Source organism: Rhinolophus sinicus, linkage group LG02, assembly GCF_036562045.2.
Source record: "Rhinolophus sinicus isolate RSC01 linkage group LG02, ASM3656204v1, whole genome shotgun sequence".
In the NCBI taxonomy this organism is placed as follows: domain Eukaryota; kingdom Metazoa; phylum Chordata; class Mammalia; order Chiroptera; family Rhinolophidae; genus Rhinolophus; species Rhinolophus sinicus.
This window is the reverse complement of record NC_133752.1, coordinates 172,924,965-173,213,322: the sequence shown is the minus strand read 5'-3', so window position 1 is coordinate 173,213,322 and position 288,358 is coordinate 172,924,965. Positions and strand designations below refer to the sequence as shown.

The window sequence follows — 288,358 nt, the reverse complement described above, 5'->3', positions numbered from 1 at the left end:
AGATTAGAAGTGGGAAGGTGTTTAGCAGACAGAGGAGAGATATGGGAAGGGTATGGAATTAGTGAGTGTGGGGAGGGGGGCAGGAGACCCAGGACTGAGAGTGCCCCTTCCCAGCTCATTCTAGACTAGAGTAGCCTTGCCTGCTAGAAGCCCTTAAAATTATAGGTGAGCTGGAACCCAACAAATAAGGTAAAGTCCCTGACTAACACCAGCTAAAGATACAGCCATTTGATAGTTCTGTTATGCATCTTAGAATGTGTAGAAATACAATAATAGCACCAAATATGAATCATGGAAAATAAGCTGTGAATGGAGATATTTGCTAAGAGATGCCAGCCTGGCCCCAGGAAAGTCAATTTGTCAGCTCTTTTCACTTGGGACAGATAAATTAAGGGAGGAGCTGCAGCCCCTGCCAAACCTAAATGTCTAAAAAGCAGACTGTTAAAGGCTGCAGGGCAAAACCAGCTGCAAATGAGCTCAGCAGGGTGAGGCTGGCAGAGAAGCCACACAGAGCTCTCCAGGGGAAACATGGCACAGAGCATGGCCCCTAGTACCCCTGCAACGTCAGCCACATGCTAGGCCAAGGGGGCCAAGGGATACAGGGGAAGAATGGCCTGACTCTAGAGTTGGGCCCTGGGCTGTGTGGGCCCTGTACCACTTCCTGAAAGTGGAACAATGTGCAGGCCACTTGCCCCTCTGAGCTTCAGTTTCTCATCTGTAAAATGAGGATAACATTTGCTTTGAAGAGTTTTTATAAAGGTTGAGAATGAGACAAAGCACAAGTGCTGTGGAAACTGTAAAAGCTCTGGATGTCAGTTGTCGTTATCATGAAAAATAACTAAACTTGTTGTATTAGTCGGCTGGCCTGCCATAACAAAATACCATAGACTGGGCAGCTCAAACAACTGAAATTTATTTTCTCACAGTTCTGGAGACTGGAAATCTGAGATCAGGGTGCCAGCAGCTAGTTTCATTCTGAGGTCTCCCCTCTTGGCTGACAGGTGACAACCATCTTGCTGGGGGCTCAAGTGCCCCCTTTTTTGTGCACAGAGAGAGAGAGAGAGTGAGCTCTATGGTATCTCCTCTTATAAGGGCCCTGATCCCTTTGTGGGGGCTCTACTTTCCTGACCTCATCTAACCCTCATTACGTCCCTAAGACCCCATCTCCAAATGTCACATTTGAGAGTTAGGGCTTCAACAGATGAATTTGGAGGGGATATAAACATCCGGTCCATAACATTGGTTAAAAAGAAACTGTTGCTTTTTTATGAATATTCCATGATATATTTTAGTGAGAGAAAAACCCTTGGTAATAAGCAAATAGGCTTTAAATAAAATGCCAGAATAGGGAAGTGCTCATCCCCTCGGCCGATCCTGCATTTCTCAGCCAGGCCTCTTTGTTGGTCTGTCAGTGCTGTATCCTTGCGGTCAACTGTAAAGGCATGCTTTTAAAAACCGAGAGCCAGGGAAAGCCTGATCTATACTGGCAAGTACAATATAAAGAGATATAGGTAAATAGTGGTGCTAACCTCTATTCCTCCATGGATACCTTTGAGAATGTGATAAAGCTATGGACATTTTCTCAAGGAAAATGCACACACATTTCTCCCATCCAAGTACTATATAACTGGGCCTGATCCTGCTCAGCTTCTGAGATCTGGTGAGCTCAGGGTAGTAGACAAAATGCACACACATTTCTGACAATGGAGAGGGGCTCGCAAATGGAAATGCATCTTTGGATCCCTAGGGTGTGTGTATGGTCCCCGGACCTCAGGTTAGGAAGCCCTGCACTACAGAAAATAGGGAACGTTGCTGGTCCTTGAGAATATCAAGAAGAGTTTCTTCCACTTTTTGTGGGTGGGAGTAAAAATGCAAGATGTGAAAGATTTTGCTATCTAAATTATTATCCTTAAAGAAGTCTTGAAGTGGGAATTCGGGTGATATAACAGCTGGATGCCTGCAACAGGAGTCTGGAGACCTGGGTTCTAGTCTTGAATCCCCAGTTAACTAGATTTGGGACCTAAGACACATCCCTTGGTCTCTCTGAATTTCAGTCCTCTTGTTGATCAGGCTTATTCCCACCTAGAGGTACTATTTACTGATACTCTGTCATGGGCCAGACACACTATTCTAAGTGTTCCGCTCACCCCCAAATATTGTTAACTAATAGTTCAACATTGTAAACATATATATGTTCATGTATATCTATATCTCTCTCTCACACACAGAGTATTGTTATTATTGTATGGGAAGAGAGCCATAATTCTTTACAATGGGAAACCAAAATTTCCGTAGGTCTCAATTCAGATGTTCTTTCTCAGGGGATTTACCGTGTTTCCTTGAAAATAAGACCTAACCTGACCAACAGCTCTAATGCATCTTTTGGAACAAAAATTAACATAAGACCCAGTCTTATTTTACTATAATATAAGACTGGGTATAATGTCATATAGTATAGTATAGGAAAAATATAATATAAAATAATATAATATAATATACCAGGTCTTACATTAATTTTTGCTCCAAAAGACGCATTAGAGCTGATTGTCCGGCTAGGTCTTATTTTCGGGGAAACATGGTAGGACATGCCTTGGTTATGGGGAACTGAGTAGTCATACCCAGAAATATCTGGGTCCTTCATCTTTAGTAAGATGAAGGCAGCTCGGTCTTCTCGCACTTTCCCTTAAAATAGTCTTCTTTTCTCAATACTCACCTTTGTCAGTGCCTATTTACACTGTTCCCTCCCAAGGTCACACCCATCAGTTTCTTGAAAAGCTGTTTCAAGCAGTAGTGGTTTGGGGTAGTACAAGAGAAATAAGGAAATGACTGGCAGGCAAGTGGCAGGCCCAATAGCACCCTTGTTCTGCTCTCCACCTGCCGCAGGCGAGGGTGGTTTAGAAGCTGCCATGTCTGTGTGTCCCTGCTGATTGGGGCCCCAGGGTGTTTCCTGAGTGCCAGCCCACAGTCTTTCCACAGGAGTTTCACTCTGGTTTGGGCTTGTGATTTCCTTGAATTAGCCAGTTAATCAGTTTCCTGTGTCCACTGCTGCCATTGGTCCATCTCTGGGATGAGGCCAGAACCAGACTCAGATGTGGCCTGGGGACCTCTCTCATTCCACCCCCTGTGGGGTACTAGCCTTTGGCCCATCACCACATTGAATAAACTTAGCAATTAAAGGAAGACAACACAAAGTAATAATCTGCTGATTTTCCAACCCAAGAGAGGAGACGAAAGACATTTTGATGCAAAGGTGATGCATTAATTTGGATGAAGTCCTTTTATTGATTCGGGTTCATCTGAAATGCTACATACACCTGGCACATAATAGGTATTTTGTATAAGTTTGTTGAGAGAATACATGGAGAGTTGTCTTTAATCCTATTACGTAAAAACGAGAGCTGGCACAAAGTAGACCTTCAATCAATATTTGGTTCCTACTTCTTTCTTCCTTCAGGTGCTTCATTCTTACTTCTCCTGACAACTCAGGAAATTATTATTAAGGCTCTATTAAAGAATATATATACATTTAAAAACCTCAGGCCAATCTGTATTGGAAAGCCAAATATTTCCCCTGCACTCAGGAGAATTGATTTAATTTAGTGCCCTTCTTATCTTGGTAGAATATTTTTCTGGCTTCCACTGTCTCATCAAATAAATTTCGGACAGGTCATCATCTTCTACGGGTCTCAGCCAAGCATACCACTTAGGGTCATAGAGCGATCCGGGCATTTCGTTTTATTTGAAAACACTTCACTTCACTTTAGAAGTGCAACTCTTCCGCGTCTTCCTAAGTTGAAACTCTGAAGTGCCCCCAATCACTGTGAATAGAAGTGTTTTCATTCCTCTCATTTTATTTGCTGGGAGATAAAAGTTGTGGATTGAAGGCAGTGGAAGGAATTCATGGTACTATGCTGGGAATCTAAATGAATCATCACTGTGAATAACTGTGGAAAAAAAGAAAAAAACATTCCAATGACTAAACTTGTGGAAGGAAGATGGAACCATAGAGGATAAAAACAAGGCAGAAAAAGTTATCCGTTATGCTTCTGTGATATTTTCCCCCTTTGACTAAATGAGCACTGACTTATTCTAAATCACCATAGGGACTGACAAACTTCATGTTAATTTCTAAATATTAATATTTGATAGTGTCACCAAACTCCTGCTTCACCATGAAATTATTCCAATCCTTCCAAGTCATCCACGTTGGTGCAAGTGACTTGAGCATGAAATAATTTGCAATTTCATGATCCTTTTGAGAACCAATGAGAAAGCATTTCTATAATTCTGTTGGGAAATGTTGGTGGTTATAACATTTCATGGAATCACCCCAGTTTCAAATCTTCTCCCCAGCACCGATTCCATAAACCTTTAAAATGTCTCAGAAATTTCAATATTTAGGTCTTTATATTTTTGAAACTGCCTCTTGCCCTTTGTGTGTGGCATCGAAACTGTTTGGTCGTCCACAGTGTTTCATTTTTATTTTGAAAATATGGCCATCTAATTTAAAGAAGAATTTAGTTACAAGGGCCCTAGTTGTTTCTTGACAATACCGATAACATAAAGATTTTCTTTTCAATTCTATCCAAAGCCTCAAACTTTGGAATCACCCTTGACTCCTTTTCTTTCTTTCATATCCCACATTTAATTCATTAAGTTCTGTTGGCTTTATCTTCTGAAAGCACGCAGAATCTGGTGCTTCCTACGACCCCCACTGCTGCGCCTGCTCCAACCTTCTCTGGCCATGGCCTCCCACTGGCCACCATTCGTCCAGACTTCACCAGCCCTGCCTTGAGGCCTCGTGTGCATTCTCTACACAAGGAGTGTGATCCTCGTAAACTGTAAGTCAGATCATGTCATTTCTCACAGGCCAGTGGCTTCCCGTGTCACTCAGAGTGAAAGCCAAAGACCTTACAAGAATTCACAAGGCCCTACTTGATTTGTGCCCTCTTCCTTCCCCACTTGCTCTCTGACCTCAGCTCCTTCCACTCTCTGCCTTCCTCCTCAGTCACTCAGACCTCCTTGCTCTTCCGGGAGCATGCCATGCCAAGCATGGGGCCCTGCCTGATGTTCCCTCTGCCTGGCATGCCTTTCCCAGATACCTGCGCAAGGCAGTCACTCCCTCACGACTTTCAGGTCTCTGCCTGAATGTCATTTTCTCACAGAGCGCTTCTTACATATTACCTCATGGAAAGCAGTACCTGTTCCCTCCAACCCTTCCCCCAACTCTGCTTGACAGAATATGTTTACTTAACTGTTTTCTTCCCTCCACTAACATATAAGCTCCATGAGGACAGAGGCTCTGTCTTGTTACTGGGGAATCGCTACCTGCTGGAAGAGTGCCTGGCATGCAGAGATATTCAATACCTATTTGTTGTATGATTCAATATTCTAGGCTCAAACCAGGGAGTGAAGAACACACAGGTAGGAATGTGGGTGATCACAGAGTTCTAAATATTCGGGTGTCTAAACCATATTTCCAAAATAGCTTCTTATTCTTGGAAAGGACACCAAATACTTTTGTCAGACCAGGAACTTCTTCTGAAATGCCCACCACAGCCTGACTGTCATCCTTCGTGTGTCCTTAAAATTCTATTCTTAGTGATTAATTTTTTTAGTGTTAAGCATCAACCTCTTAAATAGGCCCTTTTTTCCCTCTTTAAAAATCATCTTGATAAATGATAAAAATCATCTTCATACGTGTATGATTTATTTATAAATACACCCATGTGGTCGAGTTTTGATAAATCCATAAGCTGTGTAACAGCTACATGAAGATATGGACTATTTCTGTCACCTCAGAAATGGCCCTCGTGCCCCTTTGCAGGAAACTCTCAGCCCCCAGCCCTGGGCCTGCCCGATCACTGATCTGCTTTCTGTCATCATAGAGCAATACTGCTGCTCTAGAATGTTATATAACTGGGAGCCTGCAGTCTGTCCTCTTTTATTCTCCTGCTCAGCATAATGTTTTTGAGATTCATTCATGTCGTGGGGTGCATCAGTGATTCATTCCTTTTTATTGCTGAGTGGAATCAGTAGGCCTTTCTTTTAGTAGAAAACACTCCCAGAAAGGACAATCCTTACATTCCTTTATCAGTTTAGTCCAAATGATTTTTTTTTTTTTTTTTTTAGCAAGACATGAAAAGAATATGGGCATTTGGATAACTGAAAGTGAGAGAGAAGCCTGACAAAGGTAGATGCTGAAAGGGAACTTTGCTGGCTTCACTGCTGTCACTCATGCACAGACTCAGGAAGCTGCCTTACTGCCTCTGTGCCAGAAATCCAAGCGTGTGTGAATGAGTGTCACTGAGTATCTCCTCTGTGCCAGAGGTATTTCTATTTGATGCTCACGACAACACTGTGAATTAAATGTTATGAACTCCCTTCTTCCAGGTGAGGCAATAGACTCTGGAGCTGTTAGTAGGATTCAGGCCAAGTCTTCCTAACTCCAGCGTTGAATTTATTCAAGTTCATTCCAATATGAACCACTCTGGCCACCGACTCCTTGCCCTGGGCTGAGCAGAGAGAGAGAGGTAGGTCAGGACAGATCCACTGAGCTCCAGCTGCATTGGATTTCATGTCACGGAACCAGTCTGGGCACTTTATGGGACTCTAACCCAGCGTTGGGGTTACTGGCAGCGCTTCTCTGGTTTCAGCATGGAGGCTTCAGCTCGTAACTTTCCTCGGAATTAAGACTCTGAGTATGAGCACAATCTTAAAGTCAATTCCAGAAATGGTGGGGAAGTCTGAGCTGTACCACGGCATTTTGCATGGCCCAATACCAAGAGGCCTGAGCTAGGCGGAGCTGGTGGTTGGCCAGCGTGCTGACCGCAAGCTCTGGTTCCCTACAGACTACATTCCGGGGCTTCAAGTGTCATCTCACTTGAGCCACGCGTGTTTACCTTTTGCACACTCCACTTCTCTCCCTTCCACGTGGTGGAGGTGGGAAGATGAAACCAAGACCACTTCAAGAGTAAGCCCTTAAGACTCCTGCTGTGCTAGGCAGGCTCTTTTTAGTGTTTCACACAACACTCTGGCATATGCAAAATTGCCTCCATTTCAGAGGTGTATTAGTTTCCTAGGGCTGCCCTAACAAAGTGTCACAAACCGGGTGACTTAAAACAACAGAAGTTTATTCTTTCACAGTTCTCAAAGCTAGAAGTCTGAAATCAAGGAGGTGTTGGCAGGGCTGGTTCCTTCTGGAGCTCTGAGGGAGAAACTCTCCCATGCCTCTGCCTTAGCTTCTGGTGGTTGCCTTCAACCCGTGGTGTTCCTTGGTTTGTGGCAGCATAACTTCAGTCTCTGCCTCTGACTTCCATGGCCTTCTTTTCCGTGTCGCTGCCTCCTCTGTGTCTTTCCGTGTCCTCTTCTTACACACACACCAGTCACTGGATTTAGGGCCCCATACTGCTGTCAACCTCACACATCTCCTGTTCATCCCCTGCTTCATGCTTCCATGTTCTTCTGCTTCCAAGATGAGGCTGGGGCTCCGCACTCAATCTGGCCACTGACCACCTGTCCAGCTTTGTCTGCTGCTGCCCACACTTTGTGCTCACACTATATGAAGGGCAGGGCTGTGTCCACATCTCTGTGCCTTTGCAAATTCGGTCCCCTCTCCCTGGGATGCCCTCCCTTTTCCTCACCGCTCTTCCCTCTTCATCTGAAAAACTCTTACTCATCCTTTAAGCTTCTTGCCCCCAGTGAGGGCTACCCTGAATGCTGTGGGGTGTGTGGCCTTTTGTGCACAGGCGTGGTCCTTGTGTGTTCCTCTGGTGTAACATCTAATGCAACACATTGCTTCTGTTTCATTACTGTCCGTCTCTCCACCAGACTGAGCTCCTGAAAGGCAGTTTTCTTTTGTGTCCCCAGCACAGTTATACAGAAGGTCATCCACAGCTTCTAAATGGCTGAATAAACACGGAAATTCCCTTCATGAGATAGAGACGGAGTAGTATCTTTCTCATACTGGTAGTATATGTCCTACAATGTTTGGTGTGTATTTGGCTCTCAAAGAGTTCCTGTATGGTCTAGTGATTGAATGGGGAAACCACCATTAGCAGGAACCTGGAGGGAACTGTGTGTGGTTCACTGACACTAGCAGTTCCATTAGAGAAATGACCCGAGGAAATAAAATCCCTGTGCTTTTCTCCTACCAACTCCGCTGTTTCTTAAATAAGATTTAATTGAGGTCAAGGAGGGGAACAGGGGGTACCTTCCAGCTTGCGAGTGAAGAAATGGAGAGAAAGGGGGAGCCCCTGGTCTGAGGTTCTACAGCCCTGAATTCTGAGGTAAAGTTGGAAAAGGGACCAGGACGATATCGGTAGAGCTGTCTGTGTTTAGTCCATTCCTGCAATCAAGATTGGGGATCATGGTGGTATCGGTCGGTGGGGTTGGTAAGGGAGGTGTCGGCAGAGACCCCGTTCTGGAACTTCCAGACTGAGGCTGACCCAGGCCCATCCTCCTGGAAAATGACCCGCTTGCTGGCCTTGCAGCTGAATGAAGGTCCTCTCCAGACTCGTTTTTCAGAGATACAAGGCACCCTTATTGTGAGGCTCTCTCTCTCTCTCCTCATCTCCTTATTTCCAATCATGTGACCTCCTTTCTGCGTCCCTCAACAATGCCACCTGTCACTTGAAGCCAGGTAACACTCAAAGAGTGTTGGAGTCATACTTTGGTTTCCAGACTCCCTTTATCCTATTTTTTTCCCTTGATTACCAAGGGCCTTCAACCTTGTTCTCCAGAACATTTTAGTAGGACGAGAGACCCAGTAAAGTAATTATTCCATTGACTAGCCTCCTCTCTGTCCCCTTCAGGGGCATCTCAAAATTACTCAGCTCTTCCACCTCCCAGAGAGCCAGACTCCAGAGGGTTCTGGGGCAGAGCTGGGGCTGGGAGAGACAAGCAAGTGCCCAGGGCTCACAATATAAGGAGACATTCGATTTGAAGGCTAAGTGTTTCCTTAAATGTGCTCTGGTTGCTTCACCCCCGTCCTGGCTTGGTGCAGGGCTGGTGTATAAAAGGATGGGAGGAGAAAGTGAAGTTAAAAGGAAAGTAGAAGACCGTGCTAAGAGGACAAGGTGGGAAATCCAAAGTTAATGGCAAAGTGAGGAATAATGGATACTTGTGACGGAGAGCAGCACTTCAAAACAAGCATCCCCACAAAGCTCTCTCACACACAGCCCTGGACCTGTCAGCCAGACGCCAGACAGACATCACCCAGAGAACAAGGAGCAATAGGAAAAGTAAAACACACTCACCTTTTCACACCAGGTTTCCCAGACTTCCTTGTTCTGGGGATGGGGGAAATCCCCAAAGTCACAAACCCTCTGCTTTCACTCCCTCCTCTGACTTGACGTCTTTTTCTTGATGTCATGAACCTTGCCCTCTGTGTGGAACTTGAGATGGCCAGTCCTGCATGCGGCATCTACTAGCCACACGGGCTTTTGAGCGTTTGCAATGTGGCAGGTCCAAACTGCTGTACGTATAAAACACACACTGGACTTTTGAGGACATAGTGTGAAGTGAATGAATGTAAACTAGCTCATTAATATTTTTAAAAAGATTGATTACATGGTGCAATGGTAATGTTTGGGATCTATTGGGTTAAATAAAATATATTATTAAAATTAATTCCTCGGTTTCTTTTTACTTCCTTTCATGTGGCTGCTGGACATATGACATATATGGCTCACATATGTCATATAACATGACACATGTGGCTCACATTTGATTTGCATGACATATCGATTGGACAAGGATGGTCTAGTTCAACTTCCTTCTTTAGCAGAGGAGAACTGAGGTCCAGAGAGAAGACCTGACTTGGCAGATGGCACACACTAAACGGCACTGTCATTTCCAGTTCCAACCAATCTCTTAGTACCCCCTACACACACGCACGCGCACACACACACACACACACGCACGCATGCACGCACACGCCTGGGAAAGGAGCAGGTGGATTTACAGACCCCTGGGCTGCAGGCCTTAGGGGAAGTGTTCCAAGACTGGTTTCTTGGGAGTGAAAGAAATAAAGGCTTAACAAAGGTGTAGGCATTGTCTCCAAAAAGTCACATTTTAAAAAGCCTATTCGACTTGGGAAACTTGGGGTGTGAGAAGTGAGGAGAAAGATGGGGAATCTTGGACCTTGCCCATTAATTCATATGCATAGTAACACAGGTTACTTTGCCAGATGTGCTAATCCAGTACTTCAAAAGCACAGAGCTCCCCTCCTGCAAGTCAGTGGGGTAGAGCCTTGCCTGAGCCCTGACACTGAGGGGGCAAGCCACTTAAGGATTGTTTGACAAGTAAACAAAGACAAGCTTCAATAGGATTGGCTTGATAAAGGAAGGGGCGTGGGCAGCCAGTGAGGGGGAACCAGACACCAAAGGCAAATTCCTTTATTTCATAATTTTATCTGGCATTCCCGTTCTCCACCTGCATTGTGAGGCTTTAAGAGAGGTAGTTAGGAAAGTAGAGAGATAATGATCTCTCCGCCCCGGGGCAGCACTAATGGGGCTCAACTGAGGGCAGTTCTAACAGGTGGAGCCGCGCAGCTAATTCGGGACCCCTTCCCCAGCCCCCCCCCCCCGGAAGTTTTCCTTGGCCTCCACCTGGCTTGGGCTGGTGGGCCCTGAGAGGGGGGCCGCCCCGTCCTTTCGCGCGCCTGGTTTCCTATTCTGCTCTGGTGGGGTGAGAGCCGTGGAGAGACAGGGAAGGGCCCCTTGGGGGTTAGCTCCCTGTCCTAGTTACTCGAATAAACACGGTAAGTCTGTACCCCCCTTCACAGCGCACACAGGGACTGTGGGACCCAGGAATTAACAACGGCGCTACAACCTGGCTAGCCCTTGCCCTTCGGGGATAGAAGTGCCAGGCGGGAAGCGCGGGTGTGGCTCCCTCCCGGAGGTGACAGCCTTCAGGACTGATAAGGAGCGGTGCCTCTGGCCCCTTTCTTTTACCCGGTGCCGGGGGACCGGCCGGTCCGTGCGTTTGTCTCGGAGCGATCTGATGAGCTGGGCGGGGCCGAGGTGCCCTCCTCCCCATTTCAAGGGTGACTGTGCCGCTGACGTCAGTCGGCTTTTGGATCATTCCCTGGCGCGGGGACTTTATTTTCATAACAGCATGCAGTGCCGTGGAACTGGAATAGGCGTGTCCTTTCCCCCTGACCCTCTCCCGCCCTGTGTCCCTCTGCTCACCCCTCGCTTACTCCCTCCCTCCGGCGACAGCCGCCTTTATAACTGCTCGGCGCCGCGACGGCGGGATCGCTGTAACGGGCTCCCCAGCACCTAGGGGCTCGGTCCTGCCTCTAACGCGCGGGAAGCAGCGCGAGTTCACGCGCCAAAGCCAAGGCACAGGGTAAGTGAGGCTCACAGAGCCCGCGCGCGCCCCGCCTCCAGATGTAAATCCTGGGGAGAGTGGCGTGGGGAGGGGTGGAGTACGAGAGAGAAAGCATGGGAATGGACTACAGCTGGCTATGAGCAAAAACGAATCCCAAGAAAGAACTTGCGCTATTTTAATTCAGTATATACGGTATATATTTTTTCCTGGGCTTCCAGGCTAAGCCAGAGGCGGAGAGCAAAATGAACATCAGAATAGTAGTTTACGCTCAGATACATTGTAACACACTCTTAGTAGGTGGAATCCTGGCCAGGCAGCGTGCAGTTCTGGGATTGCTCTAGGGAAAGAGAAAAGAGGGCGAAAGATCTTAGAGGAAGGGAAGGGACTGGGATGGAGACTGAAGGATGGAGACGGGTCAGGAGGAGGGAGATCGTCACAACTGCTACTTTACCCAGTTACTGAAAAGTCCCTAATTATTTTGTCCTTCCACAAGAAGCGTGCCCTTCTGAATTTTGGGAAATAGATTCTAGAAGCCACCCTTTCCTTTGATGTGAGCGTGGGGCCTTCAGCTCCACAGCATTCCCTCCTCTGCTGTCCCTTGAGTTGCTCAGGCACTCCAGGCAGATGGAATTTGAATGTCCAGTAACAGCCCACCTTCCCCAACAACAAAATAGGACTGGAGAATGGCTCCATAGCTGTCCAAGATAGCCCCTAAAACAACTTGGGTGGGGAAGGAAGGGCTAACAAGTAGGGGAAGTCTGCTCAGGTTCAAGGAATTCGAAGGGCTTTTCATTCCTGACTTCTTTCCAGACTGATTTTCTCCTCTGAGGGTTTGTAAATGCCACACCTGTTGAGGGTTCAGCTGAATCATCCACTGCTGTGGGCTCATTCCTGAGGGGAATACTTGAACCACTTCAGACACAATGGCCTGGGGCCCACGGAGGGCTGAGGATGGAGTCTGAGCTCCACCCTCCAGCTGTGTGTTGCCTGCTACTTGGGGAGGGAAGGAATGAGGGGAGGAAGGGTCAGGAGAGTTGTTACCTGGGAGACAGAAAGGTTCCTCCAGGGTGTGGAGAGGTGTGTGCTTCAAGGGCAGATGGGAATGAGCAGAACTCAGAATGGGCAGAACATTCCTGGGAAGGGCTCTCGACCTGAGTCAGAAAGCCTGATTTCTCCTTTTGACTCTGTAGGGACCATGTAGCTATGAGAAGACAAGGGCCTGGGCCTTGAGTTTCTGCTGAGAGGTCTTTGGAAGCCCCACAGCTCCTTCCTAGGCTGAGATTCTAGCTCCTTTGCATCTGCGTATGTCCCCTGGGGGTCCTCTGTGGCGTCTGTTTCTTTATATTTCACTCCTTAGTGGAAACTGAGGATAATATTAGTGTGTGAGGAAGGATTTTTGACTGTGTGATCTTATTCTCATTCTGGGAGTTTGTCTTCAGATCTAGTGCTATTTAAAAATCCACAGACTGAGCTGAGGAAATAGGAAGGAAATGATGTGTTGGTACTACCATAATAGGCCCTTTAAAAACAGTGAATTGAATAGTATTTTACTTGAGGTGGTCTCAGATTTTCTGAGTAGTTTGATGTGTTTATTTCTGCTTTTATTCCTATTTTTATTGCCTTGTGGTTAGAATATGTAGTCTGTACATTTTTTCCTTTAGAATTTCAGGGTTTTTTTGGTGGTCTAAAATATGCTGGTTTTGTAAATGTTCCATGACCACTTCGATAAAAGCAAATCATACAGAGAAGGGGTCGGTAGATTAGATCCCTGGCCAAACACATCCCACAACCTCTTTTTGTAAATAAAGTTTTATTGGAAGACAGCCATGCTCATTTGTCTATGTATTACCTATTGGTTCTTTCAGCTACAAACATGGCTTGCAAAGCCTAAACTACTTATTATCTGGCCCTTTACAGAAAATATTTGCTGATTACAGATATAGAAGATCTAAATTATATGATTAATAATGGAGATTAATAAATTATGAAGATAGACAATGTTTTGATGAAAGTATTCATAGAGTGTTTATAAAAATTTACCATATTATTATTCATTTTGTCTATTTCATTTGCTGAGGATTGATGAGGAAGTATTGAGGTCTCCTGTACCTGTAGTATTTCTTTTGATTTCTCCTTGTGTTTCTGGTAGTTTTTGTTTTATGTGTTTTGGTGTTAGTTATTCAGTACATAAAAGTTTATGATGGTTGTGTGTTTAATGTGGCATATCACTCCCTATTATAATATAATACCTTTCTGCCTTGATTAAACTTTGTGTGATATTAATACCTTAACTTTTACTTAATTTTCCTTCCTCGAACAAGCTATTTAACTTTGCACCTGATACATAATACCTGCTAAATAAACATCTATTATTATTATTGCTTTTTTGCATTTATTTTCATTTGTTTTCTTCCTTTTGCTTTCAGCTTTTCGAATCCTGTTGTTTAAGGTGAGGTTCTTATAAGTATAGTATAGTTTAATCTAGTCTTTTTTCAAAATAAAAAAAGTTACCAGTTACATTTATTGTAATAATAGTTGCTTATGTTATCATCTAATTTTTCGCCGTGTGGTCTGCCTTCTCATTTTCTCATATTAGATAGTCTATGTTGTATTTTTAGATCTACTAGGCCACTGAGTGGATGAGCCATTCTCAGGGCTTAGCAATATAGGTTTGTAAGAAGATTGATAAGTTTAGCTTGGGGCTTGTTGGATCGAACATGAATGTTACCTTTATATATTGGAATAAAATACTTAAAAGAAGGTGTCGTTGAGAGCTTTGAGGTGGTATACCAGTAAATGACTTCACTTTATCCACCCACTTATTTTCTGGAAATTCCATTTCTTAAAATTCTGGGCCTAAGAGATTTGAAAGTTTCACTCAAAATCTTATTTTGTTTTAAATTCCAGTATTTTATTTCATATTCCAGTAATTTTACATTAATCTAAAGTCTACATGTTTTGTTTAGAATAGAGGAAGATGATAATATGTCCAGGGAATTACCCAAAAGTGAGGAGATTGAGACCAACACTGTTGTTATACTTGTTTAGATCTGCCTATGGTTGTATGATAGATTATTTTCTCCCAGTTACTACGTAGAAACTCAATTCAGTGATGTTATTCAGATGTTATTCATAAGCTGTTGCGATGATGCATCACTTTTATGTCATCAGAATTCTGATGGCTACGCAGAACATGGGATCCTGGAGATTTCCTGTAGACACTTTCCAGTTATAACTCATCCTTCATCGAGGGCAGAGAAATTTCTCTGGGACTCCACCCTTGCCTTAGAACTCAGCCTAGATAAAAATATGAGGATCAGCACATATTCATCTTCAAAAGTTCTTCCTCCCCATTACTCACACTTGCTAATAAATAACTTGCTTTGAGTAAATATTCGATGGTCAGTTTTACTTCAAAACATTTGCTCCGCAACCACTGTGCAGAGCACATAGTGACGGGGTACCAACAAATAGATTTGCTCTATTTCCTTAAGAAGCATGTTGTCTCACAGGCAAATGAGCACTGATATTAATGTATAGTACCATATAACATATATATGGAAAAACTTGAGTCCCAAGAGGTACTTAACTGTAAAATGTATCAAGAGACCTACAAATTTGAAATGAGATAAGACTAATAATTTTTTTAAAAAATCTCAAGTTAGAGGTCAGTTTGGGGCCAGGTTTCAAAGAAATCTGGTAAATGGATCGTGACTAGGAGGAACAGGGTCTTTTGGGCTAGGAGAATAATGTGTGTGCTGAAGCAAAGGGCGTGACTTTGTCGGAGAAGGCCTTACATGAGCCCCAATTCCCTACCAGGTAGAAAATACTCTGGAAAGATTTGCCTGCCTCACATAGAGGCAGAGAGGGGAGTTAGGAAGGCAGAAGATGAATGGGAGGACTAGTTGGAGAAAAGCCTTGAAGCTCAAACTGAGGCTGAATTGGCTACAACAGACAAATAGGAGTTAATAATATGCTTTTTAGCTGCTAAATCCCAAGCTCCTTCCCAGGCCTTCTGGGAAGCCATCTGGGCTTATTTCTTTTACTAACCTCCTGCAATTTCTTTTGAACATCCTTTGCTGATTCCTGCTTTGATGAGATGGTGTTCCCATGGTTCTTCCTTGGCCTTCTCGCTCCTGGTGTGTGCTCCCTGTGTGATCTGGCCTCCTCTCAAGGCGTCAGATGTCTCTGACAGGCCCAATCTGTGTGTCTAGCTCAAACTTCTCCAGAGCTTCAGACCCACATGTCCAAGTGTAGAGAGGGTCGGCTTAGCTTGGTGTCTAGGAGCCTGGCTTTTCAGAGCCATGTGATCGTGGGCAAATTATTTAATTTCACTATGTTTCAGTTTTCTCATCTGTAAAAAGGGGGCATAATAATAGGGTTGTTGTGGGGATTAAATGAAACACTGTGTGGCCCAGAGTAAAGTCGCAGAAGAACTAAACATTTGTTCTTCCTGGATCCGTCCAATCACATGTCCCATATTCATCTCAGATTCAACAAAGCTAAACTTAGCATCTCCCCTCCTAAGCCTGTGTTTCTAAGCCCCATTCAGTTGCCTAAGCTAGAAGTCAGGGAATTAACCTGGACTCCTTCATTTCCCAAGCCTTGTCTCTTTTACCTTCCTAAAAATCTCCCACCATTCCCTGCTGATCTTTCATGTCTCCTCTCCCTGGCTCCTCTCTAAAGCCTTTTTTTTCTTAACCCCATTAGGTAGAATGGGTCACTGTTTTTCATGTGCCCTCAGCATTTCCTGCACACTCTGTAACTCCTTATTTGCATGTCCGTATGACTGTTGGTCGTCCTAGGGGCAGCAGCCACACTTGTGCTCTGAGTGACTTGTACACTTAACACAGTACCGAGCACAAAGTAGGCACTTAAATGTTTGTTGATTGATGGGAAGATTGACTGAATACAGGATTGCTTGTTTTGGAGACTTGGAGATGATTAAGTAGAGAGAGGCTAGAGTCAGAGAGAAAGGCTTCAGAGATCATAACAGTGATTTAAGAGATGAAATGACAGATTACATTATGATAATAGGTATAAAAACATGTAAATGAGAGAATATATGTAAAAACATATAAACGCTCAGCCTGGCTCACAAGAGGACTTGGTATGTGGCTGTCGTCATTCTTTTTATTCATAATTATATTTTGACTAGTGTTATTACTACTGATTAAATGTGGCAATTCAAGAATAGAGAGGAAATTAAAATGCTAGAAAATAAAAAAATTTGCCTGGTGTGAAGGTTCAGCTTCAACAAACAGTAAAGTTATTTGATACCGTTTCCCAGGCAATCCTAAGAGGAAGGTATTGTTCTCCCTATTTTTAGATGACAGAAGAGATAAATCTCATAAGGAGGAGATAAGATCAGCTTTTGGCAAGGTTCAGGGCCCCAGGTAATTCACGCTCAGATACTCCAGAGGTTCCAGAGGTGGGCCGCAGAGACCTGTGCAATGCTGGCATTTGTCCTGCATACCAGTCAATGTTGTATGTTGGCCAAGGCCATGGGTGGGATCAGCACTGCTCCAGGAAGGACCCTATGGCTTTGTCCTGCAGGTGGCTGTTCCCCTGGTGTCCCTCTCCGTGGCCTGCACTTAGACCCTTCAACCTCACTTGTAGCTCTGGTTTGGGGTTTCATTAGAAGCTTGTGGTACATAATTTTTTAATGACAGGAGATGGGGCCAGAAGGAGGATGAGGTGGAAGGAGAAAGAGATTGGGACATTGTCTGCAAGGAGCTCCCCAGAGGGATTAACAGTCAACAGGGACCCTCCCTCATTTTCCAGAGGAAAGGACAGAGCTTCCAGGAGACAGTGTCCATACACACGAAGGCAGCTGAAACCCCTTATTCCTAAAGAGAGGGCTTGAAATTGAGCCCAGTAAGTGGCTCTCTCCTTCCCTGCCTCTTCCCTCCTCCCCTCCCTCTCTCGAGGCCTGTCTGCCTCTCCTCCTCCCCATCTCCTCCTCCTCTGCTTGTTGTTCTTTTTCTTTTTCCTTCCTCCATCTTTCTTTTTTTTCTTAACCTTTAGGTCGATGCCCTGACTCATTCTAGAAGGGTTTAAGGCAGTGCCAAGTGATTTCAGGGTCTCAGTTGCCAGTGTCATTGGATTATTGGACAGCGGGTGGTTAGCTGAATTAGTGAAGGGAGGGGTGCCTCACATTTAAGACTCAGTCATTTTTTCTTATGTCCCAGGCTGGAGGCTACACACACTAAGACCTTACCATCTTTCTCCAAAGTTCAGGATTTAGTCATCAGGGATTTGGGTCGGAGCATATGACTATATTCCAGTAAATTCCTCTCTGCTGAGAAAGCTTCTGGATTCATGGTTTCCTAGGAGACACCTGGAATCACTTAGCTAAGTTCCAGACATGGCCCAGAACTCCTAACTTCAGACCCAAAATGTGATTTTAGTAATTTTAGACAGTATGTGAGAAGGAAGATGGGAGCAAGGGGGCGGGGTTGGACTAAGGGATAGCAGACTGGGGCCTTCTGAGGAAACAAGGTGCACCCCTCCCCACACAATCCCATGAGCAGCCCCACCTTCCCCACCAGACTCCATTTCTGTTCATATATGCTCACTCACCCAATGTGGTTAGGCACTTACCACAAATCAGGTGCTAGGCTGGAGGTGGAAAGACATTTAATAGCTCAGTGCCCACCTCCACAGAGCCTTTATGTCTAGATGGAGACACAGACTTCCCAAAAGGCAAGGCAGAGCGGTGTGACAAGTGCTGTGGTAGGCAGTGAGGAGGCTCTCTCAGAATTCGAAAGACATGTCTCTTACTAGACTTGGGCGTCAAAGGAAGCACCTGGGAAGAAGGGGCCTCTAAGCGAAATGAAGGGAGTGGGGAAGTCACGAGACTGTTCCAAGCAGATGGGACAGCATGCCTGAAGTGAGATAGCAGGGCTTGTTTGAAGGAGTAACAAGAAGTCCACATATTGGGGACTGGGAGGAAAGTGTGGGGAGGCATGAGGCTGGAGAGATGGAGGGGCAGGAGAGCAGGCAGGGGCTGAGGATGCAAAGCATTATACTGTGTGTGCAGGTTTATGGCTCTCTTCCCTGGCCGCAAATAATGTGGCTCAGAGAGGGCAAGCCTGGAGACAGAGGTCGGGCTTTTGAAGTGGTCCAGGTAGAAATGATGATGGGCTGAGATATTCAAGAGACATTGAAGTGGAAGTGTGAGGACATGGATGGGTTTTCTAATGTGGGGTAGGCCATTTTTCTTAGGCTATTTCCCAACTCAGTGGTAGATCTCTCTCTCTCTCTCTCTCTCTCTCTCTCTCTCTCTCTTTCTTTTTTTTTTTTGCCAAGCAAGCGGTGGATTTATAAAAAGAAATGGGATAGTACACTCCCATGATGGTGGGAGTGGGCAGGACAGGAGAAGAGCGACTGTGCTGAAGAACAAAGAGGCTTAGGAATGTATTGTTTCTAAAAGGAGGGTGCGAAATATTCAAGTTTTAGGAGTGGCATTAGAGGAGTTCCAGGAATAGATCTTAACCTGGCTTTTAGCGCCATTGCCTTAGGTTCACAAACGGGGAGACCCCAGGATGCATCCTGCCCACCTTCTCATCTTCTCTCACAGGATCTCTTTTCCAGCACTGTCTGCTGCTGTAGAGCACACACAGCTGGTCTGCAAACAGTCATTTCTTTAATGTGTTGGAGGGTATGCGGAACTCTGAACAGTTGGAGCAGCTCACAAGGGTAGGCTGAGCTCCTCAGAGGATGAAACCCATGCTCAAAGCTAAAGCAGCACCCAGTGTTGACATTGTCACCCCATTGCTAACTGGTGGGTCCATCCTGGCTTTGATGTTCTTACCAGAGAAAGGGGCTGTATGCTGTTGTGTTAAGACCTGTGACGTTGGAGTTAGAATTCGGGTTTGAGTCCGGGTCCTTCTACTCATTTGCTCTGTGACTTTGGCGTCAGCTAACTTGTGCCTCAGTTGCTGCACTTGTAGGACAGCACTAATAATCATATAAGCTATATCCTAAGATGGTTGTGAGGGTTAAATTAGTCAAGTGCATAAAACTGGGCCTGGTCCCTGGTGTGAAGGAGTTACGAGGTCCTCCCTCCCCTTCAGGGCAGTCCCAGAGTAAATTGTTTCTCTCCGCCACCATTTGGTCTTTGTTGGAGCCAGTCCTTTCTTGGTTGGACCCTAGGTCTCTCTGCCCTTGAATCTGGTTGCAAACGATGTCTACATAACCACTAATCTCATTACATTTTTTCTTTTTTTGCTCCAGCCCTTATGTTCTTCAAGGCTGTTTCTCTGGCTAACTGGCAGTTTATAATCCCAAACGCTGATTGCTTCCCTTTTCCTCCTCAAACCCCGTTTTCTAGAAGTCCTTTTCAGCTCCCCAGAATCCTGTCCTCCTCCATCCACCTTCCCGGTGTCTTTTCCTCATCTGGTCCATTCCCTGAGCGACACAGCACCTTCTCAGTATAGACTTGCTTGTTAATGAGTCTGTTGAGTTTTATTTTCCTCTGACTAAACAGGAAGTACTTAGAACATTTTAGACCTCTTGTGCAATCCCTGTCATGCTTGGGAAGGGATGGAGGAGGCTAATAGAGATAAATTAAGAGGATAATTACTCCAAAAAAATTAGTCACTCGGATAAAAAATATTTACTGAGAAGTTTTTAAAAAGTCGTTTCTGAGATAGTTAGGAAATATAAACCCTAACTGGATATTTGATATTAAAGGGTTATTGTTAATTTTTTAAGTGTGGTTAAGTTAAAAAGGAGTTTTTGTCATGTATATATATGTATGCAAGTATTTATGGATAAAATGATCTGATGTCTGGGATTTGCTTAAAAATAATCTAGCGAGTCGGGTGGGGAATGTAGATGAAGCAAGATTGGCCAAATATTGATAATTTTTGAAACCGTGTGATGTGTCCATGGGTCTCCATTATATGATTTATTTTTGAGTATGCTTGAAAATTTCTATAATAAAAACGTACACATTTTAAAACAACCATTGTTAATGGATGGTTGCCAGATGGGAGGTGAGTTGGGGAGCTGGGTGAAAAAGGTGAAGGGATGTAGAAGTACAAATTGGCAGTTACAAAATAGTCACAGGGATATAAAGTACAGTATAGGGAATATAGTCAATAATGCAACAAATATGCATGGTGCCAGGTGGCTGGCTGCTAGACAAATTGGGGGATCACTGCCTAAATTATATAAATGTCTAACCACTATGCTGTACATTTGAGACTAATATAATACTGAATTCAGCTGTAATTGAAAAAAACAAGTAAAAAACCCCATTGTTTTAAAGGCGTTTTAGGGACTGGTTCTCCCCTGCATGATTGGCATGGGAGGTGGGCGTAAAACTGGGGGAATCGGTTTTCTCCCCTCTCCCCACCCACTGCCATTGTTCTTGTCCGACTCGCGCCTGTGGGTGCCGGGAGGTCCCGAGACAAAACCCCCTCTGCCTCACTGTCCTTCTGTCCAGCCCCAGAACTGTCCTCTAGGTGAGAACTTCACCGATCTCTGCCAAGATTTAGTCCTCAGGTTCAAAATCCTTCATAATTATCAGGAATTACGATAACAACCACTTGTCAATAAACAGCAGTACTTTGAGGGGTGGGGAAGGAACCGTTGGCAGGGAAGGGCAGGGAGGGTAAGAAAAGTACCTTTCCAGCCAGCCAGCCAGCCAGACACCACCCTTGTGATTAATCTGAGAGGGAGTAAGGTGGCAAGGTGGAGGTGAGGGAAGATGAAATCACAGGCCTGCCTGGGTCCCTTCCCTTGTGTGCTGCCCTTGGTTTAGACCCGCTTCTTCGTCTTCTGTGGTTGTGGCTTAGACAAGGGAGCGCCCTCCCCACCTCCCTTTCCTGTAGCACCACAGAGTGGACATTTGTAGGCAAAGCATAACAGACTTTGGGTATTTGCATTTCAGGGGTTGCCTGTATCTGAAGCTCGTTTGCCTTTCTTTTTCCTCCTCTTTCTCATTCTCTCTGCCCCGGAGAGGTGGAACCTAACCCCTTCTTTGCTCTGTGCTCTGCATGCAGTCTGGATGACTGGGGTATAATTTCTGTGGGGTGGAGTGGAGGTGACAAACCCACAGTAAGGGAAGGCCAAGGGAGGCCTGTGGCAGCAGTGGCAGATTATGTCTATTTATCTCCTGCTATGGCAGGGAACATGTCTGTTTTCCCCTTTATCATTGAGTACCTAGAAGAGTGATTGGCATATAGGGGTGCTCAGTAAATATTGGCTGAATGAATGACTATATAATACAAAGTTAAGCTTGGAGGGCCAATTTCATAAAAAAGTTAGGAAGATGGATTTAAGCTATAAAGGATTTATTTTTATTATTTATCTTATTTTATTCTAACATACCACACATATATTCTAATATTCATTCATTTATTCGTATATGAAAGTATATGTTATACTGTGTGTGTGTGTGTGTGTGTGTGTGTGTGTGTAATTAAGAGCTCATTATGACAGGGAAGAGTCCTTCCATTACTTTTTGGAATTAGTAGAACCATCCTACAAATCTTAAGGAGGGGGGAAACACCCTTCTAATATGTGACAACACAACTGAAGACGTAGATTCAGCAGCTAAGAAACGACTGTTTGGCCTTCCTTCTGTAGAGAAATCTACCATTCAGAGAATTCCTCTTATGCATGAGGGAATGGGACAAATAATGTCTGAAACAGGGCCAGAGATGGAAAAAACCTTGAGACTGATAAATTATCATTAAAGTTTTAACTTTAAGATTCGGTATTTCCATGTTCACTAATTCATATGGCAACACTAGCCCAAAATATCAGGAACGCTAACAAGTTATTTGTGACATAGTATTTGAAGTAAGATTCTGAAACCTCAACAGAGCACTAGGTCTGGCTTCAGGGTAAATATTAATATAGTTAAATTACAGGGAGGGAGGCAGGGGAAGAGATTTGCCCCTTCCTCAGCCTTTAGGATTTGCCACAAGAAGTGGAGAAAAATTAGTAGCTTTGTTTAATATAGAAAGTTTCTGGGTAAAACTCTAGTTGAATGTCCAGAATTTTCCCCTATCTTTTTTGGTCCTCTGTGCATGAGTTTGTTAGGAGATTCACCCCCACCCCCATTTTGCTTTGCCGCAGGACCAGAATGACCACCGCCCCTCCTGGTTGCCGCGAGAACCTGAACCCCAGGTACTATCGACTTTGCGATCAGAATGCAATTTGGGGCATCGTCCTGGAAGCATTGGCCGCCGTTGGCGCTGTCACCTCGGTGGCCTTCATGCTAGCTCTCCTGGTCCTCATCTGCAAGGTGCAGGACTCCAACAGGCGAAAGGTTCTGCCGGTCCAATTTCTCTTCCTCCTGGGTGTGCTGGGGGTCTTCGGCCTCACCTTTGCCTTCATCATCACCCTGGACAACAGTACGGGACCCACACGCTTCTTCCTCTTCGGCATTCTCTTCTCCCTCTGCTTTTCCTGCCTCCTGGCTCACGCTTTGAACTTGACGAAGCTGGTTCGCGGGAGGAAGCCCCTCTCCTTGCTTGTGATGTTGGGCCTGGCTGTGGGCCTCAGCCTCGTGCAGGACGTCATCGCTATTGAGTATGTCGTCCTCACCATGAACAGGACGAACGTGGCAATCTTCTCTGAGCTTCCTCCACCTCGGCGCAATGAAGACTTTGTCATGCTGCTCATCTATGTCCTCTTCTTGATGGTGCTGACCTTCCTCACATCCTGCTTCACCTTCTGTGGATCCTTCACTGGCTGGAAGAGACACGGGGCCCACATCTACCTCACCACGCTCCTCTCCATCGTCATCTGGGTGGCATGGATCACGCTGTTGCTCATCCCTACCCCTGGCCCCGAGTGGGATGATACCATCCTTAGCTCAGCCGTGGTGGCCAACGGCTGGGTCTTCCTGTTGGTTTATGTTGCACCTGAGTTTCAGCTGCTCACAAAGCAACAGAACCCCATGGATTATCCTGTGGAGGATGCTTTTTGTAAACCTCAATTCATGAAGCAGAGCTATGGTGTGGAGAACAGGGCCTACTCTCAAGAGGAAATCACTCAAGGTACAGAGCCTGGCTGGGTGGAGAGTCCTCTATAGAAAGATGGGGGAGAGGCATAGGGTATTATAACTGTCAGGAACATGCAAGATTATCCACATCACACCCCTGAAAGAACAGATAAGGTCTCCAAGGCTCAGCTCTTGCTTAAAATCATCCAGCTGGTTAATAACAAGTAGAACTAGAACCTGGCCTCTGGAGTCGTGATTTAGTACCTTCTACATAGTACCATGTAGGTTTCTCTGAATCAAAATAAGATGGAGCAAAGGAATGGAAAAGGAACGACTAGAAAAATTCTTAGCGACAAGTAGGTGAGATTGTATTCTTTATGAAAGATACCTAGGCATTCCTTCTAGAAATGTAGGACCTTTATATATTTGGGTGCATAAAGCTAAGCCATGATTTCCTGCAGTGATCACAGAGCTCAGAGCTGGTAGAAAGCCCTTTTATCATAAATCAGTGGAAATCTCCATAAAGTTACCACAGATTCCGATTTAGCCTGAAGAGCTACATTTTACTGTATGTCTCAGGGCACATGGGAGGGAAGAGATCATATCTGACATAAAAGAATGAACCTATTTTGCTCTTGCCTGGAGTTGTGAGTAGCCAGGTGTTCTGTTGTTGTTCTCATAACAAAAAGAGGCTAAACTGATAGCCAGACACTGCCCTTGCCCATAGAGAGCTATTTGTTGGTCTCCAGGGTTTACACTGATCTCTGGGCCTAACCAGGGGAGGGGGAATGGGTTTGGGACCAAAGTGAAGTGCCTTCAAGACCAGTTTCTTAGCTTCAGCTACCAATTGGTCTGCTCTTGAAGCCTGAGGTGCAAAGCTTCTCACTGCAGCTGGGGGCTCGGCTCCTGGGCACCTGTAAGCCTGAGGGGGTGGGAAAGTGCCAGAGGGGTATTTTACCCACCCATCCCCTCCTGTCAATCGCCTTCACTCTGTTACCTCACTGTTATCATTCCCTCACTAGTCTTTCTTCCTTTAATCCTTTTCATCCATTTTAGGGGCCCCTGTCACCTTGCTCTCTCTAAGATACCCCCCTGGCCACCACACTTACTGCTCACATACCTTACCGTCTCCCCAGTGCATTGATCAGATCCTGCGAGAGGCTTTTCACAGCCAGCACCCAACAACCACAGAAGCTGTGCTCTCAGTCCAAACCAACCACGTCACTGCATTTTCCTGCCTCTGCGTCAGGCTCAAGGCGTGTCTGTCCTCTTCTTGACAGTCTTTCTTCCTTATTCTTGCCCTTTTCCAGAGTCACCCATTCCCCAATCTCCATCAGTATTCACTCTGCCTGCACAGCTGTACAACTCAGATGTGCTCTTCGTCTCTCATTCCACGTTATTTATGTAGCTGTCATGTGTTCTTGAAGCTCTAGAGTCAGCCTCGGGGCAGGAATCATGTCGGTTAATCCTTGTAATCTTCATAATATCTTATATCTAGAAGGTGTTTAGGTATTTACTGAGTAACTGGAACAGGTAAATTTGAAATGGATTGCTTTAAATTGTATTCATGATGTTTGTATGTGTTTTCTCTTCTGGTTTCGAGTTTAAATCCCTCTGATTCCCTCCACATCCATTGAAAACAATTGCTCATAAATTCCGAGCCTTTTCAAAGAAAATGATAAAAATTTTTTTTTCTCTCTTTTCGGACAGTTAAAGAAGTGGGTAAATCCCCAATGAGATTCACTCTAGGTACACCTCTGGCCAGATCTGTATCTGAAAAGACTGGTTTCAAATGTGCTTTTGAAGTGATCTTAGGATGAGGTGGGCCGCTGGGGAGGTTTTGGAAAGGTGTTTCCATGGTGATCATGTGCTGCTAGTTATTCATTTATTCAACCAATATCGTCCTTATTCTGTGTCCGGTCCTGGGCTGGAGGATACAGTCCCTTCTCCCATGAAACATGTCGACCAGGGAGATAGACAAGTCAATGGATAATGCATCATGCTTTGGTACATGACTGAACAAGGGTGAGCGCAGGTGAGAACACAAAGGAGGGGACTCTAATGCTTTAATTAGTCTTCTCCCTTTGTTTCAGGTCGTGAAGAGCTAGGTGATACGCTCTATGCCCCTTATTCCACCCATTTTCAGCTGCAGGTAAATGATGTCTTTCTCCTTTCTCATCAGCAGTCTTAGCACTGCAAGAACATTTGTCCCTTGGGAATAGATCTGGTTACCATTCTGATGGCCTCCTAGGTGGCCGCCTTGAAAGGATGGCCTGTCTACTTTGCTGTCACCACTTCATGGGGTTAGGACAGAAGACTGGAGTGTGGGCACAGGGAGAACTTTAGGGGGAGGGTTTAGGAGAAGGGGAAGAAAATTAGGTTCTTGCCCAGATTGGAGTTCTATTGAAATATCCGGGAATGGGAGTGAGTTTAACAATATGGCGCTTCCTTTGCAGAATCGGACCTCCCAAAAGGATTTCTCCATTCCGCGGGCCCAGACTCGGGCGAGCCCTTACAATGACTACGAAGGAAGGAAAACCGGCAGTTAGCTGTTCTGAAGAGTGGAACAAACCCAGAGAGTCAGTAGAACCAGTGGGGAGTTCAAAGGGATGTGGGCTAACGCCTGAGTCTTCTAAGGAAACTGTATGAAACATCATGGGAAGACCCGGCCTCCCTGCCAGCCTCAACCACTGTTCTTCTGTTCTGGAGTTGCTGTGGACTAATAAGACTGTAGTTTATCCTTTGTTCCGTACTTAGGATGCGTCTTCTAAGTGGGAGTCTCAGGCAACTCAGGGTTAGCCTCTTACTGTTCCCGGTTACTTTACATGTGACTAAAGCTCTGGTCATCTGACCAGGTACTGGGTCATTCAGCTTCAGGAGCCAACTCCTCTATTCAACACTGGTTTTGTGAGGATCGCTTGACCCAGAGCAGAACTACAAATCTCACCCCTCCCTGCCTAAGTCTACACTGGAAGCCAACTTACTGGTACTCTTCCTTCTTGCCTGCGTAGGAGAGGCTAAAGGTCACCCTAAATTTACTCATATGCATGGTGCTGCCTAACACGGGGCCTCTGTGTGTCCCCAGCACCAATTCACAGGTCCCCCCTCTCTCCTTGCATCATTCCCAAACTTGCTGTCAATCCCCAGACTAATCTCCCCTATGTGTTTTACCAGGCGTTCTCCTTCCAGACCTCGCTAGCGTGGACAAGCCCAGTTTCTCTTTGCCAGGAGAATTTGTGCACTGTTCTTTCTATAAATTCCTGGCACTGATTCTTCTCCCATTCCTTTGCTCCTCAGCCCCTGTAACTAGATTTGTACTGTGTTCCCCTCCTGTGTTCTGTAAGCGGGCATTGTCTACGGATGGGGTGTTCTTTATATAAGTTATTCACTGTTCTTCACTTGGAGATGCAATAAAGATGTGGTGGCACTCTTTCATTGTGGCAGCAGCAGTATGAGTGGTGGGCATTAGACATGGAGGAGACATGGCTGGCTCCCTGGTTGGCATCGTGTTGGAGCTGAAGTTCAAGGTTCAGTTCCAGTGGGTGTAGACTTGACTCTTCTTCATGTATCACTCCTCTCTCCATATGTATCTAAAACAAGTGTGTTTTCCCCAATTTTTGAGGTGAATGGCAAAGGTAAGAGGGGAACCAAGAAGGGTCATGGACCCTGAGGTTTTGCTCCAGGAAGGCAGAGGAGTGGAAACTTTGCAATGGGGTTTGGCAGCCCAGGTAAGACAGGGAGGAGACCTCAAAGCCAGTTTCACACTTCACCTGAGGTTTAATTACAGGAGGGAATAAATCCAGATCCCTTTGTGACAGAATTGGTTCATAATATCTCTTAGAAAAGACATGGTACCTAACTATTGTTTACTTAATCCCAGAAATTGCTCTGCAGGGCAGGGCAATAGGAAATTGCTCTTTGGTGAAGGAAAAAAGAAATTTCCATACACAGAAACTGAATGACATTTAAAAACTTGTAGCTGAATCAGGGAGTTACCTCCCAAGAGCCTGACTCCCTGCTTTTCATCAAAATGAAAACCCAGTGTGGAAAGGACACACCTGCTGCTGCTGAAGTCATGGCAGAGCAGGTATTTAGAAAGTTTCTCCCCCTCTCTGACTGAATATTAGTTGAAAGGAGTGCTGCGGAAACTGTAACCAAAGGAGGCATTGTGCTTCCAGAAAAATCTCAAGGAAAAGTATTGCAAGCAATTAGTAGTAGCTGTTGGATCAGGCGCTAAAGGAAAGGGCGGAGAGATTCAACCAGTTAGCGGGAAGGTTGGAGATAAAGTTCTTCCAGAATGTGGAGGCACCAAAGTAGTTCTAAACGACAAGGATTATTTCTTATTTAGAGACGGTGACATTCTTGGAAAGTATGTAGACTGAAGTAAATCCCTATTGACATGGCATCATGTGAAACTGCCCATTCCACTGACGTGAAATCTCATCAAGTAAATAATTTCCAAGTCTTTCTTTTATAATAAACTAATGATATCCAAAGTAGTGACATCCAGTATCTCTTAAAATTTAATTTCACCGTACTGATATAAACATTTCTAAAAAAACACCAAACAAACAAGAAAGAAAGAAAGAAAGAAAGAAAGAAAGAAAGAAAGAAAGAAAGAAAGAAAGAAAGAAAGAAAGAAAAGAAAACCCAGTGTGGAAAGAGGTGAGGTGAGGTTGGAGGTGAATTAGTGACATGCTGAATTAGGGCTATTCACACCCACAAAGATTTGGTGTATTGTTTCTCACACAGCTTTGCACCAATATTAGCCAAGTTTTGTATTGAAAAGGGAGAATTACTAATAGTAACTGTATTGAAAAGGGAGAATTACTACTAATAATAGGACTTATATCCTTCTAGACTATTCTAGTGTTTTTGAGAGGCCATACCCAGTGAGGTTTGTTGTGAAGGAAGAACAATATAGTTTCACATATATTGTTTTGTCACAGTGTAGGTCTCAAGAAATACACATTCCCTTCCCGCTTTCCTTCTCTGGTCTCTGGCCTATCAGCCAAGCAAAGCGGGCAGAGTGACAGGAAGAGCTACAAGATACTCTGGATGTGCTTTCTTAGGAGAGAAAAGTATCCCCATGACTGCAGTCCTCAAGTCAACCTCTTCAAAAACAGAAGAGGACATGAAAAGGTACCTATCACTGGAAATTGGTTTATCTTCTAAGAAATAAAGTGGTCTCCAGAGTTTGGACAAATAGGCTGTCACCTGGCTGAGTTCTTGCTCCTGCCAAGCGGTAGAAGAATGCTCCCCATTCACTAGCACTTGCCATCCCCTGCTAACCTGTCTTCAGGACTTATGCCTTCTGCACATAATTAAACTCTGTTGTTAAAATGGGGACGTCTGGGGAGCAGGAGGTTTTGGCATCTGGCAATCACTGATATTGGCCAAGAGGGTTTCAAAGCCAGACCTGTTAAGTCTTCATTTCCACCTGGGCTGAAATAGAACGTGCAAATATAGCCTAGCCTGGTGCTTGAGCAAAGCCTGTTGATTGATGGCTGGGAACCAAAATGACATCTCCTTTGAAAAATGGGTGATAGTGAAATGAAGTTCACAAGCTTTCTCTCATCTTTCATTGTCAAATGAGAAATGGACCGCATCTCACCTCTGCCTCTCACTTTCCGCCGAGAGGACGTCCACAGCTGCTATACTCACTGGTTCCACTTGATGGCGGTGAAACTTCAGGCATCAGCCCTCAGAGCCGTCACGCCTCTCAAAAGCAAACATCTAAAGCTGCTTTCCTGTGAAGAGCTTGAGGCAGCACTGCCGTGCTCCAGTGGGTTTGAGGCAAACGCATCCCATTTTAAAAGGCTTGTCTATACGCCTGTGATCGGCTTGCGTCCTCCCTCCCACCGTCTTTAGAGAATTTGCTTCCGATCTCCTCTGCCAGAGTTTAATTGCCCTGTGTCTTATTTTTGTGAAATTCTCCAAGGTATTTCCAGTCCATTTGCATGCAGTCTGGCATCTTCAGAAATATTGGTCTCATATGCTGTTGTCGACGAATATTTATATGGTGAGAACATTGGCTTTTTGTCAGAAAAAGTGTGCCAAAACAAAGAGTACAGCCTGGTCCTGGAAACACAGCAATAACACCCATTCTTCCCTCCACACCCCCATGCAAACTGAATTTCCTTCCTTCAAGTCCAGACTTACTGCTGAGAACTGAGTTGTGCCCAACCGATCTTTTCCTTCCTCGCCCACGTCCTTCTGTTGCTACCAGGGTTCTAAGGTTTGCCCTTGTCCCAGCCTCATTCTGAACCATCAGATTATTTCAGAATTGGAGGTGCCAGGTTCAGAAAAACCTTTCTCCAGTGTTGACTGCTGAGATCCAGAATCTGGGAAATCAGCCTCTAGCTTGTAGGCTGCTTGCTGCTTTGGGAAATTCTCTGGTACTACCTGTGGTCCTTTTCTGGAATGCCTTCCACTCAGGGCGGACAGTGCTTTCCTTCAGGATGTTTCCCATGGGTCTGGGTGGCAGCGTATCCGTGCCTGACCCTGATTTCTGCAACCTCCAGATTGCTACAACTTTCTTGATCCTTCAGAGTGGAACACTCCAGTGCCTCAAATGTTAGAGTTTGAGGTCACATAGAGCTTCTTTACTTGGTGCCTCACAGCCCTCACTTTACAGAGGAAGGAACTCAGGACTAACAGGTTTAATATTAACAATTAGGACTAGATTTCTGGTTTTGTGTTCTGTCTCCTGTCAATACTTGTGCGGTCACTGTTAGACACTTTTCATTAAGGGGATGTTTGAGTAAAGAATCAAATAAAATGACAATGGTCATCATATATTTTAACTTCCTCTCATTTTCCTTGCTTACCAACTGCCTTTTATTCTTATTTCTCTTCCAATTATCTTCTCTGCCCTCTGCATGTAAATTGTGGGGAGATGGTCTGGGTGAAGATTGATATTTTTTGGTTAAACCACAGATCACTTTCCTGCAATCCCCAAGCCAAATGAGCGTCTGCCTCTTCTGGAAGTAGGCTGTCAAAGGAGGCATTACAAGGCGAGGAAGAGTTCGTTTTCTCCAGTCAGCATGATAATCCTTTCACTTTGGGGCCTCTCTCTCTTTTTCTTTATGAGTCTGATTAAAGGTTTATAGACTTTGTTTCCATTTTCAAAGAATCAGCTCTGGGTTTCATTGATCTCTTGTATTGCTTTTTTAGACTCTTTCATTTATTTCCACCCTGATCTTTATTATTTCCTTCCTTCTACTCACTTTGGGCTTTGTTTGCTATTCTTTTTATAGTTCCTTTAAGTGTAAGTTTAGATTGTTTATTTGAGATTTTTCTTATTTCTTGAAGTAGGCCTGTATTGCTATGAATTTCCTTCTTAGGACTGCTTCCAATGTGTCCCATAGATTTTGTGTTGTTGTGTTTTCATTTTCATCGTCTCAAGGTATCTTTTGATGGCTTCCTTGGTCTCTTTGTTGACCCATTCATTATTTAGTAGTATGTTATTTAGCCTCCATGTGTTTGTGTGTTTTTCATTTTTTTTCTTGTGATTCCTACTTTCATACCATTGTGGTTGGAGAAGACGCTTGATATGATTTCAATTTTCTTAAATTTATTGTGACTTGTTTTATAGCCTAACATATGTTCTATCTTGGGAAATGTTCCATGTGCACTTGAAAAGAATGTATATTCTGCTGCTTTGGGGTGAAATGTTCTAAAAATATCAATTAAATCCATCTGGTCTAGTGTGTCATTTAAGGCCGCTTGTTCCTTGTTGATTTTCTGTCTGGTCGATCTGTCCATTGGTGTCAATGAGGTGTTAAAATCCCATACTATAATTGTATTACTGCCAGTCTCTCCCTTTATATAATTAGGTGCTCCCAAAGTGGGTTCATGAATGTTTGCAAAGGTTATATCCTCTTGTTGGATTGATCCCTTTATCATTATGTAATGTCTCTCTTTGTCTCTTATTATAACTTTTGTTTTAAAGTCTATTTTGTCTCATATAAGTATTGCCACCCAGCTTTTCTTTGGTTTCTATTTGCATGAAATATCTTTTTTCATCCCTTTACTTTCAATCTGTGTGCCTGTCTATCTGAAGTGGGTCTCTTGTAGACAGCATATGCATGGGTCTTGTTTTCTTATCCATTCAGTTACCCTATGTCTTTTGATTGGAGCATTTAATCCATTTACACATAAAGTGATTGTTGATAGTTATTGTGATTTTATTATTTATCTTTATGTTCTGTTTTCTCCCCATTCCCTTTTACTTCTTAAAGAAGTCCCTTTAGCATTTCTTGTAATACTGGTTTGGTGGCAATGAATTCCTTTACCTTTTATTTTTGTTGTCTGGGAAACTGTTTATCTCTCATTCAATTTTAAATGATAGCCTTGCTGAGTAGAGTAATTTTGGTTGTACATCCTTGCATTTCATCACTTTGAATATTTTGTGCCAATCCCTTCTTGCCTGCAAAGTTTCTGTTGAGAAATCAGCTGAACTCTTATGGGAGCTCCCTTGTAAGTAACTAGTTGCCTTTCTCTTGCTGCTTTTAAGATTCTCTCTGTCTTTAGCTTTTGCCATTTTAATTATAATGTGTCTGGTGTGGGCCTGTTGGGGTTCATCTTTTTTGGGACTCTCTGCACTTCCTCGACTTGTATGTCTATTTCCTTCACCAGATTAGAAAACTTTTCAGTCATTATTTCTTCAAATAGGTTCTCAATCCCTTGCTTTTTCTCTTTTCCGTCTGGGACCCCTATGATGTGAATGTTGCCCTTGACGTTGTCCCCTCTCCCCCGAGGCCTCTTAAACTATTCTCTCTCTCTCTCTTTTGATTCTTTTTCCTTTCTGCTGTTCTGATTGGGTGTTTTCTGCTACATTGTCTTCCAAATTGCTGATTCAATCTTCTGCTTCATCTGCTGGTGATTCCTTCTAGTGCATTCCTCATTTCAGTTATTGTACTCTTTACTTCTGACTGGTTCTTTTTTTATGGTTTCTATGTCCTTTTCATGCTTGCTATCTCTTTGTTGAAGTTCTCACTACGTTCCTTGAGCATCCTTATAACCATTGTTTTGAATTCTGTATCTGGTAGGTTGTTTGCTCCCTTCATTTAGTTCTTTTTCTGGAGTTTTTCTTCTGTTCTTTCCTTCGGGACTCATTTCTTTCTTTCCTCATTTTGGCTGCCTCTCTGTGTTTGTATCTATGTATGAGGTAGAGCTGCTATATATGTCTCCCAGTCTTGGCCAGGTAGCCTTATACAGTGGGTGCCCTATGGGGCCCTGGTATAGTCTCCCTGGTCACCTGCTTCCAGGTCCAGGAGTTCTCCAGGAGCGTCCCTTGTGTGTATCCTGCTGTTATAGTTGAGTCTTGATTGCTGTTGGCACATCAGTAGGTGGGATTGATCCTCATGCTGACTGGCTGTGGGGTTTGGCCACGTCCTCAGCTGATAGGCTGCTGTGCAGGGGGGTTATCCCGCTGAGTGGGATTCGCCCCAGCAGGCTCTGGTGCCTGTTGAAACCCACTTTGTGTGAGCTGCTCGTGCAGTTAATTGGGTGATACTGTGGTCTGAAGCCAACCTCCAAGTATGTTGGTTCTGGGAATTCTTGGGAAGGGGCTCCAGTGCAGGCCCAGGTCATCATCCACTGCCTGTGATCAGCCAGGGACTACCCCACCAGGTAGTCCCTGTAGGAGCTACAAAACAATCTGCAGATGTTTACTCCCTGTACTGGACTGGAAAGCATGTGGGAGAGGCCACTGTGAACCGAGGATGGCAGCCACCAGTATCAGGCTTCTGCAAAAAACCAGGACACCCCCGAGGCCTGCTGACACCTGTTGGCTCCCTTAAGGTTGAGTCTCTGATAGAGCCTCCGGTGTTGTCTGAGTTGGGCGGGGCGGGATCCTAGGGGTGGACTGAGTAGAGTTCACCAGGTCAAGGAAGATTCAGATTTGGCCGTGTGAATGTGGGCTCAACACAGGAAAGATGGCGCCTGCCTGCCGGCTGGCCAAGTAAAAAATTCTACACAGGGAAAATGGCGATGGTCCATCCAGTCCTTGTGCTAAGTCAACAACTCAGGTGTTTCCTGTAGGTCTCTGATGCCTCCCAAGCCACTGTCCCTCTGCTGGAGCCCACGGTGAGTGCCTGCGAGCGAGTGTGTGCGAGGGCCCTTTAAAATGATGTCTGGGTTTCCCATAGCCTGTCATTCCGCCTGGATGGTCACAATCACCACTGTTTTTCACAGTCAGGTGTTGTGGGGGCTCCTCCTCCCAGTTGGGGAGCTTGGTATGGTGCTGGGGTCTCTTGCTCCTCTGCTGGGACCTCTGCAGTCCTGATATCTTTCCCAATTCTCAGCTGCCACAGCAGGTGTGGTACCAGCCCGTTCCGTGTCTCTGCCCCTCCTACCAGTCTTGATGTGGCTTCTTTTTTATCTCCTTAGTTATAAAACTTCTGTTCTACTAGACTTCAGGTGGTTCTCCGGGTTGATTGTTCTATAATTTTAGTTGTAATTTTAATGCGGTCACTGGAGGAGGCAAGAACAGGGTTTATCTATGCTGCCATCCTGGATCTCCCCAATGTGGGGAATTCTGTGTTAGGAGTGAGGTGTTAGAAGGGGACTAGATAAGCTAACGAGTCTTGGAACTCTCAGGGTTCTGGATTTTACTTGCCAAGTTGTCATTCCCGGTATTTGAATCTTAAGAACTACAAAGAGGTTACTGGTTTTATTCTTCCCCCACACCTGCAACCCAAATACTTCCCTAGCCCTCAGGTGAAAATGAAAATGCTCTCTGTTGTTTGGATGTGCCCTCACATTATAGTAAGTGCTACTGTTGTATGTCTGTGGGGACAGAACCCCAGAGAGCAGTTTCCAGGCTCTCGGCCTCACATAGACAGGTGCTGGCTCAGGTAGTAAATGGCCATCAACTGTGATTGGATGGCCATCAACTGTGGCTAGTTGGCCGTCAGCTGTAACCAGTGAGCCATTGGCCACTAATATAACTGCCGTGGCTATGCTAACAGAAAAATGGGGGCTAGCAAGAAGATGGTGGCTGAGCTAGCAAGAGCGGATTGCAGTTAGCACGGTGGATTGTAGCAAGCAAGTGGGGTTGGTTGTCAGAGAAGTGGATGGCAGGTTGTGGATTGTGTGTCTCCTGCTTCCTGTGTCTCCAACCCAGCCGCCAGCAAGACTATAGTGGTATGATTCCCCTATCTATGGCTCTGTGGGTGTTCCTTTTTGACCTCACCATATCCTGCTTTCTTATGTGGGGAGTGGGACCAGAGACCACGCCTGACACCCACATGACAATGTCATAATCCATTGCCTGGCTGGATTTTACAGAACAGTTTTTCACAGCCTTGCTTAGGGAAGGTGCCATGTGACTAGAGCACAGTCATCCCTCCATAAGCGCTGGGGGTTGGTTCCAGGATCCCTTGTAGATGCTCAAGTTCCTTATGTAAAATGGCATAGTATTTGCATATGACTTACGTGCATCTCTAGGTCATCTCTAGGTTACTTGTAATACCTAATACAATGTAAATGCTATATAAGTAGTTGTTATACCGTGTTGTTGAGGCAATAACGACAAGGAAAAAGTCTGTACATGTTCAGTACAGAAGCAGCCATTGTCGGCCTAACTACGTAGTACATGTCAGCAACTTGTCCATTTTTTTTCCCTGAATATTTTCTATCTGAGGTTGGTTGAACCCACGGATACAGAGCCCACGGATACAGAAAGCTGCGTGTATACTCCTGAGCTATATTTGACATCGTTTTATTGTGGACGTGGTGACAATGTGGAATCCTTCGCAAAGATAATTGAACTTGATAAAAACCAGTGTGCCTCCCTGTACTTCTGCCTCAGATACATGCAGTCAATGCCTGAAATATTGCCAGATTTAGTTCTTTACATAAAAGCTACCATTGTTTAAGTACAAAAAAACTAGTCCATGTTGCTGTTTGAGGGTGATTAAATTAATTGCATAAGAAAGAACCCTAATTATTTGTATTGCTAAGCAAAATCAAAAAGGTCTGTGGGTTGCACTTGCATAGCACGAGTTTAGTCATCTGAGTCATAAGCCCATGAATTCTATGAACACTTGGGAACAAGGATGAAGGTCAGAGGGAGCATCTGACTGGACTTAACTATGAGAGAGAGAGAGAAAGAGACAGAGAGAAACCAAGACAGAGCTGGGAAGAAAGTATGGGAATGTGGGTGAGGGGATAGGAAGAGAGGGCTGATAGGTAGGAAGAAGGGTTTTAAAATCAGAGACCTGGCAAAATAATGAAGAGAAAATTATGTTAAGGTGAAATTAAAGTTAAAGACTTAAGAATCAGAAGTTCAGGACAACCTTACGTTACAAGTCCCAGAGTGTCATGAACTGTGTGAGAAATTGCATAGATGGGTTTGACCTCATCACAGAGATCCTAGTAAGAGTGGCTATTTTTTCCTCTAAATTCCCAGAAGGTCTCTGTATCAGGAAAGAGGAGGACAACGTGAGGAGAAGCAGCCTCCAAAAGGCACAAATTCTAGTGTGCACAGAACATGGTTCTTTTGATTACGTTGACACACTCCCCCACCTCCCCCCACAACCCTTTCAAAGGCACTGGCTGGGTCTTCTGTTCGTTTCTTTTTCTGACACACCTGGTGGCAGTGACAAACCAAATTGGTACCTGTGTATTTTTGCCAGATCACTGGGGTTACTGTGTGTGTGTGTGTGTGTGTGTGTGTGTGTGTTATATTTCATTTTAAGAGAAAACAAGAGGATAGGAAGGAAAATAGTTCTTTATCATTTCTGCATAAAGGATACATGCAGAACTTTTCATGCTCTTCTAATATCTTTTCTAGGGACCTGGGAGAGTCTCTGAAATCTTTTGTATGTATGTCAGGTGTCCACTGGTCTATATACATGCACACTCACACATCTCTCCATGTAAACAGATCAGATGTCACTACAAGGTACAGAGAGTCATTTCTGCAAGTGAGATGAAATCATTATCCTTAATCCTATTCACTGGACATATGCAAACATATTATCATGCAATAAAAATAGCTCCAAACCAATAATAAAGCAGAAGTTTGTGTAACTGAAAAGAGATGCGTGCCACCACCTGCCCCTTCCTTGGGGTGAAAAAGATTCTGTGGTGTTTTTTTTTTTTTATGTCCTCTTAGGCTTGTGTCACAACACTGTGGCATTATCTCACTTTCTATAGCTTCCCAGACCCCTGCTTGTCTCGAGGCATCCCTTCACCCAGAAATGCATTCCAATTTGAAAGCACTTTCTATGTATCATGAGGAAATTTGAAGATCTAACCTATGCACATAGTTGAGGTTAATCCCAAATAGGTTTTTATGAGGCTGTCTGGTTTGGGCCTAAAGTCTTAAGCAAGGCCTCTGAATCATTTTCACCTACTGAGACACTTAGAAAGTGATGCAATTGTTTTAAGGGACATAGGAGTAAATGTATGCTGCTGCCCATGGCCAGATATAGCCAATCTGGGGCTCTGGTCACCTCAGACCATACCTGGTACCCTAGTGCCTAGGGAATCAACATCTCACCATCCTTTAACCCATTTCAGGCACTCATTGCCTCTCCCCTCTCTGGTTTGCCAGCCCTTCTTGGTTCTGGTCCTTCAACTTAATATTCTTAATGGTTTTAGTCACTCATTTCAGAGACAAGTTTTTCTGTAAGTCCTTCTCTCGAGGGGCCCCAGCTTGACATGCCTCCCACTGGAGCCTTCCCCCGACTCTTCCCAACTCTCCCAAACTCTTCTCTTCACAACATATGTGTCTCAGCTCAAGGATCACTTCGTTAGCGAGGACTTCCATGGCCAGTCACTTCAGTGCTGCTCTCCCAGGGTAGCTGGCCTTCAGAGGACTTATAATTTGAAATTATGTTTATTTGTTGTTTTACTTGTTTTTCTCCGACTATTCTGTATGTTTCAGGAAGACGAGAAATTGTTTTATTTCTCTTGTATTCCCATGGCCTGGCACAGTGCCTGTAGCCATAGGAGCATTTGTTGGATGAACAAATAAAGTTTGGGGAGAAACGTGTTTTCTTTTGTTTGCCACAGGCTAATTAGGATTATGGCATCTTACTCTAGGACACCATTGTCAGGTTCCCTCTTTTCTGTTCTGGTCTTTTCACTGCCAATTTATCCTTAAATAATTTGGATGGATTTCAGCTAATCAACCATCAGTTTTTTTTGTTTTCATACAAGAACACTTAAATCCAGTGTGATAAAAGCTACCCACAAGCCTGAGGCTGGAGAACAGAAAGGAAATTCTTTACTTTTTGGGCTGAGTGTATTTCATCAAGTCCAAGTTTTATTTCCCTGAGGCTTTTCTTTGTCAAGCTTGGGAAAGTGCTGTTTCCTCGGAGAGCTACACAAGAACAAAGCTCAAGTATGAGAAAAGAGAAAAGCATATCCAAAGCAAAAAATCAGAGAAAGCTTTTAGATTGATCCCCCCCACCCCCCGGGCCCGCCAGAGATCATTTGCAATCTTTTTTTTTTCAAGTGCATTACTTTTCTAAACTGACTTGAACAGAATGGATGAACAAAGACCTTTCAGACTGTATAAACCAAACTGGAAATAGGTAAAAGTGCCAGGAAAGAGGCTCAGGAAGGATTTATCTTCTGAAACTTCAAGGCAGTAACCTGCTTCTGGCAATATTTTCTTTTAGGGAAACTGGCTGAGTGTGTCCTGGGTGGTGAGGGTCAGTGTGGATGCAGCAGACGCGGGGTAGGCGTGGGCTGAGCATAACGTGGGACCAAGGGACAGAAGAAGATGTAAACTGGAAGCTGAATATCCACAGGGACAGCACTGACTCAGAAAAATCTTTCCATTGATTATGCCATATCAAGTCAATCATTTCCTGCCTTCCTGAGCCAGATTGGAAACGCCTGGACAGTCTTTGCTGTAAACCAGAGCAAAGGGGAAGCCTTTTCTTGTCAACAGAGCCGTGCTTCCCAAACTCACACCATCTTTTTTTTTTCTTTTTTCCCCTTTCTTCAGCCTCCCCTCTCCCCCCATTCTGGTTCAAGCCATTGTTTCTCAGTCTAGTTGTGCAGGACACAGCTCCTTGGCCCATGTTGGTATTATGAGCCTTGCGTTCCCCCCGCCCCCTCCAACCCCCATCCCAGGCAGTTGGTCGGCCGCTCACAGCAGCAAACTCACACCATCTTAAGGGTCACATAGGAACTTTAAAATGCAGAGTCCCAGGGCCCTCCTAGAGGTTTTGATTTAGTAGGTCTGGGTCCAGGTATGAGAATTTATATTTGTAACAAGTATCCCAGCCAATTTTGCTGATTAAGTAGGTTTGGGGAAAGTTATTGGATAGCTGGCCCAATTTGTCCTTCTTTTGCTGATCCACCAATTTTCCAGGCAAGCCCAACAGCTGCCTTCCCAACCTTTGAATGCAAATCCATAAGAAGAATTTCAGTATGTTCTCATGGTTTATTCATTCTGAGCTAGAGTGTGGTTCTGCAAACAGTATTCAGCTTCCCTTTCTGGAAAGATCTTGGTGGAGATACCCCAGTGTCAGAGGTGAAACTGGATATGGAGGCAGAGGCATCAGGAGAGAATCCTTTTAGGAATGGAGCAGTGCTCTCCACCACTAGGCATTCTTGGGGCCTCTCCTTGTGCTTCCAGTATAATCACCTGACCTCTCACAACTTCCACCTCCACCTCTGACTTCATTCCCTGATCTTCCATTCTCTGTCCCGACTGGAACTTCACATCCTCCTATTCATCTGTGCATTTCGACTTCAAACTCAACTGGCTCAACACTGTACTCATTTGCTGTCCTCTCCATCCCCACGTCTGTTTCTCCTCCTGAACCCTCCTCCTGGGTCACTTCTTTGACCAGTGGAATCGTCATCCCCTAGTTACCCAGGCCCCTCTTCCCATTCCTTACATCTAATCTTAAATGTCTGTTTATGGCAATGGTTTGCAACCCTGGCTGCAAAACAGAATCATCTGGAAAGATTTTAAAGCATACCTATGCCTAGGCTCCAATCCCAGAAATTCTGATTTAATTGGTTAGGCCAGGCCATGGAGAGCTTTTAAAACTTCTTAGGTGATTCTGCTGTGCAGCCAGAGTTCCTTCTCTATCCCCAGTTACACCCTTCCATAGGAGGCAAATCTCATCCACGGGGTGAGGTTGGGGTGAGCAGAGTGAGGCACTTACCTTGGGCACAAAAATCAAGGGAGCACCCAAACCCTCAGTCATAAAGATCAATAATATTTGATACAAAATTTTTAAAAATCAAAATCAATGCAAAACAGTCCATGATAAACAATACATCAGAATTTTATAAAAACAGGATGTTTTGGTTTGTTTGTTTTACAACACTGGGTTATTTCACAACAGGAACAATTGTTTCCAATCAGGCTGTAGTTCCCAGGCTGGTGCGGCGGTCACGTTCCCCCTATGGGTTTATGAGGGTGGACGAAGGTATGTAAATAGATTGGCAATAAAGGGCTTGGGGTTTTTTTGATTGGAGAGTTTATATTAACTTTTCCTATTTGGTTCAAATCATGGGAGGATATTTTGATGGGTGCACAAAGGGACACCCATTTAACCTTTTGTCTCAGGTTCTGGAACAGCTTGACACAGCACTGATGATCGGGCCACTCCTTTCAGTGCTCTTGACACCCATATCTGGATTAATTCTTTGGCGATATAAGCTCTGTGTGAGCGACAGAGCCCAGCTCTCCAGCCTCATCTCCTATTACTTCCCATTTTGGGCGTTAACTCTAGAGATAATAAATGCCTGGATGGTCTCCCAATGTGACTTGGCTTCGGTTTTCCTTGCAGCTACACCTTTATTCAGGCGTTTTTTTCTGTCCTGCAAGTCTGGGTCAGTGCAGTTAGTTGTATAGGGTTGTGTGTGTGGTTTTTTTGTTTGTTTGTTTGTTTGTTTGTTTGCTCTTGTTAATTTCTGCACTGCACAGACACCTGGCTGAGATGGTGAGTGGTGCTGGAATTCAGCCTCAGTCCACTTACCAAGCCCTGTGTCCTGGGCATGAGGCTACATCCTTAGGACAGGATGGGGGGACATATTTTCTAATCTACTGTTTCCCCAAAAATAAGACCTAGTCAGACAATCAGCTCTAATGCGTCTTTTGGAGCAAAAATTAATATAAGAACCAGTATTCTATTCTATTCTATTCTATTATTATACCAGGTCTTATATTACACTAAAATAAGACTGGGTCTTATATTAATTTTTGCTCCAAAAGACGCATTAGAGCTGATTGTCCAGCTAGGTCTTATTTTCGGGGAAACACAACATTTGCCTGGAGGGGGCACATTTTTCTAACTTGCACGAAGACTCTGTTAGTGGCTGCCCTGAGTATCATTCCTTACATCCGCTGCCCCATGAATTCCTACCTATCTTATAAGACAGAACTGAGGCTTCTGACCTCCACTCTAAAGACTTTCTTGCCCTTGGTCTCCCTGACAGAGAGGCTCTGTGTTCTAAGTCACCACCTCACCCTCTGCGTGCTTTTATGATGGCAGTGATCTCAGTGAGCTGCAATTATGGGAACAACTGTGGAGCCACGTGACTGGCAGGCAGAGCAGTCTGGCGTGTGTCAGTCAAGAACCGGGTGCTTCTTCTTTAATCTAAGGCTGCCTTTGAAAAACACCAGAACAGCAAGTGGTACTGCAGAATACTCAGACAAAGAACTCCTTGTTTTACTCCAAGATAACAAACAACTGCTTCAGTGGCTGTCAGTCAGGCTGGACTGAGCTAGCTGAGGTAACATACAACCCAAATCTCCCACTTAAAATAACAGTTTTATTTCTTGTTCATGCTGCATGTTCATGATGGAAACCAGATAGATGATGCAGCCACTGTTTGAAACACTGCTTGCTACCATGGTAGAACGAAAACAAAGTTCTTGAGGGTCTTGCACCAATAATTAATTACTTCTGCTTGGAGTTGACCTTGGAAGTGTTGTCATTTCTGCTCCAATTTATTGGGCAGGGTGAGTGTCATGGTCCCACCCAACCTCAAAAGAGACAAAAGTTCAATCCTACCATGTACCTGGAAGGCAGGAGAGTTTGGAAACACTTAGCAAACAGCACTGATGACTACCAGAGTTCTATGATACGTTCCATAAAATTGACTGATTTTCCTTATTTCCTAAATAGCCACTTCGACCAGTTGTTTCGATGTTGAGAAACATGAGTTATCAATAGCAGAATATGGCAATGATAATTATAACTAAAACCCAAAAAGCAGTCTTTTTTGGAAAACTTTCAGTGACAGTAAGAGTTTTCATGTGGTATGTGTCTATTTTATTTTACAGATGTTGTTCATATAATACTGTATAAAACAGCAGAGTGAGAATAGCCAAGTGCAGTTTTAGATGAGAATCTTAGTATCTTACTTAGTAAGATAAATGGCCTAATCCATCTCATAGATCAAATGAGATAGTGGATGAGAAAACCATTTTTAAATTGTACAGTGCTACCTACTAGCCCAAAGGACCAGTCATCTCAAAGACCCTTGGGTTCTAAGATCTTACCCTGCTATAGGTGTCTTCTCATTTCTTTCTGCAGATTTTCATTTGCTTTTAAAATAAACCCCTAATGATAGCAGAGATATAGAAAACATTCTTTTCATCTGAATCAGCAATATAGTCAAAGCAAAAATTAAAGAGCTCAGTTTTTCCAGAAATAAATTGCCCTGGGAATAATGCCACTGAATTAGACATTAAGGAATTTAAAAATAAGTTGCAGACGAAGTCTACAAAAGTTTCTTCTATGTATAAATGAAGTCCAGGTGGAAACTACAACAAAACGTTCCCTTTGTAGCATGTATTTTAAAAAGACCAGCCCCCTCAGTATATGCAGGTGGGTCCCATTTTAGGAAGATATTCAAATCCTTAAACTCTTAAAAACAGGATAACTAAGAGGTGAATTTCACATTAAAAAGGAATTTTAAAAGCACAGTGTGCTCCCTTAGTGACTTTGTATCATATAAAGAATATGTTAGTGAGTTAAAAAATATGTTAGTCCCATGAATTGAAACATATATGCAACTCTATAATTTGCATGTTTTCTGTATCTGTGTTTTACGCCTCTTTTACGGATAGCTTCCTTTGTGTCTGCTTTACAGCACATAGTACTCTGTTATCCTACCGTTAGTGGACAGTGATAGATGCAACTGAAATTCCTACCAACTTAATTTATCTTGAGTCCTATCCTGACATAATTATCTAAAGAACTTGTGACTATAATCATGTGAAACTTCTGTTAAAATGAAAATTTTTATCTGGCCCCCAAATGAATTTATGGGTAAAAATTTATGAATAAATCTCATACCAAATGTCAAAGTTTTACATGTGAATGGTTTTCTTCAAGAACATATGAAAGTCAAGAAAATCCTCTTAATTTTCATGTTAAAAAAACCAGTCTGGTGGAGGACTCAACTCACTGGTGCTCCGGGCACATCTTTTCTAAACCCAGACTTGATTTAATCACATACTAGATATGGTTCAAGTTCTGATAGTTCCACTATCTTTAAAAATCCAGAAAGATAGCCAATGACATCTGTTGCAAAGTGTGCTTGGTAGTTCTTTGAGTGAGGGATAAGGTCAACATTAGAAATTCATCACTGAACTCACTTTTCCGATCTGACAGTTTGACCACCATAGTAATTCAGTCCCATTGATTTTCTCGAGACATTCTTTTTTATCCCTTGAGATATTCTGGAAGGCAGTCCAGGAGAAGCATTTAATAATGTTTTAAGCAATGGTGCATCTTTGTGCCTCCTGGGGTGACCACTTTGAAGTCCTTTGAATAAATAAGTTCTGCTATATGTTAAAATGCAAGCTTAATTCTAACTAGTTTGTCTTTGAAGAGCAGCAAACAAATATCATCTCTCACAGGAGACCAACTGGCATGAGCCATTCAGACATTTTTAACAATTCCAAGAAAAGTCTTTCTTTATTCAGATGTCAAGCATTACTTCTCAAAAGTCAAGGTTTTCACGATCGCTCCCATTTAATGTTCATTGAGAAGCACCTCCCTCAAGTGCAAAATATAGTGGCTTTTGTACCAAGGAAACAAAAGAGATTTTCTAGTTTATTTCTCATTAATTGTGTGATTTAAAAATAGATGACTAGGCTTATTCCAAGAAAGGTGCTATGGAAGTATCTTGCTTACCCTCTGAGTTTGAAGGGAAAAAGAGGACTTCATTTTGCCGTAAGTTAAGTTCGTCTTCGTATGTGACAACCCTGGGTCCATGTCATCAGAGAAAGTTTCTGGGAACAGGTAGATTTGGAATTGATTGTGGAAGGAGGAAAAGGATAAAAAAGCATGAATCTGGCCGATATAAAGTCGATATAATTCTAAGAAAAAGGACCATTTGTTTAAAAGAAGAAAGAAGAAGTAATAATGGGTAGAGCGAATGAGGAAATTTAGCCTGACCAGACTACAGGTTGAAATAGGCAACTTAGAAGACTACTGGGATTTGAGGTTTATGTGAATTTCTCCACAAACTCAAAAGAAATGAAATTGTATTTTCATTAAAATATTCTATAATTTTATAAAATTATATATTCCCTGGTTAGTCTCTTCTTAGTTGGACACTCATGGCGCGTGCTATGCCTTCCCCTGCTGCCCAAGGGACAACTCCCTGCCCACAGCTTCTCACTAAGGGAGCAGACATATGTGACCAAGTCTGTAATACATGACTAAGCCAGGCACAGCTGAATGGACCAATGATTGGTACCGGACCCAAGGGTAACCAATCCACAGGCTGATTGTAGATTAAAAACAGGGCTGATGCAAAAGAGCTCCAAATCAGAGGCAGTGGTGATCAGCTGAACCAATCAGACCTCCACTTGGGAATCTGAATTATCACATATGGGGAGAGAATCAGTCAGCTGGTAGTGGGTGGATACGAGAAAATACCACAAAAGGAAATCGAGGCAATGAGGAAGGTGTCAAAGTGGCTAAGGGGGATTGTGGCGCCAGAGCAGGGGACCATAAGCTCCTCCCAGTGCCTGACAGTATTCCCTCTTCAGGAAGCCAGATAAGTGGCTATACTGGGTTCCCAGAGACAGTTTTGTCTCCTTGCTGCCATGTGTAACCTTATAATATAATTTCATTCTTGAAGCAGCCTGAATGAAACACTTGCAACCCCACAAACTCCCAAATCTAACTAATACATAGTTCAAAATTTGGAAAAAATTGTGTTACACACTTCAGAGGCAATTTGGTATGAAGAGGTTCAATTTTACCTTCACTAATTTAGAAAAAACATTTTGAGAAACAGTACAATTAGCCATTGTACGTGGCCTCAATGGATTTATTAAAATTTGTCATCCTACTAACAGAAACATCTCCTGCCTGCCTGCCAAACAAAACAAAACAAAACAAGATTATGTTGAAGGTGTTATTGTCATCATTTTCGGGATTAAAAACTAGGAGGATCAGTGATGATGGTTTTTTTCCCAGAGCAGATGCAAGGTTGCGTGGCTTGCTATTCTCCCTCAAATGAAGTTCTTGATGTAGTTGTTAAGTCATGTGCCACTTGATCGATAGGCCAGTCTTCATGTTTAAACACCATCTCTCAATGTTTTATTACTAAGAAGGGCAGAAGATCAAACTCCTTGGTCATTTACCTAGATACTGGTTTGTGTTGAGAACATTGCTCAGGGCACAGATTTCAAAAAGGAGCAGCTAATTGGAATGTAGTAGAAAAATATATGAAAATGGAACATTGTATAGAGGGTGAGCACTTGACCAACGATTGGGGACCTGGATTCTAGTTGGTTCTAACAACCATGTTCACTAACAAACCATGTGATCCCAGCAAGTCCCTTTTCTTGTCTGTGTTCCTGAAATTCTCCGCATTGTGTTGTCTCCCCCACAAAAAAATGTAAGCTGCACCCTAGCAGTGTTGTCTGCCTGGTCTGCTAGGGCTGAGAACGGCTCCTGGCACCTTCCAGGGGCTCAGGAGATACTCATTGATGTTGAACAATCCATGCTGTACATTGGTCATTAAAAAAGCTTTTTTTTCATGTATGGAGTCTTAGCTATTTTTCAAAGTGCTTTCACATAGCTGGCGCTCAGCATTCATTGGTTGGAAATATAATATTTGTTTCTCTGGGTACATGCTTTACTTGCTAATACAGAAATACAGGCACGGAGACCACTCCTGTTTCCCTGGAGTGGAAACAGGAGTGGTCTACGAGTTGGAAGACCTGGCCCATCACTAACTACCGTGCGACTTTGGGCAAGTCATTCCATTTCTCCCAGGTTCTGTTTTCTCATCTGCAAGGGGAGAGGGCTGAATTCGACCCTAAGCACCCTTCTGGCAGTAACTTCTGACTCTGGTCCTGTTATACCTGTTACATATAATGAATGAGTATTAAGAACACATGAATCCATGGGGAAGGATGTGGGGCTGCACAAGGAATGGAGGCAAAGTAATTAATGCAGAGGCATCAGTTCATTAGAAACATCAAGACAGGCAGACTCTGCTTTTTATGTGCACCACCTAAAATCCTTTATGAGCATCAACTGGGGTAGCTCTTCCTTTGCTCTTATGGGTTCATCAAAGCAGGTCACTGACCTCAGCCACATTTGCTGTCATACTGGCTGTCATGGGGTGCAAACATCATGGGAGAAAGCCTACCAGCTTGCAACTCCTTGCAATGCCCAGTTTGGGAATCCTGAGGGTTCTGCTATAACTTTTATGGCAAATGCCGAGTCATTCATATTTAGGGGCCCTTTATAAAAAATGACTAGAAGAGTAACCCAATAGTGAGTTGCTACTGACCTCTAGACGTTGTCATATTAGTATAACCCTAATTTCTTCAGCACAAGGTCCCATTAGTAAGAGGCGCCAATTTGATCTAGCATTCCTAAGGAAGGGGATCTTTGAATTACATGAACGAAGAAAGAGACACATAGCCAAAGTAGGCCAGCAAGATTGTAATTATGCTTGAACAGGCAGTCTTCTGATGAAGGGTCCAGATGGTTGGAAAGAACCAGGAAGCAGAGAAGAAAGGATGAGCCGATATTTTGTTGGCAGGGCTACATTAAGACGGTCTTCTGGGTTTTCACTACTCTTGTTTCCTGTGGACTTTGTAAGTCTGCATCTTGCTGGGGGCCTAGTATATAGCCCATGGGAGGAAATACTCTTGCATGGGATCAACAGTCTGGAAAGGAAGAAATGCTGTCGTGAACTTTCTGAGCCAACAAAGGGAATGATATGCTCTAGAACTGTTTGAAATATTATCATTTCATCATCATTTAAACCTTTGCTAATTAAAAGAGAAAGAAAAAAATTGAGCCTACCCATATCGGACCTTTTTTATCATGTTCCCTCTTAGTCATTAATAAGAATCTTTTTGTAAGATTCTTGAATAGTTGATCACTGGAAGTTGAAAGTAATCCAAGAAATTCTTGGAAGGAATAATCAAGATTTTCCCATTGTGTAAATGCTCTCCAGAGAGTTAATCACAGTAAATTATTATAGCTATGTCCTGGTTTGTGTGTCATTCCAGGAAAAGGCAAAATCTCAGATAACAGACCAGAGGGATTAGCCTAGTTATAGTTACCTAGTACAGTTCCCTGAAAAAACAGTCTGAGCATGACTTTCACTCTCAGATTTTAGTTACTTCTAATCCCCATAATACAAGAAGTGTGTCCCAATGTCGTATTTTTGGCTGTCCAGATTTGTGTATTTTCAAGCCATCATGGCACAAATTCAAGTTGCCTCCAGTTCTACTCAGCATGGCTCCCTGTTTTTGCCTGAAAAGATTAACATTGGTACACTCATCTGGGCATCCAGATGCTGGTGACAGACCTAGCCCAGCTCTTGGGGCAGCCTGGGCAGCTGGAGCTAGACAGTGACTCAGAGACTCATGCAGTGCGGCTCAGGGGATACATTTAGACTTGATAGGAAAAACAGATCCAACACTCAGACATATTTACAATCCCCTGTTGTGCCCAAGGCAAAAAGTGGTGCCCATGGCCTCTTCACCCTCAAGCAAGCCCTTCAAGCTATTTTTTCTTTACAGGGACATTCACCTGTGTCAGAATATACTGTTGATGGCAGTGGCGATGGCATTGGGAGGGGCTTGTATGGTTTAATGCCCTGGTATGGTTTAGTCTGGATGGCTCAGCTCCACAGGCCTGTACAGAGGACCCTGCCCTGCCTCTCCTCTCTTGGGTCAATAAAAGCCACTGCAGATGAAGCCTGGAGTGCCTGCTCTGGCCCTCCTTGGTGAATGCAGATGAGCACATTTACCTGCAGCTGAATATGAAGTTAATGCTACATCCTCCTCAGCTCCATCACTGTCTCGGGCTGAAAGCCAAAGGAGGGAAGGGATGGGTTAGTGCCGGAGATTCACCTGGAGACAGCACCTGGAGCACTATGAAAACACTCAATGGCTTGCAAAGAGGCTCTCGACCCCTTAAAAAGGAATTCTCCACTGAGGTTCTAAAAAAAAAAAAAAAAAAAAAATCTATGATTTTAAAAAGAGTGTTTTTAAAGCTTATGAGGAAGGTTGTATGTGGACGGCGTGTGTGTGCTCAGGAGAAGCACATCTGTGTTTAGTAATGGAAGAGGCTGAAGAGTCATCATCCCTTTCTAGAGAAAGAACAGTGCACTGGGTCAGAGCCTTTGCTTTCTCAGAATTACCACACGCCCACGACCATGGCACCTCACTGTCTGCAACGGCATTAAAGGCCTTAACTAGAAGCTCTCTGAAGTCCCTTTAGGCTTGATGCTCTACAAATTTCGATTTAAAAAATGGGACAGAATAGAAAAATCCCTAAAGACAATTTTATGCTGTCATAGAAGATGACACATGTGGTTATTTGTTTAATGTCTGTGTCCTCAAAAGGACTCAGGTCTACGAAGAGAGGTGCTGTGTGTCTCTAAGGCCCTTGCTCGATACATATTTATTGTTTGATGGTCACAGATATCACTGCGTCACTAGTGTTCACACTAGTGGCTTTAACATTGGAGCAGGACAGCTCTGCTGTCACACTGGTTAGCTGTGTTACCAGTTCCTTAAGCTTTTGTTGCCTTTGTTTCCTGGTGTGAATAAAAGAGGGATTGTGATGATCATAACCGTAAATCTGTTGCATAGGGTTTTTTTGAAGATTAAGTCAATGAATATATGCAAGGCCCTTGCAATAGGGCATGATATATATATAGAAAACACCATACTGCTATCCTTTGTATATTATTATCTGTGGTGGTGCTGGTGGTGTAGTTATAATCGATGCTTTGACATCGTCCTCCTCTGGATATTTTTTAGTGGGGTTGGATCCTGTGAAATATAAATGCTCTTCTTTCCTTCACAGCAGAATGAAGTGAATTTTGGTTTAACTTTGTTCCTTGTGGCATGACCGGACTCCTTCATACTTAGCCCCTTGGTAACCATTCACCCAACATTCTCATTAGACCAGATCATAAATTAGAGAAGCCTAATTCTCCAGCTTTAGTTATTGTTCCTAATGGGTATTTTTCTCTCTGTATGAATCCTGCAACCACCTCCTGGTATGGAATCTGAGTTGAGTAAGAACTTACATTTATATGTGGAGGAGGCAGGGACATTATAACCATCACTTAAAGACAAGGAGCCTGGTCTTCTAGAGGCTGAGGAGCTTGGTTTGCTCTCAGAATTGGTAAGAAGCAGACCTGAACCCCAAAGCCAGGGTATGTGAGACCAGATTCTGCACTCTTTCTCAGACCCAATTATTTCATGCTCCCTAAATCTTTATGAATGTCATTATCCTCGCCTAATCTGCCCTCAGACCAAACAAGTCCTGTCCAGACTCACTGTCTTCTTTCCTATTTTATACAGTTCTCTCTGTGTGACCTGTAGCTCTTGAGGGTGACAACAGAATGGTTTTGCAATTTGTTCACATGAAAGAACAAATAGAAACCACACCCCCCTGCGACCATTCAAATCGGGTTTCTCGTAGTAAGGTGGATGCCTTGGAGAAAAAAATATTGAGAATTGTCAAAAAGGGATATGATCAGCAAGAGTTGGTATTTGCTGTAAGGAAAACAACCCAAAGGGCTCATGTTTACAGAGACATTTTTCTCTTGATTCATATTATTTTATAGTCATTGACTATAGTCATTTTTATATTACCTAGACTTGTTATTTTTGTCTTAATACCTTCAAGTAGAATCATACTAGGTTTGTCTGTAGACATTCAAACACTGGACAGAAAAATGCCCACAATAATGTGATACTTCCAAATCTACATGGGTGTTGCTTTTAGCAACCTTGATATAGCAATATTCTAATTAGTCTAAAACAGATAGTCAATAATTAGAACAGGAGCTATACCGTCATAAAAAAAGTGATTCATGGCTGATATTCTATACTTAAGATCTCTACAAATTTGATCACATTTAAAATTCTCAGTTAAAAGAGCAACTAATATTAAAAGGTCAATCCATATATACTTTTTAGAAACACATTTTTAACACAGGGAAAATAATATTTATACCCAATTGTTTGCTGTCCTGTAGTAACATGCCCAATTGCATTTTCATTTTCCATCTGGGTGTTTTTTGTATCTTGGAATTACGACCATAAGCCACTTCAGAGAGATAAAGCTTAATATTCTTTTGAAAGACTCCCAGGGAAATAAGGGTCCTTAATCTTCTCTGCTGATCTGTTTTAGTATTTATTAACTCTTATTTTCATATTTAATCTAAATCGCTCATGCTTTGGTTTGAGTTCATTTCTATCCATTGTCTTCAGTTGGAGAACCGAAAAAACAGGACAGCAGCCTCTTGGACAGAGGTCTTTGTATTTGTGAAATTCCCTGCGATTCCTCTTGTTTTACTCTTCTGTCAATTTAATAATTCTGGTCCCACAACCCAGTGGTAAATCAAATAATTATGTGACTGGAGTCACAGCTACAAACAGTATTAATCAGGAGAATCACATGACAAGTACATGCGTCATGGACTCATACAAAATGTCATGTTGTAGTACAGAATTTAGAGAGAGAGAATTTAAATAGTCTATGAGAAAAGCACCTTAAGAACTACCATCTCAGTTTCGTTGCCTTAACCTTTCCACATAGGTCTGACGTTATAACCCTTGAATCATCTTTATGGTTTCCCACCGAAACCTCTCCAGATTCCCCACACTTTTCATTAGTGGATCCTGGAAGTGGAAGGGGTATTCTCGTTAGAGACTGACGGATGCTGAGCACAATCACCTGATTATTCCTGCTGACCACATGTCTGTTTATGTAGGACGGTGATTGTTTCTCGAGCAAACAAAAACAAAGACAGTGGTAAGCTGCTTTCCCACTGTCAGCTCGTGAATGACAACACACATGGTTTTTCAAGTAATTGTTATGATACTGTACTTGCCTGGCTCTTCTCTATTTTGTGTCTCTTTGTATGTTTTTCCCAGCTAGGTGTAATCCTATACTTTTTATTGTTTTCATCATTCTTCTAATTTTTGATATTTGTACTTTTCCCAAGTGACTTAAATTCTGATTCCATTCTCTAAGCTTAAGTTTCTGGTCATTCTGCCCAATTTTGGAGTGCTATGTATGTATTCTTTACTACACTATTAATTCCCCCCTGCATACACACACACACACACACACACACACACACACACACAAATATCAAACTACGTGGACAATGACTATCAGTGGCAGGCTATTTCCTGCTCATAAATGGATTTTCTAACCATACTTGAGTAATAAGGATAACAATAAGGAAACATGGAGCTTTTGCGAACCCTCGCTCTTCTAAGACACTCCGTAGAAGAGTTTAAACACTTGCCTAATATTTTGGGGGTATGGAATATTGATTATTACGAATCCCTGTGTGTTTGGCTTTATTATGAAACTCGAAAAACTCTCTCTCCTCTCTCTCTGGCTTTTGTTTCCTGGAAATATAAAACAATAAAGCAAACATGGGAAGTTTTATCCTATCTTTTGGTGAGGGCTATGAGAAATAGTTTCAGGAAAGATTGACTATGCAATTCTGCCACAAACCTCAGTGATCTGATCACGCATCATCAACGAGTGAAGAAAAACTCTTATAGGAAGGAAATATAGTATCAATTTCCAACTCTCTGTCAACTGAACTGAAAAGAATTAATGAATGCATCTATCTGAACAGGATTTAATTTGAATGTGTAATTAGCTATAGATTACATCTCAAAAAAGTGTATTCACTTGAAAGGAAAGCTTCTATTAATTCTTTTGAACCAAATGCAGATTATCAGTACTATATAATATATAAAATAATATCATCTTTGCACATTAGAAATAAATTATGAAAAATCAGATGCCTATTAAGACATAAAAATTGATGTAAACTATGATATTTGGTGATGAATAATAGGCCAGATGTTTCAGAAAGGAAATAATTAGTTTTGACATATTTCCAGATGACTGAAATTAGCCACTATTTTCCCCACATTGTTGGGGATCAGAGTCTCCTTATTGTAATGGATAATATATTGCATTCTTTCACAAAGCATAGTCAGGTGGCTTCATCTTACATAAGCATAAAAATATGACCTAGAAATTGTTATGAAAATATCACATAAGCAAGCTGCTTTATTTTTATTAATGATTATACATCTGTGCCTTTACTCAGAATTCTGATTTAATGGCCGTTCCTGTCGCATTTTGTAAACCTTGAAGGGTTTTAAGCAGTGAATAGTTTGAAAAAGTAGAAATCCTGAAGTTACTGGGCTTTGTGACTTTAATGAGGTGATGAGTCCTACAAATCGGTTTATTATGATGTTTGTGCAAATTAGCATTGAGACTTAAAATTTTAAATGTCAATCACTGTTGCCAGGATTGACTTTTGTAGTTGACAGCCAAAACATCTGGACTTAGCATTATATGTCATGCAATTGCATGGTCCAAGCCTAATTTGGGGCTGGTTAACTCATTTTATAGTGGGTGCCTTTCTTTACCCAGCATGAGCTCCCAGAGCCACACCCTCTCTCCTTAAGGCCTTTGATTCATTGCTCTCTTGGTCTTGCTCCATCAATCTCTGTATTTTGGCAGAACTAATTTTTCATAAAAATTTAACCTTGATTCTGGGTGTTTTCAACTCCATGCGTGAACTACTTTGTCATCCACTAAATTCTGACCATTCCTTTTTGTTCCCTCTTGGTTTATCCTGTTGCCCTACTTCTCTCTTGTTTCCCCTGCCCCCAAGAGAGCCTCCCTGCTCCCTGAATCCCCCCGGGGAAAGTACCTCTTGAGAGTTCCTGGTTCTCCACTCTGAAGTTGCATTGGTAGGCTGGGACTGAGCAGGCATTGCCTTGTGGAGGGCAATCCTGTTTACATGATCTGTAGAGAATGCAGAGCTCAGGTATGATGTAGAACAGCAGGAAAACCCATGCATTGGTGACCAGGGCAATGCAGATGACAGGGTCATCACACCGGGGCTGCTGCTGGAACTGTGGGTTGCCTCTCATGAGCATGGAGATCCACACCACCCAGATAATGATGGAGACGAGCATAGTGATGAAGATGAGCCTCCCATGTGGCTTCCAGTTCTCACAGGGGCCACAAAAGGTGGCTGTGGAGACGAAGAATGTGAGGGCCATCAACAAAAGCACGTAGACGAGGAGTACGACAAAGTCCAAGTTAAGCTGACATGGCGTCATATGCACAAACATCATCCCCCTGGTCATTATGAGAGTCACATACTCAATGGCAATGATTGTCTGCAACAGGCTGAGCCCAATAGCAATGCACAGAATTGTTGTCCAAGAGAAGGCGACCCTACCTCGGACCAGCTTCACCAGGTGGGAGGCATGAGCCAAAAGGCAGGAGAAACAGAGAGCAAAGAGAACCCCAAAGAAAAAGTAGCGCACAGGGGCAGTTTGCTGACTGAACTGGAAAATGAAGGCAAAAGCAAGGCTAAAGAGCCCCAGCACACCCAGGAGGAAGAGGATCTGTGTAGGGAGGACATTCCACTGGCCACAGTCTTGAACCTTTCGTGTGAGACAGAGAAATGCCAAGAGCAGAATCACTGTAACCACTATGCCGATTATTGCCAGGCACTCCAGAACAATGCCCCATGACCCCTCTGTGTCACACAGGAAATAATAGTCCTCGGTGGACTTGACACAGTCCTCATACATGGTGACTGTAGGTGGACCTCACGAGAATGGACTTCTGTTCCCCTGCAGAAAAAACATGAGACAACCTTATGACTTTACATCTACCATAGAATGCCTGTTGGGTAGAGGCAGGGCGCTGTCATATTTCTGAGTCCCAGATGAAGACACCTTGACCCACTGAACAAAATAGCTCAAAACTATCAAACCTTCAAAACTATCCCAGCTCCATCCTGCTGGAAAAGCAGAACAGTCTTCACTTGGGGCCTCTAGATAATCGATCCATTTCTACGTCACAATTTCTACCAAGGCTTTTTGTAGCCTACTGCAGAATCGTTTTCATAGAGCTCCAACCACCTGAGCCACCGGCCGGCCCAGATGAATTGTTTTCATAAAATGGCGTGTGAGACAATGTTGGCATGACTGATGATATTCTAGTTATATTAGGCTCCAGAACAAGGGCTGTCAACATTAAAGGATCATTAGGTCATTCAAGACGCTGATGTGCTGCTTGAAGGAGACAGGCAGGTGATTTTTCCTAGTAATTCTAATGACTGTTCCTTCTTTTAATTCAAGTCTATTCAGTAAATACCTACTATTTGTTCACCCAAGAATAATACACAATGGTCCCTGCCTTTAAGTAACTTTTTGGACAGTTTAGCACCAAAATCTATGCCTTAATACAGGTAGCCTAGGAAAAAAATTCCACATATTCCTTTGGAAAAAAGTACCTTGCAATTGAATACTTCTAGTTCTACTCTTTTTCAATTATTCCCAAGCCAGCTGGATGGAGTACCCCAGATTTATAGCTGAAGGCATGGCCCCTTCATTCCGACTTACCTTCTCTGTGTCCACGCTAGAAGCTGAGGCTGTGGTGGCTGCGAGGTTGTAACTACCAATGAGTAAGACGGAGACAACCTCAGCTTCTTTATTCTCTCCCCAAATGGGCGGAAGGACTGGAGGCCCTCACTCAGATTCCTGCAGTGCCTATAAAAAGAACCGGAAGGTCAGAAAGACACACCTATTCCAGTTTCACAGCAGCTTTTCTACAGAGATTTCTTTGGTGAGAACAATTATTTTCCATCTTACTGCTAACTAGAGGCACCGTAAGCTTAGGGAGGTCCTGAAGGGGGTGTGAATTTAGGAAAGACACCTTCTTCCCCATATACTTCAATGACTTCCAGAAGCTGTGAGAGGTCCTCTGTTGGCCTTCCATGAGGACACTTCATTCTTCTGACCTACTCTCTAAAAAGCCATCTCTAGAGTCTCCCTCACATCTGGATTTTAATCATAAGATCCAAAGGAGCATCCATTCAACGAAGGAATAAGTGTTTTACTGGGCCAGAAAGGAAGGGTCTATGCAATAAAAGCGTCAGCAATTGGCAAAATTGTGAGTTAAGGGAAATTTTTCTTCTCTACTCTACTACTCTCTTTTCTTCTCCGTTGGAAGTCCTTCCTCGGGCCTTGGATGTCCATCAAGTGTGGAGCTTGGTATAATTTCCCTCTATACTTCCTCTCCTCATCTCCATCAGAATGAACTTGCTCTGGGTCTCATTCCATTAGGGGCATTCCTAGAGCCCAAGATAGAACTCAAAACTGAAAGTTGCCAGCTGATATTGATATACTATATTCCTTCTCTCCTGTGGTGACATATAATAGAGCACATAGTACTGTGTTCTGCCTAAGCTGATGACTGTGGTCCCCCTCACTACCCCTCTACCACCCCCCTCCAATTTACTCTTTGGTTCTTTTCCTGGATACTGCATTTATTATTTTTTAATTTAATTTTTAAATTACAGTTGACATTCAATATTGTTTTATATTAGTTTCAGGTGTACAGCATAGTGGTTAGACATTTATATAATTTATGAAGTGATCCCTCTGACTAGTCTAATACCCACCTGGCACTATACATAGTTATTACCATATCATTGACTATATTCCCTATGCTGTACTTTGCATCCCTGTGACCTGGATATTGCCTTTTGACAGGATTTCTGAAGACTCCAAATCAGTACCTGTTAGTTTGGTTTCAGGACTCTTTGTGGTCTGGCCCTACCTTTCTCATCCACGCATATTTCTTTCAGGTCTCCTGGCCCTGTGGTTTAGCCGGGTTGGTTTTCCCACTGCCTCACAATGAAACAAGCTCCCATCCACTCTCCTTCTCTTAGATGTTGTCCCTGACCTGTACTGTCTTTGCTTTATTTCTGTTTATCCTTTGTGTTTTATTCCCACTGATCCTGTTTCCTGCCCAATACTTTTCCTATCTCTAAGATCTAGCTCATCGTATCTCCTCTATAAGGTTTCCTGCCTCCCTGATCACTTGAGCCCCCATATTCAACTCCCACCGTGCTGTTCAAGATTATGAAAACCATGTTTTCTGCCCATTTTATTTGCATTAATTTGTTAATAAATAAAATAAATGAATTTAAAAACAATAAATAAATGTATTAATTTATACCCCCTCAATTAGATTTATAGCTGCTTGGGGGTCAGGTTCCATATTATGCCCCACATAGCACCTGGGCCCGAGTGGAGCACCTCCTAACTGGTGGACGGATTATTTAATTGAAGGATTCTAATGCTAGAATTCCAGGCCTTGTGTAGGTATTTTTCAGCAGTGTGGTTTTCCAGCAGATGCTTTTTAATGGAAACCACCTGCAAATAAGTCAGGACCTTAAGAAATCCCAGGCAAAATCAGTCTGTAGTAGGGTTCTATCTTTAGAGACGCCTTAACTTTAAAAAGCCATTTGTTTTCCCTTTGAGAGAAAAGTATTCCAGGGAGGAGAGGCCCTTTACTTGCTTTAGGCATAACTGTGGTCAGACTGAAGCTGTAAAAGTGAATCTAAAGTTTACGTTAAACTTTAGGTAAAGGGATTTTCTAGGTGATGAAATGTGACATCCATGAGGTCTCACTCAGAAAACCTAGTGAGTGGCTAAATTGTTGTCAGTAGAACAACAGAGGATTTTCCATTTAATTCTTCTAAGAGAATTACTTTGGTGACCTCTTCCCTCCTCCTACCCCTTCTAGCTAGTTACTCATGGTCATTCCCCACTGTTGTGATGTTCTGGCAAGCTTGTCTTCCAAGGAGGTTCCTCCTAATGGCTTGAGGCAGGTGAATTAATGAGTTAATGACCACAAAGCCCTTTGAGCACCTCAGATAAAAGAACTAGTCTCTAGGTACTAATTATTGTTATTTAAAAATCTAGGGTTATAGAATTAACCCATCTGCTGCTAGGCCTTAAGGAAAGGAGGGCCCCCTTTGCCGACGCTTGTCCACATCACTCACACCTCATTTCCTTTGGCTTTTAACATCACACCAAACAGTTCAGATGTGGCTTTGATGAATCAAAGTATATCGATTACCACGAGTCCATTAAAAATGGAGATAAAACAGTTAAGAGATCAAATGTTTTTTTCCAAACACCTATTTGTGTTGTTTCCTTCTCCCAGAACCAGAACTGGAGGAAACGTGAGAGGTCACCTAGTCTAATCCTTTCATTAACAACTAACAATAAGGAAGTCAACATGATAACATGAGGAATTAAACAAGAAGGAAGCAGAGGCCCAGGTAGATGAAGGGATGTACCCAAGGTAAGGAGTGGTAGAGGAGACAGCCAGGGTTGTCTGATTCCTCGCCACGTTGTTGCTGCCGTACCAGGCTACCTTTCCTGGCACTTCCCACCTCAGGGGGACAGGCCCTGAAAGAGAGAAGCCCTTAGAAAAGACACATGGGTCATGACCAGAAAGAAAGGAAAAAAAAAGAATAGATTATTGTCCTGGCATAGAATTAACCCTTGGTCATTTACAGAATGTAAAAGCATTTATGAGACTCTACAAGAGTAAGAAAGGATTTATTAAAAGTCAAAAAGAGACAGAGAAAGGGTTCTGTTTGGAACTGGCAGAAGTTTTGCCAGGGCAGTCTTGAGAGAAAGAGCTGCCGAAACAGAGGGGTAAGAGAGATACTGGCAGAAGTTTGCCAGGGCAGAGTCTGATGGAGACAGCTGTGGAAGATCTTGAAAGTTACTGGCAGAGGGAGTATTGCCAGGATAGAGCCCAAAAAGGACAGCTGCACCGATGAGAAGGAAGGCTGGGTTTTTATATTTTTCCATGCAGGATGTAGGGTGCTTGTCAGCTTGCAGGAGGTTGCTGTAGTGATTGGGAATTGTTCTGTTCCTACCTATGATGGACATAAGGTGCTTGTCAGCTTGCAGGTGCAGTGCTAGCTGGGGGATTCAGAGTCAAGCGATTAATGTTTAGCTTTTTCCTGTTAGCCCGCAAACTAGCTTCTGTTAACTCTACTTGTCTCATCAATTATGAGACTGCATCAGATATTCTCCATCCTGCAAAAAATCTTGCAACTGTCATGACTGGCCATGTGAGGACTGGCAGTGTGAGATGGCTGCGTTGGCCAGGAATGGATCATTTGCTCTTTTGCTCACTGGCGTCTGTAAGGCTGGCTTCGTGGGGGAACAACCAGTGAGCTTGTTCAGGGCCGCCATTCAGAAGGGTCCCATGCTTGGAGTTTAATGTTCTGTTGTCACTGTCTTGAAATTCTTAATAATTTTATCTTTGAATTTATGTCTTGTAAGTGAAGTCAGATGGGAGAGTGGAGCCTGTGCTCACAGGCAATTCGGCCTCCCTACCTTCCTGGGACAGGTTTTCAGCTGCTCATTCCATGACACCCCTTGGTGCTCTGGGTTACCTGACTTCCCCATTTCTACCCCTATCCTGTGACTGCTGTCACACTCCACCTGGGGTCACCCATCCACTGTGAGGTGGGCCGTGGGCCCTTGGAAAGATGGGATTGACTTATCCATACCCAGGCAAGGTGCCACATTTTCATTTGCATTGGGCCCTGCAAATTATGTAGGTGGCCATGGGTACTTCATTCAGTTTTCTGGTATATGGTTAATTTGGTTAATGATATGGTTAATATGGAAATGATGGTTAATTTGATCAATATTATACAGGATGTTGTACAGTTGAATTGTTATATTAATATAATGTATAGTTAGTTGTGAAGAACTTCAGTGTTTTTTCTGGATCAGCAAATTGTCAAGACTCTGAACTGGGTGTCATTTATGAATGTTCAGGGTATTTTTCAGGGAGAAAGTTATCTGATATGTTTTCCAGTTTGTGGCTATTGTGACATTTTAATTGAACTAGTATATATTGCTCTTATGTTGCATTGTTTTATCATTATTAGAAGAAAGCAGTTGACGTGGAAAACAGAGGTATGTTCGAGTTCAACTGCTGGATCTGGAAGTGTAGCTATGACAGTATTGAGAGAGATGTTGACCAATAAAACTTTTGATTTTATTTGGGCTGCATATCAAAAGGAAAATTAGATGCAAGACCTTATAATGAAAAATTTTAAATGTGATTTACTAAAATATGCAAAGCTTAAACAAATGACAGACGACATATAATTTATAATGAAACTTTTACAAATGAAAATCTAAAACCTTCAAAATTAAAGACAAAGCTGGGGAAGCACATGATATCCTGTCAATAAGTCCTCACATATTTCCAAAGAAAAGTACATAAATGTATCAATAATTTATGATACATTTGTTGTCATCTACTAAGTTGTCATCTACTATTAATAAAAAACTTTATAATTGTTTAGTAGTATATTAGATGCAAAACAAGAAATGGATCATACAGCTGCTAAAAATTTTTCTTCTAGGATGTATGGAATAGTACATATGATTTTGATAATAAAATGATGAATCAGCTGACAAATTTAAAATTATATCTTTTAGTTTACCATAATATCTCATCAAATCTGTACACTGCAGAACAGAGAAAAAGCAATTTTATAAATTAAATTATGATTGACATACAATATTATATTAGTTTCAGGTATACAACATAGCGGTTTGACATTTGTATTCCTTATGATGTGATCACCACAATAAGTCTGGTAACCATCTGCCACCATACAAAGGTATTATGATAATATTGACTATTTTCCCTATGCTGTACATTACATCCCCATGTCTTATTTGAGAAGCAATGTTTTAACACAATTATAGTTTGATATAGATTTTGTGATTCGATTTGATAAAAGCACCGATGCTGTAAGCTGTCAACACCTGTTACTTAGATCAGATATGAGTGATACAATTTTTATAGAAGATGTTTTGTGTTTAAATTTAAATTTACTCACAACTGGATTAGATATAATCTCCAAGTTGGAAACGCATATTGTTGATTCAGTATTATGAAAACTGGAAAAGTTGTAAAGGGATTATAAGCTTGGGTAACAAATATGACCAGAAAACATGGCAGTTATTAAACATTGTTCAAAATGACTAACAACCATGGTATATCCATCATGAAGCTTTGGCACCTAAAGAAATTTTACTTGCACTGCACAGGTTTATTGAAATCAAATGAGATGTCAGCAATCAAAACTTTTAGAAATATTTTGTTCAGATAGTGGAGCTGACCACATCCACTGACTATACACGGTTGAATTCCTGCTTGCCATAAGGTAAAATACTAAGCTAAGCATGAAGCATAAACTCAGAAATAAGATTTTGATTTCTTGAATTGAAAAACTCTCGCTTGGCAAATATTTTTGGACATGGTATTTGGATAAGTGAAAGCGCATATTTAGATGATTCTTGAGCATTCTTAACTACAATTTCGGGAGAAAACTGTGATATATTTTAACATGTCAAACATACTCAAGGATTCCAAAAGACATGGAAGTTTTAAAAAATGGCTGTAATTATCTGACATTCCTCCCATCAAGAGATGAGGTCGAATTCCCCGCCACTTGAGTCTTGGCTGGCTAGTGACTGTCTTATGACCCATAAAATGTGGTGGAAGTGATGAAGCATGAATTCCAAGACTAGGTCAAAACAAACCTTGCAGCTTCTGCTTTGGTCCCTTGGAATACTTGGTCTCCAGATGCTTTCTCCTGAGACTCAGCTGCCATGCTTGGAGAATCCCAAGCCACACAAGAGACCACATGTAGGTTCTCTGGTCAGTAGCACCCGCTGAGCCCAGCTTTCCATCCGTCCTTGTCAAAGCACCAGACACGGCAATGAAATAGCCATTTGGAAAATGGGTCCTCTTGTTCCCGGTTCAATTGAAACTTCACTGAACAGAATTTAGGTATATGTCTATATGTAAGAATTATTTGCATTGCTATGCATTTTCTACATTCATTTCTACTGAGTTCTAAAAGCCTAGTCAGAGCCAAAGGCATACACCCTTAGGATCATGTAATCCCACAGGTACCAGTATTCCATCGAAAAGATGTTCATTCTAAAGTCTTTAATTTTTCTTATGAAAGTAATAATTCTCACTGCTGTATGTTCCCAATATTATTGCAACATAAAGAATTGAACATTATAAAGTCAGTTTGAGTGAAATAAAATTAGAGATATTGTTACATCTTACTTTTCTCTCAGTGTCACAATCATTAGTTTTTAGAGGAAAATCTGAATCTTGAAAGAAAAACATTTGAATAAAATATCTATTTGCTTTTCAAAACTCCGACTCAATAATTCAATTCAACTTGGTGAACAACGAAGAGAATAAATGCATTTAATGCATATACTGAAGAACGATTAAAGGACGTTATGTTTATTATCTGGCTTAAGATTCATGAAAAATTTCTAGTGCTAAGTAGAATTGCTGTATGACCAATCACAACAACCTATTTGGATGAATTTTTAGGGTTTTCAACTTTGAATTTACAAAGAGAAAAAATGAGGTTCAACAGTGTACCAGATGTACGTATTGCTTTGTCCTCAGGTCTGCCCTTGGAAGGACTATAGAAAGAAGCAAGCACATCTGTTCACTAAATAAAAATCATGTCTAAAAGTTTTGTTTCTGTACCATTTATTTTAGATTTTATTTTCTATACAAATATTAATAAAATAATATGCAAGGTTTGCTCTGCTATGCTTTTATTTTACCATTGGTAATAATGGAAAATACCATTTCACAAAACATGTTTTGTGTGTGTGTGTGTGTCCGCTTGTACTGGGTTGAAATGTAAAATGTATTTCTCACTGTAGGTTGGGGTAAAAAAAGAAGTTTGAAAAAGACTAGTCTCATCAGATAAGCTCTGGCCTGGATTCTGAGTTGGGTTTCAGTATCAGCTGTGGGAACTAGCTCTCTGATTTTGGACAAGTTTCTTGATCTCTCTGAACTTAAATGTTTCCTCTCCCCTGTGGGTATACTTACATGAAGGAAAGACATCAGTGATTTTTGTGGCAATTTGGTCTGGGCTGAGTTAAAGAGTGTTGAAATCAAACTGATGCTACAATCACACCAAAGGTTAAATAAGACCGTTTAACGTAGGAATGCTACTAATTTTAAAGGACTTTTATACCTTAATTATCAACATGCAAACTATTATGTTAAAGTCCAATGTTAGGTCCACACACTAAAGTAGCCTGACTATTTACGAATAGAGCCTCTCTCTAGAAATATATTATTAGCATTAATTCATTCATTTGCTTGTTCATTCTCCTAGTGTCTTGTTTTGAGCACCTGTCTTGTGCCAGCTACTGTGTTTGTGCTTGAGATGCACTGCTGATGAGACGTAGGGCCCATCACCTGCATTATTAGAATTGCTTATAGACTCAGGTGGGTGGAGGTTAAGCAGGTAATGAAAACATCGTAGGTGTTCAGTACCTAACCTGTGGGTGCACCAGAGAGGGGGCCAGAGAGGCCCTTTCAGAGGAAGAGATGTCTACGCTGAGATAAGCTTTGTGCAATGAGGGTAAGAGTGCTCCAGGCAGAGGAAAAGCCTGCACAACAGCCAGTGTGAGGAATGGAAAGTAGGCCAGTGTGGTGGGGGCATGAAATGGGTGAGAGAAGGAGGGGGTGGTCCCAGAGCCTTGTATTTTAAGAAGTATGAATGTTTTCTGAGAGTAACTTTATTTATTGTATTTAAGCTTTATGTTCAATTACATTTAATACAATTCATTTATTCACTTATCCAACACATTGTTATGGAGCATCTATAACTATTTCTTGTGCCAAATATGATTGATATAGTGGTGAACAAACCAGACAGGTTTCTCACCCTCAGTAAACTCACAGTTTGGTGGGAGAGCAGCCAATATAACAGCAAATAAAGTTACACACACACACACACACACACACACACTTACTGATTGTGGAAAGTACTATAAAAGATGCTTTGATCGAGAGTAATGGAATGGGGGGTGCCCATCAGGGTGGGTTAGGAGGGCCTCTCTGAGGAGCTGATGATTTAGCAGAGACCCAGAGGATGGGAGACAGCCAGCCACACCCACGCAGAGCAGGGGGAAGAGCACTGTAGGCGGAAAGGTCAAGGTGAGCAGGAGCTCAGAGGTGCCAGCAAGTATGGTGTGTTTGAGACATTGAAAGAAGGCATTGTGTCTGCAGCAAGGAGGGGAGTAGCAAAGGGTGAGAGTGGGGTAGGGACTGGGCATCAGATGGTACAGGCACTCGCGTCTGATGAAGCAGGAAACTACTAGAGGGTGTGAAGCAGGGAAGAGCTCTTATACTATAAAGTGATCAGTCTGGCTGCAGACTGTCTAACCTACTAAGGAACACGAGGCATTTGAGAATGGATTGGAAAGGATCAGGGTGGGAAGCAGAAAGCCATCCCGAGAGTCCGGGTGAGATGCTGTGATGGTGGCTACGAGTTTCCTAGGGCTGGGTGACAGAGCCAGTAAGGTTCAGGACACTTTGGAAGTGGAATCTCTGTCTTGTTGGTGGTTGACAGGCAGAGAATGAAGGAAAACAGGACCCTTGTTAGCCCCAAACCTGCTCCACCAGCAGCCCTGCACATCTCAGTTTATAGTAAATCCATCCTTCTAGTTGCTCAAATCAGAAACCTTGGTGTCACCTTGACTTTTCCTTTCACACTCCGTAGATGATCTAACAGGAAATACTATTGGTTGTCACCATCTAGGTCCACGTCACTATGATCTCTTGTCTGCATGGCAGCAGTAGACCCCTAACTGGCTGTCTGCTCCCACTGTTGCCCCCCAAACCCAACCCCAACCCTGTGTCTCCTACAGTACATAAGCAACACAGCAGCCAGAGGGATCCTTTGAAAAGTTGAGTTTGATTATGTCACTTCTCTGCTTAGAATGCTGCAATGGGCATCTCCAGTTTTTAGAGAGAAAAAGCCAAAGTCTTTAGAGTGGCCTCGATGACCGGGCCCTTCTTATTACCTCTCTGACCACATCCTTGGCACATGCAGTTTCGGCCTCTCTGAACTGCTCCTTATTGGCATAGACTCAGTGTATCTTGGGGCCTTTGCACTGGCTATTTCCTCTGCCTAGAATGTACTGCTGCCAGACAGCCACGTGGCTAAGTTGCTCACTACCTTCAAACCTTTGTTATCTATGACGCCTTCCCTGGCCATACCAGTAAAAATTCCACACCACCCTCTCTATCCCATACTCTCTAACACTGTCCATTTTCTTATCCCACTCTCCTTTTTAATTCTGCCACAGAATTTACAATGCAATAAACAATGTATTCTGTCTTTGGTTTACTATCTATACCCCCTACTCTACAAGGGCAAGTGTCTTTGTCTGTTTTGTTCACTGATAGATCTAATCGCCTAGAACAGTGCTTGGCATATCACAGGGGCTCGATAAATAGCTGTGAAATGAATGAATGAGGAGCAGGAATCAAGGCTGTGTTAAGCCAGAGAGTGGAGCCCAGCGCCCCAAAGAGGAAGCACAGGCTCAGACATGGTGAACACGAAAAACTTAGAAGCAAAGGGTCAGCAAAGCACACGTGGTCTTCCAAACTCTCACTCTAGGCCAGGCGTGGCTGGAGGCACTGTGGGTTTGTGCTCCAGGAGAGGGTTCCACTTGGCCCCCCACCCCTCCATTTTAAGAGAAGTTGGGACGGGACAGGAAACAGGTGGCCAACTGATCAAGCTGAAATGGGAGCTGTCCAAGGCGGGGGTGGCCTTGTTGGCAAGAAGAACATTCTGGTCTCAGATGACAGCTGCACAGAGGAGGACCAGCCAGCAAACAAGGAAAATTTGTCTCTCCTTAGGGTGATTTCCAGTTTTTTGACGTGAGCACGTAGGTGAATGGTGGTGCTATTTAGAGAGATGAGGAAAATTGAAGGAAGAAAAGGTTTTGGGGGATGGAAGAGTCCGAACCAAGAGTCCAGTGCTGGACATGTCAAGTCTGAAATGTCTGTGAATTACTTGTGTGAATATGTCAAATAGGTCAGAGGATATAGGCACCTGGAGCTTATAGATTTATTTCTGCCTTTTTGTACTTTTCTTTACGTGCCAGGGTCCTGTTGGCATTCCTAGCCATGGACTACGCTGGGTGGCATACAGGCAGACAGCTAGCCCTCTCCATCCTCATTCCTCAGCATTCTTTCAGCTGTGTCATGAATTGGGAAACACATTCGTTCATTTATTCCTCCCATAATCATGCACTGAGCTTGTGCTGTGTACTGGTGTTCTGCTGGGAACAGAGTGGAAAAATGAATAACATAAATATCAGCAATTAAGAAAATCACATCTAATTGGAGAGATGTGCTGACAAATACTTGAGATTTATGTACTCAGAGGTATGTGTAACTTGAAGAATAAATTAATACTTCCACTTCCCTTCCTGCCAAAAAAGAGACCCCTGCCCCCCAAAAGAGGGTGGAACGTATCAATTCCTTATGAGCTCTTACAAGTGATTATTTCGAAACTTTTATTATGTCTTTGTGTCACTAAGAGAGGGATTGTTCAGTGAATATCTTAGCAATGGACTGACCCATTTCTTACTTCCACATGCCTGAGGGTCACATTTTGAAAGGAGATGGGATGCAGAAAAAAAATCAAGTCATGAAAGGAGATGGGCTGGAATGAATACTTGGGAGTCTCCAGGGCCCATGGGCATGATGTGCATTGTCACTGATGGGCTCATTTTGGGACACTATGCAGTGATGTGGTGTGGTAGCAGGAATGGAGTCTATCCCCCAAAGAGCACCAATATTTAAGGGCTGGTCAGGGAGAGAGAAGCCTATGAAAGGAGGAGAGGAGTAGTCTGAGGTGGGTACATCTGGAGAATGAGAGGTCACAGGTGCCAAAGGAGGGATGCAAGGGAGAAGGAGATGTCTCAGTGTCTAATGGTACAGTGGAGCCATCTAACCTGATAAAGACGAAAATGTGCCTGCTGGACTTTGTGAATAAAAATCCATTTCAGAGGAAGTAAATATTGATGAATGGAGTGAGTGAGAGGAAAAGAAACAAACACTGAGTGTAAAGTAATTTGTAAGGCAACTGGTGAAGGAAATCAGAGAACTGAGGTGGCACCTGGAAAGCAAGATGGGACTGAGGAGATTTTGTTTGATTGTGTTTTTTGCTTTAGTTGGAGAACATGAACATGATTCTATGTTGAGAGGAAACTGCCAGGGAAGAGGGAGGACAGAGTAAAATAGAATGGAATTCCTAAGGAAGTGAGAGAGCTGGTGAGAGATCTGGCCCCCAGCACAAGTGGCAGGATTGATTAACCTGGGATGGAAGGCAGGACACCTCATTCTCTGAGAGAGGGAGGGAAGGAGTCAAGGCTGGTGTTCTCCAATGGCCACCAAGCCTCTTCTAGGAATAAAATCAACTCCCTTAACTGCACTTCCTCCGTGAAGCCCTTGAAGAGACATCCAAATGCTTAAGTTTCCTCTTGATTCTTCAAATGGTTGAGACTTCGCTGGGTTCTGATTTTAGGTTAAGGCCCCCCATTCGTAAAACACACTGCTCACACAACAAACACCCACAATCTGGTAGCCTGTAAGAAAGAACTGTAAAATGAGAGTGGGACAACATGATTACAAGCATACATTACATATTCAAGTTTTCCACAAACATTATTTAAGGTGGGGCAGTAGACCTGTGTTTATGCTGGTGACGTAAGACCATCTTTTAGCTGAATTTTAATCTATAGAGGGAGAGGGAGAGAAGACAGACAGGGCTGCTGATCTGACAGGTGGCAAATAGGTGGCTGTTGGGTATTCATGCTATTTCTGGAGTTGTAAATTCATGGAGTTTGTTCGTCTAAATTCCAGGCAACAGCATATACCCTAGGGACATAAGGATTATATCACTGCCACTTTGGCTGAGCCTCAAAATAAATTATACAAGGAGGAGAGAGCATCCACCCAGCATACTCATTTGTAGAGTCACATTCTGCCTCATTTCCTTTCTTGCCAGACAAGGAAACCAGACATTGAAGTGCGTGTTTAGTAGTATTTGGGCCTGGAGTTAAACGGTCTGAGTTCAAATTCTGCCTGTCATGTACTGTCTGTTAGCCTGGAGCATGTTAATGAACTTGCTTGAACTTCCCCAGTTCATCTGTAAATGGGGTAGAAAGGACAGTGTCATAGGTTTGTTGTGTCAAATAAACAAGGTAATTAATTCATGGAACAAGTTTGCATGGTGCCTGGGACATGGTGAATGCTCAACAAACGTGAGCTGTCAATAGCTCTTATTTTTTAAAGTTAGTAAGTTTTAAAACTAATCTACATTAATAAGACTGAGCGTCTACGGTGCATATATCCTTATGCTGTGGGCGTCATCTGGGAACTATAAACCACAGAGGAAGAGGGGTTATAACTAGAGGGATGAGGGAAGAATTCGGACTCTAAGGCTGGGACTTGAGGGGTGGGTAGAGGATATACCGGCCAGCATGGGGGGATTCTAGGTGTGGGAGCAGTGTGAGCAAAGCTTGGAGGAGGGGAGAGCACCTTAAGGAACCAGCATTTATTCTCATGTTACCAGAGGATAAGAAACCCAGGAGAGAGGGCTAGGGAGGATATAAGAAGAAGCTGAGGTTTGAGCCCAGTCATACAATGACTTTTTGATGAGGGTCTGATGAAGTCTTTGCCAAGGAAAACTTAATTCAAATTCTACCTGACGTTTGATTATGAGCTAGCTCCACACGGCTCCTGCCGATTCCTGCCACACTTTCAGTCCACTCTGGCAGTTCCACCCGCCATGAATCGATGTTCATTCTGCTTTTGTGGCTATTGCATGGGTCTGTCCTCAAATTCCTAGAATGATGATTCCTATAGAAACAAAATATTTCTAAAGGAAAAAACTAGAGCAAGTCAAGAATGTAGATTCAAAGGTAAAATCCATGGCATTCAACCAAATAAATACCCATCAATGTGGAATGCTGGGAAGCTTTAATTAGGGTGCTCAAGATCAAAGTGACGTTACTCAAGAGTGGAGAAGCCAAATGCACATGAAGGAGGTCTTCCTTAAACACTGATGACCAACTGTATTTATATACACAGTCACCTGATGGCCCTGAAACACGCACGTGAGCAGGCGTGTGGTATTGTGTTGTGGCACATGCAGGACAAAATTTACTGGGTGTTGCTCACGACATGTATGAGGATATTAACGCCACAGGAACACGGCTCCTGGCAGAAGGCAGAGCGTCCCCATAGAAGCAGTTCCAGAGACCGCAGCCTGGAAGCCTGTCATCCTGAGCATTAAACCTAGAGAGCTGTTTGGATATTTGTTAATATCTGTACTCTACTATTGATTGTTTTCCAACTTAATTATACAACAATCTAAAATACTGGCCATATGCTCTATTCCAGACCCTTGGGAGAGGAGCAGTGAGACAGGCCAGTGAGTCTTTTCATCAACCTCTATTTTGGGGAAGATACTGACAAAAGAGTGGGTTGGAGTCAGGAGAAAAGATGGCTTTACTAGTCTGTAGATTGGCGATTAGCAACCCTGTTCTCTGTGGCTCTCATTTTCATTATTTAATCCAAACGAGGATCAGCGATTTATTTGCTTAGCTCACATACCTCTTTTTTTATTAATCACTGTTATCAGCCACCATTCCTTCACCCCATGTCCTCACCGTGGGTAAGGGAGTGACAACCACTCCTCCCTTCTTCACCTTGAGGATGCTCTACTGTTTTGGGTGTTCAGAGGGGGAGAGAGGGGAGATGGGGGAGATAGGGGACACTGGGAAGTCGGGAAGCAAAGGGCTCCCAGCCATTAGCATTGGCTCAGAAGTGAGAACGTACAATGTAAACCTTTATGACCCTCTGCACTCTTGCCGCAACCCATCTCTCCAGCTGTCTCCCACTTCTCACCTTCCCATTCTCTTGACTCATCGTTCTCTTGCAAGAAACACTATAGATTAATAGCCCCAAAGCCATTCTGAATATCATTCACCTTTGCTGCTCCCCCCTATAGAGGCTAGATAGCCAAATACACACTTTCTCCTTCTCCATTGCAGGTATGGGGGGCTCGGAGGGTCAGTTCTGGCCCATTAGGTGTAAGTGCAAATCTGCTGGGGGAACTTCTGGGAAAGCTTTTGTTTCCTCATAAAACAGGACAGATGCAACTGATAGTCTTTTCTTCTCCCCCCCTCTTCCTGCCTTGAACATGGATGAGATGGCAGGAGCTGCACCAGCCATCTTGCAGCCATGAGGGAAAAGGCAAGGCAAGTGCAGAGATACAAGCATTGAGCCACTAAACCCATCTCTAGATTTCTTGCTACGTGAGAAAATAAAGCCTTATTAGTTTAAAATACTGTTGATTCCATTTTGTGTTGCTTATAGCTTAATTCATTCCTAAATGATCTATGTGATGGGGTTATAATAAAGAGCAAAGCAGGTATGGCCGTCTTATCAAACTTATAATCAAACGTGAGAGACCGACAAAAAGGAACTGAATAAGTCTAAAAATTACAAATGGTCGTTTGCATTATGAAGTTAAACAAAAATACAGTGCTATGATAGAGAACTATTCTAGGGAGGCCCTGCTTTAGATAGAAGGGTCATGGAAGGTCTCCTTGAGGAGGATGGGGTTAAGTTAGGATCTGAGGATGAGAAGGTCCAGCCATTTGACAAGGTTAAAAGGGTTTCAGGCAGATATACGTAACAGCTAGTGCAAGGGCCCCAGGGCAAAAAAGTGTGTTCAAGGAAGTAAAAACTCACTGTGGCTGGAGGATAGTGAGGGAAAAATTAGAAAGAGAAGAATTGCAGAAGTGGACAGGGACCAAGTCACATAAGGTCTGGCAGGTAATGAAACGGAGTTCTCATTTTAGTCTAAGGGCAAAGTGAGAGTTTTGAAGCAAAGATCCCTCTGGATGCTGTGCAGAAAATGGACCAAAGAGAGGTGAGAGTGAGGTGGAGACCAGTTAGGAGGCCTCTGCAGGAGTTCAGGGACGAATGATGGTGATGTGTCCTAGGACGGTATCAGCAGAGACCCACTAAAGGTCTAGGACTTGCCTCATGGCGCTTAAAGACGTAGAGTTTAACACTCACTGGTCACCTCTTCTTTTTTGATTTTCTGGTTTTCCTCCTATACCACTGGCCATTTCTTTTAGATCTTTGTCAGACTCTTTTCCTCAGTTCTTCTTTAAATATTGGGGTTCCTCTAGGTTCTTACCTAGGTTCTCTTCTCTCTTTACTCCACAGCCTTTCCCAGGGAGAGTCCGTAATTCATCCACTTCATCTACATATTGATGACACCCACACATATATCTCCAGGTTGGGTTTCTCTTTTTAAGCATCAGCCTCATACTTTCAAAGGCCCACAAGATAGTCTCATGTGGATGCTCCACAGGCCCAAATATTGTCTTGTGGACACTGCTCCCAGTCAGCCTGCTTCTTGCCTGTGTTCCTCATCCACCCCTGCTCAGGCCCCACTCCTGGGCGTCGTACTTGACCCCTTCTCCCTTGTCTCATTCACCTGTGACTCACCAAGTCCTGCTGACCCCTTTTCTCTAACTGTCCACTTCTCCCCACCCTCATAGCATGATCCTAATTTACACCTCTATTATCTTTCACTTAGAGTCTTGTGGTCGGTCTCTCTGCCTCTAGTCTTATGCCCTTCCAATCCATTGTACACACCGAGGACAGAATTTTCCCACTCAAACATGATGGTATCATGTTCCCACTATAAGCCATTGACTTGTCCTTTTCCTTAGGAGAAAATTCCATCTCCTTGACATGACCTAAGGCCCCTATGGCTGTACTTTTGTCTTGGCCCTGAGTCTGGTGTGGGAGCCTATGGGACCCTCAGTCCCCTCCTGTGTGTGTGGGGATCATGACAGCACCTCCCTCACAGAGTGTGTACGTGGAATACACGGGATGCCTGTGAGGTGTCCAGCATGGAGTCTGCCAGGCGGGCAAGCCTCGGTAGCCTGTGTGCTTTCTCTCTGATCTTCCGCAACCAGCGTGGCCCGTGCCTCACAAGAGTCCGCTGCTCTGAATGGTGCCAGGAAAGACGGTGACACAGCTCCTGTTCCTCTTTAGCAAACCCCCTCTATGTCCATGAGGACCCTTTGTAGTAAGGATGAAATCTCATTTTTGTGTTTCTTCCCCCATGAGCACCCATGGAGCCCTCACTACTCGTGTAGTAATCTGCAGGGGGTGCTGAGGTGGGGTTCTCTGGAAAACCTTTCCAGCTGTCCCAGGAAGTGCTGCTGACAGGGCGGGGCCCTGATGTGCCCTGGGAGGATTGGTGTACCCTGCACTGCCCTGCGACCCCCCGGACCCTTCCCTCCTCACTGGCTCACCCATGCTCTCTGTTCTAGCTCAGCGACTTTCCTGACTTCCCGCTCACCACCTCAGGTCCCCTTTCCTTCTCTACAGACCAAAATGCACGTTTCTATCATTTCTATCTTCTGCAGTTAATGAAACTGGATCCCAGCTTTTTCTAATCTCATCTCACTACCCCAAATAAATCCTTTGGGTAAATCTACCGCCTCCAGGGTTGTGTTACCAGAGTGTGATGATTTTTCCCCTCCGGCTACTCTTGTGGCTTCTAGAACCCTTCCACCGATTGTCGTGGAATCAGTACAACACAGTCAGGGGAAATGTCTATGATTTCAAGATGTCCAAATGCATTATGCGTGTCCTTCTGCCTCAGGATCTTGGGTTTACATTCTGAAGGCCTTTGGAAGTTCAAATATAGGATTCCTGCCACAATAAACACGCTCACTGGTACTCATAACTACATTCCCTATAAGACTGTAGAACCTTGAAATAATTATACTTAGGATTTGTCTCAGCTGTGTAAGTCAAAGACCTTTATTTTTGGGTTCTTTTTAGACAAAGCTCTTATAAGAATCAGAGATGAAAGATCACACACAAATCACATTTCTCCTTCAAGAACAAAAGTTACAGATTCAATAATTTTTAAAAACCCATTTTTCGAGGCCCAGATAGCTGGGAAAATGCTGCTGGGGGTTTTCTGGTCTACCACAGAATGTTCCAGATCAATTAGAGGGATACTGCCTATCTTGGTTGTATTATGTCCCAGCATGAGAAACAGAGCCTTGTTTTACAGAACATGCCGATTTCAGAAAACTGGCAGTAACTGGCTTTGAAGGAAAGTTGGTTCAGCCGGAGTTGCAGTTGTGCACACCCCAGAAGTGCTGGCTCAGTGAATGACTCATATCTTCACCAGCCAGATCTCATTGCGACGTCCGTAGGGCTTCATGGGAGGGTCATACCCAGTGCAGAAGTAGATGTCACTCCGGTAGGTGACTGTGCCCTCCAGGGCTGTGCGCAGCTGGGTGGCTTGAGCTATGTAGTCGGCTTCCTTGGCATAACCCCCAAACTGCCTGAGGATACAAGAGCAAGGGGCTGGTTAAGAAAGGACATGGTCTCCGAGAGAGGGAGTCTCTTTCGAAAGAGAAGTCACTCACCACGCTTATTATGACAAGCATGCTATAGTGGGAAGATTGTGGCTCTGTCACCGCTAGACAGGCAGATTTGACCTCTTTGAGCCTCAGCTCCTCATTGGTAAAACTGAAATGTTTCCTTTTTCTTCCAAGGTTGTTATGAACATTAAATGCAACAATGGACGTGAGAAACTCCACTGCAGAGCCTGAAATACATTAGTCTCTCACACTAAATGGGAGATTTCCTCTCTGAAATTCCCCGGAGATGGCAGGCTGTCCTTTCCCAAGGCCATGGCTTCACCCTTCCTCCAGCTCCCCCTGCTGCCCCAATTGCTCTTCTTTGCCTTTCTCTCTGTAGTGGGGGAAGGAGGAAAGAAAAAGGGAAGTCAGGGTGGAGCTGCAGCTAACTTTTATCCCACAGCACAGCAGTTCTAATGGGTGAGCACGTCAGAGCAGTGACAAGTAGCAATTTTGTTCAAAAACAGAGCGACCAAAGGCAGGGACCTGAGGAATCCCTGGGAGGGCCGTACGCAAGCTTTAAGCATGGCCCAAATAAAGAAATCACTTCTAACAAATCCCTCTCCTGCTCCAATCGTGAAAGCCTTCCTTTTCTAGTAAGTAAAGAGACTTTTCCTAAATCAGCCTTTTCTCCTGATGGCAGAAGGGGGTGACAAGAAAGCAATAAGGCCTCTCTTTTCAAGATTATTATTCTCCTCTTACGTCATCTGCCTACGCTCCAAAATTCATCCTGTGGCCTACTCTAAATATACCACTCTAAATCTGTGTTGCACTAAAATCTTTATTAGAGTCAAATACATTCCCATTTCTAATGAGCTTTATGACTCAGAAGTCTGAATCTGCATCAGGCCAAGATTAGGCCAGATGCATTATTTTTGGTGGGGTTCTCTGACTCACGCTTTGCTCTTTTATAAGTGGTTAGTCATGCTCGGCAAGCATTCAGCACGTTGATTACAGGGTTATTGACGTGAAAACACCCAGGATTTCATCTTTAAGAGATTGGTTATTATAATGTCTAGACAACAGCCACAGAATATGGACAGAGCTGAGACTGATTTGGAATAGAGGAGATTTGGCTCTTCAAATATATCGAAGTAAAACTAGAAGGCAGATGAAGAAAAGTTAAACTCTAGCTTCACTGAGGCTCCAATGAGAGGAAACTGGGTTAGTAGACAGAGGATGAACATTAAGGAAGCATTTTTCTGGCAATAAAAGCCTCCCAGGCACTGGAATTATTTACAAAGCATGTCTGCAGACTGAGAGCCACCTGTCTGAAAAGAATGAGATGCAGGATGCTGAAGTAGGTATTGAGTGCTCTCTGTAGCCCCTTTCATGCTGTGATACTAAATTGCTCTCTTGTGAAAATGGATGATGTTGGCTCTTTAAGCTACTGGTTTTTGGAAACATGTGAAGGAGTGGTTCTGCACTATCTTCATTCATCAGTCGGAGGCAAGATGTCCAGTGCTGTGCTCAGCTCCTACCTCTGCCACTTCCTGCGCTTTGCCAAATGTTTTAATTCTCTAATCTCCAGGTCCTTCAGCTGTTAAACAGGGATGATAGCATCAATCTCAGAAGGCTGTTGTAAAGATTAAAGGAGAAAAAACTGCAAACTGCTCAGCCCGGCATGCCTCACATGTAGGAAACTTGTATGAGATAGTAGCTATTATTGTATTTCACAGTTGCTTCAGATTAGCCATTCAATTCCCTGACTCCTGAGGTGAGGGACATGACGGTAATCTAACGTAGTGTCATGAACACAGGAAGAGAGCCTAATTAGCAATCTCACCTTCTCAATTAGGTCTAATCCCAAAACCCTGTTTAATCTTACAAACCCTCTCCCCTTTCCCTTCTTCCTTTGATCTACTTTTTCTTTAGCTCTTGTGTTCATTGTTTCTGATCTGAGTTCCCCGGTAGAATATAGGCTCCATGAGGACAGGGATCTTTGTCACTTTTTGCCTGCTGGTGTACCCTGAGCACCTAACACAGTGCCTGACTCATATTAGGTCACTTGGGACGGGCTAAAGAACAATTCTGGGATAAATGATAAAAGTTACTATCTGTAGGATGATAGACCTAAAGGAGATAGTACTTAAGTCTGTTTGCCCCCATGTTCACGCACTCATATAAACCCCTGAAACACATAGTAAGGGGACAGTGGTGGGAATTTAAACAGGAAAAATGGATTGATTGGAGCTTTATTGCAAAGGGCCTTGAATGCCACACTAAGGACTTTGAACCTGATCCTAGATGGACTTATGAAGGGGTTTTAAAGTAAGGGACTGACACGATCAGATTGTATTTTGAAGAGATACCTCTGGTGGCAGTGGCACGATGGGGAAAATGGAGTCACTGGAGGCCAGGACCAGCCAAGTGTGAGATAACGAAGGCCCAGACAAAGGCAAAATTGAGAGGTGGCTGGATATGGAGGGAAGGCTGGGGAGAGGGAGAGTTGGGGGTTCTCTAGGGCTTCCAGTTGAGCCTCCGGACGGACTGATGCCACTAGCCAGATTAGGGGTTCTGGGCTGAAGAGTCACTTTGGACAGGAGGGGTGGGGAAGGTTAATAATTTGGTTTGGGGCATGCTGATATACAGTTGCCTCTATGAAACACATTCATGCAACAATATTGTGTGCCTAAGTGTGTGTTGGCACTGTGAAAATCTCCTTGGACTTGGGAAAGAATTGGAGTCAGATTTACTGATTTGGGAAAGAGATCTGTCTAACGACAGAAATGGGGGAGTCATCAATGAGTACCGTGTTTCTCTGAAAATAAGACCTACCTATACCATCAGCTCTCATGTGTCTTTTGGAGCAAAAATTAAATATAAGACTGGGTCTTATTTTAATATAAGACCTGGTCCTAATATAATACATAATATAACATAATATATTTTAATTTGGGGGGGTCTTATATTAATTTTTGCTCCAAAAGAAGCATTGGAGCTGATGGTCTGGCTAGGTCTTACTTTGGGGGAAACACGGTAGGTGCTGGCTATAATCGTGACAAAGAGGGAGACCAGCCATAGATGGTGAGCAAACAGAGAATCAATCAGTAGACTCCTTGTGGGTATCCTAGTCTCCAAGTAGTCAGGGAGGAGGAGGACTTGGCAAAGGATTCTCAGAAGGAGTTGTCTGAGAAGTATAAGGAGATCAACAGCGATACAGAGAATGTCATCATTCCGGGATTCATGATTGGAAAAAAAAAACCCCAACTGTTTATATTCCCAGGCTGACTGAGATGCTGGTAATGAATATAAAAATTTCCCTATTGCTTCATCAGGGACGCCTTCTACTAGAAACAAGCAAAACTGGGTGGGCTATGGAACCCAATCACATGACTGCACAAACAAGCCAGAAGACCAAACCCTACCAGGCACATAACCCCGATATATGAAGGAAGCCCAGGTTTCGCTGCCTCGCTTGTGTTCTGGGACAAGCTGCCTCATTCTTCCCCACCTCAGCTTCCAAGCTGGACCCGGAGGATAACAACCTAGTGCCCACAGCTTTCCAAATTCACGAGCATGTGTGAGTGCCAGTTAAGGAATGCTCTTAAAGCGTGCCTTGAGCTTCTCAAAGGAAATAAACATGAAGTCTATACATTATTTTTGTGAGCCTGTTAACAAGTTTCTAAGTCTCCATCTTCAAAGAATCTCTCCTCCGGGGCACTGTGTTTTATCTCACCCAACGTCAGAGCTCAGCATTCCTAACAAAGATTTTTGGTAACCATGGGAACCAAGGAAGGACAAACTTGCCTTGGATTCCAGAAATACAAAGGGGACTGACTAAAAAGGGCTGGAAGAGTTGTGGGTGGGGCATGACGCAGGCATCAGTGAAGCAAGCTAACAGAGGTTTTGGTCCAAGGGGGCCCCTAACGTGTTATCTTTCAGGGAGTGTGTGGTTCAGGCAGGCAGTGAGGAAAAAAAAGAAATGGAATGACTGTGAGCCTGACCACTCAACTTGAACAATCAACAAGTCAACACAGATTTGTGCAGAGTCTGCTATGTATGTAGCTCAGAGCGAGGCCAGAGAAGTGTAAGACCAGGACAATCTCCTGTCAGGAGGAAAGAGGCTTAACACGGGAAGACATTTCCCTCCATCAGGTTGAACCAAGCTTACTGCGTTGAGCATCACTGGGCACAGAACACAAGCCAGACACCTCAGAGCAGTAAAAATGATAGACGTCTTTCTACCCTTGTGAGGGTAGTGGTCAGGACAGAAAGACATAGAAAGGTGATACCGGGCGGAAGGCACTAGAATGGAGGTAAAAGGTACAAACAGAATGCTGTGGGGGTGGCAATAGGGAATGATTGGTTCTGACTTAGAACACGAAGGGAAGGCGTTATGGAGGACGTGCTATTAAGCAATTATTTATTGAGCATCTCTTCTTGTTGCGGGCAATGAATAATACGACAAAGATTCCTGTCCTCCCAGAGTTTCCAGCAAGCAGAGACTAGGGAGGGGGTTTGAGACGGGCTGAGTGAGTGTGAGTGGAGGTATGGAGGTGGATGCTCTATGCGTGTTAGGGGGTGGCATTGGGAGGTGGGGGTGAGATGCTCCAAGATCGGGTGGACAGGGGAATGGGCTATGTTGTGGAGGGCAGCAAATGCCATGGCAGGGCATTTTTTACTGGGCTTCACTGCCTGGTTAAGCATTTGGGGACCCACCCCAAAGTTTACCTATCCCCCTACTCACGGCCAAGGAGCATTTTATTACTGGCTTGGACTTTGGTCCCAGCCCTGATGTGTGCCTAGATCAGAGACAGGCCGAGGCCCACAACCAGAGCTGAGCAGTAGGGGAAGTAGTATGATTGGTCCTGTGCTTTCGGGCTGGCTGTGACAAAAGGACAACGTAGAAGGGGCAGAGGTGGAAGAACTAGAAACAGTCAGGAGCCTATGACAGTCGTTCAGGTGAGAGGTGATGAAGACCTGTGGCACTGCAGGTGGAAGGGAAAGGGCAGCTAGGAGGTGCCTAGGACTTGGCCACAGGATGTGGAAGGTGAGGAGTCAGGAGGACATTTGAACAGGGCGGGTAGGAGGAGATGGAGGGGACCTTTGGTAAGAGAGGGAACACAGAGGATCAGATTGGGGGAAGAAGTCTGAGTTCCATGCCCCCCCTCCCCACCAGCTAGAAATGTTAAGGCTGGTGTTTGGGAGAAAAGGCAGCACTAGCCCTGCTGACATGGGCTCATCCACCCAGAAACGGTGACTGAAGCCCTTCCCACTTTGTACAAGACTGGTGGGACACCTGGCCAGTGGTGGGGCGAAATGAAAGGGGATAATCAGGATTTAGCGAGAGAATCTTATCATTGGCAGGGCTCATAGAGGTGAGGTGGCTTACATATCAGAGGTACTCAATAAACACTTGTCAAATCGAACCGAACTTCCCACTTAGTACAAACATTACAGAGCATAACTGTCGTACGTCTGTGCAGATGGTACTTAGATTTCTCCAGGGCAAGGACTTTTCCTTACCTCATCATCTGTCTATTTCACTATTATATACCTTATGCCAGAATATTTTTGTTTTTGAGTAGACATATGCTTCCCTATATTTCAATCCACAGATACCAGTCCTTATCTGTGGAACAACATAGTCCTGAAATATCTTGAGACATTTGGGTTTTGTGTATTTCCCCCACTCGGATGTTTCTCCCACTTTAAGGAACAGGCACTTTGCTCGGTCCTTGCTATATTTTCAGCACCTCAAACAATTTCTGGTATAGAGTAAATGAAAAATGAATATGTGATTTTTTTGAGTGAATGAATGTGTAAATGCCCTCGCCTTAGTCTTCATGATGAATCTGATGAATGACAAGACATTCAAGGGAGCAGGACAGAGGTCAGGTTGTAGAGTTACTGATGTAAGGGTGACAGTTAAAGCTATCGGAGGGGACGGAGATCTTTAGGGAAGAGATCAAAAAAGGAGAAGTGCAGAGAAGGCATGGCTCAAGATCCTGGAGCCTCACAACAACACGTTACAAGATGAGAAAACTAAAGCTTAGAATACCCAGAGTTATAAAACTTATTAGACTTGAGGCTTGGACTCAAGTGTATCTGTAGTAACTTAACCTTTTTGTTGTTAATTCTAAGAAAACTTTATCTAATTCTCAGAGGGAGGTGAAGTCAAGAAGTAGAGGACGTTTACTGAGTGTGTGTGTCACGTTTAGCATTGTGTAGGCATTTACAGATCTCAGATTTCATCCTCACAACAACCTACGGGCTCAGTAATCTTACCCCCATCTTAAAGGTGAGGAAACTGAGGCACACAGAAGCTCAATAACAAGCCAGAGGTTCTAGCCATTAAGTAGTAGAGCTGGCACTGAGCACAGGAGCATAGGTCGCTCTGACAATGAAGTGAGTGTTCCCAACTCTTTCCTTTATACCCAGATATTTCATTCAAACTGAAAATTTCTTTAAAACCATCAGATCTTCCCTGCTGTTGGTCTCCATTGAGAAGCCAGTGTTGAAATGTGCAGAGGAGGCTGGGCTCTAACCTAAGTGGTCTTTATGGAACACAGAGGGAGGACAGGGTACTGGAATGTGGCCACTCACCTAAGTGTGAGGATAATTCTACTACCTCTTTTGAAAATGAAAAATATGCTGCTAGTGTTATTTTTCTGTAGCCTTCTAGTCATTTAAAAAAATACTTGTAATTAATACTGTGAATAAATGTATAATTCCTTTGTGGACATCCTTCACAGGGTCACAGAAAAGAAAGACTGAGTTAAGAATGCAAGGCTTTCTTTGTAGAATTAATGTTCTCATCTAATGCGCTACTGGAAATAGTGCTCTTGCCTTCCACCTCATTCACATTGCCTTCCACAGTGAGGTCCTTTTAAATGCACATTTGACTGTGTAGTGACACCAAGTGGCTAGTTGAGGAATATGCTAATTTAGGACGATGCTTCATGTTAAAAAAAAATTCACTGAGCCAATCTGGACACAATATTTGTCACTTTCATCTGTTTAGATTTCAGAGAATTAAAAGAAAAATTCCACAGACCTGGCTTTGATAGAATCTTTTAGTAGCTACCCTTTTCCACCATAAGGAACCAGCGTTCCTTAGAGAAATGGCTAATTCCAGCTATAGGGTGAGAAATGTCAAGATATACTTGAAACATACCAGAAAGCAAGAAAGCAACTGTAGACTACTAGAGTCATGTCAAAAAGACTAAGAAACCAACTTGAAAAGGCTCCAATTAGCCAAAGATGGGACAATTTGAGAATCAATAAGAATAATAACTGCAAAGAACCAAAATGTGCCAATTATGTTTAAATTCAGATGTTTATATTGATACTCAAAAAAATAGAGATCTCTCTCTCTCTCTCTCTCTCTCTGGCCCTCGCTCTCTCCCCCTTTTCTCTCTCTCTCTCTCCCTCTTCCCCTTACCTCTCTCCCCCCACCTTGGCTAGGCCCATTCTCTTCCCTGAGAATGTATCACTAATAAATCCTGCTTGCATATTAAAAACAAACAAACAAACAAACAAACAAGAGATCAATACTATGTCACCTTTGGAGGATGTTAAAAAATGAAATCATTATTCTGAAAACTGATTAATAATCAGAAGGTATCAAGCTAAACAGAAGGTATTTTGGTTTTTCTCTACGACTGTATCTCAGGCGGAACCAGATAGCAGATGAGGGGAAGTTTCTCTTTATCAAAATATTCCAGCTAATAAATAAAGAAGGAAAAATAGAGGATATTATCATTTTACAACCTCTAATGAAACAAGGCATCTAGGTGAGGGCGATCTATGGTCACTAACATCACGGAAACAGAGGCAAGCAGAGGTGACACGCCTGCGATGGAAGAATAAACCACCAGCTAGGAAATATCATTGCACAAAACCCTCCAACCTGAATCTGATCATGTTTCTAGTTCCAACTACTAATTTACAGGCAACACAGGGGACAGAGAAACATGTTGAAAAGCCACAGAAAGGCAATCAGAAAAAATTCCGACTGTGGGAAACAATAGGGCAAATGACCTATAAGTAGCAAGAAAACAAAGGAAAAGGTGTGGTGGTGAGGAAAGCTATGGATTAATAAAATCTCAAAGGATGTGCCAACCAATATTAATGGATGGAACGTTTTTGGATTCGGATTCAAACAAACTATAAAAACAAATGATGAGATAATGGAAGAAATCTGAACACTGGATGTTTTATATTATAACATTAATGAATTACTGTTAAAATTTAGTAGGAGTAATAAGCTAGTATTTTGATTACGTATTTAAAAAGTCTTCATTCAGTAGTCACACTGAAATATTTAGCAATGAAATAATATAATATCTGTAATTCACCTAAAACTAATCCAGCGTAGGGGCTGGGTGGCAGTCGTGAGGGAACACGTGACACAAAATTGGTCTTGAGTTTGTTATTATTGAAGATGAGTAATGGGAACATAGGGTTTCATTATCTTAGTCTCGCTATTTTGTTATAAACTGGAAAATTTCCATCCTCAAAAGTTAAAAATAAATGGGAAAAAATTGTACCAACTCATTATCCTGGGTCTGGTAATACAAATAATTAGAAGCTCTGCCTGCTCGACGTCTTATGTGAACTAATTTAATCATGTCAACACCTTATTCCTTATGAAATAAGAAGGGGCAAAGGGAAAGAATTATTACTGAAACCTACTACAGGTCATAAACATTAAGACATGTATAAATAGTACCTTACTACATACTGAAACATACTCTTTAACAAAAATCCTGCAAGGTAGGTTATATTATCAGCACTTAACAGACGGGGAAATTAAGTCTTAAAGTGGCTGAGTAACTTCCTAAGCATCATCTTGGGATTCAAACTAAAATATACTTGCTCATTATATTACACCAGGTTGCATCCCAAGACACAGGTAAGAGAATGGAAAAGATGGAGCAGGAACTAGCTGAGACAGCTGAGACACCTAGGATGCAAGATTTAAGGAGGCGCTGGCTCTCAGTGCCAATCCTACACTTAGACACATGTGAGAGTGAGTGTCTCCTTAAATTTTGCATCACAGGCACCTTGCTTCCCCATCCTAGTCCCTGCCCTGGGAAAACACAGTCTTTAATTAGAGTTTGCTTTCTCTGCAGCTTCTGCAGTGAAGCCTGGAAAGTCTGAATGAGGACTGGAGTAGGAGATTTGCAGTCTCTCCACTCCTCGCTGTCCAGCTGCAGTGCACTCGCTGCCTTCTGGGGCCCCTGGATCATCGGGCCTAGGGCTGCCCAGAGCCGCCAAGCTCACCTTCTCAGCAGGTGTTCGCTCCAGAGAAAACTGCGTTCTCAGGCATAGAGTTGGAGCAAGGCAGGCAAATATATCTAAGTTTAGAGGTCCCTAGGAGTGGAAAAAAATTGTCCAGTGTAGGATTATTTGTATATTTATTTTTCATGAGGTTGTTCTAGAGCTGAACTAAACTCCTACCTATCACATAAATAGTATCTTAGTAAACACTGAAACATACTCTTTAACAAAAATCCTGCAAGGTAGGTTGGTGCCCATCACACAGTAGGATGTTAACAAGTGGGGAGTCACTGATTATCTAGAAGAGACTTAGTTTCTGAGGGGCCCAAAGAATAAAAACATGCAACCATTTGTACCTGTTATTCTCTACAATCAAGGGAATCTGACCACAAACGAGGCCCTGGAAATAGGACTAGAATGATAATAGGATGCATATGTGCTCTGCTCAAAGGACCATAGACCATGAACAACTAAGAGGTGGCAGTCCAGCACTGGCAAATGCTCCCTGCCCTTCTGGCATTCAGGAGGGGAGCGTGAGGTAAACATGCGTAAGCCCTTTATGCTTCTTATGTATTTATGACCCCAAACTACAGCTTGACTTCACTTTTCTCTAAGTCTTCCAGAACCGTGCTGTGGCTAATGTAAGTGTTTGGCTTAAGCTAAGGGGATATTTTCTATATCCAAGTCAATTTGTCAACTGACAAATGCATATATTCAGATACAATGCAAATGTTTGTGTGCTGTAGGCTGAAGAAACTGAAGAGAAATTGTCAGGACTCAGTATTTCTTAATCAGCAATATAAATTTAGAAAGCGAAAGTAAGAAAACAATCCCATTTACAATTGCATTAAAAAGAATAAAATACCTAGGAATAAATTTAACCAAGGAGGTGAAAGATCTGTACATAGAAAACTGTAAGACATTAATGAAAGAAATTGAAGAAGACACAAATAAATGGGAAGATAATCCATGCTCATGGATTGGAAAAATTAATATTCTTAAAATGTCCATACTACCCAAAGAAATCTACAGAATCATCCAATCCCTATCACAACTCCAAATGAATTTTTCACAGAAATAGAAAAACAATCTTAAAATCTTAAAATTTGTATGAAACCATAAAAGGCCCCGAACAGCCAAGGAAATCTTGAGAAAGAAGAACAAAGCTGGAGGCATCACAGTTCCTGATTTCAAATAATATTACAAAGCTATTGTAATCAAAACAGTGTGGTATTGGCATAAAAATAGATACACAGATCAATGAAACAATAGAATCCAGTTACAAATTCATGTGTATATGGTCAACTAATTTACAACAAAGAAGCCAAGGATATATAATAGGGAAAGGATAATCTCTTAACTAAGTGGTGATGAGAAAACTGAATAGCCACAAGCAAAATATTAAAACTGGACCCCTGTCTTACACCATACACAAAATCAACTCAAAATGGATTAAAGACTTGAACGTAAGACCTGAAACCATAAAATTCCTAGGAGAAAACATATGCAATAAGCTCCTTGACATCAGTCTTGGCAATAATTTTTTGTATTTGACGCCAAAAACAAAGGAAACAAAAGCAACAATAAACAAGTGGGACTACATCAGACTAAAAAGCTTTTGCACGGCAAAGGAAACCATCAACAAAATGAAAAGGCAACCTACTAAATTGGATGAAATATTTGCATATCTGATAAAGGGTTAAACTGATAAGGGGCAAGTCTGATAAGGGTTTAATATTTGCAAATCTAATAAGGCATTAATATTCAAATATATAAAGAAGTCACATCACTCAATAGCAAAAAGGCCAAACAATCCAATCAAAAAATGGGCAGAGGATCTGAATAGCATTTTCCCAAAAAAGACATACAAATGACCAACAGGTACATGAAAAGGTGCTCAACATCACTAATCATCAGGGAAATGCAAATCAAAGCCACAGTGAGATATCACCTCACACCTGTTAGAATGACTATTAGCAAAAAGACAAAAATGACAAGTGTTGGCAAGGATGTAGAGAAAAGGGAACACTTGTGCACTGTTGATAGGAATATAAATTGGTGCAGTCACTATGGAAAACAGTATGCAAGTTCCTCAAAAAATTAAAAGTAGAACTACTGTATGATCCAGCAATTCCACTTCTGACTATATATCCAACGGAAATAAAATCACTGTTCATTGCAGCATTATTTATAATAGCCAAGATGTGGAAACAATCTAAAAGTCCATGTACAGATGAATGGATAAGATGATGTGACATATATATACATAGATATATATATGTATATATGTATACATATACATATACATGTATATATGTATGTATATATGTATATATGTACATATACATATATATGTATATGTATATATATAAAATGGAATATTATTCAGCCATAAAAAGGAAATCTTGCCATTGCGACAACATGGATGAACCTTGAGGGCATCATGTTAAGTGAAATGAGCCAGAGAGAAAGAGGCAAATACTGTATGATCTCACTTACATGTGGAATTGAAAAAATGAACTCGTAGATACAGAGAACAGATTGGTAGTTGCCAGAGGTGGGTGGTGGGAAAAGTGGGTGGTGGTCAAAAGGTACAAACTTCCAGCTACAAGACAAAGTAGTTCTGGGAACGTAGTGTACAGCAAGGTGACTACAGTTAACAATACTGTATTGAATATTTAAAAGTTACTATGAGAGTAGACCTTACAAGTTCTCATCTCAAAAAAACAATTTTTGTAACTTTGTCAGGTGATGGGTGCTAACTAAACTTACTGTGGTAATCATTTCATAATATATACATATATCAAAACAATATGTTATACACCTTAAACTAATACAATGTTATATGTCAACTACATCTCAAGAGAACTGAAAAAAAATAAATTTAATGCAAATGCTCACTGCAGGTGATTCAAGGAGTGGTTATGGCAACCAAGCGTTACCCTTAGATGCCTAAAGAATAGTCTCCTTACATGGAATAGACAGTGATGCTTTCCCTCTCTTCAATCTTAACGCTGTCGTCACTGGGAACTGGCGGGTTGCTCTGAAACTGATTTGGAATCCGGAACCAGACTTTTAGTTTCTTCTGTAGGGCGCCACCTTCATCGGGGAACACGGCAAAGGAAATAGGAACTGTCATCCCCATCCCAATTCCTGAAAATAGGAAAACATAGAATGAGGTGGGTATGAGAGACAAAAGTTGCTCAGGCATGTAGAAAGAAGTCTCACTCTTCTTCCAAGACAATATTTTTTGTTCATGAAATTAATAATAAATATTTGAGGCATTAAAAATATATAGTCAGACACACAAAACACTTCCAGTTTATAAATATTGGGGTAGGAGTGTAGTGATTCGACTATACACATATATCAAGACCATTACATATATCAGTATTTAATGATTTCCTATCTAAACATCAATTTTAAGGAATTATCCAAAATACAGAAAAGGCTATAAGTAATAGGATATTCATTGCAGCAGAATTTATAATTGTGAGAAACTGGGAGCCATATAAATAGACTCTCAAAAGGAATCTGTCTAAGTAAATTACAGCCACATGATTCAATATAAAGTAGCTAGGAATAATTATGCAGAAGAAGACTATTTAGCAACAGTGGAAAATAGTTATGAAATAAGTAACAGAAGCAGGATATACAATTGCACAAACACTATGTAATCATATTAAAAAGCCCTAAAGCCTATTAAAAAGCCCTAAAGAAAGACATTCAAAAGAAAACAGTGTACTACAAACGATGGATGAGGGGTGCTGTTATGTTACTTTCAAGATTTTCTTTAATGAATTTTACAATTTTTACACTTATTTTCTTCTAAAAAAATGTTATGACAGTGTTAAGAAGGAAAAGATTTCTTCTTGACCTCCTACTGGTCGACTTATTGTCCGAAGCCTGATTACTTTGGTCCTAGTAAATGGTACTAAGATTAATACCAGTTTCTAACTTTCTAAATGATCAGCTTGAGAACTATCCTAAAAATTAAACATGATTATTTCTTCTTTCACCTTGCTTTCTGACCCATTTTGGGTTTGCAGTGACTCCAAAAGTGTAATCTAAATGAGAGCGCTTCACCGTTAAATGCGTATTTAAATATAATTTACATGCTACGTAACAGGTACACCGGAACTTCAGGCCCATCGTTTTAAAAATAGGGAGGCAGCCAGTACGGACTGCCAAGCCTTTGGGAGTGGGACAGTCTAAGAATTCTCAGGCCCTTCAGTCATCAGAGCCGGGGGCCGCCACACTCATCGCTCACGGAGCCTCAGTACCCCGCAGAATGGGGCTGCGTCTGGAGATTTCCAGCCTGGGTCAGAGGCTGGCCTTCCCCCTGTAGTTTGGCTTACTGGGGGCACACTTCACGCAATCTACCCATTCAAAGACACAATAAGCACTGTAAGGTGAAAACAAAACAAAACAAAATAACAAAACAAAACAAAACAAAACAACAACCCAAAACAGAGCATAGGTCTCCACACCTGGGAAAAAAGCATGAACTCGCTGTTACTGAGCAGGGATGCTATTAGGTTGGTGCAAAGTCATTGCGGTTTAAAAGGTTAAAAATAATTGCAAAAACCGCAATGACTTTTGCACCAACCTAATGCATAGCCAGAGTAGGATGGGCTGAAGTCATGTGGTCTCCCTGAGCGTCCTTGCCCACGCAGCACAGTGAGTTCACATGCCACTGACACAGGTTGGGACAAGGGCCTTGTGGCCCCTCCCTTGTGTTTTCCACTGATGAGACCATGCAAGGCTCGCCTCTGAGACCACAGCCATACCCTTCAGGGATGCTTACCCTTGTCATTGGAGCCTCCCACATACTTCATGACTTTGGGCATTGCTTCTCGCAGAGCCTCATCCACAGGCTTATCTGTCACTTCCACTGTGGCAAACCTCCCGCCTTCACAGCTCCTCTCCTCATAGGACACTTCTTCCTAGAGAACGGGAATACACAGTACTTAAGAGATGGCAATCTGTATTCTTCTAGAAGCAGTAATAGTCCAGTTACAAGAGGTACAAAGTGCTAAGGAACTTTCTATAACCAGCCTGGGTATGGCGATAGGGTGGAAGAGACAGGCCTGAGGAGGAAGGACCGTGAGAAATAGATTCTGGGATTTCTTACAGCTGTATAGACAGCAGAAAAAACTTCCTATGTCCAATATTCTCAGAGAGATAACCACCCTCCAAAATCACCCAGAACCTCCCCAGAATGCTATAAAAAGAGAATGTTCCGAGCTCTTGGAGATTAAAAGCATAACAGAAATAATAAAAAATTTAGTACAAAGGTTGGAAGATAAAATTGAAGGAAATCTTCCAGAGAGTCAAGTAAAAAGGCTAAGAAGTAGAAAATAGAAAAGAAAAAAACCAGGGGAGCAAGCAAGTAGATCCAACATCTGACTAACAGGAGATCCAGAAAAAGAGAAGAAAAAATTGGAAAGGAAGAAATAAAGAAATACAACAACAATCCCATGAAACTCTAAGGCCCTGAGATTAGCCTCGTTCCAGTAGCAGGGCTGCAATTCAAGGAGAATCAGAATCGTTCTGTTCACACTGTGCTCCCAGATGCCATTCCTCTTCCCCAGCTCATATCACTAAATCATACCCCACTCCCCTGAATGCTCAGCGCACTGTCACTTCCCCACAATCCCTCCTCCCTGGCGGTGCTCTCTCTCCTCATCATTACTCTCTGTGTTGCGTCTCTGTCCTAAAGTCATCATCCTTTCCCATATAGACCCATGCAGCGCTCCTTCAGCTCCCCCTCCTCTTTGGCATTTGAGATCTCAATGACATAATCTTGTATTTCTGAACATATTGTAAGGCAGCGTTTTTCAAACTTTTAAAAAATCACAATACATAACAAGAAATACATTTTACATCATGTTCTATCAGGAACATACATGTGATTGAAACAAAGATTCACAAGACAATACTTTACCCTTATGGACAGATGCATTCTGATATACTTGCCTTTTCTTTCTATCCTGTTTACTCAAGTGAATTTTATTCTCTCCACTAAAAGTAGAAAAACTTGGTCTATATTGATTTTACTACCCCTGGTAACGGAACACTAGAAGAATTTGCTCTAAAATCTTTGTGGACAGGAACTGTACTACAGAGCTTTTTATGTTAGATGCCAAATACTTATTTATTGATTAAGGAGCTGCTTCTCTTATTAATGATTATGAAAAACAGAAACATGATAGAGGAACTGTCTGCCCCAGGCTGGTTAAATAAACCTTCTTATGACATTATAGACGGAATATTCTCAACTTCCAAGGGGACAAAATGAAATGTTGGAGGAGGGCAGGCCTGTGGGCCTGCATAGTATGAAAAGTATAGTACATTTAATATTATAATTTTATATTTAGAATGCAAAAATACCTATTGTTTTTGTAATACAAAATTAAAGGAGAATAGTGAGAAAGGGGCCAGGGAAATCTGAAAGCAAACTCTGAGGGCCAATTTCATGAACTTCCCTTCACACGGAGAAGGGGAAATTATACCAGACCAATAATCAAGACGCTGCAAATTGGCCTTGACCTTTGAGCATCATGCCTACTAATTCTGAAAATTTAGGTTTGAGAGATGGATATTACAAAATTATTCTAGTTCTCCAGGGAGATGAATTTAAACAGAGTTCTCTCTATTTGTGCAGAAAATAAAGCACCTAAGTTAATACAGTTAACAGAACACATTTGATTTTTTTTTTTTTAAAGATTTTATTGGGGAAGGAGAACAGGACTTTATTGGGGAACAGTGTGTACTTTCAGGACTTTTTTTTTTTTCCAAGTCAAGTTGTTGTCCTTTCAATCTTTGTTGTGGAGGGTGCCATTCAGCTTCAAGTGGTTGTCCTTTCAGTCTTAGTTGTGGAGGGCGCAGCTCAGCTCCAGGTCCAGTTGCTGTTGCTAGTTGCAGGGGGCGCAGCCCACCATCCCTTGCAGGAGTCGAACCGGCAGCCTTGTGGTTGAGAGGATGCGCTCCAACCAACTGAGCCATCCGGGAGGCAGCTCAGCTCAAAGTGCTGTGTTCAATCTTAGTTGCAGGGGGCGCTGCCCACCATCCCTTACGGGACTCGAGGAATTGAACTGGCAACCTTGTGGTTGAGAGCCCACTGGCCCATGTGGGAATGGGACCGGCAGCCTTTGGAGTTAGGAGCACAGAGCTCTAACTGCCTGAGCCACCGGGCCAGCCCCAACACATTTGATTTTTCAAATGTAACGTCTTTAAGTGTTTCCTTGTTCCATGTAACATAATGGCCCCCCTTTGCCCTGTCCAGCTAACTCATGCTCCCAGTCAGTTACTAGATGAGGATTCTGGCCCGTGGCCACAAACTCCAATTTACAATATTCAGTGGGAACCCTGGTCAAGTTCAAGTTCCAGACAGAGATCTTGCAAGAATGCTTCTTGCTATGGGATTTGCAAAGTCTTCTGCAAAGTCAGTGTTTTTTTTTCCTTACCACTTGGGTGGGTAGCATCTTGATTGTGGAAGCCAGCTTTCTTATTATATGAAAACATTAACAATAATTATAATAATAAACCTGAGTACTTCCTAGGTGCCAGGTATTATTTTAAACATTTTACATGGATTCATTTATTCAATCCCTCCAACAACCCTGTGAAGAAGTCAGTGTTTTAATCTTCATTTTCAGATGAATCTGGAGCATAAGAGGTTAAATAATGTGTCCAAGTTACAGTGGGCAAGTGGTGGAGCCCAGGATTCAAACACAGGCAGTTGGGTCCTAACCAGTGTGTGCACAGGCTGGACACAAATCCCATTGTATTAATGCCAGTTATTAATATCAGTCTTGCTCTGAGCATCCACAAGACCCACCCAACCCAACACAGAGAGCTGTGTGTCCTCCTCCCTCCCAAGCAATGCAGAAGGCACCTGATAAGGTCCGCAGCGGGCTGGGCCTCCCTCCCAGGTGCCTGCAATCAGTCCTGAACATCTGGGGAGCCCAAACCCGAGCTACAAGGGGGGCACACATGTGCCATCCATGTGCCCAGGAGAGCAGGCCATGGTTTTTGACCCAGGCTCTTTCTAGGTTAAGAGATAATTTCAGGGAGAGGCTCTCTTCAAAATAATAACACCCTGAATTATTTGTGTGTGTATAAACACACACACACACACACACACACACACACACACACACAAGGTATAAAAGTATCTTTGAATATTTAATTAATTATCACATAGGTGTTGTCATTTTCACAGTTGAGGAATTTCAGGGTTCAGAGTGTTTGAGGGGTTAAGTAACTTACTCAAAATTATCTGTAAACTAACAGATATCATGCCCGACCTAGGGCTGGGTATACTGCTGAACAACTTACAATTGCTTATCCCATTTAAACTTCAAAACAATCTTACAAGATATGAATTATTATTTTCTTTCATGAATGGCTTCAAAGAGGTTAAGAAAGTTGCCTGTGACTGCATAGCTAGTAAGAACGGAGCTGAGTTCTGACATAATGATATTACTACATTTGTAGGGTGTGTTACTTCACAAAGCATTTTCATGTTTTTTAAAAATTTAGTATTTATAGTAACTCTGGGATTAGACAGGCAGGATATTTTTATACCTATTCTAGAGCTGCAGAAACTGAGGTTCATTCAGGTTAAATGATTTGCTTCAGCCCGGTAACAATATCCCATATAGCCCCACATGCCCATCTACTGTTGAGGGAAGATGCTTGTCAGAGAGTTGCATTTATCCCTTGGGGCATCCAATCCGTGGCAGGTAACACTGTATCAGTAAGGGTCTAACCGGAAACAGACTACTAGAGTATTCTGAACAGCGGCAGCTTTATTCAAGGAATTAGATTTCACAGATAATTAAAGGGCTGAGAAGCCCAAGAAAGGATAGTGAGTCAACCCAGAGGTTAGTTAAGTGCCTTAGCAGAGGGAGAGGGAAGGATTGTCTGTTACCTGAGCTCAGATACCTGGATCACTTGGTGGAAGTTAGAACCTGTGTGGCCTGTCTAGCAAGAGCCAGAGCCATAGAGAAGCTCCCGGTGCTAGAGACTGACAGGGACGATGAGAGGCAGAAACACCCTGCTTTCTGCCTTCCTCCCATTCTCTTACTATCTCCCACTAGTGCCTCCCACTGGTGAATCCTGCTGGGAGCCAGCGGACACTGGAGCTTGGGAAATAGGCAACAGGGGTTGGCCCCCACTCCACACTGAGACACAGAGGGCAGAGCAGGAAATGGGAGAGGAAGGGATCTGAGGGCAAACAGGCAGCAGACCAGCCCAGACCCTTAGCCTGCGCTCGCAATTGTCTGTTAACCCCCAAAGACCAAAGGAGCTGGATTCCACTATAGAAAGGAAAGCTCTCTGGGAGCTGTTGGGAATAAGCGGACTCTTCAAATGTTAGAGACAATGGGGACCCCAGAGATCATGAGGCCAAATCCACAGACTGACATGAGCACAGGCTAGATCTGGCCACAGGTTCTTTGGCTCGCAGTGTTTACGCACATTTGTAGTCAGTTGCCAACAGTTAAAACCGACTTAGTTGCCCTACTCAAAACCACAGCCTCAATCTTAACACTCCCTGTTCCTTCCTCCTCTTCTCTTCACAGCACTGATCATCTGACACATAATGTATTTGACTTATTGATTTGTTCATTAGCCACTAACGTGTAAGCTCCATGAGGATAAGAATTTTGTCAGTTTTGTTCATTGCTTTATCCCAGTTGTCTCTACGAGTGCCTGGCACACAGTTGGTACTCAACAGTTACTTGTTGAATGAATGAATTTTAAATTGAGAGATTTCACACCAAGACTCTGGATTGCTGGATTGCCTTTCAAATCTGGCAACCCTCGTCACATCACTGCATGGCACCAACGGCCTGGAGCTGTTCCTGTGTAGACGAGTTCTCTCTCTGATTTGCCTCAGTCCCCATCTTGCCTTGTAGTCTAAAACAGCCAGCTTCACTCATTTCCATGATGTGCCTGGCAGCTTGTAGGCATTTGAACATGTTACCCTTGATCGGGACAAACTGCTCATTCTATAACTGAGGAAACCGATACCATGTTTAAATAAGACCTAGCCAGACCATCATCTCTAATGCAACTTTTGGAGCAAAAATTAATATAAGACCCGGTCTTATTTTACTATAAGACCCGGTCTTATATCATGTAAGACCCAGTCTTATTTTACTATATTATAAGACCGGGTCTTATATTAATTTTTGCTCCAAAAGATGCATTAGAGCTGATGGTCTGGCTAGGTCTTATTTTCGGGGAAACATGGTACCACAGATGTAGTGACAGGCCTCTTTCTATAGTTGCTTGAAGGGCCCAGAGTCCAGTTGAGGGCTTTTGTGTGATTATCACTGGACTGGGTAACCAGAACTTGGCTCCCAGACAACACAGTCCTTTAACAAAGGAGTTGGAAGCTGAGTATACAACCAGGAAATGCACAAAGTACCTGTCGGCAAGATTATAATCTAGTGGCAGACTCCTTGTTTTCAGGGGGCAGTCCAATTTGCCTGTGTTAGCACTGACGTCAACCTGGGAGGAATGCAGCAGTTATGCCCTCCTCACTTATCCTGACTTCTAGGCACCCAACCCGGGAAGTTCCATTGGCCAATAGCCACCTGACAGCTCTGGGCCTTTGCTGTGCACTCCACATCCCTGGGGCCCCCCTGCTGTGGAAGCTAAGGACACTTCCGCTGTGAAGGCCCATCCTCACCCCCAGGCAGAAGGCATTGCTCCAGCCCCTGTGCCCCTCCCCCTGCACATTTACCTCTAAGCAGCACAGGTCCTGCTCTTTTATACTCAGTTCACCAGCAGTTGGGAGTTTCTTAAGGACAGCACTTTTTCAGTCCTTGCTACAACCAGTCTATCAGCAAACAAATGTTCAGAATTTTCTAAATATTTAAATGAACAAATGCATCCAACAGGCGCTGTCCATCTCACCAAGCTGGGATTCTCCTCGCCAATGAATCTCGCCTTTGTGTCCCCTCCTTCCAGCAGAGCCCTTTGCCCCAGTGCACCGGCCCTCTTCCCTCCTTCCCAGTCCAAGTGCTGGGCATTGGACGGCAGTGCCCACGGCAGGTGCCATAACTCACAATCCGGGGCACATTCCTGTCACATCAGCCCCTTAGAACCCGTTGCGGCCCCGATCAGAGTGCGGTGGGCGCGCAGCCCCCCTGCAGGTCCTCGGCAGCCCTGCGGGCCTACCTTGCCCCCTTTGCTCAGGACCTGCCAAGGCCACGTCTCTACGCTCCCGAACAGCGAGTTCCTGATCATGCCCAACATGATGTCGCGGGGGCGCTCGGGACGCACCAGCGGACGCAGGGCGGCTGGGGCAGCCGGGGTAGCCGGGGGCGACCGGGGGCGACCGGTGACAACCGGGGCTAATCGCCGCTGGCGGCGCGAAAGGGGGCGGGAGGGCGGGGCTCCTTCGGCTCCGCCCGGAGGAACTTGGCTCCGTGGGGCGGGCCCGGGGCGGGGCGCGTGCGCGGGGGCCGGGGCGGGAAGAGCCGCGCTCCGCCTCCACGCGGCTTCCCTCCGGGCCCTGCCAAAGGGCTGTCCCTGGTGTAGGATTTAGGCAGCGGCGGTGAAGAGCTTCGTACCTCACCTCACCCCTATTTCTGTTCACCGCTCGCGGGCTCTCTCAAGTACCTGGGCTCCAAACTGAGGAGCCTTCCGATTCCTCGTGTGCTTTTCCGGGACTCCACCTTAAGGCTCTGTCTGTCCCCGGCAGGTAGTGCACCTTCCTGGTTCAGGGTCTTGGTAGCCCCCCCTCCCCCGTCCCTGGAGGCATCTGCCGCGTCTCCTACAGATACCCACAGATTGTCACCCCCCTCCCTCGTCTGGACCATTGGAAAAACATCTTAACTAGCTTTCTATTTACCACTTTCTTTCCTCCAATCTGTTTTAACCACAGATTTCCGTGTTAATTTTACAAAGCGCGGCTTTGGTCATTCACTCCGATTCCAAACCTCCTAGCTAATTTTATTGCCATTTACTGAGTGCCTGCTCTCCCTGCCAAGTGTTTTGCAAATATTTACGCACATCACTAAACATAAATAGTTTATAACCATTTTACTAAGGAGGAACTCGAGGCTCAAAACAATTAAGTGACTTTCCCAAGGTCAAAAGCCAGTGTGCGGCTTGGCCAAGATTTGAATCGGAGACTGTGATGTCAATGCCCGTAATGCTTTTGCTGCGCCCTGTCGCCCCCGACCTGTTACCCGTCTACATCTCGCCTCTGTATGTTCCTGCCCCTGTGCCGCACTGATGGAGGTGCCAGGACATCGTCCCCCTCTAACTCACCCCTTGAAATCTGACTTCTCTGAACATACAACTTTCATGGTGTCTCCAGGAACTTTGTGTAGTCCTTCTATTTGAGCTCACATACCACTTTCTTTATTCTTTGCATAGGCTGCTTTGAACCCACATGGAGTGACCTGCTGCTGTGCCTACATCTTCAGAAAGCGTACAATGAACCTGAGCTAGGCAGTGGAAATCAATAATGGTGACACTGACGACTTCTAGTTTTGTGGTAACAGATATTAATTATTAATTACGTATAAAAAAAGGTTCACTTTTTAACAAATAAGTATTTGTTGATTGCTATAAAATAAATGGCCATTTAATGATTTTGTATCTTCTTGACTCTATGATGCCATTGATTATAAGAGGCACTGTTACTTTATGTGCCACCAAGAAAGAAAACAAATGCTGCCTAGTAAACTAGGACAATCAGTTGATTTGGAAGCATGTAGAGATGTTAAAATGTGAACTAGCATGCAGCTCATAGTTCATAAGAGATTGTATGTTGCTTCGTAAGAGTCCATGAGTATTTTTCTTACTCACACCCATGTCTCCTTTATACAAACTAATCTGTTCAAGGCAAAGATCTATTGTTCTTTAACTTTTTTCTCACTTGTCATATCTAGGTGGTGCTTAATAACCACTGAATGATTAACAAGTGTTCTTGATATTAGATCTAATCACCTATTTTAGTAACTGAACTAGGTACAGTGATATATGAGCCTATATTCAGCCCAAATAGCAAAAGCATTTGGGAATCAAAAGACATTGTGTCAGAAGATCTGGATTCCAATGTGACTCTGTCCTACTGGTGTGACTAGTGTCTCTTTAGCAAATTCCTAACCTCTGTAGGCTTCATTTTCTACCTCTGTAATGTAGGGGTGATAATGTCACCTCACAGTACAGTTGGGAGGATTATAGGAGCTCAGACACTTAAAAGCACTGTGGACACTGTTAGGGGCTGGACTCTCTCCACCCCCATGGTCAAGTTGGTTCTGCTACCAAGAACTGAACCCAGCTGCTTCAAGAGCATTTGCATGGATGCATCATTCAAAGCACAGATTATTAGGGGTTTTCCTTTATCTAAAGACTTTGATATGTTGTGAAATACTTTCCTTTGCAATTTATTAGGTATATGATTGAATAGTGTGTGTGTGTGTGTGTGTGTGTGTGCGCGCGCACTGTGGACAATAGATATTGTATGTATTGTTCATGCAATGGTTTTAAGAATAAAATGTTATGATGAAGCAGAATTTGAGGGCTGGCTATGGGCCAGTAAGCATTGTAAGTGCTCTATTTGGTTTATCTCACTTAACCTTGATAGTAACCCTGGGAGGAAGGTGCTATTATTTCCCCAATGTTACAGATTAGGAAATTGTGGCATCGAGAGGCTAGGTAATCTACCTAAGAGCAGCTAGTAATGAATGGTGAGGGCAGGGTTCAAAGGCAGGTATTGTAGGGCCAGAGCCGTGCAGCTCTTAATGCTTCTCTAAGCACTTAGTGCAGCAGGGCAGGAAGTATGAACCCAAACTCCCAAATCTCCAAGTGCTAAAGAGGGTGGGAAAGAAGACACTCGGGGATTTCACAGTTAATCAGAGCAGTTGCTGCAGTGGCTTATAGTTGTTTCCCTGGAAATGATACCCAGGAAGAGAGATTAGTTGAAGAGATTGAGGGTGGGAGGTGGGGGCTAATATCTTCAGCAGAAGAACCCACTCAAAATACGGAGCTTGGTGGGAGGAGCACCAGAAGCAGAGTTTACCGAGCCTGAGCATGAAGTAATAGAGCTGGTAATATTTATGTGCAAAGCAGGACAGTGGAACCCTATCAACAAAGTTTCATGTATGCTAAACTGTCTAAAAATTTACAAGGGCAAGAAAGCAAGACCAGGGGCTATAGGAAGAGAGGTTGGTGAGGAGAGATTTGGAGACAGAGAGAGAATTCAGCTGCGGAGGAGAGAGGAAGAGTTTGAGGAAAGAAACTTTAAAGGGAAGTTTAACTTTCTGATACACGAGACAATTGCCTCTTCCATCTCTGCAGCATGAAACCAGCATACTTTCTCAAGTGAGTGGATTATAAGGGAAGTCAGAGTTGAGACCCGCCTTAAGGGGAGATAAGATGAGCAAAGATGGTTCAATGATTTGGAGTTACATTTGGTTAACTTTGATTTTTACCTTTATTCTAACTTTGAGTTGAAGCTCAAAAACGTACTATACACTGAGGGTGTGTCATTTTATACAATCTTTTCCCTCAAATAGGACTGACTAATGGAACCTTGTGTCCACTGTTGTAGTTGATTGCAATCAGGCACGATAAGCCATTTTACTTTTGGTCTTCCCTCTTTCAAAATGAGCTTTAATTTATTGATTTAAAAATAAATCACACATTAAGAAATGGCATTTTACTGAAATATTCACATTTCTGCCCTGAGACATCATAGTCGGGAGAATTATTCTCAGCTTCAGGTTTTCAGGCTCACAAACTTGGTTTACTAGCACTTTCAGAGTAGCCTTTTCTCTCTGGGGAAACTAAGTTATAATTGTCACATAGTAAAGATACCAAAGACGTTAGAGACTGTTTTCACTGCATTGATATTATTGGTAGCATTGTTAGCATAGTCCCCAGGAATAGGTTGGAGAAATAGCTTTGAAAGTCGTCAGCATCTTTGGCTAATCATGGGCACCTTGGAAATGATGGAACTGCCCAGTTAGAGTATGTAGAATAAGAAAAGAGAGCATAGGAATCCCAATATACAAGGACACGGAGGAACCCCAACATTAAAGGGGACAGGTAGTGGAGGACAATTGCACTAAGGAGAATAAGGAAAGTAGTGACATAAGGAGGGGGGAATCCATGGAGCCACAAAGCCAAAAAGCCAAGGGAAGACTGTATTCCCAGCAGGAGTGATGAACATTGTCAAATGCTGCCAAGAATTCAAGTGAGAAAGGGCCTGGGAGGAGTCCATTGGATGTAGCGCAAGAATGCCTCTGACCTTGGCAGGAACAGGTACAATGCAGTGGAGGGGTGCGGAAAGCCAGACTGAGTGACCAGAGGAGTGAGTGGATGGTAGAGAAGTGGAGACAACACGATTTGATTGTTAAAAAGAGGAGGGAAATATATAGCCGCTAAATGAGGAGGGTTCAAGATACACTTTTTTTTTTTTTTTTTTTTTTTAGCATGGGAAAGACTGAAGCAAGTTTTAATTTTGAAAGGAAGGAGCTAGGAAGAAGGGAGATGTGAAAGATTTAGGAGCGAGATAGCTGACTGAGTGATGTTTCTAATAAGTTAAAAACAGAAGTGAATCAGAATATGGGGGTTGGGCATATCTACCATTATGAAAAGAGGGAAGGAGGAAAAGATGGGTATAGGTGTATATACTTTTGTAGGTTACAGGTGAGAAGTTGTGGGAGCTCATGTCAGAGGCTTAAATTTTCTCTGTAAAATAGGTTATGAGAGTGATGGAACAGATAGGCTAAAACAGGGGCCATTCGTTCCCTATAGACAAGACGTATGCAAATCAAGTACTAACTGGCAATAAGGCATCAGAACACAGTATATGCAATACTAAGAAGGCTGGAACTTATCGTCCAGGTAAGGGGGGGGTCTGTCTCACTAAGATTTTTATATAGTAGAGTGGCTAAATGATTGGTGTTAGCAGAGTGTCTTCTGGTGCACCCAAGACTCTTCTGAATGCTGGCCCAAGGGAATGGGACTCAGAGAGGAGGGAGTTCCCTCCTCTTTACCCTCCATCCCCGACCTGCACAGACTGCCTGCCCAGTCAGCATTTCTCATCCAGGTGTTGACTATGGACGTGTTCCAGCCTTCAGGAGAGACCCACTTCCTGCCCAGAGTAGTGACAATTTTTCCTCTGCCTCCTCCTAGACAATAGCATAAAATCAGTACCACAGACATTTAGTCACCAGGGAATTGCTTCCTTACATTTTTGCTTCTGAACTACAGAATGAAAGGTTATAGGATGCCTCCTAGGTTTCCAGGTAAGCTCTGGAGTTCTAAACTGGAGTGAAGAGCAAAACAGACAAAAAGCGATGCTTTCTTGATGTTTACGTTTCAATGTGGGAGACAGACAGTGAATAAATACACTAATAAGTATGATAACAGTTGACCTTTGAACGGTGTGGGTTTGAACTGTGCGGGCCCATCTGTGTTTATGTGGATCAGTGTAGTTCAAACCCACACTGTTCAAGGGTCAAATGTATTTCAATCTGTGGCTGGGAATCAGCATGTGCAAAGGGTGGATTTAAGTTATACTTTGATTTTAGATTTCGATTGTAGGTGCTTTGTGCCCCTAACCTTTGCATTGTTCAGGGTCAACTAATAGGGTAGGTGGTCTGTGTTGAGGCAGAGGTGTGTCAGATTTGAACAGCGACCTGATGAAATGAGGGCATAATCCAGGCGACAGGTAGAGGAGAAGTTTTCAAGTGAGTGATAAGAGCGTGTGCAAAGGTCCAGAGATGGGAGAGTACCTGGTATGTTGAGGCAAGCAAGGAGGCCAGTGTGGCTGGAGGTGACTGAGAAAGGGAGAAATGGCTAGAGGCATGGGCTCTAGAGACAGGCTATCTGGGTCCAAGCCCCAGTTCCACTGCTTACACCTTGGGTGACCTTACGCAAGTTATTTATCCTCTCTGAACCTCAAGGTTCTCATCTGTAAAATGAAGGCAATGAGAATAACTACCTCATAGGCTTGTTATGGGGGTGAATAATCATAAAACCCTTAGAACATTGCCTGGCACACAGTAAGGTCTCTACAAGTGAACCTTAAACTAAGAAAGAAGAAAAATGACTTGGGATAGTGTGATGGTTAACATCATGTGTCAACTTGACAGGGCCACGGGATACCCAGAAATTTGGTTAAACATTATTCTGGGTGTGTCTCTGAGCATGTTTCTGGATGAGATTACCATTTGAATAAGTAGATTGATAAGCCAGATTGCCCTCCCCAATGTTGGGGGGGCCTCATCCAGTCTGGTGGAGGCCTGAATAGAATAAAAGGCAGGGGAAGGGAGAATTTGAGATCTCTGCCTGGTTTTGAGCTGGAACATTGGTTTTCTCCACTCAGAGTGGACCTTACACCCCTGGCTCTCCTGGGTCTCCAGCTTGCAGATGGCAGATCGAGGGACTTCTCAGCCTCCACAGTCATGCAAACTGATCCCTTGTAATAAATCTCTATATGTAACGTAGAATTATGTATAATTAGATAAAAAGGTGGAATATATATATATATATATATATATATATATATTTTTTTTTTTTTTTTTCTTTTTTTTTCTTTTTCTTTCTTTCTATCTTATAGTGATTCTGTTTCTCAGGAGAACCCTGACTAATACAGATGGGGTACAAGGCAGATCGTTCAGGACCTTTTAGGTCGTTCATCATAGGCACTTCAGGTTTATTCTGAGCAAGATGGGAAGCCACTGGAGGGTTTCAAAGGACTTCTCTTGCTGCTGTGTTGTTGATCATAGACAGTAGGGGCAAGGGCACAAGCAGGGAACCCGTTAGCAGGCCCTTGAGGTGATGCAGGTAAGAGATGTTGGTGGCTCAGACAGGGGTGGGGGCTGTAGAGATGCTGAGACGTGGTTGGGTTCTGGATGAACTTGAAGATATACCTGATAGGATTTTGCTGGTGAAATGGGGTGTGAGGCGTTGAGGATGACTCCAAGGTGTTTGGCCTAAGCTCCCCGAAGAATGAAGAACCTTAAAAATGTGGCAGCCATCGGTTATCTTTGTAGCCCTTCCTCAGGAGAGAGGTGTAGATGAGGTCTCTTAGTCACTCTTCTTTGCCTCAGATACTCATCACTTGGTTGCAGTTGCTCAAATCAGGACAAATATATTTTCCTCAAATTCATTTTTAGCTACAGCGTGGTCTAACTTCATACCTAAAAATGAACATTTTTTTCCCGCCAAAGGAGGTGACCTGCAGACACAACCTCAGCTCACATGCTGATGACCCATTTTGCCAATGCTCAGAGTCCTTTGGTTCCTAGGAGCCACAGCTTCCCAAACATGGCCATTTCCCACCAAGGTTTCTGCTTCACATTCATTAAAGTAAGTGGTTCATTTGAGCAGTTTCCCCAAACGTAACAGCCTGCACCAAAGGGGGAATTCAAGCTTCTGTTGCGACACACACATGCATACCCCACCCCCACCCCCACCGACCCACGCCATATTTAAGTTTGCAGTATTGCAGTGAGTGTTTTCAGCTTCTGCCATTCCCAGTAATGGCATAGAAACATTTTACAGTCATTGTCAGCCAGGATTGAAGCTCCTCTCCACACCAGCGCTTATAGCTCAGCCACGAGGGCTCTTGCATAACTCAGCCCTAAGATAATGTTGAGGCAGTCCTATTTCCCCCGTTTTACACCTTTGCCTCCTGAGTTGGTGGCTGGATATGTCCATGTCTTGAGCAGCCCTGGCTCAGGCCTTGCTGGGACTTTGGCTATGCTAATATTTTGGAGGCCTGTCCAAGTTCTTCTTATCCAGCAGCAGGATTCTGCTTGTAGAGTCTGGAGAGACCAGAGCACAGCGGCTCCCTGCAGCAGAGTGAGACCGTGTTTGTACATGTGAGGAAAGTGAGGAGCCAACAGTTCAACAGAAATTTACGAGTTTTGTGTGCCAGGTGCTAGAAATAGAATAATGACCTTCTTTCTCCTTAATGATAGAACTTGATGCTTGTAAGGACTGTTAAGAATTTATGATCCCTTCTCAGAGATTGAAAGAGATTCAAGAGACACACTGAGCAAATGCATTGTATTGGCCTTCTTTGGATCTTGATTTAAACAAACTAAAGGTTAAACATTTTTTTCTAAATAATCCAGGAATTGAACCCAGGAATTATTGTCAATTTTATTAGGTATAAATTACTGTGTTTAGGTTTGAAGAGTTCCTTTGATGAGGAGCAAGATTTTTACATGCTCTCAAAGTATCTCTCCAAAAGAGTAATGATACAGTGGAGAAACTGGACAATAACTTCCCAAAATGATCAAAATTAACATCACCAACAGGGATGACGGGCATCTGGATTGACACTCTGAGAACAGAGAGTTGCCTATGTGGCATTCCAGCCAAAGATCTATGTATAACCCGAAACATAAAGACATGAGAAAAACCCGAACAGAAGAAAATCCTATGATATTACTGGCCTGTATTATTTTAAAAAGCCAAAGTTTTAAAAGACAAGAAAAGGCTGAGGAATTGATTCAGATGAAAGGAAACTAAAGAGACATGACAACTAAATGCTGTCTGTGATTGTGAACTGGACCCTGTGCTAGGAAAAAATGGTATAAAGAACATTAGGCAAATAATTTTTAAAATTGGAATACAGACCGTAGATTAGGTGCATGTAGTGTATCAATGTTAAAGTTGCCAAAATTGACAACTGTATTGTGGTTCTATAAGAGAATACCCTTAGAAAATATGCACTAACGTATTAAGAGGGTTAGAGGACTTGATACATGCGACCTACTATCAAATGATGGTGTAGAGCTAAATGGTAGTACACACACACACACACACACACACACACACACACGGTGCTTATTTCACCTAATATCTGAGTGTCTTCCTCCTAGTTTGCTATGCTCCAGCCATACTGGTCTTTGCATTCCTCAAGAATGAAAGCATGTTTCTAGATCAGAGCCTTTGCACTCACTATTCCTCTGCTTGGAATGTTCTTCCCCCCCAGAAATTCGCTTGCTTGGCTCCTCCTCATCATTCAGGTCTGAGGTCACCTCTTCAGTGAGACTTTCTTTGACTACCCAATCAAATGTGTTTCCTCTCCCCCAGAGCACTTATCATTATCTGAAAATGTTTAATTTATTTCTATGCTTTTTTTTCCCTTTTGTCTACCTCTTTTCTCTAGAATGAGCACATGAGGGGAGGGACCTTGATCAGGAATCTGTCCCCAGCACCTAGAATAGTGCCAGAAACATAGGCTCTCAATAAATATTTGTTGAATGAATGAAGGTGGGATGGGTGGGGGGGGGGGGCGGGACTCTAGGGAAGTTGACAACATGATCAGGGTTACTGGCGAGGTGTGTGTGTGTGTGTGTGTGTGTGTGTGTATTAGTGTCTAGTGTTCCATTCCTACACCAAATACATTTTTTTAGAGGGGAGAAGGAAAATATGTAAAATATGCTTATCTGAAAATTAGAGGTTGATCATAATCAGCAATTCTGGAGAAAAAGAGGAATCAAAAGACAGGAACTTTACTATGTCCATAACTGGATTGTAACATCAGCTTTTTTTTTTTTTTGATGACATAGTCTATATTAAAATAGCAGAATGGTAGAAGGATCTAATTCCCAATTACATCTACATGGATGGATTGTCCTTTATTTGGGGACATTCCCCTTCCATCTTATCTTATTTAGAGCAATGTTATAATTTTCCCATTCTATTGGGATCACCACCTGGATGTCTTCATCCTCATTTTCTGTGCTACTTCTCTTCTAACACTGAGATGTGGACCTGTGATGTGGACCCATATCCTGTATCACAGAGAACCTGTTAATCATGCAGAATCCTTGGTCCCAAATCAAGATCTCTAGGAGGGAGCAATAGCGAAATTTAACTTTTAAAAATGTCATATATTTTTTAGAGTAAAAAACATATTTCAAATATTCAAAATGTACTGAAGGATGTGTAGTGAAGAGTTTCCTTCTAACACTCACTTCCATTTCTCAGAAGCATGTATTGTTATATTCCCAGATGTATTTTTCCCAGAGATTTTTGTGTGCATAGCAAGTAAGTATATGCATATATTCTTCTCTCACTCTGTTATTACACAAATGGGAGCATACTATACTCATGGTTTCTACACATTATTTTTATGTGCCAACATATCTTAGAAATCATTCCATATTGCTACATGAGGGACATCTTCATTTTTTCTGCAGCTGTATAGAGTCCCATGTATGATGTGCCATAACTTACTTACGAAGTAGCCAATCAATGGACATTAGCATTGTTTTCAATCTTTTGGTAATAAGAACAATGCTGTAATGAATAACCTCCTGCATATATTGTTTCCCATATGTGCAAATATATTTAAAGAAAAATTTCCTGGGCCAAAGGATATGTACATTTTAAGTTTTGATCAATATTAAATTATTTTCCATATAGGTTGGTAAATTCACCAGTAAAACCATCTGGGCCTTGTGACTTATTTTTTTCGGAAGACTATTAATTATTGATTCAATTTATTTAATAGAGATATGACTAGGTTATTTATTTCTCCTTGTGTGAGTTTTGGTATTATGTTTCTTTCAAGGAATTGGTTCATTTAAATTATAAAATTGGTGGGCATAGAGTTGTTCATAGTATTCCTTTATTATCCTTTTAATGTCTATGGAATCAATAGTGGTGATCCCTTTTTCATTTCTGATAATGATAATTTGTGTCATTTTTCTTAACTTGACTAGAGGATTATAAATTTTATTTATCTTTCAAAAAAAAACCAACAACAATCTTTGATTTTTGGGTTCCGTCTACTGCTTTCCCTGTGTCTAACTTCATTGATTTCTGTTCTAATTTTATTATTTCTTTTGTTCTCTTTGCTTTAGTAATAAATTGTCTTTTTTGTGTGTTCTAGTTTCCTGTGGTGGAAACTTAGGTTATTGTTTTTAGATCTTTATGCTTTTCCAGTATAGACTTATCCACCCTAACAGTCTGCCTTTTAATTGGTGTATTTATTGATATAGTTATTGATATAGTTGGATGAATATCAACTGTTTATAAATATTTTCTATTTGTTACCACATGATTCTTTTTATGCCTTCTCTGGTTTTAATTGAGCATTTTATATTGTGGTATTTTATCTAGTCTCTTAGTTTATCAATTATACTTGTTTAAAATATTTCTAATGATTTCTCTAGAGTTTATAATATACATTTTTAACTAATCTAAGTCTACCTTCAAGTAACACTATCCCATTTCATGTATAGTTCAGGTATTCTCTTTAGATTGCAGTAATTCAGCAACTCTGGGGAGTTTGCAAAGTAAAAGTGTGGAAGGAAAAATAATCTACTTGCTATTTCATGGGTGGAAAGAGGTTAGTTTCCCACTACTATTGTGCTTCTGCCTCTTTCTTCCTGCGTCACCTACCAGTTTGTTTTATGACTGTTGGTGCGATGTGATTTGGTGCATAGACACTCATAATTGTTATATCTTTACTATGAATTACATCCTTTATCATTATAAAGTGCTTTTTAAAATATTGTTAATATTTTTTGCTTTGAACTCAACTTTGATATTAAGAGCATAGCCCCAGCTTTCTCTTCAGTTGGATTTTTCTGATGCTTTTGCCATCTTTTTATTTTTAACTTTTCTGATTTGGGGGTACACATATTTGAACTATGGACAAAGAGTCCTACCTCTGCCTATCTGTACTTTAGTGTACTCTATATCTGAAATCACACTCTTCATATGCAATGATCCATCCATAAGCGTATGATCAATACCAGAGAAGTTTCCGAATTGATTTGTGACATATGAGGTTGCGTATTCAAAGGTACAGGGCCAGGGTTTTTTCAAGGGTATCATACTCCTCTTGACTTGATTGCTACCTAGCAACTCAAGATTCATTTTGAAATGGACAAAGCAATAGACAGTAGAAAATCTTTAGGTATACCCTTATACATGGCAGTTTTACTCTGTGATCTAATCTGAAAACCACTTCTTTTAGAAGGTGAATTTAGTTGTTTCACATTAATTACAAAACTGGTCTTGTTTTTGTCATAAAAATTTAAGTTATATTTTCTGTTTTTGCAATTACATCTTTATCTTGATTTTTGTGTATTTCTTCTGTTAACACTAAAGTACTTGTGTTTTTGTACAAGTGGTTTCCTTTATAACTCTGTTATTTATAGCACTCTATTTCATCTGTAGTTCTTGAGGTAATGCTGATTAATTCCCTATAGTGACCAATAATCAATAAAGTTAGCATATTTGTTCTTCCACCTCTCTCCTTGAATCAGTGTGCTCAAGCTGCTGTAACAAAGTACTGCAAACTGGGTGGCTTAAACAACAGAAACTTATTGTCAATAGTTCTGGAGGCTAGAAATTCAAGGTCAAGGTGTTGGTCCACTTGGTTCTTTCTGAGTGTTGGGAGGGACAGATCTATTACAGGTCTCTCTTCCAGTTTCTGGTGGTCTCAGTATTCCTTGGCAGGTAGATGGCATTCTCCCTGTGTCTTCATATCATCTTCCTTTGGTATATGTCTGTCTCTGGGTCCAAATTTCCCCTTTTTATACAGAGCCAGTCATATTGGATTATGGTCCACACTAATCGTTTCATCTTAACTTGATCATCTGGAAAAACCCCATTTCCAAACAAGAACACATTCACAGTTACTAGGAATTAGGATTTCAACATCTTTTTGGGGGAACATTCCTGTCTTCTGTTTCCTTTACTGTACTCTCAGCAGAGTCTACTCTTCCCTTCACCCCCTCATGTCTGTGAAACTTTTATTTTTATTTCCACTTCTCTCTGAGCTTTCTTGAGCTGTTATATCTCTCCTTTTTATTTTTGTTCGATAGTGATCATTGCTTCATTAGCTTTTTATAATTCGTGGCAAAATGGTTTAAATTTTCACCTGATCTATATAGAAATATTTTTCTGTTGAGTGTTTTTTTGGTTCCCCATTTTTCTGTTCCTTTCCTTCACATTTTTCCTTGTTGTGTCTCTCTATGGCTCCTATGCTGGTTCCATTTCGATTACTCAATTTTGAATGACTTGTGTGTTTACTGGGTCAGCTGTTCATGGAAGATCAATGTGAAGAAGGGGCAAGTACATGTTTCAAGTTAGGGACATTTTAAAGAACAATTCTGAGATTTATGTAGGAATTTATTAGTCTTTCCCCACTCTTCTTCAACCAGATAAAATCAGCTCAAAAAGTAAATTGTCTCTTTCCCTACCTCTTTAAGGACTGATGATGATGATGATGGTGATGATGACGAAGAAGAAAAGGAGGAGGAGGATGGGGGAGGGGTGAATATGCCTAGTCCAAGGGATTCTTCTTTAAGCCCACCTTCTGTATTTTTTGGAATCAATTAGTGCATCCTATTCCCCACTGTTGCAAACAAATTATTTTGATTTTACACTTTCGTGTATGCCCTTAACCTTGGTGAAATGCCTTTGCCAACTCTTTCTGAGACCTACAAGTATATCCTTGGGTGATCTCTCCTTCTCTGAATTTTCCTGAATCCTGCTTAATCCCCTTTGCTTTTGGCATTCTTTTGTCTACTTTAAGGTCCAGGGTTTCAACTATTTTTTAATTTTATTGAATATTATATTTGTGTTTCTCTTTCTCCTTGCTGTTTTGGGGTAATTTTCTAAGAGATAATGGATACATTTTGCTTTTATACCACTGTATTTAATTCAAAAATTGAAATCTGCATTCTGAAAGCTCCTCCAGTGTTTCAGTTTTAAAGATGACTACAGATTTTTTGACAGTCTTTCCACTGAGAGGTGGAGTCTAATTTCCCTTTCCGTTGAATCTGGACTGGCTTTTGTCACTGACTTATAGTAACTCAGTTATAATAGAATGTGACAGAAATGACACTGTTTGACTTCTGAGATAAGTTAGAAAGGCCATGAAGCTTCTGTCTTGTTTGCTTGCCCTTGGAGCCCTGAGCTACGATATAAGAAGGCTGACTACTTGAGGCTGCTATGCTGTGAGAAAGCCCAAGCCACATGAGAGTATACATAAAACAAAAAACTGGGTTGGTAATCCCCCTTGAGCTCAGCCTTTGAGTTGTCCCAGCCTAAGTACCAGACATGTTGTGGGGGCAGAGCCAGGAGTGCAGTTTCCAGGCTCTCGGCCTCATGTGGAAAGGTGCTGGCTCAGGTAGTAAATGGCCATCAACTGTGATTGGATGGCCATCAGCTATGGCTAGTTGGATGTCAGCTATAACCAATGAGCCATTGGCCACTATATAACTGCCGTGGCTACACTAGCAGAAAATGGGGGCTAGCAAGAAGATGCTGGCTGAGCTAGTAAGAGCGGATTGCAGTTAGCAAGTGAGGTTGGTTGGTTGGCAGAGAGAGAGAAGCAGAGGGCAAGTTGCAGGTCGTGTGGATCCTGCTTCCTGTGTCTCCAACCCAGCCGACAGCGAGAATATAGTGGTATGACTCCCCTATCTCTGGCTCTGTGGGTGTTCCTTTTTGGCCTCACCGTGTCCTGCATTCTTATGTGGGGAGCAGGACAAGAGACCCCGCAGGCCACCCACATGACACCCTGACTCCTTCAATTCTTTGAAAGTGATACCAACTTTTGTAATTCTTCCCAATATGTGATATTCTTTTTGACATAGTATCATGGCTGGAAGAGGAGGCAGGTGACTTTGGAGACTTTCACTTCTACCACAATAACTCTAACTCCACAGTTCAAGAAAAAATCTGAAGTCTTTCCCTGTTTTTAAATATAACCTTCCCAAGGATGCACTTAGGGACCTGACAGCTACTGGTAGGGTCGTGTACCCTTTGTACCCACTTTGAGATGGAATGGGGCTAGGACTCCACTTATCTCCTGTCTTTCATAAGCTTCCACTCTAACTTGGGGACTCTGAAGGCATTTCAGGTCCCCTGGTATCAGTATTAGCCCAGACTGTATATTTAATAGCCCTCAAAAGGTCTGGGTATTTCCCCTTCCCTAATATTCCTGGAAAATGGCTGCAGGTCCCTTTGGGGAAGTGTTTATTGTATGTGTTTGCAGTGGCATTGCAGGGTCCTTTATCAAGGGGACTAGGCTTCCTCTTCAATCAGTAGGCTCTAAGTCTCAGGACTTTCCTAGATCTAGAAAGTGAGATTGCAAGTACCCATTCTGGTGACTGATATCAGCCTTTTGCTCACCAACTTTAATTTTTGTTTGGTTATATAAACCAAGGAGTTTTCTAATCTGTTGCCCGTCTACATTTCTCCCAGTAATACCATGGTCTATTAGTCTCTGCCACAGATCCTGGTAGGTCAAGGGACCTTGATTATCGCTCAGCCTTGGTCTGTATTACAATAATTATATTTACCTTGACTCTTAAGATTATGTGCCGCTATCTGGCTTCTGCTATTCTGGAATCCTATCACCCCAATTGATGATAGAGAGCCCAATTCCACGATAGCGTGTCCTACAATCAAGTATGATGTATAGAAGACAGTTACCTCTGAACTTCCCAAAGATGCTGGTGCCCCATCACCAGTGTTATCTTTTATCTCTTTTGTGATGGGAATGCCTTCTGAACCTTCCTGAGGTGCCTAGTTAGAGCAGGTTCTCAGATTTATATACTGTTCATTCTAACATTTGTCCTTTCCTGAACCTACTAACACCTTCCTTAACACTCTGTCAAAGGTAGTACCAGCATTTCTATCTCATGGCAGACCAACACTGTGTCCAAGCTTCAAGGCATCATCCCAGCAGTATTTGAGGATTGACTTCAGGTGTCCTTGTCAGGACAGTAAGCTCCATGTCAATAATTGTTTCTCATCCTGCCTTATGTTCTTCCCTCCCTGTCTAACATCCTTAAGCTCCACTCCCACACACGCCCCATTTCCTGCTGATACATGTTGGCCAGGTATTTAAATTCACTGGGTATATATACAATATGTTTCCAGAGGAGGAGTTCCCCACCTGGGTTATGTTGTGACTTGTTCCCAGTCATTGGTTTGAAGGCAGTTAGAGAAGATGGAGCCAGATCTTGAGGAGGACACGCACCATTTTGTGAAGCATCTACCTCAGGTGAATTCGGTTGGGTGTCTCCAGTTGAACGGAGGCTATTCTCCTTTAGCAAGTGGGATGCAACTACCCTTTCTAACCTGGAGGATTAAGAGGTATCAGGGCTTAAGGTTGTTAGGCGCATGCACCCAGATATCCTCCTCTTAGGTCTTTGATTCTTATTGTCATCACATCAGGTCCCTGACCGTGACATGAGCCCTGTTCTTTGAGCTCTGCTAGCCAAGCAATTAAATTCTGGACTTGATTTTCAGCAGAGTCTGCCCCCTGTGGCTACAAAGGATAAGAACCTCTTTAAACACTGCCATGGAGGCTTTCTCACTTTCACAGGATGTCTTGAGATGTCTGACAGTTTCACAGGATGTCTTGAGTTGTTAATCTGAGCACCTGTTTTTATTTTTTTCTTCAAAGCTTCTAACGCCATGAACAAAAGCCAGCCAACTCTGTAGTCTTTATAATGATCTCTCTTACTTGTCACCAGTAATGGTGTCCTTACCAATATCTGACTTGTAAGTGACCCAGTTCCAGAATCTCATTCTGGGGGTCTGCTTTTAAGAGCTACTTCTATTACCAACTGTTTTAGCTTAGGTTCTTCAAAAATGCAGAGTCTGAGACAAGGACTCGTGTGATGGTTGTTATTTTGGAAAATGATCCACAAAGGAACAGAAGAAGGAAGAATCAGGAAAGGAGGAAAAGATACCCTTAGAGCACCTCATTGAGTTGATCCCACTGTGGGGAACTAGAGGTTAATCCTTCTCTGGTCGCTCTGGGAAGTCATGTGAGTGCGTGTAAGAATTGTCTGCTTGAAAGGGAAGAAGAGAATATTTGTCACTCACTTCTTGTATGAGGATTGCCCCATGAGGTATTAACTTTCTTGAATTTCCAGTTTTCAGATAAATTATCTGGTCCTTTTGTATCCTCTAAAGGTGATCAATGAGATTTTTAAAAAAGTATTATTATAAACGTATGGCTTTTACCATATTTTATATGTTTCAGTTTATTGCAATCATTATTCTTGTCGATAACATTCGGTCTTTGGCTATTGGGAGCCCCTTCAAATTGTTTCAGTTTTGACCATGAGGAACTTCTTCACATTGGTTTCTGTGACCTTTTGACATGACCCCAGTGAACTTCAGTAGCTTCCTTGTTTTCTAGTATGACTAGGTGTTCCAGGCTCATTCCTGCTCCACACAGAAATCATTCATTTTCCCAAGGAGTCCGTGTTCCTTTTCGTGAGAAATGGTATTTAGAGATTACAGTCTTGGCACTAGGGGTCCTCATTGAGTTGGTCATTGCTTCTAGGCCTTTTTCCTGGACAGAGCTATAAATACGTATTCTTCTATGTAAAAGAAAAATACCTCATAAGTTAATACCCATATTTCCGATTCAAATAAAATAGTACAGTTTTCTTTATCTAACTTCTTTGATTTTTTATTTGTATCTTTTTACTCTTATTAACATAATTTCTTAATTTGCTTTAGTTTATTCTACATGTGGATATGATAGTTTCAAACATCATTAACAAATTACTTATTTGCTTTATTCTCTTATATACTATTATATACATCTGTATAATAGTTTCATACTATTTTTAGTAGCAACATGACCCCTGAATACAATTTAAGATTGTTTGTAATTCTGTTTTTTTCCCTTTCAGAATATATCCTACTAGGAGGGTACAGTAAAGTTGCTGTACTTTGAAATTATTGAATGAATTCTTCTCTATATAGTTAAGCCATTAAATTGATCTACTTGATATTTTGTTTTCAGTTTTCAGGGATTGACATTTTCCTATCTTGATTTAATTTTGCTTTATAATTATGTAAACTGTTTACCTGGTTTCTGAATTAAAAGCTATCAAAGTATATTCAGAGAAGTTTAGCTTCTAACTCCATTCTCTCTAACATACTTCTTCCTTCCTCGTAAAGTAACCATTTTTCCATTACATTTTACCTTATACTTCCATTTTTGAAAACACGTGCATTTTTTCATATTTTCTCCATTTTTAGGTAAAAGGTAGAATACTATACATTTTATCCTGTATCTTGCTTTTTTCACCTAACCATACATCATGGAATTCACTCTGTAGTGATAATAGAAATCTTATTTCTTTCTACAGCTGCGTAATTCTCCATTGTGTGAATTTATAAATTGAAGACAATACCAATAGATTAGGAATCAGTAACTAGAAAGACAGAATTGTCACTTATTGTAATGAGGAAAACTGCAAAAGGAATAGGATTTGGGGGGAAAAAGGTCAGGAGTTTGGTTGAAGACACACTTTGTTTGTGATGCCTATTAGACATCAAGGAAAGTTATGAGTAGACAGTTTTGTCTGTAAGTGTCTGGAGTTAAAGGGCAAGATCCAGGCTAGACATATAATTCGAAAGTTAATAGTCAGGGAGTACAGTGAAAGAATGGAGGAGTAAATGCTTCAGTCCAGTTAGTTCTCCCATTTTCATGAACTCCTAATTCTAGCTGAGATTTTGGTTGCCTGATTCTTTGTCCTGAACCCCCATTTCACTGATTTTCCTGGTGAACACAAAGGCAATCATTGCCTCAAAGCAGAGTGGGGAAGAGACAAGAGGAAATGTAAACTTGTTTACACTAGCCTATTTCTCTAGGAGGGTTCTGCCCCAGGCTACAGACGACCTATCTGCCCCCACCACCTCAGGTGCACTACTTCCATCTCCCCAGAGGTGTCTCCTGTCCATGTCATTTGTTCCTGGAATTCCCGTTCGCTTTAAACTTTTCCTTGTCTCATTCTGGGGAAGGGAGCCAGCAAAGTGTGCCAGGTTTCCATCTTTGCAGGAACCAGAAATTCTATTTGATTTGTATAATTAAACAAGGGAAAGGATTATTTATTTTTTTAAGAGAAAAAACACGGGGGAGACTGGTTTATCATCTCTTTCAAATAGCCTATGAAAACATCCCTAAGAGATTGAAGCTGATTAGATTCAAGTTGAGGAAAACAGGGATTCAACAAAGCTGGGAACTACATACTGGGTGAGAAAATTGAAAATTGACTACTGCCAGGAAAAATAAAGTATTCTATGTGAAGAAATGTTATAATATAAACACTCTGAAATTCTACCGTGGGTAAACATGCGTAATGTCTCCTTAAGAGATATTTCCCTAGTCTATAGCATGCAAGGGGAAGGATATCAAAGTTCATCACATTATTTCATAAGGAAGTTATAATTAATGTTAAATATAATCACCACTAAAATAAACAAGAAGAGCAGGTTATAAAATTAAACTAGATGGTATAATTTGAGGTAAATAAAATGTAAATAGATATTAGAAAAGTATTTTAATGGAAATTAATATCTATATTTTATATAATTTCTCTTGATCAATTCTATGTCCTTAGTATATTTCCTCTTTTTTATTTCTGTGGCAACTTTAAAATTTTTTACAAGAAATATATGCTTTTTATGCACTAATACAAGTGAATATAGGGTCAAAAGTGAGAGTTTTCCTATAACAGTACTTTCCCTTCATGGATGCAAAACAACACACCTCCCAGAGATAACCACTCTTGACAATTTTGTATTTATCTTGCCTGTCTTAGTCTTTTGAGGCTGCTATAACAAAAAATATCATAGACTGGGTGGCTTATCAACAACAGAAATTTATTTCTTACAGTTCTGGAGGCTGAGAAGTCCAAGATCAAGTTTCCAGCAGATTGGGTATCTGGTAAGAACCTGCTTCCTGGTTCACAGATGGCCATCTACTTCTTGTATCCTCACATGGAAAACGGGTGAGTGACTCTCTGGGGTCTCTTTTTTAAGGGCACTAATCCCATTCATGAGGGTTCTACTCTCATGATCTAATCACGTCCCAAAGACCTCACCTCCAAATACTATCACATTGGGGATTAGGTTTCAACATGTGAATTTTTTTGGGGGGGCACAAACATTTAGTCCATTGCACCTTTTTACGTACATAAAACATTTTTCCGTAGGCACACACACACACACACACACACAGAATTACTTTATACATATATATTTCTGAAACTTATGATGGGCATGTTCCCATATTAGTACATTTAGATCTATGTCATTATTTGAAGTAGCTGAAATTCATTTTGTACATATGTTAATAAAGTACATTTTTATTTCATTCAAATGACACACAAAAAGATAAACTTGAAATGAATCATATCCTCTTTTATTCTTTTAAAATTAAAACAATATGAAAATAATAATAAGTAATACCTGGTCACTGGACCCCGTTGTATCTATTGTCTAAGTAGCCAGCTTGTGCTTTTTGCCTGTTCACTAAAAGAGAACAAATCCACAGATCTATAAGGCTAAGGTATAAAAAGCAATACATTTGTAACAGAAGCAAATAGACTCTTCTATCCCTCATCTTTAAGACTGGAGAGTGGAGAAAAATGTATTCAACAATTTCTCAGATAAGGGAACAAACGTGCAGGATAGAAAGTAACATTATAGAAAGAATTTGTAAGAGATTATATGGGATAGACAGAAAAACTTTATGCAAAAATCCTTCCTCTAAGGTGCTTTCTCTCATTAAGGTTGGCCTAGTAAACAAGAAAGGAACTTCATTTTTAGAAATGAGATCATAACCTCAGGTCTTTAAGGTTAACATAGAAAGAGAAATGAGAGATTTCTTATAAAGCCTTCTCTCTAAAGAAAGTGAGGCTTCGTTGCTCAAGGAGAAATTAATGTCAAAGAAAACCTCTTGCATTGGGAGACAAAACTTCATGTACTGAAGGCAAAGGAAAGGGAAAAGAAAAATATTTTTGATAGAAAGGAGGAAATAACTTGAAGCAAAATTTCTGAAGAACCCTGCCTCAATATTTCAGGCATTTTAAGGATTGCTATATGGAAGAGGGATTAGGCCTTGTTCCCTATGACCTCAGAAGGGAGAGTTAGTGTTGCTGGGTGTGGTTGTGGGTAACAGTCACAAACTTATCCAACGGTGGATCTCTGCTGCATGCTACGAGCTGTCAGCAGCTGATAATGTCCAAGCAGAGATGAAATGATGGAGGATTACAGAAGCAATTCCTACTCAGTGGGTGATGAGACAGTAAAGCGTTAATAGGAGCTTGTGAGCTGGCAGGATGGGACAGGCAAAGAGTTAACAGGAGCGAGCTTGTGGGCTAACAGGAATGAGCTAAACATTAACCACTTGGTTCTGAGTCCCCTGGCTAGCACTGCACCTGTAAGCTGACAAGCACCTTACATCCATCATAGATAGGAACAGAACAGTTTCAAATCACAACAGCAACCCCTTGCAAGCTGATATACATCATAGTTGGGAACAGGACAGTTCTCAGGAGAAGACGATTGTAATGACAGCCCCCCTGCAAGCTGACAGGCAAGCTACATCCTGCATGGAAAAATATAAAACCCCAGCACTTGTTCTCATCAGCACAGCTGTCCCTATTCGGCTCTGCCTGGTCAAAATTCCCTTTGCCACAACTCTTTCTCTCTCAACTTTCAATAAATCTTTTCTTACTCTTGTAGAATCTCGTAAATTCTTTTACATTCTGAGAATGACCAGGGGTTAATTCTACACCAAGACAGTGGGGATTAGATTTGCTGACCTCTGAGATCCCTTCCAATTTTGTGATCTAGTGTTATTAAAAGAAACAACCACACACACTCAAATCCCCTTCAGCCGGGCTGACATTGGACATGAGGGTGTGAATGGGGTACGGTGGCTCTGTGTGCTGGGGAGGCTATTGGCGGGTGGAGGGGGGCGGGGGAAGTATTTCTAACAGGACTCATAAGTGTAAACCATTGGATTTAAAATGTATTACAAAATTCATGGGCATCTGAGTGGGGGCAGGGTCCAAGGGCTCCCCTAAGAAGAGAAACAGGAGCTGGCAGGGACATGCTCCACCTGAATGGCACTGAATCCTACTTGATCCCAGGCACTGGAAGGGACTTTGAACATTTCAAGGAAGACACTTCAAAGTCTGGTTTGTCCAGAACAGTAACCCCTTTTGCCCTCGTTTGAAGGCTATACTGCCTTTTAGTCTGAAATTGTCATTCTGGATTTACTTAGAAGGCATAAAATTAAAGTTGATAGGTGATGAATGTCTGAGGAAATACGTTGAATGTGATTATGATTAAAGAAGTTTTTTTGTTTATTATTCCATTTTGGGCTAAATTTTTGCCTAATTTTCTCCTTAATTTCTTATTTAAATTAAAACTTAAGAATATGTAGTTTACTATGTATCAGGAACTGGAAGAGATGATACATCATCAATGAGATTAATATTGTAAAACTTGAATAATGATTTAATGGAAAAGAGCTTGAAAATTAAATTGTTATTCTACTTAGAAAGAATTATATAATATAAAGCCAAAGGGTAATGAAGTTCTTCAGTGTCTAATATTTCTAGTCCTAGTTTCAAGGTGAAAGAGAAAAGGTGCACACAGACTTTTCTCAATTGAAGAACTCTCAATCATAAGTATTTAAGGCTGAGGAAAAAAATCTGTAGTCTCAAAGAACAATTTAACATTATGTGAAATGTCCTCTACCAAAAATACGTTTGTTGTAGAGGCTATTAATGAAGAAAAAAGTAATTTATGTAAACGAAAATCTCTGGAATAAGACAACAGAGTTTCATTACTTTAAGGCCAAGGTAGACAAAGAAACATAAAAATAAATGTTTTTCCATTTAGAGATAAAGACACGTGTGCTCCAATGTTCATTGCAGCTTTGTTTACGGTGGCCAAGACATGGAAACAACCAAAATGTCCTTCGATAGATGAATGGATAAAGAAGTTGTGGTATATATACACAATGGAATACTATTTGGCGGTAAGAAAAGATGACATAGGAACATTTGTGACAACATGGATGGATCTTGAGAGTGTAATGCTGAGCGAAATAAGTCAGATAGAAAAAGCAGAGAACCATGTGATTTCACTGATATGTGGTATATAAACCAAAAACAACAAAAGAACAAGACAAACAAATGAGAAACAGAAACTCATAGACACAGACAATAGTTTAGTGGTTACCAGAGGGTAAGGGGTGTGGGGGGTGGGAGATGAGGGTAAGGGGGATCAAATATATGGTGATGGAAGGAGAACTGACTCTGGGTGGTGAACACACAATGGGATTTATAGATGATGTAATACAGAATTGTACACCTGAAATCTATGTAATTTTACTAACAATTGTCACCCCAATAAATTTAATAAAATAAATAAATAAATAAATGTTTTTCAGGGGATGAGAATCTCCTGAAAAAAAGAACAAAATTTTACTCCTGGAGGCAAGAGGGAGCAGTAGAATGAACATAAAGTATTTGTGATGGTAATAAGAAAAACAGCATCATGTCAATTTCTCTAAGAATCCTACTTAATATTCTTTAAAGCTATTGACAAGGCAAACAACAACAAAATACTCGAGGTCTTTAACTCCCAGGTAAAAGAGAAAATAAAGAATAAATATGTCTAATTTCATGGAAGATTGCCCCATGCAATATCATCTAAGAAATCCTCTTTGGTTTTATTTTTAGCATCTTCCAAAATTATGGCAAGTGTCCTTTCTGAGCTAGACTGTTCCTTGATGCTTTTGACCTCAAGATTTCAGACACCAAGAGCCAGAGGGCATCAGAGGATTTCCCATCACCTTTATGATTTTCACGACTCTCTTCCTCTGTCTAAGGGTGTCTTCCTTAAAGCTCCCAGTGGTTGTCCACCAGACTCAGTGTGTCTTTGTCAGGACATGGATGAGAGAGGGCAACTGAATGTTTGCAGGCATGATCTGGTGACTTTTCCAAGGAGTAAGATTGTTTTTCACTTCACCTGTTACTTTGCTCAGAGCAAATACTATGGGCTCATGGAAATATCCCATCATATCTACTTCACTTGAGTCACCAAGGGGTAAGTTTATTCCTGTCCTCTTAGAACCATGAAAACATACAAGCACAGTTTCTCCATAAAGAGGGGCTTTTAAATACTGAAGTTGTAAAAAATCCACCTTCTTCTCCCTTGTGTTAGATATATAGCCTGGCTTCTGTGAAGAGGTTTATGAAACAATTAAGCATGGTCTGTTAATCCCATCTGCTTCCAATAAGAAGAAAGAATCACTACATAGCTGGAATAAGGTCTTTGGCTCCATGTCAGGTGTTAGGAGATGGATTAGAGAAGAAGAAAGTAGCTTGGGGGAGAATCTCTCTAAGGGCAAATAGAAGAGAAAACAATATCATTGGGAAAACCTACCATCTAAGAGAACAGAACTTCACCACTATCAAGCAGAGATGCACAAAAAGAATATTTATGGTTGTTGAAGGTTAAGGGGCCGATAAATTAAGACCCATCTTCCCTGAATAGTTCTGACTAAATTGAGAATAGGTTGAGGAGATGGGCAGATGGAGATAAAAATACCAGCTTCACTATTGAAAGAAAGCTAGACTGTGTGACATGGCTTAGATCTATGGCCAAAAGAAGTTTCTAATCCTTCCTTTGAATTAGAGACTTACCAAGTATGGCATGGCAGACAACTGGGGCCCCTTAAGTCATGGCAGAGAGTAGACCAAAATGCATGCTCTGAGGGTAGGTAGATCACTCCTAGTCTTTTCTTCCTTGATCTCTCTGCAGCATTTGAAACAATTGATTACACTCCCACCCCCAAACACCCTTTTTCCTTGGCTTCCAGGACACCAGATTCTCCTGGTTACCCTTCAATCTCACTGGCTACTCCTGCGGGTTTCCTCTGCTGGTTCTTCCTCTTCTCCATGAGCTGTGAGTGTTGAAATGCGAGTGTTAAAATGTTGCAGCATTCACTATCCCCTCCCCTTGCCTTCCTCTCTCTCTTCTATCACAGTCACTCTTTAGGTGATTTCATTCAAATATGGGCTATATGCTAATGACCCCCAAATTTATATCTCCACTTGGGATTTCTCCCTGAACTCCAGATTCTTATATCCAACTGCCTAATCACCATTTCCACTGGCATATCCAATTGGATGTCCAATTTAGCACATCCTAAACCAAACCCTGCCCCGATTCTCTAGTTTTCCAATTGCTCGGGCCAAAAGCCTCAGAGTCTCCTTGATTCCTGTCTTGCTCAAACCTCACATTCAATTATCAGCAAATCCTGTGTCCTCTACCTTCAAAATAAATTAAGAATCCCATCACTTCTTCCCACCTCCACTGTCACCATCTTTGTCTAAGCCACCATCATGTCTCTCCTGGACCATTGCAGTAGCCCAAAGCTATTCACCACCCAAATCACTCACACAATCTATTAGAACAACAAAGTGACCCAATGGGATCTTTAAAAATCTGAGTCAAATCAACACTTCTGTGCCCTCAAACTTTCAGAGGCTTCCTATTTAACATAGACTAAAGGCAAAGTCTTTACTTGGGCCTACAGAGTCTATATAACCTGTTTCTGCTCTGGCCGTATCTGATCTCATCTCTTACTCTTTCCCTAGAACCATCCTTTCCAGCCACATTCTTGCTGGTCCTCAAACAGGCCAGGCACGTGTCTACCTCAAAGGCTTTTCACTTGCTATTCATGCTGCCTCCACAGATCTTTGTTCACTGTCACCCTCTTACTGAGGCCTTCTCTAATCATTCTATTTTAAATGGGACACCCTGCCACCCTCACCACCTCAACTTCTATACTTTATTTCCCTTCTCTATTCTATTTTTCTCCATAACATCTATTACCATCTGACATATTTATTTATCTACCTTGTCCCCTGCTTACCTCCATTGCTCCCACAAATACACACACCACAAGGGCAAGGATATTTTTTTGTCTATTTTGTTTGATTTTTATACCCCCAGCATTTAGAATAGGGCTCAGAAAGTAGCAGTCGCTCAAATATTTGTTGAGTGAATGATTTAAAAAATGAATGACTGAATGAGTCCCAAAGGGGAAGGAGCTATGGTAAGCATGCCCTCCTTCTTTGTGAACTCAATCTATCACAACATTCACTTCTTCCATGGGGCTCTAGTGCAAATCTGAGGATTGGGGAATAAGTGTTCCTCCAAAAAGGGGTGGAGGAAAATATAAAAACCTATTAGAAAACATCTTGAATAGGACCACCTCAAATAAGGTGGCTTTTAAGACTGAGGAAGCGGAGGAGTAAACAAAACATTGATTTTTTTTTTTTTTTAAAAAAGCTAAAGTTTATTGGGGTTACAATGGTTAGTAAAGTTACCTAGGTTTCCGGTGTACAATTCTATAATACATCATCTATATATCATGTTGTGTGTTCACCACCCATAGTCTGTTCTCCTGCCATCACCATATATTTGATCCCTTTTACCCTCTTTTACCCCCCCTCACCCCCTTACTCTCTGGTAACCACTAAATTATTGTCTGTATCTATGAGTTTCTGTTTCTTTATTTGTTGTCTTGTTCCTTTGTTGTTTTCAGTTTTATATCCCACGTATCAGTGAAATCCTATGGTTTCGACTTTTCCTGTCTGACTTATCTCGCTTAGCATAATCTCAAGATTTTTTTTAAATTAAAGTTTATTGGGGTGACAATTGTTAGTAAAGTTACATAGATTTCAGGTGTACAATTCTGTATTACATCATCTATAAATCATATTGTGTGTTCACCAATCAGAGTCAGTTCTCCTTCCATCACCATATATTTGATCCCCTTTACCCTCATCTACCATCCCCCTCCCCCAAGATTTTTAAGATGAACTTAGAAAAAGAAATAAAATGAGACAACTTGTGTTAGGAAGGAGGAAATAATCTGTATGTAAAATCTCCTCTCCAAGTAAACCACCTTTGGTCTTTAAGACCGGGGTAAAGAAATAAAAAGTAATTACTCAGCTTTCGAAGACTAAGCTATAAAAGGATAACATTTATGTTAAGAAAGAAGAAAAAGAAATAAATGAGATTATCTGAACTGGATAAGTAAGAATAAAAATTTTCCAGAGCCTTTAGTTCTTTAAGGACAAGCTCTTGGAAGGAAAACAAAATAAAACAAAAAAGAATGAAAGAAAATATTCTTGGTGGCAAAGGTAAATTTATTTGTCTCACAACCTCTGCATGGTTTGTGGCCACATACATCCTCTTAGTACTTCCATTGTGATTGCGCCTCTCAAATTCTCAAACAACATCCTGGGGATGAAGTAAGCGTCAGATCAAGTACTGTGTCATATTAAACCCAGGCTGATGAACCAAGCTCGCCGCCAGAAAGCCGGCCAGATTAAGTGATGATCAGGTTTTATTAAGTTATCTAAGAGGCAAGATTATAATTACAAATGCTTAAGAAATAAGTTTTAGACCATAGGAGAACAAAGAACATTAAGCAATAAATTTTAGGTTTAAGCAATTCATCAAATTACATTATAACAATATGCCTCAAATAAGGAAAGATGAAAAAAATTTATTGTATAGAAATGAGAATAATGGATAGAATTTAATTTCATTGTGTGTTAGTTAGGGAGAACTTACTTTTATATAATATATCGCATATGATGGCCTTTTATCTTCCCTTCATTACAGATCAATAGAGAGGGAAAGTCATTGTGTGTTGGGCTGTCATCTAAGGCAATGATTTCACCTAGCCCAGTGGTATCACTCAGGGTGAGATAGAGCCAGGGAGCCTCAGTGTCTCTGTGAGATTTGGTCTAGTCCCCTGATGGATGACAGCTGACTTTAGTTGCAGGGATCCTAGCTGCTGGAGTGGCAGCTATGCCGTTCAGGCTGGGTATAGGTAACTGTCCCATCTATAGTCAGGCTCACAGGAGAAGAAATGTGAGTTCGGTAAGGTTTAATAGTTTGTATGTCAAGAGGAAAATAAATAGCACCCACATTTTTTTTTCTTGCCAGAACAGGAAAGCAGGCGAAAGGTCAGAACTTGCGCTTACTTTGTGTGTGAGAGATAAGCACGAAGAACTTAATCTACCACGACTCTTTCTTCTAACCGGTCTCTGTTTCCATTCTTGTTTTCCTCCCATTTATTTTCCTCATAGCAGCCAATTAGATCATATTGCTTTTTGATTGAAGTCCTTTAATGTCAAGGCTTTCAAGGCGTCTGCATGATCTGGCTCCGGTCTAGCTCTCGCTTCTCACCACCAGCTCTTTGGAAGTATCCTCCAGACCCACAGGTTTCCTGCAAAGAACCAAGCTCTTTCTGACTCAGGCTTTCATACACGCTGCTCTTCAGTTTTTACACAGTCAACTTCTGCCAACTTTTCAGGTCTCAGTTTCTCAAAGAGCCAATTCCTCGTGTCCCCACACCACAACCTACTCTATGTTCTCCCTGTAACTGTCTCTCAGGGTACTAGGTTCTTTTCCTTCATAGTGCTTATCACGGTTTGTAACGATGCATTATTTAGTACTTGCTTCATGTCCATCTCCCACTAGATTGCAAGGTCTTTGAAGGCAAGGATCGTGCTGGTTTTGTTTACTATTTTATATCCAGCTCTGCAGAAAGGATTGGCCAGGAATGGCCCCTTGAGAAAGTTAAAGCCAGTGGACTCCAGGAGCAGGGCTCTTGATATCAAGTATTAACGTTTCTTATTCTGTGTTATGACGCCTTATGGAGATGTAGAGATGAGATGAGCAGAGGTAATTGTCAGAAAAGCTGAGCCCCCCTAATGGAGGGGTAGGGGAGAAGTGACAGCATTAGGCATATGTGGAGTGTGTAAGCACCGCTAAGGTATAAACATGCAGAAGGACTGGGTTTCCTGAAGTTATGCCGGCTGGGTGCTTGGACCATGGCGCTGGTGTGTAGAGCAGTGACAGAACTTGAGCACATTTGGATGACATGAATCAAGGAATGTAAACTTTAAAAAAAGTTGTATTAATTATTAAAATGTTCTCCCTTCCCCACTTTTTAACTTTTTTTCTAAATTGATTTCATTCTTCTCTTATAATTTAGCCATTCATTTATGAATTCACGTTTATTCAATAAACATCTGGAGCAATGTGTTCTGCATTGTTTAGGGCTAAAAAAAGATACGAAGATCTCCCTTCTAGTCTTTAAGAACTCAACATTTAGTATAGGAGTTTTAATATGGTAGACATATATTCAAAGCATTATAAAACACAGCTGCCTATGATAAAGACTCTAAGAAGGGCAGAAAAATGAAGTGTTCTAGTATGTCAGTGACAGAACCAGTGGTACCCTAATTTATTGACTTTTGGTGCGTTACTTAAGACTTAACCAGTAATCTAGAAGTGCAGAACTAAAAAGACTCAACCAGGGGCGTAGTCTAAAAATGAACAAACTAGTGTGGCATAGGTTCTGACCAATCAATCAGAGCATGTCTGACTCTTCAGCTAGGACTCCCAACTGATTAGAACAAACGTTGGCCAAATATCAGCTGTATTCAACATTAGACCCTTATCATGAGTCAGGTACTATCTTAACAGGGTTTTTAGTCTGGTTACTACGCTGTAAGTGAGGCAGGGGTTGCAAATAGTCTTCAATTTTTAGACCAAATCAAACTGATAGGTAATGGCTCCCTGGGCAGCTGAGTTAAGGATTCTAAAGCTGAGTGTAAGCTCACTGTAAAAGAATGTGGTGTCTGATGTGTGCCATGGATTAAGAAAGGGCAAATTGTAGCACTCGTGCCATGTATTTGATGTCTTTGCTTGTGATTAAAAAACAGACATACCTGCATTCAAATCCTTAAGCACGTAGGAACTGTGCATGACTTTGGGCAAGTGGCTTTATCTGTCTAGCTTACACATCCTCATTGTAAGACTGGGGTAGTAAAACCTACCTCATAGGATTATTGTGAGAATTAAACAAGAATATATATTGGAGGGACAGTATGGAGAACATTGTGTGAGAATTCCATTGTATGAAGTGACAGCTTCCATGCAGTACAAAAATTCTGCCCTCTGTAGGATGGAGGTGAGATTCCATCCTTATGTCCAGGCCAATGGCAGCAAGAGGCAGGAAAGGGAGGAGAAGGAAGCTTAAAATCGGGACAGACCCAAGAGTCCTGGCAGAGGAAAAAGCGGTGATGGAGCCAGGAGCAGAGACCTGGGAGAAGAGATGTGTCTAACATATTTTTTGGGTGGAATGCCCTCCCCCTGATCCCTTTGAATCTTCAGGAAATCTACACAAATCACAATATGCTTGGTCCACTGGACTTTTGGGGAGTGTCGGGGGGACTGGTGAAGGGCAGAGTTTTGGATCAAGGATGGCAAGGGTCCAAAACAGTGTCTCCTCTTGTAGGTGATAAATGCTCAGTAAATGAGCGCTATCACCATCCCCATCGCTACCACAAGTGCTTCAGTAGACAGTTGAACAAGCTGTGATGATGGCCTAGAGGAAAGAGGGTTAAGTTGGCCTGGATGGATCTGTCCTAATTACACTGTCTTTCTTAAACACATGCTCCAGCCAGCGACTTGTTAAGAAGAAGGCTTTGTTTAAACCTCAGGGCCCAGAAAGCATTTCATAGTCTTGACTCTAGAATGTCCTATAGACCCCAAGTCTGTATGACTCTAAGCTGGGTGAGCCCTTGTGTTTTATTAAAGGATGCTCAGGAAACACAAACCTGTTTGTCTTCATGACAAGCCATGCAACTCCTGGGCATAGAGTCATGTTCTCTGTGATGAGAAGTGAACTTGCCGCTGTACTCACCCTTTTTGAACTTCCTGATCCAGACGCAAGGCTGACTGCATAGGAGCCTTGACATTTGCACTTAACCCCAAAATAATCTTTGCTGAGCACCTCGTTTGCTTTTCTCCATCTTGCTCTTGTTGCTATTTGTTACAGTATTTTCTTTCAGCTTTTTTGATCTCATCCTGATTACGGCTTCCTGATTCTCTTGGACACCAGTGTGGCAGAGGGTACTACTCTGAGCCTGAGCTGGGTCTGCCAGTGGGTTTAGACTTGTCCAAGCCCTGCTGACAGATTTAGGAGTGGCCTCCAGAAATCTAGCTGTGGAGGGACTGAGGAGCCTCCTGGAGAGCTTTACCTTACACACAGTGGGAAATCCTAACGCAGGACAAGAAACCCAGCTCAGGAACAAAGCTTTAGTCCCTCAAGGAGAAGGCACTTCTAAGTAGAGCAGTGCCTGAACCCCCTACCCACCACCAAGAACTCAGGTCTGCGGTCTGTATCCTATAAAGACTTGGGGTGACTAGTGTAGCAGAGATTGGCTAGATGCTTACTAAACTGTTTCCTTTTCCTGGGCTCATATTTTGTTGACACACATATTCTGTGTCTGAGTTCTAGCCAAATAAATGTGGGCAAATGTCACATATACCACCTCAGGCTGGGCCCATAAGACTTCCTGCATGATCAAGCATGCAGATAATCCAGCCGAGGTCTCTAGGCCCTAAGGATGAAGAAGCACTGGGTGGAAGGAGCCTGGGTCCCTCAATGTCCGGGGGGTATAGAGCCCCACGGCTGCCTATCTTTGCCCTCACCTTGACAGTGACATGAGCAGAAATCAACTCTTACTATCTAAAACCACTGAAATTGTCAGGTTGTTTGTTATTCCTTGCCCCGATTGACTCACTAAGTAAACATGGAAATCTTTGTTTAATGAAAATATTGCCTTTGACCTTGAAGAACAGGCAGCATAGTGTTGGTATTTTTCTAATAAGTATAACATAAAAAGAAGAGAGAGGCAGTCTTCTCTAGTGGCCATTGCACAGCTTTGACATTTTCAACAGCACTAACATATGAAGTGGCATTGACTGGTGGGAGACAGAAGAAGCAGTAACTCTTTTTGAAAGGAGGCAGAAATGACCATGAGGCCTGGTGGTCTCAGAGTTATCAAGAAGAGGGTGGCAGCTGCTGGTGGACACAGTGGTACTGGTTCCAGGAGGAAGCAGCGAAAGCTACTGGGAGCATCAGGACCAGCAGAAGTGGCCATGGTGTCCAGGGAATGGTAAGTATTAGATGAGCGGATTTGATCATGATCCCATGTAGGACTCAGAGATTTCGAGCAATACTTGCGATATCACAAAGGTAATAGGAACCAGCAAGTATGGGTTTTGTCTGCAAGTATTGGAAGCTTGGAAGGTTGGGGAAGAATACTCTCACTGCAGATCAATGTAGGAACAACAGGAGGGGCTCTTCTGGCTTCCATTGTGACTTTCAGAGATAGGATTTCTTCTCTTCATACCACATAGAGCAGTCTGGCAGGCTAGTCTGCCCACAGGCATCCCGCCCCAACCACCCTTGTTTCATTTCTCGGAGCAGTTAGCCAGGTTGCATTCAGGAAGCCCTGGGCGGTTGCATTTTCCACAGTGATCTCAGTGGGTGTTTGGGCAATGAAGACACTCGTTTTCTTCCTGATAACTAGAGAGGAGCTCACAGGTTTTCTCTATGTGAAAGGCACGGATCATTCATTTGATGGCTGCTTTGACTTTTTCCTTTAATTGGAAGAAAAGTCTATTCAATTTGAGAAAGACTGTTCTAGACTGTGGTTCCATGGTAAAAATGGAAAACACTGTGGAGGCACAGGAGAGATTTCTGGAGGGCAAGTAAGGCAAAGAGGAGGGAAGCTCAGGGAGCAATTCCTCAGCATCTACTTTCCTCTGAAAATCCTGGACAAAGCTAGGGTGATTATGGGCAGGGTGGAAATGCCATAAAGATTAGGCATAGGCAGCTGAGGGGCTGGAGCTGCCACAGCTATGGGATGTGTGTACACTCACACACATGTATGTATACACATAGAATTGTGTTTGCGCACACTGGTGCACTTTGGGTGAGTGACCATACCGTTTCAAGCAAAGTTTCAATCAAACTTTAAACTGTACAACTCTAATTTACTTCCATCACATAAGAAGGGACCGTCCTAGAATATACCCTTTCTCTAAGAAAAGTGGGCCGATTTCCTCCTATTCCTCATCTCCTGTGTAACCTGGCTGTTCCAGTCCACTTGTCCCCTTTCCTGGACATTCAACTTCCTGTTCTTCTGCAGCCGGAGCTGACATTTTCTATATCTTACCTTTCAGGTTGTTTTTCTCACTTTTCATGGGTCAAGAATGTGTTCCAATGAACGAATCTGGTATCAGGAAAGCCATGGCTGACGTACTGTGACTTGTAGTGCTACCCTCCTACATGACCTACATAGATGTAAATATGGCTTTTAATCATTCCTCCAGAGAAGAGGCAAACAGTAGAAATTTCGCGTATTGTAGAAGGCTGAAAGCATAAATTACTAACCCATTCAATTATTATTAAATTTGCTTTTATTTGTTATTATTAAATTGTCAAAAAATTGATACTATCTTAATAAAAGGAGAGCTCACACTTATAAAACACTTTCTAAGTGCCAGGCATTGTTCTAAGTGCTCTGCATGTATCCATTTAATTCTCTGAACACTCTGTGGAATAAGGAACTATTTCATTCCCGTTTTGCAAATAAGGAAATAGAAGCAGAGAGACCTTGAGCAACTAGCCTGAGATCTGGCAGCTGGGAAATGGCCAAGTCGGAATTTGAACTCATGGCCTGGCTCTAGAGTCTATGCTTTGTCAGAGTCAGTGACATTTTCTTCGTGGGGAAAAGGGTGGTGGGGATGGCTGTTAGTCTCTCGGATTACACCCACAGGACAGTCCCACTGACAGTTTCCAAGTGAGAAGTATCTTAGAGCCTTTGTTTGACACTAAGAAGTTACGTCACCTTTCTATATCTCAGTTTTCTCTTCAACAAAACAAGGAGGGTGTACTAGATAACATCTTCAGCATTGCTGCACTAAAATGCTGATCTCTTGTTGCCTGTGAAGAAGCAGGTCAGTTTCTGCTTCCTAGACCTTCAAGCTAGAAGCTGCTGGGTAGGGTGTCACATATGTAGATCAACTGGTAAGGAAGATGAGGGTTACAGCTCCAGGAAACCTTGATCTTTACCTAAGAAAAACTTAAAGAAACAGGTGCCTATTGTATGCTGTGTGTTTTAAACAGATTATAAAATTTAATTCTCACAGTAAGGTTGTGAAGTAGATAGTATTGTCCCCATTTGAAAAATGAAGCTGAAACCTAGTCATACCAAGTGACGTGCCCAAGATGGCCCAGCTAGTTAAGGGATGCTGGCAGGATTCAAACACTTTCTGACTCCAGAGCCCCGGGCGCATTGCACAACCCACGCCTCCTATAAGACCTGCTATATCATTCCATTCTCTCTGCAAGTCTACGTGGTAGTCAACCATCTCCCCACTTCACTGAGGAGGAAAGTGACTCTCAGACTGGTGAAGTCACTTGCCAAGTTAGGGGCCTGGCTCCGAGTGGGCGGGAGACGAGCCTGCAGGAGAAGGCACTTAGGCGCGGAGGCCGCAGCCCAGCTCCTCCTCCCCACCCTGCTTCCTTCGCCGCTCGGCTCCCACCTTTCCAGGTCCCCGCCGCGCGCACGGCCCGCCGGGAACTACACTTCCCGTCAGGACGCGGGCGCGCGCACGCGCACCGGGGCCTCCGCCATGGCGACCGTGCTGTCCAGGGCGCTCAAGCTCCCGGGTAAGGAGTTGCAGCTTTGCGACCACCCCGCCCCCGCGGGGCCTGGGGAGATGGGGAGGTGAGGCTCTGGGGGCGAAGCCTGTCCGGGGCTGGCCCCAGCCCAGGCGCTGCAGGCGCGCGTAGGCGAGCGGTTGCAGTCTCCGTGGGCTGTGGTCCAAGCACCACCAGGGGGCGAGAGGGGCGTCCGGCAGGTTGGGGGTCGCTGCCACGGGGCGAGCCGGGGAAACTCGAAGGGTGGGACCGCTGGAGGAGCGAGGGGCAGGTGGCCGGGAGCGGCTGGCGCTGCTGCTGCTGCTGCTGCGAATGTCGGAGCGCGCGTTCCCTTCTGTAGGGGAGGGCTGGTGAGGGGAGCATCCTTTCCCGAGCGCCGCGGACGAGGTACCGCTGGGTCTCCACCTCCTTTCCTCCTGGGTAGGACCTGGGCGGAGGGAGGAGGGGGTGGCAGGACGGCGTGTGACCTGTAGCAGCCTCTCCACTGAAAGACAACAGTGAAGCAGGCGTGCAGTCGGTGGGATAGGTGTTTTCCCTCCTCGTGTACTTAGGAAAATAAGAATCATTTGGCTAATTGATTTGTCCAAGGTCGTCTGAGCAGTATTGAAAACACCTGGACTTGAATGTCAGGAGTCTTTTAACGCTAGATCCTGGGCTTTTGATTCCACTTGGTCGGCCCATTTATGAGCTGATCAGAATGATTTGGCACCTGCGGGTTGCAGATAATGTATGGAATATTTTTTTTAAAGAGGCACTAGTGGTGATGATAACTTCCAGAGCTAATTCAGTACTTTGGGCAGCAACTCCGTTTCCTTTTTCTTTCTCTCTTTTCCCCCCTCTTTTTTTTAAACCTCCAGGATGGAACTGTACTGTTAGAAACTTGCTGTTTTAGTAAAAGTATATTCTAGCCAAATAAATTTTAAACGTTAAGGCTTTACAAATTTTATGGTTCTCCCTAAATAAAATTTAAACAGCAAGCTATAATCATTTGTTTGCTGTTAATGTAAGGTGTTAATGGGAAAAGCAATTGCTTAGGCATCCTCAGAAAGGGCTAGTTGGGTGTCCCGTGGATACCAGCATGAGGCTGCAGTGAGATAGCTGTGTCCGTTTTTTCAAGGAGCTTCCAGTCGGCTACATTGAGTCCTGGATGAATGGGTTGAATATGGATTTCATATGAATTTGCATTTCTGTCCCCAGACTTCATGACCTAAAACATTTCTTTTCACATGGGCTCATTAAACCATTGGAAGAAACATTGATAATAACTATCTTAGAATGTGTATGTAACATTGGAATGAAATGGGGGGAGAGGGCGTATCCCTTTACCTGCAGGATTAATTAACTTGGAAAAGAGTAGCCTTGTACAGCCTTAATGTAGGGTTATATCCTCCCAAGGGGGTAATGAGATGTCAGACATACTTAGCTTTCTTTTTTTTTTCTTTTGGATTCCCCCCCCCCCCCCCCCCAGCACCCACCGCATCCCCAGCATAGGTAATTGTTAGTATCTGAAGAGGGAATGCAAGAAAATCTTGCTTTTGAAACTTTTGAGCTCTTCTGCATTGTCACATCCCGAGGCTGTGGCATACTGATAGGGTAGGGAAAACACAGTCTGGTCCTTGGGCCTGTGTTCAGACAGCAGCTTGCCCTGAGCAGTCAGGTATGTTTGATACATTTTAAGGCCCAGATATAACAGCCATATGTTCTTTTTATGTGATGTAGGTGGTTTTTTTTTTGATGGTTTGATTTTTTTTGTTTTTTGTACATTCGCTTGTCTCCCTCTTGCCTTTTCTCCCTTCCACTCCCAGTACAATTTGTAGCTTTTATATTAGGTAGAAGTTGCCTTCTTATCGCTCTTTTGGATATGCTGTAATTGGGACTGTGAGGCTGCTATCCTGTTTGGTTTACTGTGTCATGTTACCTTAGTTAAATTCCTCACTATTTATTTTTTAAAAAAGGGTAGAAGTGACATATATTAATTTTAGGTGTATAATGTAATGCTTCAATATTTGTATGTACGAGCATATTGCGAAATGATCACCATAGTGACATCCTTCCTATTTTTATGTGTAAGGAAGCAGCCTAGAATGGTGACTAAGAGCATGAGACGGGCTTGGATTCAAACCCAGTCTTTACCAGATGAGTTACTTAACATCTTTAAGCTTTAGTTTTTTCATGTGTAATAATAATATTATTATGGAACATTGACTATATGCCACACACTCTGATACATACTGACCTCAGGGTTATTTGTTATAGTAAAAGACATGGATATGCTTGAGAGGCTTGTTAGCCTTCAACACATGTTAGTTGTTCAATAGGTGTTTGCTGTTACTACTATCATCATTAGCACCATGACATTTACAAATGTAATACCTGAAAGAAGGTCTGATGTAGCAGTGAGCTAATGACAGTCATCCAGCTCCAGATAAAGATGTTTGGCTCATATGCATAGAATGAGGTTAATTAATAACAGAGAGACAATGTGACATTCATAAAGCAGCCTGTGGGACATCTTATCTCTTAAGTATATATATTTTTTAGTCCATTTTAAAGTATGAAGGTCAAACACTGAAGGGAATATCAGAGCATAATGTTATTGTAATGGTTTGTTTTATTTTGTGTAACTGAGAATGACTGTGTACGCTGGATAAACTAATTCATGATGTGAATTCTTTACCTTTAGTTGCAGTAGAGTGTATTGTACAGTCTATGTGAAGTATAGTACGTGTCATAGAATAGTATATATTATAGTATATTTTCCTGAAAACTTTTGGGAATGGTACAGTTCCATCTCTTTCCTACCGTGTTTCCGTGAAAATAAGACCTGGTCTTATATTAATTTTTGCTCCAAAACACGCATTAGGGCTTATGTTCAGGGGATGTCATCCTGAAAAATCATGCTAAATCTTATTTTCGGGGAAACACGGTATTTATGTTTTCCTCCATACCATTTTGGGAATGCTACGCATTTGTAACCAGCACCCTCATACTTCCTAACAGGAAAAGTGATAGTTGTGCAAAGCTCATTTATATTGATGTATTATGAAATTATTCTCTGAAAACCTTTCATTGATTAAAAATGTAGCTGGTGGCTGAAATCAGCAGAGAAGAAAGTGCTAAAGTACCCTGAGCTTCGAAGCATGGTTTTGATGTTTAGCTCCTCAGCCTGAGGAGTTAGTGTACTTGATATATCCTGGATGTCTTTCTGTGAAACATAGATAAAAAAATATTTACTTAGGTGTTTTTTAATCAAAACTTGAAGTCTGTAATAATTAAGCTGAGGTTTGTCTTTACACTGTCTGGAAAAATACATATTATTAATAGGGTAAAAGTAAATATTTATTTTAAGAGTTTTGATAAGAATTGGTCCTCGAGTAAGTAAGATACTTAGCTTCTGAGTTCTTGCATGCTTTCCTTTATACTTTAGAAATGTCGTGTCTGGGTTAGAGTTCTTGTACTTTGCACTCTGAAGACTTTTCTCTGAGGACCTTTCACATACTGCTGCACAGTCTTTTAGAAATGTGTGTTACTGTGAGAAGTCAGCCTGATTTTTGTCCCCATCGTTAGTGACTTGATTGTTTTCCCGTGGCCTGGCTGCTCATATGATGCTCTTGTTGTCCTTGAAGTTCAGTGACTTTACTGGGATATGTTTCAATATTGATTTTTCTGTGTCCGTTTTTCTTGGGATTCAGTGTACCTTTCATTCTGCAAATTTAGGTCTTGCTTTAGTGCAGGAACTCTTTTTTGTATGTCTTTTTAATACTGTTTTTGATTCCATTTTCTTTTCTGTTCTCGTCTTGACTTATGCACCTATTGGATCACCTTTGTTTCCTATCTCTTTTTTTCCATCTTTGTATCCATCCCTTTCTTTCTAGTCTTTAGAGGCTTTGCTCTTTTCCATGGGAGGTCCATAGGTAGTACAGACTTTAAAACCAGGTTACCTGGGTTTGAATCCCTGCACTATCACTTACTTGCTGTTTAACTATGGGCCAGTTACTTAAATTTCCAAACCCCAGTGTCCTCATCTTTGGAGGTAATAATGTGTCTACCTCAAAGAGTTGTTATGAAGATTTACTGAAGTAAGACAGTAAAAGGGTGTGGAAGAGTGTATAGTAACGTCTCGGAACTGCCCGCCGTTGTTATTGCCATTCCATTTGTCTTGGTTTTCATCAGTCTGTCCTTTATGTGTCTGACTCTGTTTTCAGCAATGTGTGTTCTTTTTGCTGATCCCAACAAGGATATCTTTTCTAAAATTGTTTTGTTATTTTCTTCCATTGTTTTCTTGAGACCTGCTTGTTTACTTGTCATCTTCTCTTGAATTGTCACTTCTTAGAAATAATTATATTTTTTCTTATTTCAGAGAAGGCTATTTTCTTTAATTTCTTGGATTCCGCTGGGAAGGATCTGTTTATTGTTTCTTAACAGTTCGTAGTATCATTTGTCCAGCATTTGTTCTTTAGCGATTTTGTTTGCTGTTTTCTTGTAACTTCTTTCTTGAATATTTGTAGAACTTTGTAGTATCTTACAGAATGACTACTAGTGATGGTTCCTTTCCGACTATTGACTATTATTCATATTTAAATGTGCAGTTGTTTTACAGCTAGCCACTGGCTAACATATGGGCTGAGGCTGGGGCCAGAGGAGGGAGCTAAGCAGCTGGAAACAAGAATTTAATCTAGGTTTGTTAACTCAGATCCCTTTCTCCTGACTGCTCTTTGATGAATGTCGCTGTCCTGGCTGGCAGGTGGCAGCCAGTTTGTGACAGGGCTATCGCATGCCAACTTAGCATTTACTTCTCTTTGTTTGTTGGGCCAGTTATCAGTTTATTGCCCCTGAACTCCAAATTCACCTTTGTTGCCTGATCTGTGAAAGTGGATCTGGACCCTTTACTTGCCAAGTTTGTCGTTCCTCAGGCCTGGGCGTCTCAATCCTACAGCACCTTTTAGTGTTCTCTTCCCAGCTTTATATTTACTCTTCTATCATTGTTTAATAGTTTTTTTATATTAAGTTGTCCTCTTTGAATTACTGTCTGGTTTCTGTCTCCTGATTGGACCCAGACTGTCAAAAAGAAACCCGCCTCTCCTGAATGGATTGCACCACAGCTGTTTTTCTAACCTGGCGTACCGCCTGCTTCTGTAAAGACAGAAGCCTGTGCTGTTTTTCATTGTCTTACGTCACCTTTGACACTGTGGTGTTGAATGGGGCTCATTGGTGCTTCTGGGAGCCCAGACTTTGTCTTCCCAAGCAAGAAGTGACTGTTCTGGCAGCGTACCCGTGGAAGCGGGAAGGTGGTCCAACTCACCGGTTAGGACTGTGGACGCTAATCAAACTGCCTGGGTTTGAATCCTGGCTCTTCTTGCTGGTTCCGTGATCATTTGCAACGTACCTCTCTGTGTTTTAGGTTTCTTGTTGATAAAATGGGGATAATGGCGATAACTTTCTCTTTGGGTTGTTGTGAGGGTTAAAGGAGTTAATACATGTCAGTGCTTGCACCAGTGCCGGGAACAGTCGGCACTCAGGACATACCCCGGCGGCGGCGCCGTCGTCGTCATCATCGTCATCATTTTTAATTCTGCGACTCTGCTCATTGCTGGAGAACTGAGATGTATGTGCCTACCCTCACTGTGCTTGCTTCCTCAATTGGATACAAGTTTCACTGCGTTTGGCAACAGTTTTTTTATAAATTACGGTTTGGGAATGTGGCTGTTTCCTGTTTTTTTTTTCTATTTCCACCCACCGTGGCTTTAAGGAAGAGACTGACAGGAATCCCTTCCTTTGCCATCATTAACTAAAAGAGTATAATCTTTTTAATGGGACCAAGCAGCTTTGTTTTTCAGAGAATGCTTGCAAATTATCTTTATAGATTTATTGAAGATATTATAAGTTTCTGTAGCATACACAATCAGGTTTTTTCTTCCTGCCTGTGACAAATATATGCTATCCTAAAAATGCATGTCCTTTAAACTGTTTTGTTAACCAGTATTTTAGTACTAATTTCACTTTGATAAAGATACTGTTTTATGTTTTAGGCTATGTTTGTTGCAAGATGGCAATTGACTAGCCGGATTGAATTGAATAAGTGTTGATGCTAAATTTTTCACTTGATGCTAAACATTGTATAATCATTATAGGATGGCTTGAGTGTGTGTAGAAAATACCTGGAAGATTTAGTTGAATAAGTTTGTTGTGTGATGTGCTTGCGAAGAAAGCTGGCAAGATCTCAGGGTACATGTAATTGAATTGTAGGCTACTCTCTGGACTGGGGAGGATACGGTTCTGCCCTCCCTGCCCTGTTCAGACTGCACCCCGGCGATTGTATCCAGTTCTGGGAACCACACCTTACAAAGCACCAACATATCAGTTGTATCCAGGGAAGAGTGAGGGGCCGCTAGGAACACCTGAAACAATTGCTTCTTCAAGTAATGGGTTGAACGAGGTGGAGATATTAACCTGGGGATGAGAAGACTGGGGGAGGGCAGCTGGGAGATGCAATGCCCAGAATAATAATAGAAGCTGGGATTTACGGAGTGCCACCGTTAGCCGGGCACTAAGAACCATGCCTATGTTATTTTACTTATAACAGTCCTATGAGGTAGGAACACTCACTAATCACTCCATTTTATAAATAGGGAAATTGAGGCTTGCTGAAGTTTAGAAATTTAATTGAGGTCACACAGTTAATACGAGATAAAGCCAAGATTTAACTCTATGTTTGTCTTATTGTAAAGACTTGAGCTCTTGAATATCATACCTTAGTTTCTTAAGATTGGTATCTTCAAGTATTGAAAGGACTTGCGTGTGCGAGAGGGATCCCAGAAATTAAAACGCGGACAGAAGGTTGACAAATGCTCAGCAGTAGATGCTTGAATCAATGCAAGGAGCTGCTTTCTAGGTTAGAGGGCCGTGGGTTCCCTAGCACTGCCTGTGTTGAGGTGTATGCTGAGTGGCTGTTTGGGGGGATTTTGTACGGAGCTGCACGTTTGGAATAGGGTTAGAGGTAGACTATGTGATCTTCAAAGTCTTTCCCACCCCTGGGCTCTGGGGCTGCTGTATGTTTTCCTCTGTCAGTTTAATTGTATAGTTCAGTTTTGTTAAGTATATTCATATTGCTATGCAGCCAATCTCCAGAACTTTTTCAGCTTGCAGCGTTAGACTCTATACCCACTAAACAATAACACCCCATTTCCCCCTACTCCCAGGCTCTGGAAACCACTATTCTACTTTCTGTTTCTATGAATTTGACCACGTAAAAGTGGAATCATACAGTATTTGTCTTTTTGTGACTGGCTTATTTCACTTAGCATAGTGGCCTCAAGATTTTTCTGTGTCATAGCATGTGTCAGAATTTCCTCACTTTTAAGGCTGAATAATACTCCACTTTTGTTTATAGCATTTAAAAAAATCTTGTCAGGTATATTCTTTTGGTTAAAAAAACACTTTAATAAGTTTTAGAGTTAATATTATTACAACCAATGGTTCTGTTTGCAAATTAAAGTTACCCAGATGGTTAGGGAATGAAGTGCCCTAATTAATAAAATAATTTGGTTCATAGAATAGATATATAAATTACATGAGATTCGCATGAACCTGTAGTTCAAGTTATAGTATATATCCTAGAAGTACTATTTTGAATTAAATTCCTAATAATTGGTTTATTTTCTTATAAGTTATGCCTTTAAAAATCAAACAATATTGATTGGAAAAAAAGGAATAGCTTTGAAAGTGAAAATACATATAAATTTCTAGTTCATAGAATGTCAGATTACTCAGTAGCTTCTGTGTTTTTTGCAAAATACTTAATGTTATATAATTATTCTGTGAAATGTTCATTTTTTAATGAAACATTTATTGACTTCTATGTACCAAACACTAAACTTTACACTAAAGATTTCACTTCCCATGTTGGTCCCCATAGTGTTTTACTGTTTCACTCATGTCTTGAGCAAAACAAGACATAATATGTGAAGTGACATCACCAAGATCACAGTGACCCAGAGGCAGAGATTAGCGCCAAGAATTCTTTTTCCCTTTTAAGTTAGATTTTTGTGGTTCTTCGTAATAAAAAGTTTAACAATAGCATTTACATTGGTAATAGCTTACCAAGTAATTCCCAAAAAACAGAAACTTTTTCTTGATTTTTACTTGATTATGGCATGAAATAAAGGCAGAAAATTATCAGGTCATTAGTGGTTGGAGGAGATGTGCCTAAGCCCCCCGGTAATTTCCACCTCTTTGCCACCCCAAATAAACAAGGTCTAAGTAAAAACAGGTGCTTGTGTAAACCAGCTTCAAGACAAGTCCTCTACCTCTGTGTTCCTGCTCGACCCCTTCCCACCGCATGTGCTCAGAGTAGCATTTGTAGAGACTAAAAACACTTGTTCACTGAAACATGTACTGAAAGGGCATCAGAATCCCAGGAAGGTTCTCAGAAGTGAATTTTCAGTAAAATGTCTCTAGATGACATTTAGTGTTCAACTTTCTAAGTTGTTTCATAGAAATAATTGGAAGCCGCAAATATTGGACTGTGAGAAGCAGTGTACAGAGAACAGTTGTTCTAAAAGTTTAGGGAAATCCCAGGAGAGAATGGGACATCACAGAGCTCAGAAAATCAAAGGAAATATGCACATTAGGCATGTGGCAGGTTGATAGAGGAGCCGTGGTCTTTTTCATTAGTGAGATTCAAACAAATTAAGAGAGGTTTGTTTGTTTTTAAACTAAGAAGGTATTTGAAATTTGCTACTTTCTGTTTCTTTTCCAATTTCTTGAACTCATGAAAGCAGTAATTCTAGAACACTGTGATTTTCCTTTTTTCCTCCATTCTTTCCTCCCTTTACCGGCATCTATTTTACAGAGAGCCACCAAGGTCCAAGCTTGTAAACCTAGATTTCTTTTGTTTTGTTTCATTCTGTGTGTTCTCCTGGGTGGTTAGAGTGGCCGTGTATTTGGCCAGGATTTCTCCCTGACGCACTGGCTTTCTGTCTTTCCAGGGAAGAAGAGCCCAGACCTAGGGGAGTATGACCCGCTCACACAGGCGGACAGTGACGAGAGTGAAGATGACCTTGTGCTTGACTTGCAGCAGAAGAATGGAGGGGTCAGGAATGGGAAGGGTCCTCTGGGGGAGGTGCCGGAGCCGGACTCAGAAGCCGAGGTCGCAGGGCCTGCAGAGCCGCACCTTTCGGAGGTCACCACAGACGGGTACCCCTCGGAACCCCTCGCAGGCCTGGAGCAGAAGGCAGCCTCTTCCATTGTGTCCTACGTGCGCACGTCTGTGTTTCTGCTCACCTTGGTGGTCTCAATGGTCCTGGTGCTCGTTTGTGCTTTCCTGATCCCCTGTCCCCCCAGGGATTTGCACAGCACTTGGAGCCGCCACTTGGGGCCCCAGGGAGGTGAGTTGTAGGATTTTAAGCCCCAATTCTGTGAAACTTCATGATTACATGTAATTCTGTAACACTTCTGATTGCCTTGAAAAATTCCTCCAAGTCTTTATAAATGAGTGTGTGTCCTACAGCATTTCTCCTGCTGTGTGTGGAGGTACCTTCAGGAGGTTAAGATTTGAAATGAAACAGCATGGATCGATAACAGCTCCAGAAACTTGGGAAGATCACTGCTTTGTTGTGCTTCTGTTGGCGCTGGTCTTCATTCCACATAGACAGGGCAGGGCTTTAGGTTCGCTGGGTGTCTGCTGTGCAGCCCCCACTGGATCGGGGGGGACAAAGCTGTAGGAAGCGTTGTCTGCAGAGGACAGGAAGGCTCAGGGCCTGGGCAGACCAGGGCCCAGCTCTCTTGTAGGACTCCCTTGTAAGCCTGACCTAATTTGAGTTTTAAAACAATTTCTTTTCAAGTCAAAGAGAGTTGTTTTCTTGCAGCAACTTACCTATCTTGCTCCTGATAGTGAACACGGTGCTGTCCAAGTAATTCTAGCTCTTTTGTCTCATTTTGGAGCAGGCTTCTTGAAAACAGCTTGCTCTGGGTCCAAATGGGGGTTCAATCTAAACTGTCAGTGCCGAGCAGTCCTGTCTCTTGTAAACTGCATTAGGCCGAAGGGGTTCAGAACACCACCCCAAAACATGGCACTTTGGCATATTATTTTGAAAGGCACTTGAGCAACAGCAGATGCAAGAAGTCCACTCTGACCTCCAGCTCTTCCTGAAATCAGGGGATGAAACTCCCCTGTGAACGATGTTCTCCATGTACGAGGAGGAAAGAAGCAGTCTTCTCATCAGAGACAGGCAGTCGAGGCCGAGACAAATCTGTACAAACAGACCTTTTTATAATAACTCTTATCTTCTTATAGTCCCTTCATACATTTTAGTTACTTTTCTACAGTTGCCACTCTTTGTTTAGCCTACAGTATAAGCGCTGAGGCCTAGCTACTACTTTGGGTCTTCATTTTCCTATGGGGACTCCCAGTACGTGCATGTATAGTTTTATTAAATACAATTTGAATGCTTTTCTCTCACTAATTTGTATTATGTCAGTCCCAGCTAGAAACCCTAAGAGGGTAGAGGAACAGTTTTCCCTCCCCTGCAATAGTCCCACACACTTGCATCATCTCGATCTGGAAGTATTTTATCTCTGACATTTGTCTGATCCTAGTGGAATTAGCATCGGATGAGTTCAGTGTTCTAGTCTTGCTCTAAAGGTGAAACTCGGTGGATAAGACTTAAGTTCTGTTTCTGCCACATAGACTATCTCTTCCTTTGTTTTTTGATTTTTCTAAGTGAGCTCTCGTAATATTTATATGCAATGTAAAGACCAGTAACAAACTGGGCGCATCCACCACCCAGCTTAAGAGTCAGGACATCATGTAAAGACCTCTGGCATGCTCCATGCGTCCTCCTGACCATACCCCCCTGCCCACAAAAGGTTCCACTGTCCTGAGCTAATTGTTTACTTTTCTTTACAGGTTGATCGCATATGTGTCTCTAAACTACCGTATATAGTCTCTAATTTTGCCTGTTTTTTAAATTTTATGTAAATGTAATCATAAAATCTTCTGTGACTGGCTTTTTTGTTAAACACATTAAAAAATATTTTTGAGGTTTCTCCATATTGAGCTACTATAGCTGGAGTTTATTAATTTTCGTCACTGTAATTTTCCATGGTATGACTATCTCATGATTTATTGATCCATTTTACTGTTGATGAACACTTACTTAGGTGGCTTCTACTTAAAAAAAAAATGCTGTTAAGAGGATTCTTGTACCTGTTTTCTGATGCATAAGAATTTCTCTAGTGCATAAACCTAGAACTGAATTGCTGGGTCATATAGTGTGTGCATATTCAATCATAGTAGTTTGTGTTAAATTATTTTCCATAGTGGTTGTACCAGTTTATACTTCCGCTAGGCATGTATGAGCTCTCTCCTAGTTTGGGCAGGCAGCCTCTGACTCCCACTATTTGGCGAGGGAGGGGGTTGGTGACACCACCTACCTTGTCACTGCCGGATAGAGATGGAAGTCCAGCTTCTGCTAGGCCTCTGGCGGGGCTGAGAGAGGGGCTGCCTCATTAGTGCTGCCTCTAGTGGGCTAGAACTATAGGCTTCCCGGTTGCACGGATGGCCTTAGTGCTGCCAGGTCGTGAGAGTCCTGGGGCCTTCTCTGATGACCCCAGTGGAAGAGGAGGGGTGCCTTGTTACCTGGTATTTCTGGGTTGCCAGCTTCTGCAGCACCCTGTCTGGGATATGAGGCCACAAGAAAACCCAGGGGAGTCATCACCTTGTCATTCCTTGGATCTCACAGTCCCTACAAGGTCTGTCTGCTCACCACCTTCCAGAGTCGTCTTATGTTTGTACATCCAGCGATTTTAGCTGTACTTAGTGAGAGGAATAGGCAGAATTGTGTGCATGCTCTCTTGTCTAAGAACCGAAAGTCTGCCTGATTTTTGTGGAGGTGCTGGCACTATGTAGTCATTCCCTTTTAAACTTTTTTCTTAAATGTGTTTATCAGGTGGGGACCTGTCTCCGTTGGAATTGGCTGATGTGAATGGAGATGGCCTCCGTGATGTACTTCTCTCCTTTGTAACTTCAGGGAATGGGAGTGCAGTCGGTAAGAGACGTGTTTTCTAGAGGCTGCTACAGGAGCAGCTCACTGATTGGAGGGGCTAGGAGCTAAGAGAAAGCCTTAGGGTTGTCTCCTGAGGGGCACTGTATAAAAGGGCCTGTAGTGAATAGAAAGTCACCGTGGATCTGTCATACATGACAAACCTCAGAAAGTTTGCATGTAAATTTCAAGTTCATTTCAAGAGATTAGAGAGTGCCGTAGCTGGAGGGAAGTTTTAGTGGTCACCAGTCCAATGAAGAAGCTGAGATCCAGAGAGAAAGTGACTTACCCACATTCCTGCAGTACACAGCATCGTACTTAGGTTTCCTGAGTTTTCTCCCAGTTAGTTAGTGTTCCATAGCCTCTTAGATTATAATAAAGATCGACCATCCTACCTTCTGTCCCTGGCAGAAAGCTGTTGTTCCCGCACCTTTCACGCACACATCTTGGCTGGGTGTTTTCCTTTTACTCCTTGTGTCTATTCCTCTGTCTCTGCTCTCCATCCTGCTCTCTCTTTGGGAGGCTGACAATCTGGGTTATGTCAGGGGTCTCCCTTGCCTGCAGACTTCCAGTTGGGTTTGGCCAATGGGGAGCCAGGCAAGAAATTGGAGGAGAGGAAGTGAGTGAAGCAAGGGTATGTATTCTACTGGGTCCCTCCCCTTCCGGGTCAGTTTAGACTGGCTGCATCTTTGATCACAGGTCGCAGCGCCTCCCAAGGTGGTCCTCTTACAGGACTTTCCGTTTCCGGATTCCAGTAGTGACTTCCTCTCCTGTCCCTTGGGCCTGGGAGTGGGAACATTTCTGAGGGACTGTACTGTCTGTTGTGGTTTCCCTGTACCCTGACCACATCTATAAATAGTCTCTTTATTAAACCTTCCACAGTTTACTCTAATTGAGTGAGCTATTTCCTGGGACACCAGCTGTCATGCATGGCTTAGGTTTGTCCTGCTGCCTCCATTAAAATGGATTCAAACTACAGTCTGTCAACTGATACAGGAACTCAGGTTTGAGGCTGAGCATGCCCTCCTTTTTTATCAAAAGTCACTCCTTTTTCATCATTCAGGCCCTGGAATAAACATCTAGGTCTGTTTCAGAGAATTGTAGGCTGCATGCCTCTTGGATATTACTAGAAATACCTTTCTGGGGCTTGTGCACCATGTAGAAGCAGTTCTGGCACAGATCTGTTACGGGCATAGAACCTCCAGGCAAGACATTGATTTCTATATGATTGAACCTAAAGCACCTTTTTTTTTTTCTGCCTATGACTCATTAGCTTTTGAAGTAAAAATTTCTTCCATCCACCTTTAGATTTAGAGATTTTTTTTTTCAGTCATTTAGTATTTTGCATGGTTTGGCTAACAGGACTCTTAATAACAGGGTCATGGGTTTGGACACAGATTGTAAAAAATAATAACATAGCTAACACACAGTTCTTTCTGTGTGCTAGGTAGCATTGTAAGTTCATAACACATTATGGACAAATTTATTCCTTAACTCAATCCCCTGAGGTGAGGTAGACTAATATTACTATCTCTTGTGTGCAGATGAGGAAACTGAGACACAGTGAAGTTAAGGAACTTGTCCACTGTCCCCCAGTTGGTAAATGATAGAACTGGGATCCAAATTTTGGCAGTCTGGCTCTGGAGTTCATTGTCGTTGACCTTTCTGTTAAACTGCTGTGCCCAGAACCCCAGACAGTGGGTTCAAAGATCTGTGTCACTGAGCATAAGAACCGTGTTTCCTCGAAAATAAGAGCTGGACAGTCAGCTCTAATGTGTCTTTTGGAGGAAAAATTAATATAAGACCTAGTCTTATATTAAGACCTAGTCTTATATTAAGACCTAGTCTTATTTTACTAGTCTTATTTTACTGTAAGACTGAGTCAATATAATATAATAAATATAATATATAATATAGTACTGGGTCTTATATTAATTTTTGCTCCAAAAGATGCATTAGAGCTAATTGTCCGGCTAGGTCTTATTTTCTGGGGAAACACAGAAAGATTGTATTTTTTATTTGTTTGTTTCGTAGTCATCCATTCATTCAACAAGTATGTATTGAATGCCTGCTGTGCACCTTACGTAGGTTATATTGAGCTAAACAAGATGAGTGCGGTTTTTTTTTTTTTTGCCTCAAGGAGTCATGGACTAGTGGGGAAGAGAGAACCCACCACCTGGGAAAAGCTGAGTCAGAGAGCTGATAGGGAGTCATTAGGGTCCTGAAGGGGGAAGGGCAGCACAGTGTGTTAATCAGCATCCAGGGAGACGGTAACATTTATTACCACAGTTTGTCATGTGTGTCACTGCCTCTAGCAACCCAGGCTGAAACAGTGAGCCACAGCTTGTCCCTTGTTTTGAGGTTGTATATTTAATTAGTAGCACTGAGGAGTAGGTACAAGGATCCTCTAAAGCTTACATTTCCATATCTGTATTGTTACCGGAGGTAGAAAATGTGTGAGATGGGTTCAGTATCCCATCCTGAACATGAATGTAAAACTGGCCCGAGAGAAAAGTATGATTCTGATGGTAAAGTGACATAAAGGATTATTTATTAAAGAGGTGAGCTACTTTAGTCCTTTACCAGCTATCCTCGGAAATCTTACGTTTTCCCAAATATTCTTTCCTGACTGGGGCCAGATCAGCTGATTCCATGGAACCCTGGACCAGGAAGACCTACTGATCATGGTTAAGTGTAATCTTCAGGTTTATTTTTAAACAATATTTGTTTTCTGCTCTTGGGGAGCATTTGCTAGTGATGATTAGAATTCAGGTGTTTTGCTCCCTGCTCTGTTCATATTCTAGATTACTCTCACTTTTCTGAGCATGCCTTTCCCTCCTGTTTTGTTTGTTTTGTTCTCAACGACTACTTTTACATATTCTTGATTTTTTTTTTTAGACCTGTCTTTTATTCAGCAAATGGTTACTATATGTGCTAGGTGCTTTGTGAGGCACTGAGGATACAGAAATTAATGCAACAGTCTTTATTTTTAAGGTTATCAGTATTTAGTGGGGCCTGCAGTGACAGATGCATAAACAGATGTGTTGGGAGAGGTGTGAGAGTGGAGTTGCAGAAGGCAGCCTGCAGGAGGCCCGCAGCTCGTGTCTTGCACGAGAGATGTGTGAGCAGACATGAAAGGTCCTCTGTTTTCAGACCTTGTTGCCAGAAGTCTGGGAAGGCGCTGAGGACACAGCTGTGAGTTGTTGCCTTACCACCATTACTTTTGGTTTCCTGGCCTTTTACTCATCGCTACCTCTTCTCTCCTCTGCCTCTTTTCCTTTCTTGTCTCTCTTATGTGCTTTTAGGTGTCTCCGGGCCAGCTGCTGTCCTCGTGTGCCTGTCGGGGATGAATGGCAGCACTCTCTGGTCTAGTCCCCTCCCCGAGGAGGCTCGAGATATTACGTGCTTGAATCTGATGCCAGGAGGGATGGCTGAAACCATCTGCCTTGTGACAGGGACACGCAAGATGCTCAGCGCATTCAATGCGACATCAGGTAAAGATCATTTTCCACAAAAGATCTCCGCTCCAGGGAGCCGTAATCTCGGATTGAACAATCTGGTGGGGGAGGGAGCTTTCTGGCCTCACATCGTGGAAAAGTCTGATTCACTACTCTGGAGGTGGTTATTAAGGGAGGTACAGAAGGGGTTGGAGTGGACTGAGTACCAGACCTGTGGTTTAACCTGTTTGATGATAGGAAGGGGGCTAAGCTGAGTTATCTAAACAGAACAGAAACTACCCTGAGACCTTTGCTTTGTAAATAGTCTCTCTACTCCGTTCTTTGTACAAGATAGCTGAGTGTTGTCCCTTCATATTTGATGTATATAGGGTCCCTGTGTAAATTTGGGCATTAACTACTTAAAATGGTGTCAGTGAAGAAGTAAGATTTGTTGAGATGTGGATTTGGCCTTTTAGCTGCTTACTGCATTCAGACATGTATGACAAAAGAAATAAAAAAGAATCCTATATAATGGAGGCTCCTTCTAGTTTCAGAGGTCAGTGTTTGGTCATGGGGTACTTCTGAGTGAAAAGAAATTGAATGTGAGTTAAGTCTAGAGCTGAGATCATCTTGGAAACCTACAATTTCTTTACTCACGTGACCGTGTAATAGGAGAGAGAGTTGTTTTGGTGGGCTACCCTTGGGTGGTTCCTACTAGTTGTAATAATCTATAACAGATCGATTCCTCTGTCCCAGATCAGTGCGCTCCTCTCTCCTGGATAGACTGTAGCACCTCCATTTTATCTAAAAAATGCAGGTGTGCAGTTATTACATGGGTTTGGTACCCAGATACTTGAGGATTTCATCTTACACTCCCTGCTTCCTTCCTCCCCAGTAAGATAAAAAACGAAAGTAAGTAGGAATTGCTGTCTGTTGTTTAGCCGTTGAGGTCCTCTTCTCTGGCCTGGGGGCATCGTGTCAGCCTTTTTCACAGGCAGAAAGTCAGAATTGTGATCAGCCTGTTTGTTCTTCTCTAGGGAAAGCCATTTGGACTTTAAACCCAAACTACTTATCCAATGGGACCCTGGCTGCCCCAGGGGTGGCGCTGCCTGATGTGGATGACGATGGTGTTAGAGATCTTGTGGTTCTGGCCATTGGGGAATTGCAGGTATGCTCTGTATTAAATGGTCCTTGTTTTGTATAGGGAATGCTTCAACTTTAGTCAGTTCTGAGCAGTATTAGAAATGCTGCTTGAAACCTTATTACCAGGGCTTAGGTTTAAATAAATTTGCCTTATGAGATTAAATAAATAAATTACCATTGTGAACCCATTTTCCTAGCAGGGAAATGGTTCCATTGACCGTGGCATGATGGAGGTTTGCAGCCAGATAGGCCCATGGTTGAGTTCCTGTCCTACCACTTGGTAGCTTTGTGGCCTTGGGTAAGCCACGGAACCTCCCAAGCCTCGTTTTCTTTGTATGTAAAATGGGAAGAATATTCTATCTAGTGGCTGGATTCTTATGAAAGTTAGAGTTAACATAGCTTTAACTGCTTATGTATGTATTTTTAGTTTTATTATATTTTACGTATTTAGCGTTTATTTCAACTATAAAACAAAATGACTGATGGAAAGTCCATAAAACAAATATAGAAAAAATTATAAGTCGGACAAGAAACAACAATGACCAAAGAAAGGAGAGTTACAGTTTAGGCTGTGACAGTGCAGAGTTTGATTCTAGTACAGTGGTCCTTATTATGCCCCTCAGTTGTGCTGCGCCAGAACTCCAGTGCCCTGGAACTAATTATTCTCCGCCCAGGTAAAATAATAGGTTCCCCCGCAAGTCACAGGAAAGAATACGTGAATGAACAGATTTATCTCAGTTTCACATTTTTGTTTCTGAAGCTCTTTTCCAAGCTTCTCCAAGACCGTTTCTCAGACTTCCTCCTGTGCATCTGCCAGGAGATGCCTGTACTCAAAAGAATTGGCAGAGAACGGTTGTGGAAAAATGTGGATATAGACCATTTTACCTCATTTGATAGCTTATTTTAATTTCAATAGACCTTGTATTTGCTGTTGTGATTTTTGTAATGCATATATGGAGTGGAGTTATAAAATCTGCAAGGAATATTACTTAGAACAGAAGTAAACAAAATTTCGTATGGCTTTCTGCCAAGAGCACCATAAGCTCACTCAGTGTCCCCCATCACACGTTCCGAGGAGCACTGCACGAATTCACCGGATAATGCCTTATGTTTGTGAGATGAGAGGGAAGAAGAGAGATGAGGAAAATTTTTGAAGGCAAGTCAGTTTTAAGAGTACTTTCTGTTAGTTTTTCTTCGGCTAGCCAATTAGTCTTAGACTGAACCAAGAATTCAGGAATTATTCACATAATTTTTTTATCCCAGTCACTGAATAGAGACTGGGGGCTAGGGGAAATTTCAGTGATTATATCCATCATGGAGGGCATTCCAAAGCAGAAAGTATGGGGAGTTTCTTTTTAATGGAATTACCGTTAGCAGAGCCATAGCAAGACATTGAGCAAGTTTATAATCTAGACCTTAATACCCCATGTAACATCTTATCAGCAGGTGATGATTGATGGGGTAATTGTTTAAGCCTTCAGGGACCCTCCACAGTGAGGCCTCTGCTAGAGGAATTGGCTTCTTGCCAGTTCTGCTGTGCCTTTTGTGTTTTGTCTCCACCAAAAACCAAAACAAAAAAAGTGCCCAACTGTTCTCGCAGAATTGACTCATTTGCACAGTGTATACAGTTGTAAAATAGTCTCCATTCTGCCTAAAAAGTGATGGGATACACTAGAAAAATCACGGAGAAGTGATGGGTTTAGAGCAAGCAATAGCTTTGTCTTTATACTGACTTTTTTTGACTTCTCTCATCCACCAGAATCTGAAGAACCTGTTTAAGCTACAGATATGGAAGGCTCTCTTCACAAGGAATGCAATATATTAGGTCCATGACTTAGAGCAATTGCATTCTGAGATCTGGGCTTAGAGTGAGGTGGGCTTAGGACAGCTGATGATTGAGGAACTGGGTTCGAGGAACTGATCTGGCCTAGAACTTAGTGGGAAGGGACCTTAAAAGCCATGTGGTTTACCCTCTTATACCAGGCTGTAATCCCTGATGCTGTATTCCAGACTCATTGGCACCCAGACTCTCCCCGAGTACTCAGGCTGATGGGACTACCGCTACTTTGTGAGGCAGTCCCTTTCATTTTTGGTCAGGTCTAGAAAATATTGATGAGAAATCTGCTTTCTCATAGCGTCCGTACATTGTCCAGCTTCAGCCCCACAGAGCTACCCCGAATGAATCTAATCCTCTTTCTACATGAAAGCCTTTAGCTGTTAACCTCATCCCTCTAAGCCTGCTACTTTCAAGGCTGAATATTCCTAATTTCTCCTACTGTTCCTCATGCTACATGAAGTCCAAGCTACATGAAGTCTCTCTTTTTTAATTTCTTTCCCTTTGCAGTTTGTCCATATCTCTTGTAAAATGTGGTCTCCATATCTGAAAACAGTATTCTGTTTGTAATATGACCGGTTATAGTGACCTAAGGAAATTGTTACTTCTTGTGATACAGACTCTGTATTTCTGTTAATGCAGCCAAATATGGTGATAGCCTTTCTAAGATCTAGTTTTTGTGTATAATCAATTAAAACACCCACGTCTTTTAATCAATCAATTAATTAATGGCCGATTTCTTCTTCCAGATTTTGACCCATCTTCTGGCCTAAGACTTTCTTGAATTTTGAGTTTGTCATATGGTATATTAGCTGTCCCTCTCAGCTTTGTGATCAGCGTGAATTCTATTCATTCAAGTCTGAAAAGAATGATGAATAGGAATGAGAGTAGCACAGTGTGTGCCATTTCTCTAAAACCTCCCTCTGGGTTGGCACTGACTCTACTCTGGGTATGCTGAAAACCACTTCTCTTTATTTGTCCATAAGAATTCATGATGATAAGCTTCGTCAGAAGGTTTACTGAAGTCAGGATATGGATACAGTCAGTCCTCATATTTCCCAACCAGCAACTCTGTTCCCCAAATAAAATCCTCTAGAGCAGGGGTCTGCAAACTATGGCTTGCAGATCAACTTTGGCCCACTGCTTGTTTTTGTAAATAAAATTTTACTGGAACACAGCCACACCCATTTATTTATGTATTACCTATGGCTGCTTTCACACAATGGCGGTAGAGCAGAGCAGTTGCTAGAAACCATCTGGTTTGCATAACCTGAAATATTTACCATCTAGCCTTTCACAGAAAAAGTTTGCTTATCTTTGCTTGAGAGTGAGGTTGATATTTTCCAGGCCAGACATGTAATGTTATGATGGTAGATCACCACCTGCATGGCTTCTTGTTGGGACCAAATATTACTGGGGACTCCTGGGTATGAGAGTGGAGAGCGGGGGTCAGCTGTCCTATACTTAGCTCTGGGCTAGAATTCTGTTCATTAGCAACAACTGCTTCAGAGAAATTCCCTGAGCTACCATGAAGATGCCCTTTGCAGGTATCTAACAAGGGAATGGGACATTTGCCTCTTACTTCCTGGGAAGTTAAGTGAAGCAGGTTTGGCTTTGTGCTTTCCAACTTTGGGAAGTGTTTCTGAACCCTTAGCTAACGAGGAAGCAATGACTATGTATAGAAACTATTTGATTAGGAAACGCTAGGGTTTCTATTGACTTGACCCCCTTCTTTGTCTCTTCAGCCAGATCTGTGCTTTCTGCTGGTGTCTGGTCGGACAGGGAGTCCAGTGGGCCGACCTGTGAAGTACAGCATTGTGGGAGCGGGGAATCTGATTGGTCCTCAGGTTTACATCACCACAAATGGGGCTGTCTACATCCTGTTTGGCTTTGGTAAGAAGCAAGGATCATTTTGCTATTGCTCCCCATTAGTGTATGTGATTAGGCCTCTTTTGTGAAGCAGTGTGAAAGCTCAGGAATTGTTGACATGAGCCCTTTCATCACCTCCTGTCGCAGGCACTGCTCAGTGCCCCCACCTATTGCACATTATTAACTCTGCTTTCCCTTGCTTCCTTCTCCAAAGAGAAGAGTCTTTGGTCGGCATTTACAAAATCACTTCCAGGTTCGCTCCATGTTGGACCAGTCTGGGCGGGCTATATCTGACAGGCTCCGTGTCTCTCACTCAGATCCTCACCCTGGGAGAGTTGTATTAAATTCAACTTCTCAGTGTTGGTTCTTCCTGTGGTGCTAGGTAATATCCAGGCTGTCGCCCTGCGGGACATTTTTGTTCAGGCACAGAATCGAGACAGCTCACCACCTTCTCTGCAGATAGAAGAGCCAGAATGGGAGAAGCGAAGGTCCATCAACCTGTCTGAGCTTATTGACATTTACAGGTAGGGCAGACATCTGACCTTGTCACTGACATCCCTGATCTCTCACATGCCGTGGAGTCTCTAAGTTTGGTTGGGCTGGTGAATATGTGGGTAGAGTTTGAGGGGGAAACAGTGCTAGCCTTAATATGCTATTTTCTGATCTGGTTAATGTGAACGAGAAGTTTTCTTTTCCTGATAACATAATGTGTTGATATCTACAGAGGGTGCCAAACACATGTATACACATTTTAAGAAAGGAAAAAACTGTATTAAATTGTAATAAGCCATACAGATAACAAGAGATGAATACAGGTCATGTGTATACATTTGTTTGGTACCTCTGTATTCGTTAGTGACTGTGATATGTGATCCCTTTGCATATAAGTTGTAAGGAAGGATATTTGTGTAGGGTTCTGAGTCAGAGTAGGGCAGGGTCAGGCTGGGGAACCTTCAGGTAGGAAGATAGATTTACTTAAAATAACTGTAAAACTGTAGATTTATTTAAAATAACTATTTGTAAAACTGTGCTGAAGTATCTGCCCCACTCTTTATTTTTCTCTTAGTGGAGTCATCATTTTGGAAGAAGCAAGCATAAGCATCCATGAAATATTATTTTTTAATTTCTGTTTATTTTTTAACTAAAAGCATGTAATTTGTCATATGCTGTGGATTTTTACCCATTTAAACCCAGGCCTGGGTGATAATTGTCTTTATTGTTTTCTACCAGAAGTTTAAAATCATTTTCTAGCATTTTCTCGGGCAGTATCATGTTTTAGTGAATTGGGTAGATGTCAAATAAAATGGTCCCAGTTGTACAGGGAAAGAAATAAGGTGATGAAGTGTATACATGAAGTGCTATCCAAGCGGAATGACAGTTTCAAGCCTTCTGTCCAGATCTCTATCTGCCTGCCCTACCATTCTCCGTGGCTCTGTTGGGTTTCCCAGAGTATCCAACGTGGGAGGTATGGCTCTGTGGCACTTCTGTGAGTTCCTTTTGAACTTATATGAGTTTTCTAGGGATCTTTGGTTTTTCAAGGTCAAGAAAATGAGATTCAGCTGGAATGGCAGAGTGTCCCACTTGATAAGCTATGGTGGGAGCGGACTCCAAGAGCATGTACAAACATGTTCACTGAGAGAAAAAGCCCAACTAGGTGGGTCAGGAATCTCAGCCAAGCCGGAGGCTAACTGCTGGGGTCTTGTTCATCCAGTGATGGTGTTGAGCTGCTCCAGCTGGTGAAGGCACCGGATTCCAACTGCAGCAATCTCCTGATCACAACGCGACAAGGCCTTGTCCTGCTTCGGGGGCACAGCCTTCTGCCTTCCTGGACACTGAGCCTTGACGGCTTGCACAGGTTTGCAGAGCTCCTCCTCGCGTGTGCTGTTTTCATCCACTCTCCCATGTTCACCAACTGCCCAGAACAGTGGTGTGGTATCTGGGGCTGATGCAAGAGCAGGGAGGGAAGGAGTTCCTTGTTTTTCTTGTTTCTTATTCGCTGTCGATCACTTACTTTGTTCTCATTTGCAGCCAGCCTACTTCTGGGTATTTCACTGACGATCAGACATTAGACTTCCTTCTGCAGATACAGGATGGCATTGGGCTGAAAAAGGTAAAGCCTTGGGACTCAAAATCAATCCAAACATATATCAAGTATGTACTTTGTCTCCAGCCCTGTGCTAGGCATTGTGAGAAACAAAAAGAACCTAAAATATGGTCCCTTCTTTCCAAGAACTCCAAGCCTAGCTGAGTGGATCAAATGAAACCTCACAGTTCAGTGCTAAACCTGTAGCTCTGGAAATTTTTCTCGCTAACCTCCTTCCTGCACAGGAGGACCTTCTTCTGGATTCCTGACTTACTCGTAGAGTTAAGCAATAGGAGCCTTCTGAAGTCGCTTGGTGCAGAAAGACAGGCATTAATCAATTTAATACTTTAGGACATACATATATACACCTGAGATTTCAGAGAAGGCAGGACATTTTCGTTGCTGTGTTGTTATGGAGGGCTTTATAAAGGAGGGAAGGATGAGCCGGGCCTTGAAAGCTGAACTGTATTTCTGTGCGGAGGGGGTAGATGGGGAAGCATGCCGGGTCAGGAAGGCCAGAGAGCCAGAGACAGAATGTGATGGCAGGTCCCAAGGACACAGTGGGTCTTTCTGATTGTACATGAGATTGCCTATGGTGAGCATAGCAATGATTGGATAGACAGTTTATTCATTTCTTTAACATTACAAGTAGAATTAGAGTTTTTAAAATTTCTTTGTAATGCTTGACCTAGCTTTTTGGCCTATCTTTGCTGTAAAATATGTATCTATATATTGCACACTGTTCCCTGAGAGAGAGTGCAACAAACACTTACTCATCACCTCGGGTGTGTGCCAAGTTCTGTGCTGGGCACACAGGTGATGTCTGGAGACACAGCACTAATGACAAGGCCACCATCTGTGTTGCTCGTATCACTGGGGTGTCTGTGCACACAGGTCTCCCGCGTTGTGGTAAGTGCTGTCATGGAGGTTTGCGCAGTGCCACGGGGATGTGGGGACTAGATGGAGAAGCTTTATGTTGCTCAGAGGTCGAATGTGCAGAATCACGAGAGCAGAGCAGAGGTTTGCTGGATGGACAAATAAGGACGGTCTGAGAGGCGTTCCTGCCAGGGAGATCAGAAAGCAAGGCTGCAGAATCTGGGTGAGGTGTTGGAAGCAGTAGGGCTATTTGGTCACAAGCAGGTCTGATGATACAGAGTCACTTCAGGAAGAGTCTTCCAGCAGTGCTGTAAGGAAGCATTGTCTGATTGTATTTCAAAGGAACTTTGGGTAGAGATGGGAATTTTCATTGCCATTCCTAGGAAAATTAAAAGAAAACAGTGGATATAGTAGGCCCGTGAAGAGCTGAGATGCTGAGGGTTCACACCGGATTTTAATCTTGGCTCCACTACTTACTGGTGACCTTGGGCAAATGATATAATTTCACCTCGCTGCAGTTCCTGTACAACAGTGGTAACAGTACTGCCTCCCTTCATAGGCGTATTGTGACAGTTAAATGAAATAATATGTGTGACTGGATAAAATTGTTTAGTGCAGAATCTTGAACTGCTGGCTGTTTTCCTCTCTGCTTCCTCAGAGGAAAGGGTCTTTTGTGAGGCAGCGTCTGAGCGTGGGCAGAGAAGGGCAGGACCTGAGAGACTGGAGGAATAGGGAGGTGATGGTTGAAAGACGTGCAGTCCTTCTACTTACGGAAGAACAAAGACACTGAGGACAGAGGGCAAAAGGCATTGGGGCTGGAGGTAAATGGGAGAGTTTCTTGGGGATTTTGGCAAGTGACAGGCTCTAGAACTGTGAGGTGTGAGGTGTTTGTGGTGATGGGAGATGTAAGTGCTGCCAAGGATTATAAATTCAGCTCCCTTAATTATCCTTTGAGAGATGCAGCTAGGAAGAGAATCTCTTGATTTATTTTCGCCTGTTTCAACTGTGCTCTTTTAAATTTGAGACGTCCCTAGGGCTGGGCTGCCTGTGTCACAATACCAGTGGTCAAACGAGAAAGTTCTTAGCACTGTGGCCTAGTGCTGAGCTGACTTAATCATTCCCTCTACATGTTGCTGCAGTCGGGGGAGGGAAGGAGCAGGAGTGAGGCACTGCTGTTGGCACCACCACTACAGAATGGCTGGCTCCTCTGTCCGGGGACTGTCTGAAACCTGAACAATTAAGTCATCTCCTGTCTCTGAGCCTCCATTTTCTCATCTATAACAGGAGAGGATCCCTTTGTCACTTTGTCAGATGGCAGCTGTTCTATGGGGTTGACTGGGTCCGGAAGAGTTACTAGACCAGCCACACTTCCAAGTGGTTATGGGTAGAAGAAAACAGCATTTGAGGGGGCAACGCAGGAACCTGCTTCCTCCTGAGCTGCGCTTCCCTCCGTCACCTTTCAGCCAAGCAGCGTGAAACCTGACAGCAGCCCCTGGCTACCTGCTGTGGATAATGGGAGGCTAGATAGAGGACAGAAAGTCCTCTCAAGACACCAGGTCCAAATTTACTAGATAATTTATGTCTTCTTCTCATCTGAAAATCCTATGGTGCTTTAAACTCTGTCAGATGGTAGCAAGGTTTGCAGAAAACTGGGTCCTGATCCTGGCTGTTATTTAATGCTCTCTGAACACCGAATTTGTTCACATCTGATAAGCTCAACCTGTTACTATGTTGTTTGAATATCTGTGTGTGTGTGTTTTCTTGACTTGCTGACTTTCTAAGGCCCGGCTGTACTCACTGTCTTACAGATGATGGTGGTGGATGGGGACACTGGCTCGGTTGTTTGGAATTACAGTGCTCCGTGTCACATGAGAGAAACGCCAACCACCTCAGCGGTTACTGCAGACTTGAAGTCTGTCTTCCTCTTTTGGGCTGAAGGGCTGTCAGCTGCATCTCCCAATTCTGTGAGTGAGCTCAGAGGGTCCCTTTGTCACTTTGTCAGGTGGCAGCTCTTCTGTGGGGTTGACTGGGTCCGGAAGTGTTATTAGACCAGCCACACTTCCAAGTGGTTATGGGTAGAAGAAAACAGCATTTGAGGGGGCAACGCAGGAACCTGCTTCCTCCTGAGCTACGCCTCCCTCTGTCACCTTTCAGCCAAGCAGCGTGAAACCTGACAGCAGCCCCTGGCTACCTGGTATGGCTAGTAGGAGGCTAGATAGAGGACAGAAAGTCCTCTCAAGACACCAGGTCCTTATTGACAGATGATTCATACGTGCTGCAGTTGTTGAAGAGAGAGAATTATGCCTGGTCTGGAAGGCGCAGGGAAAGTTTCAGGGAAGGTGAAGCTGGGCTTTGAGCTGAATAAACTGAGACTGCAGAAACAGGTGTGGGGGTGGGGATGGCAAAGCAGTGGGGGGGGGACATGGATGGGGCAGCAGCTGAGAGTTCACCTGGGGCGGGGGATTATGGGAGAGAAGTTCTAACACATAGAAGGCAGATCTTAGAGAGTCTTGAATGCTATATTCAGTATTTTGATGGGGTCGATGAGTCAGGGGGGGTCTCCTATAATAGGTGCCTGGGAGTTTTTAGGGGGACCCACCCTGATTTCATTCAGTTAAACACATCTTGACCAGTACCTACTACGTGCCATGCACCATATTCTCTGTCGGGACCTGAGGATACACTGGAAACAGTGCTGGCCTTCTAGAAAAGACAGGTGGTCCCCGATGGGGGAGCCTGAATGGGAAGAGTCCTGAGTTCATCGACTACGTACTCTCAGACAAGTCCCTCAGCTTTTCTCAGCTTTGTGCTCTTATCCATGAGTGAAGATGCGAATGTATTCCCTCCTTGTGAGGATCAGATTGACTTAAAATGTAGGTTATAGTCTTAACTCTGCCATGCCCTAACATGGGACCATTGGCAATTGACCTAACATGTTAACTTCCTGCCTTCCTCATTTAATAAAATGAGGGGATTGGAGCAGGTGACTCTTAAATGTACGCGTCGTCTAAAAATAACCTCAAAACAAAGGCATGTTACAAATGCAGTTATAGAAAGTACAAATAAGTTTAAATGGAAGCCCAAAAGGAGGGAGATACTAATTTGGGGGAGACTAGGGAGCATTTTATGAAAGAGGTGGCATTCAAGTTGGGGACCTAAGGACGAGAAGTGTTTTAATGTGTGGCAATGGGCTAGAGAAGATGGTTGTTAGACAGTCTTAGGGGGAAATAAGATCGGCAAAGGTTAGACTGAGCGAAGTGGAGCATGAGTTTAGGTAATCATGAGACATTCTTGAAGCATGGAGTGGGCAGGTCCATAATTGGAGGAGGAGGCTGGAAAAAGGCAGATTTAGGTTAAATGGTGGAAGATAAGATCTTGGTTTTCATGCTAAAGAATTTGGGCTATTCTGTAGGCAGTAAGGACGGAGTTTGGCTATTTTCTTGTCCTGTTGTCTAAGCCAGAGATCTGTCCCACCGTGCAGGGGTTCCGACGGGTGTGGGCAAAGCGCTCTTTTGCTTTGTGGGCGTGCGGTGGGAGTGTGGCAGCTGCAGGCTTCCCGTGCATGTTTCTTCTTGCTTAGTGGATTCGTTCCCATGCTGACAATGTAGAAGCAGGGGGCCAGTCATCCCTCCCGGTTCCATTTCCTCCATGAGGGGAGGCCCAAAATGGTCCCACAGGAGGGGTGGTACTCGGGGAGCCCAGTAGAGCAGCGCCCTACTGGCATATATGTGTGCCTGCCGAATGCCATCCTTGCACAGAAGTTGAACTGTTAAAGGAAGTTCCAATGTGCATTTCTTCTGCTGTAGGGAATTTGGAGACTGACACAGAGGCCTTGCAATTTTTGCTTTACAGTTAATAACTTGCTTCTGTCGTTCTGTTTATTTCTGGAACTGATAAGATTTTTAACTTGACACTTGCAGTTGGCTTTAATATCCAATGAGAGGAAATGTCTTTGGTGCACTATGTTTTCACATGTAGATTTTGTCTCCATACATGCCCACCTGCTACAGGGGATGGACCTGCACTCAAATGCCCCGCAGGCGGGTGACTGTGAGGTCTCCACATTACATTTCTCCCTGGGGCATGTACATTTCCTTTCTGCCTTTTTCTTTTTTTTCCTCATAAGGGAGAAAGCATTTTCTAGCTCTAGTGGTTTGAAGAAGTTCGCGATCAGTCAGTGTTTTGAGCTCTTTGAATTATGTCTCCTGCATAGGGGAGTTTCTCTCCAACACATCATTGTAGTTGGGGTCAGGCCTTAGCATCTGAGAGGAATTACGAATCACCCCTGTCTCCTTTGCCCTGTTCATCTGAGGACTGTGATGTGTGGGGATGCAGAGTTACCTTTGCTCTTCCTTTTCACTTCTCCTTGTCAGGATGTCGTCCGAGCTGAGCCACCCAGCCTTCACCACCTTTACCTCCTGCATCCAGCATTCCCCTTGATTCTTCTGGATCTGGCCAATGCCACTGGCACAGTGACAGCATCGAAGGGTCAGTCCCGGTGCCGGTAGGGGTCTGTGTACGCATACGGGGGAGAGGATGTGCTGGCTGTGTGTGAGGACACCACTGTCCTACCCAGGGAAGGATGTGTGCTTTCAGATGACAGCAGGGGGGGTATGCTGAGTTGCCCTCGTTTTCCCTGGGGTCTGTGCTGCCCGGAGCCATGGCCAGAGTGTTCCCCCAGGGTGAGGACCCATACCCTCTGCATATGCGGCAAGCCCAGGGGAACGTGCAGTCCCATTCCCAAAGGGTCTAAGATGGTAATGACTCCTGCAGCCACTCACTCAGCAGACATTTACTGAGCATATGCCAGGCATTGTGCCAGGGGCTAGGAATGCAAATAATAGTAGTTTCTTGACCCTATAGGAGCTCAGGACTTGGAATTAACTGAGAGGGATACGATGCAGGTAGAATGTTTTCTCAGGGCCTTGGTTTAGCATCAGTGGAGCCTTTTCTCTGACTAGTAAAAGTAAACATGCCCATTGCATAGAAATGGCAGCCAGGAGACAACGGGAAAAAGAAAAATCTCCCATACTCTGACCACTCCTCACCACTGTTAACGTTTTGGAAGTATTCTTCTACTTTATATAATGTAGCTAAATAATATCATATAGCAAAATTGGGATCTGTGCTAGGGACCGTAAGTCAGGAAACCGAGACCCTGAAAACTCAGCCACTGCTGCCTGTTAGTGTGGAAGTGTCTGATGGTCTCCACCTCAGGGATCCTTGCCTCAGGCTGTCCGAAGGGAATCCGCTGTTCCTGCTGGGGGAGGGTGGGGAAGGCCAGACTGGCCATGTTTCCTTCACTTCTTTCCATATTCTCTTGCCATTCAAAGACTTGCTGTCTCCTTACAAACTTATTTGCCTTGAAGTTGCTTGGCCGGCATCCAGACCTTCACCACTATGCAGCCATTGTCTAGCTCAGTACCTTACATTTATTAGGTGCTCAATAAACTTCTGTGAATTAATGAAGGAGTAAATGAATAAATGAATCTAGCTGCGGAACCCAACTACTCTCCTGTTAGTGGAAATTTTCTGTCCTTGTTAACTGCTTTTGTTTTTGTCCTTCCTCAGTTGGAATTAACGACCTCTGGAAAGATGCCTTTTATGTTACCAGGACAACAGGGCCAAGCTCCAAAGGCCATTCAACACCCTTGGTGGTTAGCAAGCTTAGTCTACGGTGGGCACTGATGGAGGGCCAAATGGTCCAGCTGAAGGAGACTACCCCCAAAATTGGCCGTGGGGAGCTGCGAAGATTCCTCTCGAGGATAAAGTTTGTTGATTCTCCCTTGCAGGTGAATAGCTTCTGACAGACATATTTAGTCACTGTTGAGGTTTAAGACAAATACTACCAATTCCAACTTTGCTCTTCAGAGAGTAGGGAGAATGGGAGCCTTCTTGAGTAGCTGGGTACCAAGAACCAGTGCCGTTTTCTATGGGTGCTTCATTACCCTTGAGAAATGTTACTCAGTTGTTTTCAGCTGGAAATGGTACCACTCCCTTAACGGACATTTTGAAATGTGGGGTCATGGTTTTGATTCTCTCAGTGACTGACGGGGGTGTGGTATTTTCTGAGTAGGGACTAGTGATGCTGAAAGGCAGGGCTTGAGGCAGTTGCATAGCACAAAGAATTATCTTGCTCAAAATGCTAAAGCCGCCCCCTTCCCTATTCCCAAATATGAGTACTGTGGTCTAGTTCAATATTTAAGAGCTTACCATGGAAAAAGATAAAGTCTCTGGGCCTTTTTGGAGGGACACTTGTGAGCTATTGGGGCTACACAGAAAGACAAGAAAATAGAGGAATACTCTGACCTTCAGGTTTCCTCCATTTCTCTGCCATGGCAAAAATTAAAGTCACTGATACTTGCATCTTTTTCCCTAGATCTAGTCTGATGGAATCTTTAGTTTCAGAAGAAGCGAACAGAATGGATACCGTCTCTCTCCTGTCGGTGTAAAATCAGTTCTTTGGAGAGAAGGAAGACATCTCCAACCTCATTTCACCACCTCTGTGTGGTTGTTGCAGAGCACTTCGGAAGGCACGCTGGAGTTCTCTGATAACGGCACGATCCATTTGCTTGGGGTATTTTACCTACCTTTTCAATCCCCGTATTAACCCCCTCTAGGCACTCTGTGTGGATAATTTGGAAATGTGAATCTTACATAAGTGTTTTATATTTTGTATGTCTAATTTATAAACTCTTACTGGGAAATTCCAGTGAAGTTTTTCCCTGGAACATTTTGTTTTGCATTATGCCGTATGTGTATATTTTTTTAGCATTGTGATAAAGCATTTTCTAGATATGTCCTAAGCTTCAGGGACCCCGTTTCTTGTCCTTCTGAAATACATCTGGTTTGTGTGGTCATCTTAAGGCTTCCAGATGGCCTGCCTCTGATTCTGAGGGTCACTCATGTCTCTCCTTTTTCTCTCCCCACCTGTTCCTCAGCTTCTCCCCACTCTTAGCAGCAGTGCGAAAGGCTGACAGCGGGAGACGGAGTTAGCCACCCCAGCGTTTTCATCTCTCCCTTGTCTGACGTGTCCCGTCTCCTCTCACACTTTCCATCTCTATATATTTAGTGACCGTAAGAAGAACCATATTCCTATCAGAAGAGGAGCTAGAGAAATACAGTTTCAATGACCCACCTCTGACGAGGTCCATATGTTACTGTGTGGTCTTTTCGTTTTGCCAGTCATGATCTTTTTTACTGCAGTCACTTAAGAAGTTCTAGTGTGTATGTTATCCCCAACTTCCTGGAAAACCAGAAGTCAGCAACCACTGAGGCAGATACCTTATCTCTGCTTCATATCTACACTGCTTTCTTAGCATATTCTCCTGGGCATGCTCCTTACTGCTTCTCTTTTGCTCTCTTTTATTCAGGGATATTTTTGCTTTGCTTGCATGAGAGCAAAGCTGTTTCTGGACTTTTGTTCCATGAGTCCAGTATGCAACTATTTTGTCTTGTACATCTGCCTTGTAGAGCCTTTAAAGCATTGTATTTTGAGAAAATTCCTATGTAAATACTGTAACTTTTATAATTGGTTAAGTTCTTTAGAATTTTTTCCAGTGATTCTCCCTTCTTCTATATAAATATAGTGCTTCTATTAAGTTCTCTCCTAAACTTCTAGATCATTGTTTAGCAGAAAGTCCCACATTAGCTGGTGGAAAACTACTTTTCTTCTTGAATAATTTTGATAGGTCATCCCTGAGTGCAACTCAGGTTCTCTCTTTACTTGAACTTATATATTTTTAGCTTGTGTTAATAATGGGATTCCAGAAAATTTAGAGATTCCAGAAAATTAGGGGATATATATTAATTGCCCAACTGGTAAGCATTATGACATCACAGAGGTTGGTGGCAATAGCTCCACGCAGGCACATTGCCTGGCCTACAGGTTGGCATTCCCAGGTTTCTGGGCACCCCCTGCCTTAAACCTGTGAAAACAAATTTGGTTTCAACACTTTGAAAGGCATGTGTGGTCAAGCTTATTGTAAACTTGGGGAAATAATTACAGGATACCCAAGAGTATGGGGATGATTCCAGGTTCCCTTCTAGGGTTTGAATCTACCTGGCTAGCAGAGCGTAGGGTCTAGTTTGCTCTAGTAGAGAATTCTAAGGACTAATTTATAGGTGACTGAATGCCTACAACTTGGGTGGTAGTCTTGCAGCCTGGGCTGAGCTCTCCAGGCTGACACTCGGTTCTCCACCATATTGAGGCTTTCTGGGAAGGCAGCCAGTTTAGGCAGGAGTAAAGTGCAAAGTTGTTTCCTGAGGACCTGGTTTGGGGGCATTGTTTTGGGCAGAAGACTGTATTTATCCTGGATGAGTTCCAGAAATATGTAAGAGGAAGCTAGAAAAACATAATGTCCCTAAATTCTTCATGGTGTGTTTGCAAACCAACTTAACATAGATTGTTTTGACTGTTTGAATCTCTTTGCTAAACACAGTACAGGTTTCAGGTTTCTTCTCCCTCTTGCAACCAGTCAGAGGGTATAAATGATGGTGGAAGATTGAGGAAGCTTCATCTGACCCATGTGGGTGCTGGTTCCTTGTCCAGTGTGTCCCCAAACTTCCTTTTCCTCATAGATACCCACCCACCCAGATATGTGAGATAGGAAGTACTGCTTTCTTTCTCCATTGCCAACGTGGGGTTGCCAGCAAAGCCAGTATGACAATTACCTAGAAGTAGTAACGACTTCTGCAAATGCAGGGATCATCCTCCTTGCAATCTCCTTCCTTCCCTCACACATCCTCCCGTGTGCCCTAGACCATATTCCCATTCCCGCAGATGGTCTCTCCTCGCCCTTCTAGTGGTATGGTGATACCAACCCCTTGAATGTAAATTGCTATCCATGAGATACGGGGGATGGTGAAAGAGGCAGAGCTGTGAAGGAACAGGGACAGTGGCACCCTGGCAGCTGGTATATATATTGTCAGGAAGCACCATTTAAAATGTGAATTGTTACAGAACAAATAAATACTATGTAATAGGAACATATTTGTGTGCCATTGTCATTCTTCTTAGTCGTCAAGGATGGTTTGTTTTCCCTTATGGAAAAGAGAAAGGGCAAGTGGATGGATGAGAAGGTGGGGATCCAGAGAGGAGTGTGTGCCACAGGCTTGTTCACTGTGGAAGTCTCCCATGTGGTTCTCCACTGGAGAACCATAGTCCTATCTGAATAGCTTCAGTGCCCATTTCTGGAAGCAGGCCTGTCCCTGCATGGGGTAGAAGCCTCATCTATACTAGTCTCCTGATGGCTTCCGTGATAGTATCTAATTTTCATTGGGTACCCACTCTTTGGATGCAGGCCATGTAATAGGCAGTGTGGAGGACGTGTTACACGTGTCAAAGCGACTTCATCTTCCCTTCCGTGACTTCTAGGAAATTCAAGTGCATCATGCAAGATTGAGCCACAATCATCTGCTGATTTGCCCACCTCCCTTTCACCAGATCCCAGACAGATGACCAGATTGATTAGCCCTTAAAAGGCAGGAACTGCATTTTACTCTGCTCTTTATCTTCAATGCTTCATCCAGAACCTGGCACATAATAAGCCGTCAGTAAGAGAGAGAAGGGAATTCTGAACGCGATAGGTGGGGGATAGTGAAAAGAGGCAGAGCTGTGAAGGAGCAGGGACAGTGGCCCCTGACACCGTGCCTTTGGACTCATCCTGTAGCGTACCCTTATTCTTAACCTCTAAAAACCATGCCCAACAAACAGACTTTGGCTTAAACACATGTTGATAACAAGCACACATGTAAGGTTGGGCTCAGCCTGCTCTCCAAACCCACATACTGCTAACACCGTTCTTCCTCTACACATGACCCAGCCAGCTCTTCTTTTAGCCCCTGGCTGGTGCCTTGTTGGAATTCGTTGTTGTGTAGCTCTGCGTAGAAGTCAACTCCTTCAGAGACAGAGCGGGTGGGCGGATGGTGGTACTGGTGGTAGCTGGTCAGAGGCCGCCCTGGGTGGGCTGCACATGACAGCTGCTGGAGGAAGCACTGGTGATGATGTGGTGGGCAGCTCAGGTTTCCTTTGAAGCTTTTCCTGTGCTTGCACTTGGACTCCAGCACCAGCTTGGTGTATGTGTTGGAGGTGGTGACAGCTGATGTCATGCAGCAGGTGAAGGAAACCCAGGCTGTGCTAGGGACAAACATACCAAAAAATTGGATAGTAAGAGCCCTTCTCACAGGTTTGTAAGAAAAATGCTGTGATCCCTTCCTACTAGTAAATGAGGCTGATGCCTCTTACGGATTTAGGGGCCTGAGGTGCTGCCTTCCCCCATGTTGTAGGTACGTGGGCAGGAGGAAAATCCGGTCTGTCTTAGGTACATTCTGGATGCTTTGTGGTAAAAGAGAGACTCACGTAAAGTCAGACTGGGAGTTCGATGGATTCGTTTTTACCGAATTGGTTGTCAGTGCTGTGCTTTTCTATACTTGGTGTGCCTATTTTTTACATATATAAACACACACACACACACACAGTTTTTTTGACTACTGTTTCTCAAGCTGCAGTTACCCTTGTATAATCCCCAAGATTCCATAGACCTGCAGCTCAGCTGTATGCAGTGTACAGAGTCCAATGTATCCCTCCCTCCCCTTCCCCCCACCCCCTATACACACACACACCCTGCCAAAGATTTTCCTTCACTCAGATATCAATCAGAGTGATCATCCCTCCTCTCCCATTGTTTGGAGCTTAGCAGTCTTAAGGGAGGACACAGTTGAGTCTGTGAGAGCCCTAGGGAAACATTTGCTACAAATTGGGCAGTATTATAGGTTGTACTAGTGGCATTTGCCTGTTACGGAAACAATGTTCTCGGCTTAAGGGAGTTTATAATACATAGAATTGAAGCCGAAGATGAAGAGAAGCTGCATGGACTCAACAAAAGAAAGAAAGACACCAGGGACCTTGATCCAACACAGTCCTAAAAACTCGGAAAGCCAAACCCCTAAGTCTCCCTGTGATTCTGGGAAGCCCAGGAAACAGGAAGTTGTGTGAGGTTAGTGAGGGATTTCATGAGGCCAAGTGATGATGGTGAAAGCCAGGCCACACGCTGGTGCTGCGTGTTCCCATCTGCTGCTTCTGACAGACTGAGTAGACTCAGGCTGGATGCCTCTAATGGGAGGTTTGTAGTCTGAGCTTTGCAGCAACAGCAAAGCTCAGACTACAAAATGTCGACAGACAAAAGGTGAGAAGTGGTGGGTCTGGAAAATGAGCTAAACTGAGAAGGTGGCTGGTGGAGTAGACCAAAGACGCAATCAAGATGCACATGTTACCCTATAAGAAAAGGGATAGGATCTCGTAACAGACATGGCTGGGTTTCCGTATTGCCTCCTTTCGCGTGGCAGCTGGAGCCCAGTGCTGTTTCTTTCGAACACTGTTAAGGTACTTGGCACTTATCCCGACAGTTAATGCAAGTCCAAGTTGGCACCTGTAGTGAATAGTGTTCCTCAGGGGAGAAGGGAGGGACTCTTAAATAAAGGGCATGCTTACCTCGACTGTACTTGTTTTGTCATGGTTGCTGCTTTTTATTTTTAAAGAGAAACCTAAAACAGCTGACCCTTTAGTTTCTTAAGGGTTAGAGAATGACTGGTAGGCAAAGTTTTATTTCTAACACAGTTTGGTGGATAGGGAGGGAGGTAGGAAGAAGTTACTCTTCATTATTGGAGAATAAGCAATTCCAAAGGGGATGGAATTCAATCCAAATTTCAAGGCTAATTCTCCATTTCTCTGTCCTTCAATACCATGAATCATGAAATATATAAAATACAGAGCATCATTTCTATAAACCATACAAAATCAACCTCCTTTCCCAAGGGCAATTATCAGGTAAAGAAACAATTGCTATAGCTGTACCAGCAGAAACACTGGACTAGACAACAGCCTCAGAAAACAAGCTAGAGGAATTCTCTCTACCTCTTCAGAAGGTGGGGGAAGAATGGGTGTGGCCTGATGGTCCAGCCCCCGACTGACAGGCTTCTGGGATGACGGATGAAGAAAAGGCAGAAGGACACGGAGCAAGGATATTGTTAAGGGGAGCAAATCTACTGAAGGTTGCCTGTGGAAGGGGCTGAAAGGTTCAAAAGAAGATCAGCACTTACTAAAAGGCCCATCCATAATTCCAAGTGTGTGGCCTCCAGTCTTCTGGACCCAAGTTGGCAGTTGCCTGGAAGACTTGTGAATACATCATATGGGCCACCATCCCCAGAAGGCCTGCAGAGGGAACAGGAAGGCAGCACTGTTAGAGAAAGGCTGGCATCGTCATCTACAGGGAGCATGATTTTGGAGCAGCCGCCTCATTTCGCATCGGGTGCAGCCTGTGTTGAGGCGTTCCATTTCCCATTTGCCACCGCATTTGCAGGAAGACTAATGTGTAATGGGGGCTTCTCCCTGAATGTGTATCATTGCAATAGGCCGCCCTAGACTTGAGGTTTGGACCTATGGAGAAAGTTTCTGCACTCAGGGCTGCTGCTCACTTTACCTCCCACCCATACCCCCATGTGAGCTTTGTTCCTGATTTATATATGCATCTCTTACTTTAGCCAACAGGCTTGCAAAGCTGTGTGTATGTCACAACTGAAAAGTGAACCAAATAATTTACATATTGAGAACATTTGCAAATGAGAAGAACCTAGAGCTAAATCATTTTGTGAAGTACATAATGATCCCATGTAAAATTTTGTATTATTTCAATTGAAAAGGAAAGACACCTGTAATGTACCTCATACCTCCATTCTTTATGCTGCCTTTGGGCGCCTCCACCCTCCCTTCTGGACAGACTCCAGCCTGCCAGCTAATGCTTCAAAGGCAGCAGAGGACAGCCACCCTCTCCAGCTTTGGGGCGCTCACCTGACAGGACGGAGGAGATAGCTGCCAAGGCGCTCAGCTTGAGCCCGCAGCCAGGGTTCCCAGTGAACAGCAAGTCCATTAGCAGGAGGAGGAAGCTGATGAGTTCAAGTCCGATGTAGACGAACTGGGCTCCCAGTGATAACCATAGGATCTCTGCGGGAAACCACAGGAAGAAGAACCCTCACCCTGCCAGTTAAGTAACTGCACAAACGGCGAACAAATGCTGCTTATTAGAGGAGCAAAGCCTCGCAGCATCAGAGAAGAGAATAAGACAACACCAAAATCAGCTGGGAACGTTTCTTAATTTGGGGTTCTTTGCTGTCGCCCCACAGCTCTCACTCTGCTCAGTGCCCAATACATAATCAAGTAAACTTGATTGACTAAAACTGTTAGGGAGATTTGAGAAGAAATCATCCAAGTTTCACAAAATCGTGCCAGGACATAACTCCTATTCTTTTTGTTGCTTTATTCCCTTATTTTATTTTGGACAGTCAGTTTTGTTTCTTTCCTCCCTCCCTTCCTCCCTCCCTCCTTTCTTCATTCCTTCCTTCCACACTTGGATGAAAATCCTAAGCTTTTTAACATGGTTACTTGGCAACAAGAGTGGGTTAGAGCTGCTGGTGGTTTTTTTGTTTGTGAACTTGATTTGTTTCTGCTATTCCTTGTTTTGCATTCCTGCATATGAATGAAACTCAGCTCTAGAAGGAATTTGTGTCACCCTGTGGGGCTCTGAAGAAGAGAAAGCAGGAGAGCACAGCACGATTGAGATCCAGAGAAGCCCCAAACTCAATGGCAACTAAATTTGTTATCAAACCCACATACTTGCCACAAGCCCCAAGGGAGGGTGGGGGAGGAAAGCCTTCTCCGTTAACCGCTTCCCTCCAAATCGGAGAGTGGGGTGACGTGGGCCTTGCAACGTGGCAAATTCCAGTAGTCCTTTCTCACCTCTCTCGGTTGGTGGTGTGAGTTCAATGAAACTTCGGCACCTCTCCCCTGAAACAGACAAGGTCCAGCTTCTTGGAGGTGCTTCCTTGGACAACCGGGAGGAAAACTTGCCCCAACCCCATACCTGGCACTGCTCCATTTCCTCTGACACAGTGCCTGCCCAGCACGTAGTAGGCAGGCAGTAAATGTCTCCTTGAAAGCAGTTAAGAATGCATGGAGGAATGCAAGGCAAGAGTCACCCAAGATTCATTTCTCTCCTCAGTTCCTGACAATGAAGACCACATTTCCCTGAGAGTGCCTACGCAGGGAATGTTCCGGTTCCCATGTCAGGAAGAGTTAAGGATCCTATTGTTAACCAATACCATTTGCTGCCGCTGTACCACTGGTCTGAATGGCTCTGAATTGTTACAGGGACTGTGGTTTGGAGCTGTGTTAAGTGGCACGATAATAGCTATAAAAGTTAAATACACACACAGCTCGTATTCCTCTGCTGTCTCCTTTTTCCCTTAGCCCAAATTGGGAGAAGTAGTAGATCGCAAATGGCCACGATTCTGGGCTATAGAAAAAATTCACTACAAGGTGACCTTTGAGTGCTTTGAACAGGGAGGAGGGGGTGTCCTCGGCCAACTCCTACACTCCTAACGTGAAGCCTGCACGGTAACTGAGGCGTGCTGACACAGTCCCCACTTTGTATGTGCTGAGTGGCAGGAGCCCTGGGACGCTCTGTCAGCAGCTCCTCGAAGGCCGCTGGTTACCCTTTCTGAGCTGTGGTTCCCTGCCTTTTAAATTAGTGGTGTAACAGGAATACTTAGAATAAGAAAACCCTGTTGGAGGGAGAGGAGCAGGAAGGGACTCTAAAGGTGATCTACTCTGATCCTTCCATCTCACTAATGATAAAATCAAGGCCTGTAGAAACGGAATTACACAGATGAGGTCACAGCTGGGCAGAGCAGGGCTTTTTCGGTAATTGTTATGTCTCCTTGTTTTGTCTCTGAACAGCAATTCTAGTTTGCTAGAATGGAAATTTTCATAACGTGGAAAGTCTAAATGAAACCCTTTAAGGGTAAGCTATTTTAAACCAGCAAGTCTACTAGGCAGGAGCTGAAAAGCCAGATGGACGTTCGACCTAAGGAGAAGGGACACAACACAGAGGTGGGAGACAGTGAGCTTGGGGGTGAGGCCGGTGGGGTGTGGGGGAGTGCTGTCTGCTTCCCACTGCTTCTCTGCCTACAGAAGATCCCTTGAGGGGGAAAGGTCAGGCAGCTGGGGTGAGGAGGCTACCTGGTTCTTCCACTGTTTCCTCACAGGATAGCCACATGCCGCTCCAGAAGGTACGGAAGGAGAAGCGCTCATCCCCAGTCTCCCAGCTGTATTGTACCACCTCCTGGGAGGATGTGTTGTTGGTCCTGCCCCCATCCAAGGGCACTGGCACATCAAAGCACTGGGCTGCCAGACCTTTTCCGCACAGGGGCTTGGGCACCTTCTGTGTGCCCACAAACCAGTAGTTGCTGAGCAGGGATGCTGTGGAGAGGCTGAGTGACAGCAGGTTGAGGACGGCAGATAGGAATGTCCGTTGGCCAGCGAGGCCCGTCGGGAGTTCCATCTGTAACAGACAAACAGGTGGAGAGCCTGATTTCCGGGCCTCCTTGGAGATCTGGACACCCTTCCCTACGGTCCCCTAAGTTCAAGCCACTTTTCTCCAACATGACAGGCACAGCCAGCTGCGGGGAGTTTTCTCCAAGCAGCCGTGTGGAAGCGTGGCTTCAGGAGTGGCCTGGAGTGGGCGCCATAGCAGTGGTGTTTATTTAAGCTGGACCTTCTTATACTAAAAGGCTTATTGAAGATGCTCTGAGTAAGCATCAGGCAATCTCAGTCAGAATGTGACTGAGCCACTGAGGCCAGTATATATCAGGTGGAGACAAAGAATAGGGAGCATTCTAAACGCTCTTGCTGGTGATTATTTGTGGTTTTGCCTGCATGGAAAGGTGGTAGCAGTGACTTGCTGAGGTGTTTGTTATTGTGAGAAAGTGAGGTTTTGGTATCTTCCTCCCTGCATTATAGATTCCTCTGAGAGGAGTAAAGGGGGGATATGTCCTATTAGCGAATGTTAAGTCGAATCACGGGACGGGGGGGGGGGGGTTGTGCAGAGAGAGGCTTTGGGGCCTTGAGGATAAAAGAGAGCAGTGGACCCACTGGGGTGTGGGGCTCTTGAAGCCCCTGGAGAGGGGAGGGAGCTGTGGGTTCTGAGAAATGTGGTTATCTGGGTCCATCGCCCATCCACTGCCACTGAGATGGCAGAATCTCAAATGGGAGGTGGCTGCGTGGTGCCCATGGAGGCTGGACCCCAAGTGTTGTGGCCTGGAGCCACAGCAAGGGTGACCGTGGTGGATGGGGTGGAACCTGGAGGGGCGTTGCCACAGCTCGGTGCAGTACCAGTGCTTGACTCATAGTGGCAGCAGAGAGACCTGTGGCCCGTGTGGCTCTGGCTGGAGCCCCTGACTTCCTCCTCATGTTTTAGTCTAAGAGAAGAGGAGGGCTAGTTGAAAAATGACCAATGTTAGACATTTTAACTTTGGGGAGTGGTGACTTGGAGCCAGATTGAATTTGCTTTAGAAAAATAAAGAGATCTGACAGGTCTTACACTTTGTTATAGAGCAGTGTGTACTATTGTAGTAATACATCCTGAATGGAAACGAAGCCCGCAATTCGTTGCTGACAGATGCTCCTTAAAGTAAACCACCTTGAGCTTCCCAGGGGAGCTCTCATATCAGAATTAATCAGACCCAAATCTGCTTAGTTTAACAGATACAAATAAAACCATAGCTAAATGGGATAGGCCCATGAATCTGCCTCTCTCATCATCTCCAGAGCTTAACGTTTCTACATTTAACAGAGAACTTTATCTGCAAAATATAACAGTTTGTTCTTCAGAATTTACAGGGACTAAAACAGTGCATACTGCAGACAAAGTGCAAGATTATTTTCTGGCAGTAAGGAATATACAAGATTCATATGTATGTAAAAACCAGTATGCAAAGAGAAAAGAGTTTGGAAAGCAATCTGCTAATATGATTTTTTTTTTTTTAAGCACTCAACAAATTAAATCCACCAGGAGTGGTCACACTGCAAAACTGGGTGACCTTGGTAAGAACTGAAAAATACAGCATGTGGTAGGAAGAAATATATTACCAGATACGGGAGTCAAAAAAGAATGTTTTCAACTTGTTTTTAGTTATGAAAATGCTATTGGTTTTAGTCATTGTTTTGGTACTATGAGTTATCCTTTCTAATTATATTAATATATCCATTGCTTGAATAGGAAATAGACTTCTAGGTGAAACATCTTCTTTAATCATTTTGTATAAAGATTGAACTAAGGATTTAGGCAATTCTGCATTTTCAACAATTTTATTTTCAATCTTATTTGGCTTGGAAATTTGTTTACTATCACAACACATCAGATTTTAATTCTACCTTCAATACATTTCAAGTTACACATATTTGTAAGTTATTACTCAGAAATAATGAACCCCACACCATGTACAAGCACTTTGCAGCACCAGGGTGCCAACTTATTTAAGGAATAAGTGATTTGAGAAACAGGATGAAAAAGAGCTTGGAATGAAGCTCAAACAGGCTGCTTCCAGAAGGAATGATCACCAAGGATAGACACAAGGAGACTCATTCAAGATTATCTTGATAATCGAATGGGAATCCATTCAAGAGCCTTTTTAAGAATTATCTTTAATACCTATAGTACCCCTCATCACATATTTTATTTCCCTCCCCCAAACATGCCTTTTCTTTCCAAGATCCACATACCTCTTGAATTGGAAGAACAAATTTAATTTTGCAATGGTTTTCTTAAGGTGATCAGAAGACGTAGCAGCTATAAGAAAAGTTATAGCTTTGCATATGCTGACAAGCCCCAGGCCAAAGTGATTCTACTGTCTAGAAAAGGGACAAATAGTGGCTTCCCTGACACTTGGATTCAGATCATTAAGAAGTGCATAGTGTGTGCCAAAATGTCACTAATTCTTCCATCAACATAAATTAACAGAAAAACTCGGAATTAACATAGGTTTAACATAGACAACAAAATGATGAGACAGGCACACCACGTAAAAGAACCAGGTACAAAATAATTAAGCAGTGTACGTTCTGAGCAATAGAGGGGGAAGCTGGTTACCTTGACCATGGTCAGAGTTTTGCAGCTTGTTTGGACTGGAAGGAGCGCAGGATGCCTTCAGCGCTCCAAGTCTCTTTGGTTGAATGTTGAAAGAATGAAAACTAGGCTTGCCACCCTCCCCTCAGCCCCTCCTAACCCTCTCCCCTTCTAGCTCATTTTTTTCTTTTTTTTCTTTTTGAGTGCCTCATGATTAAATGCTGCCTTGCAGGAACCTTGGGCATTTAATAATTGACACTGTAATCATGGCCCAGCTGTTCTGGGAGATTACACAGGAGAGCTTGCCAATGGGGATCTGGGATTAATCACATAGAAGCAAGGACCTGCATTCACAGAGGGAAGTTGCTTCAAAAAGTCAATGATGATCTAGTTTCCATCTAACGGCTATTCCCTAGGTAACTGGTGTGAATGGACTGGGCTTGATTTTATGGCAAACACAGAAAATAGGATAGGATCGTTGTTACAAAGGTTCCCATTCCCTTGTGTAGGGTTTTCCATCCCTTTAATAAGCTCTATTATCTGCAATGTCAGGGCCTCATGGAGCCATGGATGCAAAATAGCTCCCTTGTGTCATGGTGGTCTCCACCCCCCAGTTAGTTCATTAATAAGGATTGTTAGCACCATCCCTCCCCATGGAATGCTGAGAGTGTTGGGTGGGGGTGGAGGTGGGGATGCAGATGGAGTAGGATAGGAGAGAAATGAATTCCAAGGCCAGCAATGCTACAGCTATCTACCTTTTCTCTCCCAATCTTCAGGCAAAGGAATGACAATTTTTATTTTTTTAAAAAGGGCTTCTAAAAAAAAAAAAATCTGACAAATCAGTGAGAGGTTCATTGTATATATTTTTGCTACCCATGCCCCTAGAAGTATAAGTTGTTTTTTCTGTCCTCAAAAATTGTACTAATTAATTGGGATGACAAGAGTGGGAAACATTCTGTACCCCATGGATTCCCTAAACACCCCATGAATTTTCATCCTCTGACCTTTGTAGATGCTCACCTACCTGGAATGTCTTCAAACTTGTTACCTGCTGATAAGCCTCTCATCAAGATTGAGTCACACATTCTTTGAAAATGTTTCTTTTCTCCCTAAGAATAGTTCCCTCCTCTATGTCCTCGTCACACTGTACCCCTCTCATAACACTTTCTATATTTCTTTATAATTATTTGTCTTGATTGTATAGTCCTCTTCTTTATTGGAAAGCAGTAGTTCTCATTTCTGATTAAGCATCAGAACAATCTTTGAAACTTTGGAAAAGATTCAGATTCCTGGGCCCCATCCTGAGATTCCATATTAGTTCTGGGGTGAGGCCCAGGAATCTGTAATGTGTAGGAAGCTCTTAGTATATACCCAAGGATGGATTTCTGGTTTCTGGTTCTGCATGTAAGGAGCTTGGAAGTCCCACTCTGACCTAACAACCAGTGAAAAGCTGAACAGATTGACAAATATGTAGCCACGGAGTTAATGTAGCACAGCATGACACCTGACTGACTCATTTGGGGCTAACATTTAATGAAACCCTGTATACCCGATCCTGCCCTACCCCCTCCTCTTCCAGTTTCGACACCAACCAAGTCTGGTTTTCCCCATTCTATATTTGTGCATTAAGTTTAGGAAATCAACGACAGGCTCCCCTCAGTGTTTGAATTAGTCTGCCTTTTAGCCAAACAAGTCTCTCTGGATCTCATTTCTGTCACCCAATATATCCTCTATTCTCCTCAGACTGATGTTAACAGCATATTTGACACACATAAGCTTGTGCCCAGGGTCCTGTATCACCCAGATGACCTTTTATTCAGTGTGACAGAACTCTCTGTCTTTTGGGAGAAGGGAGCAGGAATTTTGTGGTCACTATTCACGGTGGAATTGGCTGCTATTCTCCTGGCTCTAGTTTCCCTCCCAACACTGGGTGGCACCATCTCCTCAGATATTTCCTCTTCAGTCATGTGTTCCCCACCCCCCCACACACACCAGTCCCCAAATATGGATGGAAGTGGCAGCTCCTCCCTGCTGGACTCTTGTCTTTTTCTTAGTTTGGCCTCCTCCCCACACTCTAATCTATAGAAGGTATGTGTCAGCCTTGTGGAATTCGGAGCTCAGAATGAACTAGGGGCAGCCAGGTGCTCCCTGGAGGATGTCTTGTAGGATTGTTTTCTGTTGCACATTTTTTGTGGCCAGTTACAGTTTTCAGTGATGCAATAGATCCTTAAGAACATCCCATGGGAAATGCAACACCCCAGTATGAGAAAATACAGTTACCAATGTTTCCTGATGAATTCTGTGCACATTTTTCTTTAATCGTATCTTCATCCCCTGTTCACCTCAGAACAGGGAACAATTCTTTCCCCCTCTCTCCGCTGACACCCTTCAACTACTTGCAGACACTTCTCATATCCCGCTTGAGTCACCGTTTGGCACAGTCTTATGTCTTTGGTTTTTATTACCTCTGCTCATAAACCGCACCCCCTTTGACTTAATAGTCTGAAATTTGCCTTCTCCAGGGAAAAGGGGATGGGAGGGGCCCGAGTCCTAAGTGGGTTCCATGAGGAGGCCAAGAGGTAGATTTAGAATAGAACTAGTTAAACTTCAGCTTTGTGGTCCCCCACCTACTCCGGCCCCTTCCAAGACCCTGTTGCCTAATTTGTACTTGTCATTTTATATTATTTTTCTTAAAGAGGGCCTCCAAAATTTTATTATTTTCGGCCTTCCCCAAAGCCTGAATCCACCCCTTGGGAGGCTGTGCATTTTGTGTGTGTGCTTGGCTGGCTGGCTACTAATTGACCAATCCTCCCTTCCCCAAGGATCCTCGGACACAACATCTAATTTCCTCTTTCTTTTTTTTTTTTTTTTTTTTTTACAAAACATGAGTTTTCTCTGCCTGGCCACACAAATCAGAGCCCGGCGTCCCACTCACTTCCTTTCATTGTAATTTAGGCATGTTAATATTTTTTTCTTCTCTTTCCCCTCTTAGAACAGAAGAAGTAATTGCTGGTCAATGCAACATAAATATAATTAGGTTCAGCTCAGAAGCTCATGACTCAGCACAGACATGAAGATTCCACATCTCAAAGCAGTATTTAACTTCTGCATGTTGGATTGTTACCATCTTAGAATAATCTCCACAGGAATAGATATGCAACTCAACACTTAAGACATCACAAAGCCAATGGTTGGGACCTACCTATGTTTGCTAAGGTTCTCAGTCACTGTTCCCTGCACTGTACAAAACCATATTTCATAGGTATTCATAAAAAGAAACACTGGTCTTGGGATACCCACACATACTTTGTAAACAGTGATTCAAATTATTGTTTTGTGATGACACTGTAGATAAGAGGTGATTAAAACAATGGGTAAGAATACTGGGCCAGAGAAGTGTACAGCGCATCATTCCCTAATGTCAAAGCCTGGGGCGAAGGGATTCACTGGGGTTTTTCCACATTATCCATACTGGCATCTTTTCCCAAGAAATGTTCACTTGCCCTCCCTGGCAGTAGGACCCCTGTCCTTCTTCTAGGTGTCAGATTTCTGACCCGTGCCCCATTTACTAACTCCTTCTTGTTAGCAGATAAAAGACTAGAGTGGAGTGTAAATGTTTGGGCTCTCACTGGCTCTGATCTACAGGCCCCTGTTGTCTGTTCCTGCATGTTCTACTGTGTGCCTCTCTCATGTAACTCATCACATGGTTTCCTTGTCTGTTATGCTCACTTGACTTTAAGTAGCTAGAAATATTAGCAGCTATGTTTTATTCATTGTGGATCCTCAGAACTTAGCCCTAACATCCATGAATGAAGGAATGAAATTTGTAATGGAAACGAGACTCATGAATACAATTAGGAAGCCTAGGGGTGAAGATGTGAGTAAAGTGTCCAAACAGCCATCTATTGCTAAAGAAGACACAAATCCTCCTGATTTAGCAGTGAGAAGCTAAAAAGAGGGTCCATAGGTCCACAGACACACCCTCTGCCTTTCTATACAGATGCGCTGTCCTGTCCTCAAACAAATCCTCTGCCAGTACATTTCCTCCCACCTGTGGAAACATTCCTGCTTATTGATGAGCAAAGCCCAAAAAACAGCAATGATCTCATGAGTGAGTATTATCTTTAGTTCACAGAGATCAGGGTACAAACACATTGCTTAAATGCCAGTGACAGATTGGAAATGTTTTGTCCTTTCCCAAGCTCCGTAATTCCCTGTGGATTAGAGCCCTTATGGATGATGTATTTTGAACCATCTGAGATTTTACAGCTCTAATTACAATTTTTTACTTCAATGCCTCATATTTGACTCATTTCACTGATGAAGATAACATAAAGTCACACAGAACATTTTGATATTGGCCTCCCAGCTGGAAGGGAAGAGTAATGCCACCAAAATGCCCATACTGAGTGGCCAAAATATTGACATCACTGTTGGACATTTAGCTCTGGGATTTCCCAGCTTCTGATTAATCTCAACTGTAACCATGTTTAATGTCCACATGGCCTCAAATGCTCACAGAATAAAAACGAGTTCTGGGAACACTTCTAGTTATACTCAGTGGGAAGGACCCAAGAACAGCATTTTGGGGCCTCTCCTCTCTGTCGCCTTTCCCTTTCCGCTTTTCAGTATAATTGTTTGAGGACTTTTGCTCTAGCAGTCATTTCCAGGAGAGGAAGCCGCCTTTCTTCCATGCCCTAAGCAGCTGGAGTGAATCAGAGGCGCAGCCACATCTGCACATCCTGTGGGGCAATCGCTCACGCGCGGGTGACTGAGCCCTCGGGGCCTGCTGGGACTCGGGGCTCTTGGGGACCGCGGGGCGGGGCAGGACGGGGTCCTAACGCAAGTGGCCTCTCGAGGAATGCTCTGGGCGCGGGCACCAACGGGCAAGGCTGCGCCGCCCCATTTCCACTCTGCGTGCACCGCCCTGGTCCCTTCTTTTCCTGCTCTCTCCTCCTCCCCCGCCCCGGCAGTCGCGGTGCCAGAGCCCAGCAGACTCCCCGCCCGCTCCCCTCCGCCGCGCTGGCTGGATGAGTAACACCCTCTCTCGGTTTACTACGGCGCCCCTGTCGCCTAGCAACGGGCGCGCGTTGCCACGGCGACGCGCCGCGAGCCTGTTTTGAATTGTTTGGCGAACAGCCTAGAGTTCCCCAGCGGGTGGGGCGGGGAGCTGGGGCCCTTTCTTCCTGTGGGTCCTCCTGGGTCTGATGAGAACCGTGTCCCGGGGCCCTCCCAGAGAACTGTCTAGAGCTCACTGGAGGGAGGGCGATCCACTGGGCCTGGGGATGAGACCGCGCGCGGCAGAGGACGCCGCCACATGGGCGCCAAGCTGGGGCTGGGGCTGGGGCCGGGCCGCGAGTGCTGGCCGGCTGGCAGGGCGGGCGGCTGCTCTGCTGCCCTGGCAAGGCTTGGCAGAAAGGAGTGTTGAGACTGGGTCATCGATAAATTCCTCACACCCAGGCCTGTAGGTCAGGGCGTGCTGGGTTGCTGTGGAATGCAAAGTCAGCATTTCCCTCCCCCTGCCCTTCCCCTACAGTTACGGCCCCTCTTCTAAAGCAAGGCTATGTCTTTGCCGCATTTCTTGGATCTAACAGGGGAAACGTCGGGACCATGAACCCCTCCCTCAGCAGATCTGAGTTCTAGTCACTACTTTACCCACTAAGCGGCTGTTTCCTCAGAGAGAAATTAGGAGAATGAGTTGTCCTTCATAGTTCTGCTGTGAAGGTCAAAAGAAGTAGAATGAAAGTGGAAAGGAAAGAGAAGGGAACCACACCGTGTACCAGACACACCTTGCTGGACTCTTCGCAAACATCTCATTGCCTTCTCACCACCACGCTGAGGGAGAGGTGGCCGCTCCCATTCTAGACAGGAGGAATCGGATTGGAGCGTTTGACTTGCTCAAGGCCACAGTGCTAGTGAATGGTGGAGTCAATAGTCAAAACTTCCTGACTGAACGCCAGGCTGCCCCTTGGTAAAGGAGAAGCATAGTACATACCTTACCCAGCTGATCACTTTGCAGGGCAGGTTATGGAAAGTCACACAGAATGAGGCAATGGATGAAATGTACTTTATACTTTACATAGAGACTCATAAACAGACTCTCCTGTATTCCCTATGTGTGTCTCCTCATAAACCAATAATAAAACAGTGAAATTTACTCTGGCTGGCTTTTTCTATCATCATCTTATCCACTTTTGAGAGTTCTTCTATTGATGAGCTATTCACTTTGGGCTGCTTCTGAGCTAGGGGGCTGGCTGAGCCCATACTCTGATAGCTCTTCAGAACCACTAGCTCTGCTCTGCAGTCCCAGATGTGTCCCCTTTTTAGGTCTTATATCTTATCCTTTCTTCTGGGATCCCTAACTTCCAGCCAATGAACAGCACACCACATTTGCTCTGTGTACCTGCGTGTGTGTGTGTGTGTGTGTGTGTGTGTGTGTATTTCTCTGGTTAACTGTAAGCTTCATTTTTCTCTCTTGAGAAAGGCAAGATATATGATAATGAACAACATTTGCTTTTTTAGGAACCCTTTGAGCTGCAAGTTGGCAGTTCCCAACTTTTTCAAACCGGAGGCAAATCACTTCCAGATGTGGATTCTACCTTAAACAAGCCAAGACATCTTTGCTGGCTGTGAGGGTCTTCTTGGGTGTGGAAGGACCCCTGCAGATTCTTTCAGATTCTCTGAGACCAGAAAGAGCCTTGGTCATGCTCTCCTCATTAGTTCCTGCAGATTCCGGTCCAGAGCTGGCTTTTAGCAGGCCCATGGGGATGCCTCCCCGTTAAGTCCTGTCAGAGAACTCACTGTCTATTCTTTCAGTTCCATAGAATGATACAAGTTTCTTTTGTTTCCATCACCACTGGGCCTTTTACCAGGGACCAGATTTTAGCAAAGGAATCATACAGGTAGATGGAAAAAAGAAAAGCTAGAGGGCTCTAAGAACCCCTGGTAGCAGAGAGGAAAAGACGAAGAAGTAAAGGAAAAAGAAAAGAAAGTTTTAAGGGAAGAAGCTGAAAAAGGAAGAGGCCAAGGTACAGACATTTTCAGGTTTATCAATAAAAATTGGTCTTGCGTAATACATTTTTATTCCCTTTTGTATAATCCTGTAGTGTGTTCACAAGCTCCTTACCGTGAGCCTGTGAAATAGATTGATTAATTTTTATAACCTGTCTTACAAATCCCACATGAAGAGTACTACACATGAGATAGTCATGAGATTTCAAAAATCAAGGTACCCACCTTCTGGGTGAGACAAACATTTTGCGTCAGTTGAGGATTGCTCATTCACTTTTGAAGTTCTGGAGGCAATGATATTTCAGTTTTTCTTCTGCTCTGTCTTAGCTGGTTGCGTGGAATGAGTATCTAGTGTGAAGATGAATCAGGTCCCCTCTCGCCTGCAGAGGGGTAAGGTGGTGTGAGGTGGGCTGGAGGGGATGGAGAGGATGTCCTGCAGTCAGAACACCAGTCAGGGTGGGGCTGGCTGACACATAAGGTTTAACTCTGTGACATCACAGTGGCAGGCAGGGATCTCCCTGCTGCTCCCCTACATCCTTCCCCTCTCCTCCCCAGAAGGATGGGAGTCATGCTAGGGTAACCACCAGAAGCCTGACTGTCTTCTAAGTCATCCAGCTCAGTGTTTCTATGACTGCATTTGAATCACCTGGGGATATTTGTAAACTAGTAGATTCTGAAGGTCTGGGGTGGCTCCCACCTCATGCTGACCAGACCACATTGAGTGGTAAGGCTCTAGACCAGTGCTGTCAAAGAGAAATACAACATGAGCTACATATGTCATTTAAAATTTTCTAGTAGCCACATTAAACAAAATAAAGTGGACATACACACTTTAATACAACAGTGATACCTTATGCAGTGTCATAGCTGAAGTAAAATGTAGTCCTCCCCAAAACAATAAAGATGGGTTCAATGGAAAATATTTTACACCACTTCCATGTTTAAAATTTAAATTAAATGAGAAATTCAGTTCCTCAGTGGCACTAGCTGCATTATAAGGGCTCAAGAGCCACATGTGTCTAGTAGCTACTGTGTTGGATAGCACAGCTTTAGACCCTTCCCTGAAAAGGTAACGATGTACAAAAATGACCAAAGGACTAGTAACTGGAAACCTGGTATATGTTCACTAATATACTTTTAATGAATACCTAATGAGGACTTGGGAACTATTAATGCTGAAGCTTGAAGAAAAGGGTGGTGGCTTCGTCACTATTGCCGCTAAGAGTCTGTCTGAGGCCCTTCTTTCTGCCTGGTGAGACATATCAGACTAAGTCTACCTCTGAGCTTTTACCTGGGTGTCCGTCACTGGGATTCCTTTCTCTTTGTTGCCACCCCACCTAAATCCTGCACAACTTTCAGGGCACATAATTCCAGTCTCAATCCAGCCAAAAGTCTTCCCTTGCTATTCTAGATCTCATTTCTCTCCCTTTCCTCTGAGCTTGCATAGAATGTTTGGTCTGGCTGTACAATGGCAGCTTCTTTACATGGGGTCTTGAACTGCTTTCATTGCCTTAGGCGTATTAGTCTGTTTGTCTCATGAAATTCTAAGCTATTTGAGAACAGAACTTACTTTTTTACTTCTATCATGCTTAATGTAGTGTTGAGGACATAATAGCTGCTCAATGAATATTTATTGTATTTAATGAGCTAAGATACCTAAGTAAGTGTTGAAGAGAGAGCATCAATGCAGAAATATTAATAATTTGAACAAAGGGAGTAACAGGCCTTGTTCTTGGCATGTTTCAACTTGATCAAGATGTCCGTTCTCGCTAAGTTAATTTATAAATTTAATGTAACCCTAATGCAAACACTAATGAACATTTTTAAAAGAGCCAGACAGTTGATATTCAAGTTTGTATGGAAAAACAAATGCACAACATTGGAAAGAAAGCGCTCTGAAGGGGGGACTAGCCTAACAGATACTAAGGTATATTACAAAGCCTTTATAATCAAACCAATGTGTTACTGGTATATGACTAGACAAACAGACCTAATGAATAGAAGAAAGTCCAGAAATAAACACATAGACATCCAGTGAATGACAAAGGTGATGTGGGGACAGAGCCAGGAATGCAGTTTCCAGGCTCTCGGCCTCACGTGGAAAGGTGCTGGCTCTGGTAGTAAATGGCCATCAACTTTGATTGGATGGCCATCAGCTGTGGCTAGTTGGCCGTCAGCTGTAACCAGTGAGCCACTGGCCCCTATATAACTGTTGTGGCTACACTAGCAGCGGATGGTGGCTGATCTAGCAAGAGCGGATTGCAGTTAGCAAGCGTGGATGTCAGATTGCGGATCGTGTGGTTCCTGCTTCCTGTGTCTCCAACCCAGCCTCCAGCGAGCATACAGTGGTATGACTCCCCTATCCATGGCTCCGTGGGTGTTGCTTTTTGGCCTCACCATGTCCTGCATTCTTATGTGGGGAGCGGGACCAGAGACCCCACGTGACACCCTGCATTACAGGTGATATCTATAATAATTAGGGCGAAGAAGATCTTTCTAACAAATGGTATCGGGACAAACTGGATAACCATTTAGAAAAATAAAAATTTTAAATTTTTTATATCCATTTTTATAGCATGTATAAGAATAAATGCCAAATGGACTAAAGAATGTTAAAAAATGAAATTACACAAGTACTAGAAGAAAGCATGGATAAATTCCTCTACAAACTGGTTGTAAATAAAGGCTTTCTAACTATGACTAAAAATCCAAATAGTAGATAAGAAAAGATTGATAAATTTAACTACATTAAAAACAAAACAAAACACTTCTTCTTGGCAAAAATCCCCATTAACAAAATAAAAAACAAATCACAAACTGGGAGAAAATATTTGTAATACATATGACAGATAAAAGGCTGATATCTCTAATATATAAAGAACTTTTAAAAATTAAGGGGGGAAAAAGACCAAAGTTCCTATAGAAAAACAGACAAAATTCAGGAACGGGTAATTCATGAAAAAGAGGCATAGAAATGTCCCTAAATATATGAAAAGATGTTTAACTTCATTTATGGTAAGATTCATGCAGATTAAAACTACAATGAGATATCACTTTTTATCTGTCAGAATGGCAAAATTAAAAATTAGCTTGACAATGTTCTCTGCTGATGAGGCTGTGGGGAAATAGGCAATTTCATTCATTGCTGGTGGGAATCCAAAATGGTAGCACCTTTACGGAGGAGAATTTGGCAATATTTAATTGAAAAAACTACATGTGCATTTTATCTCTTGACCATAGAAATCCTACTTCTAGGAATTTACCCTGAAGATGCACCTCCAACAATATGAAAATATATATGCACAAAAGTATTCATTTTAGCATTATTTGTAATTGTAAAGTAAAATATCTCCAAGCATAGGAAGTTGGTTGAATAAAATATGGTATGTACACACAATGGAGTACTGTGCAGCTGTATAAAACAAACCCAAAAAACGAAACGAGGGAGATTTCTGTGAACTGATAGGAATGATTTCCAGGAAATATTAACTTAAAAAATGGAAAGTGCAAAAGAGTATATATATATAGTATGCCATCTTTTGTGTAAGAAAGAAAGGGAAATAAAAAATACATATATTTGCCCATTGTTACCAAAAGAAACACAGGAAAGATAAACCAGAAAACAATGAAGTTGATGACTTACTGGAGGGAGGGAATGGAAGTAATTCAACAGGGAGTGACACTTCTCTGAGAACTATATATTTTTTGTATAGTTTTGAGTTTTGGAAGCATGTTAATGTTTTACATATCCAAAAATAAAATTAAAACAAGATGGGAAGGGAAAGAAAAACCTAGAACTGAAAACAAATGGAAACAAATGAACCCAATTGTATTTCAAATAAATACTGCAACCACACTGAAGAGGAAAAAGCAAAAGAAGGAATAAATCCAAGTAATTTATGAACAGTGTTTGACTGTTTACCTCTGTCTTGGGTGAGGTTGAATGGGGGAGAATTGCAACCAACTCCTGAACACTCTTTTTGATATATACATACCTTATTCATCTTGTGGTGCAAGTGTTAAGCAATTTTGAAACTATTTTAGAAGTATTGTGGCATTGGGCAAATGAGGAAATGTGTTAGTGCTACTGGGAGCTAGAATTCCCGTATGAGAAGGGGACATCAAAACATAGAATGGGGGAGGGCAAGAAGGAACCCTTTGGGGGTGGACTGGAATTAGAGGCATCATTGTGAACTCATGATTTTATATATACACACACACACATATACAAGTATATAAATACATATATACACATTTATACATATATACATATGAGTACACATAAATATACATATATGCACATATATTTGTATGTATCTATATATATAAACAATATGTGTCTGTGTATTATATTTGTATGTATGTAAATACATGTATATTTTTTTGAGTTTTGTCTACTAAAAGGCATGTCCTCTCTGAGCATTACTGCTTTTAATTTAAAACATAGAAAAACTGAGTATGTAGGTATTTGGTGAGTAAAGGAACAAAGGCCTCAAAAATACCACCTTTCATGCAAGCCTTTCCTCCCTCTCTAAAAGGTAGGTGGTTCCCATCCTTGCCTTCTTTCTCTGATCCATTCAGACATCACAGGCACAACATGATCCCACTTGTCCATATTAATAATTCTACCTCTTGTCTTTTTCTTTTCAAATTTTTTATTGGGGAATATTGGGGAACAGTGTGTTTCTCCAGGGCCCATCAACTCCAAGTCGTTGTCCTTCAGTCTAGTTGTGGAGGGCGCAGCTCAGCTCCAAGTCCAGTCGCCGTTTTTGATCTTTAGTTGCAGGGGGCGCAGCCCACCATCCCATGCAGGAATTGAACCGGGAACCTTGTTGTTGAGAGCTCACTCTCTAACCAACTGAGCCATCCGGCCGCCCCTTCTTTCTTAAGTCATTGTTTGAGTGAGAAAGGATCCAATTCAGAATTATTTTTTTTTGTTTGTTTTGTTTTTAAAATCCAATTGCATGTACTGATTAGTCATATTCTCCTTAATTAAATTCAACTTAAACGCCTCATCAGTAGTAATTAATACAATATAATATAATATAATATAATATAATACAATAAATATAATATACATAATATTGGCTAGCTAATATTTATTGATGACTTACAATGTACTATTCTGTGGGCTTTTTTGTTCATTGTTTCATTCGGTCCCCATAATGTAGTCAAGTAGGCTTATGAATATGATTTTACCCATGAGGAAACTGAGGATGTGACTATACAGATTGTGACACATGACTTTCTGATAAGTTACATCAGGACTGCAGTCCTCAGTGTTCTGTGTGAGCAGGAGTACTAGGCGTGGGCACACATTTTGCCCACCTTACGAGGGTGGCTAACAAATATGGCAGCCGTTCAGAGAAGGTGAGTCTCCATGGAGGCAACCTGAGAGTGGACAGGGATTCCAGTAGAGTTTGGTGTGGGTTGAGTCATCAGCGATTCCAACCTAACTGCTAGTTTTAAGAGGATAGTGTTCAAGGGAGTCTGTTCAAGGTTCCAACCATCTCTGGTATCATGTGGCTTTGAAGGGTCCAAGACAGGCGTTTTCTTAAATACAGGTAATTTCCAGCTTGTCTTTAAAGATTGCAAACCATTTGCATTCTCTATTGGGTAAGGGGTGCAATTTTTAATATTTGGATGTGATACTACCCATGTAGCAAAGAACAATTTACAAAATGCACGGATTGCACTCTTGCTCATACTTCAGTCTCAAGGCTAATTGTAATATTCTGGCATTCCTCTTGAGGTGAGTAATTGCTGGTTCCGTAGAAGATGATGGGATAGAGTGTAAGCAGAACGGAGTTGCAGGGTGCTCAAACTCTCAGTTAAGTCACTGAAACTTTGGATAAATCTGTTTCCTCATCTTTAAAATGGGGTTCATAAAAACTTTCCTACTTCATAAGGCTGCCATAAAGCTAAAATGAGAAAATATAAAATTAAGAGCTTTGGATTTAGGGATATCTTGGTTTAAATCTACTCTTCACTTATGAGCTATAGGACTTTGAGCAAGTTTATTCAAAATCTCTCTCGTCCTCAGTTTCTGTATGTGAGGAGCGGAGATAATAAAGCTACTTCATAGGGTCTTAGAGGGAATTAAATGAGATAACAAATACAAAGCACTTAATAGTGCAGGCACAGAATAAACAGCTCATTAAGGGAGGCTATTATTAATCGTCATAATCGACATGAAAGGAATTCAAAAGGTTAAAAGGAATGGTGCAGTGTATTAGTTGTAAGTCTTAGTGAATGCAAAGCTTGCAAAATCTAAGCATGGGTTTGAAACTCTGCAAATATGTTTTTATTTACTAATGATGGTGATGAGCAAGGTAAATATTCTTGTTCCAGCAATTAGCTTTGGACATAGAACTATGCCCAAACCTTAATGATTTTCCCCCAGTGTGACACTGTCCACCAATGGCTAGATTTCATGTTCTCCTATTAATCCTGGCATTTTGCAAAGCATTTTATCCTATGTGTAACTTCGTATGTGTCTTTTCCCACTTCCTCTTACGACTGTAAATTCCTTTGAGAATAAAGACAGCATTTTGTCTGCGGCCATAAAGCTCTGCAGGGCTTGGTGAGGATTGCATGGGTGTTTAACATGTTTAACACATTAAGTACTAATTGGTGCTAAAATGCAGCAGGAATTGCCATTAACTTTCCCACCCAGCGTGATTCTGGGGAGTTGGGTAGAGTGGGAACCGAGTGCAGAGAGGCTTATGACTTGTCAGGGATTCGGAACCTCTTACCCAGGAAAGCGCACACACCTCTCTCCCTGGGGTTTACACCCACAGTGGCATGAAAGAGAGTAGATTCTGAAGCAAAGCAAAGATGATTGGTTATGCCCCCTTTCTTTTTTGTAGTACAGCCTTTCATTAACTTAGACACCAAAGCTTACGCTCTGACACTCCCTAGTCGTGGGAGCTTGACCATATCATTAGGTCACTTTGAACCTTAGTTTTCTTATTTTTAAAACAGGGGTGATAGTATCAGATCTATTTACTTCATGGTGTTGTCATAAGCATCCGATGAGATAGCACACATAATAGCTAAGCACACTGTAAAGCCTGATACACAGGCATTAGTCCACACAGGTACTATTATGATGTCACCCACCTAAGGGTCTGGGTCTTTACTGGTGGCTTCTTGCCCAGAGATGACAATCAGCTACATTCAAAGCATCATGCTCTTCACTAGCTTCCAGGAGGCACTGCTGTATGTACAGAGCACTTTAGGCGATGTGCCCTCTCATGGGCCCTCATTCTCCAGCTCACAGATTGTGCTGTCAATTGCTCCAAAGCACCACAGACTCAAACCTGGCTCTTCAGAAGCAAAAGGGGATGTGCTAGGATATGTTTTCTTCACTCCAACATTCATGTGTTTGCACTGTCTAGCCACTGCTTTGTCCAGACCCCCCCGTGGCCAATGGCAGGCATTTAGGTGGCAACTGGCTGTGTCTGAGGTGCTGTCGTATACCCCAGAACAGAATTTCCCTGTGGGAAGGTAACTAGTCCCCAACTGTTTTGGCTTCCTTGTGCTTTCAGGGTCTTTTACCCTAATACCTCCCCATTCCACATTTTGCCAGGTTTCTCCTTCAAAGTGCTTTGCTTTAACTCATAGTGCTGGTTGACCCACTTGTACACCTGGTTCATGGAGCTTGAAGCCTGACCTGGCTAATGGCAAAATCAGTTGCTGATGCCACATACTCATAGGTCTCCTTTCTGTGCTTCCCCAGGTCTCTCAGGAGAAGGAACATGGTCAGTTGTCACCATTACCACCCATCACCTCATTTGTGGAGGAGGTTTCCAGCAGAGAGGGGGCCATCTGAGGTTGCTTTTGTCCCTCACGTTGGTGATCGTAAGACATGGAGTGGGACAGAGGTAATGAATGCCCTGGGAAAGTCTGTGGCTTCCCTGCTTCTATGTCTCACGGCTTGATTCCTTTTTACAAACACTTCAAGATGCTTCTGGGCAAATTCCCTTCCTGCCACGCTCTTCATTTCATTACTCAACCTGGAGGAAGATGTTTCCAGGGCAGCTACAAACTCCTTTAGACTTTAATCACAGAATCATTGAACTTAAGAGTTAGAAGGGGCCTTGGAAACATCTATTCTAAAGGTTTCATGGGGACTCCTGTGGACCCTGAGGCTCCAAGAGGTGAGGTGATTTAGTTGAAGTCCCAGAGCCAAGCAGGGGACGAGGTAACCCCCAGCCAAGTGCTCCCTGTGCTTTCACAGTGCTGCATAGTGTTTGCACGAGGCTGACATTCCTCTTTGCAATAACCAAAGCATCACAAACTAGGAGGAAACTTGACTTCTGCTCTAGTCCTCTGACTGAGGCGGCATTGACCTGCATCCAGACGATGATGAAAAGTATGAAAATCTGTTCATTTCATCTTCCTAGTGTGACTTTTTTTTTTTTTTAACTGAGGTCTCTTATAAGTCTTCCCCAAAAGTGTAATTAAAAGTGACTATTTTAGCGCTTTGGCTTGTGATGTATTTTCTTTAAAAAACAAAAAGCACAAACACCAAACAGAGCAGTGCTGCAATATGAAAAGACCACTGCCTCCCTGAGCGCTGGTTTCCCCTGGCACATAGTGACACCAGGCCTGGTCCGCTGTGTCCCTTCTGCTCTTCCCTCCCATTTGTTTTGAACTTAGATTCTTTCACCAAGTCCTTAGGCCCCAAAGAACACCCTGTTCAGAGAGCTCAGTCACTTCTCCACCCTGCCTGCCACATGCCATGGAATTCCAAGTCAAACAGTGCTTTCCTGCCCTTTCCATTCAGCATAACATTCCTAGACTTGTTTTCCTCTGCTGGTGTGGAGCTCACAGATGGAGGAAAAGAGCCAAGGCTGGGAAGAACCAGACTCAATTACCCCAGTGGAAATGATGGAAATGTAGATAAAAACTATATTTCTTGTAGTTACAAATGAATTGAAAGGACTATAAACTCAAAGAAATCTTGTATATGCAAATTTAAAAATGACGGGCGTGAAAATGTTTTGAAACCTACTTAAGTTATCCGGGAGTTCAGGGGCTGTGTTTTCTCTTCCTGGTGACCAGTCATTTAGACCCAAAGTAAGACTCTTTTGAGATTGAAAGATATGTTACCAACAAGGATGGCAGTGGTCTTTGAGTTTGAACTGAAATACCTACACTAAGACTAAGCAGTCAATCTGTCTGTAGATAGTGCAGCATTAGCCGATGCTGAGAAATGAGCTTCTCTGCCTTTGTGTGAATTCTCTCCCTTGCGTGATCAAGCAGGGAGGGCTTCATCAGATCAGACAGTTTTCGTGTCTTCTAAGTCCTTTCTTCTCCAGTCTAAATATCTTTAGTTCCGCCAGCAGTTCCTCATTTGCTATGATTTCCTGGCCTTTCACCATCATGGTTGCTCTTCTGAATGAGCTCTGCTTTGCACCTGAAAGTGCATGCCCAGAGCTAAGTGCAGTTCTCCTTCAGCCTCTAGCTATTAGATGTCTCCACCTGAGCTGACACAGCAGCTTCTTAGACTCAGAGGAGCAGACACTCATCAGGTATCCCTTATAGTCTTTTTTAAAACATTTTTATTGGGACTATTGGGGAACAGTTGTTTTTCTAAGACCCATCAGCTTCTAGTCAAGTCGCTGTCCTTCAATATAGTTGTGGAGGGCGCAGCTCACTGCCAATGCGGGAATTGAACCGGCAACCCTGTTGTTAAGAGCTCATGCTCTAACCAACTGAGTCATCTGGCCGACCTTCCCCCACCCCTTATATTCTTGAGCTTCCTTCCACCTATCTTCTGGGCCCCGGACAGAATTGGCGCTCATCAGTGATGAGACCAGAAGTGCAGAGGGAGGAACGAGGGCAGGAATATGGGGCTCTGCTCCCACCTGAGTCAGCCAAGTCGTTTATGAAATGGACAGTATGAAATAACTTTGTCACTTTTTCCGTCAAGAATTTAGTTTCCAGAATCAGACTACCTACCATACATGGAGGCAAATCTTGTCTTGTACCACTGATGAGATGTTTAAATTTGAACAAGTTAACCTCTCGGTGCCTCAGATTCCTCCTCTGGAGAATGTAAAATCCTACTGTTGTCAGGATTACATTAAAGGTGCTGAAAACATGTTGGATCTGGCTACATGGTAAGTCTCACCCATGCTATCATTGTTATGAGTGTTATTACTCTCCCTGCCGTCCTTTTTTCTTGGTGCTGTCGGTCACTCCCGGGGAGGTTTTCTGAATCAGCAAAAACTGCTGGTCATCTGAGCGCTTCAGGCTGAAAACTCACCTTCTGCCCTCTAGATTGCAGGTGTCTCTGTGGGAGGATAATAATGCCTAAAGCCTGTCATTAATCCCTTTCAGGCTCCCGGGGCCTTTCATCCTAAAGGATTCCAAGGCCCTTGAATAAAAGAAGCAAAAACACTCATTAAAACATTAACATTTGTATGGCAGGTACAAGTTGTTCAGATACAACACCTCATAAAATTGCTGGTTATCTGAAGTTTTGCTTTTTAAGAGGTTAGCTTACTCCAAGTAATCTTTAAATTTCAGTTCCTTGAATTCAGAGCTTAACCCAGAGTCTCCTTTCTCTTCTTTCTTTCCTTCCCCTCTAGAGATGCCGGCTTTGTGCAGTCCCCCCAGGTCTGTTTCCTCAGCTGGCGAAAGAGGAAAAGATTCCTGCAAAGGAACTTCACGAATAGCAAAGACAACTGGGCCTTTCATCTTAAGACCTCAAAGGTATTTATACTTGAGCTATCTAATATCTGCTGTGGGGAGTAATAGTACTTAATTTATAGAGAGAGTATTTTGACTTGCCCAAGGTTAGAATTTCACCTGAGGTGTAAGCACCAGCAACAAGAATATATTGGTTTGGAGATCAGTCCCATTGTTTCTGTTTTTATTTTATTTTATTTATTTATTTGTTTATTTATTTATTTATTTTTGTTTCTGGTTTTTAATTAACTCTGCAATGTTCATCAATTAAGGATGTGCCTGAGGGCTGCTCTGGTCCTGGTTCTGGGTGGCAGGGTTGGCCTGGCTGTCTGCGCCAGGGTGACCCCACAGTGCGCGATGTGAGTGCACAACCGTGAGTGGTGAAGGCTGGCGCTCAGTCTAGCTCACTAGCCTTCAATCACATTGCAAATCCCTCATGTTCTGGTGACAGAAAGAGATGGCAAAATCCCATTTCCTGATGGCCCGTGTGAACACTCTCAATAGGGTGTGTCAGCTGCTTGGAGATAACCTGAACCTATCAGAAAGATCAGGGTCTATTAATCTAGGCACATCTCTCCACAACTCAGGCTTTGAAAGACCCGCTCCCATTTACAGTGGCAACAGATGCCTGGGTTTTCCTCTTGGCCTCTGTACCACACATGGATGGCCGGGATGGAGGTAGCATTTAATGAAACAAGCATCAGTGTCTCACTGTCATTGGCCTTTTGGGTTTGGTGGCACATTCGTATCCCTACTTTCTGGTTTAGGGAGAAGGAGAGAGAGAAGTGCATTAACATTCGGTAAATGCTTACAATGAATCAGATACCTTACATACATGATTTCACTTAATTTCACAGGTTGTAATGTTACTCCAAAGCCCTGTTTTATGGAAAATCCAAGTTAAGAAACATGATGGGCTATCTGTACTTTAGACCAGAACACAGGAGAAAAGGGGATGGGAAGATTCTCTTTGTAGGGCCTCTCCATTCTTTCTACTTATAGGAGATGAAAAGGCTGAAATGTTGTCAGATTCTAACACTGATCGACTTTCACATTTGGGGACTTTTGGGGAGTAGAGATCCTTGTTTGCAGGTTTGTGAAATGATAGATTTATATTACTTTGTGGACTATCATACCCAATGACAGTAGCACTTTGGATTTGTGCTGGTGACTGTAGACACAATTTAGTATCTTTATCATAACTCAATGAGAGAGCATTCTCAGCTCTTGGTTAACCACGTGTCTGAGATGCACAGCTATTATGAGGCCATGACCATGGCACTGCCTGCTTCCCATCTGGTATGACAAGATTCTTGGAGAACCCTAAACATGTATAATGTTGGCAATAGCATAGTAACTATTTGTAGTATTATGTGTATTATTAGAGTATTATTTGTAACTTAATTGTGGTTCTTATTGTTTTAGTTTTGCTTTTGCTCATAAGAGTTATTGCTTGCTAACCATAATAACTCAGAAGTTAATTCTATTAACATCTTTTTGGAATAGATGACATGCTTTGTGGCTCAGAGATTCCAGGAACAGGGTGAAAATGTGGCTTCTGAGGTGTGATACTGTTTTCTGTGGGTGATCAGATGGCATGTTCTACATGATGAGTTGCTGGAAAGGACTATATGAATTATTGAAGTTTACTTTGCATATATAAATATTTAAGTCTGTGCTTAATAATACCCTTGATGCAAATATCCTGTGAATATATTAACTGTTAAATCAGCCTTTCAGGCAAGTTCAATGGGATTGCCATCACATAAACTGCTTTTACCAGCCTGCCCTCTCTAAGCTCTAAAGCCTGTATTACAGAGACAGTAAAACCGATTAAAACAATTAACATTTTTTCCTATTGACTTTTTTAAGCTTCTCCTGGTAATAGGTATGTAGAACAGTGACATATGAGATTCAATCAATTTACAAGTATTTACTGAGCATCTTTACCATAAAGTTAAGTATAGATGCCTGATGCAGAAGAGGTGGGAGATATGATCTCTGCCTTCAAACTCTAATAACCAAGTCAGAGAGGTAAAGACAACACTTAAGAAGTAAACATAAGCATTTTTGACAATATGTATAAATTATGTGACTAAGCTCTGTCCTGGAGCATTTCAAAAGGTCCTTGGGGAGACAAAGAAATGAGCTGGGTCTTGAAGAAGGTGTAGTGCTTGTATTAATAATAATTACTTACGTTGGAGCACATTAGCATTCATAGTAAGCTCTTTTTATGACCCTTCTGTCATCTCTCTGAGAGAGGTGTGAAAGGAAATAATAGAATTTATTGAGTAAATATGCAAAGTAGACCAATGACACCTACACATGAAATGAGTTTCATTACAGAAGAGGAATCCTGAATTTAGGGAACCCAAATTGTTTATACGAGGCAGTATGCCTTCTTGATTTTTGTTCCAAAGAAAGGGTACCTTCCAAGGCAGCTTATTATACAAATGTCTTCAAAAAGATAAATCTGGAACAAAGAGTATTCAGCGCCTCTCTCATAGGACGTTCACATGTGTGAGAGACCCACAGAGACTTGTCTCCCAACAACTTCTTCAAGGTTACCCAGCTAGTAAGTATCAGGGCTAGGATTGGAACCAAAGTAGTCAAGATAAATGCAATGATCTCACTGGCTCCCTGTCCAGACATCAGACTCAAATTTGGCCCAACACCTGGGACCACCTCTCCTCCTCTTTGGAGAGTTTTGTTGCTGATCTGGCTCATCTGGAGCACACCTCGTCAATGACTGGGCTCTTTCTTTGTCCCTTGGGGCCAAGCCCTGATCTTGGGCTCCATGTTTGTAGTGTTTCTTGCCATGTTCCTCAGGGCTGAAGTGCCAGCTTTGGTCCTCGGCCCAGTTCCACAGTCCCAGGAATTCAACTGACATGTCCCAGGCCACTCTTGGCCAGCATCATGCCTGTATCTTTGTGTCTCTTATCCCAGGTGTATTTGGTCCAGTTGTCACACTTGCTGGAGCTCCTTGATGCTGACCTGCCCACCAAGGCATTTATCCTGTCATTCCCTCTACTGTTTTAAGGATGTCCCTTAGGCCCAGTTGGACTTTGATGATATACTCCAGTGTGCTTGTTGACCTGTTCACTCTGTTTTGTTTCTGGGTCTGGGTCATGGCCCAGTTGCTTCTTTGATTTCATTCTCATGAGAGAGGGAGGTGGTGATGGGAGACAAGGATGCACAGCATGGACAGAGTGCCGCAGGGGATGAGCGTAGTAGACCAGCCAGGAGGCCAGTCTGATTAGAGCCAAAGGGAAGAATAGCACAGAGGAGACGCTGAATGCCAGGCTGAAACATACCAATAGAACACAATGACTGAATCACAGGACATCACGAGACTCCATGGTGGTGTGCACAGACCGTTGGAGAGGGCCTGGAGTTTGCAATCAGACAGAACTGGGTTTGAGTCCTGGATCTACTGCATACCACAGCACAACCTGGGAACTTTTGCTTTACGTCTCAGAGTTTCTTAGCGATAAAATAGTGGTGATCATACATACCTCATGGGGCAGTGATGAAGATTATTGTAATACAGATACAGGTGTGCCCTGCTTTTTGGAAGTTCATGTTTCGCCTCTTCCCTTTTACAGAAGACCTACATTAGGACCTATTTTTGCTAGCCAAAAGAGGTCCAAAGAGGATTTTGAGTTTTACGAAAAAAGGTGAAAAGCAAAAATAGCGTTCAGCCATCATTTTGCTGCCAGCCATGATAGAGGCAGCAGACACCCTGAGCAGCAAGTGTGGCCCCACCCAGCTTCTTCCCAGGACCCACACTCAGCATCTCAGCACCAACCCGCCATAGCTCTGAACTGTGTCTGTGAGTATCTGGGCGTTATCGCTACTTATTGTGTGTTTCAGTTAGCAAGATGTGTCCTGAGGTATCAGAAAAGCCTAAGAGATCTCATAAGGATGTTTGACATGCTTAGCGCAAACCTGGGTGTCATTAAGCATATTAGGTGTCACTTGGTAGGTTATTTTTGGGGCCTGGGAACACTCAATTTTTTCCATATAAATTAACTGTGATTGCTTTGTCACTTTATGTCATTTTGGCTTTAAAAGGCTTCATAGGAAGGCTCTACTTTCAGGTAGTGGAGGACACCTGTACAACATCTAGAGTGGTGACTTCAAATTTTAAATACTCAATAAATGGGACCTATTATACATTTTATAATTATGGAATGTTTGCCCTGGATGAGGCCTTAGCGTTTATTTAACCTAACTCTCTTATTTTAGACATGAGAAAAAATGAGGCACAGAGTGGTCAGCAAAGTGATCCGTTTGTCTGACCTTGCCAGCTAGTGACACAATCTTACTCATGGGACACATTATTTATTAAACAGTGCTTGATAGTGTACGGTCAGCCATTTATTAGTTGGTGACTTAGCTGTAAGCAGTCAGGAGCATCGTCTAGAGACACAGGCAATGGGTTTAATTCAGGCTTGCCCGGTGCCAGGGGAACGTGCTTTCTTAGTCACAGACTATCTAGATATAATAAACCAGTTAAGTGCTCCTGTGATGTAGCCATCCTCCCAGCGTCTGAGCCTCACCACCTTTTCTCCATTCCTCAAAGCTGCCTCACTCTTTGCTTTGGGCCACTTAGGATAGGGTCACTTCATTCAGCTCATTGCTACCCATCCTTCTCAGCTTAAGTGCCATTTTTCTTAGGGAAGTCTTCCCAGATGTCTCCAGCAAGGCGAGGTGGCTGGTCATATGCTCCTGTGATGCCCTGTGCTTCTCTTCACAGTGTTCCTTGTGCTCTTATGACATCACTAACACCTATTTTTCCTGCTGGGTACTCTCTGTAAGAGCAGCAGTTAGCTGGTCTTATTCTCTGGGACATCCCCAGAACCTGGCAGAGAGTAGATGCTTAATGAATGCGGGTTAAATGATTAAGTAAGACTTTCTAACTGCAATAGTTCCAGAATTTTGGAATTGCTGCTTGGAATGTCAAAAATACTTTAAAAATAGGAAGATAGTAGTTTCAGAATAAAGGAAAGTTCTTCCCAAGAAAGGCAATTATAAAAGCTATACTAATATGTACAAATTTATGTAATATGTGTACACACACACAAGCATATCGCGTTGCCCTAATTTTCTCATTTCGTCTGCAGTGACAGTTCATTGTGAACTTATTTGGCCTGAGGACTGGTATTTGGAAACTGCTATGGTAAAAGTCATAGCCATTAATTAACGGTAGCAATTGCCATTTCTCCACATTACTGAGGAAAGCAAATTTCATAGTCCCAAAGGTTTTCATGACAAATGTACCAAAATGTACATCCATCTTTTATTTCCAATTAGTCCAATTTTTACTCCTACTTCTTCTTCTTCTTCTTCTTTTTATGAAAACCACATCTTGTCTTGGTGACTTATTTAGTTCCCAGGGCAGTGCACACTGTCTGGACAAGGGAGGTAGCAGCCCATACAGAAGAGGGCCATTCCTCTGGGAAGTGTCATTTAACCGGAGTGGTACATGACCCCCTATAGTAGCTGAAATCCCTTCATGGATAATGGTGCCTTCAGATGGGCCCAATTCTGCTTCAGGGTGAGAATAAGGGACCTGTGCTTAGGAGACGGGGCATGGGGACACCATATAGAGCTGTGCAGGCTGCACCCTGCCAAGGGCCCCCAGCTCTCTTGCCAAGCTATGCATTCAGGTAGGGCCTCGCTCTGCTATGAGCACAAGGCCACATGCTTCCAAGTCACGCAAAGGAGAAAGGGCTGGAAGTGGTGGCAATTCAGCGAGTCTAGACAGTGTTTTAGAGGATGTGGGCTTACCCTCAGGGAGACATAGGTTTAGATCTCTGCTCTACCACTCACTGTGTGATTTGGAGCAAGTTTTTGTAAGCCTTAGTTTCCTTATCTATAAAACAGGGATAATAACAATATCTATTTCATAAGGCTGTTGGAAGGATAAATGAGACAATGTGGGCAGGAGGCTCAGCAGAGTACAACGCCATACTTTGTGCTTCATAAATGCTGCTTCTGTTGATATTCCGTGGCGCTGTGACAGCATGTCCATGGCCATCCAAGAAGTACTCTCAGCAGAGAACTCCTATGCCCTTTGCTCTCTTCTCCTTACATCACTGCCCTCTCCCAAACTGTGTCTCCCCTTAATGTCGCCATCATTCTCGTTTACTAAAACCAGAAACCCAAATACCAACCTAGACTTCTCTCTTCTCCCTCACTCTAACATCTCAGTGGTCACTAAAGTCTATAAATTCTTCCAGCTCGGTCTCCATCTCCTCCCCTCTTACCCTTGCTCTTTGGCCCAGAATGGCATAATTCCGCTCTTGGACGATGGCAGCAACCTCCAGGCTGGCTCCCATCCCCAGTCTTTCCGAAAAGCAAATCTGATCTTATTGTACTCTCTTGCTTAAGACTATCTCTGTTTATATACAGAATAAAGTGCAAAGTTCTTTGGAAGTAATTATGGCTCTGCAAGACCTGGCTTGTCTTCTCACTGCCCCTACTTAGATTCCTGTGTTCCGCAGATACGACACTCTCTGAACTTTCAACAGCTTTATGGGGTTTTCAGTCTCTGTGCCTCAGACATGATACTTCCCTTCCATGGAATGCTGTTAATAATAATGATGACGACGACGGTGATGACGATAAAGATGATGAAGAGGAGGAGGAGGATGACAATAAGAATAACAGCCACCATGTATTGGAATTTCCAGTACACTGTTCTTGGTGCTCCACGCTTTCCATTCGTTGTCTGCCTTTCCCTAACCTTGGTCACCTGGTGAACTCATCACATGTAATTATGATCTTTCAAAATACATCTTTGTAGTTATTCACATAAGTGTTTTCCTTGTAATCCAGAGGGCTTGACTTTGCCTGTGTCTCTTACCTACGGGGAAGCCCATATTGCCAAGTGTGGTAGCCAGTGCTGTAATAGCTACTCATTTTTTTTTCTTTATTTTCCCCCCTTCTTCTGCCTCTCCCTCAACCTCCTGTTCAAGCCATTGTTTCTCAGTCTAGTTGTGTAGGACACAGCTCCCTGGCCTACGCTGGTATTATCATTGGTCGGCCGCTCATAGCAACTCACGGCAGCTCTCACCGGCTGCCAGCCACTCACACTGGCAGCTGGCTGCTCACTCTGGCCACCGGCCGCTCATGACAGCACACGGCAGCTCACGCCGACCTCTGGCTGCTCACGGCAGCCCAGCTCCAGGGAGATTCGTTGTTCACCATCTTAGCTGTAGAGGGCACAGCTCACTGGCCCATGTGGGAATCGAACCGGAGATCTGGGCGTTAAGAGATGGCACTCTAACCACCTGAGCCACCCGGGCCGGCCCATTATTTTTCTTTTGTAAATAGACTTTATTTTTTAGAGCAGTTTTAGGTTCACAGCAAAACTGAATGGAAATCACAGGGTGTTCCTGTACACTGCCGACTCCCTCTTACAGTCTCCTCCACTATCTATCCCACACCAGAGTGGTACATTGATTACAATTGATAAACCAACATTGACATATCATTATTACGGAGTCCATAGTTTACCTTAGGGTTCATTCTTGGTGTTGTACATTCTATGAGTTTTGACAAATTAAAATGGCATGTATCCATCATTGTAGAATGATGCAGCATAGTTTCACTGCCCTAAAAATCCCATCTTCTGCCTATTAATCCTTCCCTCCCACCAACCCTTGTCCACCATTGATCATCTATTTACTGTTCCATAGTTTTACCTTTTCTGGAATGTCATATCATTGAAATCATACAGTATATAGCATTTTCAGATTGGCTTCTTTCATTTAGTAATATGCATTTAACTGTCTTCCGTGTTTTTTTTCTGATAGCTCATATTCTTTTTAGCACTGAATAATATTTTATTGCCTGGATGTACCAGAATTTGTTTATCCGTTCACTTACTGAATGAGATCTTCGTTTCTTCCAAGTTTTAGCAATTATAAATAAAGCTGCCGTAAACATCCATGTGTAGGTTTTCCTGTAGACATAAATTTCTACCTCCTTTGGGTGAATACCAAGGAGAATAATTACTCTATCATTTGGTAAGGGTGTGTTTAGTTTTGTAAGGAACTGTCAAACTGTTAGCCATGTGGCTGTACCATTTTGCATTCTTATCAGCAATGAATGAAAGCTCCTGTTGTTTCACATTCTCACTACCATTTGGTGTTGTCAGTGTTCTGGATTTGGGCCATTCTAACTGGTACATAGTGGTACCTTGTTGTTTTAATTTGCAATTCCCTAATGATATATGATGTTAAGCTCCTTTTCATGTGCTTATTTGCCATCTTTATACAGTAAGTCCTCACTTAAGGGTATTTATAGGTTCCTGGAAACTGCAACTTTAAGTGAAACTAAATATAATGAAACTTATTTTACCACAGGCTAATTAATATAAACAAGAGTTAAGTTACAACTGCATGTTTTCAATCCCCAAAACATCGCACAAAACTAAAGACCCCAAACTTTTCTAATATTAAACATTGAAATAAATGTGAGCTATACATACATATAAGAATGATTAATGATTTTCCAACATGATTATTCCAGTTCAGGGTCATGGGTGGCTGGAGCCTCTCCCAGCAGCTTAAGGTGCCAGGTGGGAACCAACACTGCACAGGACACCATTCCACCGTAAGGCGCACTCATATCCCCCACCCACACTCATGCAGACTGGGACAATTTGGACATGCCAATTCACCTAACGTGCACATCTTAGGATGTGAGAGGAAATTGGAGTACTGGAGAAACTCCACGTAGACATGGGGAGAACGTGCAAACTCTGCACTGACAGTGGCCCCAGTGGGAATCGATTTATTTTTCTCATTAATGTTATAAAGAAATGATGTTGAATGAAGTGACATTATTCGAGGACCTGCTGTATCTACTTTGGTAAGGTGTCTGATTAAGACTTTTGCCCATTTTTAAATCAGGTTGTTTATTTTCTTGTTGAGTTTTAAGGGTTCTTTGTATGTTTTGAATAAGAGTCCTTTATCAGATGTCTTTGCAAGTATTTTCTCCCTGTCTTTGGCTTATCTTCTCATTCTCCTGAGCTCCTACATTTATTTATTTATTCTTCCTCCCCCCCCCCCCGTTAGCATTGATTCTTTTGTTTTAAATTAAAATTTATTGGGGTGACAATGGTCAACAAAACTACATAGGTTTCAAGTGTACGGGGGATGGTAGAAGAAGGTAAAGGGGGTCAAATATATGGTGATGGAAGGAGAACTGACTCTGGGCGGTGAACACATAATGCAATATATAGATAATGTGTTATAGAATTGTACACTTGAATCTTACTCATTTTTAAAGCACAGCTCAGAGCTCACCTTCTGTGACACTAGACCTGTATCTTCCCTTCCTTAGCAGTTGATCTCTGTTGACTTTGTGCTATCACTGTACTTTTCACAAACATCAGTGGTATTGTAAATATTTACCGACCAGATTGTGAGATTCTTGGAGAGAGGGTTATGTCCCTTATTTTTGCAATTTCAGAGCAGGGCACAGAGTCTGGCACTAATTAATACCAAATACAGTGTGTTGAGTGAACTGAGATGTAAAATGTGGGCATATGTGAAAGGGCACCCTGGTGCCCTTAGAGGCACAGGAGGAGATTTTCCTTCAAGAAAAGGGGTGAGAAACAAGCTCTGCAAATGGCATTGCATCTTAACCTGAACACAGGTATTTTTGCCAGATCCCAGGTGCAATCCCTACCAGAGAAGCCACAGGTGGGCAAGAAGCTGAATGCCCTCCCTACTCAGGATAAGAATGTTTATAAAAAGCTCTGAGGCTGTCCATGGGCAGGAGACCTGTTCATCGCTGGCACGTAATCTTTCAGAGAATGTGTCCTGGCTCAACTCTTCCCGCTTCTCCTTCCATGTCTGCATATCTGCACAACTAGAATCTCCACTTGGAAGAAATGAGCATTCTGTCTGCCTCCAGAAAATGTCTTCTGGTTTCTTGAATGGAGCTGTACATGCGTGTACATGTGTGTGCCGAGGTGGCGAAATTCCTTCTGAATTCTTTCACAGGTCAGAATGTTGCAAACATTTAAATCAAAACCTTTTCCTTGCTCTCTTCTTGTTCTATCTCAATCTTCCTTCTGCTTTGTCTTACTTCTCATCTTTCCTTGGACTTGCAGTGTTTTTTGTAAATTCTTCTCTCACTGACGCATCTAATCTTTGGCATTTAGCTCAGAATTCATTCCTTTATGTTTAAGAACAGTTTTCTCTCAATGGGGCTTCTATTGGGACCAGAGTCAGCATCCAGAGTTGAGCTAAGCCCTAGGGGGATGCAGTTGGGTGAAGAAAGAACTTTCAAATGATTTATAGGCTTGTGACCATTTGGCTTAATAGATATGAATGCTGAGACATTCAGATGAAAAGTAAAGAAAAGGCCCATAAGAGATCACCAGATGTTTTGTTTTCAACACATCAGCCTTTTGATGTTAGGCAGGAAAAACATGTGGATTCTTAGCTGAATTTTGCAATTTTCATAGGGTGTGTTAGGGCTATCTAGATAATAGTCATTATTAGCATCCTAGATCAATTTAGTAATTTAAAATTTTACCAGAGTATTGTATGCTTGTTGTAAAAAGTCCGAGTAATATAGACATCTACAGAGTAGAAGTTTAAATATCCGTTTAGTGTCTTCTCTCCCTCCCTCCAATTTCACTCTTTCCTAAGATCAAGCACAGATTGAATATGTACGAGTAATTTTGTGGACATTTTTTCTGTATATTTGCATATAGTCATAGTTCTAGCATTATTTTTTGTGTAAATGGTCATTTTATACCATTCATTCTGTGATGTTCATTTTTTTTTTCAATGAACAATAGACCTTGGAAGTCTTTCGTGTCAGTACCTATAGAACTACCTGATTCTTCACTGCTGCACAGGGTTCTGCACCAGGGACACTGTTGGGATGGGGACACTTTTCCTTTTCCTTCTTGCTTCTTCTGGCTGGTAGAATTGTTACAATGACAGCAGGCAGATTAACAGGAGAAAATCAAGTTTTAATATGTGCATATAGTGCATTCACATAAGCATGACAATTCCAAGACAGTAAGGTGAAATGAGGTATGTATGTCATTCTGGACCAGGGAGGAGGAAACAGGGGTATAGAACTTCAAAGGGAAGTAAGGCAAATTTACAATGGGATGAAAAGAGTTAATTTTTATTAAACATATGTTTGCTGGGCCATCTCGAAACAATGGGACTCAGGGAGGACTTTGATCAAATGATTCTTGCTAGGTCTGTGACATATAGCGCATATTAAACTACAGTTATCTATGATGATAGCTCCCTTCCTTCCTCTAGCTCACATTTTTTTAGGAAATAAAAGGGGAAGGCCAAAATTTCTTCTTTAGCCTTCTGAGCCTTGACTGTTTCTTGTTTGAGATGATCTGTATGCCAGAATGACACATTTTGGGGACACTTGTTCTGAATCACAACACATTGTCATTCATTGAACCATTTCCCTAGGGAGGGGTGTTTAGATTGTTTCTTTTCTTTTTTTCCTTTCTCCCCCCTTTCTATTGTAAACAAAAAGGCAACAAATATCGTTACACATATATTTTATTGTGTGTGTGTATTTCTGTTGGATGTTATCAAGCTTTGTAGTAAGTCCTTGCTGATTTCAAGTGATATTAAACATCCTTTCTGTGGTTTTTCTTTTTCCATTTGATTTCTTAATTTCAAATTATTTCTATATTTTAAAATAAATTTATTTCAAATTCTGAGCTAAATGCCAAAGATTAGATGCTTTGTTTACTTAGGAGTTACATGTATTTTCTTATTTATTTTAGGCTTTCCCCCAATATTTTATTATGAAAATCTTCAAGCATACAAAAAAGTTGAGAGAATTGTGTAGTGAGCATCCATATATCCACTATCTAGAACTGATAATTAACATTTTGCTATATTTACTTTATCATGTATCTTTCCATCTATGCATCCCTTTGTTTATTTATCAATCCACCTAGTTTTTGTGCATTTCAACATTGGTTGCAGATATCAGTACACTAAATGCTTCAGATACTTATAAATAACAGAATTTAATATTTATTTACAGTCCTTTTTATTTTTTGAGGTAAAATTTACGTATAGTAACTGACTCTGGGTGGTGAATACACAATGTGGTATATAGATGATATATTACAGAATTGTACACCTGAAATCTATGTAACTTTATTAACAATTGTCACCCCAATAAACTTTAATAAAAAAAATTATATATAGTAAAATGTGCAAATCTTAAGGGTACAATTCAATGTAGGAAACTTTTCATATATTGAGAAAAGTAATATATATATATATCAAGTATTTTCTCCCATTCTGCCTCTTACTTTTGAACTTTATTATGCTATCTTTCACATACAGATATGGAAAATTTACAGTCGATCTATCAATAATTTTCTTTATGCTTTCTAGGTTTTATGTCTTCCTTAGGGATACTTCTCCCATCCTAGTATTATTTTTTAAATTCCATATGTTTTTTAGTGCTTTGGTAGTTCTATTTTTAATTTTTAAAATCCATATTAAATTACATTTTTGTGTAGGGAAGGCTATAACTTAACTTTTGCAATAGGGACACCAGTTGTCCCAAAGCCAAACACTCTTTTTAGAATTACCTCCTGTAATCTTTGACTGACAATTTTCTCCAAACCTTAGAAAAAATTGGAAGAGTAGAGACAGAAAATGCACCAAGAAAGCAAAAGCCAGAGCAGCAGGGAAAGAGAGAGACAGGATAAGATTTTCGGAGTGATGATTATAAAGATCTCACTACAAATTTTCTGCAACAATGAAAAAAGTCTTTTTCTGGCCTAAAACAGTGAAATGCAAGTTTGGTTTTTAAAAATATCTCCCAAATAATATTATTTCATAACTTAAAACAACATGATAAGATGATTCAGAGTTTGGGAATTACATGAAGAACAGTTTCTGTGTCTATTTAGTGGAGATGTCTGTGAAAGACTTGGAGTCAAGATATGAAGTTCATAAGATATGAACTGTAGTAATCTGGATATGTATTAGGCTGGTGCAAATGTAATTGCAGTTTAAAAGGTTAAAAATAATCGCAAAAACCGCAATTACTTTTGCACCAACCTAACGTGTTTTGAGAACGTATCTGGACTACTTCCTTCCGTCTTGGAGATGCTACTGTTATGCTGGAGGTCAATAAGTTGAAGTCAGTCAGAGGGAAAGAAGAAGAAAATACTCGTAAGGATATGTTAAGATAATATATGCAAAAGCATTTTATAAATTGTCTTGTATAACACAAAAACAAATTCTTTCTACGATTATCATAGTGTAGGAAAAGAAGAAGAAAGTATAATTTTTTTGTTCCATGATAGACACTTGCAGACATCAAGAAAACTGTATGTAGGGGCTCACATGTATCATGCTTTTTCCCAAACACAGTATCTATTTATTCAGGATCTAGTCAGAAGATATTATTGAACCATAAGACCTAGCCATTCCACTCCTAGGTATTTACCCAAGTGAAATGAAAGGATATATCTGTGCAGACTTGTACATGAATGTCTATAGCATCCTTATTTGTAAGAGCCCCAAATTGGAAACAACCCAAATGTCCATCAACAAGTAAAGAGATAAACAAATGTGGTATATCCACACAATGGAATACTATTCAGCAATAAAAAGGAATGAACTATGATATAACCAATAACATGGAATAAATCTCAAAATAATTATACTGAGTGAAAGAATCCGGGCAAAAGAGAGCACAGGCATTTTGATTCTATTTATACAAAATTCTAGAAAATGAAAACTATGGGGGAAGGGGAGACAGTGAGGGATTACAAAAAGGCACAAGGAAAGTTTGTGGGGGATGGGTATGTTCATTATCTTGATATGGTGATGGTTTCATGGATGTATATGTCTGTCAAAACTTTTCAGATTGTACAACTTAAACAGTGTATTTTATTGTACACGTATGTCCATTATACCTCAATATAGCTGTTAAAAAAATCAGAAGGTACTTATTTACTTTGAAAAGCAATCTTTTCTAAAAGATTCAAAACAAGCAAGACTTACTCTTGCATTCAACCCACAATTTGATTTAGAAAACTCCAGTTTATACCACATATTTTTAGAATTAAAAATTTTCAAAGAATTTTTCTTAGAGTTGAAAGAGTCTTGATCATCTGTGAAGTGAAAAATGAGTCAGAGGGAAACATAGAGGTTTATAAAGACTTTATATTCACCATGATACTCTTAGGGTTATAGAATTAGTTCTCCAAAGGAAAATTATAGAAGTTCCATTGCCACACTCAAGGAAATTTAACAAAGACTCAGCTAAGAACAGGTAAATACTTTCATCTGAAGATACGACCTTTTCCAAACATCTATTAACAAAGTCTCACACTGTGCTGGGAGCAGAAGGGCGCAACCATCACTCCTTTTACTGACCGGGAATTCAGAATCTAAAAGGGCTCAGACAGCCTGTCTGACCTACGTCACTTGGTAAGGAAGCTGCAGACTCAGGCCTGAGGCTTGAGTGCTGCCTCCTGGCCTTTCCCTTACTTCCTCCAACCACCAAAGAATTCTCTGGCCCTAAACCAGACTGTGTAGAGAGAAGAAAACGCATGCCTTAACCAGTTTGCTTTGGAATAGAGATGGTATTAGAGGCACACAAATGGTGGGACCCAATGGGTCCAATGTTAATTTCATTTCCTCCTTTCCTCCCTCCCTATTTTGGACCAGTTCATTGCTGTCTTTGTTGAACTCTTCATAAGTGACAATATATCACTGAAGGCTAAATGATTTCCTGGTAAACTCAGAATAAGGATTTTCACCCATTTGCTTTTCTTCTGTTTTCAGAGAGCTGTTTAACACAAAGTAGAGATTCTCTCAACTCTGTGGAAACTCTAGGAAACTCTCAATCCAGCTGGGTTGATTAAGTGATAAATTTGGAGTTTCTGGAACCCAACGAGAGAAAAGCCTGTTAGACCCAGAACACCAGCAAATGAAAGACTTGGCATATCCTGGGAGAGGAACACTCCTGAATTTTGAGGAATATTGTAGTCTATCCAGGGCTCCCCCTTGTCCCATGTGATCTCTGTTGGCTTTGGCTCACAAGTGTGGAGGAACCAGTTAATTTATACGTCAGATCCTATGATCAGAAGCAGTCTTTTCCTGGATGACATGTGATGAGAGGTGCTAACCCATGTAAGACTCATTTACGATGAGTTTCTGTTGTAGCTCTCATGGTAATGCTTGAGTTATCTGGGAATTACTCATACAGCAGGCACAGCCATCTGAAACACAACTGAGAAACAAGAAGGAAGGAAAAAGTCCTCTGGGCGGCCAATGTGGGCACCAAAAATTCACAGAGCTACTCCGCCTCTCTTTGCGACTACATACGTTTATTTCATAAGCTTCATTCTGATCTATAGCAGATTAGACTCAGTGCATTAATGAGGCAGGGAGGAACTTTTAGTTACAGAAGCAAGAAGCTGGCAGCTTCATGATGCGGGAGGAGACAGGAGAGTTATAAAAGCACAAGTAAAAATACAAAAAAACGTAATATGAGGTAAAGGCAAATAGCTCTCCATAATTTCAAAACCCAACAGCTCGTTTTTCTGTATCAAAATTCCATGTTGGAGGTTATAATTATTTGTTTTAAAACATATATTGGGGGCCTGGGTACTCCTCCACTGGGAACTGGGTGTGTAATGACAGAAATGGATCTGTCCTTATGGAGGCTAATGAATTATGTTGGATGAGTTTTGTTTGAAAAATAGTGAATAATACAATGCATTTAGAAAGAGTTCCATAACAATGGAAAAATGTTTAAATGATTTGATTTCCCAAGTTTTGGGCTCTAACTTTCTGGGAAAATCAATTATTTAGAATAGTTCATTCCCCACTGGGCCTAATAAATGAGGCAATAATTATATTAGTATGACATTGGTATTAGTTTTGAATTAAGTGTGGTATGCATATGTGTTATTTTCTGAAGCCACATATGTCTGCTTCATCCTTTAATTGTTGCCAACTCCTGTGACATTATATATTTCAGCTCAATTAAGGCAGCCTACTCCTCCTTGGGGTGAGGAGACTGGGCACAAGCTGGGAGGTGACACATTTGAGCGAGGAGAAAGTAAAGAGACAGAATGGGGACATAAGGGACCCTCAATTGTCACCTGTTGATGGAGGTCCCTCATTTTCTCAGCCTCTCTTCACACCTCTCTCCCAGTTCCCCTTTCTACCGCCCAAAAATAAAGTTCCAAAATGAATAGATTTAATGGAATTAGAACTGAGGGTGGGGCCGCCTGGGGAGGTACCATGCATTTAAAATAGAACAAAACAAATACCTCTTGATTACCAAGGCAGGAAATTTCTGCCCAACTGGAAGGGCTGGTTGCTGGAATGCAAGAATCCTTGAGGGGCCTTTCTGGAAAGGCTGAAGGAGGCGTAGCTTTGGGAGATCTCCTCCTGGCATCCACGCCCTGCTGCTGCCTGCTGTTGTGGCCTGACTCTGGGGAGTAAGTCAAGTTTATCAGGGATGTCAGGGCAGGGAGAGAATCTGACCCGCAGAGGGATCCGGTCAGACTGTTACCACATTCTGGCGGGGTCATGTCTGTGTCAGGGAACTCTGTGGGCCCAAAGAGGATTGAACAGCTAGTCTGGAGCCAGAATCAGAACCAGGGCCAGCATCAATCCACAAATGAGACCTCTCCTTGCCCAACTAACTTTGGCAGCAATCTTTTCTGTTATTTTTCTCATCATGGTACCCTCAGAACCTAGCACAGCTCCTGGCATAAGATGTTCTCAGTAATGGTGAATACATGAATAAATGAATGAATGGACTTAGGACTAACCTCTTTACTACCCTCTTACCGTACAACAAACATTATTTCTGAAACTATTTGCCATCCCTGATTTAACACACACACACACACACACACACACACACACACACACACACACCCCAAGAACAAAACAAACAACCTTTCACCTTTGCCTAGAATGTCTCACACAGTCAGATTCAAGAAAATTATCAGATGCTAAAACTGGGGAAAAAGCAGGCAAATTACCCCCACATTCTTATTGCTCACTACTTCACAAAAGTTTCCATAGAATGAAAACAAATATTTAGTTTTTTTCCTAGTAAAGAGTGTGGTGGTTTCCTGTTATTACTTTATTTACCCTTAGTAATAAAGTGCACACTAAGAAGTTTATGGTTACACAAGATTTACCCTGAGGAGGTAGCAGTCTAATTATAATGAAGACAAACAAGCATAAATACACATAAGTTCTTCTCTCACCAAAATTATCTCCAGGCAGGGCCTCTGTTCTATGGCTTCCAAACACCCCAACCTTTTAAATATGGTGCCCAAGATGTCAGTGTGTTCTGGGTATCTGTAGTGTGGGGTGACTGCATTTAAGGAGGCAGAATGGTGACTCTGCTTCCTTGGAGCCTGACAGTTGGGCCCACAGCTAAGATGTAACTGTCCTTCCCCACTGGTCGATAGATGGCACTACTCAAAGTGTCCGCAGAAACCAGTCCACAAACTGCTACCAATCTACTACCAGTGAAGGAGCTTGCAGCAAAATGTAAACCCACCCTGTCCCTAACACTGTTAGGTTCTATTGACTCTTTATAACAAGACCTTCTAGATAAAGCTTGGCAAACCATTTCTGCAAAGGGCCAGGTAGCAAATATTTTAGGCTTTGCAGGGCCGCTTTGTCACAACTTCTCAAGGTCGCTGTTTAATAGTGCTAAAGCAGCCATAGACAACACATACAAGAATGGGTGTGGCTGTGTTCCAGTACTATCAGTTTTTTAAAACAAAAGTTGGCACAGGTGGGAAATGCCCAGCGGGTTGGATATGGCTTGGGTGTGGGGGAGGGCTATAGTTTGCCAACCTCTGTTGTAGGTGAAGGAAACTTTCTGATTACATTCTGGTGCAAGTTCCTTATCTTGAGTACCGCTGGAGACAACCTATGAAGGGCCACATCAGGCGGGATCCCGCGGCTCGGCCATCTGCTGCTGGTGGCCACCAACATGAATGTTATAGGGACAGATATAGTTTCTCTCCATGGATAAAGTTTTTATCAGTGTCAGAATCTCACCCTTGGCCACACTGCCTCTTCTCCCAAACTCACCAATGGCTTTACCACCATTGCCAACGTCATAACTTCATGTAGTAAATGCCCACCCCCATTTTGCCGTATCTCCTTATCAATCTTCTTCTACATTACTACCTACGTTCTTGCCTCTTTCTTCTAGTTCTCTGCTCTGATTAATCTAGTTTTAGGTCAGTCATCCAGCTCCCACTTTTTACCACTAACAGTATTTTTTTCTACTAATATCTCCTGAGGCAGATGTTCCTTTTCCCACTGTAGTCTCAAAATGATGAGGGCCTGGATTTGGGGGTCACGTTTCTTCATATTTAGGTGTCCAGGTCCTGTCTCTGGAGATCTATGCTATTTAAATCTTCTACCTCTTCTTCGTCTGGGTCTTATTCTTAAAGACTTCCTCCCATCTGCCACCAAAAAGACCCTAATCTCCAAGAGTAAATTTCCATGCTGTGCTTCTTATTGCTGAATATTTCTCTGCTTTCTATCTACTTTCCACCTGAGCTCACCTCTACCATTCTCCAAACTGCTCCCCTGGCCTTGTGATCCTCTCTTCTGGGTTGCCATCAAGAAGCACCAATGTTTTCTCTGTATGAAAAGTCACCTATTTGTCTCTTCTTGTCTCTATCTCTCTTGTTCCATTCAGGTTCCTTGACACTGCATATTTGGTTTATACTCTCACATTAATACAGTGAACCATAGTTTTTCCAGGAATCACCCTACTCCATTGGGTTGACAGAGGCTGTTTCAAGCTAGTACTTGACACCTGGTGTCTATTCTATAAACTTATTAGACGGAGGACTGCACAGATCCCCCCTCAGCCCCATGATTCTTGTAACTAGGCAAAGGCACTCTCAGAATTGGTGGTGGTAAAGCTTCAGAGTTGCTCTGTGGCCCTTGGTCAGCCAGACTCTAGACAGGGTTTGTCTTCTGCCTCTAAGTGGATCTTTCTTCTACTGCTACAATAGCTACCCTATTTTCCTTGAGGTGACCACTCTGCCTCCTGGATTCTTGAAGGTCCTAAAACAGGAATCTCCCAGAGATGGCAGACATCCACAGAATGGCTTTATGCACCTGACCATGGCAAAGAATCGGATGAGGAAGGGTGAGGGATGCTCTGCCTTCCCCTCTTCTCCTCCCAATGGTGGGCTGCTCTGGATGGAACATAAGCTCTTCCATGGGATTGCTTGTCAGTGATTGCCATACCGTCTACTCGTCACTCAAGCCCAGGGGTCCCCGGGATGACTCCCTCTCCCTCACCTGCTCACATCCAATCTATCACTGAGCCATGTCCTCACAGGTTTTAATATCTACTTCCTTTCCTCTCACTGTCACTTCACTTCAGGTGACCATCAGCTCTTGGATTACTATAACAACTCTCTTCTCTCTGGTCTTCTTGCCTCCAGTTTGAACCCAAGTAATCCATAATCTTCACTGTAGCCGAGAGACCTTTCTACAATGCTTTTCTGACCCTTCAACGGTTCCTCATCTTTTTCAGGTTAACGACCAGATTTCTTAGCCATTCCTGATCTGCCCCCGGCTCATCACTCACTACTCCCAGCACCTTCCCATCACTTACCTTTTCTTTGGCCTGTATCCTTGCCCACTTTTCCCGCAGGTCCTAGATCAGATACCATGAGGTCACCTCCCATGGATGACCTTCCCCTCTTCTTTCGAAGGGCAGAGCAGCGTAGCTGTTAAGAACACTGGCTCTGAAGTTGGGCCGACTATGTCCAATTCCCACCTTTGACATTTACTTGCCACATGATCTTGCATAAGTTACGTACCTTCTCTGGGGGTCAGTTTCATTCTCTCTCTTTTCTATTTTTTTGAAAATGGGGATGATAAGCTTACCTATCTCATGAAGTTGTTATGAGGACTGAATAAGTTAATATACATAAAGAACATAGGCCAGCATCTGATACACAGTAAATACTCATAATGCTTTAGTTATTATTATTATTCTCATCCTCATTGTTATTTTCTTTTCCAGGATGGGGTTGGTGCGTCTCATATATTCTTCCATTACACTGATTTTCACCTTTTTCTAGCACTTACCACACTCTATTGTATAATCTCCCTTTACTTGTCTGCCTCTGAGACTGAACTTCCTCTTTGTTGAACCCAAATGATCAGCATCGCACCTGACACAGAGCAGATGTTAAGAAAATATTTCTTGGATTAATGGATGAATCCAAAGCAAGGATTTTTAATCCCCTATAAGATGAAATAGGAGGACGAGATAAGAGGAGGAAAAAAATGGGGATAAAACCCATTTTAACACCATTTCATTTCTCTCCTTACCAAAGATACACACGCGCCCTCTGTACCACCGGCAACTGGATCTTTTTTTCTTCCTGCCTCAGCCAAGCATCATCAGGTCCTCATCTCTTCTTGATCTATTATGATACAGGTGACTAAGAGTTGATGTAGCCACCAAAAACGATTTTTCTCTTTTACTCCATTGTTACTTCCAGGTTCGTGGCCACTCTGAGGATTCCAAAAGGCTTATCACAGAATAATTGAGATGCTCAAAGCTGATCTCAGGATCCTGGTTGAGAATAGAAAGGACCTTTAGTTTCTCAAACCCACGTAGCAGAAAGCCAGTGTTATTATTCAATACTGTGCAGCGTCTGATTCCTGCAGTGAATTTCATTGATGGTGGTGGCAGCAGCAGAATTCATTTAATTCAGCTCCCTGGTGCTCATGTTGCCGTGATAAGCATTCTGGACTGTCCTCATTTTCTAATAATTGGACTTTGTCAGGCATTTTCTAACAAAACAGTGACGTGTGCTGCTTTGGAAATAAAATGGCTCGTGTCTAAGTATCTTCAAAGACGGGATCGAAAGACAGTTTGAGAAGGATCTGATAGAGGTGAGTGGGGTGAGACAGTTCCCTCAGATTCTATGGCGTAAACAGTGAAAAAAGCTGGAATCATTCAACTTTTCTTTCAACAAATGTTTATTGAGCACCAACTGTCTACTACACAGTGTGCTAGCCCCAGAAGACCCCAAAATAAATACGTTGTGCTTCAGAAGCTCACAGTCTGGAACCGCCAGTCTGTCTGGGGACAGTCAGAGAAGCCACCACATGAGGCTGTGCAGAAAGAGTCACACCTCATTCAGAGATTTAGTCCAAAGTCAGCATGTAAAGTGCACTGACAAAGAGTCCACAAAATTACCTCCTCAAAAATTCCCTAATTCAAGTCTAAGAAATTTCCTTCGTTTTTCTTTGCATTTCAGTTAGAGTTTCTTTTTTCCCCCCAACGTTATTTTATGAAGCTAAGGTATGTTTTATAAGGGATAGGAAATAAAAAGATGTCTTTGTCTTGGTTTTCCTTCTTTTCTTTTTGTTTACTGAGTATGTGCAGTCACACCTGTGCTAGTTAAACGTGCATGATGCAGCCCGTTGGTTATCCTTAAAATGGAAGTTTGTATGAATGTATAAAGTGCTCTGAAAGCCCAGAGGGAAAGTGCTCTAACTTTTCCTGAGGAAATGTAGGAAGGCTTTACTGAGGAAGTGTCATTCAAACAGGTGGAGGAGAATTAAGGGCTTTCTAAACAGAGAATAGCATGAACAGAGCCCTATAGCTTTGGGAGAGCATAGTTTTTTCAGGAAATGATCTAGAGTTTATGTTTGGGGCAGGGACGATGTTAGTTGAGAAGGTGGAAAGTGATGGGAAAAGAGAGGTTCATCAAGGGAAGATCGTGAAGGGGACAAAACACACCAGGGGCTGACACAACCAGAGGAAAGAGCGATCAGGAACGTTGTGCCCACTCCCTGGCAGCCCACTATCCTCTACCCTCTCTTCCTCATCGCTTGCCACTTCCCTCTACTGTTAACTACTTCCTGAAATGGCCAGACACACCATTCTTCACTTCAGTCCTGGTGTGACGGCTCTGACTCACAGAGTGTTGTTTTCTAGCTGAAGAGAAGGATGTGTTTCTAGATCCTAAGCCTCTTTTCATCTAAGGATCACCAAGTCATCTGAAGACATTGAATCACTACTAATCTTGATGACGGCCCTAAATGTAGGTAGGTTTCATGTGTCTATTTAATGGGCTGTGGCACAGCTGCTCTCTGAGAACCCATGGACCAGAGTTTGGCCTGGATGGGAACCTAGATGGATTCCATATTCTACTTTGTCATTCAGACCATTAGATGCACATCTTTAGGGATCATGGAAATATTGCCTTCTTCACTTCCTTGGGAAGAAAGAGAAAATAAGTTCCATTTTTAGACACCTCTGGAGATTTTAAGGAAATGACAATGGAATCTCTAGATTAGAATTTCTTCAAGATAACCTAGGTGTTATACCTAAACCTGGAGAGGTGCTTTATCAGTTAAAATCAGATCAGGTCACATATAACAAAGAAACCAAAATAACCATGTTTTAAATAAAAGAGAAAATTATTTTCCTTGCAAATATAAGAAGTCTAGAGGTAAGCAGTCTAAGGTTAGTGCAGTCATGCACAGTGTCAGGGAGTCAGACTTCAGTCTTTTAAAAAAATGTATATATTTTTAAATTAGTTTCAGGTGTGCAAAGCAATGTAATAGTTAGACATTTAAATCCCTCATAAAGTGATAACCCACCCCCCAAGCTACTACCCTTCTGACGCCTTATGTAGCTGTTACAATACCGTTGACTATTCTCTATGCTCTACTCCACATCCTGTGACTATACTTCACCTTTTACACTCTGTCCCAACACCATTCCCATCTATCACCCTGATAGAGCTAGTACCTATCTGGCACCACACCTAGTTATTACAATATTATTGACTACATTCCTTATGCTATTCCCTACATCCCCATGACTGCTATATAACAACCAATTTGTACTTCTTAATCCCTTCCCATTTACCTGTCCTTAACCCCCCTCCCATCTTAAAGAAGTCTCTCTAAGATTCCTTGTAATACTGGTTTGGTGGTGATGAACTCCATCAACTTTTTCTTGTCTGTCCTTCAATTCTAAATGACAGCCTTACTGGGTAGAGCAATTTTCATTGTAGGTCATTGCTTTTCATCACTTGGACTATTGCCTGCCACTCCTTTCTTGCCTGCAAATTTCTGTTGAGAAATCAACTGACAGTTTTGTGGGGGCTCCCTTGTAGGTAACTAACTGCTTTTCTCTTGCTGCTTTTAAGGTTCTCTCTTTGTATTTAACCTTTGGTATTTTAATTATAATGTGTGTTGGTGTTGGCCTCTTTGGGTTTATCTTGTTTGGGACTCTCTGTGCTTCCTGGGCTTGTATGTCTATTTCCTTCACCATGCTAGGAAAGTTTTCTGTCATTATTTCTTCAAATAGGTTTTTAATTCCTTGCTCTCTCTCTTCTCCTTCTGGTATCCCTATAATACGAATGTTGGTACGCATGATATTGACCTGAAGGCCCCTAAAACTCTCCTCAATTTTTTGGATTCTCTTTTCTTTTTGCTGTTCTGGTTGGATGTTTTCTGCTACCTTTTCTTCTACATTGCCAGTTGGATCCTCTGCTTCATCTAATCTACTGTTGATTCCCTGTAATAATTCTTCATTTCCTTTATTGTATCCTTTATTTCTGACTGTTTTTTTTTTTTTGTTTTTTGTTTTTTATGGTTTTCATCTCTCTGTTGAAGTTCTCCCTGAGATCATTGAACATTCTTATTACCAGTGTTTGGAACTCTCCATCTGATAGATTGCTTATCTCTGTTTTGCTAGTTCTTTTCCTGAGGCTCTGTTCTGTTCTTTCATTTGGGACATGTTTCTTTCTCTCCCCATTTTGGCTGCCTCCCTGTGTTTGTTTCTATGTATTAGGTATGGCTGCTATATCTTCTGGTCTTAGTAGAGTAGCCTTATGTAGTAGGTGTGCTGTGGGGTTCAGTGGCGCAGTCTTTCTGGTCACCTGAGCCACGTGCTCCAGGTGTGTCCCTTGTGTGGGTTGTGTGTGCCCTTTTCTTGTTGTTGAGCCTTGGTTGATAATTGCACATCAATGTGAGGGACTGACCCTTGGGCTCACTGGTTGTGAGGACTGGCCTTGACTACAGTGGAAGAGTTGTTGTGCAGGGGCTGATTCTATGGAGCAGGATCTGCCTCAGCAGGACCCTGGTGCCTCCCTAATCTGCCCCTTGGGTATGTTGTACTTGGAGGCTTCATTTCATTTTGAAGCTGGCCACTGGGGATGCCAGTCCCAGGACCACTGTTGAGGGGATCCCCTGTTGGTCTACTTCAGCTACAGCCTATGCCTCACCTAGGGCCACCCAGTGGGAGCCAAAAAGAAAGCCGCAGATGTCTGAGGCCCGTACTGTGCTTGGAAGCACCTTGAGAGGCCAAGCCATGAATCAAGGCCAGCTGGCACTAGTGCCGACTTAGGGCTGCTCAGCCAGAGGTACAGGACATGCTCAAGCCAGATGCTGCATGTTTGGGTTCCTTAAACCTTTGAGAGGCCCTAGGAAAGTCTGCAGGTTGAGCCAAAGCAGGTGGTCTGCATGAGAAAGCCACTGAAAGCAGCCTGGGTATGCTGAAAGTTGGGCGGGGCCAGGTCTCAAATCACCTTGGCAGGTGAACTAACGGTGGAGACTCAGAAATGATGGCTGCCTGTGTTTGCACACTGGGAAGGGGGAGGGCTTAACAAAGAAACAATGGCCTCCACCAGTTCCTCTGTCTAGGAGAAAGACGCCTCTCCAGCCCCTGTCTCAAGCCAGATAACTCAAGTCCCCACCATTTGTCCCTGCCGCCTCTCCAGCTGCTGCCCCAGCGCTGGAGCTCAGAGTGAGTGATTGGTGGGTAAGTCCATGCACGATCCTTTTAAGAGGAACACCTGGGAGTGCAGCCCCACTCAGTCTCATTCAGTCACATTGTCCGCTGATTTTTACAACCAAAAATTATGGGACTTCTTTCCCGGCACTGGAAACCTGGGCTGGGGTGGGGTGGTATCTCTTGCTCCTCTAGAGGGTAAGGGGGGACCCCCACAGCTGAAATAGCCGTCCCGGTCTTTAAAGGTCACAAGCGGGTGTGGGACCAGTCCGTTCCGCATCTCTGAACTTCTTACCAGTCTGGAGGTGGATTCTTCTGCAAGTCCTTAGTTGAAAGGCTTGATTTTAGGCGATTAGTTCAGCTTGATTTTAGGCGATTCTCAATGATGATTGTTTTGTAGATTAGTTGTCATTTTGATGTGGTTGTGAGAGAAGGTAAGCACAGCGTTTACCTATCGCGTCATCTTGGTTGTCTCCTAGATGTGGATTTCTGTTTAACTCTTCCAGACTTCAGTCTTAATACTCTTATCCTTTGCGTGTGGCTTCCATCTCACAGTACTAAGTGGCTGCTCAAGTTCCAGCCATCATATCCACATTTTAAACAACAGAAAGAAGGGAGAATTATGAAGAGAGGAAATGGTACTTGACAACTGTCCTACAAAGAGATTTCCTGGAAGCTGCCATATATCACTTCTGCTTATAACACATTGGCCAGCACTTAGTGGAGGTTGGGAAATGTTGTCATTTCTCCAGTTGGGAAGGTGAGGATACTGCGGTAGGCAATTATCAGCCTCTGCCACAAGTCCCAAGAACAAGAACCCGGCTCTGCCCATGTGATCAGAGTCGACACACTCTCATTTCCCTCCTCTCCTCGGTAACAAAGAGACCTATGACTCAGACAATCATATATAGGGGCCCTTCCGGAGGGTCATTAATCCACACCTGTGTGATATGCTTAGCAGTGGTCTTATTTAAATGCTAGGGAAGAGAGGTTTCATCCCATTTCCTACCACCCTACTCCTCCAGGTTTCTGGAGAACATCAAGATGGATGAATTCTGCCTATTGGCATTTTATCCTCATAACATTCACTCATTCCATACAGAGCCATACATTTCAGAGCCCTTATGGGGTCACTTTCTCCCATTCCCTACCTTTACCCCAGACTCTCAGCTGTTTGACTGCTACACAAGAGGTAGCTGGCATCTTTTTAGCAATTGTGAACATGAATTTCCTCTGTAACCTGGACAATACATATGTGAGTGGTGACCAAGGACACAGGAGGGAAAGAGGAGGAGGAGGAAGTAACAGTTCTAATAGAGAAGCAATGGTGGGTGGAGAGGAGGAAGGAAGTGGGTGGGGCCGGCCCAGCCCTGTACAAATATGTGAATGAATCCAGTTTCCTTTCAGGGTCCTTCCCTATCGTTGGACACAGTCCCTTTCACTTGTTCTTCATGTCCTCACACCCCTCTAGTCATCCATTCTCAGGGTCCTCCTTAACACAGACATGACAAATCTTTCCATCCCTTTGTCCCAATCCAAAGCAACATCTGCTGTACTGTCTTCAGGGATTCACATAAGTGATAACACCTAAATAATGGCTAATAAATCATAGGCTCTCAAAATATGTTATATTTATCCACTCTCCCCAATAAGTCTGATAAGCTTATTTACTTCCACAAGATCAAGATAAGAATGTGCTCCTCCCAGAAGCCATATTTACATTGTAAGAGAGATTTCTAAGTCTAAACCCAAGGATACCTTTATTACCCTCAATAGAATCCCAGCAAAAGGAAAAGAGTTAGGTAGGAGATGCCCCTCTAGGGCAAGGGCTGTTATAGAAGAAAGTATATTTAAATGATAGCTCATGTCACATTTGTTTCACCCCTTCCACAAGAAATCAGCACAAACATGGAGGAAAATCTCCCTCAGCAGGTGGAGGCAAAACCCTCTCTCAGCTCACGTGACCCAGAACTGACCCTTTTTAAGATATAAACCAGGAATTCAGTAGTAGTGTAAAAACTCCATTCAAACAACCCTAGAACCATTAAGCAATGTAGACAGGCTCTTGGACACTTGGCATGAATTTCTGGCAGTTCCCTTTGCCAACATACCTCTCTCACCCTGTCTATAGGCCCTGCCTGTTTATCTTTCCCTCATTCTGCCAATGGTCTGTGACCTAATTTCATCATTTCTTTGGAGAACTACTTTTCGGTGTGTCTCTCCTCTGCCCCTTGGAGCCAACTGCTCCTTAATAACTCAGTATGTCTGGTCAGCCTATTCTGAAGGCTCTCTGAGGCATACCCTTAGCTTCCAGTTTTTGCTGAGTAGCTACAATACCTGTTAGTTGAAAATGTGTTTCATTGCTTTGACAACTTCTCCCCCCTTCGCTGATGAGTCTCAAATGTCAATAGGGTCTCCATCTTGGTCTCCACTGAGCAGCACAGTGGTCAAGGACACTGAGATCAGACTGCTTGGCACTGACGTCTCCTTCTATTATAGCAATGTGACCTTGGACAAGTCACTTACCGTCTTTGATCCTTAGTTTCCTCATCTGTAAAATGGGAATGACACTATTTCCAATTTGGTAGGACTGTTGTGGGGATTAAAGGAGTCAATATGTGTAAAGTGCTGGCCCCTATGTCTGATCTACTGTGAATTCTCAACAACAACATGTTTTTACTATCATCATTTTTGGGGTTATTATTACGGCCCAGGTCACAGTATAGTCCTCTTCAGAATATACTGTGCTGATTTCATCTCTACATTGCTTTCTGTGCTCCGTTACAGGGTCTTCTAGGCATAGAGATGACTTAATAGTTCTCAGGTTTATCTCCATGTGAAACTCCATCTTCTCAAGTAAAGGAGAATAGGATAGGGTTCAAGCTCTTGTCATTAAAGGCAGCTGTAAGTTTTTTCTAGAGCTTTCTTGCAATCAGACAATTCACTTAGGTTGGAGCTGAAGGCTCTTAGAGATAGATCTTTTAGCCCACACTGGGCATTTATCAGTTGAAAAAAAAAAAGCAAGACTTCTAAGTTACGGTCCCTTCCTTAGGGTCATATGGGGACCTAGTGGCAGCCTGGACTACAAGTGAGGTCCCTTAACTTCCAATGCAGCATTCTTTCTACACCACTAGGGCTTTTCATGTTTCATATAGTTTGTCTATTATCTATCTATTTAATCTATTTCAATCTTTTATCCCAAATTAAATCTTTTCCAGCGCCCCAGTTTATGAAGAGGGAAGCTAAGCTGCTCTGGCTGAAGAGACATGCAGCGCCTGGGTCCCCACAAGCTGGTCTTTCCTCTGCGCTTTGCAGCAGCCCTTGGGGCTTTCCACAACCCTAGCTTATCAATACTTTGCATCTGTTTCTTTGACATGGTGTCAAATTCCATTTTTCTAACTAGTTTTTCCAGTATATGCAGTTTTTGAATCTATTTTGTCTTAAAAGGGGTTTATTAGCTAATATTCTCCATATAATACAGTTTAGATGGAGATGGTTTTGGACAAATCACCTTTAATTTTGGTCTTTGCAAGAAGTCTGGAAGCTAGCCTGACTCTATAACATTGGCCAAGGTCCTGGTGGATGGGAAGGACCTTAAAGCAAACAAGCCTACACCCCACTTTCATCAACCCAAATATTTCTGTCCTCAACTTGTAGCACACCCAGGACTGAGTTCCAAAAATTCCATTTAATTTTCTTGGCTTGTATATTCACTCAGTTACAACTGGACCAGAAGGAGTCTTGGCACTAAAGCCCTGCAAGGAAAAGGCTGTTTCTTTGAACTTTGTTGCCCAATTTTGCAGACATTTTAGGTTCAGATAAGGTTTTGAGTGGCCAGTCAATTCTTTCTACATGTTATTCTGAAATTCTGAAATGAACCTAAACTCTGCTATCATCTGAGATTCCCTGGACAAACTGTGGCAACAATAAGCTGACATTCCTGATTCTAAAGCCAAGTTTTGCTAAAGGTCCTTTCTCCTCTGTGCTACTTCTCCCAGCCAAGCAACTCTCTTCACCTTCAAGCTGAGGGGAATGTAGTCGGAGCCTCTTTCTCTGGCCTCTGAATGGCTGCTTACAGGCATCTCTGTGTCTACTTTGGTTGTTCACTGGAGAAGGTAAGAGGAAGATTTTTGAAAGCATTATCTCAGCTTTCTCAGCTATTGCTTGTTTTGAAACCACCATGTTCTGTTTTAGTCAATTGAGCTTTTCACTGTAGGTGTTATAATGAGAGTTAAGTGTGTAGTTTCTCTCCTACTCAGAGAGCCAGCTGTGTGTGTGTGTGTGTGTGTGTGTGTGTGTGAGAGAGAGAGAGAGAGAGAGAGAGACAGAGAGACAGAGAGAGACAGAGAAAGGAGGGGAAAGGACTAGTTTAAGGAGCCCCATTATTTTCTAAGCTCCATGAGGTTAGGGGGCATATCTGCCTTGTTTAATGCTGTATCTTCTGTCCCCGCCATATACCTGGTACATAGTAAACACTCAGTAAATACTGGTTGAAGGGATGAATGAACATCTGCCTTCCTGTGTCCATAGATCTTCTCTTCCATCTCAGTGTTAGAATGTATAGCAGCCTCTGAGATCCAGGACACAGACTTCAGTGGATTGTCTGACTTCATGTGTGGAGACTGGTCAGTAGGGATGGCTCCCTTTAAGTCAAGCAGGTCACTTATGTGGTATATTTTGAAGGATGTTGAGAGTTCTTAACTCCCCAAAGAATCCCATATTTCAAGGCTTAGCAGTTTGCTATTGACGATGAGTGTATTTGATTCTTGAATGTTTATTTAGCAGCAGTTCTCAGTGAGAATGCTGATGTTCCTGGAGGGACATCCCCTTAGGATTTGTTAGGGAGATGGAACAACAAGGTGTGCTGGGTGCAGCATAGGTACCGGAGTCAGATGGGCCTGAGTTCTTCCCTCAGTGCCACCATTTACCATCGCTGGGACTTGGATAAATTACTTGACCTCTCTCAGTGGTTTCCCTGTCTGTAAAATGGGGATGACAATACCTGCTTCTCAGAACTATGAACAGTAACTGATATTGAGTGCGTAAGGTGACCAGCTGTACTGGTATACAAGAGACACTCAGATTACGTGTGTTCTTTTTCGTGCTCTTCTCCTTCCTAAGGGTAAGAGCCTACGGAAGACGTGTTGTGGGAGAGGGGGTAAGAGAGTGTGGTGAGAACAAGCCTTGTCCTAGATTTAAACATGTGTCTGGGATTGGTCTCATTGATTAACATTGCTTAAATGGCATGTGAAACTCATGCATGTGAAACTTTGCGCAGTTATATAGTTTTACTGGAACAACCTAACAGGCTTACACTGTATCTTTGTGCAGATTAGAAAAGGTACCTCCACGTGGTATCAGCTCTCTGGGATTATGGCGTGGCAGTAAGACTATGCCTCTGGGCACATTTGAAAAGGGAGCATTTCCTCTGGGCTGAGGCAGCCCTGAGCCAGGTGAACAGCGTGGCAGGAGAAGCACAGGCCAGGTATCAGTCCCCATTGGCCCCCTCAGCCAGTTGCCCCTGTGCCGTGAACTACTTGCCCAACCATATGAGATGGGCTTGCCAACTAGAGACAACAATTTGCAGTGACCTTGGGCTGAGTCATCAAATGTAGTAGAGATTTGTGGGGGAAAACCTATCATTTGAGGTACAAGACCTGGTTCAAATGACTTCCAAGTCTAATTTTATAACCCAGAGCAGAATTATGAAGCAGGTAAACAAGCCAAACCTGTTTCTTCATTTGTAAAACAGTGATAACAATATTGACTTAGTTATCTATTGCTGCATAACAAATTATCCTAAAATTCTGCAGTTTGAAAAAGAATAAGCATTTATTATCTCACACAATTTCCGTGGGTCAGGAATTAGGAGCAGAGTAGCTAGTTCTTGCACAGGATGTCTTGGTCAAGATTTTGGTGGGTTAATCAATATAACATGCCATATCAATAGACTAGAAAATAAAACCCACATGTTCAGTTTTATAGAAAAGAAAAAAAGAAAATGAAAGCATTTGACACATCTAACACCCTTTCATGATAAAAACACTCAACAAAATAGGAATAGAGGGGAACTTCCTTAACTTGGTAAAGGGCATGTATGAAAAATTCACAGATAACATCATACTTAATGGTGAAAGACTAGATGCTTTCCCTTGCAAATCAGGAATAAGACAAGAATGTCACTCTCACCACTTCCGTTTGATATTGTATTAGAGGATCTAGCCAGGGTAATTAAGCAAGAAAAAGAAATAAAAAGTCATACAATTTGGAAAGGAAGAAGTAAAACCATCTGCATTTTTAGAAAACATAATCACATATAATCTTAAGGAATCCACAAAAACTATTAGAACTAATAAATGAATTCAGCTAAGTTGCAGGATATACTTGCAAGGAACAATCTGAAAATAAAATTAAGAAAATCCTATTTACAATAGTATCAGAAAATAAAATACTTAGTAATACATTCAACAAAAGAAGTGCAAAATTTATACTCTGGAAAATACAAAAAATTTTTGAAATAAATGAAATGAGATCCAAAAGATAGAAATCATTCCATGTTCATGGATCAGAAAATTTAATACTGTTAAGGTGATAACATTCCTCAAATGAATCTACATATTCAGTGTAATCCCTATCAGAATACCAGCTTGCTTCTTAGACAAGCTGACTCTAAAATTCAGATGGAATATAAGGGACCCAGAATAGACAAATAATCTTGAAAAAGAATAAAGTTTGGGAGACTCATACTTCTTAATTTAAAAACTTATTCTAAAACAACAGTAATTAAGACAGTGTGGTAGTGGCATATTGATAGTCTTATAGATCAGTGGAATAGAACTGAGATTCACAAATAAATTCATGTGTCTCTAGTCAAGTGATTTTTGCCAAGACCCTTCCATGGGGAAAAGAATAGTCTTCCCAATAAATGGTGTTGAGACTACTGTATATTCACAAACAAAAGAACAAAGCTGGATTCTTATCTCACATCACATATAAAATTAACTCAGATAAATCAAAGACTTAATTGTAAGAGAAGAGTTAAAACTATAAAACTCCTAGAAGAAAATATATATAAATCTTCATGATGCAAAATTTGGCAATGAATTCTTAGATATGACATCAAAAGCACAAGCCATAAACGAAAAAAAATAGATAAACTGGACTTCATCAAAATTAAAATATTTTGTGTTTCAAAAAACAGTCAAGAAAGCAGAAGGACAGACCATAGAATGGAAGAAAATATTTGCAAATCACGTATCTGTTAAGAGACATGTTTCTAGAATATATAAAGACCTCTTAAACTCAATATTAAAAGACAAATAGTTCAGTAAAAATAAGCCAAGTACCTAAATAGACATTTCTCCAAAGAAGATATACAAATGGTCACTAAACACATGAAAAGATGTTCAACATTATTAGTTATCAGGGAAATGCAAATCAAAACCTCAATGAGATGCCACTTCACATCCACTAGGATAATTAGAATAAAAAAGGCAGATATAATAAGTATTGGTGAGTATGTGGAAAAATCAGAACCTTCCTATCCTTCTAGGATGGATAGAAAATGGTGTAGTCACTTTGGAAAACAGTCTGGTAGTTCCTCAAACGGTAAATATAGAGTTACCATATGACCCAACAATTCCACTCCTAGATATATACCAAAGAGAGATAAAAACATGTTCACACAAAAAGCTGTATATGAATTTTTATAGCAGCATTATTCATGACAGACAAAAGCTAAAAACAACCCAAATGTCCATGAACTGATGAATGGATAAACAAATGTGATGTATCTATACGGTGGAATATTATTTATCCATAAAAATGAATGCTGCATGGATATATGCCACAACATAAATGAACTTTGAAAACATGCTAAGTGAAGGAAGGCAGGTACAAAAGACCACATACTACATGATTACATTTATATAAAATACCCAGAAGACACAGATCTAGAGAAAAAAAGTAGATTCGTAGTTGCTTAGGGCTGGGGAGTATGGGGTCATAGGGCGGTAGTACTAAAAGATACAGGATTTCTTTTCAGGTGATGAAAATGTTCTAAAATTGACTGTGGTCATGGTTACACATATATGTGAATATAAGAAACACCATTGAATTTTACACTATAAATGCATGAATTGTATGGTATATGAGTTATATTTCAATAAAGCAGTTTTTTTTTAATGTTGGGAGAGACTGTAATTATTTGAATTCTTGATAGGGACTGGAGGGTCCACTTTCAAGTTGCTGCTGGCTGTTGTCAGGAGGCCTCCATTCCTCATTATGTGGATTTCTCCATCGGGAATTAGTATTCTCCAGAAGCCATAAGATATATAGATATAGTTTAGATGTAGATATACAGATAGAGATAGAGACATATAGATATATATTTATTTTATTATAGGAATTGGCTCATGAGTATGGAGGCTGAGCAGTCCCACGATCTGTTGTCCGGAAGCTGGAGAACCAGGAAAGCCAGTGGTCTAATTCAGAGCCTGAAGGCCTGAGAATCTGAGGGCCAATGATATAAGTCCCAGTCTGAGTCTAAAAGCTCAAAAACCAGGAGCACCAATGTCCAAGGGCAGGAGAAGATGGATGTCTCAGATCAAGCAGAGAGTGCAAAATTGCCCTTCCTCTACCTTTTTGTTCTATTCGGACCATCAGTGGATTGGATGAGGTCTACCTGCGTTGGTGAGGGCAATTTTCTTTACTCAATCTATTGATTCATATGCTAATCTCTTCCAGAGATACTCTTACAGACACAACCAGAAATAATGTTTTAGCAGCTACCTGGGCATCCCTTAGCTCTGTGAAGTTAACAGCATAAAATTAACCATCACAGCCAAAGTGTCCTCAAAAGATAGCTGCTGGTTTCTCCCAGAGAGAGTGACCCCAGGGTAGAGTAAGGTGAAAACTGCAATGCCTTTTATGACCTACCCATGGAGGTCACACTCCATCATTTCTGCAATATTCTATTGGCTGTGCAGGTCAACCTATTCAACGTGGGAGTGGCTACAGGAAGGCATGAACAGCAGAGGGCCAGAATCATTTGGAGTCATTTTGGCAGCTGCCTATCATGAATACATGCCTCACAGTGTAGCTTTCACTATCAAATAAGGTAATGGGCATAAAATATTTTGTAAATTTTAAACCACTATTTAAATATTATCATTTTATGATGGACCGGATTAAGTGTCCAAAGCTAGTGGTGGTTTGCTTATTAATGGCCCCTGCTTTAGTTGCTCAGATTTCTTATAGTGTCCCAGAATTCTGCAACTGTGCTGCAAAATAGAAGTAAGTTTTTGAGACCATGTGTCCTTGTTGGCATTTAGTTGACAAGAGGACACAAATAAAAGGGAAAAAAGCTGGTGGTTCTAGGATTTACCAGGAGTGAGAACGAAACGACCATTTTAATTTTAGCTCAGTTCTGCAGCCCTGCTTTTCAATTCAGCATTTGTTTCCTCACAGTGTTTTTTTTTAAAAAGATTTTATTGGGGAAGGGGAACAGGACTTTATTGGGGAACAGTGGATACTTCCAGGACTTTTTTCCAAGTCAAGTTGTTGTCCTTTCAGCCTTAGTTGTGAAGGGCGCAGCTCAGCTCCCAGTCCAGTTGCCGTTGCTAGTTGCAGGGGGTGCAGCCCACCATCCCTTGCGGGAGTCAAACCGGCAACCTTGTGGTTGAGAGAATGTGCTCCAACCAACTGAGCCATCCAGGAACTCAGCGGCAGCTCAACTCAAGGTGCCGTGTTCAATCTTAGTTGCAGGGACCACCCCTTGTGGGACTCGAGGAGTTGAACTGGCAACCTTGTTGTTGAGAGCCCACTGACCCACGTGGGAATCGAACTGGCAGACTTCAGAGTTAGGAAGCACCGAGCTCCAACCGCCTGAGCCACCGGGCTGGCCCCTCCTCACAGTTTTATTATGTGGGCTGAAAAGATGCAACAAGGTACATTGCAAAATTAACAAAGATCAGGGTAAAAGAAACCCTGTACTGGACCCAAGAAGAAACACTGAGTCTTCCTGGTTGATTGTCCAGGGAAAAGCACTTTGCACCCAATTTATGTGGAATCTGGTCCAGCTTCAGGCAGGCCCCAGAGTGCAGGTTCAGACAGGATGGAGATGAGGGTGTGGTAGCACTGTTGCCAGTTGGCTGGAAGCAGCCAGCTCTCTCCCTCCCATGTTATGCCTTCCAGAACACAACACTCCCTGGTCTCTCAGCCCTTGACAGCAGGGGATTTTAGGCTGCCTTCTGGTGTTGTATGGTTATGATTCTTTCACAGACAGCACATAGAGTTTAGGCTCACCACGATTATACAAATATAATCCCAGCTTCAGAAGTTAAAGAGCAGAATCGGTTTTTGCCATTAGCCTGGATGTTTCCTTCCAACTTTCTGAGTCTAGTCCTTTCTCTATCTTCAGAAGCTCTTTTAGGAGAAGGCTTGTCTCTCACATTTACTCTTAGCCATCTAAGAAATCTGTTTTCTCAACTACCCAGATATCTCTTTCCTAACTTTGTAAATATTAATCTGTGTTAGATGTTTCCAAAATGTTCAGTTATCTTATCTCATTTAGTCATCAATGTGACCCTGTGACATAGGTAACAATGCCATCATTTGAAGGCTGAGAAAACAAGACATGAAAGGTTTAACAATTCCTTTAGTAGCACAGAGTTATTAATTGGCTCCTAAATCCAGATTCTCTGGACTTTCTCCTGACTCTGTCCTTCTATCTCCAGCCCCAGACACAAGGCTTTCCCTCAATTTACAGGTACAAGGGTTTCCCTCTGCTCTTTCTTGGGAAACAGCGTGACCTGCTACAAGTAACCTAACTAGACATAAATAACGCTTTATAGAGTCTCGTTAAACGCTCTGTTCTGGTTTGGGTCATTCACAGGAACTCCTGTCTAGCCTATTTAGGAGTGAATGAGAAGACAGAGAGAATCCTGGGAATGACCAGAGACCACTTACAAATAAGCTGACAGTAATTGAAGATTAAAGTCAGCTCCGCCAGCTTCAGATAAATTCTGGAATCCTTCCTACCTTCTGAGTTTCCTCCACATTGATCTTACTCAGAGGGGTTCTGGAATTGGTTTGGGCTCCATCCTGGTTTGGATTCCTACCATGTGGTGGGGTAAAAACTGGACCACCCTCTGTGGGCTTGTGGTGGCAGGAGGGAGCATTTGGTTATGTCTTATGCAGAGACCTCATCATCCTGGTTATTTTGTGACAATCCTTAGCACCCAGCACAATTTAGCACAGAGCAAGTAGTCAGTAAATGTTTTTTGAATTTAATCAAATAGTAACCAATATATTGTCTTTTCACCCTCTCCAGGAAGCCTACTCTACAAATGGAATACACTTAACTGAAATTCCTCTCTCCCTTCCTCCTCCCCATCCCCTTTTTCTCTTCTTTCTAACCTCCTATACATTTGTGTATATAGAGTGCTACCATTTTCAGAGGGCCTTCCTGGCTCCTCAGCCCTACACAGAGAAGGGCAGAATATAAGCAAATAATGAGCCTCCCCCAAATAATCTCATTTGATCTGTATGTTTCACTGTTTTCACCTATGATGCATATCAAATAAGAATAATCATTAATTCTTCCACCCCAAATCCAAGTGTTTGTGTATTTCATTTTTGACTTCCTGCATTAAAAAGCTATTATGCATAATCTTCCACTCCCACCCCTGGGGAGAGAGAAAAAAAATCCTCTTGTTTTCTGTGGGTGGCCTGTGAGGGTTCCTGAGCAGATGCTCAGGGAGTTAGATTTCAGCATCTGTAAATTTGTGTCTGTATCACTTTGGTAAGCTATTAATATTCAATCAACTGTTACCTACCCCCACCACCCTTGTTTTACCCCCGTAGAATGTTCTCCCTTTCTGTTCAATTCTATATTATTTAAATGAAATCTTCTGCTTTCTAAGTGTGTAGTGTCTTACAGTAATGAGTACCAGTTGCCTAATATACAGGGGTGACTTCAAAATTATTTAGCTCATACATATATTCACATTGACAATTCTTTTCTCAACCAACTCAGGGACTTTAAGGACATCAGAAAAGTGAAATTTAGCAGATAGCCTCTAGAAAATGGTACACAATCTCTTGACCAAGCACCACAGTTTTCTTTGAACAACTTGCCAAAGTTTTTCCATACAGAATGCAATAGAGTAGCCCAACAATTTCTGTGTATATCTTCTTTGAAAAGAAATAGCGTGGAAATGATGCAAAGTAAGTTCTCAGCTTATTTAGGGGAAAGCTCTTTACGGCAAGTGGTGGAGAAATGAAATCAATCATTGGGTTGAAAATAGAATTCTTGTTGTGATACTCATGTTCAGGGAATAAGTGTTTAAGAATTTAAATTTAGCAACCCAGTTGAAAGTTACCATACATTTATACACTCTGAAATGTATGCTTTTGAAGCACAAAAAGTAGGAAACCTGTAGGAGAAAAAGAATGAAGATCAACTAAGTGGATTCCAACAACTTAAAGGGTCCCCTGGGAAGGGCTTTTTAAAGACAAAGAAGTCTAAGAAAACGAAAACAATACGGTTTTAATAACATAAGAAAAAACAATCTTGATCCATGAGAAAGCAGGGAAGGGTAGAAAGAAATTACCTTGGCAGGGCCAAGGGTTCCTTTAAAATGATCTCAGAAATGGAAGTTCGCCAGGCTACCAGTGAAAAGGATGGAAAAAAATGGAAATAATTTGCAGCAAAAACCAGAAAAGCCAAAGCAGGAAATGAAATACAACCAGCAAAAGACAAAGAGAAGTAGGGAAAAAAAGTATTGTTTAAATACTTAAGGCATAAGTAAGAGATAGAAAAAATTACCCTTTATAAGTGAAAAAAGAAAGCTAAAATATGGGATACTTAAATACCAAAGTTAAAAAAATTTAAATTATGAAAGTAATTTCTCACATCAACTCCCTCCATTTATATGTAACCATTTTGTGTGCATTTGGAAAAACATTTTGACGCATTTTCTTTTGCACCTGAGCTATATAATAGTTGAAATGTGGTTAGTTCAAATTGAGATGTGTTCTGTCAAGTATACACTGAATTTTGAAGATTTAGTTTTAAAAAATCTCATTAATTTTATGTTGATTAATGTTGAAATTATTATATTTTGGGTAATTGTGTTAAATACAACATGTTACTAAATTCATTTCACCTAAAATTACACAACTGGGTCACATAGTATTTCTATAGGACAGTGCCATTCTACTTTTTATTTTCTATACATATTAATCAGGAAGTCTTTGTTAACTTAGATTCATTTGCTGTTAATTAAAATCAGAAACAAAATTTCGTAAGTGATGTTAAATAACTTAAACAAGGAGGACATTGGACTGAGGTGGCACTTATGCCATGGTGGCCTATGGAAGCAAACGAAAATCTAAGCCTGTAAAGGCCTCAAGGTTGTGAAATCAAAACACTAAGGACAACCAATCGCAAAGAGCCAGCTAGGCTTTAAGCTACAGCAAATCAAATAACTTCCTTGCTTTGCTTCTGCACCTTCTCTATAAAAGCCTTTCCCCTGACTCTTGTCCCTAGAATGCTCCCAACCACTTCCAGTTTGGTGCTGCCTGATTCGAATCAATTTTTGCTCAGATAAACTCTTGAAGTTTTTAATATGCCTCAGATTATCTTTTAACATTTTAACATTTTGTTAAAAGATTATCATTTTTATCTTGAAAATGTAATAAAAATTACACAAGTGATTTTATTCTAAATGTTTTAAATACAATTTAGGTTATATTTGTAATTGTACACCAATTCTTAGAAAAATATCAATAAGTAAAATAATGGGGGAGGAAGTCTGGAAATAATTTTTTCAAATTATTGAGAGATAATTTAATACTACAGGATTATTGTGTAATACAATCATAAGAGGTCCAATTTTGCAAAAATATTTGAAGAGTTCATCAATTTCCTGAATGGCCTCACAGGAAATTACTAGAGAATTACTAGTCAGATTATTCTCTTTTGCATTGCCCATCTTGTCATCCTGGGTAATCTTCTCTTTAATTTTTTATTGATCTAACTCTCCTGATCCTTATTTGCCAGTGGCTTTCCGTGTGATTAGTGCTCTCTCCAAACTCCCTTTCATTTCATTAAATTTTGCAACTATGGAGACCTGGATAATGAATATATGGATAATGAGGACCCCTATGTATATTTACATAGCTGGGTAACCATGTAATACAGGTCAATACCCTGTGTTGACACTTAACCCTACATCACAGTTATTTCCTAACATCTTTAAGAATTCTTTATAAACATCATTGTAAGTGAATGACTACATAATAGTCTATCTTATGGATAAGTCATGATCTATAATTTATTGAATCATTCCCTTATTTTGGATGTTTGTGTGTTTCTTTTCTTTCTTTTTTTTCTCTCGCTATTATAAACAATGCAATAAATAATATCTCTGAACACAAATCTTTATTGTATTCCTGCTTTGGCTTCTGATAGGTACCTAGAAGAAAAATTACAAGGTAAAAAATTATGACATTTTAATTCAAACTGCCAAATAGTTTTTTCTCTGAACATTAGTGGTAATTGATACTCTTACCAGCAGCGTATGAATGCTCATGGAATCATACCTTAGCCAACATTATTACCAAGAAAAATATTTTTAACAGTGAAAATGGTATCTGTATATTTTTATTTGAATTCCTTTGATAATGGGTTTTAAGATGTTTATTAACTATTTATATTTTATTTTCTTTAAATTCTCTGTTCATGTTATTTTTTTCATTTATCTCTGGTGGATGTTTTTGTACTTTACTTGCAAGAGGTTTTTTTATATTAAAGAGACTAACACTTTGTCTAGTATAGTTGTAAACTATGCCTAGGTTTTTACTTCTTTTTATTATTATTAAATATTTCAAACATCTAGAAATGAATAGAGAATGTTTATAAGAATTCCTTATATCACCACCAGCTTTAAAATTTTAAATTTTGCCATATTTGGCAAAGCAGTACAGAAATAATTGACTCTCCTGTGGAACTGTACGCCCAGTTGCCACCCTCCACTGTTCTTCTCCCCTCCCCCAGGAACCACTTCTTTATGCAGCTGAATGTCTTTTCTATGCATGGTTTCATATTGCCTACACATTTATGTGTCCATAAATTATACAATGTACTGTTTTACACGTTTTTAAAATGTGTATCATACTGTATGTGTCATTCAGGGGGAGGTTTCTTGTTTCTTTTTAGTACCAAATTAATTTTGGGGAGATATATCTATATTAATACACTTTAACTGACATAGATATTTAATAATAACTATTTATTATTTTATTTAGTTTTTTTTTTTTTGCTATTACAGGTAATGCAAAACAATTTTTAAAACAAGCCTCCCTGTGCACTTGTGCTATAGTTTTTCTAAGGTGTATATACCTGGATGGAGAATTGCTAGAGAATGAATGCATGGCTTCAATTTTACTACATATTTTATTACATAGTGGGTTGTACCAATTTACATACTCACAAGCAGTTTACGAGAGTTCCTATTTCTCTGTGTCTTTGAGAAGATTTGATATTGACAAGCTTTGATTTCTTTTTAAACTTCTATTTTCCTGATTCTAGTGTGGTCGAACATCTTTTCATAAGTATATTAGCCATTTGGGTTTCTCCTTCTGTGTATTTCTTATTTGTATCTTTTGACCAATTTTCTATTGGGTTATTTGTCCTTTCATATTGAATTGTATGAGCACTTCATATTTTCTGGACATTAATCCTTTGTTGATTACCTACACTGAAAATATAGTCTCTTGGTCTATGACTTGTCTTTTCACTGTTTTCATATCTGTAATAGTACAGATTTTCAGAAAACTAATTTATTAAATTAACCCATTTTTTTAAATGAAATTAATGGTTTTTGTCTTGTTTAAGAAAATCTATATTCTGAGACCATAAAGATAGTCTCCCAATGTTCTTCTAAAAGTTGTAAAGTTTTCTTTATGTTTAATCCATTTGGAATTTATTTCTGTGGTTGGTGAGACAGGGAAGATATAATTTTGTAGGTAACCAATTGTATCAGAGTCATTTATTAAATATCCCATCTTTTCTCAAAAAAAATCTCCATTGATTTTTTTTTTAAAGGTCACTTGTCTCATATACCAAGTTTTAATTTATGTAAGAGCCTGGTTCTAAGCTCTCCATTCTGTTCTATTGGCTTATTTGTTACTCCTTTATTAATACACTCTGACAATAATTTATAATACTTTATAAATAAGTATTGATCTCTGGTAGGGCAAGACTTGCCTCTCACTTTATTTAGCTACTTCAGGATTGTCTTATCTATTTTTAGCTCTTTTCTGTTCCATGTGAATTTTAGGATCAAATAAATATTTGAATGGAACCATATTCCTTTTATAGATTTAATTAGGGAGAAATGCTGCCTTTTTAATATCAAACATTCCATGTATGGACATGGTTTATTTCTCCATTTAGTCAGGTTTTTTTCTTTTGTATTTCAATATTGTAATTTTCTCAATAAAGACTTTATACAATATAATTAGTTTTCTAGGTGCCTTACAGATATTATAAATGAGATTTTTCATTAAGTTTTCTACTTGTTTATTACTTATTTATAGATATCTATTGACTTTTTAATAGCTTTATTGAGATGTAATACACATACCATACAATTCATCCATTTAAAGTATACAATTCAATGGTTTTAGTAAATCCAAAGATATGTGCAACTATCACCACAATCAATTTGAAATCATTTTTATTACCTCAAGAAGAAACCCAGTATCTTTTAGTTATTTCTCTACTATCCCATTCCTCTCTGTTCCTCCAGTCCCAAGCAACCACTAATCAACTTTCCGACACTATAGATTTCTTTATTCTGGACTTTCATGTGACTGGAACCATACAATGTGTGGTCTTTTTGTGACAGTCTACTTTCATTTAGCATAATGTTTCAAGGTTTATCTATGTTGTAGTATGTGTCAGCATTTCATTACTTTTTAGTGCTGAATAATATTTCATTGCATTTATATACTCTATTGATTTTTATATGTTGATTTTTTTCTAATGATAATGCTGAATGCTTTTATTAACTTTATTGATATTATTTTTCTATATAGACTTTCTATAGATAATCCTATTCTCTACCAGTAAGGGCAGTTTTGTACATTCCTTTTTATTTTGTATACTTCTTATTTCTAATCTTTGTCTTATTTCAGTGATTAGGATTTCTAGTACTGAATAGAATTGCTGATACCAGCGTTCTTGTCTTATTCCTGACTTTAACATAATTGTTTTTAAGATTTTACCATCAAATAGATTATCTATAGGATTTTAGTGAACACACTTTTTGGACCTGGAGCATTATATTTTATTCTTTGTTAAGATTTTATGAACAAATTACAGTTTTGCTGATTATTTTGTACCTATTTAAATGATCAGATTTTTCCTCCCTTAAATCTATTAATGTGGTTTATTAATTAAAAGATTTTCTGATGTTTAATTGCACTTGATTAAACAATTTTCAACCAATCAACATTATGATCGGATACCTATTATATGTCAGGTGCTATGCTAAGTGCAGAAATGCAAAGATAAATAATAGTCCCTTTCTTTGAAAAGTCCACTATTTCCTTAGGAAAGTAAGAAGATGAAGGGGGGGGATGGTGAATAACAAGTATTCATGTTTTCTATGTGCCAATACTTTTAGAAGTATCTAAATAATTTAGAAATGTATTTTAACTTAATTCTCCCAATAAACTTGTAAGTATAAAGATTTTATCCATTTTATAAATTAGATATCTGAGGCTTTGAGAATTTAGTGATTTGCTCAAAACCAGGATCCAAACCAAGACTTTCTAGCTCTAAAGCCCAAAAAAGTTGTGATATGTAAATGGCAAGTGTCATGCAGTCGCTGAGAGCATGGAGAGCAAGTTTTAATTAGGATGGCCAGGATATTTAAGGTTTCAAGAAAATAATGGATTCAAATCATCTGTTCAGTGGTGGGAAAGCATAAGGTAGAGAGGAGCAGTAGATAGTAATTGAAGCAGAGATGGAGGAGGTGAGCAAAAGCAAAGTCAGGAAAGCACAAAATAACCAAGAGATTAAAGGGTAGACCAGTTGGCTGTGATATACAAGTTGTATAAGCTGGTCTTGAGAAGTGAATCTAGATAAGTTGGAGAATTCTCTTATGAAAACCCTTGTGATAACATGCAGTACAGATTGGAGTAGGGAAAGCCAGAATCTCAGGCAGGAGGTAACTACTGCAGTTAAAGTGAATAATGGTAAACTCTTTATTTGCTCCTCCTCAATCTTAGGATAGAGTCCAACCAAATAACTTACCATGGTTGACCAGGCCTGACACAGACTTTCCCTTTCTTCCTCTCTGGCCTCATTTTGCCCCTTGCCCTCTCAGCTCCAGACGCACTGACTTCTCTCAGTTTCTTGAATTTACACTGTTCTTTCTGACCAAACAGTCTTTGAAAAAATTATTCCATCAGTAAGTAATTTTCTTCCTTTTATCTGCATGGCACATCCATTTTTTCTAGTCAACTTCTATTCATACTTTATGTCTTAACCTGTAATTGTGTTCTTTTCTTTCAGAATACTCATTTCAATTTGTAGTTTTGTATTAGTATTTTCTTGAGCAACAACTGCCTCTTCTACCACCTTGTAAATTCCATTGCTGGAGCAGGGGCAATCTGTATCTGTTTTTGCTTACCTAGTTCCTAACATAAAGCCTGGCACAGAAGAGGCACTCAATACACATTTATTAAATGAATGAATAAAAGAATGAATTACCTGAACTAGGGACGTGATGTCAGTAGGTATAAAATGAGTAAGAAGCAAAGGTGATTTAAAAAGTTTTTAGAAAGAACTGATTGGACTTGGTGATTGACTATACATAGGGATGAAAGAGATGGAAGAATTAGGAATTGTTTTAAGTTTGGCCCCAAGATATTAATTAAGAGAGAAATCGTATTCTTAACACAAATGCAGAAGCCAGAAAGATGATGAATTTAATTAATTAATTTATTGATTGATTTTTATTTTTTATTTTTTGGAGTTCCAATGGTCTTTTATTGAGATAAATTAATGAACATCAAAATTTTATCAGCCATCTTTTCTGAACTTTATAAACTCAGCAGACTCTGGTTCATGTCTGTACATACAACATTACACATCCCAACAAAAACAGAGCCCCACTAGAACATCTGCCAATTAACAAAAAGCCAATTTCCCTTTTCCCAAATGTTTTCAAACATTAGTGGAGTGAACTCCACTGAGTGGAATACTAATATTGCAGAGGAAGAATGAAGACTGAGAATTAGTCATTGACCTTTAGACAATTTCTTGGTGACTTTTGGGAGTAAAGTTTCTATAGAGCATGAGGTGGGGAAAAAAGACTGTTTTCAGGAAAATAAAATAAACGAGAATGCTCGTATAGACCACTGATTTGAGAAGTATGTCAATGGAAAGGAAATAAAAATAGAATCGTAAATAGTGGAAGAAATGTCAAGGAACATTTTTCAAGTTACTAAAAGTCTGAATGTACTCATAGGCAGAGGAGAAAAGGTTGGTGGAGAGGAAAAATGGAAGGTGCTGCTGGATGGAGGCAGCCATGTTTATGGAGGGATGCGGGTTCAGAAAGAAGGGATGAAATAGGTGGTGTGGTTAACTTGAGTGAAAGAGGATGTTCTTCCTGGAAGGAACAAAGTCTTTAACGATGGAGAAGGAAGGGTAGGCATCAATCTCATTCAGATAGGAGAGTATCATTTCTTGTTAAGACTGCTGGAGATATTGGAGTGGGAGGAAGAACTTGACTGCTTGAAGGACATGGAGTAATAGGTAATAGGTGTCCACATACCCAATACTTTCCACTTGCACAAGCTCAGACTGAGAAAAAAATGAGTTGTTGCCCTAGAGCAAGCAGCCTGTCTGCCAGGCCAGTAGTGACACAGCCTCTTTAAAGTGCTCCAGAAGCTATGAGAACCAAAAACAAAAATAGAGAAAAAGAGGCAGCTCCAGGGTCTGACCTGGAGCAGCAGCCCCAGTGCATTCTGGGATGGTGCTCACAGCTGGCCCTTCTAAGGATTGTGGGAAGAGGCTCTTTCCTCTGTACACAGGTGGAGGAGACCACATTTCCATTTACTAGCCCTGCCTCTGGCCCAGCCCAGCTATTGACACCCTTCCTTTAGGCTGTGAACTAGACTGCATGGTCAGGCATAGGGCCACTTGGAGGCAATAATGAATATCCCTTATATATCCTCTCAACAATTCCAAAGAGTTTTTCCCTGAAATATGATCTCGTTTCATTCTCATGGCACCATGGCATTACTGTTAATGCCATTTAAGGAAGCTAATCCTTAAATGGCTTGAGTGAGGCCATGCAGCTAATGTGTATCTAGGCCTTTTGACTTAAAAACCCTGGCTCTTTCAACCACCCACATTGTCTGCACTTGACTAATCCATTTTGGTGGTAAGGAGGTGGGTTCTGGGAATTGAGAGGAAAGAATGGAGAGGAAAAACGGTAGATGATAAACCTGGGTGGTAAAATACCTGTATTTGCCACCCAGCCTGAGCTTGCAGAAGATAGTCACCTCCTTCTGGAGGTCAGGAAGCCATTCCCAGTTCTGCTAGAGGGAACCAATTGTGCACATAAATTTAAAATCTGTTCATGGATATAAAAGACCTGGTGAGCTCTTAGAAGCAATAGAGCAAGCAATTTATGTGTATGTTTGGTGATGGTGATTGGGACATGGACAGGAGGGAGAAACATCTAAAACTATTCTTGTCAATCTTAGGCAAACCCTATTACTTGAAACACAACAATGAAATGGCCTATTTCTTCCTCCTTCACCGTGGATATATGCTGGTCCCCTCCCACGTGAAGGGCACTGACCAGCTGTGTGATCTTGGGTGAGTGGCTTCATCTCTCGGGCTTGGGCTTCCTTTCCTGGAAAATGACAAGATTGTACTACATGATTCCTAAGGTCTGACTAAACTTAGTGTCTGAGTCCATGGTTCTTAGGAAAATGGAAATCATTTGAAGAGGAAGAGAAATGCTTCTTCATGCAGACATCCTGTTCAAGGCCTTTTCTGATTTTTAGGAGGGGCAGTGAAATCATTGATGGGTCTGTGAACAACGTCATTTTCTTGGAGGTGGGTTTTTGCAAAACTATTTGCAAAACTAACTACTAAGTAACTAACCCAATTAACCAACTAACTAGTCAACTGACTGACTGAGTGACTGAAACACACCTGAAATGCAGTGAGAGAGTGGAGAAGGGAGCCGTTACAAACATCCTCTCCTGTGGAAATCAGTGAAGGGAGGCTAAAGCAGGAGTGCATGGTGATCTCCCCTGAGCAATCCTGGACCTGCAGCATTCAGCAGACCCCGGATGTGAACAACGGTAACTTACGTGGCCAACAAGTGGTCTTACAGCCAGGCAGTTTTGCCTTGGAATGAGTCATTTCCAAGTATGAATTTTCTCTAAAGCTCGCGTGGCAAGAAGGCAGCCACAGGATGTTTCCTGACACAAACCTGTAACTGCCTAGTGCTCTTCAGCTTGCAGGCACGGGTGATTTTGGTTTCATGTGGCTGTGCCAAGTGTGGAGAGGCACAGTGTACACTTTCAGTCACGTGACCTGGTGACTCAGGCCCTTTCTGGTTCATGCTTGTTGGAGTATGGGAACCAGGGAGGAAAGGTGAGAAAAGCCTTTGCAGTAGCTCTCTGGGAGGGTCTGGGCTTGAGTAATAATAGGTTGTTATTATATGGGTTACTCTGAACCCTTTTTATGTGAGCATAATGAAGTTATCTTACAGCTGCAGAATTGCCATTTTCGGATGAGATTTCCAGAGCTCATGTATTCCAGCTCCCGTCTCCAATAGGAGTAAGCCAAAAACCATCTGAGGGGGGAAAAAAAAATCTACATTTCATCACTTCCTTTAATGAAATAGTTTGGTATTTAACCACCTCATCACCAGAAATATTTTTTGTGCCATTTAACCTGAATTCACCCTGCCACGTTTCATCATGATTTTGCTTATTCTGGGAGATGGAGTGAAAAATTCATTCCACGACAGTAGGAATGTCTGAGTAACCTTAAGGGAAGATGCTTATTCCAACATTATTTTCTCTTTCCTGACAACTTCTAACCCTCTGTTCTTTCATCTAGATTTCAAAGCTTACTCCCTTTAGGAATCTTTCACTGTTGAACCCTTCCTTTCCATAGAAGAGATCAGAACACACAAGCTCAGAGTTTATTTTATCAGGTATTTGTTCTTGTTGACATGCTATTTTGAAAATCCTTTGAGTCCATTTCAGGGTGTAGCACTCAATATTTCCAAGTAGGATGGATTCTCTTTACTGAAATGATAATGTTGTGAAAGGTGCCTAGGCTTGGGGTAAGAAGTCCTGGATTTGTCACTTACCAGCTGTTACTTGAGGCACATTCCTCAACCTCTGAGATGTTCAGTTTACTCACTTGGTAAACAGAGAAAATGGGGCTTTACCTGATGAGGTCATTGTGAAGATTAATAAAGAAATGTGCTATGTAAAAGTGCTGAAGATAATGGCTTACACTTAATGGATGACCCATAGATACAAATTCATGTTCTTTAAGGGCAGGGCCTATAATTTCTATTTCTGTAGGTTGTTGTTTTTTTTTTTTTATAAGGCCTCACTATGCTGCTTTGCCCACAGGGTAAGCTTAATGGGTACTGCTGACTGCCCATCTATTTGATGGCTGAGAATAAGCAAGCTGGACAGGACTTAGGATCATTTTGTGGTATGGTGAGATCTGGAGAAGTCCAATATTGGGGGTCCCATGCCAGTAGGTTGAAGGAGGTGGGGAGGACGGTTCAGTGTGTGTCTGAGCCAAGTGAGGCAAGATCCATGAATTAGGAATTTAGGGGAAATAGAAAAACTGAGGATTTGGTTCTAAAGAGAAGTCTGATGTAGGCATATGTGGAGAGAAAAATGGGCCAGCAATGTTCTCGTGAAAAAAATCTGTCTCTTGTAACTTCACCAGCTCGTAGAGTTCACCTTTGTGCTGCCTTCTCTGTATTTCTGTATCACTTCAACAAGTCCATTCTGGTCCTTATCTGTGAGAGGTGGGGCTTCTTTTTACAGGTGTTCAGTTATCTAGAAGGGTGCAGAAGTAATTGCTGCAAAAGTCATTTATTTTTCCCCAGAAAACACAGAATCTTGCCTCCATTTGGTTCCTTAGCCCTTCTTCTGCCCAAAACTGAGACTCATGAGAAGATGCAACCCATGGCTGCATTGACATTCTGGTGCGTGCAGGGGACAAATGTCAGCACTGCTTTAACATGACTCCAGGTGAAGAGGACAGGATTATTGGGGGTTGGGCAACCCACTCCACAAGGGTTCTGTTGAAGGAAATGAGATTTGGGTGGGAAACACTAAGCCTGGCGATTACTGAGGGCCAGGGAGGGGTTTGTTTATAGAGGGTGAGGCTTTCTCTTTTTTTCCCCACTAGGCCCGATGAATGGAAGGATGAGGGGCGGGGAGTGAGATTGTTGGAAGGTCAAGGAAAGGGCCTTCACATACATTCCATAGCTTATTTCTTTGATCAAAGCAAGTGAAGCAGTCTGGCAGCAGCTGCTCATTTATTTTTCTACCGTGAGTGCTTGACTCACAATAGGATACCAGGTGGTAAATAAATGCTTGTGCGTGGTGATATTTGGTTTGTGGAACCACAGATGCAGAAAACTGAGTTAAACACATTTCTCGGTTCACTAACAAGCTGTGCAAGGTCACAGTCTGGTTGTATTTTGGCTATTTATTTTTTCCTTTCATCCCTGATCTTCACTCCCATTTCCCTTCTGTGTCCTTCCTCATTTTCTACTCCCCCCACCAGCTGCCAATCACTGACTCACAAATGAACAGTCTCTAATCCTGGGACAGTACTCCGTACTTGTGCGCCTATGGACTGTAAGGGCTTCTCTGGGCATAGGCCCAGCAGGGGGGATTGCTGGCATAAATTATATCAACACTTAATTTTCACTAAATACTCCCTGGTTGCTTTCCAGAATGGCTGTGCCAGTTTAATGCTGCTCCAGAAATACACAGACAATTCTATTCCCCTGAATCTTCTCCATCACTTGATATTACCCAGTTTTCAAATCATTATAAATTGGATGTGTAGAAAGTAGTAAATCATTGTTTTAAATTTGTATTTCTCTGATTTCTAGGTCTTTCTGGAAATATGTACCTCATCTCATACTTGGTATCTAGTCTCTAAATTGTCTATTACATGTTTTGCTCACTTTTCCTTTGGGTTTCTAATCTTTTTCATGTTGATTTGCAAGAGTTTCTTGTATATGTTAGACATATAATATAGGCACTATAATTTTTTGTGTGTGTTTTTCTTATCCAGTTTTGGAATCAAGGTTATACTTATTAACCAAATAAAGTGATTGACATTTTAATTTCTATAATGGTTATTCATTAATGCAAGTTTTAATTTATTCTTTGCCAGTTTTGGCACTTTATAAATTCATTATAATGTGTCTAGGTATGGATTCCCCCACTTAACTATGTTGTATATCACTCCATAATTTTTAATTCTACTTCTCTACTCCATATCTTAACTTTCATTTTTTGTTTCTTTTTAAGAAAAAAGTTAAAATTTATATAGTGTTTATTTATTTATTCTTAAGTAACATAAGTCTCAGTGTTTTCATGTATTTCTCTTCTTACTGGAATACTTCTTTCAAGAGAATATTAAAAGAGGTTTACATATGCCTGAGATATCATTAATTTGCCCCAAAATTTAACAATGGCTTAATTGGTACTAAAGTTCTAGGTTGAAGGTTCTTGTCTTTCAACACTGAGGAATTATTCTCTTGGCCAACACCCATTGTTGACATTAAGAATTTTTGTTCTTTTCAGAGGATCTATACTTTCTCTCTGGCAACTTTTAGAATTGTTATTTCTGTTTTTGGTTGCTTGAAACACACATTTATTTCCTTTATCTTTTGAGCCCTCATGGCATGACAGCAAAGTAATAAAAACTGGTATAACCTTCCCACAATGAAGAGAATATGGAGAGGGTCTTCAGAGGATAAGCGACTGTGTGATATGTGTATTGTTGGAAGTAGGAGAACTGGGGGCTGATGAAGTGAGGTAGACAGAGGAAGATGCTGTGAAGAATATATCCAGTGCGGACAGCTGTCAAGAATGATTTTTCTTCCAGAATCCTGGAAGATCTCAGTACTCAAGAACTTTAGATTTGATGGCAGGCAAGAGGGAGATAGATATGGGTTCACAGCAACCCTCTACTTCTTCACCCAAAGGTCATGGGAAGGATTGTTCTTCTCTAAAGAAATTGAGCAAGCCATTCTTAGTGTCGGAGCTAATTAATGCCACATCTGGGCTCCATTTCTACTCACCCTGAAATGGAACCCAGTAGTCACCAATGCCTGTTGTGTACACCAAGTTCACTGTCAACCATGCTAATCCCCCCAGTGACTAGGTATTTGAGGGAATTTTGATACATAAAAAGAAACTGTGAAATAGAGAAATGACCAAATAGGAAAACAAGAGATGATTCAGGGTAAATGAGGAGCTTGAAAGAAATGAATTTGTATCCTCATAGACATTTATGAAGACTCCACATCAATGAAATAAGAAAATGCTAACTAAAAAGTGGGAGGATAGATTGAGGAAAAAAGAAAAGAAAAAAGACAGAGTATAACATGATCAACAAAACCATAACATTTAGAATAACCCAGGGGCTCAACATCCAACTGACAGGAGATCTACAAAGAAAAATATGTGAGAAAGAATTACAAAGAAACATTATCAGAGAATGTCCCAGAGTTGAAGGATACAAAAGTTTAGAAAAGACAGCAAATGCAACATTTACAAATTTAGAACACTAATAAGTACTACAGGTCTAATGAGAGCTCAGTACAGATTTTTCAGTTGAAGAAACTCTAACTTCTTCACATTTATGAAGACATCATAAGCACAGAAAGGTTAGGTCAATTTACCAAGATCACACAAGTGGTAAGTAGTAGGTTAGCAACTAGGACCCAGCCAGACTGACTTCCGAGCCTGAACTCTTATTCCTTATCACATGTTGTTTCTTCTTATAACTTATCTTAAAGGGATTAAATATTTCTACTGGGAAAATAAAAATAGCAGTATGTTCCATGTGTTCTAACCACTCATTTATTAGAGTCAGAATGCCAAAAAAAAAAAAAAAAAAAGGCTATGTAAAATTTCTAAATTAAGAAATAACTTTATAGAAATCAAAACACAGTTCCTAGAGAAATGAAAGTAACCACCAGGAAAGAAGATTTAAAGAGTGAAAGGTGATTTAGTTGAGGGAGAAGGCATAGGGAGGGAGAAGAGGGAAGCAAGAGATTGTTTCTTTGCATTTTAAGTCTTCTTCACCTTAAAAAAAAACTATGGGAACTGAAAATTTTTAAATTTCTTTTCTGCGTAGTTTTTTTAAATGGTAAATGAGCTCGTTTGGAAGATGAACCAAACAAGTGATTACAGCAATGTGCAAAGGCACAGAAGAGGGAAAAGTTCCCGGCTTGGTGGGGAACAGTGTGGTTGAGAGTGACTGGCCCGTAAGGTGCTTGAGGGTTGGTAGGAGCAGCTGGAGATGACTCTGGAACAGTAGACGAGGGCAAGGCTGTGGAAAACATCGAATGCCACGTTAAGAAGTTTGGAATTTCCTTTGCTGGCAACGGGGAACTATGAAAACTTCTGAGCAGCGTGATTCCGTCTGTGTTTTAGAAGGCTCATCCTTATGGCAATATAAAGTAGAGTTTGGAGCGTAGGGACAACAGGAAGCAGGAGGGCAGAGAAGAGGCAGTTACAATTTAGGAGAGACGTATGGGCCTGAATTGAGGCTTTCAACTGAACTGTGAGGAAACTGAAGTTCCAGAACTGTGGCTGGAATCAAAAATCTTCCTGTCACCTTCACAGTCTGCTGTCCAGCACCCTCCTGTTGGCTGGGGCCGGGTGGGGGTGGGGCTGCTCAGGGACACACTGATGGGGCAGTGGGTGGATGGCATCAGATGAGCTAAGTGCAATCACCCCTCTCTTCCTCATTCGGGAGCCACGAGGAGCCCATGCCTGGGCGGCGTCTCATTTCAGCTTTTTAGACCTTACTATAAACTATTTTTTGGCCACTTTGCAAGACATGTTTTAGTTTTTAGTATAAGATTTTTACCAACTTCTCCCCACCTCCCCTACACACCCTTTAATGATTCCCTTGGTTTTTATAAGTAGTTTTCCAGTTTTTTCCTCCTGCTTTGCCAGCTCATCTAAGAAGTAGGATTTTTTTCCCCTCCTTTTATTATTAGTATTTTTAAAATAATAAAATGGAAAAAATGAATGTAAACTTTTGGCCTCCTGCTTTCTAGGTTCACACCCACTGGTGTCCTCTCTCTGAGGCTTATTAACATTCCACCCTGCTGGGTGTGTGTGTCTCTGTGACCAGGAACCGTCGGGTAGCATTAGCTCTGTCTCTCCTGTTACCATGAGTTCCTCTCTGCCTTCTTACCTATTTCCATCCCTACCTTTCTCCTGTCCTCTGGTTGCCAAGCAACATAGCTTAGGGGCAAGAGAGGCTGGCTGGCAATGCCCCCTGAAAAACCATTGATTGTTGTTTCTCCCTCCTGTAGCAACCTCCTAGCTGGGAGTTGGGCAACTTGCTGAAGGTCAAAGGCAGCCTTGCATAGCTGTGGCATTCTCCCCACCAGGCTGAACCTGACTCTGAGGGGAAATACTTGAAGTCAGGGAATGAGGTAAAGTAGGGCTGTTAGTTTTCCCTTCACACCCAAGAGGCAGTGTGGCTCTTGCCTTCTGGCAGGAGAGGGTCAAAGTTGAGCTGAACAAGTCTTTGTGCATTTTAGGAATGTGAATTTCATTTCCCTCTCCGCCTCTCCTCCCACTGACTGTGCTTGAGATTGAGATTTGACACTGCAACAATGACAAGTTCACTTGTCAGCAGAGGTTGATTTGGGGGTTGGAGATCTGCTTCCTTACTACCCTGTGACTCATCCTACAGTGACTAGCAGCATAGGCATCACCAAGGGGCTTGTTATAAATGCAATGCCCAGTCCCGCCCCAGACCCGCTGGGCCAGAGTCTGCATTTTGGCCAGGTAATTTTTATACACATTAAATTCGAGAATCACTGATTAAATGCTCTACTGTCCCCTTGATTAGAATGAGAGCATGTGGCTGACAGCAGGACTCATGTGTTCCAGAGACTTCTGCCTTTCCCCTACCCAGGGGTGAATCATAGAGCCACTGCCCTCCATGGACTTATGGAGAAAGGGGTGTGCAAATGCAGAGACTGTCTCAGCCTGATAGGAGCCCCTTCCCCTTTCTCCATCAATCCTTACCTTACCTAGGTGTGGGACCAGGCATGTGCAGAGACGTTATCTCACCTTACATATCCTGGCACAATCCTATGGGATAACAAAGCAGGGTTATTAATCAAATTTTAAACAATGAATCTCAATTTTATTGATGAGAAAATGACAATCGTGTTCAAGTTCACAGAGCTTGGAACTGGACTTACCATTGTGATTGCTGAATACTCACTTTCCACCTTCCTTCTGTATGTGACCTAGGCTACGGCTTCCAGGCCTTTTCAACATGAAGCTCAGAAAAGTTAAGTATTATGAAAAGAAAAAGCAATCAGAAACATAATGTTGGGTTTGGGGTGAGTCACAAATTCCACCACGTAGGGATGAAACTAAGGACATTTTCCTGAGCCACTGCAAATGATTCCAGTAGTTCAGAGGCCCTTTTGAACAAGAGGTGACATGGATTGAGTTTCAAAGAAAAGAATGTCGAAAGAAATCTTCCAGATGAGAATGGTCTCCAGATGTGAACATGGCTGTTCCAGATGTGTGGAAGCATGGGGTGGGGGAAACGAGGGAGTGAGATGCCTCACATGTCTGCAAATGAAATGGAAAAACAGCTCTCAGCCACAGGGGAAAGTAGGGCAAGGGGAAGAGAAATGAAATGAGAGAAACAGAATCCAAGTTAAACTCTTCAATGTGGGGCCAGGCTAACTGGAAGGAATAATTCCCACGTGGACTGACATTTTAAATATGCGGTCCGCATAGAGGCCACACCTCAAACCATGTTGCTGGCAAGAACACTCGGAAGGTATAGTGCCTGCAGGAACTCACTTTCCTCCTTAGATCTGAGGGGATCTGATTCAGCTCCTTAGAGGAGTTTCCCAACGCAGAACGGTGAAGCCCGGCAAGCAGGCAGGACAGGCTTTGTTGGGTCCTACTCAAGGGGAAAAGAGAAGTGAGGCCAGAAATGCGGAAGCAGAAGAAGCCAGGAAACTGCACAGGCCTTTCTTTCTTCAGCTTCTGAATCAGCAACTCCTTCTTTCGGGGATCACCTGGTTTGTTCCTTTGCGATGGTTAGGAAGTCCCATATTTCTCAGATGAGTAAATCTGAAACCACAGAAAACTGAGGTCTGGTAGCCAAGTGATCATGGTTTGTCACATCCCTAAAAATCTGAGCCATCGTCAAACTCCTGGCTGCATGGAATAAAACCCCTTTATTCCCCTCTCCTGGCATCTTCACCTTCTCCAGGAAGATCTGCCAAATTACTGCTCCAGGCCAATATCTCCTGACCGCCTCACTTTCCCAAACCTTCGTCTTCTTCCAATTTCCATGTCTCTGTATGTCCCCGACCCCCAATTTCATGTTACTCTAGACATATGATTTTTATTCCTTTACTTCTATATTTTTCAGCAACACGAATAACTCCCTCTGCACTGGTTGCACTAAGGGATCATATTCCAACAAAATGAGTAAATTAAAGTTACTAATTATTTATATTATTAACACATGGGCACATGTAACAACGCCTACGTACTGATTTTCTCTCTCTCTCTCTCTCTCTCTGTCTTTCTCACACACACACACACCACACACACACACACACACGACACACAGGCATAATCTCTGACTAATATGCTAATAATACAATTAATAATTACTGTCTACCTTCTGCTTTCATTTGTGGGACCTAATCTTCCCCTGTGGTCTGCAGCCCAACACATTTCTCAAAGCCCACACCAGTCAGAAGGTCATCCAGTTAGAAGATACTGAGATCATTGCAAGGGGAACCCAGGATCAGTGCATCCTCCGTACATAGATATACGTCATTACTCTGGGAATCAAGTACCAGGAAGTACAGTAGTATCATGTTCATGATCACGACCATCAACACTATTGGCTAATTCTGAGTTCTTTACTTCCTTTTGTTTTCATCTAATTAGAGCTGAATTCTCAAGCTACTGCTTAAGTTTGATTCTAAGCAAATTTTGATATTCCAATTAGCACATAATTCAGTTTTATAAAATTGATTCTGTCCTGGCTCACTAGAATGTACATTGTGGGGGCAGAGGCCTAGAAAGCAGTTTCCAGGCTCTCGGCCTCCCATGGAAAGGTGCTGGCTTGGTTATTAGATGGCCATCCACTGTGGCTGGGTGGCCATCAGCTGTTACCGGTCAGCCATTAGCCACTGATATAACTGCCATGGCTACGCTGGCAAGGGGGTTGGTTGGTGGATTGGCGGAGAAGGGGACGGTGGATTGCGGCTAGCAAGGGCAGATTGTGGCTAGCAAGTGCAGTTAGCAAGCAGATTGTGGATTACGGATCGTGTTGATCCTATTTCCTGTGTCTCGACGGGCCGCCAGCGAGTCGAGGTACAGGAAGACCCCTTGTTGGGGTACTGGCCGATGTTGGCTTTTGTGTCTCGACCAGCCGCCATCGAGAATATAGTGGTATGACTCCCCTATTTGTGGCTCCGTTGTTGTTCCTTTTCGGTCTCACCATATCCTGCATTCTTGTGCGTTCTTGTGCGGGGAGCGGGAGCTGAGACCCTGCACGACACACATCTTTAAATTTTTATACTTGAACCCATTAGAATTGGTTTAGAGCTTAGGAAAATAAGTTAAACCTAGTTCAGTGTGTGGTTCAGGAAACATATGCACTTCCTTCTGGCTTTTAACTGCAAACTTGGTGTATATCATTACTCTGAATTGGATAGACTTCTGTTTGGCAATTGTGGTGGCAACGGTCTATTATTTTGTTCTTTTCAGTTGGTTGTATTCATCATTTTTAAAAGACTCCAGAGAGCCTGATGTTACCCGAAGCTTACCTTGCCCGAAAATGCTGCACTGTGGGCCTTGAATCATTGCATTCTGCACAAGCATCAGGATTATAAAGATTCTCCTCTGCCTTCTATTTCTAGGCTTTTCCCACATATCCTAGCTGAGTCACACATCTGCTCTAGGAGAGATGATGTTTTGATTCACTTGCTTCCCTGGTTCCAGCAAGCCTTTCCGGAGAGAAGGGAAACGGCTTTTCTCCTATCACAATTCAGGTCCCTGCTGGAGAGAAGATACCAGCCCTGTGCTCTCCAGGTCATTACACCACAGCAGTGACCAAAGCTCAAAACCCAGCCCTTGTTTTTGGATTCCAAAGTGTGTAATTTCATTTGGAATGTTCCTTTCTGTTGACGTGTCCTCTACCTTTTTTTTTTTTTTCCACCTGTCTGATATGTTTAGTTCTACCCTCTTGCGTTTACATGTTAATTCTACTCCTTTGGTTACTTGAGATAGAGAAAATGCCTCAGGAATGAACTATTCTCTATGAATTTATTTTTGTTTGTTTTTTTCATAATATGGCACCTCTTCCTCTAATATTAATCTATTAGATAAAGTCTACCATTTATTGGATGCCTGTGTGCCAAACAATTGGCTTATATTTATCACATTTATTGATATTAACAACCCAATTGACTAGATGGTATTATTCCCATTTTACAGATGAGGAAACTGAGGTTCAAAGAGACTGAATGCCTTGCCCAAGGCCCTGCAGCTAAAAATCAGATTAAACCTGGTCCACCTGACTCCAGAGCCTCTTCTCCAAGAAATTTAGTTCTGATTCAGGTTACCCTAGGAGGCCCACTGTGATTTCAAGCAATTCTCAAATCAATCTATTTGAATTCATTTTATTAATAAAAATTATAATACCTACATGTCTCATAGGTGGTGTAATGAAGTGAAAAAAAGGAGAAAGGCTCACTATATAGCTTGAAAGGTTGGAAATCACCCCCTGCACACTGAAAGGAAGATTTCGGGTTAAAAACTAGATGTTTCCCTCAGAATGACTTTTGCCGTAGGTGTGTGAACCTGCCACCACCCTTTTCATTTGGTGGATTGACTTAGCTCTGCGGCTGAACCTGATTGAGGAGATTCCTTCCAGATTTATGACTCAGCTCTTGGAGATGCTGGTCGGCCCTGAGTGATGGAACAAAGAGCTGGAATAATCAGAGTGAGATAAAACAGGATCAAGGACTTGATGCTCATTTTATCAAACACTTGAAAGTACAGACACTCATTCTAGAACTTGGAACAAGATAGTATTTCTATTTAAAAAATGTAGAAACCCTGTCCCCTCAAGTTTATTTTCTTGTGTGTACCCCCTGACACCCTCAACAACAGCCTCTCTTGGCCACCAGAAGACAAGCCTATGTAAGTATAGAGTAGAAACATGGTCAAGGGTAGATTCATACCCTCATCCTGCCTCCTTCCATAGAGCACTTGAGGCACGTAAGCACAAGTGTGAGGCACCAGAAGTGACATTTTTTTCCCAATGGTGACAACTGTTATCTTTGCTGTGTGTTCCTGGAGCTCGCTAGACAATTCTGAGGGGACCAAACTTGTCCTCTGACGGAAGCCTGAAAGTTGAAAGTCACAGTATAACTGTAGTCTTATCACCAGAAATGGTGTTTCTGGAGCTTGCACAGGAAACTCTTCTTATGGCATCAAGAAGACTATTGAATCCAAAAGACTGTGGAGAAACGGGCTTAATTTCTGAGCCCTCAGGAAAAATAAAAGTGCCTTTTTATCATTTATTAACTGCAAATAAAGGAGACAAGTCCATACCTTTCCCAGGACCTCCTTCCTGGACATTTTTGCCAATGATGGGGTTGGTATTAGGGGAGGAAGACCAAAGCCTCTTGTCCCTCAGGTTATATGTGATGTTTCTCAGGAAATGTGAGCAACCATCTTGGAATCTTTATCATTATGTATAAATTGCCTTACTGGAAAAATAAAATGATAGCTCTGTGGGGAGTCTTTCATAGGATTTCTTGGCCTAGTCATCTTACCCCTAATTTGCAGAGATGAAAATAAAAACCAAGAGAGGTCACTAGTTGAAGAACAGGCCATCAGCAGAACACACTGAGAGCTCAGCCTTCTTCAGCCTGGCCTGTATAACGAAGCCATGGGTTCAGCACATGAGCTTTGTTGGCATTCCTAGGCCTCAATATGTGCCCTCACTGCAATGGGCACACATAATTAGTGGTGGTGGGGTTGGGGGAGCAAGTCTAGCTGCTGTTGAATTAGCTGCAAATTCAAGGTCACCTAGGTTCCTTACTTATTAATGATCATCCAGCAACAATATTGAGCATCCATATGTCACGTACCGCATTGGACATCAAGGGGAGGAAGCAGGGGCTGTGACATTTCAACATTTAACTTGTCCAGAATACAGGGCAGGCACAATCTTGTACTTTTCCTTGGGGGGAGTGGTCAATAAATAAATGAACATGAAGCCAGTAGAGAATGACATAGAGCATGTTATCAAAATGGCAAAGAAAAGAGCATGAAAGGAGCGTTAAAGGGAATGGATGTCCATCTACTGGCAGTGCAGTCGGGCCAAGGTTTGAAGGAAAGATGGACAAAGACTGGTTCAGAGAGTGGGGGAGGCCATATGGAAATGTTATTGCTAAGGCAAAGTGGTGGAAATCTTCAAGGTGAATGGAGGACTGGGTAAGATACAAACTGGACTAGAGCCGTAAGGCCATGTCATACTGAAGCAGGTGACAATGGGGTTAAAGGAAGGTGTGGGAGTGGGAAAGTAAGGAGCTGTCTTCAGGTCCTGATTCAGACATGAAATGGTCTTTGAAGCTCGTGATTCTAAGCAGCTGCCTGTGGTATCACTCAACATAGAAAACAATTGAAACCAAAGAAATCCCTAAGAAGAAAGCTCTAATAGTCTAGCAGTGAGAAGCTTATAAGATGAACTAGTGTTGATACATTTGGAGCGGAGAAAATGATCTTAAAGCAAGAAGTAAAACAGAAGAACAATTAGCAGGACTTAGAAAAAAAAAAGTTATGGGATTGGAACAGTGACATAGAATGCATATTTTTGTTGAATCTTAGAAGTTTTGAGCTGGAAGAACCCTAGTTCAATATCCCTATTTTACAAATAAGGAAACCAAGGCTTAGTCAGGTCAGTAGGAATGTTATACATACAGACATTCACATGGGACAGTGAAATTCGATTAGGCTTGTATTTTTTTTTTTTTTTTTTAGAGAATCACAAATATATTTTAGGCTTCAGACACAGAAACTTCTGTCATATAATTGGGAGATCAGAGGAAACAGAATGTTGGGTTTAAGTTCATGACTTCTACATGCTGATTCCAGAAACTTGACCCCTGATGAGCCCGATGCCAGGAGATCTTTGGTGGACAGAGAGTTGCACTGGGGCCAATATGGATGGAGAGACTCAAGTCATCAAAAAACCTTTGGAAAACATGGTAGTTAGAGAATTGGCGGGATCCTGGAGCTACTCTCTGATCTTGTGGGCTCCAAGATCTGGGAATGGTTTGAGTGACTGGATCTTTTCCAGGGTGCCCCCTTCTGGTCTGGGTCACCCGGCTCACGCCCAGACTCTTGTCAGCTTCACACACTGTGATTATCGGTGACGCTTCAGCCAGCACCAACTCTCCATACCACATTATATGTTAAAAAATAAAAATAAAAAAAAATGTAAGAACTTTCCTATGGACTAGGAATGCATTTCATTTAGCTTCATTTAAGATGCATTGTTAGCGTTGTATCCCACAAATCTGCCAAACACTATAAATATGTACAAATTGCAGTGGCTTCCTACACCCATGGAAAGGCCAGTCTTTGGGTGGATGACAGACAGGGAGGATTTTAAGTACATCCTGTTCCGATAGAGCTTCCTTTTTTTCCATTCTGTTCTCCTTCCTTCTGCACCCTCCTGTTCATCAACCTCCTCTGCCCCAACCCAATAGAAAAAATAATTGATATGAGTGCTGAGCCTGGGCAGAGCTGAAGATGTCTTCTTTGTCTTCCTTAAAGTGTTGTAAAACCTTAAAACTATAAGGGAATAGCCTCCCCCTGCCCTCCCCCCATCCCCACAGTCCCTCCCTCCAGCTCTCCTCTGGCAAACAGGAAACTGCCTGGGCTGTGGGGCTTCTGAGCCAGGAAATTGGTCGTTGCTGCTCTGACTACCTTCCCCTCAGGTTCTTCCTGGCCATCCAACATAGTTAAAAATAGTAACCAACAAAACCAGAAGAAAAGATGATTTCACTGTCTACCCACTGCAACTTGTGGCCTGATTTGGGTGGTGGCAGATGGAACTAATCCTCTGACTCGGCACCTTGAGAATTCTGAGGGTTAAGTCTGGTCCTTCCCACTAGATTTCAATAGCTGGTGCTCCCCATCTCGGAGGGTCACGACTCAGGCAGAACTGGCTCGCCACACACGTGCTTGTGCACACACGTGTGCTCACACGTGAACACACGGACACACTGTGAGTGAGACAGCCATGGAAACCAGAGATCTCCCCTGGGCACAGCCTGTGTGTGGTGCAGACAGCGCACGGCCGTCCTGGCTCATGAAAGCTGGGGCAGAACCTCTGGACCCTTCCGAGCCAGTCACTCCTGCTGGTCTGGGGCATGTCTATCCTCACCTGGACCTGGCAGGCACAGGAATTTGTACCACACGCTGAATTCCACTGTTAGCATTAGGGAGCTATAGGCGTGACAGATACTGAAGGGACCCAATGGGCTTCCAAGGCTAGGAGAAGAGCAAAATAATTTGAGAAGGTACAAAGGGTCACCAGCAGTTACGTTTGAGGAATAAAGCAGAAATCCATTTTTACCACGGAGCAGCCCTCCTCCACCTGCTGCCATGAAGATTAACAACCTCAGAACAGAGTTAAATTTGCAATGATGAAAACATCCCTGTAACCTCAGTCTAGGGCTTATGGCTCTCAGTTTTGGCTAATTTGCTACTTAATCAATCAGGCAAGTGGGTTTTAAAATAACTTCTATCTGCATGCCTGGCACCTCCCAAAGCATTGTGGGGATAGAGAGGATATGTAATATCTGTTTACTATCTTTGAGGACTTTGTAGTTCTTTAAAGAATAACTAATTTAGCTGAAGCAAATTGGAAATAAAACATGCCAAGCATTCAAACAATAAGAGCTGAGCATCTACCAGACACAGCTCTGGGGAAAGCAGCTGTGAAAAAAAATCATAAATAAAATTCTGCCCTCAGGGAGCTTCTGCTCTAATGGGGGAGGCAGGGAATAACTAGGAGAAATAAACAGGATATAGATGCTGGATAGTGTAAGCACTTAGGAGAAAAATAAAGCAGTGGAGGGGGATAGAAAATGTTGGGGAGGGGTTGTAATTTTAGAATAGGTGACCAGAAAAATTCTTACTAAGATGACATTTGAGTAAAAAATGTAAAAGACAATAGTACTGAAATTGGATAACTACTTTAGTAGAAGGGTAGATCAGTGAGTAGCCAGAGGAAATTCATGCAAGGGGTGAGGTTAAATCTAAAACTTTGAAAGTTGAGAAAGCGTTATCTAGTCAGAAGGAATGAGAGGGACAGCACTGATATCATTACACTGAAATTCTAGATGCCGCAATAAATGTTTTCTCTGTGTCTCATGTTATACACTTTAAAGAAAAACAATTATATTGCTTAACTGTACCTTTTGAGTAGATACGTCAGCATCCAGAAATTTACCAGGGGTTCCCTGTCATGCGGGGCGTCATGCGGGGTCTCCTGTCCTGCTCCCCACGTAAGAACGCATGCAGGACATGGTGAGGCCAAAAAGGAACACACACGGAGCCAGAGATAGGGGAGTCATACCATTATATTCTCGCTGGTGGCTGGGTTGGAGACACAGGAAGCAGGAGCCACACTATCCGCAACCTGCCGTCCACTTCTCTCTGCCAACCAACCTCACTTGCTAGCTGCAATCTGCCCGGCTAAGTGCAATCTGTGCTTGCTAACTCAGCCACCATCTTCTTGCTAGCCCCCAATTACTGCTAGCATAGCCGCGGCAGTTATATTATTGGCCAATGGCTCACTGGTTACAGCTGACGGCCAACTAGCCACAGCTGATGGCCATCCAATCACAGCTGATGTCCATTTACTACCTGAGCCAGCACCTTTCCACGTGAGGCCAAGAGCCTGGAAACTGCACTCCTGGCTCTGTCCCCACAGTCCCCATCTCTGCATCTGGGTTTGGGAGCAGCCTGGGTGTGAGGGCATCCCTTGGTCTAGCAGAGTTCGCTGGGGAAGTGGCATGAGCTGAAGAGCAGGACTTGGCCCTCAGCCAGAGGGCCAGGGGTTCAAGTCTTCCTTGACCACTTAATAACCTTGTGATTAAGCATGCTACTTAATTCTCTGAGCCTCAGTTTCCTCATCTGTAAATTGGGAATACCATCTTTAAGAAAACAGGCCTGTGGTAAGGTATGCATAAAGCACTCAGAAAGTCATACCATTATTATCATTATCATGACATCACATAACTATGTGAAATAAAATGATGGGCACGCCATGGTTGTGTGGCATCTCATCATAAGTCTGAGGGGTGCTATCAGCAGTCAGACTCATATTTCACTGCAGACCTTTCAGCCTGGGGTAAGTGACTAAATGGGGGACAAATGGAGGTTAAGTGACGTACCCTTGTGATTGGATGGGTGTTGCTTGGATTGCACACTCTGACCTGGGGCTGCAGAGGCAGAGATCACTTCTACAGCCTTGGGACCGCTAATGGGGAAGAGGAGTCAATAAGAGGCAGGGAGAAGGTCGATGGGCCTCACCAAGGAGGTCTAAGGCAGGCATCAGCCAAGGAGCCGTGAGCTCCTGGAAACCTTCCTTCCAGAAGGTGTTAGCTCACCAGCATCCATCACAGAGTTGGTGATTGCCTATCAGTCCTCTGAGAAGTGACACTCAGGATGGGACATGGGGAGAGTTGGCCCTTCCACTTCCATCCTCCCTGTGCACTGTCTCTTCCCCTCTCTTATTGATCTTGACAGTTCACCCATGTGAGTGCTCAAAAGCCATATGATAAAATCCTGATAAACCCGACTACAACACTATGAGAAGTTTCAGGCATTTAAAATTGGCCTATGTAAGGCCTGACAGAATGCATAGTGAGTCAAGAAGACCAGAAGGCCCTTAGAACGTTGGAAATAAAGCATGGAATGGAGACAGCTGAGTGTTTCAGGGCAAATTAAAGGTCCATGAGGTGGGAGAGAGGCTACACTCTAAGTGCCAGGAGGACCAGGACCTACTGCAGATAGCACACTCAGCTTCTTGAGTGTTTCAGCCATTTTGCCAATGAACATGCTCATCACTGAGCTCAGGTCTCCCTTTCAGCATAGGGGACAAGCATTTCTGTGGCTTTGTGCACTGTCGTTCCCATGCACGATCTAGATTCTATATCATGGTGGTGACTCAGGGCTCTCTTTGCTTCCCATAGGTCTAACAGATAGGCAGTTACTAGGACTTCTTAACCCTTAATTTATTTTTAACATTTATTGAACACTTATTACATGTTAGGCCGTGTGCTTCACCTGCATTATCTTGTCTTATTCTCATTAAACTTTATGAAGCATGTACTCACATTTGTTTTGCAGAGAAGGAAACTAAGCCTTAGAGAGGTTACATAATATGACTAGTCCTCACAGTTAGTAAGTAGAAGAGTCAAAATTCAAACTCAGCCTCTGTCTAACACCAATGTCTGTGTGCTTGAACACAGTGCTATGGCCTCATCCTCCACCATTGCTTACTTTTTTACTTCTTTATATCTATAAAGTTGAGTTCCTAAAGATAGGAGATGAGTGATTTTTTTTGAAGGGGCAGGGAGGTTAACCTATTTATAGTACATTTTCACAATCATCCATTCACTTACAAATATATTTTGTTCAGTAAAAATAATAGAGCACCAGCTACGCTTAGGCATGGTTGGTAATTGGTGAGGATTCGAACACAGAAGACCATCCTTGCCTTCCACGATTTTGCCATCTGATGGAAAGGGGAAGACAAACAAGTAAATGAATATTGTGTTTCCTTGTGATGAGTGCTAAAGACAACTGTGTTCAGAGGCTGTGGGAACTCCGAGGGATGAAACCAAATTCACAGTGGGGGGGAGGGTATCTTCCTGAGGGTGTCTCAACTCGATGCTCAAATTGAGTCTTGGAGACCAGGTTGGAGGGAAAAGTTATTTCGTCAAAGCAGGACATTGAAGGCTTAGAGGTGTGAAAGAACCATGGGGCTGAGATACAAAGCACGAGGGGTGGTGTGACAGGGTGGTGAGATAGGTATGATCAGACCATGAAAGGCCTTGCCTGCTGGCCAAACAGTGGGTCTGCATCCTAACAGCAATAGGCTGCCATTGAACCACTTTCTGTAGAGGCAAGACATGGAGAAGCCATTCTGAGAAGAGCAGAGAAGAATCAGAAGGCTGCCTGGAGTGGGGAGACAAGACAGGAAGTGCCTGCACAGACCCAGGTGAGTGACCAGGTGCAGGGCTGTGGAGGGCTTTCATTTGGGTAGCGGTCTTTAAACACTCAAGTCCCCTCCATCCCAAGCCAGAAAATACATGTTATGCCTTCATCCTATTGTTCTTAATGTCACACTTAAATTCAGATTGGTATTTCTGTCTTTCTTATACCCAATCCCCATTGATTATCACTCATTGAGTCTGCCGACATTATTGAGAGCCTTGGTAACAAGTACTGTTCAAGGTTTCGGCGTTTGTCACGTCATTTTATCTTCCTCTCAACCTTTGGGGATAGATTTTATTCTTTTCATTTCAGAGATAAAGAAGTTGATCCTTGGAAAGTTTAAGAATTTGCCCAGAGTCCTTCAAAGTGACAAAGTTGGGATTCAAACAAAACCCACATTCTTGGTGAATTTCCACCATGGATTTTTGGCATTCGTTTTGGGGAGCTAATTCTTCACTTTTCCACCAACACCCACATTTTATAACTGTGTGTTGTAATCCGGATCCTATCGTGTTTCCCATAAAATAAGACCTATCCGGACAATTAGCTATATGTGTCTTTTGGAGCAAAAATTAATATAAGACCCGGTCTTATTTTACTATAAGACCCAGTGTTATATGATATAATAATATAATATAATATAATATAATATAATATAATATAATATAATATAATATAATATAATATAATATAATATAAATATAATACTGGGTCTTATATTAATTTTTGCTCCAAAAGACACATTAGAGCTGATTGTCCAGCTAGGTCTTATTTTCGGGGAAGCACGGTATAAGAAATTCATTTTTGTGTCCTCTAATTCTCATAATTAAATAAGAGTCAGGGGTCCTGCCAGGCACTGGAACAAAGGTTTTGTAGTTTGCAAAACGTTTTCAACTATGTTACCCTCATTATATCCTCACGTATTCTATGGAGGTGGGAAAAAGCACTACTGTTTTCGTCTTACAGATAAGAAAACTGAGGCTCAGAGAAGCAAAAACTGTACAATTAAATGATGTAGCTTGCTCCTAATGCTCTGAATTTATCATTTTTATTGTCTTTTATTGAACACTCAATAAAAGGATGCAAATGGCATCACATGATAGCCATTTTTGTATAAAACTCTGGGAAACAATCGTTTCACCCTCTGGCTGTTTGTCTTCATATCCAACACAACTCCTTCAGGAAATACTGAGTACCTACAGTGTCCAGGTGTTGGAGGTTGGAAGACACCCACCTTGGCCCTTAGGGTGTGCGTGGTGCACAGTGGGGTTGGACACAGTTCAGCTAAGGGAGAGACGGTGTGGTCAGTGCCATCCGAAAGGTTCATGCGAAACCTTCTGGCTCGTGGGGAGGGATTAGTCATGCTGCTTAGGGTGGAGTGGAGGGATGGGGAAGGCTGCACGACAAAGGTGACATTTGAACTGGCTGTGGAGGTAGAACAGCATTTCTTCAGGGAGAGAAGGGCAGGACTACAACAACAACATGGGCATCATCTGCTAAGCCCTTGCTATGTGCCGGCCCCGTGTTAAGAACTTTACAAGTATTGTTTATTTGTTCCTCCTGATGACCCCAGGATGTGTCAACTAGCATTATCTTCATTGGTAAAATGAGGAAATGAAGGCTTAGAGAGGGCTTGCACCTAAGCAGTCTGATTTCAGCACATTCTTTCAAACATTGCAGCACAAGGTGAGGCACTCAAGCTGGAGGCTAGACCCTGAGCAAAATCTCAGAGGTGAGAAAATTTCCAGCACGCTCAACGTACATGGTGGGCAAAAGGAGATGGTTGAGGCCACCGTGTGATGGGCCTTGCATACCATGATTTTATTTTGCCCTCAAAGTTAGATTGCAGCCATGTGTGATCAGATCTGTGTTTCATACAGATAATGCATGTGGCAGGACAGAGCAGGAGCCACCAGCATCAATGCTGTCAGGGGACCATGCCCATAAAGCCAAGTGGGAAGAAGGGGAGTTCGCTGCTCAAGGTGGCAGGCTCCACGCCTCCAACTCTTCTGGGATTATTGCAGCCATGTGGGGATGAAGTCCTTTTGTTGCCAGCCCCTCTGATTTTTAAAGAAAATTTGAAAAACCAAAACTTTATTTGAAATTTCCTATTTTTAAAATGTAGGAAACTAATTCAGATTATTTTTAGAACTTTTTCAGGGCCAAACAGATTTTGTGTGTGGGCTACTAGTTTGCCAGCTCTGGTATGGAGGATGGCTGGAACAGAAAGTGCTCAGAGGCAAGGAGACCAATGTTAGGAGGCCACTGTAATGGTTGAGACAGAAGGAGATCAGAGCAAAGGCCGTAGGCATAAGGAGGAGGGTTCCAGTTTGAAAGACATTTTAAGTGAGTTAAATAGGACTTGGTGACTTTGGATGTGGAGGGTGGCAGAGGGAGAAGTCTAAGTTAGTGAATTAATGATGGAGCCAGTAATTCACTTAACTTTTGGACCATTATTTATTGCGTATCTACTGTATGCAAGATATTGTGTTAGGAGCTGAGATACATCAAGGAATAACATGCTACTTTGCTGTGAAGGAGCTCAGAATTTAGTGAGGATACCTGTTAGAAGGCAGCACAGAGAGATTTGGAGGCACAAAACAGCACCTCTTCCAGTCTTAGGAAGTGGGGAGTCAGGGAAGGCTGTGCTAATAGGAAATACGGAAGTGCACATGTGAGAGAGAAGATCACGACTCTGGTTTTGAAGTACTTGAGCCTTATCTCTAACCCAGTGATTTCTGTGATCTGATACCCTCTGTGATGCTTTTAGTTTTGTGACAAGTTAAAAGCCCAGATGGCTAACTCACTCGTATGACACATTCCAGTTTTTGTAGTCATGTTTTCTCTTTGTCCTCTACTAAAATGATCAGGATACATGGGTGCATGGCTGCGAGTGTAACAGATGCTGGTGTTACTGCCATTGTCCCCGTCTTCACCAGGTCCCTTCCCACTAGCTGTTCATCTTACGTGCTGCAATGTTTGTAAAATGAACCCGGGCTTGTCTTTTTAGTTTACTCATCACTGTTGTGGTGAATAATCTGCTTTCTTTCGGGTATTATCATCATCATCATCATCATTAAGTGGTGGATTAATTAAGGGGGAAGCTCTACGTGCTGTTCATCACTCTACCTACTTCCTGAGAGTATCCCACATTCTGTTTTCAAACCTAGGCCAAGGTTTTCTTTCCTTCACTCAATTAATGTTTACTGGGAGCCTACCAAGGTCCAGGAACTGTTCTAGCTGCTTGGGATACATCTGTGAATAAAGGACTCTTGCCCTCATGCAGCCTTACTTTGCAGCAACCTAAATGAGTGAGCTCTTATTGATTTCTGTGTTGCTTTTTGGGGGCTGTGCATAGAGGTGGCCCACTCCCAGCCAGGAGAAAGTTCTCTCCGGCCCTCTCTCCAGTGGGGCTGTGCTCTTCCTCATCTGGGTCTCTCCGTTCCCCTAGTCTGAATTTTCCACAGCATGGCAGCTCCTTACTCTGGCCTCTGGAGTTCCACTGTCTCAAATAGAACCAAGTGCTTTGCCCGAGTTCTAAATATCACTGTTACTGCCCATTCTCTGACCATAACTTCTTGTTAAATTCCATAGATGGCAGCTGAAAATAGTTTATGTTCTCTTCTGAGAAGATAATTTAACTGTGTCCTTAAATCCTCCCATGGACCTGTGCATCAGATGTACAGTTTCTATCATAAAACCCTTCTAATCTTTAATTCTTTGTCTTCAATTAAGAGTTCTTTCTGGGGAAAGTCTCTAGTATGTCCAAAGGGTGCTGGAACCCAAGCCTGATCTGTTTCCCTAATGTGCATTTGGTAGAGCAGGATATTCAAGCAAATTTCCCTAGGGAGCTTGGTTCTCATCCGATCGCCAGGCATTCAAGATAAGCCTGGAATGAGGAACCCAGATGTTTGCCTGGGCGAGTTCGTGCTCAGAGAACACTGGTGCTGGGGGTGGGGGTGGGTCTCTTGGAGTCACAAGATGCTCCGCGAGTGTCTGGGGCGCTCCAATTTGTACAGCAGCCAACTGGAGTAGTTCAAAACCACTTTACGTACTGGAAGTCCTCACCTTTTAGGACCATCCTATATCTACAGCAGGCCCTTTATAGCTTCTATGAGCCACAAAAAGGTAAGGCATGTAGAGGAAAGAGAAAAGTTACAGCAAATGAAGAGTTAAAAAAAAACACCCCACAAAACCCCCTAGAAACCCTTAGATGCTGTTCCTTAGTAGGTCTATGACATTGTTCAAGAAATGAGGCCTTTCTAAGCGTCATTTTACCCTTCCATTAAGGTTAAAAAAAAAAAAAGAGAGAGAGAGAGGTTAAAATACAGGGCATGTATGTCTACAATATGCTATGCAAATGTAAGTTCTTACTGTTGTAATTATTATTATTAGCAGGCCTCCCGCCTGGAGTCTACACTATTCTGGACCTGAATCTTCAGAGCTGCTCCAAGGGCACTCCCTCAGCAGGCTGAGGACAGTCCAACAGCCCAGTGCCCAGTGAGTCACCCCTGCCCTGCCCATCAGTTAGCCAGCATGGACGGGGCTAAGGAATCTGTGCAGCTGTCACCTTACCACCAGCTAGCACGGACCTTGCATTTTGTTGCTTCAGAGCTAAGGCTGGAAATTCCGTGGCAAAGGCTCCACTGGTACAGACTTGTCTGTTTCACTGTATCCAGTTTACCATAGGGTACCAGGAGGCAAGGAGCTATAAGCTCATCGGGGACAGATCACCGGCACACAGCCTGTGACCTCTCTGAGTTCTGTGTGGGTTACATCCTGTGCAACTGGCTAGGGTCACTTTCTGAGCCATGGGATTAAGGCCTACAGTGAGGATGAAATGATGCCATGAGCTTGGAATTTCGGGAAATGAGTGTGCTCAAGCTGAGGACACGAATGAATCAGTCCATGGAGTTTCTGCCAGAACTAAAGAATCTTCAGATTCCTGGCAACCACCCAGCCTTATATCTTTAGGGTTAGAGAGTTCCATTCAGATCCATGTTCTCAGATGTATGAGTAAGATCCGAGTGACAATAGTAGGAATTGTCAATCATTGTTTATGAGATTAAAAAGAGGAGGAAGAATCTAGGGAGAGCTGGTTGGCATCGATTTATACATGCTTCTCATGAGTTTTGAGAACTGGGAAAGCGACCATCAAAAAATATGAACACTAAAAGGGACTCTCAAGATCCCAAGGAATAGGATCCAGAGAGCTTATGTAAGTTTTCTAAGGTTGCACAGTTTTGAGTGATGAAATCCATACTATATACCAATCCAAAGACTGGGGAATAGAATATTCAATAAGATGGCAAATGTGTCATTACATGTACAGATATGTACAAGGAGTTTCACCACAGTATTGTTTATGGTGATAAAAAAGCAACATAAATATCCACTATCCATTAATAGGGAATTAAAAACGCGCTTTATGGTAGATGCACATAAGGAAATACTTTGTAGCCATTACAAAACCAATGTAGATCTACATTTATTGACATGGGAAGCTATCAATTTGTATTTATTTCGTACATATGAGTGTATATATGAAAGAATGTTTACAATAATTATCTCAGAGGTAAGGTTTTGGAAGATTTTAACTTTCTTATTTATACTTTCGTGCATCGTTGGAATTTTGTTAACAGATAATGTATCATTTTTTCAGATTAGAAATCGAGTAGTAAAAAGGCATCCTTTTTTGGGTCGTGGATCCTGTGAGCAGTTTCAGAGGTTTACTGGATGGTGGGAGTGAATTTCTCCACATCGGTTGGTTTATAGTTGCTTTCCCCTCAGTAATAGGCAAGCGTGGCCCAGCATACAACCCAGAATGAAGGGCATTTTGGAGAGCATGATGTCTTGGATCTCCAAACGGAAGTTTTTAGTATAAAGGGTACATTAGGACATCCCCAGAACCTCAAAATAAAGTCTTCCTTTAAGAGTAAAAATTAGGAAGAAGAGAGTGGTTAGTTTGAGTCTTTGTGGATGTGACCGTCCTAAGAAGAGTCACAAAGCATGGCAGAGATTTAGGGACCCCCAACTCTAATTAAGATGCTTGGGTGTAGTCACAGGCAAGTATGGCTAAGGTGAAGTTATAACTAGAGAGATGAAATGGAATAAATCATACTGGAAGCACTGCAGTTTGGCTGAATGCATAATGTGTTACTAACCAAAGGGAGACGATCAGTGTAAGCTCTGGAAAAGGGGCTTTGTCAGCGTTTACCCAGCCCTGCTACAGAAGAATGGCGGTAAATCCTGTGGCCACAGACTCTGCTGGGTTCCAGCGCCTTGAGACACCTCTCTGCATACCACCCACAAAGACTAGGGCGGACCTGGCATCTGTGTGTTGGAACAGCAAATGGCGCCTTGTGTGTGCGAGTCTGAAGGATTTGAAAGAGGTCTTTTAAGTCTTGTAAGACTTAAACATATTCAACCAATTATCCTAAAATTTAACCAGAAAGAATTTCCAATGAGGCTGAGTTATTGAGTCACTCTACTTAGTGTTTATTTGTTTTCACCAAGAAACAATCTGTGACCCTGGAAGTGTTAACTTAGTCTCAAAGGTCACTTCTACGGTGTCCCTATGTCTTGTGTGCTCTGCTAACCACACAGTCCCAGTAAGGATTATGTTTTTTTTTTTTTAAATCAAGATTTTTTTTTGGGGGGGGGACAGGATTTTATTGGGGAACAGTGTGTACTTTCAGGACTTTATTTTTCCCCAAGTCAAGTTGCTGTCCTTTCAATCTTAGTTGTGGAGGGCGCAGCTCAGTTCCAGGTCCAGTAGCTGTTGCTAGTCACAGGGGGCGCAGCCCACCATCCCTTGCGGGAGTCGAACCGGCAACCTTATGGTTAAGAGCCCACTGGCCCACGTGGGAATTGAACCATCAGCCTTCGGAGTTAGGAGCACGGAGGAGCTCCAACCGCCTGAGCCACCGGGCCGGCCCGAGGAATATGTTTTAAGAGCCCCTAGGATGGGCTGCCTCGTGTCTTTTCATGACAATTTTCCTCGGGCAAATTTAAAAATGTGTGCTTTTATTTTTTTAATTAATTATTATTTTTTTTAATAGCTGTGGGGGCTTAGCTAGAGGGTGCTCTGACCAGCTTCCGAGTTTGAGGAGAAAATCTTGAAGGAGGTCACGAGATTCTTTTACATGGGCTTGGATGCTTCATTGGTAAAATGTACTAGATATTAATAGAAAAGCTGCTACATACCCAGCATCTACCTCCTGGATCTGCTGCCTACTGTATGCAAAGGGGGGGGGTCACTCTTTTATTACTTGTGAAGATTCATTTCCTTACCTGAAATGGGTCATTATGCGGTAGAAATCATGCGTTCAGTAACATGAGGGGCAAAGTGAAGAAGGCAATCGACTTTTAAAGTTTCCCTTCTAGTATTGCAGTTGACGTTACTTGGAGAAAGACAGAATCTTTTCACTTCTTATTTTGTTTGACTGTTATTCTTCTCTGGCTATGAAGCCGTAGGCATGTAGACATGAGTCAGGAGGTCTATTTATCAGCCATTTCGACCATCCATACGCATCCCAGTTGCCTGAAGTTGATTACAGCAATTGATATCAATCCAGTAACTGTCCAAAGTAGCAGGGTTGGCTTATTTCCCCTGCCAGGTCCAGATGTCACTGTCAACACGGCCATGTCTCTTCTATAACCGTGTACCTCACGGCTCTTTGTTAGTGAGACTTTCTACTAGCCAGAAACGTCAGGCCAATGGTCCACATTCTTGGAAGCTCATGGTGTTTCATCAGTTTTATCTTTCAAAAGCACTTTCAGGACCAGCTCGCTAAGAGACGAGAATGGGGGAGACTAAGGGGATTTTAGAGATTTCTCATTTTGTAAAATCACATTAAAATTACATCTCACTGAGAGGATTTTAAGAAAGGAAACAATAAAAGCTGGAAGAAAATAGCCTGTGGGAAAAATAAAGAGGGGAGCATAAGCAGAAAGAAGTGACAGGAAGGAAAGGGGGAGGGATATGAAATTTCTGGTAAATTCTCACATTTCAAATGGGAGTGGCACATATGTTCATTTGACTTTGAAAGATACTATAATAATATATTTTTAATTGATTTACCTTTCAAGCAGTGTTTGCTAATATAAGCACTGACATTCCCTGCACATCTAATAGTTTTGGGGGACATGTTGAGATGCTTTTTGGCAGCATGTGAGCAAACCCAAGTTCAAGCTATTATTAGTTTTCTTTTCTGGGGGCCATCGGTGGCCAGACCTACCCTAGGAGATTCCTCTTTATATCTAGTCATTAAAAGCCCTTGATTCATACTTTCATTCCAAGTGTTTGCACTAGTTCAAACTTGAAAATCTGGCCCAGGTGGCACCATGTCAGATGTTGATTCTGATTGATTCAGAGGGAGGGGGAAATATCCCCGTGCCTGAGAGTAAGTGCGGCACTGGGCAAGAGGGGACATTCCTTCCCAAGAATACATGGCTTTATTGAAGTCAAATGAAACTTTGCCCAGTTCTTTACTCATGTGGAAAGTGAACGTGTCTAATCCACCTTCCAAATGAGGGAACAGAGAGCACAGAACAGAAAGGCAGATTACTCCGAATTGTTTGAAAAGTCTGTATAGACACTAGAGAGAGCCACATTCTCCAGCCCTTATACCTCCCGACCTCTTTGCAATCCACAGACTTAAAATTGTCCAGCTCGCAGCCATGGAAAGAAACAGGCACAATGTTTTAATCCCATCCAGAGGTGCAGCACTGGAGCTGTAGCCAGAACAGATCCAATTTCCTTCTCAGACTTGATAACTTTATTTTATGAAATGAGCTCAGTGACATTTCAAGGGTTAATGAGAAGCCTTTAGAAATCCTGGACTGGCATTTATTGTTTTAAAAATATTTACACAACTTAGCTTTATACGGTACCACTGTGTGTGTATGTGTGTGTTTTAAGAGCTCAAAGGATTTAATATTTTCTCTCCAAACCCTAAAATTCTCCAAAAGCACAGACGAAGGTGAGATTTATTAGGTCCATTTGGAAGGCTGTGACATGTACTCACTTGAAGGTCGAAATGCAGGAGGGCATGTTACTTGCTCACCCCACTGTCAGGCAGTGTGAGAGGAAAACTAGAACTCCTGTTTTCTGAGTCCAATTGTCAGAACCCCTCCCTCAGGCCACTCACGCTCTCGTTCAAACCCAGTGTGGGAATACAGGACCAAATACTCCTCTACTCAAGTAGCTTAAGAGAAGTCTCTGCTTTTTCCCTTTGTTAACCATGAGAGGGGGGCTGGAGGGAGAATGCTTCCCCTCCAATGTTCCCTGACTCCAGATTTCTCTTTAAAAAATGCCGCCAGACCAGATGCCACTCAGCATCCCAGGACTCTCCCTTGGGAGCCCAGCCCTCCTTTACATGCTACTGGGGGAAGAGAGTTTGAAACTGGCAGAAGGCCTTGGCAGTGAAAGGCAAATTCAGGGTGGGAGAAGGCCAGGGAGAGTGGCAGATTGCTGCTGGGAGAGAATGGCCTCGTTTCGCCCTTGTAGCCCGTTAGGGTTCCTGGGCCTCCCCATCCTCCCCTCCCCGAGGGTTAGGCTGCTCAGACATCACATCCATGACGAAACGCACTGCTGGGAGTGGCTCGTCTCAAACAGCCATTTTTATTATCAAATGAGTGATGGGAGAGGGGGAGGTGAGGAAAGATATGAGAAACTGAAGCAATCTGCTGTCACATCATCAGTTTTTAATGAAAACTCTACACTGTCTCATCCGTACAGGGTTAGAATTCCGTCGTCAGACTTGGGAAGATCAGTGTGTGTGTGAGTGTGTGTGTGTGTGTGTGTGTGTGTGGTGTTTTCTCCATCATCTACTTCAAAAATATCCTCTCCTTTCCATTAAAATTTTTTTTCTGGGGTGGCAGGATGGCTCAGTTGGTTAGAGTCGAGCCCTTACATAGGCCAGTGAGCTGCACCCTCCACAACTAGAATGAAAGACAACGACTTGAAATTGATGGGCCCTGGAGAAACACACTGTTCCCCAATAGTCCCAAATAAAAAAAATTTCCCCCCCTAAAACCAAAGTTATGTAAGTTCATTTCAGGAGATTTGGAACCCAGAAGAAACAAAAATTCATCTATAATTTTACCACATAATTTTATCAATAGTTTGGTGACTAGCCACTAGTCCGTTCTTTATTCTTTAATGGTATCTAAGTTGGGAGAGCACAGGGATCTTGCTCACATTTGTGTCCCAATGCTATGACAGTGTCTAGTGCATGGTGACCTATAGATGTGTTGGTTGGATGAATAAATAGATAACTACATAAGAATAATTCAAATTGAAATATGTCGTCATGACGCAGCAGAGTATAGAGTTGCTCGGAGGTAGCAGACTTGGAACCAAGCTGCTACTGCTAATTTACTGTGTCTCCTTACATCAGTCACTTCACCTCTCTGGGCCTGAGTTTCTTCTTCAGTAAAAATAATCATATATTAGGGGCAACCGGTTAGCTCCGTTGGTTATAGCGCGGTGCTCTTAACAAGGTTGCCGGTTCGATCCCCACATGGGCCACTGTGAGCTGCGCCCTCCACAACTAGATTGAAACAACTACATGACTTGGAGCTGATGGGTCCTGGAAAAACACAAATAAATGAAAGTTTTTTTTAAAAAAAATCATTATAGTTAACCCTTATTGAGTGCTTACTAGGTGCCGAGCATTCTTATAAGCTCTCTATGTCTCACCATAGCTCTACCCCCATTTTATGCACAAGGAAACTGAGGCATGGAGAGGTTGACTTGCCCATGGTCACACAGATAATAGGTGGAGAGCTAGGCTTGAACTCAGGCACCTGGGCTCTCTTCTCCCGCCCGACTGTGAAATTAGATGACTCGGAGGGCCCCTCCTGGCTCCAGGGCTAAGTGACAGAGGAGTGGTGCAGGGAGGTTATGAAGATTATGCTCTGGGCCAAGCACAAGAAAGTCAATTGTGGAGCAAGGTCCACATGATTAGCACATGGAGATCAGAGAGCAAAGTTCTTACTTAACCAGAGGACTTCCTTCCGAATATACAGAGTCCCTTTGGGAATTCACAGAGCATAATGAAAAACCAGCCTGGTGTCCAACCAGTGCTCCATCATTCAGAGGCAGGGTCACGAGGGCTCGTGGCATGTCCCATTTTGCTTCCGGGGCCTCACCTTATATCCACCCACAGGACAGTGCACCAGGGTCAGGCAGGGAAGTAATTAACAAATAAATCTGATTATTCCTGACTGTGAGCCCTAGCTGATGTGTTTGATGGGGGAGGAAGAATGGGAATCTCATTTGATGATTAGGTGGGATTTCAATGGGCAGGACACTGTCCCTTTTCCTCCTCCTTGGATGAAAGATTGGGAAGATAACTTATGTTTTGCCTTATCCCCATGGTAACCAAATCTCCTTTTTGGTGAGGAGGAATGGGCTTTGGTAAACAGATCTATTTGTGTGACTCCTATTACTCATTTGAAGCAATGTCACTCCTTTTTCCACTGTGGTCTGTGTGTCTGAGTCAGAGGGAGCCTAAACAGGCTTCTTTGAATTGATGGCTCACTCCCAGCCTCTCTCAACTCTTGACAGACTGCCAACATAGCAGGGCGTAGCTTACCAACAAATCTTTTTTTTTTTTTTAAAGCCAGACTGATTCATAGAAACTCCTTTAAAACACAGTGAAAAGAAACCGCCCATCACACACCCCAGCACACCAGCGCAGGAAACTTATAACCTCGGGAGGCAGGTCCCTCCCTTCACTGTGGCCACAACCTCCAGAGGAGCGGACCAACCGACCAGGCAGCTGCCAGCTCCTGCCACTCAAGGCACCTCCGTCGCTGGGACCCTCAGGTAGGACAGCTCCCAACACTGCGGGGAAACTCAGAGAATGTTCTCTTTCTTTACCATTGCTCTGTTACCTTTGAGCTCATCTAAGTTTTGCTTTTGCTTTTTTTCTTTTCTATGATTCCTTGACTTGAATCTTTGAAACTTTTGGCTAAAAGTGGATACGGAGACAAGTTTTTTCATAAGGTTCAGAAAGTGTACTTTGACGGCAGGGGTGAGGGGATGAGGGTCAGGGAAAGAAGCAGAACTGGGCTGTAATTATGTCTTGCCTTAACTGGGTTCTTGCTCTGAAGATGTGAAGGGAGCCAGGGACTTTGGAACACACCGGGACGGGGTATTCTTTATGGAGGAAACACTACATACCTTTGAAATAACACATGCACTTGGCAGATGTTTTCCATTTCTCCATTTTGATTCAAATTGCTTCAGGACTTGAATTGATTCTCTGTTTGTTGCTTGTTTGCTAGTCTTCCTTTGGCTTCTTAGTTTATTTTTGCTGTTGCTTTTACTACTGCCCGTTCGCTTGTTCATTCACTTCTGTTTAACTTTAAGTGTTTTTACTCCCCGAAGGATGGGAGGAGGGGGGTGGGCTGTGTTTAAAGGAAACAGAGAAAGAGGGAGGGAGGGAGGGAGGAAGGGGGAGAGAGAGAGAGAGAAAGAAGCAATTTGTATTTCAAATAAAATTCAAAAGGGGTTCATTTGATGGAATCTGGAACCTGATGTGGATTTCAGAGCTCCTTCTGTCCTTGGCCAGATGTGCAGGATATGAGAGGCAGGAGAGAAACTGAGTTTAAGGGAAAAGGTGGGGCAGGGGAACTTTATTTGTCCCTGTAACAAAAATGTTAAATGGTTTGATGCTTCCACTCCAGAAACAGTTGTGTTTTTTGAGTGAAAAGTTGGTATATCAGAAATGAGAAAAGAAAATTTTTTAGGTGGATGCGGAATTTTTTCTGCATGGAAGGCAGTGATTGTTTTGGAACTTTCACCTCCTTACTCTTTTCCAAATCATGGTTGTATAAGTGTAAACACTAGTGCTAATCATGAAATGAATCTGGAAAGAAGAAGAAGGGTGATTTCTGTTTGCTTTTTAAAATTTTTTTTTTCAGGTTAGCATTTTGGTTGAGGTGTGGCCTATTTCAACATAGATACTAGTGGATTCCACCCACCTCCCCCATATAAACAAGACAAGGAAAAATGACAGGATTCAGCTTGTCTGATGAAATTTGACTTTTCCTTTAGAAATGCGGTCTGTTGGAAGAGCAGATTTAAATGTAATCAGCCTGTGTGCATTGTACAGGCAATGTTCTTAGTAAAACTGCCCCAAGGGGGATGATTAAGTAAGTGTAAGAGCAACTTTTCAAGATGCGAGGAACTCCTGTATTTGTTTAAAATGTTTCTTATTTCCAGATTGCATGGATGTGGATTAGAGAAGCTATTGTTAAGCTGATAGTAATGATCTTCTGTGAAGCTAGTACAAATCTTTTAGTTCAGTACAGGTTAAAGCTAATAAGCAATGTTTAACCAGTCAGCAAATAGAAAATACTGACAATTCTGGGGGCATAAACCATCGTGAATTATATTATTTGTGCAGCGTTTTGCATTACACTATGGTTTTATAAATGAGAAAAATAGGCTGCATGTTATTTCTGGACATTGAGGGTAATTTTTAAAATGCTGTTCTGATTCCTGCTTTCCCCTTTTCCTTCAAGAAGTAGTGAGAGAGCGTCTCAGCTGTAGCAGCTTTTCTAGATTGCAGCTGTAAGTCTTTGACAATACTGAAATGTGAGGGTCATATTTTCTCCCTCTGCCATGGAGGATCCCACCCTCAGAGAAGGATCAAATTCCACCCCAGACTCTGAAGAATGGAGCGGGGGTGGAGTGCTGTCTGGAGGGCTGCAGAACATCCGGTCTGGTGTCCTGGTCAGGGGACCCCCCAGATTGTACATTGTTTAAGGGTACTAAACTGTCCTGGGAGTTGGCAGAGGGCCATCAAGGACCAACCCAGAAGAGATCACATTCCAGAACAGATGCTGGCTACCTCCCAGGAGTACAAGGCAGACCTCTGAGGAAGGAAAGACATCCTTCCTCAGACCACTGAAAAGACTTAATGTGGCTTTCTCAACTCTTCTGCTTCCCTCTGGAGACCAGCGTGGGCCTATCCAGTTCCCAGGGGGACATCCCCACGTGGGGCGGGGGCGGGGGCTAGTGAATGGGCTCCATGAAGACTACCTTGGGGATGTAGACCCTCATGACTTGCTCTGGCTGGCTCTGGGGGTTTTGGTTCTTGCCAGACTCACTGAGATCAATGGAGAGAGAGCAGTCAGAGACCTGGAAGGCTTATAAAAGAAGCCAAACAGCTTTGCTACAGACTCCTCAGAGCCTGATGGAAAACACATCTGAAAAATGACCATAAAAAAAGGCACAAGGCAAATTTAGTTCTGTTCCATCCTTGATTTTGTTCATCGAATTCTCAGTTTAGGAGGGATCTTAAAGACCAACTCTTCCATTCTCCTACCAAATGCAGATATCTTATTTTGACACCACCTCAGACAGATGGCCATTTTACATTTCCTTAAAATTTCCCAACAGGGGGGCTCAGTACCTTAGAGTACACCTCCATGCTCATCCCTTTGGGGGCTAAAAAAAATTAATGCTTTTCCTCTCACCTCTTAAGTTCTTCTAGCTGGGCTAATAATCAAATTGACAGAGACAGATTAACAGGAGAAAATAAAATGTTTAATACATATGCATTGGGGAATTCACATAAGCATGAGAAATTTGAAAGACAGTAAGGCAATATTGGGTATATATGACATTTTTGGACAAAGGAAAAGGGAGGGAAAGGGGTATTAGATTTCAGAAGTGAGAATGGGCAATTTACAGGTAGTTGAAGAAGAGGGAACATACATGGCAGGAACATTCTTGTTAGGCAACTCAGAAACTGGAACACAGTGGGTGTTTAGCTAACAGGCCCCAGCATGAAGCCCCCCTATTTACTATAATGAATGAAAATTAAGCTATTCTGGCTAAGGTGAACATCCTGAGATCTTCTTTCTGAAGCAGGTTTTTCTGTCTGAATCCCTTGGGCAGGAACGGGGGAAGGGTCAAAAATTCTTTCTGTGTCTTTTGTTTCTTAATAGACAGTTTAAAATCAATACCCAAAAAAGCAGCTTCAGGGTGGACAATTTTTGGTTCCCTTCATCCCCCTTAGCTGGATAGCTCTAATTATTAGTCTCTTAAATCCAACAACATGGCTTTCTCTATAACTTCCATTCTTTGTTCCTAGTTCTGCAGTCGTGAAGTGACTCCGAAAATATCTATTCCGTTTTTGTTGTGGCTGCTCCACCCAATGCTCCTTATCCTCTAAACATTTAACCCCTATTGAATATTCAATGGGTAGAACTTGATGGATCTATATTATTATTATTTATTATTGTTATTGTCTAAGAACATTTTTGAAGCATTGAAACTATGCACCTGTTCAACCATACCCACATGATTTGATTCTGAGGTATTTCATTTGCCAAATACATGATGTGTTTCCTTCTTTAATTTACAACATGAATATACATAGCTGCCTAACACAAAAGCTCAGAGACATTTGGAACTCTCAAATATACATATTCAGAAGAGCACACCCAGTTGTTTCCCACAAAATCATTGTTAAATCAACCCAATACCAGACACAGAGGCTTCTAACTTGGCTTTGTGAGGGTTGTCCCTTAACTTGTTCCGTGGGTTATGCAGCCCACACTTTTACTACCTGTCATGGTACCTACAGGAAGAGGCTGCCAATCCAGAGTAACCTCAGTCTAAAGGCTGGCCAGCAATCTGGATGTGAATCCCTTGATGTGAGCTCATCATCCTTAACCAGAACAGAACTGGAATTTTTCTGACCATGAACTTCCTGTTTCCAATACTCTTCCCAGTTCTGCCCAAATGACTCGGGATTTCTATTCAGTAATCAAGGGAGCCCAAATATGGTTCCTATTAAGAGTTTACTTGACTTCCCCACACCCTACTTCCAAACATGTGTGTCTCAAGACTACTCTTTATAATACTTCAGTCCCTCGTGCTTTGACTGGGTAAAGTCATTTCTCGGAATTTAGTGGGAAGATCCACTGATATGGAGCATAAAGATAAAACTACAAACCCTTGTGGAGATTGCTGTCTCTCTCTCTTTCTTTTAAACAAATATTCAGGTCAACATCTCCTTTCCTGTTGTGGAAATGGTACTAAAATGGACTCCTCTGCTCCTGGTGCTGGTAGCTTTAGGTGCATGTGGCAGTTTTTGTATTTCCTGAGCCTGTTTCATGAATTCTCTCTTCAAATGGGGTAATTAAAATTGAGAAGCCTTAAGGCATTTGTTGAAACTGGTTGAATCCTAGGGTAGATGCAAGGTAGCCAAATAGAAAGACCAAGGGGTGGTGGTCTTGTCCCGACTCCACCGTCAGACCATGGCTGTCATTTGTCTACTCAACTTGGTGGTCTCCAAGGCCCCCTGTGGCTCTGAAACTCAATTGTTCTATGATCCTATCATTCCTATTTTGAGAAATCTCTTGTCTCATGCTAACAGCTGGTTTAGTCCATAAAAATTGGTAGAAAAGTGAAATGATCCAACTTTTTGCTTTTGGAACAGGCATTTTGCAGAGGATCGAGGACCGAGGCAGCTGCCTCTGCTTCATCCATTCAGAGAGTCCTTAGGTATGGTGTTCACGGGCTTTATCATCAGATAGCAGTGAGCATTCACTCAGCTCTGGGAAGAAAAGGAAGAGGTTTGATGAATGAAACATAAAGGACACCAGCTCAGATGAGGAGGGGCAGGCTTTCTAAGCCTGACAACAGCAAGGGATTCACCAGGAACCCAACCAGGCTCAGGGAGAAACTGAGCATGTCCTGGGAAAGGAGCGCCACCCTCTTCTCAGAGAGGAAGACCCTGCAGTGTGAGGGTGTGGCTGTAAAGGTGTGGGTGAGAGCCAATGAGGGACAAGCTGAGAGGAGGAAAGGGAAGGTGCAAGGAGGAAAGGGTGGGGGAATGAGCAAGTGGGACTGCTCCTGTCCATGTTTCTTTAGGTCTGTGTGTTAGGGCAGAGAAGAGGTTGCAAATGGAAAGACCCAGAAGAGGGAGAAAGAGCCAAGCGGAAAGAGCAAGACAGGGAGGAGGTGAAAGAGAAAGGCAGAGAAATGTGAGGGTGTTTCTACTCCTAACATTCTCCCCTCTTGTGTGGGGATTACCTTCCCTCAATGTTTCAGGATGGTCCTTAGGGTGAAATATTTTGTTCTTTTGCTCTGAAGAATCTTTTGTTGCTCAGGCACAAATGTTGGTCAATACATTCTTGGTATCATTTGTGTTTCCATCAAAAATTTGTGCCAACAGGGCAGTGATTTCCCTCTTTTCAGAAGGCTCCAGATCAGAGCTGAAAGCAAAGTGAGGTCCTTGATACTTGGACTTGTTTTTTTAAAATAATCAAAGGCCCATCTTTAGGGGGCTGGAGCTACAGGGGAATTGGAGAGAGGCTTACTATCCTGAAACAAAGAGCTGGGCAAGCGGATGTGTACATCCTTAGCTCAGAGAAAGTGTTCTGAAGCTGAGGCCTGGAGCTTCCCTTTGCTTTGTGCGTCAGTGGGGAGGGGACTCTTGTGCTGTGGGTGGGGGCCAGGATGGAATGTTTGAGTCTTGTCTCGGGGTTTGTGGTGTGGGGATAGGTTTGGTAGCCAGGCAGAAAGAAACAGCAGTCCTTGATAGACCCTTTGTTTTTGCCAATGGCACTGTTCGGAGGGACTGTGTTGACCCTCTGATGAATCAGGAGGTGGCAGGAAGAATAGAGTGAAGGTAGTTCTAGAACTTCTGCTGAACCCTAAGACAAGTATAGGAGGTTGAAGATCACACTGGTGGAAGAGGCCTGGCCTGGATGACAGGAGATAGTGGGCTTCAGTTCTGATTCTGCTTTTGCTCTGGGGACGTGCATTTCCTCCTTTGTCACGGGATTGGACTGAATAACCTAAATGACTCTGAACTTCTAACCAACAAATTGTCCTCAGAGAAACAAAGCTGGCAGCCCACCCCAGGCTCTTTGGGCACCTCTGCTGCATGGCCGTGTCCCTCCCAGCTCATGCCACCCCTCAAGGCTGCAGCTTTACTGGTTGAAGCATGTTGCCGCCATCTACTGTTGGACCCGCCCAAGCGCCGCTGGGGCCAGGCCACACCTTGATTTTCTTCTCAAACCCTAGTTATTATCTTGGCAACCTCTCCCTTGAAGACTTCTGGCTGCCAGAGCAGTCTTTTGTCAGAGGCAGAAGACATTGGAGCTTCCGTCCTCGCCCAGGAGACCTCGCCCAATGGCTTGACCAGCTGCAGTCTGGGGGTGTGAGCTGGATCCGGCATCGGAGCTCAGGCCTGGCCTCAGCCATTGCAGACCCACCCCCTTCCCGTACCTGACTGTGTACAAAGAGAAATAAGAGAGACAGGTTATTCTCCTTGGGAGCATTTACAAAAACAAGATTTATGCTGTTTGCCTTTATCACAGTTATTGGTCCTCAGATTCTGCCAGAGAAGCTTAAAGTCCATTTTGCTTGCCCAAGACTCTCATTTTACCTAAAGGAACAAAAAGAATAACCAACAACCATATAGCCTTTGTTCTGCGTCAGGCATGAATCCTTTAATCCTCACATTAACCCTATGAGGTTTATAGGTCACAGTTAAGAAGTGGTGGAGTCAACAAATCATCACGATGTATGCTTTAAATATCCTACAATTTTATATGTCGATTAGATCTCAGTAAAACTGAAATTAGAATAAAGAAGAAGTGGTGGATTCAGGATTCGAACCATGAACTCACACTCTGTACTGTTATGGACTCTGTCTCTTCAGGAGCCACTGGCCAGAGCCAGTATGTGATTTTCTCAAAGTGTCAGGAGTTAGCCAGAGGCTGAATTTTTATGGGGATCTGGTTTTCTCATAGGTCCTCTGTTTTTTTTTTTAAATAATATGCTTGCCCCTCACCCCCACCCCACCCCTGGTTCCTCCTCCCTGACTATGCGAGAATCTATGCTAGTCTATACTAGTGCCAAATAAACACTGCCCTTTCTATAATAACCTCCATTTATGATAGCCAACATTTGGGAGACACAGTCCCTTTCCCCCCAGGACCATGAAAACATAGTTGTTTTCCTTGGAGCATGTAGATCCCTGTTACTTTTGCTGCTTGATGGCTGATGTGTCTCCAGGTCATAAAAATGTCCCTGCACTTAAAAACATCAGGCGTGGTATGTGTATATAGCGAGGTGCAACCTGGAGTTCTTTCCTCCCACACCAAACATCAGATCTCCTGAGGCAGGAGGAAATGGTTCTTAAGGATCCTTTTTCTCCACATTTCCCACCGAGAAATGGATGTCCCCTTCTCACCCCTACATACAAACAATATTAGAATGGAAAGTACATTTGATATAAAACAACAATAACAATGGCCAGAAAAGCTCATGCAAGGTCTCCTTTACTTGGCCCGCCTTTAATCCCAGCCTTTTCCTCCTCCGGAGACATCCTCTACGACTGCTCCCCAAAGAGAGTATTTCCTTTTCTGCTTTTGTGTTAAATGGGCATCCGCTTTGCCAACCCAAATGATCCTCAATGGGAAACACATACATTAAAAAAAAAAAAAAACACACACACACACACACACAAAAAAACCAACCAAAGTAGAATGATTTTGATGTATAGGCACTACCACCCTACACAGGGTCCTTAGGAAGAAGTGGCAGCAGAAGTTTTGGGTTTCATGCTGGGGAAGATGGCATGGAGACACAAGCTGACTCATGGAGATCATAGGACCAGGAGCAGTTTGGCCTTTCATCTTTCCTCCTGCTCTGAGGAAGCAGCATGTTTGTGGTCAGATGGTGTGAGAGAGCTTTCTTCAAAGTTTGCAGTTATCCAGCATGAGAGTGGGATGTCACTGTCAGAAAAACATCAATCAATGAAAAGACAGAGTTGTGTCTAGCAGTTGAGTAATCTCAGGACTGTGTTCTAATATGATTGAGATTTTGGAATCTAAGGGGATGTCCTCTGGCCATTCTCTGATAACCTGGAAGTTCTGCTGCAGAGGTAACCATGTTAGGAAAGGGTTGAAGAGGAAGCATGAGACAAAGCACAGGACTAAGTTCGGGGTAGCTGTTGTCCAGAGCAAACTATGATGCATTGTCAGAAACACCTTACTAATTGGGGCCGGTGTCTTGGTAGGTACTGAACTCCCCAGGACCAGAGGAGTTTAAACATGATTTAGATAGTTCCTTGGTGTAGATTTGTCGATGAGTTTCATATAATGAGGAGGAACTTTAAAGCCCTTCTTCAGCCCAGAGATTCTATAACTTAAAGAGATAGAAAAGTTTAATCTGTGGAGAAATTAGTGTTTAGAAATTTAAAATATTATCTTTGCTTTTACTTATTTCCTCTGGAAAAAAGGCAACAAACACATATATCCCCTTGTATATTCAAACGTCAAAGGTACTCAAGAAATATTCACATGTTTATATAGGTATTTTTATGGAAACATATAACAAAGAGTTTGCATGTAACAAGATGATTAAGTACATAGTTAAAATATATAAATAATAATCTAAAGATAATAAAGGGCTAAAGTTCATGTATGTAAAAAAACAAGAAAACATTTTCCTTCTAGAATATTCTGTTGTTTATTATGAACACTTCAGCCACTTTAACATTGGTTATGTTCGTAATTTGGCTCCATTATTAAGGAGCAAATAAATAGATTAAGGAAGAAAATATTGCTTTCCTTAATCCATTGATTTGCTCACTGAACAGATATTTATTTGGTACCTATCATAGATAAGACTCTCCTTTCAGGAACTTAGAATCTTTGAGGTAAGGGAGCCATACATTTCCATAAATAACTGTTAACAGGCAGGCTGCCACTAGTGCTTTTAATAAAGGGTTGTGTAAGGGCTATGGCATAACCCAGGAAATGACTGCTTCTGACCTCTGTACCTGGGAAGGCTTCCTAAAGGAGGTGGGATTTGAGCTTCTTGAAAAGAATTTGATAGGTAGTGACTGGAGGAAGGACACAGAATCAAGGCTTTTTTTTCCTTTTTGAAACCAAATTCCTAGGATCCCCAAATTCCTAGGGTTGTCAGGGCCAACGTACCTGCGGTGTGTGGAGTCTCTCTTCCTGGGAGTGGGGTGTTTGGAGGATTTTTGAGCAGAGGAGTGACGTGGTCAGGTAACCCACTGGCAGTATGGAGGAGATAATTACAGGGGGAGTTCAGAGAGAGGATCATGGGAGAGGCTGATGCTGTGGTCCAAGCTAAGACTTGAACTGGACACGGACAATGGAAAGTAAGAATGGATGCACAATAAATAAAGAAGGAACTCATGGCCTGACTGGGATGTTTTGAGCAATCAAACCGGGATGAGAGGAAGGAGAAATAGGGAACTTGGCATCTGGCTGTGATTGCTCTCTTCTCCCCAGAAAAGCCTGGGCTAACTTAGGCTGCAAGGGAAATGACCAAACTGCCTTCTCTAGCCAGCCAGATCCACAAGCTTCCCAGAAGGCTCTCTTACGCCATCTGGTAAAGGACATCTCCACTTTGCCTTTGTCGGGAGAATTTCACCCACTTTCAAATGAATCATGGACATTTGAGCTCTTCAGGACTACTCTGCTGCTCATACAGCCCCAGTCCTCTGTTTCTGATTATGTTATAACCCCAGGCTCAGGCTAATTCTTCAGTGACTCAAGCCCAGGATTTCCACCACTTCCTTTGCTGGAGAAGTAGGTTTTTAGTTGCTCTATTTTGTTGTATTGTTCCCAATTATTGTGCCTTAGATCACTCTTAGAGAACTGCTTCCACCACACTCCTGTGGCAGCTCAATAAACCCACAGACAATATGGCAGGAAGAAGCTATCTGACCCCTAACTTAGCAACCATGGAGCCAAATTACCAACATCTAAACTCTCTTACAACATCTAAACTCTCTTAGCAACCATGGAGCCAAATTACCAACATCTAAACTCAACATCTAAACTTACTTCCTTTAGAAGTCAATTATTCTTAAAGTCTCTGCAATATTAGTTGCTCCTTAGAAAAGGAAAGATGTCCACAGGGGCCTGATTAATTTTTCATGGTCAGGGAACTTAAAAGTGTTGGGCTACCTGGACAAAGGCTAAGAGGCAATGCAAGCCAGTCTCAGAGCTACATTCCTTTGCTTATTTCATTTTTTGGGCAGTGGGGCTATAAAAGGGAGGCAAGAGATTAATAAAAATTTAAGTGGATGGAGACAATTAGAGAAGGCAGTTACCTCCCTCTCCCACATGAGGTAGTCATTTATAGCTCCAATCACCAGCAATTGAATATCTTTGGGTCATATCTACTAACTATAATAAATTTTCTATTAAAAAAAGTACTTAATCCAAATCTAGAATTGTCAGTGGTTGTGACACTTGCATCAGGGACAGGAGCATAAAGAGACCACTGCTCTAATGTGGTCTGGGCATTGTGAGAAGGAGAGGAGAAGCGTGGTCAGAAACAAAAAATGGCGGTGGTGGAAAGGGAATGGGCAGTCCTCTGCCTTAAGGGAGAAAGAAGAATAGAGAAGGGGTAACAGAGAACCTATGCAAGTCTCTTACATCCATTTCTTTAAATAGTTACTACTCTTTAGAATCCACCTTCATGCCCCCCATACTTTTCTCAGTTTCCTACCCAGCCCCATGGAGTCCTGACCACCCCTGCCCCAGGCACATTGGATTGATGAGGGTAAAGGGGGAGAACCTACTCTGCTTACAGTGGTGAGTGGAGAAATGTGTTCCCGGCACCCCACATAGTACTGTCAGTGGATGTCCTATCCTGTAAGGACACCGAGTTGACTCGCTCTGGTGACCTGGGTTTGAGAATCTAAGCACCACAAACAATGCTATTGCATGGGAGTTCCCAATAACCAGCTGACACACTTCGGGATTGCTCAGTGCAGCAAATGCTCTGAGAGAGGCAGGCATTGCACCCAAGTAGTCAGAACTGCAGGACTGTTATTCTCTACTTCCTGGTTTGAGCTGCCCAGCTGTGACTAGGGGTATGCTTTCCATTGGAAAGTGCCACCGGTAGCATTTTAGAGGGGTATGAGGGAGAAGTCAATTCTTGTTTTAGTGAAACATACTGCCAGGAAAGAGAGTCTCAGCAAGCAATACTTCCAATGATATGAATGCTCAGAAATGGTGTCTTTTCAGTGCTCTTTTATGAAGCGATATACCAAGGTACACTGAAAGTGATTGGTGGGTGGAAGTCTCAAGAGCAAGGGATCTTCTGTAGTTAAACCCATTCTGCTGTGGTCCTTGATAGATCCCCAGAAATTTACCCATCAGGTGCCACTCACGGTTGTCCCTAAAGGTCACAAGGATTCTTCCACCCCCATTTCTCAGGCTGAGGGTTTCTCTGCTGGGGGTGGGGTGGGGAAGCGGTCGCTAGTATTGGGATTGGGTAACCTGGGACAATATAGGCCAGAAATTTAAGAATATAGTTCATTCTTTTTCCAAATGTGTTGGGGGAGGGCCACTGAAAGTAATGGAGACTCCTCTAAGCTGACAATGGATGACACTATAAAACCTGACAAACATGGGGCAGTGAAAAGATAAAGAAGGTATAGGTATCATGTGATAGCTCCAGCTGAACAGCCCCTACTCTGGCTGGACACAGCAGCCCAAAGCAGAGAGAATTGGTGTTCTGTACATGACGAACACTCGCTCATACAAGACATTGTGTTCCTTTCCTTGGTGAGTGGAGGTAGCACAATCACAGAAATCTAAGATGAAAGAGGTCCTTCTTGGCTTGCTCCACCCACCCACTCCTCCTGCCTGCACTGGGCAGGGGACAGTGGTCAGGTGGGGCTGTGGTTTAGATCAGAAGTGAGATCCACCGGCCAGGAAGGAACTGGCGCCCTAGGGGAGTGGTGGATGGGCCAAGGTGGGGGTGCAGTGGGAGGAGGGTACTCGCCATGCAGTCGTGTCAAGTCAAAATGGAGAGTGTGAGCAGGTGCACAAAGGAATCAGGCTGACCAAGGAGACACAGAACGCTGTGGAATCCCCAGCAACCTGTAACGGGAGGGAACACAACATTTTCCTCAGCCTCATTTCAGAAGCCTCCGTTGGCGTATTATATTCTGATCTGGGCCCCTCAACCACTTCCCTCTATTAGAAGGAGGATGTTTTAAATTAGAAACAAAAGGAACAGAAAGTCACTTATAGAGCCCCAGGAGGATTAAACATAAAACTTATTATATAATATTTTCATTCCTTGCGGTCAGCCTATTTTTTTCCCCATGAGTGGTGAGATCAGGGTTGAGTGATGGTGTGACTCCTGAGGGTGTTGGGAGGATGGTCAGGATACCGCTGAGAAGAATCAACTTTCTCCTCCTCATTCCTGAGGGTGTGCTCTTAGTGGTTTCCCCACTCAAGCAGCAAGGATTAGGCATAATGGCAATTTCTAAGCTGTCCAAACTGATTTTATACACACGGCCTTGTGACCTAGATGGCAGATATCCTATTACTTGCACTTAAAATGGGACAGCCTGGTGACTAACTGACACGGTTGGGTTGGCAACAGCTACTCAGTTTTGTCTAATAATAGTTAATACTAATAACCACAATCAAAGCAACTCCTTTAGTACCTGCCATGTGCCAGGCACTGTGCTAGGAGTTTTACATGTACGATCCAATTTAACCCTCATGGTTCCCTGTACAACTGGCATTGAACTCATCACTTCATATAGGAGGAAACTGAGACCGAAAGGTCGAATAACTTGATATGATTCTAACTCAACCTCTAATTCCCAAACCTCTTTTCACGGTGCGTTACAATCAAGCAGAAAATTGCGGAGGTGTGCAAGAACCTGAGAAAAGCAAAAATGAATTTGATTGTGTGGGGAGAGTATGAACAGCGGACATGAACGCTCCAAGTTCTCCCCTGAGGCGGCAGGATAAACGTCATCATTTTTGTCACTCATAGTTAAATTGGGCAAATTTCTCAGAATAGCCTGGTTTAAAGGGAAGTGCTTGGACTGGGATGGAGGGCAGGGCTTGAGGGAGCGGGTCTGGGTGGACAGTGGGAGCCAGTATCTGCCTCTCATTCCTGGCCTGTAAAGAAAGAGCAAGGCATTTTAGTGTTTCCTGCGTGGAGATAAAAGGCACCTGAAGTGTTGGAATGATAGTACTAGTGCTCTCCAATAAATACTCCATATAATAGGAAAGTGTCTCAAGCACTCAAAGCTTCAAGTAAATTAAGTGGGGAGAGTGAGAGAAGTGGGACAATTGCAGGATGTGCACATCTGTCTCCTCCCTCGGTGGGGCCGCCCACACATCCACCCTGCCTAGGGTGTGTGAAAGCTGAAGTCCTTTGCTCTGAAGTCCCAGGGAGGCAGACTGCACGGCAGCTAACTGTCTTGGGCGTGAGAAAAAGCACTCCTGCTGCGGACATAAATCAGAATAACCTCCCATATGCATCCTTCACACTTCCTTTATTTTCTGGGGTTTATGATCAATGGGCTCTCTTTTTCTGCACTTCTGAGATTATGGCTGAACGCTTTTGTTTATCCATGCACATTCTATATTAGTTCCTAATTCTCCCACGATGTGATTTATGCATTTGCCTGTCTTCTGTATTGACTCCTGAAGGATTGGAATTTGTTTAAATGTCATGCACAGGTAGAAGGCCTATTTGGTGGTGTCTCACGCTGCCTACTTCTAAAGCCCCCAGCACTGTCATATTGAGTCATAGGAAATATAACACTATGCCCCAGACCAATAGCAGAGCCCCTACCATGTGGTGCACACAGCCCAAAGGCTTAGGTGCAGTGATACAAGTCTGAAATAGTCAATTAGTAGGTGATCAGACCATTAAACTGTAATTAGGTTATTATAATTATCGAATACCAAAGAGCATTATATTAATAGAAGTTGTGGCTTTCACATCTAATATCTCACCCAGGTTCAAATTAGTAGCCTATTCAGGTTATGGGCATTGAGTAATAGCTGCTATTCTGTGTAAGGCATCCATTTCTATTAAAACTGGGCAAGCAGTTTAGTTTGACAGAGTCAGGGACCCTTCCCTAGTGGAAAATGGAAATTTATATGACATTGTTGTACTGGAAATAATAGTTGTCAAAGGCCCTTTAAAAAATCCAAGTCCTACTTTTGGCCTCTGAAATACAAATGAAATAAAATTTAACAGTTACAAAATGTTCCTTTTTTGAAACAGGCTGTATTGGAGAGATGGGTATATAAATACATGAGATGCAGAACTGTGTTTATATTTAGGTATATGTAAATAGACAAATAGGCACTTAGGGAACCAGGCTAACTAAGTGTTTTCAGGTATTGATGATGAAATTGTGATGGTTTTTATTGCAGCTCCTCCTGATTTTAGCAGCTAGTCCCCATGTGTGGGAAAGATGAATTATTTTATTGAATCTGTCAGTAACCTTTTTTTCCCCATGTGTTTTTTTCTTCTCAGGACTCTCTACACTTGCAAGTCATTAAAAAGCCAAGATGTTGGTGTTACTGGCTGGCATCTTTGTGGTCCACATCGCCACTGTCATTATGTTATTTGTTTCCACCATTGCCAACGTGAGTAATGTTGTTTTGTTCGTTCGTTCGTTCATTCATTCATTCAAAGTTATTGAAATATTTACATAAAGTGCTACAAAAGCCACAATCACTGCCCTCTGTGAATTTTCAGCTTAGTTGTCGAAAAAGATAAACACACTCACACTTCAAACAACTACATAACAGGAGGCTAAAAGCCAGTATCCACGGATATAAGTGAGCCCACCAGGCTGTAGGCGTCTAGAGGCTGGAGAACACAAGTCTTCTTCAGTCTCTACATGAGTCTTCTAGTTGAGGTGGACTTTGGAGGACTGGTAGATGGGTGGGCTTTTTCCTGGTGTAAGATAAACGGTTGCCGGAGCATAGGGATACATTCCAGACAGGAGTACTAGCCAGGGGGCCCAAGTGGGAGGGACAGGCTTTGTTCAGGGCATAATGAGGACACCCAGGTGGCAGGAGCAGAACTTCCCTTGCTTCTAGGAACCTTGATTAGAAGGAGCGATGGGAGTGAGATGATGAGAAGCTTTGGTTGCCAGATGGAGGGATTCAAGTTCTGAGAGGAGAGTAGCATGTGAAAGTGGAATTTTACAAGATTAACCTGCTTCCACTGAATTCACTCACTCAAATAAAGCAACATAAAAATATAGAGGAAGCAAGTCTTTCTCTGAACCTTGGGCTACTCTGCCCTCTAGTGGTAGTTTGTAGCTTCCAATTTGCTTTTGTGCTTTTCTCAGAAAAAGTCAGACAGCTCTTTTGACACAAAAATCAAGGCCAACAATCGCTAGACAGGCAAATGATGGTTCTAGAATCTGTTTAGGTTCCTGTTACAATTAAAGGATAAGTGGGTTTTACAGTTCAGATAGAAGAGTTTTGCCAACATTGGTAGGTGTGATTATAAGCAAGGCTAAATTAAGTATGGCTGATTAGACAGAACACTTGCCCATGCAGCCTCCTGCAGACTGTAATTCAGACGTTCTGTACGCCAATCCCTGGTCTCTTAGGATAACAGGTCTGGGAAACGACTTCACACGATATCAGTGGATATTGCTGTGCTATTTTACTATGAAATTACTTTACATGTTGTGACAAAGTTCGATCAGTCTATTTAGATGAGCGTGGCTTATTAATCACCCAGACAGGCTCACTGGTATTTTCTTAATTACCCTTGGGTTTCTCAATTGTCTTGAGTTGAATATATTGCCTTAACTATTTTTTTCTTCTTCTTAGCCAGGCCCTCACATGAAACAGTCTTGATTGAGTATATGAATTGTGCATACTTAAAACCAATTTCCTCATCCAGGGTTTCCATTTCTTAGAACCTTAGAATTTTAAACTACTGTCGTTGAATTCCTTTTTTTTGTTTGTTTTTTGTTTTTTGTTTTTAAGTGATGAGGAATGTAAAGCCCAGAGAGGCTAGGTGATTTTCCCTTGGCAACACATTCTTCTCTCTCTTTTCTTTTGGGACTTTTGTGACTTCGATTTTAGTTGAATCTTATTTCCACCAAGAGATGGATTGCTTAGCCATATTTGTGGCTATATACGGTGTCTTGATTAAGATTTGGTCCTGACACAAGCTAATCTGGTATTTCTTTTTCTTTTAAAGCAGAGGGTCCGTTTTAAAACATTTTTTTGTTTCCTCCTGGTTTCAGGTCTGGGTGGTTTCCGATGTAGGAAAAGCATCAGTCGGTCTGTGGAAAAACTGTACCAACTTTAACTGCGATGGAGACCTGCCATACATCCATGAAGGTATCTATAAAGCTATTGCATTCAGTGCTGACCATTCATGTGACTGGGGAAATGTCCAGCCTGTCGGGGACTGGTCAGCCTGACACCCCACTCTCCTTACCCTGTGTCCACAGATGCGCTCAAGGCAGTACAGGCCTTCATGATCCTCTCCATCATCTTCTCCGTCATCTCTCTCATGGTCTTCGTGTTCCAGCTCTTCACCATGGAGAAGGGCAACCGCTTCTTCCTCTCGGGGGCCACGATGCTGGTGTGCTGTGAGTATCTCAGGCGCAGAATCCAGTTTACGCATCGTTCTTCCCATCGGTATTCCTGGCAACTTGAGCAGATGAGCCCACGGCTCAGGGAAACAGCCTTGTACAATTCTCTCCTCTGGTTACTTGTTCTCCTTTTAGGACTGCCTGATCGATGCTTAGAATAAGAATGCTTATCTGCTTCATTGTTTAAATCTACTGCTCTGGAGAGCCTGGGGCACGCCCATTTATTATGTTGGTGCAAAAGTAATTGCGGTTTTAAAAAAAATTGCAAAAATCTCAAATACTTTTGCACCAACTTAATAAGCATTTGTGTATAAGACACTTGAAGAGGGCGGGCAGGTGGGAGTCCTGGGAAAGAGGAAACCACTGCTACAAAGCTAGCAATTGTCACCATTCACATTCTCCTGTCATTCTTCCCAAGTACACACAGTTTGGTGGGATGCCGTGTTCTTTGGCATCCCGGGGAAGCCTGACTACACGTGCTGGGGTCCAGACGGGAAAGCTGGGTGGTGGACATGAGGTTCTGGGTTTTATTTCACACTTGCAGCCACGCAGGCCAATGCAGATGTGAGAGCCCAAACACCTGTCATTTATCATCAAGAGTGGTTCAGGGCAAAGCAACAGAACCATTATACTATTTGGGGCCAAACAGCCAGATTTCCTTTTCTCATTGTAGAGGAGGGAAATAGGATCTTTTAAAAGTTATGAAATCTTGGTTTTAATGTAAACAAAAGCTGAGCAACAACAACAAAAACCCTGAACATTTTTCTTTTTTCCCTGCAGGGCTGTGCATTCTGGTTGGTGCGTCCATCTACACTCATCATTACGCAGGAGGTCAGCAGGTCTACGCTAACAGTCACCACGGCTATTCCTTCATCCTGACCTGGATCTGCTTCTGCTTCAGCTTCATCATTGGCATTCTCTACCTGGTCCTGAGAAAGAAATAAGGCCGAACAAGTTTATGGGGAAATGGGGGGAGGGGAGGAGCAAGGTGTCGAATCTGGGAGGGAAGTGGAAGTTGCTCTGCAGGAAACACCAAAAGGGAGGGGGGCGGGGGAGGGAGACATAGGGTGGGAGAGGCTGAAACCCAAATCACTCCTGAGGGGGTTCTCTACTGTCAAGTCCCTGTGCTTGGGAGAAAGTAGTTGGCTAGAACGCTGATGTTCTCTTGATATGGTGCCAGAGAGCCTCCCTCCAGCCACCAGACTTGGCCTCCAGCTGTTCTCAGTTACACACACTTCCTGGGGCCTCATTCGCTGCCACACCACTAGCTCCACTTCCGGAGGTGAAATCTGGGTCTCGCACTGTGGTCCTCAGATCTACTGCACCAAATGAAAATAGCGGTACAAGTTCTGGCAAGAGCAGATATTGTTTTCGTACTGAATATACTCAGCCTGGAAGCCATCCCGCCCACCCAACCCAAAGCAAAACATCGTATTCCAGTCTGGAGGGCCCACAGGAGGGCTTTGGTCAGCAAGCCAGTATCCCTCTTTAGAATAGATATTTAGCTCTGTGGAATTCAGTGGTATTTGTGACAAAATGGGAGGAAGAAATATAGTCATAAAGCCAAGTTGGTGGGTTAGGAAAACCAAGAAAGAGAACTTTTCATAGTGGAAGACCTGGGGGATGGTCAGAACCCAGGCCAGACCTCACACAGCTAGCTATTCCTCATGGAGACCACTTGCTACAGGCTTTGCTAGGCCTCTTGCTTAACGACAAGGCAGCTCTTCTGGAATTTCTGTAAAGCCACTAACGACCAATTCTGTGGTGAAAGCACCACACAAATTATGGGATCAGGGGTAGTCTTGCAACAATGCTGTATTAGGGTTATGTTTTTAGGATCCCCCCCGCCCCATGCAATCAATGTTTCTTTTAAGTATATAACGGGAGAGAGATGGACACAGATCCTAGTAACACAATCTGTTACTCTCCTTTTAAATGATAAACTTTTGAGGAAGTTTTATCTAATTATCCATACTGGGGACAGGGCTCCTAGGCTCTATGGCAACTCTAGCTTTGACATTGGCTGGAATGGCCACATTTCAGAGGTCCTGCCTGTCCTGCGTCATAGGTGAGGCAAGGCAATACTAGAAGCTTATTGAAACACAAACCAAAATCAAACAACAGATCCTTGGGTGAAAGGTGCTATGTAATTGTAAAGTATTACACATACTAGATTATAGTCATAAGAACAGAGTGCCTGTGCCCCCAGGAAAATAAGAAAGTTTCCATGAGATAAAAATATAGGTGAAGGGCAGATATTTTCTTTCAGGAAAAAGAAAAAAACAAACTCTTGTGGTACCTAGTCAGATAATAATTGATCTGTCTGTTGCCACAAGAGCATTTCTATATAGGACTTAGAAGTAGTATGTTATTCCTGGTTAAGCAGGCATTTCTCTAGCCTGGAGCAGCTATTTTAAGCCATCTCAGATTCTGCCTAAAGGGTTAACTGTGGGAAGACATTTCCTTTATCACTGAAAAGATTAATCCTAGGGAGAATCTGAGACATCTTGCCTATTTTACTTCTCCGTGCTCTCTCCTCATCCCGTTTCTTATATAACTTTTCCTTTTTGGGGGAGTTGTTATGCCACGATTGCTGGTATTTATGTAAAAGGACTATTACCAAGCATATTTCTCTATGTTAAGGAAATGTTGAGGGTAGGTCACCAAATTCTCTGGGCTGGGGTAGAGAGGTTGGCAGGCAAAAACTGTGGGATGATAAACTTTTTAATTATGACTTAATTATCACATGATTATAGAAGGCTGTCTTATGTGCAGAAACATACATATCAGATATATCCAAAAGAGATACTCGCATTATGTTAAAAAGTCAAACTATGACTGGAATGAACCATGTATTCCCTTGTCTTTTACTTTGTTTCTCTGCCATTTATGTCTCATGTAATTTGCATTACATTGGTGGTGTTCTAGTACTGTATTTGGCTTCTTCTTTAATAGATTGATATTTCATATACTATAATTGTAAATATTTTGATACAAATGTTTATAACTCTAGGGAATATATAAAAACAGATTCTGATTCCTTTCACTGTGTGAATGTTTTCTTTCAAAAACGTGTTGGAAAATATGGATAATAGTGACTTTTATTCCTAATTAAGTTGTCAATTAGTTTGATTTGGACAGTTTGGCTTTTATTCGAGACATTAAGCTACTTTCTGGTAATACATTAGGCATTCCTACAATAACTCAGGCAATTGAATGTTATTAAGTATAGTTTTATCTTGTTTTAATTAAGCCTCTTAAGCACAAAATGGAACTTCATAAGCTAATACATTAGAGAAAGGTTATGATCTTGAATCAGAATGGCTTTACGACATTAAAAAATGAGATACTTGCAAAGTTTCTTTGAAATAGTCAACTCCTCTAATGCATCTTCAATTTATAAAACAAGTCACAAGGTATGCATCACATACATTTGCAGGAGCCCATTCATTGCATAAACTGGGGCATATCTGTACGGGCTCTTTGAGGAAAAGAACGTTTTACTGCTTTCTGTGAGCCATAAGGACCGGACTCAGCACCATGCCAACACCAAGATAAGAATGGTTTTAATGTGGAGCAGGCAATCTTGCATGTCCTTATGATGTTAGATGAAATGACTACACAGACTAATGCAGACAAACAAACAAATACACAATGGAAACTGAAAATAAAACGTCAACATATTTTAAATTCAATTAATCAAATTGCATTGATTATTGATACCTTCTCAGAGACCTATACAATTTCTTTGATTCCTTCTGGGATACCATTATAAGAGGCTACTCCTCTCGCTTAGCTCTACCAGGAATTCTTTCCCCATGTCATATGATCAGCCATGGATCAGACCCCTGGAATACCCTTCTTCCCTTCAGCCTATAGGTCTTTAGTCAGAATCTCCAACAGACTCCCAGCCCTTAACCCAAGTTGTCCTATCCTGCCTAAACGGAATCTTCTACCTCAAAGAACTGGATGGTAAATGGAGGGGGCTGGGTGTATTACTTGGGATTCTCCGGAGAAACAGAACCAATAGGATATATCTATATCATCTTCATCTCATCTATCTCTATCTCCCTATCATTTATTTTTAAGGAATTCGCTCACATGATTATGGAGGCAGGTGACTCCAAAATCTGCAGGGGTTGCTGGCAGGCTGGAGATCCAGGGAAAAGCTTATGCTGCAGTTCAAGTCCAAAGGCTGTCTGCTGGCATAATTCTCCCTTCTTTGGGGAAGGTTCCATTGAAGCCTTCAATTGATTGGATGAGGCCCACCACATTATGGACAGCAATTTGCTTTACTCAAAGTCCACTGATTTAAATGTTAATCGTATCCAAAACACCCTCACAGAAACATCCAGAATAAGGTTTGACCATGTATCTGAGCACCATGGCCCAGTTAAGTGGACACATCAAATTAACCATCACAGGAAGGAACAACCTTATCAAAGATAAGACACTGGCTTACTAAACATTTTCAGAAATGATTTTTAAAAAATAAGCTTGCTTAAAAAGTGGAAATCTTTATGTTTATAGCTGACAGCTCGTTTAAGTGGTGACATAATAACATTGGGGTTAACTTGCAAGATGATCTTAGATATCTTGTGAAAGAAAATGCAGAAAGTTGTCAGTCTCTTCCATAGAGGAACTTAACAACTATTTGCTGAATTAAATGTCTTAGGAAGAATCAAAGTGAAGTGGTTAATTAAATACTTAGGAAACTGATCCAAACTATGAGGATAGGAAAGATGAGCTACAGAACTCTACCTCTCAAAAAAGGGAGCCATGATCAAATGGCAACTTATTCATCAAGGTGATAAACCAAATGGTTAATAGAGAGCTAAACCACTGTGCTTTGGACTCAGCCATTACAGTCTCTGTGCAAAACTCCACTGGCTTTCAGGCACAGAAAAAAAAAAAAAAATTTCAGAAAGGCCTTGAAAGAAGACATATGAAAACTAAGAGGATATTGTGCAGGACTCCACACTTAAAAAGAGAAACTGTCGCCTATGTTTAGTAAGAAATAGCCAGAATATACCAAAATACAGATAAAACGCTCAAGCAAAAAAACAACAACAACAAAAACAACAACAACAACAAAAAATACTGGTCATGCTGTTAATGAAAGAGGGAAGCTAGAGGAAGAATTAACTTGAGGGGGAGGTGACAAGCTCAGACCTGGATGTGCTAAGAACAAGGAACCACCTGGACATTTAGGTAGTCCCCCTCCCCACCAAGTCCAAAGAGGTTCTAGGATAATCTTGAGGGGGTCCATTCCTGGAGGTTTCTTAAGCACCCCATAATATAAACCCCTAAGAGGCTGCATATTTTCCACGTTTAAACTCTAGACAGTTAAGCCTTTCTGGGCACATCCATCATTCTGAGTCATCTCACATGGGACTGACCCGTCTTATATCTGTTTTAATTCAGCTGTCTTCATGTTTAAAATTTTACTTTTAAATTGTTTTATTGCCAAATTTAGCTTCCTCAAGTTTGCATCCCAGTTTCTCTTTATGCTAGTTCTAACCCAGATCCTGTAGACCTGTGGGAGCAAGGCAGTTGGAGTGGGGTGGGTGTGGGGATAGAACCCCAAAAAGCAGTTTCCAGGCTCTCGGCCTCACATAGACAGGTGCTGGCTCAGGTAGTAAATGGCCATCAACTGTGATTGCATGGCCATCAGCTGTGGCTAGTTGGCTATCAGCTGTAACCAGTGAGCCATTGGCCACTAATATAACTGCTGTGGCTACGCTAGCAGAAAGAGAAAAAAAGATGGGGGCTAGCAAGAAGATGGTGGCTGAGCCTGCAAGGAGTGCAGTGAGGGTTGAGAATTGTGTGGCTCTTGTTTCCTGTTTCTCCAACCCAGCCGCCAGCGAGAATATAGTGATATGTCTCCCCTATCTATGGCTCCGTGGGTGTTCCTTTTTGGCCTCACCATATCCTGCGTTCTTGTGTGGGGAGCGGGAGCAGAGACCCCGCCTGACACCCTGCACGACAAATGGCGCAGCGAGCAGGGTACGGTGCCGGCCAAGGCTCTCCGAAAGGCAGTGGAGCAGTTTGTGCGTATGAACACCCAGTCTGAGGAAGACCAGGAGGAGCAGCTGCCGGAGAGCTGGACCCCCGTGGAGGGGTGGGAGGACGTGGACGGTTCTCCCACCAGCACAGGAAAAGCCATGCAGCTGCTGGAGAGATGGAGCCCCGTGGAGAGGTGGAAAGATGTGGACGGTTCCCCAACCAGCACAGGCCGGAGAAAGCAAAGGTCGTTGCGGCCCTGTGGGCTGGGAAGTTCCTGCTCAGGCAGCCCGGATGCAGGACTTATAGTCCCAGGAGGAAAGGCTTGCTGAGTCCTCCGTGGGAGATGAGGGTGAGGTCAAGGTTGTCCCTCACCCCCAGGACAGCCCTGGCGAATGACTATGGACTATGGGGAATTGCCTTCCATCCCTAATTTAATGGACAGCTTGACTGTTTGCTTGGGAACATACCACCATGTAGTGGAACTGGGGGATATTGGCTTTTGTGTTTTGACCGGCCGCCATCGAGAATATGTAAGCACCTTGATTGTGAGTCGCTGTTGTTCCAGCAGGGTACCCTGAGAGGCACAGAGAGAGTGGCAGTGCCCTGAGAGCCCTGGCTGTGCCCAGGAAGTCTGGCTGAGCCCAGAGAGAGTGGCAGTGCCCTGAGAAATCCTAGCTGTGCCCGGGGAAACTAGTGGTACCCTAAGAAGTCCAGGAAGTCTGGCTGTGCCCAGAAGTACTGGTGGTGCCCTGAGAAACCCTGGCTGTGCCCAGAGAGCCTGGCTGTGTCCAGGATATTGCATTCACCTCCAGGCTCCTAGCACAGGGCCCCTCGCGGAAGACGCTTATCGCGTAGATTGTGAGGCGAGAGCCTGTAGGGGTGGAGTGTGGGGGCAGAGCCCCAGAAAGCAGTTTCCAGGCTCTCGGCCTCACATAGACAGGTGCTGGCTCAGGTAGTAAATGGCCATCAACTGTGATTGCATGGCCATCAGCTGTGGCTAGTTGGTCGTCAGCTGTAACCAGTGAGCCATTGGCCACTGATATAACTGCTGTGGCTAGGCTAGCAGAGGAGAAGAATGGGGGCTAGCAAGAAGCTGGCGGCTGGGCTGGCAAGTGTGGATGGCGGTTTGCGGACAGTGTGGATCCAGCCTCCAGTGAGAGTATAGTGCCGCCAGAGAGAATATAGTGGTATGACTCCCCTACCTATGGCTCCGTGGGTGTTCCTTTTTGGCCTCACCATATCCTGCGTTATGTGGGGAGTGGGAGCAGAGACCCCGCAGGCCGCCCCGCACAACAGTGGGCATGGAGGGGTGACAAGAGAACAGGGCGTGATCCGGGTCCCACCTGGAGTTTTAATTTGGTAGCCCATAAAACTTCTTGTTAAAATATCTGATTTGCTTGAATTTGCTTTTCAAAAATATTGCCTTTTCCTAACTTTCCCTTTTGAACATTTTTAACATCTCTTTTGTTTTAAAATTGGTTGTCTTTCTTTTCTTTCTTAAAGACATCTTTTACTTTTGTCCAAACGTTCTTACCCTCAAAATGGGGACTTCTTTTGAGCAAGCTATTTTTATGCTAAGCCTCCGGACATCAATCTCACCAAGGAGCAATCTAGAATGATGTCTGGACACAGGTAGCAGTGACCTGGCATGGAGATTAGTCAGATGATACTATGAGAAACACATATGATACGAAGATGTGTGAAGAAATATGAAGGGGGTGGGGGGAGGCAATCATTTCTCCATGTTCTGAATTAGTCAGATTGTAGTCTGAATGAGAGGAACATGTTTTGTGTTGGTCACCACTGTTCAGAGGGATGTGACAAAATTGGAATGATTGTAGAGACAAGCAACAAAGGTGATTAAAGGCGTTGGAGAATAGGTCCTAGGATAAAAAATGAAAAGGTTTTGTGATGTCCTGGAAAGGAAGACCAAGGTGGGACATGCTTCTGAATAGTTTTTTTTATAAGGACATGGTTAATGGGAAGCTAGAGCACTAGAATGTGTGATGGAGGAAGACTGTGAGCAAACTTAAGAAAAAATGCTCTGTCTTGGATAATTTAGGTCAGAGTCAACCTTTAACCCTTTCCTGTACTCTTAGCCATCACTGCTTAATCGTCACACTCTTTTCTGCAGTTAGGGCCAATCCTCAAAAATCTTCCATTCAGAATTCCAGGCAGCCTCTACCAGTCCTTCAAAAATTTTACTTAAGAAGAAATCCATTTGCTACTCTATGTTTAGACATTTAACTTTCTGAGGGCTTCAGGTTTTACCAGATGATTTCTCAAAGCTGTTTCCAGAACCGTAATTCTACTAAGTCACTTAGTTAAATGAGTTTCATGAGGAATGAACTTAATTTATAGCTCATAATGGATCTTGACCCTTTGAGCAAACTGGACATCTTCAGAACACTTTTCATGAAGGAACTGGAGATTTTGTTGCTATTTTATCATATAGAATTTAGCTGTCTTTTCAAACAAGCTCTTCACAGGCAGCCTAGAAAGTCTCATGCTGACAAGCTTGAACAAAAAGAAATATATTGATGGAGCTAGCTATAAGGAAAGTGTATCTACCAGGATCTTCTCTTTGAAATGTACTATTTGGTCCAGGAGAAGAAAATTGACTCTAGGTTGATCCTGAAATCTCATTGGATGAGGAAGGCATTGTGATATTCTAATGAAGCTAATTGAAATCACTGCTTTTTCTGTAGCTCTTTATGCGTTGTTATGAAAAAACCTGATGAACAGTGGTTTTCTGACATGAATCTCTGGGAGGTAAACAGTGATGAATGGCAGATCAGGAAGCTGAAGGGCAGAAATCAATTCTTGCTGTTATTCTGTAGTAAGTTAACAGAAGCTTTGGATGAGAGGGACAGATGTTACTTTTCAAATTGGACTGTTTGGACTTTAGTTGTTTATAAATTTCTGCCTTCCCTGTGGACCTCAGTTTCTATCTTTAACATATATACTCTTAATATATGGGGATATATATAAGGGCAATTAAAAAGGTGGCAGGTAAGCCAACTTGTTAATGTCTGAGTTTTCTTCTCTACGGTCTAATTTCTCTAGCTTTTCTAATGACTTGCATAGTTTGTTTTGCTGAAGGAAAGCGTTTGGATCACTCAGTGGATTAAAATAAAATAAAAATAGCTAATTGTGCTTTAAAAGAGCCTTAAGAATTTCCTACTGTTAAGTTCAAGGGCAGTGTCTTTCTCAGTGCCGTTTGGCTCACAGACATACAATCTGGAACCACTAAATTTGAAATACAAAAATAAAAGGGACTTTAAAAAACGCCATTTCTTCCAATGAGGTCAGGAACAGTTTTCACCATTTTTAAAAAAATATAAATTCACCATATTCCTCCAAGTCAGATATTTGCATATGTTAACTTGAAATTTCACCTCTGAGAAATAAAAGAAAAACAACCAGCCTTCAAAATTATTTTTGCTGGGTTTTTTTTTTTTTTGGGGGCGGCAGCTGTTGACCTTTAGTGTTTATTGACTTTTCTGTCTTTTCCTTATTTATATCTATATGCCCCACCTCTGCCTTGTTTTAAAACAACGGAGTAGCTTCTTGATATTTGAGCTAATATAATTGCTGATTAGGCTGGTAATCAAAAGAAATGTATGAGACCTGTTTGGGGAGACATCTTGCTTCCCATCACACAGGTATACATATGGTGCTCTATTGCTGCTTACCCAAAGTAGCCACTGGGTACCTTCTGGGACAAGCTCAGATGGGGTGTCCAGAGTCAACATTGCAGAGAGAATATTCCCAACAGAGTGCCCCTATCACCCTGGGGCATGGCAA

The 288,358-nt window shown here is 42.5% G+C and overlaps 6 protein-coding genes and 1 pseudogene across 7 annotated transcripts; 4 read left to right on the top strand and 3 right to left on the bottom strand.

The window, feature by feature from the left end:
• Positions 1-11,120: 11,120 nt before the first annotated feature.
• On the top strand, positions 11,121-26,734 carry GPRC5A (G protein-coupled receptor class C group 5 member A). The gene is made up of 4 exons (XM_019744803.2): positions 11,121-11,352; positions 22,429-23,354; positions 25,393-25,451; positions 25,756-26,734. Exons 2-4 carry the CDS (start codon positions 22,436-22,438, stop codon positions 25,846-25,848), a joined length of 1,071 nt encoding a protein of 356 aa, XP_019600362.2. The 5' UTR covers positions 11,121-11,352; positions 22,429-22,435; the 3' UTR covers positions 25,849-26,734.
• Positions 26,735-27,182: 448 nt separating this feature from the next.
• Positions 27,183-27,820, top strand: LOC141570135 (10 kDa heat shock protein, mitochondrial pseudogene; annotated as a pseudogene).
• A 24,595-nt stretch (positions 27,821-52,415) lies between these two features.
• On the bottom strand, positions 52,416-53,524 carry GPRC5D (G protein-coupled receptor class C group 5 member D). The gene has a single exon (XM_019744687.2). The coding sequence runs from the start codon at positions 53,391-53,393 to the stop codon at positions 52,416-52,418; it is 978 nt and encodes a 325-aa protein (XP_019600246.2). The 5' UTR covers positions 53,394-53,524.
• A 17,879-nt stretch (positions 53,525-71,403) lies between these two features.
• On the bottom strand, positions 71,404-92,690 carry HEBP1 (heme binding protein 1). Its single transcript, XM_019744805.2, has 4 exons — positions 92,460-92,690; positions 86,071-86,209; positions 84,236-84,416; positions 71,404-71,957 (listed from the first exon to the last, which is right to left on the bottom strand). The coding sequence occupies exons 1-4, from the start codon at positions 92,535-92,537 to the stop codon at positions 71,786-71,788; spliced, it is 570 nt and encodes a 189-aa protein (XP_019600364.2). The 5' UTR covers positions 92,538-92,690; the 3' UTR covers positions 71,404-71,785.
• Positions 92,691-92,845: 155 nt separating this feature from the next.
• Positions 92,846-158,951, top strand: FAM234B (family with sequence similarity 234 member B). Of its 2 annotated transcripts, XM_074325987.1 has the most exons (15): positions 92,846-92,985; positions 93,666-93,786; positions 111,940-112,054; positions 135,666-136,064; positions 138,627-138,725; positions 142,025-142,213; positions 143,194-143,324; positions 146,879-147,026; positions 147,385-147,526; positions 148,714-148,857; positions 149,031-149,112; positions 151,770-151,925; positions 154,335-154,449; positions 155,533-155,753; positions 156,341-158,951. In XM_074325987.1, exons 2-15 carry the CDS (start codon positions 93,757-93,759, stop codon positions 156,344-156,346), a joined length of 1,977 nt encoding a protein of 658 aa, XP_074182088.1. In that variant the 5' UTR covers positions 92,846-92,985; positions 93,666-93,756; the 3' UTR covers positions 156,347-158,951. The 2 variants fall into 2 exon arrangements, with proteins under 2 accessions (XP_074182088.1, XP_019600316.2); XM_019744757.2 differs by lacking the exons at positions 92,846-92,985; positions 93,666-93,786; positions 111,940-112,054 and adding an exon at positions 126,552-126,687.
• A 671-nt stretch (positions 158,952-159,622) lies between these two features.
• On the bottom strand, positions 159,623-175,294 carry GSG1 (germ cell associated 1). The gene is made up of 6 exons (XM_019744701.2): positions 175,155-175,294; positions 165,035-165,356; positions 163,631-163,801; positions 162,809-162,961; positions 162,061-162,172; positions 159,623-160,099 (listed from the first exon to the last, which is right to left on the bottom strand). The coding sequence occupies exons 1-6, from the start codon at positions 175,197-175,199 to the stop codon at positions 159,754-159,756; spliced, it is 1,149 nt and encodes a 382-aa protein (XP_019600260.2). The 5' UTR covers positions 175,200-175,294; the 3' UTR covers positions 159,623-159,753.
• An 86,474-nt stretch (positions 175,295-261,768) lies between these two features.
• On the top strand, positions 261,769-281,591 carry EMP1 (epithelial membrane protein 1). Its single transcript, XM_019744810.2, has 5 exons — positions 261,769-261,951; positions 276,451-276,563; positions 278,192-278,288; positions 278,402-278,542; positions 279,326-281,591. Exons 2-5 carry the CDS (start codon positions 276,486-276,488, stop codon positions 279,487-279,489), a joined length of 480 nt encoding a protein of 159 aa, XP_019600369.2. The 5' UTR covers positions 261,769-261,951; positions 276,451-276,485; the 3' UTR covers positions 279,490-281,591.
• Positions 281,592-288,358: the final 6,767 nt, after the last annotated feature.

Excerpts from the sequence above, each read along its gene's own strand:
- GPRC5A (XM_019744803.2), top strand. The coding sequence starts at position 22,436 with ATGACCACCGCCCCTCCTGGTTGCCGCGAGAACCTGAACCCCAGGTAC. Across the intron at positions 23,355-25,392 it reads TCAAGAGGAAATCACTCAAG|GTCGTGAAGAGCTAGGTGAT; the intron begins GTACAGAGCCTG and ends CCTTTGTTTCAG. Across the intron at positions 25,452-25,755 it reads CCACCCATTTTCAGCTGCAG|AATCGGACCTCCCAAAAGGA; the intron begins GTAAATGATGTC and ends CTTCCTTTGCAG.
- GPRC5D (XM_019744687.2), bottom strand. The coding sequence starts at position 53,393 with ATGTATGAGGACTGTGTCAAGTCCACCGAGGACTATTATTTCCTGTGT.
- HEBP1 (XM_019744805.2), bottom strand. The coding sequence starts at position 92,537 with ATGTTGGGCATGATCAGGAACTCGCTGTTCGGGAGCGTAGAGACGTGG. Across the intron at positions 86,210-92,459 it reads TCCTGAGCAAAGGGGGCAAG|GAAGAAGTGTCCTATGAGGA; the intron begins GTAGGCCCGCAG and ends CCCGTTCTCTAG. Across the intron at positions 84,417-86,070 it reads GGGAGGCTCCAATGACAAGG|GAATTGGGATGGGGATGACA; the intron begins GTAAGCATCCCT and ends TCCTATTTTCAG.
- FAM234B (XM_074325987.1), top strand. The coding sequence starts at position 93,757 with ATGGTGACACTGACGACTTCTAGTTTTGTG. Across the intron at positions 136,065-138,626 it reads CCACTTGGGGCCCCAGGGAG|GTGGGGACCTGTCTCCGTTG; the intron begins GTGAGTTGTAGG and ends TGTGTTTATCAG. Across the intron at positions 138,726-142,024 it reads AGGGAATGGGAGTGCAGTCG|GTGTCTCCGGGCCAGCTGCT; the intron begins GTAAGAGACGTG and ends ATGTGCTTTTAG.
- GSG1 (XM_019744701.2), bottom strand. The coding sequence starts at position 175,199 with ATGAGCAATCCTCAACTGACGCAAAATGTTTGTCTCACCCAGAAG. Across the intron at positions 165,357-175,154 it reads ATGTTTGTCTCACCCAGAAG|ATGGAACTCCCGACGGGCCT; the intron begins GTGGGTACCTTG and ends TGTCTGTTACAG. Across the intron at positions 162,173-162,808 it reads TATCTCCTCCGTCCTGTCAG|GCCTTCTGGGGATGGTGGCC; the intron begins GTGAGCGCCCCA and ends TTCCCTCTGCAG.
- EMP1 (XM_019744810.2), top strand. The coding sequence starts at position 276,486 with ATGTTGGTGTTACTGGCTGGCATCTTTGTGGTCCACATCGCCACTGTC. Across the intron at positions 278,289-278,401 it reads CCTGCCATACATCCATGAAG|ATGCGCTCAAGGCAGTACAG; the intron begins GTATCTATAAAG and ends CTGTGTCCACAG. Across the intron at positions 278,543-279,325 it reads GGCCACGATGCTGGTGTGCT|GGCTGTGCATTCTGGTTGGT; the intron begins GTGAGTATCTCA and ends TTTTCCCTGCAG.